The following is a 288,358-nucleotide window of genomic DNA, read 5'->3' as shown; positions in this document are numbered from 1 at the left end:
TAAAAACGCTCCTTAAAACTCTTTCACCAAGCTTTTTGTCATCTACCGTAATTTCTTCTTCTGTGGCTCTGTGTCAAATTTAATTTATTTGTTTTGTCTTATAACATTCCTGTGAAGCACCATGGACATTTTACTACATCAAAAGCACTATATAAATACAAGTTGTTGTTGTGTTGTCAACCTGTAGGCAACCTTATCTTAGCACTCTTCCTCATACCAGAGAATGAATTATTCATCTGGTCCCTTAATCTATGGACATGAGATATAGCATTAACTCAATCAACCATCATCTGCCATGCTTATTGAAGATTTAATTTAACTAATGAAAGATCCAAAGTCTTCTCATCGAAGGGGGAAGTGCTGCCTCCTGGTCTGTGGCAAGTCACCATCTTTGCAGAGCCACTCAAACACAGCAACCCTTTAAGAGCTGCTGCTCTCTTCACTCCCCCAATTGCAGCCACAACGCTCACTGCACTCGTATGGGAGCACGTGATAATTATTTAAAATAGCTGACCTCGCTGAACTCAGCAAGAGCAGCTGTCCACTCCCTTTGCATAATTATTTCAGTGCACACAGCAATCTTGGGATCATTTTCCCCAGGATTGTGCAATCAACCTTTATAGTCAGATCCAGGAAATGGAAAGTATTCTGATAATATTCTTTGCAATGTACCACTATGCTGTTCGCTTCATTGTACATAATATCAAAAATTAATATCTGACTTCTTCAAGCCTGGTAGCCCAAACAATTTTGAAACTTTTCTATTAAAGTTATATATCTTATAAGATCTTGTTTTCTCTTTTGCAATAAAAATCCATCAGATAATAAATAGCTGAGCAGCACTTCAAACTTTGCCACTGAAACTAGCAAGAATAAGCCGAATGACTGCAGGACTGAGACAACAATATATGATTCATTCCCTACACGGCACCGGTTTCCAATCAAGGGTTAGGAACTGAGAAGGCAGATTTAATGTGGCACATAAATTGACATATTAACAGAAAACCCCACCAATTGTAACAGAAATCACTTTCAATGCAGCTCATTAATCACGATTGTATTTTTTTTTGCAAGGCCATGTTCATAATTTGGCTCTATTCATACACTAAAGGATATTGTAGCAATTCCAGTTGTTCTTAAGTCTCGCTTTTTAAGCAACTGTAAAACTGACATGATGGGAAATTTTTAGAAGAGTGGGTTTTGTCTGGTAATGGATAACTGATGAATATGGTTAATGCGGATATTTAAGCTAACGGAAGAATGTCATTGCTCACTATTCATGAGGAATTTATAGACTGAGGCATCCAACAGTACTGGAGAAAGTCCCAATGAACCCGAGGTTAGAACGGGACCAAGTCCGAATAAACCTGAAGTTGGAACAATCCCCTTACAGCAAAAGGTTTGATTCTTGTATTTGATAGACATGTATGTAATAGGATATTTGTAGCCAATCTCACTTGTGGAAACAAGCTATTTATCACAAGGTGCCTCTTAGACTACAGGCATTTCGATTGAGCTCCCTGTTTAGTCTCAAACACTGTTTAGGCCCGATTTAAAGCTATCCCTAAAGACTCTATTTCTTTCTCATTTGCTCTTTGCTATTTTTACTTTTCCAACTACCCTCCTCACCCTTGCCATCCTGAAGAAATTGGTTCCTGCTGTGGCACAGGGCAGCAGCCCTCCAATGCTCCTTCCAAGTGTTCATTCCGCATTCCTGAATCTTGGCAGTGAGAGTTAGTAGGTTCTGATTTCACAGGCCCATATTGATCTTCCCCAGTACCCTTTCAGATTTAATGTGACTTATTCTACAATTCACTGTCACACCTGGAATACGGCGTACAGTTTTGGGTTCCATATTTACGAAAGGATATACTTGCTTTGGAGGCAGTTCAGAGAAGGTTCACTAGGTTGATTCCGGAGATGAGGGGGTTGACTTATGAAGAAAGGTTGAGTAGGTTAGGCCTCTACTCATTGGAATTCAGAAGAATGAGAGGTGATCTTATCGAAACATATAAGATTATGAGGGGGCTTGACAAGGTGGATGCTGAGAGGATGTTTCCACTGATAGGGGAGACTAGAACTAGGGGACATAATCTTAGAATAAGGGGCTGCCCATTTAAAACTGAGATAAGGAGAAATTTCTTCTCTGAGGGTTGTAAATCTGTGGAATTCGCTGCCTTAGAGAGCTGTGGAAGCTGGGTCATTGAATAAATTTAAGACAGAGATAGACAGTTTATTAACCGATAAGGGGATAGGGAGTTATGGGGAGCGGGCGGGGAAGTGGACCTGAGTCCATGATCGGATCAGCCATGATCGTAGTGAATGGCGGAGCAGGCTAAGGGGCCGAATGGCCTACTCCTGCTCCTATTTCTATGTCCTTATGTCAAAATAACCTGCACCTTCTCTAGCCTCAATTGTCTGAGCCCACGTCAAAACATGCCACCCACCACCATCGAGTATGAGAAAATCGTTTTCCACAGCACTGTGGTAGTGGCCAAGGCACCTCGCCACTGACACAGGCTCGAAAAATGTCACCTCTCCCTCACAGAACTGAGGTCCAATTTTATTATATGGGCAACATGCTATCCACAGGTCTAGGAACATTAGATCACAAAAAGAAAGAAGATTGACAGAAAAAGAGAAATAGGAATTGAATCTCATAGAAACATAGAAAATAGTTGCAGGAGTAGGCCATTTGGCCCTTCTAGCCTGCACCGCCATTCAATGAGTTCATGGCTGAACATGCAACTTCAGTACCCCATTCCTGCTTTCTCACCATACCCCTTGGTTCCCCTAGTAGTAAGGACTTCATCTAACTCCTTTTTGAATATATTTAAATATATATTGCACTCAGCAATAGTATAATACCAATGAAACACGGTGAACCAACATAAGGAAGTAACCTAACATGGTGGAGCCCAGCCTGTGAGTACAAGAGACAAGCTGAACGCCATTATCCTTTCACATACTGCCGCTTACACTCCCGGCTCCACATGAATTTAAAACATTTGATCTCACCTTTTCAATGACCAATGGTTCTGAGGCCACATGAACGCCAAGTGAGGCTGAGTGCAGCAGGACTGGTCCCCGAAAATGGGCATTGTTGTAACCGCTTTACGCCCATCAAATGGGTGCTACGAGATTCAATTCCTATTTCTCTCTTTCAGTCTATCATCTTTCTTTTTGTGATCTGATGGTTCTAAACCTGTGAATAGCATCTTGCCCATGTAATAAAATAATTTGTGACATCCTGCGTGTGAACCAGATTATTGAATTCAAAGTTCCTAGTCTGAATCTCCAGACAGTGGAAAACCTGCTGAAATTGGCCTCTCAGTGTACAGCAGCTTGGCATGTTTCTAATATGGAGACTGGTTAAATAACCTACTTCGTGTTTTTCCATAAAAGGTATTCATTTGTAGCCAACTGGGTCCATCTGAACTTGTTTTTAAACAAGGGGATAAATCGCTGCCGCATGCCAGAGATTTGGTGGAGCCAGAACCCCACCACATAGTTCATAAGTTGATTTGAAGCCAGTTAAGTATACAAGTACTCCACGAGGCTGAGTACTGTGAGCTAAACTTAGTGCGACTTTAGTCGTCTTTATTACAACTGCAGAGTGCCTAAACAACATGGCAGCCAACCTTTTATAATGGCCCTGCACGTGTGTGCAGGTGACCATTAGGACTCCAACAGTCACGCCCTCTGGTGGCAAGTATTACATAGTTACATACATAACATCACTCCCCCCCCCCCCTCCCCCAAAGTCTTCAGTACAAGTTATTTAAGCGATCCGGAGCCCTTCGCTCCCTGATTGATCGTCTAAGTTCAAACCCTGGCGTGTGTGAGTTGGTCGGACCATTGCTGCACTGCACTGTGGCTGGTCTGGCCGGACTGTCAGGAACGGTGGGTTCATCCTTGTGATTGATAGAGAGGTCGATTGCTGGTTGGGTGTGTGTTGGTGGATCGTCGATGGTGATGTCCTCTTCAAGTCGTTCCTGGTTGTCAGTAAATCGCAATTTGGTCTGATTTAAATGTTTTCTGCACATTTGGCCATTTAACAGTTTGATTATAAACACCCTGTTCCCTTCCTTGGCCAAAACAGTGCCAGCAACCCACTTGGGACCATGACCGTAATTCAGGACAAACACAGGGTCGTTAACATCAATGTCATGTGAAACAGCCGTGCGATCGTGGTACATGTTCTGCTGGTGTCGCCGGGTTTCCACGTGATCATTACGATCCGGGTGGACTAGGGAGAGCCTGGTTTTGAGGGCTCTCTTCATTAACAATTCTGCCGGGGGAACCCCGGTGAGCGAGTGGGGTGGCATCCAGTAACTGAGCAGAATGCGAGATAAGCGGGTCTGCAGGGTACTGTCTGTCATGCATTTCATGCTCTGCTTGATTGTTTGGACTGCCCGCTCCGCTTAACAGTTAGACATGGGCTTAAATGGAGCAGACCTGACCTGCTTGATGTCATTGCGGGTCATAAACTCGTTGAATTCCGAGCTGGTGAAACACGGTCCATTGTCACTGACCAGGATGTTGGGCAATCCATGGGTGGCGAACATGGCCCGGAGGCTTTCAATTGGTGGCTGTGGACGTGCAGGCTGACATGATTACGCATTCAATCCATTTGGAGTAAGCGTCCACTACTACTAAAAATATCTTTCCTAGAAAGGGGCCGGCAAAATCTATGTGGATCCTGGACCACGGTTTGGAGAGCCATGACCACAGACTCAGTGGAACCTCCCTTGGTGCATTGCTCAGTTGCGAGCAAGTGTTGCACTGATGCACACATGACTCCAAGTCCGAGTCAACGCCGGGCCACCAAACATGCGACCTGGCAATTGCCTTCATCATGACAATGCCTGGGTGAGTACTGTGTAGATCGCGTATAAACGTTTCCCTGCTTTTTTTGGCAAAACATTACTCCATAAGAGACAATGCGACTGGATGGACATTTCATCTTTGCGTCGGTGAAACGGCTTAATTTCATCTTGCATTTCCCTGGGAACGGCTGACCAGTTCCCATTTAGGACACAACTCTTTACTCATGATAGCACAGGATCCTGGCTGGTCCAGGTCCTGATCTGGCGAGCCGTTACGGGTGACCCCTTGCTCTCAAAAGCATCCATGACCAGTAGCAAGTCTGCGGGCTGCGCCATTTCAACCCCAGCGGTGGGTAATAGTAGCCGCCTGAGAGCATCGGCACAGTTTTCAGTGCCTGGTCTGTGGCGGATAACATAGTCATGGGTGGATAATGTTAGTGCCCATCTTTGGATGCAGGACGAAGCATTGGTGTTTATACCTTTGCTCTCTGAAAACAGCGAAATGATCGGGTTGTGGTCAGTTTTGAGCTCAAACCAAAGGCCAACTAGGTATTGGTGCATTTTCTTAACCTCATATACACATGCTAACACCTCTTTCTCGACCATACTATAGGCTCTGTCAGCCTTAGGCAGACTTCTAGATGCATATGCAACCGGTTGGAGGTTGCCCGATACATTGGCTGGCTGTAACACACAGCCGACCCCGTACGATGAGGCGTCACAAGCTAGCACTAAACGTTTACATGGGTCATAGTGTACAAGTAACTTATTTGAACATAGCAAGTTCCTGCCCTTCTCAAAGGCTAAGTCTTGAGATTTGCCCCAAACCCAGTCATCACCCTTACGTAGCAACATGTGCAAAGGCTCTAACAACGTGCTCAACCCGGGTAGAAAGTTACCGAAATAGCTGAGGAGTCCCAGGAATGAACGCAGCTCCATCACATTCTGTGGTCTGGGTGCATTCTTGGTGGCCTGTGTCTTTGAGTCCGTGGGCCTGCTGCCATCTGCTGCAATCTTTCTCCACAAAAATTCGACTTCTTGCGCCAGGAAAACACACTTGGAGCTTTTCAGCCTGAGTCCCACTCTGTCTCGGCGACCTAAAACCTCTTCCAGGTTGTGTCGATGTTCGATGGTGTCACGACCAGTGATCAGGATGTCGTCTTGAAACACAACGGTGCGCGGAACAGATTTCAGCAAACTCTCCATGTCTCTCTGGAAAATGGCTGCAGCCGAGCGAATCCCAAAAGAGCACCTGTGGTATATAAACAGTCCTTTGTGTGTGTTGATGCACATCAGTCTTTTTGAAGATTCAGCCTGCTCTTGTGTCATGTAGGCGAAGGTTAGGCCCAACTTGGTGAACGACTTCCCCCCCCAGCTAACGTTGCGAACAGGTCATCCGCCTTGGGCAGCGGGTACTGGTCCTGTAGTGAGACTCGGTTAATCGTTACCTTGTAGTCTCCGCAGATTCTGACCGTACCATCACTTTTCAACACTGGAACAATTGGACTGGCCCACTCATTGAACTCGACTGGCGATATGATTCCTTCGTGTTGGAGTCTGTCCAGTTCGATCTCGACTTTCTCCCTCATCATGTACGGAACCGCCCGAGCCTTGTGATGGACGGGCCGTGCATCGGGGCCTAGATGGATCTGTACCTTGGCGCCTGTGAAGTTGCCGATGCCTGGTTCAAATAGCGAGGGAAACTTGCTCAGCACTTGAGTACACGAGGCATCATCCACTGAAGATAGTGCTTTGATGTTGTTCCAATTCCATCTATTCTTTTCTAGCCAGCTTCTGCCAAACAGCGTTGAGCTGTTGCCTGGAACAATCCACAATGATAGGTCATGCACAGCTCCATCATACGATATCTTCACTGCCACACTTCCAATGACTGGTATGAGCTCTTTGGTGCAGGTATGCAGCTTTGCATTAATCAGGCTCAGTTTGGGCTTTGTGCCTTATTGCCCCACAATTTCTCGAAAGCCTTCTGGCTCATTATTGACTGACTCGCACCTGTGTCCAACTCCATGGATACTGGAACTCCATTTAATTTGACTTTCAGAATTATAGGAGGGCTTTTGGTGGTGAAGGTATGCACCCCATACACTTCTTCCTCAGGTTGAGTTACCTGTGCTGCGTGATCCGCGCCGGATCGATCATCCTTTGTCATGTGGTATGTCGCAGCACGTTTGCACATTCGCTGGAGGTGCCCCATTGTTGCGCAGCCTTTGCACACGTGGTGCTTGAATCGACATTGATGGGCCCGATGATTACCCCTGCAGCACCAACACGGTGCTAATGGATTCACATTCACACCCGATGGCGGACTCTGAGTCATCACAGGTTTCACAGCCGCAGATGTGTAGGCCCTGCCATATGCAGTTCAGCCTGCTAACAACGTCATTTTATACACAGTACTTGCCAGTGAGCTTCGATGTTGAGAAGATACCTGTCTGGTGTTACCGTCCGTGGCCATGCATGCCTGGGCGATCGCGATGGCCCTGCTCAGGTCTAGGGTTTCGGCAGCCAGCAGCTTTCGAAGAATGACCTCGTGGCTGATGCCCAGCACGAAAAAGTCCCGCAGCATTTCCCCCAATGCAGCTCCAAAATCACACGGTCCCGCGAGGTGTCTCAGGTCGGCGACATAATCTGCCACGTCCTGGCCCCCGGAGCGATGGTGCGTGTAAAAACAATATCTGACCATGAGGATAGTCTCCTTTGGCTGGAGGTGGTCCCGAACCAGCGTGCACAACTCTGTATATTCCTTCTCCGTTAGTTTTTGTCGGTACGAGCAGATTCTTGCTGAGGCCGTATATTTTAGGCCCACAGACGGTGAGGAGAACCGCCCTGCGCTTGGCCGTGTTTGTGTCTCCTTCCAGCTCGTTGGCTATGAAGTACTGGTTGAGATGCTCGACGAAGGCTTCCCAATCAGCACCCTCTACAAATCTCTCTAATATTCCAACGGCAGCCATGGTTGCGTGAAGGTTCGTATTCTGTTACTCGGCGCCAATTGTTAAGTATACAAGAACTCCATGAGGCTGAGTACTGTGAGCTAAACGTAGTGTGACCTTAGTCGTCTTTATTACAACTCCAAGCAACATGGAAGCCAACCCTTTATACTGGCCCTGCACGTGTGTGCAGGTGACCATTAGGACTCCAACAGTCGCGCCCTCTTGTGGCAAGTATTACATAGTTACATACATAAAAAAGCCTTTGATTAAACTTCTGCCATGTAAATCACTGGTGAGTCCCCGAGACTCCCTACGTACCTCAATTCAGAAATTACCGAGTGTTGGGCGGAAAAAGACGGACAGCAATTTGAGCATGCAATCAGATAAAAGGAAAGCCAAAATTACCATGTTACTTCAGCATCCTCTGGTCAGAGCTGTGGCATGTATAGCTTTGAATGGCAATAGTTTCAATATAAATTGACCCACCATCATAGGCAGTCCCTCGAATCGAGGATGACTTGCTTCCACGTCAAAAAGTTCACAGGTGTTTCAATGAAGGATCTAATATTCCAGGTCCCGAACTAAATCTTGAAGGGTGGAAGATGCCTGTACTTGGATTTTTTTAACATGTGGTGACCGTTGCACACCAGCCACCACACGGGCTTGACAGAGCTAGGCCTTGGTCCAGTGGCAATGATTAACCAGGATGACTGGAGACCACCTCTGCTGCACGGGCCTAGTGCGCACACAGTGTGGGTTGGCCCGTGCTGCCCTTGGGCCCCTGGCCCTGAACTCACGCCTCCCCTGGGCCCCAATCACATCCCTCTGCAATCTCTCGCCGCTCCTTCGCCCCGGCCTCGCTGCTCCTGCTGTACCTGCCCATGCTCCAATCACCGACCTGGATCTTGTTGCCGTCCCTCTTCACTGCCGTTGCTCTCCTGCTCCAGCAGGTGTTGCTCCCTGGAGTGGTGTGCCACCATGCTGTGATGATGCTCGCAGGCCGGGGGCACAATGCGACCATGGTTATAACAGAAATTGTTTTTTGCTTCTGTGTGGAGTCAGGCTACCTGCTCATGAAAAGTAAAACCACAAACATAGAACACAGTAAATAAAAATAAATATTAGCTGCTTTTAAATTAGTTTTAGATACATTTCTGAAAGTAACTGAGAGTCATGGCTGCCCCTGTAACAACAAACAACATGCATTTATATAGCGTCTTTAATGTAGACAAATGCCGTAAGGCGTTTCACAGAGGCGTAAAGAGACAAAAATGGATGCCAAACAAGGAAGGTGATATTAGGAAGGGTTTCGTCAAAGTGGTGGGTTTAAGGAAGCTCTTAAAGGGGGAGAGGGAAGAGGGGTTTAGGGCTAATTGTGGGGCTTAGACAGCTGAAGGCAAAGAAAAGGGGAAGCAAAAAATGTCAGAGTCAGAGGAACTGAGTGTTCAGGGGGCGTGGGGAGGGCGGTTGTCGGAGGCGACTGGAGGTAGTTACAGAAATAGGAAGGGGCAAGGGGGACTGGGAGCCAATGTAGGTCAGCAAGGACAGTACCCCCACAAAAAGTGTTTGAGAATCACTGGTTAAGGCTCACAGGTGAAGAATTACAATGTACAGGTTACTGGAGGTCTGCTGGCATCCTTGGAGCTGTCCCCCATCAGTGCCTCAGGAGAGGACAAAAGCTAAAGGTGAGGAGAATCGGCAACAGAAAAAATCTTGGCGGTATGAAATCAAAATGAATGAAATGTATCAGACTGATTGCAATGATAGGATGAGTTGGAATGAGACTGGTTAAGTACACAAATCATTGCAGTACTCAGCAGTTCTCACACTGCAATTATACCGTCTTAAGCAGTCAATCTCATCAGAAACATACCTACGTCATGATTCTATCACTTGTTAATAACTTTCTCTGGTTCCTCTGTTGACAAGCTTCATCTCCCCAATGAGGATCAGTCAAGCATGATTTGTAATGACAGGAGGGCCAAGCACAGATATCTGTACTTTGTGCTATAATTACTTCGAGAAGTGTATATGTGCACTGCATGGTTATGCCCATTTTACATAAAAGAGACCTTTTGCAATGTATTACTGCAGTAAATATATTTGTCTACAGGATTCAGCTGACTAATTTTTACCTGATACACATGTATAAACCTTCCCCACATCAACTCATACATATTAATTACTGTTCTTTAATATCTTCCAACATTAGTCATGAGTATCAGGATTTAAAGCTGGCTGCCCATTTGCAACAGCCTGTTGTCAATTCACCATTTGTTTGAGCACACAGCACACTGGAACAGCTTCTTGGCGTGGTGAGGGCCATACATGATTGATTCGGGATCCAACTGATCCTGCCTTTTGCCATTCTGTGGAGATTCCTCCAGGGCTTACAATTCACTGCCTGTAACTTTGCTCGGCTTCTGACTGGGTTATATTACAATTGCTGATTGATAGCGATCATCACTTAAAAGTATTCCTAAGCTATAGAATCTTACAGTGCAGAAGGAGGCCATTCAGTCCATCGTGCCTGTGCCGGCTCTTTGAAAGAGCTGTTCAATTACTCCCACTCTCCCGCTCTTTCCCCATAGCCCCGCAAATTGTTTCCATTTTAAGAGTATATCCAATTAACCTTTTTAAAGTTTCTATTGAATCTGCTTCCACCACTCTTTCAGGCAGTGCATTCCATATCATAACAACTCGCTGCGTAAAAAAGGTTCTGAGGTATATGTTCGATATGTAAGTGATGAATTTTTCAATCTCTGTGGCTGGATATGTACGATCGGGTCTGATATTTCGGAAAGAGATTACTCTCGCTGGATGTCTATTGATTGTGTTCCAGGTGTCATCTTCCAGACAGCTTTTTAGGCTGCCTTAAGTTGGTGTCATTCACAACAGAAGAAAGCCTCATTTTAGTATGAAATGGAAATGATGTGGAAATTAATGCAGGCAGATTCTCCAATTTTTATGTAGGAATATGCTGTGCATCTAGAACGCTCAAATAAACCAGGGCTAAGTACATTCTGGGCTGAAAAAAATCAATATATTTAAAAGTGGAATCTAATTTTGGTCGTGTGATACCTTAATTATTCAGTTGGTTCTCTCTTTTTGTGTTATTTTAAGAATTAAAAAGAGGGATGGGAGTCAAAAGCAGATTACGCTTACTTACTGTTAATCAGGCGGAGCAGGCTCAAGGGACCAAATGGCCTACTCCTGCTCCTAATTCTTGTGTTCTTATACAGCAGTGTCGAGAGATCTAGGGACGCCTATCTGTAAATGTCCAATGAAAATTATCTTCAGTGGGGAGGCAGTGACAGATCTATATCTGCTGGAAACTGACATGTAGACAACCTCCAGCACAGCCAATGGCACTGCCAGTAGCAGTATAAGTTACCCCAGCTTCGAACCGTTATATGCCAGGCTCATTCCTAGCTTCAACAGCGGACATCAGCAACATCAATCAACCCGCAAACTCCATCATAGAATCATATCATTTTAAAGAACAGAAGAAGGCCATTCAGCCCATTGTACATGAAAGAGCTATTCAATTTCCTCACACCCTTTTAATTTTATCCACTTACCTTTTAAAATCTATAATAAATTCTGCTTCTGACAGGGAATTTTAATAAACAATTCTCTGCATATATAATAAAATTCTCCTAGCCTCTCCCTTCATTCTTTTGGTAATAAATTTATACCAACTCATCAACCATTTTCCCCCTATTTACTTATCAAAACCCTCACAATTCTGAATATCTCTCAATCTTCAGTGTTGTAATGCAAAGAACTGCATTTTCTCTAGTGTTTCCTCGTAATTAATGCCTCACATTCCCAGTATCAACCTAGTGAAGCTCTTCTGCACCTGCTCCATGACCTTGACACCCTTCCTAATGTAAAGCGCCTGAAACTGGATGCAATAATCTAAATGTGGTCCAACCAATGATGTGTGTAGATTGGGTAATTTGCCAAGTCAATCAAGTTCATATCTTCCTTGTAAACCTGGGAAGAGAATGAGAGGGTCCTACAATTCTTTTCCATTTGGCCATCTAGATCCTTGTATATTACCCCAAGGCCTTCATGACTTGCAAGGAGGTCTTACGCAATCGGTGGTCAGTGTTCAGCAACACAGAATCATACAGGTCAGTGCCCAACTCCCCAGAATACAGTTATGATGTCTTTGCCTGGGCTATTTGATAAAGACGGCACAAGAACAGCTTCCAGGAAATCAATGGCACCTTCTGCAGCCCTCGCTCACGTTACAACTCAGGTCCGCAAACAGCAAAAGAGCGAAGAAATAACAAGGCCTGTGCAGCCAATAGGATCATTATTGAATAAAAACAGAAAATGCTGGAAATCTCAGCAGGTCAGGCAGCATCTGTGGAGAGAAAGCAGAGTTAACGTTTCGGGTCGATGACCCTTCGTGAGAACTGGAGAGTGTTCGGAAAGAACGGATTCTTAACAAGCACTGAAGGGGGAGGGGAAGAAAGAACAAAAGGGAAGGTCTGTGATAGGGTTGGAAGACACGAGAGATTAGAGAGACAAAAGGGATGATGGCCCAAATTCAAATGGTAATGCCAGGAGTTAGAAAAACATTAGTCAAGTTAGGGTGTGAATGGCGGGATAATGACCAACTGCCATTAGAGACAAGGAGAAAAAAAGAAAGAAACAGGCTCCGAGGTGGGGGCGGGGGTGGGGGGCAGTGGAGGGGAGCCAAAGATTGGCAATGGTTATGCTCTGAAATGTTTCGAGTTCAAAAATTTCAGAGCGTAACCGCTGCCAATCTTTGACTCCCCTCCCCCCCCCCCCCCCCCAGAGCCTGTTTCTTTTTTTCTCCTTGTCTCTAATGGCAGCTGGTCATTATCCTGCCATTCACACCCTAACTTGACTAATGTTGGCCTGAGCGAGAACACTGACGTTGGTGCGTCTGTCCTCCCAGTGGATTTTCAGGATCTTGCAGCGGCAACGTCAGTGGTAGTGTTCCAGCGCTTTGAGATGTTTGCTGTATATAGTCCACGTCTCTGAGCCATATAGGAGGGTGGGTATCACCACTGCCCTGTAGACCATAAGCTTGGTGCCAGATTTGATGTCCTTATCTTCAAACACTCTCTTCCTCAGGCGACCAAAGGCTGCACTGGCACACTAGAGGCAGTGTTGGACCTTGTCATCGATGTCTGCCCTTGCTGAATGTAGGTTCCTGAGGAATGGAAAATGGTCCATGTTGTCCAAGGCCGCACTGTGGATTTTGATGACTAGAGGGCGGTGCTGTGTGGCGGGGTCAGGTTGGTGGAGGACCTTTGCCTTACGGATGTTTACTGTAAGGCCCATGCTTTCATACGCCTCAGTGAAGATGTTGATGATGATTTGGAGTTCGGCCTCTGAGTGTGGGCAGACGCAAGTATCGTCCGCGTACTGTAGTTCAATGACAGCGGATTGGGATGACCTTGGATCTGGCCTGGAGGCGATGTAGGTTGTACATGTTCCCATTGTTTAGTTCCACTCCAGCGGGGAGCTTGTTGAGGGTGAGGTGGAGCATTTCAGCGAGGAAGACTGCGTTGACCCCAGTCCGGATGTGGATTGGGTCTGTGGTGGATCCGTTGATCAGGATCACGGCTTGCATGTTATCGTGGAGCAGCTGGAGAATGGTGACAAACTTTTGGGGGCAGCCGAAATGGAGGAGGACACTCCATAGTCTCTCACGGTTGACAGTGTCAAAGACCTTTGTGAGATCAAAGAAGGCCATGTATAAGGGTTGATGCTGTTCCCTGCATTTCTCTTTGTAGTTGTTGCACGGTGAAGATTATGTCCGTTGTACCCCTTAGTGGACGGAGTCCGCATTGTGACTCTGGGAGGAGCTTTTCAGCCACAGGCTTTAGCACCAAGGACCCAAGGCCCCACCCCACTGCTGCCCAAGAATGGAGAGGCACTCGGGAAGGATACCGAGGCAGTCAGTGCCCGCTGAAAGGAGAACTTCGAAGATCTCCTTAATTGAGACTCTGTCTTTGACATGAGTGTCCTTAACTCCATCCCGCAGCATGCTACCCGCCACCATCTCAGCAAAATCCCAGTCTGCACAAGATAGAAAAGCCCATCTGTCAGCTCAAGAATAAAAAGGCAACAGGAGCAGATGGAATCCCCGCTGAGGCACTAAAGTATTGTGGTGAAGCACTATTGGCATGAATGCATGACCTCATCTCTCTTATCTGGAAGGAGGAGAGCATGCCAGAAGATCTCAGAGATACTGTAATCGTGACCCTCTTCAAAAAAGGGGACAAGTCTGGCAACTACAGAGGAATCTCCCTGCTGTCAGCCACTGGGAAAGTCATCGCAACAATCCTCCTATGTGCAGAATGCATTGGCCCAAAACACATTCATCAACCTGCACTAACTAAACTACAATGAAGGCAATCCTTAAAAGGGTGTTCATGGGTGCCAGTTTATGGTGATGCTGCTGGTGTTCTATATAAACTGTTAAATAGATCTTGTCCTTCTCCACTGCTGTTCAGTAATTCAAACAAGATGGAAACACATTATCCAATGTAATTGTAGTCTTTGAATCTGGTGTAGGTTTATGACTGCATCTTTAAAACCATTCAGGAACTGCACTGGAAACAGTGAGGGGGTGGGGCGGGGGTTGTTATTGCCTGTGATGTTGGTTTCCCCTGATTTGGCCCTGTGAAGTTTTGCTTAAAGGTGTTTTGCAGTGCAGTAAAGCTTCTAGTTTGACTGTATAGTGTATTCCTTTCACTTTCAAATTCATTTAAATTTTACTTTGCGTACTTTCCTGATAACAAGCTTGCTGAGTTTAAATGACAGTTTAATTGCGGAGCTGTCACATTGCTCTAATCATGTGCTCCTATTCTGAAGGCACTGCTCCACCTTTTGCATTAATTAGTGTGAGCCGACAACCCCATCTCTCTGCCCATTTCTCCAGGGAATGTAAATGTATTAATTACATGACAGGTGCATCTAAAATGAGTTTGATTCATTTATGTACAGTCAACAATTTTGCCACAATATCTTGCTTATCTGTCAAGAGTAATTCCCTCGGCATGTCTACAGCAGAATAATGACCCCGACACACACAGTAGGAAAAGGCCACAGGTTCTGTCAATCTTATTTCAAAACATGGAAAAACCACTGTGTGACTGAGTGGACTACAGTGACATATAGGGCAGTGTACATGAGTACATCACAAGCTGACAACCAAGTGCTTTGTTTTTTTTAATATAAAACTATAAGTCAAGTGCCCCTTATGAAAGGGGCACTAAAACCGACAAATTAACAAATTAAACTTATTAAACAATAAACAGTCAAATTAAAATTTGGTTGCCGGGGGTGATGATGCACTCCAGTCCCTCCGGTGCCCACCTCTCATGGAAGGCCGCGAGTGTACCAGTGGACACCGCGTGCTCCATCTCCAGGGACACCCTGGCACGAACGTAACCATGGAAGAGAGGCAGGCAGTCGGGCTGAACGATCCCCTCGACCGCCCGCTGCCTGGCCCAGGAGCAGTCCTACGAGGAGACCCTCCGACCTGCCCGCTCCCCTCCGCACCGGGTGCCCAAAGATCAGGAGCGTGGGACTGAAGTGCAGCCAAAAATCGAGGAGCAGCCCCTTCAAATAATGGAAGAGGGCCAAGTGCTCTGTGCTGATGTTATCCCACCCAGCTGATGCCAATATTATTAGCACTGGTGCTTCTCAATCCTCTGTGATCAGAATCCAACTGCAGATGCAGATACGACTGCTAATGTAAATCTGCAGTATATAACTGAAAATGAACAAGCTCAGTATATAACTGAAAATGTACAGATGTAATATATAACTGAAAATGAACAGGTGTAATATATAACTATATAAGCACGATGATGCTCTGAGTTTCGGAGGAAACGAAAGTGCTATCACTATGGACAGGTTGAAGCCTGAAGGTGCAGCTGAGGCAGTGTCATTATGCATAAGTTAAAAGTATTAACAGCAGCATTAGTCAGCTCTCAAGCTCTCATCTGGAATGGAGCTTAATCATATGATGCATTAAGCACTTTCAGAAAGATAGATTTCCCAGCCAGCGATATGGAAAGGGCAATCCAGGGCTGGATTAGTGATGGCTGGATTTGTGATGGTTTTGATTAGTATTGATTGGATTAGAGATGATCAATATACTGATAGTTGGATTTGTGATGGCTGCATCGGTGATGGTTTTGATTGGTGACGGTTGGAATGACGATGCTTGATTTGTGATGGTTGGTTTTGTGATGGCTGGGTGTTTTGCTGCATTATTGTTTGCAAGATTTTTGATTGCTAAAATCAACATTTTCAATTAGGGAATTCCCATGGGTGTTCTACTCTATTTGAAGTTTCTGGGGAGGAAGAGATGAAAGCACGGATATGAGAAAGGTGCACTTGCACCAGAAGTGAACAGTTTGCAGCTGCCTTTATGCATCTTTGTGTATGAGCCCCACCTGGGAATGTCCACGTCCAACTGCCTTTGCAGGTTTGGCAGTGTGAAGTTGTGCCACCTGCTGGAATCTGATCTACAGCCAACCTCCACCTCAGGGACAGCACTGCAAGCAGCAGTGAAAGTCAGCACAGTCGTGAACTGTGATGCCTCGGGTTCAGTTCAAAGCAATGGCAGTGGGCATCAGCAAGATCAGTTAATCCACAGTGCACAAATGCATCAAGGGGACCTCATGGAAACGTTTAAAATTCTGACGGGTTTAGACAGGTTAGATGCAGGAAGAATGTTCCCAATGTTGGGGAAGTCCAGAACCAGGGGTCACAGTCTAAGGATAAGGGGTAAGCCATTTAGGACCGAGATGAGGAGAAACTTCTTCACCCAGAGAGTGGTGAACCTGTGGAATTCTCTACCACAGAAAGTAGTTGAGGCCAATTCACTAAATATATTCAAAAGGGAGTTAGATGAAGTCCTTACTACTCGGGGGATCAAGGGTTATGGCGAGAAAGCAGGAAGGGGGTACTGAAGTTTCATGTTCAGCCATGAACTCATTGAATGGCGGTGCAGGCTAGAAGGGCTGAATGGCCTGCTCCTGCACCTATTTTCTATGTTTCTATGTTAAGCAAGCCAAACGTTTTCATCACTTCCCGTAGAAAACCAGCACTGCAATATTTTCAGATTGCAGGATTACCCAACATAAAGAACATTATTGACTGCAGCCATCTTGCTCTCTGAGCCTTTAGAAAATCCCATTCCATTCCATCAATGTCTGGGTCAGCAGAGACTAACATATGATCATGATATCTTAATTGTAATCTTCTATTCCTGGGCTATTTAAAGGAAAGTGACCGGTAGAATGGCTTCCAGTAGAACTAGGCCACCCGCTATACCAGTGAAGCAAAGATACAGGGATCATACAGCCATCAGGATAAATCTTCATTTGGAAAGACACGGATTAATCAAGGAGAGTCAGTATGGATTTGTCAAGGGAAGTTCGTGTCGGACTAACTTGATTTAATTTTTTGAGGAGGTCACCAGGAGGGTCGATGAGGGCAGTGCATATGATGTAGTGTATATGGATTTTAGCAAAGCTTTTCATAAGGCCCCACAAGGCAGACTGGTCATGAAGATAATAGTCCATGGGATCCAGGGCAAAGTGGCAAGTTGGATCCAAAACTGGCTCGGAGGTAGGAAGCAGAGAGTAATGGTTGATGGGTGTTTTTGTGACTGGAAGGCTGTATCCAGTGGGGTTCCGCAGGGCTCAGTACTGGGTCCTTTGTTTTTTGTGGTTTATATCAATGACTTGGACTTAAATGTTGTGGGTATGATTAAGAAGTTTGCAGATGACACTAAAATAGGCTGTGTGGTTGATAATGAAGAAGAAAGCAGACAAAAAGAAGGAAACTATAGACCAGTTAGCCTAACATCTGTCGTTGGGAAAATGTTGGAGTCCATTATTAAGGAAGCAGTAGCAGGACAATTCGAAAAGCAAAATTCGGTCAGGCAGAGTCAGGGGAAGTCATGTTTGACAAATTTGCTGGAGTTCTTTGAGGATGTAACGAACAGGGTGGATAAAGGGGAACCAGTGGATGTGGTGTATTTGGACTTCCAGAAGGCATTTGACAATGTCATTTATTCAACTGTCATTGTAATCCATGTATAAACTGACCTAAGTTGTACACTGTGAGAACACTGACCACTAGGTGGTGAACTTGTGGGAGACATTCCTAACCTGGACTTTCAGGTATAAAAGGGGAAGCTCCATCCACCTTCATCACTTCAGTGCTGGCTAATAAAGGACTGGTCACAGAGTGACCTTCTCTCTAGTATGGGCCTCGATGCATTTGTACTGTATTGTAAGGACATATCAGACAAGATGCCACATAAAAGGTTACTGCACAAGATAAAGGTTCATGGGGTTCCGGGGAAATATATTAGCATGGATAGAGGATTGGCTAACTAACAGAGAACAGAGAGACGGGATAAATGGTTCATTCTCTGGTTGCTAACCAGTACTAGTGGGGTGCCGCAGGGATCAGTGCTGGGACCTCAACTATTTACAATCTACATTAACGACTTGGAAGAAAGGACTGAGTGTAACGTAGCCAGGTTTGCTGACGATACAAATATGGGAGGATAAGCAATGTGTGAGGAGGACACAAAAAAATCTGCAAAAGGACATAGACAGGCTAAGTGTGTGGGCAAAAATGTGGTAGATGGAGTATAATGTTGGAAAGTGTGAGGTCATGCACTTTGGCAGAAAAAAATCAAAGAGCAAGTTATTATTTAAATGGAGAAAGATTGCAAAGTGCCGCAGTACAGCGGGACCTGGGGGTTCTTGTGCATAAAACACAAAAGGATGGTATGCAGGTACAGCAAGTGATCAGGAAGGCCAATGGTATCTTGGCCTTTATTGCAAAGGGGATGAGTATAAAAGCAGGGAAGTCTTGCTACAGCTATACAAGGTATTGATGAGGCTACACCTGGAATATTGCGTGCAGTTTTGGTTTCCATATTTATGAAAGGATATACTTGCTTTGGAGGCAGTTCAGAGAAGGTTCATTAGGTTGATTCCGGGGATGAGGGGGTTGACTTATGAGGAAAGGTTGAGTAGGTTGGGCCTCTACTCATTGGAATTCAGAAGAATGAGAGGTGATCTTATCGAAATGTATAAGATTATGACGGGCTTGACAAGGTGAATGCAGAGGGGCTGTTTCCACTGAAGGGGGAGAACTAGAACTAGAGAGCATGATCTTAGAATAAGGGGCTGCCCATTTAGAACAGAGATGAGGAGGAATTTCTTCTCTCAGAGGGTTGTAAATCTGTGGAATTCGCTGCCTCAGAGAGTTGTGGAAGCTGGGACATTGAATAAATTTAAGATGGAAATTGACAGTTTCTTAAACGATAAGGGGATAAGGGGTTATGGGGAGCGGGCAGGGAAGTGGAGCTGAGTCCATGATCAGATCAGCCATGAACTTATTGAATGGCGGAGCAGGCTCGAGGGGCCGCATGGCCTACTCCTGCTCTTATTTATTATGTTTTTATAAGATCAGAAGTGGGGATGTTTGCTGATGATTGCACAGTGTTCAGTTCCATTCGCAATTCCTCAGGTAATGAAGCAGTTCATGAACGTGTGCAGCAAAACCTGGACAACATTCAGGCTTGGGCTGATAAGTGTCAAGTAACATTTGTGCCACACAAGTGCCAGGCAATGACAATCTCCAACAAGCGAGAGTCTAACCACCTCCCTTGATATTCAACGGCATTACCATCACCGAAACCCCCACCATCAACATCCTGGAGTCACCAGTGACCAGAAACTTAACTGGACCAACCACATAAATACTGTGGCAACAGGAACGGGCCAGAGGCTGGGTATTCTGTAACGAGTGTCTCACCTCCTGACTCCCCAAAGCCTTTCCACCATCTACAAGGCACAAGTCAGGAATGTGATGGAATACTCTCCACTTGCCTGGATGAGTGCAGCTCCAACAATACTCAAGAACTTTGACACCCTTCAGGACAAAGCAGCCCATTTGAGTGGCAACCCATCCACCACCTTAAACATTTACTCCCTCCACCATGGTGCACCGTGTCTGCAGTGTGTACCATCTATAAGATGCACTGCAGCAACTCACCAAGGCTTCTTTGGCAGCACCACCTAAAAGGACAAAGGTAATAGGCACATGGGAACACCATCACCTTCACATTCCCCTCCAAGTCACACACCATCCTGACTTGGAAATATATTGCTGTTCCTTCATCGTCGCTGGGTCAAAATCCTGGAACTCCCTCCCTAACAGCACTGTGGGAGTACCTTCACCACACGGACTGCAGCAGTTCAAGAAGGTGGCTCACCACCACCTTCTCAAGGGCAATTATGAGATAGGCAATAAATTGTGCCCTAGCCAGCGATGCCCACATCCCAGAATTTTTTTTTTTAAAAAGACCTTCACTTAAGTGCCTAATCTACCAATGAACCAATAGTCCTGCCAACCTTTGCACAATTCAGCTCTACACTTACACAAGCATCATATGGTGGCACATCCTACTCTCATTGGGGTGGAGGGAGGGAGGGCTGGATGAGCCACTGCAGCATCGCCTGACAGCAAACTCATCCATACCTACGCCAGCTGTATCTTGCCTATCTCAGAAGTGGGCTACTGGCCACCAATAAAATTTGTATAACTCTGAAATATAGGTCTTTCCATCCAATCCCCCACCATGTTGAAGCCATACAAGAGTTCTTGGAGATTGGAGCCCACCTTCATAGCAGTAGTGTGAGCATTCATGAGAAATACTCACATTGTGCAAAAGACCTCTGTCACAGGAGCTTGACTGTAGATGCACATGGATAGACTGTAGTAATCATACACAATTACATAGCTGAGAGCATTGGACTCCATTCCACTCACCATCAGATCTTGCAGGATGTTTTGCATGCTCTAAGATAACTGCATAACAAGTTTTGGATCAGCCTTCGTTTAAATGTAGGCCCAGTGAGGTGCAAATCCCAGAGCTCTGCAGCTGAAGCAAAAAGCAAACTGCCTCTCTGTCCAATAGCTTCCTCCTCCTCCACTGGCACCACCACCAGCTCCTGCATACTTGTTTTCTGTGTCTCACTCAGTACGCTATCTGCAAACTGATTATCGGAATTCCCAGGATGGATTTAACACTACTGATGCTTGTGATGGGTGAATTGTACGGCGCAGTGCTGGGTCTTTTGGTTAACATTTATTTCAATTCTGGTTTTAAGACATACCCCTCAATCAGCGTTTACATGTGTGTGTATGTGTGTGTGTATGCGTGTATGCGTGTGTGTGTGTGTGTATGTGTGTGTGTGTGTGTGTGTATGCGTGTGTGTGTGTGTGTGTATGTGAGTTTGTGTGTGTGTATGCGTGTGTGTATGTGTGTGTGTTGCATGTGCAAACTGGTTCAAGCTTGCAACTTTTATTTCTGCAGAAGAAAAGAACAGCGAATGCCTCAAAGCAGAGTGGTACAGGAGGGGGCCCACCAGATGTCATTGAAGTGACTGACATCGAGGAGAGTGCCTTGGCATTGGTGGGTGACCACCCCCATGCCACCACACATGGTGGTGCCGATCCCGTGCTACAGTATGGTAAGTTTATCCGAATCTCTGGTCTGTGTTACCTTCATGCCATGCATGGTTATGTAATGTGATGTCAAATGCATTTTGATGTACTGTCTGTTGGCCATTTAGGGTGTGGTGATGTAGCCATGGTAGTCCTTGAAATAAGACTGTGACACGTCATGGTACTCATGTCAGCATTACCAACCCCCCGCCCGCTAAACACTGAAATGTTGTCTTGTACTTGCAGATGGTGAATTGGACAGCAGCGACTTAGCCACCCCATCCACCTCGACCTCATCAGGAGCCCGCCACCACCCACAACACCCCCCGCAAGATCTCCCACATCCAACTCCACCAGCCATCAGAGACGAAGACCAGGAGGAAAAGCAGGGAGAAGGCCCAGTACTTGTCCCACTTGATCTCGAGGAGGTGGAAGAGAGGACTCCACCCTCTTGACATGTGTGCCACTTGTGCGCCCAACATCGGTCTCGGGGTCCGAGATTTTGGGCTTCGAGTCGGAGGAAGCAGGATCAAGCATTGTGAAGCGCAGCACCTGTGCCGTTAAAGCCACAAAGCCGCATCCACCCAGGTTGATGCAGCAAGGAGATGATGATGCAAGGCAGGTGGAAGCAATGCAGGAAATGGTTCAGCTGTCGAGGACGAGCGTCGACCTAGATCGAGACCTCCTCTAGGCCATGGCTGGGATAGCTGCCAACATCGCTGCATTTGCAGAGCAGTATACCAACAGTATGTCGCAGCTGATCACCATGGTGCAGCGAACCGTCGACTCTGTCGATGCCACGCGGTAATCATGGTCTTGGGTTATGGCATGGAACCCCCCGATACTATACCAGCCAGGCTGACACAATCAGAGAATCCGGAGATACCAGTGTCTTCCATCTCGCCACCTCCATTCTCTCCACGATGAACACGACAGCAGCGCTCCGGGTGCACTGCTGCACAAGGTGCTGGTACTGATGTGGTGAGGGGCAGGGGTGTGGGTCGGCGTGGGGATGTCCAACCCATCAAGAGGAGAATGGGGCTCACTTGGGCCGGGGGGGAGGGGAGAGAGAGGTGGTGCGATTGGGTAGAGGGTTGGGTGTTTGTGTTGGTGATATTTGAATAAATTGTTCATGTTGTTGGTCTTTAAGATGTTTCCTTTTGATACTGTTTTTTGAAATACTGTTAAATATTTTGCTTGACATGTTTGAATGTTCTGCCACTTTTGAATGTTGTACAATTCAATACAGAGACAATTTTTGAACCACTCTTGGTCAGGGTCTAAATTTTAGATAATGAGGGGTATGTGTTCAGAAACATTTTTAGGAAAAGCCTCTCCACTGGTGGCTTTTCTTCCAGCCCCTGCACTGCTATTTCTGCAGTTCCCCAGGAATCTATCCTTGGTCCCATCCTCTTTCTCATCTGAATACTTTCCTTGTGACATTTTCAAAGATATGGGGTCAAGTTTCACCTGTATGCTGATGGCGCCCAACTCTACCTCATCACCACCTGTCTTGATCCCTTCAATGTATTGTCAGTCTCCTTGTCTAAAACTCTAGACTTATATGCAACAGTACTAGAGTTAGCTGCAGAAACAAAAATAAAAACATTAGATTGATGATTTGCTGAGATAGGCTTCGATACATATATTGACACTTTTTTTCTACTTCAGAATGTCTCAGCAATTATTATCCTACACAAGGCTTAAATAATTTTCTGTTAACTTATATCGTCAATATTTTATCACCTACTGCTACCTCTGGAGAATGATTTGGGTCCTCCAATTCTGGCCTCTTGCGCATCCCCGATTTTCTTCGCTCTACCATTGGTGGACTTGCCTTCAACAGCCTAGGTCCTCAGCTCTGGAAATCCCTCCCTCAACTTCTCTGCCTCTCTATATCTCTCTCTTCCTTTAAGACGCTCCTTAAAACCTACATCTTTGACCAAGCTCCACTGCTCTTCTTCGAAATAGTGCCATGGGATCTTTTACGTCCAACTGAGAGAGCAGACAAGGTCTCGGTTTAACGTCTCATCCGAAAGACGGCATCTCCGACAGTGCAGCACTCCTTCAGCACTGCACTGGAGTGTCAGCCTAGATTTACATGCTCAAGTCCTTGGAGTGAGACTTGAACCCACGACCTTCTGACTCAGAGGCGAGTGTGCTACCCCCTGAGCCACAGCTGACACTTTTATTAGGAAGTTGCGGTTCCGGTAATTTTCATAAAGTTGTTGGCCTGGAGTTTGCGGTCAGCGGTGAAGCAAAGGCACTCGTCACTGACCCTGAGATGCTGCTGTGATGTCAACAAGCTGTCTAAGCAGCCAATCACATTGCAGAATTCTCACCGACAGGAAAGTAGGAAATGAGATGCTGTTTATACCCGGACTTTTAAAAATGTTAGAGAGCTAAATAATGAATGGGGCTCTCACATGGGGATAAGGTAAAGGCTGAAATATCATGAACAAACTTCTTAAAAATCGTAATTTTTATCATAATGGAGAAATTTAACATTCCACAAATATAAAACATAGTTTTTCAGGGCCATAATGTTTATTTAGCAGTCAATACGCTGTTAGACCCCTGTTATACCTATTCCAACAAGGCTTGGCATTTAATGGGGTATTTTACAGCGATACTACCGCGGAAAAGCCCAAGTTTTTGTTACCTCTAGACTTGACTGTTCCAACGCACTCCTGGCTGGCCTCCCATGTTCTACCCTCTGTAAACTTGAGGTCATCCAAAACTCTGCTGCCTGTGTCCTAACTTGCACCAACTCCCGCTCACCCATCACCCCAGTGCTTATTGACCTACATTGGCTCCCAGTTAAGCAATGCCTCGATTTTAAAATTTTCATCCTTGTTTTCAAATCTCTCCCTGCTCTATCTCTGTAATCTCCTCCAGCCCTACGACCATCAGAGATCACTGCGCTCCTCCAATTCTGGCCTGTTGAGCATCTCCGATTTTAATCACTGCACCATTGGTGGCCGGGCCTTCAGCTGCTAAGGCCGTCTGAACCTAAACCTCTCCGCCTCGCTACCTCTCTCTCCTCCTTTAAAACGCTCCCTCAAAGCTACCTCTTTAACCAAGCTTTTGGTTATCTGCCCGAATATCTCCTTATGTGGTTCAGTGTCAAATTTTGTTTGATAATGCTCCTCTGAAATGCCTTGGGACATTTTACTATGTCTTACTACAATAAAGGTGCCTTATAAATGCAAGGTGCTGTTGTTGAGTTATACATACAATCCATTTTCATGGTAATTCTTCTCTTGTAGCTACAAGATTGAGATCAGAAACTACATACTTGAAACGTATGTTTCATTGATCCTTGCTCTTCACCACTGGGTCCTGCCAATCAAAGAGCCCAGATTTGGGAACAGAGAGCATAGCTCCTGGTCACAAATTGGGAACAAAATCAAATCTTGACAATAGATCACCTGTAGAATGTAATCTTAAAGCCGCTTTCCCAATAGCTCAGTGACTTTATTCAGTGAGTAGCTGAATCATACAGAGCAGGAATGCCCAAAGATTTGATGTCTAGTCTACACTGAGTTAGTACATCTCATCTGGGATGGCAGTCGGTGGTTCCATCATTTCCTGAGTCATCTAGGGTTCCCGTTGCAAATCACCATCGAGAAAGTCCTAATGGAAGTGATTGTCAGGACAGCATTGGGCTCTACTGTGCTGCCCTATGGTAGAATGCTCTCTTAACCATCATTGTCTAATCTTACACATCAAAAAATAATAATTTGAGGTGAATCTACTGGAGGGTGCTCCAATCATAGTCAATGCCTTCAGGAAGGGAGGGGAGAAAATTAACAGAAAATGGGCAAGAGATAAAAGTATGATCCCCAAAGGAGGAGAGGGAGGTAGAGAGGTGAAGAGGTATAGGGAGGGAATTCCAGAGCTGAGGGCCTAGATAGCTGAAGGCGCAGCCACCAATGGTGGGGCAAAGGAAATCGGGGATACACAAGAGGCTAGAGTTGGAGGGGCGCAGAGTTGGAGGAGGGTTGTAGACCTGGAGAAGGTTACAGAGATAGAGAGGGGCAAGCCCATGGAGGGATTTGAACACAAGGATGAGAATGTAAAATTCAAGGTGTTGCTGACCGGGGGTTAATGTCGGTCAACGAGCACAGCCGGTGATGAGAGCCTGGTGCGAGTTAGGATACGGACAGCAGAACTTTGAATGAGCTGAAGCTTACGGAGGGTGGAAGATGGGAGGCTGGCCAGGAGAGCATTGGAATAGTCAAGTCTGGAGGTAACAAAAGCGTGGATGATGGTTTCAACGAACAGGTTGCTTGAAGGAGGGGCAGAGACAGGCAATATTACGGAGCTGGAAGTAGGCAGTTCTGGTGATATAGAGGATATGGGCTGGAGCAGCAACATGAGGGAAGGCACGGGATACTGTAGAGTCAGGGCAGGGGAGCACTTCTGCTGCTCCTGGCTCCACAGGAACCATTTTTACTTTTTGTTAGTGGTCGCTGAAGAATCCTGAGCGGAGAAGGCTCAGCTCTTGCTCCATTCATCCCAAAGCAATTTTTGCCAGGGGCATAAAACAGGCAAGGGGACAAATGCTGTTTTAGGCAGCTGCCAGGGACACCAAAAAATGGTTGAACCCAATTTCAGGTCGGACGTTTTCAGGCGTCCTTGGGGCGTGGCACATTGTTTCCCGAAATTGGGTCTCAGGCACGAATGTGTATATCCGTTTTCTTAAATCTCGACTCCACCTTTATAACTTCAGCCTCAGGCAGAAGAATTGACCACAGGGAATCCTTCGGCTCACATGAAAGAAATTTCTTCTGTGGGAAAGATCATTTCTAACAGTTCCCTGGAATTATTTTTGTAACTAAAGGTTATCTTATCCTCCAAAGTATAATGATTTATTGTCTTCTAACTGTGTGAAGACCCAATATCAGTATTCACCACTGAAGGAGCAAGTTCTACAGAAACATGTTCACACAGTCATATTCTAATATGTACTATACTGCGTGCAGTCAGTGTCATATTTTGGGGTTTTTATATTGAGTCTGCAACACAGATCGTGGCGATGGTGCGAATGTTTGTGGCGGAGGAACAGTGAGAAATCGTGGCGGAGGTGCGGCAAATGAGTGTAAGGGGGCCAGAAGAGCAAGGGCCAGCCCACACTGCGATATGTGTGCACACTAGATCCGTGCAGCAGAGCAGGTCTCCAGTCATCCTGGTTAACCCTTGCCACTGGATAAAGGCCTAGCTCTGTCAAGCCCGTGAGGTGGCTGGTGTGCAACGGCCACCACACATTAAAAAAATCCACGCACAGGCATGTTCCACCCCTCCAATTGGAGTTCAGGACTGGAATATCGGTCCTTCATTGAAACATCTGTGAACTCATCCCTTTTGGTGTGGAAGCAAGTCAACCTCGTTCGAGGAACCGGCTATGATGACAACACAGAAGCAGGCCATTCGGGCCAACTGGTCTATGTTGGCATTTATGCTCCACCCGAACCTGTATTAAATCATAAGATTCATACAGCTACATGAATTTAGCCCGTTAGGAAATCTTCCTTGGTCATGTGCTCCCAGTGACATTGTCTGAACACTTCACTTTCCCTCTTTTGATAGATACTAACTAGATATACATAAGCCTTCAGGAGAACCATCTAAACAGTTCAGACTGGATACAACTTTATTCAGGATTAAGTAATTGTGTGTTTTTTTCTGAAGCACATTTCAAGCTACAAAAGTTAATTGTGTCCTTACTTTAAGGGCATTAAATTAAATGAGTTCAGTCATTTTTACTCATAAGTGGACAATGTAAAACAATTTTTAAATTTGACATTTGTTGGTATTTCTCATGAAAGGGAAACATTGTTTAATGTAACAGTTCATTCCTGTTTATAGCATAATGCTTATTCTGGTGGTGAGCTGTCTAAGGATAATTATCAAAAATGTGCATTTTCTGGAGTTAAAGACAGGAGTTAATCCAACACTCCTCCCCTTCAACACCCTCATACACAGAAAGGCTCACATCTTTAGGAACAGGAAACAGCGTGCCCCAAAGCCTTATTTAAATATAATCCGTGATCTGCCGGTGCTGATACACAGCTCATCGATCGCAGCTCTCTCGAGGGACTATGGCAACCCAGTCACAGTAAGTCAAGGGAGGGGAGACCAGGGAGAGGGCCACAGAGGGTTAGGCAGCATGGGATGGGGGCTCCATTCTGTCACAGGATGCTTATGTAAATTAGAAATACATTAAATATAAAATTCATAGTGAGTTTAGAATAATATAAAATTCAAGTGAGTTTTGAATAAGATCACAGAGGCTAGTTTTCTAAGTAGATCTCTGAACATTGTCTATATCCCATTGGTTACATTGTGACCTGACTTAGCCTCATAGTGATTACAATGGAGAAACAATGTGGGCATATTTTAAAATTCAAAGTGTATCTCACTATTTTTGCATATCATTTTCGGCTCAGTACTGAGTTCAGGAAATGAATAGTTATAGTCAGTACGGCTTCTAGTCTGCAGATTTGCATGCTAAAACATACTGGGTAGTTTTGAAATGAGAGAAAGATTGAAATCTTTCATTTCTATGACTATTTTTCATGATAGGGAGATAAATTAGATACAATTGGAAAGGTAGAGTAAATATAACATCATTCATGAAGTTAGTAAAAGGCATTGCGTCCTTTCATCACAATATGCATGTTATCTGGGGGTAAATCTCCACCTCTCCACCTCTCTCTCCTCCTTTAAGACGCTCCTTAAAACCTACCTCTTTGACCTAGCTTTTGATTATCTGTCCTAATATCTCATTGTGCGGCTCAGTGTTAAATTTTGTGGATGACACTCCTGTGAAGCGCCATGGGACATTTTATTATGTTAAAGGCACTATATAAATGCAAATTGTTGCTGTTGGATCACTCTTCAAACTGCTGGCTATACTCTGCCACCATCTGGCACCGTGTCCTATTCACTCGGGAAAGTCTGCCCTTCCTAACGTTCTCGGACCACCAACATAGGGAGCAGTTTCTAATACTCTTTGCCGACTGATATGCTACCAAAACTCTATGGCATATTATGGGAGTCGCCTCCAACAGCTTGATTGCAAATAGTCTTAAGAGTTTTCTACAAAGGTAACTAAAATGTCCATGTTCAGCATATAAATGTAAATTAAAAAACATAAGCAGAAGATGCTGGTTAAGGAGAAGACCATTTTTCATCTCGTACTGTTCACCCGAGCTTTTCCTTTGGCGACAGTAAAGACATTATGGAGTCAATGTTTTAAGGTAACACGGCGGAGCAGGCTTGAGGGGCCGTATGGCCTATGCCTGCTCCTAATTCTCATGTTCTTAGATTCTTAATCCTGTGCCCTGCTCCTTCACCATCTGCAGTGTTCTGGCACATGTACCATGCCTTTATCATTTGGGTTTTCCTTTTCTGTAATTGCAGACACGTAGAAGTTTGTCCAGTGTCAAGTAACTGATTGAAAAAAATAGAGAATCATTCTCATTTCAGGGGGTTATATTCATTACTATCCCTTCATGTGGTAAATTATGTGTACGGTATAAAAAACAAAGATTGCTTCAAAGTTGTAAAACCGCTCCATTGTTGGATCATTGTGAATAACGCTGAACCTTAATAGTCTATAAATCTTAATAGTTCATGTGTACAAGAATATATATGGTAAATTTGTCAGGGGTATCAAGCCTTGCTCCAAATGTGCTTTATTGTGAAGAAAATCTTAGGTAGATTCATTTTAGTCAGGACTATCCCCCAAAGAATGGTTTAGTTGGTGTTTTTACATAACGTAAATAATTCATTATGCTGATGGTTTCATTCGCTGTTTTAATTCACCAGGGACACTGAGTTGCAACAGTTTGGAACATAGGATCAGGGGCCCAATTTTGGCCATGACTTGCATCAATTTGTTTGGAGTAAGTTGTTTTTTCTGGCGTAAGTTTAAAAAATGCCATTTTCCCCCAAATATTTGCTCCAGAGTAAGTCAGATTTTTTTTTTTTTCGAAAGGAGGCGTTCCCAGACACTTACGCTAGTTTTGGCCATTTATGCCACTTTGGCCAGCAAAAACTACCCCAAATCAACTTAGGTCAGCGTATGTGGCCAGCTCTGAAAAACCTTGCAGGCAGTGAAGAAAAAGCAGCGCACATTCGGCAGACATTATGGCAGGGATAGGGGAAGGAAGGGAACTGGAGAGGACCTCAATAACCAAGCACCAAACATTGCAAGAAAAAGCTCAAACAATTAAAATACTAATAAAAATGAAGTAAATCCTACCGGAGAAATGCGAGCTGCTGGCCGCAATGTCACGAGTGGAAGGGGGGGGGGTGGCGGTGGGGGGAGGGGGGATAGCCAGAGAGAAAGAGAGAGATGCTGGTATACAAAGCACTCTTTCTCTCCCCCCCCCCCAAACATTCTTTCTCCCCCCATACACTCTTTCTCTCCCCCCGCCTAAACATTCTTTCTCCCCCCATACACTCTTTCTCTCCCCCCGCCCAAACATTCTTTCTCCCCCCATACATTCTTTCTCTCCCCCCCCCCCCCGACCCAAAAACTCTCCTCCTCCCCCGCCCCCCAATCAAAACTCTCAAGCACACACAACGACTAAATAAAAAATAGAACCGAAGTCCTACCTCAACTCAGCGGGCCGGCCGGTGCGGGAGGCCACTCGGCTGGGGATAGGGTGCAGTGAGATCGGGTGCCCTTCGGCCAGGTATAGGGGCTGCGAGCATCGGGTCCTGCTCACAGCCCACAGGACACACTGGGAGGGCAGGAGCATGCGCGCAGCCCTCACTGAGCATGCTCTCAGGTGCCGGCAGTGCTTTCTGCACTGGCCTGTTGCTCCGCCCCCGCCCCCCCCCGCTTCAGTTGGCAAGCCATGCCACGACTCCGGGAACTCCGAAGAGCGGCCGGGATGGGGCCTCTTTTTTCTGGCGCCCTTTCCAGCGCGCAAAGTTGGCGCGCTTCGGGTCAGTGCGCCGAAAAAAGGGGTTGGGCAATGTTGGGCCCCGATCAGGAGTGGGCCATTCAGCCCCTCGAGCCTATTCCACCATTCAGTTAGATCATGGCTGATCTGTATCTTAACTCCATCTACCTGCCTTGGTTCTGTATCCCTAAATACCCTTGGTTAACAAAAACCTATCAATCTCAGTTTAGAATTTTTTAATTAACCCCCAGCCTCAACAGCTTTTTGGAGGAGAGAGTTCTAGATTTCTACTATCCTTAGTGTGAAGAAGTGCTTCCTAACATCACCCCTGAACAGCCTAGCTCTAATTTTAAGGTCATACCTCCTTGTCCTGGACTCTCCCACCAGAGCAAACAGTTTCTCTCTATCTACCCTGTCAAATCCTTTCATCATCTTAAACACCTCAATTAGATCAACTCTTAACCTTCTATAGTCAAAGGAATACAAGCCTAGTCTGTGCAAACTGTCCTCATAATTTAATCTTTTTAATTGCACCAAATGTTGGATTATCACCAACGGTGTCTCTCACTGACCCCGTCGGACTTTGCAGGGTCAGTGAGAGATATCGCGTTTGCTTGGGTCAGATGTGCGCACACCCAGTATCCACCAACTTATGCCTGCTGGAGACCCTGGTGGCCGCCCACCTGTGGAGGTGGAGGAGGGAGGGGGGAGCGAGTTGCCCAGGACCCCATCCCCTAGCTGCAGGCCCCTCCAGGGGAGCAGGCCACATGCTGGGGAGCCCATGTGCGCCACTCACTTGGCGTACTGGCCGCCATCACTATGGCAGGCTCCACCCACGGCCATCATTTGTCACATATGAGGAGGCTGAAAGTGCCACCTCTTGCAAAGCATTTGGTAAAAATCAGAAAATGGTGGCAATCAAGCGAAACCTCGCCAATTAATTATGGGGGCATTAAATGTTGCTGTTCTTAAACCCAGACACCCCCACACATACCCACCACAAAGACTAGCAAAAACTGCCACAGTCCCAAAAGGTTGACAGCTGAAAAACAGCTCGCATATTGGCCCGTGCCTGGTGGAAATAAATGGTTCCACCAATAGTGCAGTGGGTAAGTTTGTTTTGAACTGCCCACCCAGCCAGTGGATAGGGTTAAAATAGACTCCACTATCATATCTGCCTCCGTGGCAGGAGATTAATTGGATTGACACCATGCTGAATTGACCATTTTAAACAGAAACCTTAAAAACATTTTTTTAAGATATATTCAGGAAGGATAAGGGGAATCAATAACATTGAAATACAATCTTAAAACCAAGCTCTGATGGAGGATCACATTAACCTCTCTTTGTCCATTTTTGTTTTTACATGCTGATCATCCTGCTAGATGCAAGATTTATATTACAGAGGTCCTAAGCACAGCAATAGGCTTGTTAGTGATCATCTGGGTGGAAGTGCTTTAGTTATCGTGCAGTAACCATCGATGTCAGAGCCATAAGCATCCACAGAAAAACGTGAGTGATAATCTTGTCCACTAAATTTCAACGTGCGGTCACACCTGCAGCGCCCAGTGCCGGCCTTGCCAGAGAAGGCTGGTGCCACACGGGATCAGGCTCAGAAGAGAGCCGATAAGGTAAGCTACTTTTGCCTGGGCTCTATAAGGAAACCTGAGGCCTCCTTTGGCATGGGCACTCCCCACCCCCCAGCCCCGCAACCAGGCAATCACCTCCGGAACCTCCTCCCCTCTAGACATATCTTTGCCGGGGATCGTTCCCGTGGGTGCCTGGCTGCGGCCTACTGCTGCGCTTGCTCACTCCAGCTCGTCGGTGCCACGCCATTGACATCAAGTTCGAGTGGGAGTCAGGCCCAGTTTATTTAAATGAGGCCCAGGCTTCACATTGGCGAGCCGGGGCAAGCAACCCTCCCCCATTCCCTTAAAATTCGGGTTTAAGACACCAAATGCTGTCAAAAAGATTTTTTTTGTATTGGAAACTAAAACCCTTCTCGACTACGATGATTTAAATAAAATATCAGGCAACTGAGTCTCATGCTGGGATTTGCAATCTATTCCACACTTACTTAGTCTTAATATCACTCCTTACATTTCCCTGTGGATGCTTATGGCTCTGACATGGATGGTTACTGCACGATAACTAAAGCACTTCCACCAGAAGACCACTTACAAGCCTATTGCTGTGCTTAAGACCCCTGAAATATAAATCTTGTTTATAGAATGTAACTGGGTGTTGTGCCATATACAAACATAGGATCTGCATTACCAGAGTACGCTGGCTAGGAATCCATAGTTCCAAAATCAGTTGTGTATTTATTCTGAAGTTAATATGAAGCACAGGTATAATACTCTCTATTGTTACATGCCAATCTTACACACCACAATCCTATTTTGTTTGGCGCCCTCCCAATTTACCAGTTAAAATAATAAACTCAACACATGCACAAAAGACCAATTGAATGAATCATTCCCAACAGCCGTGGCTCAGTTGGTAGCACTCTTGCCTCTGAGTCAGAAGGTTGTGGGTTTAAGTTCCACTCTAGGAGACTTGAGCACAAAGTCTAGGCTGACACTCTGGTGTAATATCTGATGGAGTGTTGCACTGTCGGAGGTGCTATCTTTCAAATGAGAAGTTCTGTCTGTCCTTGCAGGTGGATATAAAAAATTCTGTGGTGCTATTTTGAAGAAGAGTATGGGACTCCTCCCTGGTGTCCAAGCAAATTGATATCTCTCAACCAACACAACTAAAACAGCTGTGCGCAAATTGGCTGCTGCATTTCTTATAGCAGTGACTTAACAAAGTACTTCATCAGTTGTAAAGTGCTTTTGGACATCCTGAGGTTGTGAAAGGCGCTATATAAATGCAAGTCATTCTTGCTTCTTTCTCAACTGTGGAAGGGAGCCTCTGTAGCAGACCACAAAAGGCCTGTGTACAAAGACCCTCTGTCCTGTGCCAGAGGCCAGCCAGAGTTTATTGTCTCATCCTCAGATGCTGGACCTTGTGGAGTGACCTCAGGGATGTGTTGTCGAATGAATTGTCTTCAGCCATTCCCTTCATCTTTAACAGGGGAATGATTTGACCCAGGTCACAAAAGCTATTTTCTTAAAAAAAAACAAATAATAATTAAAATTAAAGAAAACCAGACATTTAAATTACTCTGTGTTATGTTTTGTTTCTAGGGAATTTAGTCATTTGAACTAGAGTCATGGAATAACAGTTGAAAGGGTTATTAACAATATAAATTTGCAGTATGCTTGCCACCCTTATTAATTATTAGCTAAGCAAGTAATTCAAAAACAACGACAAGTAAAAGGTTCACAGACCTTTGTAACATTGTCATCCCACCTAATGAATACCAACAGTTTTGCTACCAGTGCAGTGATGCAACCAATTACTTTTCAAGAATCTCAAAAGATCTCAGCGCTGACTGTATGTGCAAAATGTGGGCAGTTGTCATGTGTGCCTCTCCCCCCCCGCCCCCCCCCCACCACACTCCTGTTTCTCTCTCTCTTCCTTGAGCTAACTCTCTCCTGTCTGCAGCACTCCCCCTCGCCCCCCCCCCCCCCCCACTCCCCTATATACATTACTTGCAATTGACTGAGAGAGCTCACTTGGTGGGAGGGTGGGAGGGAGGAAGGGATATCCTGAGGTTGGGAAAGGTGCTATATAAATGCAAGTCTTTCTTTGTTCTGATTTCTGAAAAACGACTGTCCACGTGAAACGTGGCATGAATGCACCATCTGTATAATGTTCAAGACGGGACAGCGAGTATTGGCAGGCTACTTGGCCATGGGGAGCATCGTAGCCAAGCCCCCAATCCTCTCCTCACCCAACAGGAAATTCCACTTGCTAATTCATTATTAGCCTTCTTTGAATAAAGAGAAAGATATTGAATAGATTGTTTGGGGCCCGTACAGTGAGCGAAATTGGGTTTTGTAGCACTGCTGAACCAATGGTCATCGAGTATTTTCCTTGGGATGTCATACCATCTTGTCGCCATCACAGCACCACAAGCCTGTTCATTCTGTGTTGGTGTGAAGATGCGTTTTCAGAAAGTCCAGGTCATTCTAACACATAAAGGACTAGAACCTCCACTTTTGAGCTTAGTGCCCAGAAATTGGCGTTATTTCCAGCGTGGGCATTAAAAAAGGGTTTTCAGATCACCGGCTTCTCACCCATTCACAAAACACCTAGTTTACATTTTTGAAAATTGGCATTACCCCGAGCGATATCAAATGGGCGGTGGCGTTAAATTTTTCTGATCTTCTGCCGGAAAGTGTGACTGTCCTTAGCAATGGCATGGCAACACTCCATTCCCGCGATTCTGGAGGTCGAGGGTCATCATGACATGTGCAGAAGAGAAGACAGAGAGAGAGTGAGCTCAGAGGCACTGAAAGCGTGTGTGGCTGTGATGTGTGCTTGTCTGGCTGTTGTGGGAGGAACAACGGAGATTCACCAGTCACAAAAAGCCCACTAAGCACCAGGAGCATAGTTGGCCCCGAGTTTTTGTCCAACAAATAACATAAAATGGAAGGGATGGTGGAGGCCCTGGATCTGGTAGCCACGTACACTGGTGGCAGAGGCCTCCCAGTGGTCCCCGAGCATCGCACTGCACCCTAATGTGATGTACCCCCATTGCCAACCACACTTGAGAGCCAACAGCAACATCTTGCTTATGGCTCGGAGCACACTCCCACCTCGGGACCATCCTCTCCCGTATCTGTCCAAGCAGTACTTCGGCCATAACCCCACCCCCCTACCCCGCCCCCACCCCCCACAATGAAGACCTCCTCAGCCAGGCAGCTTGGAGTCAGGAGGGAAAGGGGAAGAGGTAGAGGTGGGGAGGAGAAGCGTGGGGGTGGGTTGATTTGTAGAGAAATACTGATGATTTCAGACTAATGTTTGGTTTAAATGTTTTTATTTAAAACCTTGCAGCACATTGGCTCAGGTAGCTGCACCATTACATGCTGGTGATTCCTTAACATCAAAGAGTATAATCATACTTAACTTCAATCAACTTAAACTTTAACTGTCTCTAAAATGATGCCCACCTTTGCTGTATGACCTGCACACCCAGCAGTGTGCCAGCTTTGTAAATAACACCAACGTTTTTTCAGGCAAAGCGATCATCGATGAGCTCCTGACGGAAGGCTCTTGCAGCTATCATGCCACCATGGGCCCTTTCATGTGTTCTACAGGGAGGCGAGGGCATGGCTTCAGCATCAGCCTGATTGTCTGGGCCGATGTCAGCGTCCGCCCCCTCGTCCTCCTCTTCCTCTCTCTTGTGAGTTGGATTCTCAGGCTCATCAGGCAATTCTTGTCCCCTCCTGATAGCCAATTTGTGCAGCATGGAGCACACCACCACGAATTGAGCTACCTGCTCAGGGTGGTATTGAAGCTTGCCTCCTGCGTGGTCCAGGTACCTGAAGCGCTGCTTCAGCACTCCAATGGTTTTCTCCACGATATTGCGAGTTGCTCTATGGGCTCTCGTTGTATCGCCTCTCGGCCTCGGTGTAGGTGTCATGCAGGGGGGGTCATCAGTCAGGTGGCAAGGCCATATCCTTTATCCCCAAGCATCCAGCATTGACCTTGTGGCTCAGTGCTCTCACACAGGATGTGAGGATCATGGATGCTGCCCGGAAATTGAGCATTCACTGCCAGTATAATTTGCTGGTGGTCAACAATCAGCTGGACATTCAGGGAGTGGAATCCCTTGCGGTTCCTGAAAACCTCAGCATCCTGAAAAGGTGCCCGCATCACGATGTGCGTATAGTCTATTGCTCCCTGCACCTTGGGGAAGTTTGCAATTCTGGAGAAACCTAGAGCCCTCTCACTCTGTGCTTCCCTGGTCATAGGAAAGCTGATCAAGTCCTTCCTGTGTGCATACAGGGCTTCAGTGACCTGTCCAATGCAGTGGTTTGTGGCATGCTGAGAAAGTCCGCAAATGTCTCCAGCTGTGGCCTGAAAAGAACCCGAGGCATAGAACGACAGTGCCGCGGTAACTTTGACCTCGACGGACAGTGCAGTACTGATGGTGCTAGCAGGCTGCAGATCTGCCCTTATCAGCTGGCATACCTCAATGATAACCTCTTTGTGGAAGCGCAGTCTCCGAAGGCAGGTGGTGTCAGGCAAGTCGAGGTAAGAATGCTTCTCCTTGTACTTGCGGGGGGTGTAACGTCTGGTACTCCTCATCTGTCTGTCACTTCGTACATTGGGCACATAATGCAGTGCAGCGTTCCTTCGGCGATATTGAGTCTGCTGCATGTATTTGGTCACCAAGAGAGGGTGAGAAAGGACAGGCCCCATTGCAGTAGCTCTCCGATTTCCACCGATCGCACACAAACAAGGACTGTCCCGACGAACACACATCTTCAATTCCAATCGGTCACAGTGTGGTCAAGATGTTTTTAGAGATGTTCACATCAACTCCAATGATTTGCAGAGCACATCCGAACTCCGCTGAGGTTGAAGCAAAGCAGCCTTTTAAAGGACGTGACATGTGATCTACAACATGGCGTCCATAACGCTGTGATTCATCCCGGTTAGCTCTAATGTGTTCCGAACACAGATGAGGCTGCACACAGGGAGGTTAAAGTAACAGTGACCTCAGTCTTTATTAAGACACTCCAGAGTAAGGAACAGGCCTTAGGGGCTGGCTTATATCCAGTACTCCCAAGGGATGCTGCGATCCCTTGGGACTTCAGGGGATGAGCTCCCTGGTGGCGGAACATGGGAGTGCATGCTTTACAGATACACAACATCACTCCCCGCCAAAGTCAAAGTGAAAACTATTTACAAGGTGAGGCGGTCGGGAGCCTTTCTTTCCCTGGTGGACCGCATCGGTACAAATGTCTGTTCTGGCGTGTTGGCTGTGCCCTCGCTGGGCTGGCGTGTTGTTGGCCCTGCAGGGCTGCTGGGTGAACCTGGCCTTGCTGGGCTGTTGAGCGTGATGGGTTCAATTTCCTGGACCGGGGTGGTGTCGTTGATCCTTTGGGTGTGTGTTGTGGGCTCGAAAAAGGTGGTGTCTGCTGTGGGTTGTTCAGGGCAGTCTGTGAACCGCAGCCTCGTTTGGTCCAGGTGCTTTCTGCAAATTCATCCATTGTCTAGTTTGACTACAAATACCCTATTCCCTTCTTTAGCTATCACCGTGATCCACTTGGGACCATGTCCATAGTTTAGCACATACACAGGGTCATTCAGATCAATTTCCCGTGACACAGTGGCGCGACCATCGTTTACATTTTGTTGTTGTCGCCTGCTCTCTACCTGATCATGCAGGTTGGGGTGAACCAGCGAGAGTCTGGTTTTAAGTATCCTTTTCATGAGTAGCTCAGCCGGGGGCACCCCTGTGAGCGAGTGGGGTCTTGTGCGGTAGCTGAGCAGTACTCAGGACAGGCGGGTTTGGAGTGAGCCTTCTGTGACTCGTTTAAGGCTCTGTTTGATTGTTTGTACTGCCCGCTCTGTCTGCCCATCGGAGGCTGGTTTAAACGAGGCCGAGGTGACATGTTTAATCCCATTGCGGATCATGAATTCTTTAAATTCGGCACTGGTGAAACATAGTCGACATGGATCCTCGACCATGGTCTGGAGAGCCAGGACCACAAACTTAGTGGTGCCTCTGGGCGTGTTGCTCAACTGAGCACACACGCAGCATTGCCGTACACAGGACTCTAAGTCAGGCTCGATACCAGGCCACCACACGTGGGATCTGGCTATCGCTTTCATCATTACTATACCCGGGTGTGTGCTGTAGAGATCCGAGATGAACGTCTCCCTGCCCTTTTTTGGTAGCACTACGCGGTTACCCCACAACAGGCAGTCTGCCAGAATGGACAGCTCGTCCTTTCGCCGCTGGAATGGCGTGATTAGCTCTTGCATTTCAACGGGGGATGCTGGCCCAGCTCCCATGCAGTACACAGTTTTTTACTAGAGACAGCAGAGGATCTTGGCTGGTCCAAGTCCTAATCTGGCGGGCCGTGACAGGTAATTTATCATTTTCAAACGCTTCCATGACCATCAACAAGTCTGTGGGCTGCGCCACCATCAACAAGTTTGCAAGCTGCGCCATTTCCATCCCCGTGGTGGGCAATGGTAGCCGACTGAGAGCATTCACACAGTTCTCGGTGCCTGGCAGATGGTATAGTTATACGCTGATAGCGCGAGTGCCCACCTTTGTATGTGGGCTGAGGCATTAGTATTTATCGCCTAGTTTTCAGCGAACAGGGATATGAGGGGCTTGTGATCGGTTTCCAGTTCAAATTTGAGACCAAACAGGTACTGATGCATTTTCTTTACCCCGAACACACACGCTAATGCCTCTTTCTCAATCATGCTGTAGGCCCTCTCGGCCTTAGACAGGCTCCTGGAGGCATAGGTGACAGGTTGCAACTTCCCCGCAATGTTAGCTTGTTGTAATACACACCCGACTACGTACGACGATGCATCACATGCTAGTACAAGTCTTTTACGCGGGTTATACAATACAAGCAGCTTGTTGGAGCATTAAATGTTTCTGGCTTTCTCAAAAGCAATTACTTGGATTTTTTTTCATACCCAATTCTCACCTTTACGCAATAACACATGTAGTGGCTCTAAGAGGGTGCTTAACCCCGGTAAGAACTTACCAAAATAGTTGAGGAGTCCCAGGAACGACCGCAGCTCCGTGACATTCTGTGGCCTGGGCGCATTCCTGATAGCCTCTGTCTTGGCGTTTGTGGGCCGAATGCCGTCCGCCACGATCTTTCTCCCCAGTTGCTGGAGGACCTCCTTCAGGTTTTGTAGGTGTTCGATGGTGTCCCGACCCGTAACCAATATGTCGTCCTGAAAAACCACCGTGCATGGTACCGACTTGAGTAGGATCTCCATGTTTCTCTGGAAGATCGCTGCAGCCGACCGAATTCCAAACGGGCATCTGTTGTAGATGAACAGTCCCTTGTTCGTGTTGATGCATGTGAGGCCCTCTGAAGGCTCCTCCAGCTCCTGCATCATGTAGGCCGAAGTCAGGTCGAGCTTGGTGAACGTCTTGCCTCCTGCCAGCGTCGCAAATAGGTTGTCTGCCTTAGGTAGCGAGTATTGGTCCTGTAGTGAGAAACGATTAATAGTTACTTTATAATCGCCGCAAATCCTGACCGTGCCATCACTTTTGAGTACTGGAACAATCAGGCTGGTCCACTCGCTGAATTCCACTGGGGAGATGATAGACTCGCGTTGCAGCCTGTCCAGCTCGATTTCCACTCTGCCCCTCACCATGTGAGGTACCGCTCGTGCCTTGTCGTGAATGGGTCGTGCCTCTGGGACCAAGTGGATCCGAACCTTCGCCCCTGAAAAGTTTCCAATGCCTGGCTCAAAAAGGAAAAGAAATTTGTGAAGAACCTGAGTACATGAGGCCTCATCGACATGTGATAGCGCTTGGATGTCATCCCAGTTCCAGCGGATTTTGCCCAGCCAGCTCCTTCCAAGCAGCGTGGGGCCATCGCCAGGGACAATCCAGAGTGGCAGTTCGTGCTCCGTGCCCTCGTAGGTGACCTTGACCATGGTGCTGCCCAGGACAGTGATGAGCTCATGGTGTACGTTCTCAGTTTCGTGTGGATGGGGCTCAGGGCTGGTCTGAGTGCCTTGTTGCACCACAGTCTCTCAAACATCTTTTTACTCATGATGGATTGGCTAGTGCCAGTGTCCAGTTCCATGGCTATGGGTAAGCCATTCAATTTTACATTTAGCATTATAGGTGGATGTTTTGTCGAAAATGTGTGCACCCAGTGTACTTCCGCATCTGCCTCCTCTCTCTAAGACTTGAAATTGCTTTGGTCCACCATGGACCGATCTTCTTCTGCCACGTGGTGGTTTTCAGGTTTTGCAGAGTTTGCAGCTCGTCTGTAAGCTCGTTGGAGGTGCCCCATTGTTCCACAGCTCTTGCAAACATACCCTTTGAAGCGGCATGAATAGGCTGAATGGAAGCCTCCACAATGCCAACAAGGTGTGAATTGCCTTGCATCCATCCTTTGTTGCGGACTCTGAGTCATCTGCGTCACCTGAGGCCTGCTGGCAGTTGCAGACTCGTGGTTTCTGCCCTGTACATTTCTGCTCACAAACACAGTTCCAGTTAATTTATGAACATTGCTAGCACTTGTGTGCTGAGAGATTTGTTTGGTGTTATCACTGGTGGACATAAACGCCTGTGCTATCGCAATGGCCTTACTGAGGGTCGGTGTCTCTACAATCAAAAGTTTTCGTAGGATGGTCTCGTGGCCAATGCCCAGCACAAAAAAGCCTCTGAGCATCTGCTCCAGGTAGCCATCAAACTCTCATTGTCCTGCAAGTCGCCTTAGCTCGGCGACATAGCTCGCCACTTCCTGACCTTCAGATCGCTGGCACGTGTAAAACCGATACCTCGCCATCAGCACGCTCTCCCTCGGGTTAAGATACTCCCGAACCAGTGTACACAGCTCCTCATATGACTTATCTGTGGGTTGCACCGGAGCCAGAAGATTCTTCATGAGGCTGTAGGTCGGTGCCCCACAGACCGTGAGGAGGACTGCTCTCCTTTTTGCAGCACTTCCTTCTCCGTCCAGCTCGTTGGCTACAAAGTACTGGTCTAGCCGTTCGACATAGGCTTCCCTGTCCTCACCCTCCGAGAACTGCTCCAGGATGCCCACAGTTTGCTGCATCGTTGCATTGGATTCGTATACTTGTCGCCAGTTATTGTGTTCCAAACACAGATGAGACTGCACACAGGGAGGTTAAAGTAACAGTGACCTCAATCTTTATTAAGACATTCCAGAGTGAGGAACATGCCTGAGGGGCTGGCTTATATACAGTGGTCCCAAGGGATGCTGGGATCCCTTGGGACTTCAGGGGATGCGCTCCCTGGTGGCGGAACATGGGAGTGCATGCTTTACAGATACACAACATGTTCCACTTTTTGTGGCCATTTATTTGAGTGAGCGACATTGTGGGCAAAATGTGTGTGAGGTGGTGAAATTGACAATGGGCTATCTCCATGGTCGCTAGTTTGGGTAAATATGCTCTTTATGACAAAAAACAGCCACCGGGCATTAATATTGAATCTCGGCATTAATTCCGTGCCGAAAGTAACACTGGGCGATATTATGAGCATTGAAGTCGCCCATCCTGCTGATTCCACCCAAAAAAAGTGGGCGGTCGGTAAGATTTTTTTTCGGCGTTAAGCACGTGGGGAAAGTAACACTCGCCGATAAGTTTCCTGAAAAATGCCTGCCAGTTTCCATTTTGTGCCAAAATGGGTGATATATGGGCATTATACGTCATTTCAGTGGTAAAATGGGCGTTAAGTGGGTGTTAAGCAGGCAAAAAAAGTGGAGGTTCTAGCCCCAAATCTTATAACCATAAATGACTACTTGATTCGAGCACATTACTGGCAACAAGAAATCATTAGCATTGAGCTTAAAAACCTACTTCGACAGTCTCTGCATGGTGAACAGCAATTACCCGACCTCAGTTTCTCTAACCTTTGAATAATGCTAGTTCGATGGACCTGTTAAAAAAACAATTTACTGCCTAGGGATGAGAGGAGCCATCAATATGTTTCCATGTCAGAATGGCCTAAGTTAGATTTATTTCTCCCTCTTGGGGCTAGAATTTCGCCACCCTAACGTGTGTTTTAACGCGATTTTTTTCACGTTCAAACAAAGTTTTTATCCTAAAAATAAACTGCTTAAAATTCCACAAACCTTAAGGATGGCAGTGTCAAAATATCGCCATTTTCAGTAACGCCATACCTAAAAAAATGTAACGCCTAAGTTTGCCCGTTTGGCACCACCGTACTCGCTTTGTAAAACACCGTTTTTAAAAATCTTGCATTGCAGCTTCAAGAATGTCGGTAAGTAAGAAGACCTACAAAAAAAGTAAATGGATTTTTTTTTTAATATCAGCGATTCTGTTGTTAATGCTCTTGTGAATGTTTTCTCAATTTTTATTGTTTTATTTTTCAACATTTCTTGGGGTGTTTTTTCCCCTGTATTTTTCACGATATCGGCCTCGCGGTAAAGTTGAAGAGGACGGCCTTTTCCAACACCATTCCTCCAACAATTTTTTAATGACAGGGGTATTTTTTGACCAAACTTACCCCATTAAAAAATAGCAAAATGTTTCTTCTTATTTTTTCACAAAAATTGTGTTATTTGTCAAATAACGACAGTCGGGCGAGATTCTAGCCCTTGGTTTTAATAAGATCATCAAATTATCAAATTATTAAACCTTAGCTGGAAACCTCAGCTATCCTGACTGTAATAAACTGTAGTTCACTGATTGTTTATATTTTTCCATCAAATGTTCCATGTTGGAAGCAGCCATTTTGTCAGTAATTATTGTCATGTATCTTACATTATTATATATAACTGTATCCTAACATGCTATACATGACTGTAATAAGATATGACCTGTAACCACCAGCATACCTTACCACCAGGGGTGCACTTGCAAGAGACAGGTATGTAAGCACAGGTCTCAGGCAAGTGCAGCATTCCAGAGCTGGAAAATAAAGGTGCAAGTCCAGAGTGACCTTGACTTCACTACATGCCTCGTGTGAATCTGTACTGAAGGGACAGGACTTTACAGTGGCGACGGGTTACGGGATTACAGAATCCACAGAATGGCGAACAATGGATCAGATGAAAAGTACAATGCGGGAGATAATTGGGAGGACTTTATAGAAAGGCTCCAGCAAAGCTTTGTAACCAAAGACTGGTTAGGCGACGATAAGGCAGACAAGAGAAGAGCCCATCTCTTGACCAGCTGTGGCTCGAAAACATACGCTTTAATGAAGGATTTGTTGGCACCTGAGAAACCAGCAAGCAAGTCGTTTGAAGAATTGAGCACACTAGTAAGAGACCACCTGAAGCCAGCGAGTAGCCTACACATGGCCAGACACAGGTTCTACAACTACAGACGCTGTGTGGGCCAGAGCATACCCGACTTCATGGCGGAACTTCGGAGGTTGGCTAGTTTATGTGAGTTCTCCGATGAACTGAGGAGAGAAATGCTGAGAGACTTTTTCATTGAAGGAATAGGCCACGCAGGCATATTCTGAAAGCTCATAGAGACCAAGAACCTGACCTTAGAGGCAGCAGCACTGGTTGCACAGACATTCTTGGTAGGGGAAGAAGAAATGAGGTTAGTTTACAATGCAGGTACGACAACTAACGAAATATCGGAAGACGTTCACTGCACTAAAAAAGCTGCTACCCCCACACACAGACAAAACCGGCAGAACAGGTTCTCGACAGCAGGCAGAAGCCATCAAAGGCCACAGGAATGGCCATTCAAACCTCATCAACCCACAATGCGAGCAATCAACTACAAACTGAGGGAAATCTTTATTAGTCGGGAAATTGTGTTGGGGAAATTGATGGGATTGAAGGCCGATAAATCCCAGGACCTGATGGACTGCATCCCAGAGTACTTAAGGAGGTGGCCTTGGAAATAGCGGATGCATTGACAGTCATTTTCCAACATTCCATTGACTCTGGATCAGTTCCTATCGAGTGGAGGGTAGCCAATGTAACCCCACTTTTTAAAAAAGGAGGGAGAGAGAAAGCAGGGAATTATAGACCGGTCAGCCTGACCTCAGTAGTGGGTAAAATGATGGAATCAATTATTAAGGATGTCATAGCAGCGCATTTGGAAAGAGGTGACATGATAGGTCCAAGTCAGCATGGATTTGTGAAAGGGAGATCATGCTTCACAAAACTTCTGGAATTTTTTGAGGATGTTTCCAATAAAGTGGACAAAGGAGTACCAGTTGATGTGGTATATTTGGACTTTCAGAAGGCTTTCGACAAGGTCCCACACAGGAGATTAATGTGCAAAGTTAAAGCACATGGGATTGGGGGTAGTGTGCTGACGTGGATTGAGAACTGGTTGTCAGACAGGAAGCAAAGAGTAGGAGTAAATGGGTACTTTTCGAAATGGCAGGCAGTGACTAGTGGGGTACCGCAGGGTTCTGTGCTGGGGCCCCAGTTGTTTACATTGTACATTAATGATTTAGACGAGGGGATTAAATGTAGTATCTCCAAATTTGCGGATGACACTAAGTTGGGTGGCAGTGTGAGCTGCGAGGAGGATGCTATGAGGCTGCAGAGTGACTTGGATAGGTTAGGTGAGTGGGCAAATGCGTGGCAGATGAAGTATAATGTGGATAAATGTGAGGTTATCCACTTTGGTGGTAAAAACAGAGAGACAGACTATTATCTGAATGGTGACAGATTAGGAAAAGGGAAGGTGCAACGAGACCTGGGTGTCATGGTACATCAGTCATTGAAGGTTGGCAAGCAGGTACAGCAGGCGGTTAAGAAAGCAAATGGCATGTTGGCCTTCATAGCGAGGGGATTTGAGTACAGGGGCAGGGAGGTGTTGCTACAGTTGTACAGGGCCTTGGTGAGGCCACACCTGGAGTATTGTGAACAGTTTTGGTCTCCTAACTTGAGGAAGGACATTCTTGCTATTGAGGGAGTGCAGCGAAGATTCACCAGACTGATTCCCGGGATGGTGGGACTGACCTATCAAGAAAGACTGGATCAACTGGGCTTGTATTCACTGGAGTTCAGAAGAGTGAGAGGGGACCTCATAGAAACGTTTAAAATTCTGACGGGTTTGGACAGGTTGGATGCAGGAAGAATGTTCCCAATGTTGGGGAAGTCCAGAACCAGAGGTCACAGTCTAAGGATAAGGGGTAAGCCATTTAGGACCGAGATAAAGAAAAACTTCTTCACCCAGAGAGTGGTGAACCTGTGGAATTCTCTACCACAGAAAGTAGTTGAGGCCAATTCACTAAATATATTCAAAAGGGAGTTAGATGAAGTCCTTACTACTCGGGGGATCAAGGGGTATGGCGTGAAAGCAGGAAGGGGGTACTGAAGTTGCATGTTCAGCCATGAACTCATTGAATGGCGGTGCAGGCTAGAAGGGCTGAATGGCCTGCTCCTGCACCTATTTTCTATGTTTCTATGTTTCTAGAAGCTCAAGAGAGATCAGCCAGACGCAGCTCATTCTTTGGGAACACTTTAAACAATAGAACAGGTCTGTGCTGGAGGTGTGGGGGTGGGCACTCGTCAAGGGGATGTCGATTTCAGCAGGCTGTTTGCAGAAATTGTGAATATACAGGGCATTTGGCCCACATGTGCAAAAAAACGGCAGCTTGGCTGGTATACGAATCGGATGGGTCGGAAAGCGGACAAGAAGATGGTGGGGACAGTTCCCGGGACACCGATGTACAGCGGGTCAACACAATCAATGGCCACTGCTCCTACAACAGGACGCCTCCTATAATGATGAGGGTCCTACTCAACGGGATATCTATCAACATGGAGCTGGATACGGGAGCGAGTCAATCTCTCATGGGCGCTCAACAATTTGAACAACTGTGGCCACATAAAAGAGACAGACCAAAACTCACAAGGGTCGACACCACACTAAGGACCTATACCAAAGAAATCGTACCAGTCCTCGGCAGCACCATGCTCTCTGTCACACACAAAGGGACAGTGAACCGACTTCCCCTGTGGATTGTCCCCGGAGACCCCCCAGCACTGCTGGGGAGAAGCCGGCTGGCAAAACTAAACTGGAAATGGGATGATGTCCATGCCATGTCATTAAAGGAATGGACCTCCTGCTCAACAGTTATAATGCGATTTGAACATCTCTTTCAGCCAGGTGTGGGCACTTTCAAAGGGGCCAAAGTCAAAATCTACATCACACAGGATGCTAGACTGGTCCATCACAAGGCCAGAGCTGCACCCTATGTGATGAGGGAAAAGATTGAACAAGAACTAGACAGGCTTCTGTGGGAAGGCATTATATCACATGTGGAATTTAGCGACTGGGCAAGTCCCATCGTCCCAGTCATGAAGCCTGATGGATCCGTACGAATCTGTGCGATCTCCAAATCTACCATAAACAGAGTCTCCCTACAGGACCAGCACCTGCTGCCCAGAGCGGAGGACTTGTTTGCCACATTGGCTGGAGATAAACTTTTCTCAAAATTAGACCTCACATCTGCGTATATGACGCAAGAATTGACCAAGGAATCAAAGCTACTCACCACCATCAACACACATCGAGGCCTTTTCATGTACAATCGATGCCCATTTGGCATCAGGTCGGCAGCTGTCATATTCCAGCGCAACATGGAGAGTCTGCTCAAGTCCATCCCGGGGACGGTTGTATTTTAAGACGACATACTTATCATGGGCAGGACACCGACTCCCATCTCCGTAATTTGGAGGAGGTACTAAAGCGGTTGGATCAGGTAGGCCTACGAGTCAAGAAATCCAAGTGCCTGTTTCTCGCACCTGAGGTTGAATTTTTGGGCAGAAGGATTGCCGCTGATAGAATCCGCCCAACAGAGTCCAAAACAGAAGCAATTCGCCTGGCACCCAGGCCCCGGAATGTCTCAGAACTGCGCGCCTTTCTCGGGCTACTCAATTACTTTGGGAACTTTATGCAGAACTTAAGCACGCTGCTGGAGCCTCTCCACGTGCTACTCAGGAAGGGGTGCGATTGGTTTTGGGGGGACGCCCAGGATTGCGCCTTCAATAAGGCACGCAACCTTCTGTGTTCCAACAGTGTTTTGACTTTCTTTGACCCAGGTAAAAAGCTAGTTCTCACATGCGATGCGTCAGCGTATGGGGTCGGGTGCGTTTTGCAACATGTCAATAGTGCGGGCAAATTATAACCCATAGCTTAAGCCTCCAGGTCACTTTCGCGGGCGGAGCGCAGGTACAGAATGGTAGAGAAGGAGGCGCTCGCGTGCGTGTACGGTGTCAAAAAGATGCACCAATACCTTTTCGGGGCCAAGTTCGCGTTAGAAACCGACCAAAAGCCCCTCACGTCCCTCCTATCCGAGAGCAAGGCAATAAACGTCAACGCCTCAGCGCGAATTCAACTGTGGGCACTCATGCTGGCGTCCTACGACTACACAATAAGGCACAGACCAGGCACAGACAACTGTGCCAACGCGCTCAGCAGGCTACCTCTGGCAACCACGGAAGGGTCTGACGAACAGGACTGTGAGATAGTCATGGCAATCAATGCCTTTGAGTCCACAGGTTCACCCATGAAGGCTCGCCAAATCAGAGCCTGGACGGCCAGCGACCCCACGTTATCCTTAGTAAAAAGATGTGTCCTAACCGGTGACTGGGCAGAGGCTCGCGATGCCTGCCCCGAGGAATTAAAACCCTTTCACAGGCACATGCATGAGCTATCACTACAAACAGACTGCCTGATGTGGTGCAGCCGAGTAGTCATGCCTCTGTGAGGCAGAGAGGCATTTGTCCGGGAGCTCCACCGCGAGCACCCGGGGATCGTTCTCATGAAGGCCATAGCGAAATCCCACGTCTGGTGGCCTGGTATTGACGCGTCTTGGAGCTCTGCGTGCGAAGGTGCACCATTTGTGCCCAACTCAGCAATGCCCCCAGGGAGGCTCCACAGAGCCCCTGGGCCTACCAAACCGTGGTTGCGGGTGCACGTAGACTATGCGGGCCCATTCATGGGCAAAATGTTCCTCGTAGTTGTAGATGCATTTTCAAAGTGGATCGAATGCACTATTTTAAACTGGAGAGCACAACCTCCACCACTGTGGAGAGCCTCACAACCATGTTTGCAACGCACGGAATCCCTGACATATTGGTCAGTGACAATGGTCCATGCTTCACCAGCGCAGAATTCCCAAGACTTTATAATTGACCACGGCATAAATCACGTCAAGACGGCACCGTTCAAGCCGGCCTCCAACGGCCAGGCGGAGAGAGCAGTGCAAATCATTAAACAAGGCATGCTTAAAATCCAAGGTCCCACGCTGCAGCGTCGCCTGTCGCGACTGCTGCTGGCATACAGATCTCGTCCGCACTCACTGACTGGGATCCCCCCCGCGCAACTGTTGATGAAAAGGACTTTAAAAACAAGGCTCTCATTAATCCTCCCAGACATGCACGAAATCGTTGAGGCAAAGCGCCGTAAGCTGACTGAGTACCATGACAGAAATTCGAGGGGGAGATGGAATGAGATAGGGGACAAAGTGTTTGTACTAAACTATGGCAGGGGTCCCAAATGGCTTGCAGGGACAGTAACGGGCAAGGAAGGAAACAGGCTACTGGTTGTACAAATGGACAATGGCAAAACCTGCTGGAGGCATGTAGACCAAGTCAAAAGCAGATTTACCAACAACACTGCGGAACCAGAGGCAGACTACAATGTGGAACTCGCACCACACCTGGTGGACAGACAGAGGGAACAACCTGAGGAAAGGGCAATCCCAACACACAGCCCAGGCGAGTCAACAACAATCACACCAATCGAAACAGACAGCCCAGGCAAGATATCAGCAACCACACCCAAAGAAAAACAGACACCAAGGCAAACAACTGAACCACAACTCAGACGCTCCACGCGAGAGCGTAGACCACCTGAGAGACTGAACCTATAAAGACAATAAGACCTTGGGGGAGGGTGATGTCATGTATCTTACATTATTATATATAACTGTATCCTAACATGCTATACATGACTGTAATAAGATATGACCTGTAACCACCAGCATACCTTACCACCAGGGGTGCACTTGCAAGAGACAGGTATATAAGGACAGGTCTCAGGCAAGTGCAGCATTCCAGAGCTGTGAAATAAAGGTGCAAGTCCAGAGTGACCTTGACTTCACTACATGCCTCGTGTGAATCTGTACTGAGGGGACAGGACTTTACAATTATCCCATAATTTCAGTACCATTAGTGAAGACTGAGTGAGTGATCTGTGGGCTAGATCACTCATCTCGCTTGGTTAAAGGATGACAGTATTGATGTAGGACAGGAGCAGAAACAGGACTACAAATAGTTGAAAGTTATTCCAAACATTTATCTATAGTTAAGTTTATAAGTTTTAGTTAGATGTTTCTCTGTAGATAGCGCTAAGAACATACCCATAATAACCCCTTCCTCCCTACAAATTAAACTGTAACCTGGTCATGTGGAGCCCCTTGGAGAAGAGTGACCAGAATATGGTAGAATTCTTCATTAAGATGGAGAGTGACACAATTAATTCAGAGACTAGGGTCCTGAACTTAAAGAAAGGTAACTTTGACGGTATGAGACTGAATTGGCTAGGATAGACTGGAGAATGATACTTAAAGGGTTGATGGTGGATAGGCAATGGCAGACATTTAAATATCACATGGATGAACTACAACAATTGTACATCCCTGTATGGCGTAAGAATAAAAAAGAGAAGGTGGTTCAACCATAGCTAATAAGGGAAATTAGGGAAAGTGTTAAATCCAAGGAAGTGATATATAAATTGGCCAGAAAAAGCAGCAAACCTGAGGACTGGGAGAAATGTAGAATTCAGCAGAGGAGGACTAAGGATTTAATTAGGAGGGGGAAAATAGAGTATGAGAGTAAGCTTGCAGGGAACATAAAAACTGACTGCAAAAGCTTCTATAGATATGTGAAGAGAAAAAGATTAGTGAGGACTAATGTGGGTCCCTTGCAATCAGAATCAGGTGAATTCATAATGGGGAACAAGGAAATGGCAGACAAATTGAACAAATACTTTGGTTCTGTTTTCACTAAGGAAGACACGAATAACCTCCCGAAAATACTAGGGGACCGAGGGTCTAGTGAGAAGGGGGAGCTGAGGGAAATCCTTATCAGTCAAGAAATGGTATTAGGGAAATTGAAGGGACTGAAGGCTGATAAATCCCCAGGGCCTGATAGTCTGCATCCCAGATTACTTAAGGAAGTGGCCTTGGAAATAGTAGATGCATTGGTGGTCATTTTCCAACATTCCATGGACTCTGGATCAGTTCCTATGGATTGGAGGGAACTAATGTAACCCCACTTTTTAAAAAAGGAGGGAGATAGAAAACAGGGAATTATAGACCGGTTAGCCTGACATCAGTGGTGGGGTAAATGCTGTAATCAATTATTAAAAGATGTAATAGCAGCGCATCTGGAAAGCAGTGACAGGATCGGTCCAAGTCAGCATGGATTTATGAAAGGGAAATCATGCTTGAAAAATCTTCTAGAGTTTTTTGAGGATGCAACTAGTAGAGTGGATAAGGAAGAACCAGTGGATGTGGAGTATTTGGACTTTCAAAAGACAAGGTCCCACACAAGCGATTAGTGTGCAAAATTAAGGCACATGGTATTGGGAGTAATGTATTGACGTGGATAGAGAACTGGTTGGCAGACAGGAAGCAAAGGGCCCAAGTTTCCAAATGATTTGCACCTGATTTTTAGGAGCAACTGGTGGAGAACGGACTATCTTAGAAATCGCAATTTTCCACATTTTTTTTCTGCAGTTCTAGTCAGGTAGAACAGTTCTACTTTGGAACAGAATTTTTTTCTTCAAAAGGGGGCGTGTCCGGCCACTGACGCCTGATTTGAAAGTTTCCACAGTGAAAACGTACTCCAAACTAAAGTAGAATGGAGCAAGTGAAGATTTTTGTAGAACTGAAAAAACCTGTTCTACACATTAAAAAATCAGGCGGAGGTTACAAATTAGGCGTCCAGAACGAGGTGGGGGGGGGGGGAAAGGGAACATAAGAACATAAGAATTAGGAACAGGAGTAGGCCATCTAGCCCCTCGAGCCTGCTCCGCCATTCAATAAGATCAGGGAAGTCATTAAACTCTATAATAAATCCTTATTTATACTTATACAAATATTATACAAATAAATCCAACCTGAATAAACATTTATAAGCAAAGAAAAGATTAAATAAACCATCTTCCTACCTGTGTGAAAGTGCTTCAGGCGGGCCTTTCGGGACTGAAGGCTGAACCGAGACTTCGGGCAGGGCCCGTCCCCAGCACCAGATTTACAGGTAGGTGGTGTTGTGTTGGGTCGGGTTGGGGAGGGGGGGGGGGCGGGAAGAGAGAGGGGGGGAGAGAGAGAGGGAGGGAGAGAGAGGGGGGGGAGGAGAGAGGGAGGGAGAGGGGGGGAGGAGAGAGGGAGGGAGAGGAGAGAGGGAGGGAGAGGAGAGAGGGGGGGAGGAGAGAGGGAGGGAGAGGGGGGGAGGAGAGAGGAAGAGAGAGAGAGAGGGGGAGGGAAGAGAGAGGGAGGGAGGGAGAGAGAGAGGGAGGGAGGTCAGGTCGGATCCAGTCCGGGAGCGGGAGTCGGGTCGGGTCCAGTGGGAGGCAGGGGGGGGGGGGAGCGGGTGTCGGGTCTCGTCTGGAGGCAGGGGGGGAGCAGGAGCTGGCCGTGGGAGGAGCCTTATTCACGCAGCCCCAGTGAGGCCACTCAGCCAGGGCTAGGGGCTGCGTGCTTCGGGCCCCTCCCACACAGTTCGGCGCCTGGAGCTACTGCACTTGTGTTCCCACTGTAGCGCGCATCTGCAGAGGTCCCGGCATTGTTTTCAGCGCAGGGACCTGGCTCCGCCCCCCCACAGCTCGTGCTGGCTGCGCCAAGGGCCAGAGGACCTGCAGGGAGGTGGAGAATACCGAGGATTTTTTTAGGTGCACTATGTGGCGCGAAAAATGGGCGTCCAGGTCGGGACTGCGCCGTTCTAGGCGCGTGTGGAAACTTGGGCCCAAAGAGTGGGAATAAATGGATCCTTTTCAGAATGACAGGCAGTGACTAGTGGGGTGCCGCAGGGCTCAGTGCTGGGACCCCAGCTATTTACAATATACATTAATGATTTAGACGAAGGAATTGAAGGTAATATCTCCAAGTTTGCAGATGACACTAAGCTGGGTGGCAGTGCAAGCTGTGAGGAGGATGCTAAGAGGCTGCAAGGGGACTTGGACAGGTTAGGTGAATGGGCAAATGTATGGCAGATGCAGTATAATGTGTATAAATGTGAGGTTATCCACTTTGGGGGCAAAAACACGAAGGCAGAATATTATCTGAATGGCGGCAGATTAGAAAAGAATGAGGTGCAACGAGACCTGGGTGTCATGGTACATCAGTCATTGAAAGTTGGCATGCAGGCACAGCAGGCGGTGAAGAAGGCAAATGGTATGTTGGTCTTCATAGCTAGGGGATTTGAGTATAGGAGCAGGGAGGTCTTACTGCAGTTGTACAGGGCCTTGGTGACGCCTCACCTGGAATATTGTGTTCGGTTTTGGTCTCCTAATCTGAGGAAGGACGTTCTTGCTATTGAGGGAGTGCAGCGAAGGTTCACCAGACTGATTCCCGGGATGGCAGGACTGACATATGAGAAGAGACTGGATCAACTGGGCCTTTATACACTGGAGTTTAGAAGGATGAGAGGGGATCTCATAGAAACGTATAAGATTCTGACGGGACTGGACAGGTTAGATGTGGGAAGAATGTTCCTGATGATGGGGAAGTCCAGAACCAGGGGACACAGTCTTAGGATAAGGGGTAGGCCATTTAAGACTGAGATGAGGAGAAACTTCTTCACTCAGAGAGTTGTTAACCTGTGGAATTCCCTACCGCAGAGAATTGTTGATGCTAGTTCATTGGATATATTCAAGAGGGAGTTAGATATGGTTTTTGCAGCTAAAGGGATCAAGGGGTATGGAGAGAAAGCAAGAAAGGGGTACTGAGGGAATGATTAGCCATGATCTTATTGAATGGTGGTGCAGGCTCGAAGGGCCGAATGGCCTACTCCTGCACCTATTTTCCATGTTTCTATGTTTCTATGTTGCAAAGAGGCCTGGGTGTCATGGTACATCAGTCATTGAAGGTAGGCATGCAAGTACAGCAGGCAGTAAAGAAAGCAAATGGCATGCTGGCCTTCATAGCGAGGGGATTTGAGTATAGGAGCAGGGAGTTCTTACTGCAGTTGTACAGGGCCTTGGTGAGACCACTCCTTGAATATTGTGTGCAGTTTTGGTCTCCTAATCTGAGGATGGATGTGCTTGCTGTTGAGGAAGTGCAGCGAAGGTTAACCAGACTGATTCCCGGGATGCAGGACTGACACATGAGGAAAGACTGGATCGGCTATGCTTATACTCACTTTATTAAGTAACTGCCCATTACTGATTTTCTACTCAAATGGCTAGCCAACTCTTAGAACATTTATTCATATCTATTAAGTGTTTGAGTACCAAATTAATTTTTGATTTTTTTTAACCAATAAATAGTCATTAGTACGTGCCCAGTTGTCTGACTCTGTCTTTGACGATTTGGCAGGAACAAATTAATTATTTTGCTCAGTAGCTTGTGGATATACTAATTGAGGATTGGAGACTAACATGTAATTTTAATCTGACTGGTTAATGTAAGGATTGTTTGTCGAACTGACTCAGGCATCACTCACTCTTAGACCTAAACCTGGGTGGGGAAACTCCAGCTGGTTCCTTGGTGAGGGGAAAGTTGAGGGGGCGGGTTTAAGGAAATGTCTGTTTCTTTGGTTGTGAAACCAAAACTTAGCGTTCTTACATTCCCTAATCAGATTATGAAAGGGTACATAGCTGACCTGATAATACAAACCCTGGGATAGCGTAGTGTAACTCTTGTATGTGGGGATTCATAATGGGCCAGAGAGGCCCATGGTGAGCTGAGAGAGATGGTCCAAGATCCAGTCGTGCATGTTGGTGGACAATTAAACAACAGGAGGAGGAGGCTCCATGAATAGCCTCATCCTCAATGATGGTGGAGCCCAGCACGCTGATGCAACAGACAAGGCTGAAGCATTTGCAACCTTCAGCCAGAAGTGCCGAGTGGTTGATCCATATTGGCCTCCTCCTGATGCCCCCACCATCACAGAAGCCAGTCTTCAGCCAATTCGATTCACTCCATGTGATATCAAGAAGTGGCTGAATGCACTGGATAGAGCAAAGGCCCAGACAACATCCCAGAAGTCACGCTGAAGACTTGGCAGAGAAGTGGCTGCAGAGATAGTGGATGCATTGGTTGTAATTTATCAAAATTTCCTGAATTCTAGAGCAGTCCCAGCAGTTTGGAAAACCCCAAATGTAACATCCCGATTTAAAAAAGGTGGCAGACAAAAAGCAGGGAACAATAGACCAGTTAGCCTAACATCTGTCGTTGGGAAAATGCTGGAGTCCATTATTAAGGAAGCAGAAATGGGACATTTGGAAAAGCATAATTCAATCAAGCAGAGTCAGCATGGTTTTATGAAAGGGAAATCATGTTTGACAAATTTGCTGGAGTTCTTTGAGGATGTCACGAGCAGGGTGGATAAGAGAAACCAGTGGGTGTGGTGTATTTAGATTTCCAGGAGGCATTCGATAAGGTGCCAGATAAAAGGTTACTGCACAAGATAAAAGCTCACGGGGTTGGGGGTAATATATTAGCATGGATAGAGGATTGGCTAACTAACAGAGAACAAAGAGTCGGGATAAATGGGTCATTTTCCGGTTGGCAAACAGTGACTAGTGGGGTGCCGCAGGGATCGGTGCTGGGTCATCAACTATTTACAATCTCTATTAATGACTTGGATGAAGGGGCCAAGTGTCATGTTGCCAAATTTGCTGATGATACAAAGATGGGTGGGAAAGGAAATTGTGAGGAGGACACAAAAAATCTGCAAAGGGATATAGATAGGCTAAGTGAATCCCAAAAATTTGGCAGATGGAGTATAATGTGGGGAAATGTGTGGTTATCCACTTTGGCAGAAATAATAAAAAAGCAAATTATAATTTAAATGGAGAAAAATTACAAAGTGCTGCAGTACAGAGAGACCTGGGGGTCCTTGTGCATGAAACACAAAAAGTTAGTATGCAGGTACAGCAAGTAATCAGGAAGGCAAATGGAATGTTGCCATTTATTGCAAGGGGGACAGAGTATAAAAGCAGAGAAGTCCTGCTACAACTGTACAGAGTATTGGTGAGGCCACACCTAGAGTACTGCATGCAGTTTTGGTCTCCATATTTAAGGAAGGATATATTTGCATTGGAGGCTATTCAGAGAAAGTTCAGTAGGTTGATTCCGGAGATGAGGGGGTTGACTTATGAGGATAGGTTGAGTAGGTTGGACCTATAAACACTGGAATTCAGAAGAATGAGAGATGATCTTATCGAAACATATAAGATAATGAGGGGGCTCGACAAGGTGGATGAGGAAAGGATATTTCCACTCATAGGGGAATGTAAAATTAGGGGACCTAGTCTTAGAATAAGGGTCTGCCCATTTAAAACTGAGATGAGGATAAATTTCTTCTCTCAGAGGGTTGGAAATCTATGGAATTCTCTCCCCCAGATAACTGTGGAGGCTGGATCATTGAATGTATTTAAGGCGGAGATAGACAGATTTTTGAGCGATAAGGGAGTAAAGGGTTATGGGGAATGGGCAGAGAAATGGAGCTGAGTCCATGATCTTATTAAATGGCAGAGCAGGCTCGAGGGGCCAAATGGCCTACTCCTGTTCCTATTTCTTATGTTCTTAGAACTAGCCATGCCTTTATCTAAGCTGTTCCAGCACAGCTACAACACTGACATCTAGCCGACAATGTGGAAAACTGCCCAGGTATGTCCTGTCTACAAATAGCAGGACAAATCCAATCCGGCCAATTACTGCCCATCAGTCTACTCTCAATTATCAGCAAAGTGATGGAAGGTCTCATCGACGGTGTCATCAAGTGTCACTTGCTCACCAATAATCTGCTCACTGATGCTCAATTTGGATTCTGCCAAGACCACTCAGCTCCAGGCCTCATTACAGCCTTGGTCCAATTATGGAAAAAACAGCCAAGGCTTCTTCGGCAGCACCTCCCAAACCCGTGACCTCTTCCAGCTAGAAGGACAAGGGAGCACCATCACCTGCAAGTTCCCCTCCAAGTTTTACACCATCCTGACTTGGAAATGTATCGCCCTTCCTTCAGCACACCAGGCACCACACGGGCTTGACGGAGCTTCGTCTTGGTCCAGTGGCAAGGATTAACCAAGACGACTGGAGACCAGCTCTGCTGCACGGACCTAGTGCGCACACATATCGCAGTGTGGGATGACCCATGCTGCCCCTGGGCCCTCGCCTCTTCTGAGCCCCAAACTCACACCGCTCCTGCGCCCCGACCTCGCCACTCTTGCTGTTCCTGCCCATGCTCCAATCACAGATCTGGACCTTGATGACATCCAATCCAGTGCACATTCAAGTATTTTTCAATGTGGTGAGGGTTCCTGCCTCTACCACCCTTCCAGGCAGTGAGTTCCAGACCCCCACCGCCCTCTAGGTGAAGACATTTCCCCTCATATCTCCTCTATACCTCCCCCAATTGCTTTAATAAATGCTAGCTTTGCCAGCGATGTCCACATGCCGGAAAAAATAAAAAAAGATCTAGCTCTGCTTAGGCATGGAGCTGTCAATCAGCCCCATTCCTCATGAGACAATATGAGAACTCCCCTAACCAGATTACTTGCATTTAAGTCTTTCATCTGTTCCTAGGAGAAAAATAACCAAAATGGTGTTTACACAAAAAGAATACAGCTCTCGCTCACATTGGGATTCAAAGGCTGGCATTCCAATCAAACAGAGTGATGAGCTATCATTCTTCCAGAGTAAATGGGACGGATCATTAACCAGAACATTATCACCCAATCAATTCTAGTGGATCAAAGTGGATGGCTTTGCAACTAAAATGCATTAACATATTGAGGCCACCTAGTCACCTTTTGCATATATGTTGAATGCCATTTCCAATCACACATACAGGATGTGGATTATATCCAATTCAGCAATGGCCCTGCACTGATTGAAGTTCCCAGCCCACTCATAAATAGATATTAAAAATATTGATTTAAGATTGAAAACAAAATGAAAGTGCCAATAAATCACAGGAATGTCGGATTGGCATCATCACTCCTCCTTGGCACCAGTACTGCAACATACTTTATATTGGTTCTTGTCTTGGGAGCATGCAAACAAAGGTACCGAACTTATAAGTATCAATTAGAGCCCAGAAATTGCAGCCATTGTCGAACAATTTCAGGGAGGGGAGTTTGAATTTGCGGCAGAACCTGGAGCTGCCAGGTTTCCACCCATCTTAAGATGCCAAACAAATTGCATGGGGGTGTGGGGTGGACAACATCGAGTTTTCTTTTGCTGCCCCCTTATATTGTTAAAGTGCTTTGGGGGCATGTCTGGGGCTGCCCATTAATCATACGCTATCTTCTCCCAAACATAATGCTCACTCCCAAATGATGAGGAAGTGCGTAATGATTCATTAAGGCATTTTGAAACAAAATTAGTAGACAGAAAGGATTACAGAGGATTGCTGAACAATAATGATACTTTATTAGCAATACCACAATATGTAACAAATGGTGAAATGTTCACAAATAGGGTACGTCACATTCATACAAATTCCTGACACAATTCAGAAAATGTAGCACTATACTTCAGTGTTATAGTCCCAAGATAATAGGAAATCGTCGATATTTACACAGGTACAAAAAGCTAATGCGCATTAAAACACAAAAGCAATTCATAAATTATACACTGGGGCATAGGATACCATTATTTTCAACCATGCATTTATTAAGCAAAACACAATAAAAATTAACCTAACAGTACAACAGCAATACTGGACAAAACAGTTCCCCAGGGGTTTTTAATGTCTGTATTGACATTTAAGGAATCAATTTGTTAGTATTTATATAAATTTTGTACTACTATAAATATTAGCAGTCTTGTTTCTCAGCAGGAACTCCACCATCCTGCCAAAGGACACATGGAAAAAGATTAATTATGGCAGAGATTCAGCGTGGCCTAACCTTTTACCATAGAAACAGGTGCATCATCATGGAAGTACTGGAAAATCTTCTTCCTTTTCTCAGTATTTTTCCTTCTATTTCTCTCTTCTCATGGTTTCTGTCATTATTCTCCATGTGGTGATCTCAGTAAGATTGTCAGTGAAAAACATTTGACAAGGGTCAAACTGCATCCCCACAGTGAGGGGGAGCATTGCAATGATAATGCTTGTCCAGTGGATGGAGTACTGGCTAGTTATGTATTGAAAATACTTTGATTCTGGCTCAGCGTTTTGTTAGCTGTGGAATAATGTATGTGGTTCAAAATGGCAGCCTGTGGAAGTGAGGATCATTACTGAAAAATAAAATGTCAACACCCATCTGGTCTCTTTTTTAAAAATTCGTTCATGGGATTTGGGCGTCGCTGGCAAGGCCAGCATTTATTGCCCATCTCTAATTCCCCTTGAGAAGGTGATGGTGAACCGCCTCCTTAAACTGCTGCAGTCCATGTGGTGAAGGTACTCCCACAAGAAGGGAGGGAGTTCCAGGATTTTGACCCTGCGACGATGAAGGAATGGCAATATATTTCCAAGTCAGGATGGTGTGTGACTTGGAGGGGAATTTGCAGGTGATGGTGCTCCCATGTGCCTGCTCCCCTTGTCCTTCTAGGTGGTAGAAGTCACGGGTTTGGGAGGTGCTGCCGAAGAAGCCTTGGCGAGTTGCTGCAATGCACCTTATAGATGGTGGATAACCAAGGAAATAAAGGAAAGTATCAAATCAAAGACCAATGCGTATAAGGTGGCCAAGGTTAGTGGGAAACTAGAGGATTGGGAAAATTTTAAGCAACAGCAAAGAATGACTAAAAAAGCAATAAAGAAAGGGAAGATAGATTACGAAGGTAAACTTGCGCAAAACATAAAAACAGATAGTAAAAGCTTTTACAGATATATAAAACGGAAAAGAGTGACTAAAGTAAATGTTGGTCCCTTAGAAGATGAAAAGGGGGATTTAATAATGGGAAATGTGGAAATGGCTGAGACCTTAAACAATTATTTTGCTTCCGTCTTCACAGTGGAGGACACAAAAACCATGCCAAAATTTGCAGGCCACAGGAATGTGGGAAGGGAGGACCTTGAGACAATCACTATCACTAGGGGGGTAGTGCTGGACAGGCTAATGGGACTGAAGGTAGACAAGTCCCCTGGTCCTGATGAAATGCATCCCAGGGTATTAAAAGAGATGGCGGAAGTTATAGCAGATGCATTCGTTATAATCTACCAAAATTCTCTGGACTCTGGGGAGGTACCAGTGGATTGGAAAGCAGCTAATGTAACACCTCTGTTTAAAAAAGGGGGCAGACAAAAGGCAGGTAACTATAGGCCGGTTAGTTTAACATCTATCATGGGGAAAATGCTTGAAACTATCATTAAGGAAGAAATAGCGGGACATCTAGATAGGAATAGTGCAATCAAGCAGACGCAGCATGGATTCATGAAGGGGAAATCATGTTTAACTAACTTACTGGAATTCTTTGAGGATATAACGAGCATGGTGGATAGAGGTGTACCGATGGATGTGGTGTATTTAGATTTACAAAAAGCATTCGATAAGGTGCCACACAGGTTACTGCAGAGGATAGAGGTACGCGGAGTCAGAGGAAATGTATTAGCATGGATAGAGAGTTGGCTGGCGAACAGAAAGCAGAGAGTCGGGATAAATGGGTCCTTTTCCGGTTGGAAATCAGTGGTTAGTGGTGTGCCACAGTGATCAGTGCTGGGACCACAACTGTTTACAATATACATAGATGACCTAGAGGAGGGGACAGAGTGAAGTTCAACAAAATTTGCAGTTGACACTAAGATTAGTGGGAAAGCGGGTTGTGTAGAGGACTCAGAGAGGCTGAAAGGAGATTTGGATAGGTTAAGCGAATGGGCTAAGGTTTGGCAGATGGAATACAATGTCGGAAAGTGTGAGGTCATCCACCTTGGGGGAAAAAAACAGTAAAAGGGAATATTATTCGATTGGGGAGAAATTACAACATGCTGTGGTGCAGAGGGACCTGGGGGTCCTTGTGCATGAATCCCAAAAGGTTAGTTTGCAGGTGCAGCAGGTAATCAGGAAGGCGAATGGAATGTTGGCCTTCATTGCGAGAGGGATGGAGTACAAAAGCAGGGAGGTCTTGCTGCAACTGTATAAGGTATTGGTAAGGCCGCACCTGGAGTACTGCATGCAGTTTTGGTCACCTTACTTAAGGAAGGATATACTAGCTTTGGAAGGGGTACAGAGACGATTCACTAGGCTGATTCCAGAAATGAGGGGGTTACCTTATGATGATAGATTGAGTAGACTGGGTCTTTACTCCTTGGAGTTCAGAAGAATGAGGGGTGATCTTATAGAAACATTTAAAATCATGAAAGGGATAGACAAGATAGAGGCAGAGAGGTTGTTTCCACTGGTAGGGGAGACTAGAACTAGGGGGCACAGCCTCAAAATACAGAGGACCCAATTTAAAACCGAGCTGAGAAAGAATTTCTTCTCCCAGAGGGTTGTGAATCTGTGGAATTCTCTGCCCAAGGAAGCAGTTGAGGCTGGCTCATTGAATGTTTTCAAGTCAAAGATAGATAGATTTTTAACCAATAAGGGAATTAAGGGTTATGGGGAGCGGGCGGGTAAGTGGAGCTGAGTCCACGACCAGATCAGCGATGATCTTATTGAATGGCGGAGCAGGCTCGAGGGGCTAGATGGCCTACTCCTGTTCCTAATTCTTATGTTCTTATGTACACACTGCAGCCACAGTGTGCCAGTGGTGGAGGGAGTGAATGTTTAATGTGGTGGATGAGGTGCCAATCAAGCGGGTTGTTTTGTCCTGGATGGTGTCGAGCTTCTTTAGTGCTGTTGGAGCTGCACTCATCCAGGGAAGTGGGGAGTATTCCATCACATTCCTGACTTGTGTCTTGCAGGTGGCATAAGTCAAGAGTGTGGAATAGTGGGAAATATTGTGTGGTGTGGGAAATCTAAAGTAGAAAATAAAACAGATTATTAAAATGGAGAAGGTTAAAAAGACTACTGAGTGAGTGAGCTGGGTGAAAGCAGTTTGTGGTGGAAAGCCTAACATTCAAAATAATGTCTGATCCTACCAAATGGACAGGTAATTTTTAATGAATATTATATCCTTTCCCATATTAAGTCCAACTCACCCCAGTCCTCGTCAACCTCCACTGACTCCTGATCGACAAGCATATAGAATTCAAAATATGCATGCTTGTTTACAAATTCCTCCACAGCTATGTTGCACCTTACTTCTGCAACCTTCTCTAGGCCTATATCCCAGCTCAGACCTGCCACTCTTGTGAGTCTCGGCCCCTGTATGTTCCTCGCTTCCTCTACTCCACCTCTGGTTGCAGAATCCTCACATTCCTGTTCCCTGGTTTTCTTTTCTAAACTCTTCCACCTTGCTACCCCTATCCCCAACTTCTAAGAGTGTCCTCCAAGTTTACCTTAGGTGTCAGCCTTTAATCAGTGGTAACAATCTTGCCTCAGTCATAGGGTGTGGGTTTGAGGCCCACTTCAGAGATTGGAGCACGTAATCCATAGAATCATAGAAGTTTTGAAGTTTACAGCATGGAAGGAGGCCATTTCGGACCATCATGTCCATGCCAGCAAATAGGAGGCTATCCAGTCTAATACCACTTTACAGCTTTTGATCAGTAGCCCTGTAGGTTACGGCATTTCAAGTGCACATCTAAGTACTTTTTAAATGTAGTGAGGATTTCTGCCTCTACCAGCCTTTCAGGCACTGAGTTCCAGACCCCCACAACCCTCTGCATGAAGAAATTTCCTCCAAATCCTCTCTAAACCTTATACCAATTACTTTAAATTTATGTCCCCTGGTTGTTGACCGCTCTTCTAAGGGAAATAGGCCCTTTCTATCCACTCTATCTAGGCCCCTCATAATTTTATGCAGCTCAATGAAGTCTCTCCTCAGCCTCCTCTGTTCCAAGGAAAACAAACCCAGCCTATCCAATCTGTCCTCATAGCTAAGATTCTCCACTCCCAGCAACATCCTTGTAAATCTCCTCTGTACCCTCTCCAGTACAATCCAGGCTGACACCATCATGCAGTACCAGGAACATGCTGCATTGTTGTAGGTGCGGTATTTCTGATCATACATTAAACTCAGCTCACATCTGTCCTTTTAGATGGCTGCAATGGATCCTATTTGGAGAAGAGCAGGTGAGGTGTACTGGCCAACATTTATCATTCAACCAACATAAATAAAACAGATTACCTGTTTTTATTTTAAAATCTGATTGCAGTTTGTAGGACCTTACCATGTACAAACGGGTTGCTGTATTTCCCTACATTACAACATTGACTATATTTCAAAAGTGCTTCATTGGCTGTGAAGTGATTTGGGATGCCATGAAAGGTGCTTTATAAATGCACATTCTTTTTTGCTATTTTGACTGTGCCTCAACCAGCTCCTCGCTAACTTTCTCCCGCTTTCTAACTATGTAAAATGCCAAAGATGCTTTGTAAGTGTAAGTTGTTTTTTTGGCAGTGACTTTATAATGGAAACACCCAAAGTATGAAAATCCAATAAAATGCTTCCAATATATATAAATGGTTAATTCTTTAGCCTTTTTAGATACAAGCCTATATTCACCCATAGCAATAGCTAACATAAGGACTAAGTAATATATAGATGGATATATACACAATAAAGATAAGGTCACAGAAATTGTAGAGACACTGAAAATGAAAGTGTTCTTTAGAGACAGCGTTGTGTTTTCAAGGTGGCTGCTGATACGGCATTGTGATGGTCATTGCTGAACCTTGTGGTTTCGTGGGTTGCCTGTCCCTCAGCTCACAACCATGCTGCCTCCCGCTTTCATCATTCAGGTGCGTGACCTCTGTGGAGCCGGTAACCGTATTTACAACATGAACCACGTGCACCTTATTTATACCTTTCTTGCTCAATAAGCAGCTGAAAACCTTCTTGAAGCCTTTTCGGAAGTGCTTGGAAACCAGGGCGTAGACGATGGGGTTGAGGCACGAGTTGGCGTACGCCATGCAGTGGGACAGAAGCCTGAATGCGTAGGTGGCCTGGTTGAAGGGGAAGTGCCCATAGTGGAAGCATAGGATCAGCACATGGTGGGGGAGCCAACAGAGGCAGAATAGGACAGTCACAATTATAATCATCTTGGTTACTTTTCTCTTGGCCTTCTTGGACTCAGATATGTCTTCTATCGGGTCCACTGCTGTCCAGAGATACTTGATCGTCCTCGCATAAGACAGGCTTATAATCGCGACCGGGACTATATATCCAAATATGAAAGTGGACGTGTCCATAATTTTCCTCTTTGGCTCCTGCCATGCCGGCATGCAGATGTAAAACCATTCGTAAGGGATGAGGTCGTAGTAGCTCAAGTAGGGCCCAGCAAAGACGATGGAAAGTCCCCATATCACCACCATGACTGTAACTGCATTGCAGGGAGTCCGGAGCTCCCGGGACCGGAGTGGATATCGGATAGCCAGGTATCTGCACAGTTGAAAAAAGATGTAAAGCTGATAAAATGTAGGAGATATTTGTCACAAGAAATAATCGATGCTGCTCTGTACACCAGTCCTCAAGCCTGACCAGGAAACTGGTAGGAGGAGGTCCTCCTCCAGGTTCACATGGAGATTCGCAGAAACAGTCAACCGTCACCACACCTGGAGGCACACAGCGGCCAAGGGGTACCTGGGTGGTGCTAAACATGAGTCCGTTAACTCCCAGTGCCGTGGAGTGGGAGATGGCCACTGAAATCCTGCTTCAGTTCCACGGCTGAACCGCACTGAATGAGAGGCTGAACGGAAGCTGCAGCTACTTGTACTGGGAGAAAGAAAATGAGTGGGAAGAGTCACTCCTTGGGAGTCACTCCTGGTAGCCAGCGAGCAACAACTGCTGTGCATTGTCCCAGCTTGCGAAAAAATCCGATTAAGCGGATGAAGGAGATAACATTACAGAATAATGGGGAAATACATATGCAAAACTGGTAAAATGGTACAATAATAGAACGCCTACCCAAAAATTACCCCCACCCCCCTCCCACCAAGTTATTAATCATTTGTAAACCTTTTTTTGCTCGGTTCGCCTTCTACCATCTCAGTAGACCCATGATACAATGATAATGGAGTTGTTGTATTATCATAGAATGCAATCTCGATCAATTACTCAACAAACCCAGACATGACAAGAGGAACCTGCTCCTCCCCCAGTGTTGGAGAGCTGTTTGAACCTGTTTTCCTCCCAAGCATGCTACACTTACCACATGTCACTTCTCAAATAATGAGGTACTGTAAAGAAATGGTGTTGATTCAGTGATCCTTCACATACTGTACCTGTCAACTGAAACAGCGGCCAGGGTGAAGCTGCTCGCATACATTGCCAGGTAGATGAAGAAGTGGACAGCCTTACACATGAAGGACCCGAAGACCCAGCCTTCCAATGTGTAGATCGTGGCTTGAAACGGAACACAAAATATGATGAAGAAGAAATCAGCCACACTCAGGTTCAGGATGAATAAGTTGGTTGTGTTGTGACCCATTTGGCCGTTCCTGAATAACACAGCGAGGACCAGGCTGTTTCCAACTGTCCCCAGCAGGAAGATTAAGGAGAAGACGATGGGCACTATGACGCTGGCTGGGTTCAGCTGGTAGTTTTCAGAGGCATTCCAGTGTCCAGACATCGCGCTGTCGTCATCCGTCATGCAGGCAGGTGTAGGGAGCAGGAACTGGAAAGAAAAAGATTTCCCATAAGGTACAGTAACATGGGCCTTGTCATTTGCTCCCATACTCCAGCATCAATTATGATCACTCTTTGACTTGAGGTTGGAATGAGGTTGTAGCTGTAGGCCTCCCCACACAATTTCCCCCTTTTTCCAACACTATACACTCCAATTTGGTGCAGTGTACTGGAAGACAATCAAGGCCTTTAAATCAAAAGAGGGCGAGCAGGTAAAACTCTCAGTGTCAGCCATGGCTCAGTGGGTAGCCCAATCGTCTCTGAATCAGAAGATTGTGGGTTCAAGTTCCACTCCAGAGACTTGAGCACATACATATAGATTAACAGGGAAGTGTTAAACTGAGGCCCTGTGTGCTCTCTCAGATGGACGTAAAAGATCCCATAGCATCCTATTTCTTGAAGAAGAGCAGGGGAGTTATTGTCCTGGCCAATATTTATCCCTCAATCAACATCACTAAAACAGAAGATTTGGTCATTATTATATTGCTATTTGTGGGAGCTTGCTGTGCGCAAGTTGGCTGCTGCGTTTCAACATGACTACGCTCCAAAAGTACTTCATTGGCTGTAAAGCACTTTGAGACTTGGTGGTCGTGAAAGGCGCTATATAAATGTAAGTCTTTCTTAAATTATGTTGATAGGGAAAATGTCCTTCCTTCAGTATTTATACTAACTTAGTAAATATATTTAGCCAGCGTTCTGCCGTTAGTTAGACTTACCCCTGCACCCACTAAGTTGCTGAAAGTGCGAGCCGACAATAGCGAGGGAAACAGAGACTCTGGGACCCAAGTGAACAGTGCAACCCATAGGGCGTCTCCTTAACCAATGAGATAAAAACATTGCAAAATAAACACAGAAAGGACTGAGAAGGAGAGTGAATTAGAGGGAGTGACTTCAATGTCAAATCAGATACAGAAAGAGAAATAAAGTAAAATAAAGATTAGATTTAGAGAGCGAGATAAGAGACAGAAAGGAAAAGTTAAAAAAAAGTTAAATTTGACATTTTTTTAAACCTCCCCGAAAAATTCCAAACCTGAAGGAATGAGAGTCCACACTTGTAATGGTTAATTGTTGGTGTCAGAGAGTTTGATTGGCAGCAATTAACACTTATCACATTGTTAAAAGGGTTACGCTTGTAGTGACAAAACTTAACTGTCTGAGGCGAGTTTAATGGGTAATTACAGCAAACTTCTAAAATAACAGGGAGGCTAAGGGAGAAGATGCCGTATTCGCGAGGCTAACGGCGGAGTGGCACAAATCAGACAGCAACTTTTGAATATTAACATCTGCCTGAAGATGCTGCACCATTTACTCATAAATAACGGTGAGCGCTGAAAGCTATGCCGTTATTGTGACAGCAGATTCTAGCCCATGATACTGCCAAAATGGGGAATTCCTCCTTCCATTAATCATTATAGTTACTTTTTTCCCCCTATTCTGTCCACAGCTCTGATTTCTCCTCAGTCAGCTCATTAAGCTGTGAGTTGTTCACAGTATGTAGTTAGCGGGTCCAGTATTAGCAAACGTACAGCTTAGAATTCGGTGATGTTTGGCTAGTGCCTGCTGTCCACTCGGACTGTAGAGAACAGCACGAGAATAAACCAGTTGGGATTGGATTTAAGGAGCCTTTGTCATTTCGGGGGCTGGCACTGCCTGCTCTGACTACTCTTAATCCAGTGACCAACATTTCCAATTTATTCTAGAACAGACATTAAACCTGCGAATGTATGGGTTCTTACAATCCCGCCGTCTTGATCCAGACATGGACACAAGCGTTGAATGCTCAAGGAAAGGTGAGAATACCTACCCTTGGCATTGAATCATAGAATGATACAGCACAGGAAGCCGCCATTCGGCCCATCATGCATGTGCTGACTCTTTGATAGAGCTATCCAATTAGTCCCACTCGCCTGCTCTTTCCCCACAGCCCTGTAAAGTTTTCCCTGTTTTAAAGTTTAATTTGTTTTAAATGCCGGTTTTAGTGTTCCCCTCCCCTTTTATAGGGGGCACTTGTAAATTATGGTTTTAGAGCCCCCAAAAAACTACAAAAATACAAAAAAAAAAGGGCCTTGGGAAATGTTTGGAGTGTCCCCCAGATCGGGGGCACTTGATCTAACTTTATTTTGTCTCCTTAAAAATAGTTGTAAAGTTTTCCCCTTCAAGTATTTATCCAATTCCCTTTTGAAAGTTACTATTGAATCTGCTTTCACCACCCTGTCAGACAGCATTTGACCGACTAAGGCAGCCTAGCAAAACTGAGGTCAATAGGTGTCAATGGGAAAACCCTCTGGTAACGAGAGTCGTACTTGACAGAAAGTTAGGTGGCCGTGTTTGTCGAGGCCAATCATTGCAGCCCCGGAATCTTGCTGCAGGAGTTGCTCAGCATAGCATTTTTGGCCCAACTATCTTCAGATGCATCATAAATGATTTTCTCCCTGTCAAAAGGTCAGGGGTGAGGCTGTTCGCTGATGATTTTATAGTATTCAGCTCTATTAACAACTTCTCCGATAATGAAGCAACCAATGCCAGCCTACAGTAGGACCTAGACAACAACCAGGCTTGGACTGAGAAATGGTAGGAAACATTTGCGCCAAGTAATGACCATCTCAAACAAGAAAAGGCTCAATCACTGACCTTAATCGTTCAATTCCCCTAATTCTAACCTAATATTGTCATGGGAGCACCAATACCACAAGGACTGCTGGGTTCAAGGGAAGGCCTACCACCGTCTTCCATGTGGGGGAGGAATTAATTTGCACTGAGAATTGTAAGCAATACACCAAAGTAGTTATCGTACAGCATAGCTTTACCAGAGAATAATTATATAATAGATATAATTAGGTGGCTTAAATGTATAACGTACATGTATAGGAAAATTGCCATGAAATAGCAATGGTAACATAGAAGGCAGATGTAGAGTAATGCAAGAGTCTACAACACACAAACAGGCCATTCGTTCCAACTGGTCCATTCTGGTGTTTATGCTCCACACGAGCTTTCTCCCACCCCTCTTAATCTAACCCTATATATGTCTGCGTGCTGTTATTGTACAAGGTGCATATCTTCTTTAGTAAATGTCCTCTGGTGTTAAATAATGTACGAAAGATCCAATGTTCTAGTGGCCCATTTGGTAGCACTCTCGCCTCTGAGTCTGAAGGTTGTGGGTTCAAGTCCCACTCCAGAGACTTGAGCACATAAATCTAGGATGACACTCCAGTGCGGTGCTGAAGGAGTGCTGCACTGTCCGAGATGCTATCTTTCAGATGAATGTAAAAGATTCCATGTCGCTAGTTCGAAGAAGAGCAGGGGAGTTATCCTGGCCAATATTTATTCCTCAATCAAAATCACTTAAAAAAAACAGATTATCTGGTCATGATCACATTGCCATTTGTGGGAGCTTGCTGTGTGCAAATAGGTTGCTGCGTTTCCTACATTACAACAGTAATTGCATTGGCTGTAAAGCGCCTTGGGACGTCCGGTGGTTGTGAAAGGTGCTATATAAATGCACGTTTTTCTTTTTCTTTTCTCTTGATATGAGCCCAAGTTTCCAGGATTGCAGCCTGGTTACATAAACTGCTGGCAACTGTAGGAAGGGGCACTCTCTGTAAATTGATCCTACCGGACTTGCAAAGGAAAAAACTTTCATTTATATATAGTGCCGTTCATGACCTCTGGACGTCCCAAAGCACTTTACAGCCAATGAAGTACTATTGAAATGTAGTAACCATTGTAATGTAGGGAAAATTAACTTTAAAGAGTCAGTAACAATCGCGACTACAGTTCCAAAATAACTCTGGTTGTGAAAGTTGTTCGAATAAAATGCTCTGAACCATTGACTTGCAGCAGCCGTGGCTAACAGACAGAAAGATATAGTTAACACAATCATCATAGGTTCACCATTTAAATTGGAGGCATTAGGGTACCTTCTTCAGCTGGGTGCCCGAAATGAGATTAATGTGCAAAGTTAAAGCACATGGGATTGGGGGTAGTGTGCTGACGTGGATTGAGAACTGGTTGTCAGACAGGAAGCAAAGAGTAGGAGTAAACGGGTACTTTTCAGAATGGCAGGCAGTGACTAGTGGAGTGCCGCAAGGTTCTGTGCTGGGGCCCCAGCTGTTTACATTGTACATTAATGATTTAGACGAGGGGATTAAATGCAGTATCTCCAAATTTGCGGATGATACTAAGTTGGGTGGCAGTGTGAGCTGCGAGGAGGATGCTATTAGGCTGCAGAGTGACTTGGATAGGTTAGGTGAGTGGGCAAATGCATGGCAGATGAAGTATAATGTGGATAAATGTGAGGTTATCCACTTTGGTGGTAAAAACAGAGAGACAGACTATTATCTGAATGGTGACAGATTAGGAAAAGGGAAGGTGCAACGAGACCTGGGTGTCATGGTACATCAGTCATTGAAGGTTGGCATGCAGGTACAGCAGGCGGTTAAGAAAGCAAATGGCATGTTGGCCTTCATAGCGAGGGGATTTGAATACAGGGGCAGGGAGGTGTTGCTACAGTTGTACAGGGCCTTGGTGAGGCCACACCTGGAGTATTGTGTACAGTTTTGGTCTCCTAACTTGAGGAAGGACATTCTTGCTATTGAGGGAGTGCAGCGAAGGTTCACCAGACTGATTCCCGGGATGGCGGGACTGACCTATCAAGAAAGATTGGATCAATTGGGATTGTATTCACTGGAGTTCAGAAGAATGAGAGGGGACCTCATAGAAACGTTTAAAATTCTGACGGGTTTAGACAGGTTAGATGCAGAAAGAATGTTCCCAATGTTGGGGAAGTCCAGAACCAGGGGTCACAGTCTGAGGATAAGGGGTAAGCCATTTAGGACCGAGATGAGGAGAAACTTCTTCACCCAGAGAGTGGTGAACCTGTGGAATTCTCTACCACAGAAAGTAGTTGAGGCCAATTCACTAAATATATTCAAAAGGGAGTTAGATGAAGTCCTTACTACTCGGGGGATCAAGGGTTATGGCGAGAAAGCAGGAAGGGGGTACTGAAGTTTCATGTTCAGCCATGAACTCATTGAATGGCGGTGCAGGCTAGAAGGGATGAATGGCCTGCTCCTGCACCTATTTTCTATGTTTCTATGTTTCTATGATGCCAGCAACATTTAAATTGGGGAACTTCCCCCAGATCCCGCAGAAATGGGCAGGCCCCTTGTACCTGTGCCGTTTGTTTTGAAAGTACAGAAAATGTCAATGAAACAGCAACCATGAACCACCAGGGTGCAGCCATAATAAAGAGGTGTGGCGGACAGTCACAGACTCTCCGATGATGCATGGTGATGTGTTTCCTCAACCCAACAAAAAAAGCTCTGTGGTGGAGATAGCATTGCCATGATGGGCCAACAGGCCTTCTTCTGTGCTGAACTTGCAACAGTACCTGAGCTGAAATATATGTACAGACAGACACACAAGTCTACAGAACAAAGCATCTCAATGATGCAAAAAGGAGATGATTTATTTTATTGATTTTATGTTACACTGTCCCCTTCTGACCAAATTCACTCACTTCAATAACATGTTTATCCAGGATCTGCTCTGAGTCTGTAGAGAAGAGATTAAAAAGACAGTAAATCCCGCTGTGCTAACTACGGGTGGGATTATTACCACTGTCCCCATTCAGACACTTCACAAGAAGAAACACCAAATCAATTAATATGATTTTCACCATGTGCCCAACTTCCATCGCATCAAATAATGAATCAGGCATTTTATTTATCTATTAACCATATCAGTGAAATATTGTATTTCATTCATTCCTTGCACAAAGTAACTGTGTGGTACAAAAAGCAAAGTACTGCGGATGCTGGAAATCTGAAATAAAAACAGAAAATGCTGGAAATGCTCAGCAGGTCAGGAGAGAGACACAGAGTTAACGTTTCAGGTGGATGACATTTTGTCAGAACTGGAGAAAGTTAGAGATGTAACAGGTTTTAAGCAAGTGTAGAGGCAGGGAAAGTGGGGAGGGGAGGAAATAACAAAAGGGAAGGTCTGTGATAGTGTGGAAGGCAGGAGAGATTAAATGCCAAAAGCTATGATTGTACAAAGCAAAAGGAGATGGTAATGGGACAAGTAAAGAAACAAAAGATGAGTCTGGAAGAGGTGTAAATGGGAATGGCAGGATCATCAACAGCTACCATCTGAAAAAATTGGGGCAGAGGTTATGGTCTGAAATTGTTGAATTCGGTGTTGAGTTCGGAAGGCTGTAAAGTGTTTAATAGACAGATGAGGTGCTGTTCCTCGAGCTTACATTGAGCTTCGTTGGAACAGTGTAAGAGGCCGAGGACGGAGAGATCAGAGTGGGAGTTGGAGAATTAAAGTGACAGGCCACTGGAAGCTCAGGGTCATGCTTACGGACTGAACGGAGGTGTCCACAAAGCGGTCATCCAATCTGCATTTGGTCTCCCCAATGTAGAGCAGACAACATCATGAGCAGCGAATACAGAATAGTAAATTGCAAGTACAAGTAAAATCGTTGTTTCATCTGGAGGGAGTGATTGGGGTCCTGGATAGTGGGAAGGGAGGAGGTAAAAGGGCACAGGAATGTGCCATGGGGAAGGGGAGGGGCTGTTGGGGGTGATTGAAGAGTGGATCAGGGTGTCGCAGAGGGAGCGGTACCTTCTCGGAATGCTGAAAGGGAAGGGGAGTGGAAGATGTGTTTGTGGTGGGATCACGCTGGAGGTGGCGGGAATGGTGGAGGATAATCCGTTGAATGTGGAGGCTGGTGGGGTAAAAGGTGAGGACAAAAGGAACCCTATCGTGATCCTGGGAGGGAGGGAAAGAGGTGAGAGCGGAAGTGCTCAGTCCAGGTCGAGGGTTATGTCAACCACCGAACTGTAAGTGGCATCTGAATGTATCCTCCCTGCATAGGTCTGAGACTGGACACATCAAGCATCTCGGTGTTTAAGCCCCAGAAGACTGGAGTAGACTGACGGTGGCTCTGATTGTTATATCAGCAGGTTTTGCTTACATTTTATTTTTTCAAAGTAATTATTTGAATGAGAACTTTGCTTGATATGTCAGAGATTACTAACTACCCATGCGGTATCTCCGACCCTCATTGGATCTAATGCCCTGCCCCTTGCAGTACTTCAGTCAATTATAAATTTAGAAGTGGAAAGTAGAATTGAAACAGATAGACAAGCCTAGCCGCCAAATCAACTTTCACTTAAATAAAGAGATAATATATTTTTTAATTCATCAGAATTCAAACATTGCACAAAAATGTAACTTGAACACGGGATCTATTTCCATCTACATGTGTATGTGTTTATATATTTATTTGTGTGTGGATGTGTGTGTGTGTGGGTTGTGTATGTGTGTGTATATATATATATATGTGTGTGTGTGTGTGGATGTGTGTGTGTGGGTATATATATATATATATATGTGTGTGTGTATGTATGTATATATGTATTTGCATATATACGTTGCATTCCCACGCCACGCTCTCTCTATCTCTATGGGTCTTTACTCTCTACAGCTGCACTATGTGTTCCCTAATTTCCTTCTTTCTCTTATCTGTTCCTTAATCTTGCCGTTTAAACCACTTTTTCATTCCAGGTATATTGTCACCATCTCTTTCTTTATATTTTTCCTTGCTCCCCCTTTTAGTGTTGCTCCTCCGATCAGTCCTCGTATCCCTTGAACTGCCCCCCCCCCCCCCCACACACACACACACACACAGACACACACACACCTCCCAACCCCGACCCTGACACTTCCACCGCTTAGTTAGCGATGGTGGATGTTTGCAAACGCCTAGATCCATTGGATTCACCCAGGTAGCTTCACAGTCAAAAGATGAGCAGGAGCCGGGGGGAGAACCAACGTGAAACGGCGCGGGTTCAGTCGAGATCAAAGGCTTTCTCACCCGCCTTCTGGGCTCAGGTATATTTCTGACTCGATCTCTGTGTTGTGGGTCTCCTACTGACACATTCGGTAACCCGAGGACTCTCCTGTGTCTGCATATATTCACATGGGTGTGTTTTATATGAAAGTTTTATATATGTATTGTTTTTGTAAATGGGTGTAAATAATGTCTAACATTCGTGGTGTTAAGCTGCAGTCCCTGTAAACACAGATACATGTTAAATACTTTGCCTGAACCAGTAGCTTTGATATCTTGTACATATCCATTGCTTTCACCACTGCATCTGCACTATTTAAATTCAACATTCACGTGCATTCATTCTGTTTTTTGTATATGTAAATGTAATTATATTGACAAATAAACAGGCACGCAACCATACCAAGAAACGAACATACATTTTTAATATAAATGTCTACGATCACACTCATTCGATAAATTTATAATTCCTACATATATACTATATACAGTGCACACTTCAACATAAATACATAATTGCATATAGAGTATGTTCGACACTGTAAACCATGCGCGCCGATGCTTTTTACATACAACGGGATAGTAATCCCAGGCTACTTTGGTCGAAGTTAAACTGAGAATGTCATATCTGAATGTTTCGTTATACCTGAATCCAGAGGTGGGAGTGCTGCCCTGCCTGTGGCGTTGTTTCCCCTTCTTTCGTTCTAAGATCTGGCACCGACTCCCAAAGTGCTGACTCAAAGTGTGTGTGTTGGAGTATTGGTCACACATCTCGGACTACCGCTCACATTTTCGATTTGCTGGTCGGAGAGATACAGTGCGCAGGCTCCACACTCACACTCTCACACACACACACACACAAACACACATTCGCGCACACACTCTCACAAGCACACACTCACTCTTTCTCACACACTGTACACACAAACACTCTCTCTCACACACACACACACACACTCTCTCTCTCGCTCTCTCCCACACACACACACATTCTCTCACACTCATCTGCGAACCTCTCCAACTGTCACACTCTCCACCTCAAGTCACATTCTATTAGAAAGATGCAGGAGAGAAGCCGGCGGCACTCCTGTAAAGTATGTCCACCACCCCCAGTTTTTTCTCCGATCAGTCCTCATTTCCCTTTAACTGTGTCCCCCCGCTCCCCTCCATCACACACAGACACTGTATTCTTGCCGATCTCTCTCTGTTTATTTAATTGCTACCTTGCCTTTACCTTCCACCCCCGCCCCTGACACTTTGTCCTCTCAGTTAGCGATGGTGAATGTTTGTAAACGCCGAGATCCATTGCATTCACCCAGGTAGCTTCACAGTGAAAAGTTGAGCAGGAGCCGATTCAGTCGAGATCAAAGGCTTTGTCGCCCGCCTTCTGGGCTCAGGTATATTTCTGACTCTGTCTCTGTGTTGTGGGACTCCTACTGACACATTCGGTAAGGCGAGGACTCTCCTGTATCTCACTGGATTCCCAGAGCTCCTTGGATTTACCGTCCCATTCCTCACCGAGACCAGCACTAATATTCACACCCAGTCCACTCACCTGCAGGTCACTGCCGAAGAAAGCTCGGTCTCTCCGGAAAGATAAGCTTGGATCCAGAATTTGAACCAAATGAGCAGTCTGAAATTTTTCCTTTTTACCGCCTTATTCACTAAAGGTACTCATAGGGTGCGGTGGCATGCTCCTTCCAGCCAGTCACATATTCCGGTACTCGGTAAACCTTACATCACTGGGACATTCCCCGCAGGTCCCAATGATGTTTGTCAAGTGACTCGGATTTAAGGGCTGCACAACTCTCTGTCACTCTCCTGCAGCCAAACTGTTCAGTAGAAAAGAGCAGATGCCTCCAGTCACAACTGTTTTAGTTGTATCAGTAATCAGGTGCCCCCCTCATTAAAGGGGGGGGGGGGCACACTCCAAAAAATGTTCAAGTGCCCTCTTGTTTTTTTTTAGAGCACTAAAAACACAAATTATACAAGTGCCCCCTGGCTAAAAGGGGGGAGGGACACTAAAACCGACAACTTAAACAAATTAAACTTTAGACATTAAAATCAAATAAAAATGTGGTTGCCGGGGGTGATGATGCGCTCCAGTCACATCTTGACAATCTGCTTCTCAGTACTCTCATTCACCCAGTAATCTCATTCACCCAGTAATCATATACACCCAGTGCTCTCATTCACCCAGTAATCACATTCACCCAGTAATCTCATTCACCCAGTAATCATGTACACCCAGTGCTCTCATTCACCCAGTAATCATATTCACCCAGTAATCACATTCACCCAGTAATCTCATTCACCCAGTAATCATAAACACCCAGTGCTCTCATTCACCCAGTAATCGTATTCACCCAGTGCTCTCATTCACCCAGTAATCATATTCACCCAGTAATCATATTCACCCAGTAATCATATTCACCCAGTAATCACATTCACCCAGTAATCTCATTCACCCAGTAATCATAAACACCCAGTGCTCTCATTCACCCAGTAATCGTATTCACCCAGTGCTCTCATTCACCCAGTAATCATATTCACCCAGTAATCATATTCACCCAGTAATCATATTCACCCAGTGCTCTCATTCACCCAGTGCTCTCATTCACCCAGTAATCATATTCACCCGGTGCGCTCATTCACCCAGTAATCATATACACCCAGTGCTCTCATTCACCCAGTGATCATATATACCCAGTGCTCTCATTTACCCAGTAATCATATACACCCAGTGCTCTCATTCACCCAGTAATCTCATTCACCCAGTAATCTCATTCACCCAGTGCTCTCATTCACCCAGTAATCACATTCACCCAGTAATCATATACACTCAGTGCTCTCATTCACCCAGTGCCCTCATACACCCAGTGCTCTCATTCACCCAGTAATCATATACACCCAGTGCTCTCATTCATCCAGTAATCTCATTCACCCAGTAATCTCATTCACCCAGTAATCTCATTCACCCAGTGCTCTCATTCACCCAGTAATCACATTCACCCAGTAATCACATTCACCCAGTAATCATATACACCCAGTGTTCTCATTCACCCAGTAATCTCATTCACCCAGTGCTCTCATTCACCCAATGCTCTCATTCACTCAGAGAGGGGATTAATTAGCAATCTTTTGTGCGAGGCCCCTTGGGGAAGAATGACCATAATATGGTAGAATTCTTCATTAAGATGGCGAGTGACACAGTTAATTCAGAGACTAGGGTCCTGAACTTAAAGAAAGGTAACTTCGATGGTATGAGATGAGAATTGGCTAGGATAGACTGGACAATGATACTTAAAGGGTTGACGGTGGATAGGCAATGACAGACATTTAAAGATTACATGGATGAACTTCAACATTTGTACATCCCTGTCTGGTGTAAAAATAAAACCATGGCTAACAAGGGAAATTAAGGATAGTGTTAAAACCAAGGAAGAGGCATATAAATTGGCCAGAAAAAGCAGCAAACCTGAGGACTGGGAGAAATTTAGAATTTAGCAGAGGAGGACAAAGGGTTTAATTAGGAGGGGGAAAATAGAGTATGAGAATAAGCTTGCAGGGGACATAAAAACTGACTGCAAAAGCTTCTATAGATATGTGAAGAGAAAAAGATTAGTGAAAACAAACGTAGGTCCTTTGCAGTCAGAATCAGGTAAATTTATAATGGGGAACAAAGAAATGGCAGACCAATTGAACAAATACTTTGATTCTATCTTCACTAAGGAAGACACAAATAACCTTCCGGAAATATTAGGGGACCGAGGGTCTAGAGAGAAGGAAGAACTGAAGAAAATCCTTATTAGTCAGGAAATTCAGAGTACTTAAGGAAGTGGCCCTAGAAATAGTGGATGCATTGGTGGTCATTTTCCAACATTCTATAGACTCTGGATCAGTTCCTATAGATTGGATGGTAGCTAATGCAACCCCACTTTTTAAAAAAGGAGGGAGAGAGAAAACAGGGAATTATAGACCAGTTAGCTTGACAATGCTAGTGGGGAAAATGTTAGAATCAATTATTAAAGATATAATAGCAGCGCATCTGGAAAGCAGTGACAGGATCAGTCCAAGTCAGCATGGATTTATGAAAGGGAAATCATGCTTGACAAATCTTCTAGAATTTTTTGAGGATGTAACTAGTAGAGTGGACAAGGGAGAACCAGTGGATGTGGTGTATTTGGACTTTCAAAAGGCTTTTGACAAGGTCCCACACGAAAGAGATTAGTGTGCAAAATTAAAGCACATGGTATTGGGGGTAATGTATTGACGTGGATAGAGAACTGGTTGGCAGACAGGAAGCAAAGAGTAGGAATAAACGGGTCTTTTTCAGAATGGCAGGCAGTGACTAGTGGGGTACCGCAAGGTTCAGTGCTGGGACCCCAGCTATTTACAATATACATTAATGATTCAGACGAAGGAATTGAATGTAATATCTCCAGGTTTGCAGATGACACTAAGCTGGGTGGCGGTGTGAGCTGTGAGGAGGATGCTAAGAGGCTGCAGGGTGACTTGGACAGGTTAGGTGAGTGGGCAAACGCATGGCAGATGCAGTATAATGTGGATAAATGTGAGGTTAGCCACTTTGGTGACAAAAACAGGAAGGCAGAATATTATCTGAATGATGGCAGATTAGGAAAAGGGGAGGTGCAACGAGAACTGGATGTCATGGTACATCAATCACTGAAAGCTGGCATGCAGGTACAGCAGGCGGTGAAGAAGGCAAATGGCATGTTGGCCTTCATAGCAAGAGGATTTGAGTATAGGAGCAGGGAGGTCTTACTGCAGTTGTACAGGGCCTTGGTGAGGCCACACCTTGAATATTGTGCACAGTTTTGGTCTCCTAATCTGAGGAAGGACATTCTTGCTATTGAGGGATTGCAGCGAAAGTTCACCAGACTGATTCCTGGGATGGCAGGACTGACTTATGAAGAAAGACGGGATCGACTAGGCTTATATTCACTGGAATTTAGAAGAATGAGAGGGGATCTCATAGAAACATTTAACATTCTGACAGGATTGGACAGGTTAGATGCAGGAAGAATGTTCCCGATGTTGGGGAAGTCCAGAACCAGGGGTCACAGTCTACGGATAAGGGGTAAGCCATTTAGGACCGCAATGAGGAGAAACTTTTTCACTCAGAGAATTGTGAACCTGTGGAATTCTCTACCGCAGAAAGTTGTTAAGGCCAGTTCGTTAGATATATTCAAAAGGGAGTTAGATGTGGCCCTTACGGCTAAAGGGGTCAGGGGGTATGGAGAGAAGGCAGGGGTGGGGTACTGAGGTTGCATGATCAGCCATGATCATATTGAATGGTGGTGCAGGCACCTATTTTCTATGTTTCTATGTAATCACATTCACCCAGTACTCTAATTCACCCAGTAATCACATTCACTCATTCACCCAGTGATTACATTCACTCAGTAATCTCATTCACTCAGTAATCACATTCACTCAGTAATCACATTTACTCAGTAATCACATTCACTCAGTAATCACATTTACTCAGTAATCACATTCACTCTCATGCACTCAGTAATCACATTCACCCAGTGATCACATTCACTCAGTAATCACATTCACTCAGTAATCACATTCACTCAGTAATCACATTTACTCAGTAATCACATTCACCCAGTAATCACATTCACTCATTCACCCAGTAATCTCATTCACTCAGTAATCTCATTCACTCAGTAATCACATTCACTCATTCATCCAGTGATCACATTCACTCAGTAATCACATTCACTCATTCACCCAGTGATCACATTCACTCAGTAATCACATTCACTCAGTACCCAGAATAAAACTGGAGGGACCATCCAGCATCAACCTCGGCACCAGACATGACAAAGGCACACCCAGCCCAGTCAATCCAGCAAAGTCCTCCTCACTGACATCTAGTAACTTGTGCCAAAATTGGGAGAGCTATCCCACAGAATAGTCAAGCAACCGCCTGACATTGTCATACTGGCAGAATCATACCTTTCAGTCAACATCTCAGACTCCCCCATCACTAAACCTGGGTATGTCCTGTCCCACAGGCAGGATAGAATCACCAGAAGTGACAGCACAGTGGTATACAGTTGGGTGGAAGTGTCCCTGAGAGTCCTCAGCATTGACTCCGAACCCCATGAAATCTCATGGCATCAGGTCAAACACAGGCAAGAAACCAAACCTCCTGCTGATCACCACCTACCGACCTCCCTCAGTTGATGAATCATTCAATGGCATTACTGTCACCAAATCCCCCACCATCAACCTCCTGGGGATCACCATTGACCAAAAACTCAACTGGACCAGCCACATAAATACTTTGGCAAGAAGAGCGGGTCAGAAGCTTGGAATTCTGTGGCGAGTGTCAAACATAGAAACAAAGAAACATAGAAAATAAGTGCAGGAGTAGGCCATTTGGCCTTTCAAGTCTGCACCGCCATTCAATAAGACCATGGCTAATCCTTCCCTCAGTACCCCTTTCCTGCTTTTTCTCCATATCCCTTGATCCCCTTAGCCATAAGGGCCATCTAACTCCCTCTTGAATATATCCAATGAACTGGAATCAACAACTTTCTGCGGCAGGGAATTCCACAGCTTAACAACTCTCTGAGTGAAGAAGTTTCTCCTCATCTCAGTCCTAAATGGCCTGCCCCTTATCCTAAGACTGTGTCCCCTGGTTCTGGACGTCCCCAACATTGGGAACATTCTTCCCGCATCTAACCTATTCAGTCCCGCCAGAATCTTATATGTTTCTATGAGATCTCCTCTCATCCTTCTAAACTCCATTGTATAAAGGCCCAGTTGATCCAGTCTCTCTTCATATGTCAGTCCAGCCATCCCTGGAATCAGTCTGGTGAACCTTCGCTTCACTCCCTTAATAGCAAGAACGTCCTTCCTCAGATTAGGAGACCGAAACTGAACACAATATTCCCGGTGAGGCCTCACCAAGGCCCTGTACAACTGCAGTAAGACTTCCCTGCTCCTATACTCAAATCCCCTAGCTATGAAGGCCAACATACCATTTGCCTTCTTCACCGCCTGCTGTACCTGCATGCCAACTTTCAATGACTGATGAACCATGACAGCCAGGTCTCGCTGCATGTCCCCTTTTCCTAATCTGCCGCCATTCAGATAATATTCTGCCTTCGTGTTTTTGCCCCCAAAGTGGATAACCTCACATTTATCCACATTATACTGCATCTGCCATGTATTTGCACACTCGCCTAACCTGTCCAAGTCACCCTGCAGCCTCTTAGCGTCCTCCTCACAGCTCACACCGCCACCCAGTTTCATGTCATCTGCAAATTTGGAGATATTACACTCAATTCCATCATTTAAATCATTAATATATATTGTAAAGAGCTGGGATCCCAGCACTGAGCCCTGCGGCACTCCACTAGTCACTGCCTGCCATTCTGAAAAGGACCTGTTTATCCCGACTTTATGCTTCCTGTCTGCCAACCAGTTCTATATCCACGTCAATACATTGCACCCAATACCATGTGCTTTGATTTTGCACACCAATCTCTTGTGTGGGACCTTGTCAAAAGCCTTTTGAAAGTCCAAATACACTGGTTCTCCCTTGTCCACTCTACTAGTTACATGCTCAAAAAATTCCAGAAGATTTGTCAAGTCTGATTTCCCTTTCATAAATCCATGCTGACTTGGACCAATCCTGTCACTGCTTTCCAGATGTGCTGCTATTTCATCCTTAATGATTGATTCCAACATTTTCCCCACTACTGATGTCAGGCTAACCGGTCTATAATTACCTGTTTTCTCTCTCCTTTTTAAAAAAAGTGGTGTTACATTAGCTACCCTCCAGTCCATAGGAACTCATCCAGAGTCAATAGACTGTTGGAAAATGATCACCAATGCATCCACTATTTGTAGGGCCACTTTCTTAAGTACTCTGGGATGTAGACTATCAGGCCCTGGGGAATTATCGACCTTCAATCCCATCAATTTCTCTAACACAATTTCCTGCCCAATAAGGATATCCTTCAGTTCCTCCTTCTCACTAGACCCTCGGTCCCCTAGTAGGATCTAACATCTGGAAGGTTATTTGTGTCTTCCTTCATGAAGACAGAACCAAAGTATTTGTTCAATTGGTCTGCCATTTCTTTGTTCCCCATTAAAAATTCACCCGAATCCGACTGCAAGGGATCTACGTATGTCTTCACCAATCTTTTTCTCTTCACATATCGATAGAAGCTTTTGCAGTCAGTTTTTATGTTCCCGGCAAGCTTCCTCTCGTACTCTATTTTCCCCTTCTTAATTAAATCCTTTATCCTCCTCTGCTGAATTCTAAATTTCTCTCAGTCTTCAGGTTTGCTTCTTTTTCTGGTTAATTTATATGCCTCTTCCTTGGATTTGACACTATCCTTAATTTCCCTTGTTAGCCACGGTTGAGCCACCTGCCCCATTTTATTTTTACTCCAGACAGGGATGTACGATTGTTGAAGTTCATCCATATGATCTTTAAAGGTTTGCCATTGTCTATCCACCGTCAATGCTTTAAGCATCATTTGCCAGTCTAATCTAGCCAATTTGCGCCTCATACCGTCCAAGTTACCTTTCTTTAAGTTCAGGACCTTAGTTTCTGAATTAACTTTGTCACTCTCCATCTTAATAAAGAATTCTACCATATTATGGTCACTCTTCCCCAAGGGGCCTCGCACAACAAGATTGCTAATTAGTCCCTTCTCGTTACAGATCACCCAGTCTAGGATGGCCAGCTCTCTGGTTGGTTCCTCGACATATTGGTCTAGAAAACCATCCCTAATACACTCCAGGAAATCCTCCTCCACCGCATTGCTACCAGTTAGGTTAGCCTAATCACTATGTAGATTAAAGTCACCCATGATTACTACTGTACCTTTATTGCACACATCCCTTATTTCTTGTTTGATGCTGCCCCCAACCTCACTACTACTATTTGATGGCCTGTACACAACTCCCACTAGCGTTTTCTGCCCTTTGGTATTCCGTAGCTCCACCCATACCGATTCCACGTCATCCAAGCTAATGTCCTTCCTTACAATTGCATTAATTTCCTCTTTAACCAACAATGCCACCCCGCCTCCTTTTCCTTTCTGTCTATCCTTCCTAAATGCTGAATACCCTTGGATGTTGAGTGCCCAGTCTTGGTCACCCTGGAGTCATGTCTCCGTGATGCCAATCACATCCTATCCGTTAACTGCTATCTGCGCAGTTAATTTGTCCGCCTTGTTCCGAATACTCCTCGCATTGAGGCACAGAGCCTTCAGGCTTGTCTTAACACACTTTGCCCCTTGAGAATTTTGCTGTAATGTGGCCCTTTTTGTTTTTGCCTTGGGTTTCTCTGCCCTCCACTTTTACTATTCTCCTTTCTATCTTTTGCTTCTGACTCCATTTTATTTCCCTCTGTCTCCCTGCATAGGTTCTCATCCCCTTGCCATATTAGTTTAACTCCTCCCCAACAGCACTAGCAAACACTCCCCCTAGGACATTGGTTCCGGTCCTGCCCAGGTGCAGACCGTCCGGTTTGTACTGGTCCCACCTCCCCCAGAACCGGTTCCAATGCCCCAGGAATTTGAATCCCTCCCTTCTGCACCACTGCTCAAGCCACGTATTTATCTGAGTTATCCTGCGATTCCTACTCTGACTAGCACGTGGCACTGGTAGCAATCCTGAGATTACTACTTTTGAGGTCCTACTTTTTAATTTAACTCCTAGCTCCCTAAATTCGTCTCGTAGGAACTTATCCCGTTTTTTTACCTATGTCGTTGGTACCTATATGCACCACGACAACTGGCTGTTCACCCTCCCTTTTCAGAATGTCTTGCACCTGTTCCGAGACATCCTTGACCCTTGCACCAGGGAGGCAACATACCATCCTGGAGTCTCGGTTGTGGCTGCAGAAACGCCTATCTATTCCCCTTAAATCGAATCCCCTATCACTATAGCTCTCCCACTCTTTTTCTTGCCCTCCTGTGCAGCAGAGCCGCTCACGGTGCCATGAGCTTGGCTGCTGCTGCCCTCCCCTGATGAGTCATCCCCTCAATAATACCCAAAACGGTGTATCTGTTTTTCAGGGGGATGACCGCATGGGACCCCTGCACTACCTTCCTTGCACTGCTCTTCCTGTTGGTTTTCCATACGCTATCTGGCTGTGAAACCTTTACCCGCAGTAAGACCAACTCGCTAAATGTGCTACTCACGTCATTCTCAGCATAATGCATGCTCCAGAGTGTATCCACCCGCAGCTCCAGTTCCGCAATGCGGTCCATCAGGAGCTGGAGGCAGATATACTTCCCGCACACGTAGTCGTCAGGGACATCGGAAGCGTCCCTGAGTTCCCACATAGTACAGGAGGAGCATATCACGTGTCCGAGCTCTCCTGCGATGACTTAACCCTTAGATAAACTTAAATTGCCAACAATAATGCTAAAGGTTACTTACTGATATAGAAAAGAAAAAAGAAAAAAGAAAAACTACTCACCAATCACCAGCCAATCACTTACCCCCTTGGCTGTGATGTCACCTTTCGATTTCTTTCTACTTCTTTTTTGCCTTCTCTCCCAGCTGCATCGGCTGGCCTCACCGACGACCCGGACTCGCGCTGCTCTGAGCTCCCGCCTTCTCGACCATCTACAAGGCACAAGTCAGGAGTGTCATGGAGTACTCTCCACTTGCCTGGATGAGTGTAGCTCCAACAACACTCAAGAAGCTCAACACCATCCAGGTCAAAGCAGCCCGCTTGATTGGCACCCCATCCACCACCTTAAACATTCACTCCCTCCACCAGGTGTACCGTGGCTGCAGGGTGTACCATCTATAAGATGCACTACAGCAACTCGCCAAGATTTCTTCACCAGCACCTTCCAAACCCGCAACCTCTACTACCTAGAAGGACAAGGGTAGCAGGCATAGGGGAACAACATCACCTCCAAGTTCTCCTCCAAATTACACACTATCCTGACTTGGAAGTATATCGCCATTCCTTCATTGTCGCTGGGTCAAAATCCTGGAACTCCCTCCCTAACAGCACTCTGGGAATACCTTCACCACAAGGACTGCAGTGGTTCAAGAAGGTGGCTCACCACCACTTTCTCAAGGGAAATTAGGATGGGCAATAAATGTTGGCTTTGCCAGCGACGTCCACATCCCGTGAACAAATGAAAAAAAACTCTTCCATGTTCTCACAATCACTCTGTACTCACATTCACTCACACTCACATTCACTCACACTCAGTAATCACATTCACTCACACTCACATTCACTCAGTACTCACATTCTTTTCTCCCCCCTCCCTTCTTTTGCCTTCCCCCTCTCGCCCATATTTTATATACATATTGAGACACACCCATTACGCTTTAGATACCACACATACACATTTCTTACTTAAAACAAAAGTATATTAAAAAATACTTTCTCAGCAATAGAAAATATCTTCTAATTGACTTCAAGATGTACCTGAGGACAGCAATAATATTTTATGGTTTTAAAGCAACACATAGCGCATAGCAACCTGTTAGGAGCAGAACAATGTGTATAAGTAAGATGTTATAATGTTCCTGTTCTCATAGGTGATGGTGTAACCTGAACAACACCACATGAGATCTGCTGGTGTTACAACTCCCAACACATGCACATTTAAATGGTTTAATAAATCATCTACTTTTACTTTATTTAACTGTATTGATAGTTATTGCAGTCTGTGATATATTCACAGAGCACAGCACACACAGCTTTCTATAATGGCAGACAGCATGTCAGAAGTTCTGGAAGCTTCTGGTCAGCTGACTCATTTATTCACCTTCAGTTGCAGTAACACAATACGTCCACATCCACAGTGTGGAGTCACAACATTACACGCTTACAGACATTACACTTCTCCCTCCCTAATGAAGAAGTTATTATAACAACAATCATCATACATAACTTGCATGTTTATACATAACAAAGGATATGGACTTATTTTGCCATATTTACAAATTTAACTTAACTACTTGTTTTCTGTTTCGAAGAGGATACCTTCACTCTTGAACAGAACCTTCCAAACATGGTGTCAAATCTAAACTCATTCGAGGCTGATCCTGAGGGAAGTTTTCCTCCAAGGGATTTCCTTGATTTTCATTTGGACTCACTATAACTTCAGACTGTTTGTTTTTCTGGCTCGGACTCAGACTTACTGATCGAGAATTCAAACAGGCTGCATTTAGACAGACTGTGAAAATTCACAGACCCCCAAGTCAAGGCTGCTACATGCAGTTCAGCATGTTGCATTAAGGCATCAATCAACTTGACATTTTAGGACCCTTGGGTAGCGAGCCAATTAAAAGGTTAAAAGACTATTAATTGAGCCAATAAGGTCAAAGAAGGCGAGTTCTTTTCTGTAAATTGATCCAGGTGTAAGTACAACCATTTTGACCATGTGGTCCCAGAAGGACAAAGACCTGGCTTAAAGCCAAGAACTTGTTACTGCTGCCAGAAATAAAGTGACATTAAAAACGACAATCGGAGTTTGTATTTCATTGGAAATTAAGAGATCTAACAATTTTGGCGTCACGAACAGGATCGCTGAGGAAAGAAACTTAATTTTGGACATCGGACCTACATACTGAAGTAAGGACACCTCTTTTAAAAAAGTCCTCGGTCAAAAGTCTAAATTCGCCTCTCCTTCTACGCGATTCCGAAAGCCTCCGGTTTGCGAACCCTCCGGTTGGTAGTTGGCTCGAGGTCCCATAGACGTCTAAACTTCGGCGGTGTGTTAGTTAATTAATCACCGACCTATTGATCGGCTAGAAAGCCTACGACTCGAGACCCCAGTAAAGAACTCAGTATTATGGCAGCAGGAGATAAGAGCAAAGAATTGCCTACAACTGTTAAAGGTGGGCAAGCACCACCTGAAGTTTCACTAGATTTAATTCTCGAACAGTTGAAAGAATACATAGAGCAACAATTCAATTTATCTAAAACCTTTATTAAGATCGAACAAAAGTACGGAACCTCCAAAGGACAATGGTCCTTGGACGAGATTAAAAGGGTCTGGGGAAAAACGACCCGTATGAAAAATAAAGAGTGAACTAGATGGTCCCTAGCGGTTATGGGCCAGATTCGAAAGCGGAATGAAATTATAATGCGTTCCCAACATGATCGAGAACTGACCAGTATAAAGGATCAATTGCAAGCAGTTTGTGCGCAGCTGCGACAGAAAAAGCTTGAACTTGAAAAGCTGGAAGCGGAAGTTAAAGATCTTAAAGGTGAAATTAAAGAATGGAAAAAATCATTAGGTCAAGAGACAGTAATAGGACAAGGAAAATGTATTGATCAATTCCCAGGGTACCCATGTTTGGATAAATTAAAAGCACAAACCCGAAGACATGACCGAGGAATAGATACGGTTTCTGAATCCTCTGACGATACAGGGTCGGAGGATGATGAAGAATTAGGGCTGCGCTTTGCCCCGTTTAAAAAAAGACGAGTTGTAGTCAAATCAGAAGAGACTGCGGATGAGGGCGGAACCAAAAAAACAAAGAGAAGGGTGTACGAAGAATACTTAGTTCATGATCCGGCAGACCCAGAGAAAATTGATAAATGGTCCAAGGAATTGCCCAATCCAAAGAAAGGGGGAGTAAAAACGTGGGACCAATTGGACCGCTTAAGAAATATATATCAACTTCATCCCTGGGACGGAGTGCAAATTTTGACCATAATGGTGCCAAAAACACAGGGAAGAAAATTGCACGACAAGGTAGAAGAAGCTTTGGGGCAGGATGAGCAAGAATTAGATGCAGGATGGGAGGCGATTAAACACTAGCTGCAAGCCTTCAGTCCAGCTAAGACAGACTGGGGAAAAATTGCAGCCTGCCAACAGAAAGGAACAGAGGAGGTCCTGGAGTATGACGAGCAGTTTAGATGCACGTGGCTAGAACATTTGGGTATGAATAATACGGATGAGGAAATGGATGAACAAGTGTTTGGACCCCTGAAAGCAGCTTTCGTGGCAGGTCTAAAGCCAGAACTGTCCAAAATGCTTAAGGTAGTGTTACCGGACTGGGAAGGTAGAGGAACTACCTTTGCAGCATTGGTGGATCGATGTAACCAATTAGATCGGGATATGGGAGCTAAAGTCCGAGCTGTACAGGCTATGGGATGGAAATCCCAGGATTCCGATAAACAGTTATTAGGAAAATTACCCGGAAAATGTCATTATTGTGGGAAAGAAGGTCACTGGGCCAAGACGTGCAGGGCAAAACAGAAAGGTCGTGGCTGGGGAAGAGGACGCAGCCAGGGATACAATTCAGCCAACAAGCCAGGCTTGTCACAAGATAACGACCTCATAGAAGCATTTAAGCGACTGACAATACAACCTCAGAAGGAGTTACTTGGGATAGCAAAAATCGATTAGAGCCCACCCTGGCCCCCCTCCTCGCACTAATACAACAAAGGGGAGATGGGCTATATATAACTGTGAGGGTGGGCGATAAGGATGTGGACTGTCTTTTAGACACAGGGGCGGAATTAACATGCTTACCCCTACAATATGGAGACTTTTTGCCGTTGGATGGTAGGGCACGTACAGCCTATGGAGTTGGGGTCCATAAAATGGAAATTAGAAGGACAACACCGGTACTTATAGGGCTGGGTCCACATGAACTAACCACGCCGGTCTGGATAGGCCCAGTAAATCAACCCATTTTGGGAATGGACGTTCTAATCCAAGTAGATTCATCGTTGCATTTCGAGGATGGTCGGGTGACATGGTCAATTAGAACTTTGAAGAAAGAAGAATTGAAGGAACACCCAATATGGGTTAAAGATAGGAACAATTGTGGCCTACTCCAGATGGAGCCTGCGTCATTTACCGGGACCAAGCCTCCATGCACTAAACAGTATCCCATCAGTCCAACTGCCATCGCGGGAATCTTACCGGTTATTCAGCAATTGGAGAAACAAGGAGTGCTTATTAAAACGCATAGCTCCTCCAATAGCCCCGTGTGGCCGGTACAGAAATCTAATGAGACTTGGCGTTTGACTGTCGATTATAGGAAAGCTAACCAGTGTATTGATCAAAAAGCTCCTTTGATCGCAGATCCCTCCACCATTTTTAATGCCCTCAAACCGGAACATAAATATTTCTCAGTTATAGATATGGCCAACGGATTTTGGTCGGTGCCTCTGGCACTGGAGGTTCGACAGTGGTTTGCTTTCACGGTCCAAGGACAACAGTATACTTGGACCCGGTTACCGCAGGGTTTCCACAACAGCCCTACGGTATTCCACATGGCTTTACAAAGCCATTTGCGAGAATTACCTCCCCTGTCATCCACAGTCATCCAATTATGTAGACGATATCTTGCTAGCTTCAAACACGGAAGAACAGCATGAACAAGATTTACGAGCTTTGCTGGACCACCTTCGGCTGAAAGGACATAAAGCCAGCATCGACAAAGCACAAATATCCCAAGAAGAGGTTGTATACCTGGGACAAAAGATTTCACAAGGAAATAGAGAACTTACCCAGGATAGAACTGCAGCCATTCGGGCTGCTAAAAATCCCACCACTATTCAGGAACTAAGGTCTTTTTTGGGATTGTGTAACTTTAACAGAAATTGGATTGACTCCTTCACACAGCTTGCTCAGCCACTGAATGATATTTTAAAGGGGAAACGTGCCTCTAAAGAAGCCATCACCCTCACTAAAGAACAGCAAGAGGCCTTCCTGAGTTTGAAAAAGGCTTTGTGTTCGGCACCGGCTCTGGGAATCCCCGACAGTGGTAAGCCATTTACCCTGTTTGTCCATGAGAAAGAAGGATATATGACAGCTATACTGACACAAGCACTCAGAACTCTGACACGAGACCTTCAAACAATGCAAGGCGAGTGCTCCCGAGAGGAAAAATGGAGATGGATTGAGGCAGGAATTAAGCTATGTGAAGATGGTGTCTGGAGACAAAGAGTTACCGACAAGCCAGTCGTGCCACAAGCGCTTATGCCTTTTTTAGCCCAACAGATCCACTGGTGGGGACACTTGGCCTCACAACAGATGACGGCACGGTTGCAGAAAAGCTGGTGGGGTCGGGGATTTAAAAAACATGTCCAGCTGGTAACAGACCGCTGTGTGGTCTGCCAGAAAAATAATTCTGGACCCATCACGGTAATGCCCCAACTGAGGCCCCCTGCCCCTGTCGGACTATTCCAGCATCTGCAGGTTGATTATATATCTCTTCCTCCATGCCAAGGATACACTAACATTCTTGTCATGGTCGACAGATTCTCTAGATGGGTAGAAGCTGTCCCAACTAAAAGAGCCATAGCCAATCACACTGCAAAGGTCTTGTGTAAGGATAGGTTAGGTGAGTGGGCAAATGCATGGCAGATGAAGTATAATGTGGATAAATGTGAGGTTATCCACTTTGGTGGTAAAAACAGAGAGACAGACTATTATCTGAATGGTGACAGATTAGGAAAAGGGGAGGTGCAACGAGACCTGGGTGTCATGGTACATCAGTCATTGAAGGTTGGCATGCAGGTACAGTAAGCGGTTAAGAAAGCAAATGGCATGTTGGCCTTCATAGCGAGGGGATTTGAGTACAGGGGCAGGGAGGTGTTACTACAGTTGTACAGGGCCTTGGTGAGGCCACACCTGGAGTATTGTGTACAGTTTTGGTCTCCTAACTTGAGGAAGGACATTCTTGCTATTGAGGGAGTGCAGCGAAGATTCACCAGACTGATTCCCGGGATGGTGGGACTGACCTATCAAGAAAGACTGGATCAACTGGGCTTGTATTCACTGGAGTTCAGAAGAATGAGAGGGGACCTCATAGAAACGTTTAAAATTCTGACGGGTTTAGACAGGGTAGATGCAGGAAGAATGTTCCCAATGTTGGGGATGTCCAGAACCAGGGGTCACAGTCTAAGGATAAGGGGTAAGCCATTTAGGACCGAGATGAGGAGAAACTTCTTCACCCAGAGAGTGGTGAACCTGTGGAATTCTCTACCACAGAAAGTAGTTGAGGCCAATTCACTAAATATATTCAAAAGGGAGTTAAATGAAGTCCTTACTACTCGGGGGATCAAGGGGTATGGCGAGAAGGCAGGAAGGGGATACTGAAGTGCATGTTCAGCCATGAACTCATTGAATGGCGGTGCAGGCTAGAGGGGCTGAATGGCCTACTCCTGCACCTATTTTCTATGTTTCTATGTTTCTATGTTTCTATTCCCCAATGGGGAGTCCCGAGTAGCATTGACTCAGATCAGGGAACACACTTCACAGATGCTGTCTGCCAAGAAGTCTGTAGGTTACTGAACATTACGTGGGATTTACACTGTCCTTATCATCCACAATCATCAGGACAAGTAGAGCGAATGAATCGAACTCTGAAACAACGGCTTGCCAAATATCACCAAGAAGGAACACCATGGCCCCAGGCACTACCAATAGTGCTATGTAGCATTAGGGCAACCCCGAACAGAACTACAGGTCTAAGCCCATTTGAAATTATAACAGGAAGATCCATGTCGCTGCCAGGAACTATCGATTTACGGAAAGCTGATGTTCACTTAATGAGTGACACTTTGTTATCATACTGTCAGAACTTAACCAATGCTATTAGTTCTGTTTCCCGACAGGTATCGGCAGCTTGGGGTAATCCACCCGAAGGAGGACAGGACATCATCCCGGGAATCTGGGTGTATGTGAAAAAGTTGCATAAAGAACCTTTGGGTGCCAAGTGGGAGGGACCTTATCAAGTGTTATTGACCACCCAGGCAGCTGTTAAAGTCCAAGGAAAGAAAGCCTGGATCCATGCTTCACACGTTAAACAAGCACTCATAACTCAAGCTGAAATCTAATAAGGACAATTACTTTTTGCCAAAATGTATACATTTACTGTATTATTGATTGTAGGTATTCTAGGCATAGGCCTACTTCTTACTAGCCGACCCTCTGCACCAAAGGGAAATAGTAGGGTAAGCAAGGGAATTACATGTAAATACCTTTTTATATATGTCATATATTTATGCCAAACAAGGTAACATTTCTAGTTGTTGGGTGTGTGCGCATATTCCTATTCACTCAAAGGGAGGGATTCCCTTGAGGCCAGTTCCCTTGAATATCTCGGAAATGGCTGAGTGGATAATTAATCAAAACAAAACAGGCAATGCGTTTCAGGATACGGAAAACTGGGCACGTAAATGGAAGTCAGCAGGTTACAATCTGACCTTTGAAGGGGGTTACCAACCGTGCTACAATAATTCCAAACGGCCCCCATTTTTTGTTATCACTAATACAAGGGGAATAGGAAGACCGGGGGAATCAGTCTGTCTGATTAGAAACATCAAAGGAGGCCAAAATATGGGGTATAGTAACTGCTCCCGGAATTATAATATAATCAAGCCACGGAACCGTCCAAACTGGGCCGATGTGGGAATTTTTAATGTAACGGGGATTCTGAATAAAACAGATGGAAAAGCCTGGACAGGCCTCGGAGTGTTGCTGACAAAGAAACAGCGAACATTCATTGCATATAATGGCACCTATTGGGTGTGTGGCCACAAGGCCTATCCTTGGCTGCCCCAGAATTGGATGGGATCCTGCTATTTAGCCTACATTGTGCCTTATATGTATCATATAAAGTCACTGTCGGAACATTTACACCGTCCTAAGAGAGCTATCACAGAAACAGAGAGGTTCTTTGCCATTCTGATCCCCGGGTATGGGACCGCCAAACTGGCAAGGGAATCCATTAACATGGCATCCGTTGTGGAACGGGTACCTCAGAGGCCCTAGTTAAAATCAATGCAGAAATGGTAGCAATCTGCACAGTAGCCCTACAGAATAGACTGGCCCTTGATTACATCCTGGCTGAAAAGGGAGGTACTTGCACCCTACTCGGAACTGAGTGTTGCACATATATCCCAGATAGCTCCGAAGAAATTACCCACTTAGCGGAGCATATCCAAAAGGAGGTAGAAAAACTTAAGCAACCCCCATCATTCACTTTGTGGAGTGGAGCCACTGAATGGCTAGGTTCAATAGGAACTTCATTGGTGGAAGGTTTAATTCTATTTGTTGTAATTGTTTTACTTTTTTGTTTATGTTAATTAAATGTTGTTGCAACCAGGCGGCTGTAGCTGCTGTCCCGCAGGTGAGACACCTTGCAGGTCCCAGCATACCGTCTGTACGTGGCACAGGGGTATGTTATGCTTAAGGGAAGATTGTTTACTGGTTGAACTAAGATATTGATTTGGATTAAATTGGAATAAGGTTAATTAACCTACTAAAACCAGACTTCCATTGTGGCCACGATGGAACTCGGGTTGATGTAAATTTGTGTGGAAGCTACTAGTCCGGACATGTGGCGAAACACATCAACAAATTTTAGAAGGAAACTCTATTAACATGTATGAAATTATTTTGTAGAATGTTTAACCAGTGATACCTGATGTTTTATGATTCAGTTTGAGAAAGAATCAAAAGGGGGATTGATAGAGAATTCAAACAGGCTGCATTTAGACAGACTGTGAAAATTCACAGACCCCCAAGTCAAGGCTGCTACATGCAGTTCAGCATGTTGCATTAAGGCATCAATCAACTTGACATTTTAGGACCCTTGGGTAGCGAGCCAATTAAAAGGTTAAAAGACTATTAATTGAGCCAATAAGGTCAAAGAAGGTGAGTTCTTTTCTGTAAATTGATCCAGGTATAAGTACAGCCATTTTGACCATGTGGTCCCAGAAGGACAAAGACCTGGCTTAAAGCCAAGAACTTGTTACTGCTGCCAGAAATAAAGTGACATTAAAAACGACAATCGGAGTTCGTATTTCATTAAGAGATCTAACACTTACTTTCTGATTTTCTCTCGGATTTGTTTCCAGTACATTGGATGTAGGATTTGCTACTGATATATCAAAACTCTCTGATGAGCCAGAAATAATTGAATCATTCCCATCTTCAACTCCTTCCATGTCTGTAGGTAAAATATGATCAATGTGAACAAACCTAACCTGCCCATTATCAAACATCTTGACCAAATATGTGCGCGGACCACATATCTTCACCACTCTTCCTAGTAACCACTTTACCCATTTATGGTGATGGTTCCTCACTCTCACCTTCTGATTTAATTTCACACTTCTCTCTTTTACTCTACCTCTATCATGATTTTCTTTCTGTCTTAATTGTGTCTCTTCTACGGACTGTGCTAAATTTGGTTTTAACAACGAGAATCTTGTTCGTGGCTGTCATTTGAGAAACAACTCTGCTGGTGTTCTACCAGTAGTTGTATGAGGAGTATTACGATACTCCTCAATTATTAGCCAATTTGTGATCCAATGACAACTGCTGTTTCTTTGGATTTGTATCTAACATTATTTTATGAGGGCACGTTTTACAATTTGTACAGTGTGCTCTGCTGCACAATTCGAAACAGGGCGGTACAGTGGAACCTTGGTATGTTTCACACCATTTTTGCTCGTGAACTGTGCAAATTCTTCTGAACGGAATTGTGGTCCATTATCCAAAACAATTTCTTCTGGGAGGCCAAATGAAGAAAATAAACTTTGCAAAATATCTAATGTTTTACTTGTTGTTATTTTCCAAATTGGGAACACCTCGACCCACTTCGAATGGCTATCAATCACAATGAACAATTGTTGTCCTTTTACCTCAGCAAAATCAATATGTAGCCTTTGCCACACTCTGGAGGCCATTTCCATGGCTGTAATGGTACTGATGGTGATTGCTTGCTTACCGATTGACATGTCGTACACTGACTCACGATGTACTCTATACCTTTATCAAGACCTGGCCACCATAAGTAACTGCCTGTAAAACTCTTGGTCAAGCACATTCCCAGGTGCTGGTCATGGAGGTCTCCTAATAATTTGGTCCTGAATTTATTTGGTATAACCACTCTTGCACCCCACATGATACAATCTTTATCGACTGATAATTCATTCTTACAAATGAAGAATGGATGAATATCTTTATCTATTACATGGTTTGGCCATCCATTTGCAATATAATCATACACCTTTGACATCACTGGGTCACGTTTGGTTGCTCTACCAATGGCTTCAGCTGTAACTGGCAGTTCATCAATGTATGAAAAATAAAACACCTCTTCCCTATTGGGTGTAACTTGTGTTGGGGAAGGCAATCTTGACATTGTATCAGCATTACTGTGATCAGCTGATCGTCTGTATTCAATATCATATGTATATGCTGACAAAATCAAAGCCCATCTCTGCATTCGGGCTGCAGCTAAAGTTGGAACTGGGGACTTTGGATGGAGTATTGCTGTTAGGGGTTTATGTTCCATAATGATGGTAAATCTATGACCATACAAGTATTTGTGAAATTTCTTGATCCCCAATAATTAATGCCAAAGCTTCCCTTTCAGTTTGCGCATAATTACTCTCACTGGCACTGAGAGTGCGTGAAGCAAAAGCATTTGGTATCTCCTCCCCACTACTTAATACATGAGAGATCACTATGGAGAGACATCACATGCTAGCTTAATCTTCTTAGATATGCCATAGTGAACTAACATGGTGCTCTCTACCAATTTGCTTTTACACTCCTTGAATGCTGTATCGCATTCTTTTGACCACTTCCAATGGACCTGTTTTTTCAAAAGTTCATTCAGTGGATGTAATACTGTAGCCAAGTTTGGTAGGAACTTCCCATAATAGTTCAAAAGACCCGAGAATGAACGAAGTTCAGTGACATTCCTGGGAGTGGGTGCATTTCTAATTGCATCCAGTTTTCCATTGTTTGGATGTAATCCATCTTTGTCTACTCTGTACCCTAAGTACTCCACTGAGTTTTGAAATAACTCACACTTATGAGCAGACACTCATACTCTGTGCTTCTCTAGCCATTTGAGGACTTCAGTCAATATGTTATTATGAATTTGCCTATTTGGTGCTGAAATTAGTATGTCATCTAAATAGCATACTACCCCTTCAATACCTTGCAAAATCTGATTCATCACCCCTTGGAATATGGCAGGGGCAGAAGACACTCCAAAGTAGCCTAATAAATTGATATAGGCCTAGATGAGTATTTGTAGTCAAACATGACTTGGACTCCTCATCTCGTTCAAGCTGTAAGTAGGCATTCGTAAGATCTAGTTTTGAGAAAATCTGACCACCTGTCAATGTTGTGAACAAATCTTCTATATTTGGCAATGTGTTGGGGACATTATCCTCTAGAACTAGGTTTACGGTTACTTTATAATCACCACACAATCTTACCTTACCATTGGACTTAGGTACAACAACAATGGGTGCAGCCCAATTACATCGATCGATCTTAGAAATAATGTTCTCAATCTTTAGTCTTTTGAGTTCTTGCTCAACTTTCCGCAGGGGCTCTCGTGCCTGGATTTTCCTTGGAGCTGCTCCCACTCCGCTGCTGTAACTTTGCGGGAATTGAGGGGGGAAACCCAATTTATGTGTCAATGGAATTTCTTGCCGCAATTGCGACGAAGTTACAGGGGCAGCGCTGAGGAAATTCCCAGATGCTACATGTAGATCTGTCTCTCCGGCCACGCAAGCAAACACGGTGAAGCTTTCTAACCTTAAAAAAACAAAGCTGTAGAGCTATAACTAATGATAATAGCTGACTTCAGTCTGTTCCACAACAGCATTCTGTGGATTCGGAGTTCCCATGGGATTTGAGTGCGACAAGTCGGTTTAGAATGCTGAGATTCTGTCTTGGAACTGGGGAAACAGATGGGATGAAATGTAGAAATCCCTCATAACCTGGATATATGTGAATATTAACATCAACAACTGTGACTTGGAGTGCAACTATTCTTTTGCCATGAAGGAAATTTAATAATTGGTTCAGATATATTTTTGGACAAGAAAATTGATACAGGGAAATGAATGACAATGAAATGGCAGATTATAAAATGGATTTAATGCTGACACTAACAGCATTGTCACTTGAGAATTAAAATGATAGGGGCTAAAGTTTCAAGGTTATGTTTCAAGGTTAAAGGTTATGGGGAGCGGGCAGGGAAGTGGACCTGAGTCCATGATCGGATCAGCCAAGATCGTATTAAAGGGCGGAGCAGGCTCGAGGAGCCATATAGCCTACTCCTGCTCCTATTTCTTATGTTTTTATGTTCTTATGTAATTAGGCCCGAAAACGGTGTGGGGACTGGGATGCGCGATCGGCCTGTGCCCGTTGAAAGGAATGCTGGCTGCATGCGACCTTTATACTACCTGCTCATTATCATGATTGATGCAGGCAGTGCAGCGCTGAGTATACTGCTGAGTGGCTGAGCCCTCAGAATAGGGCCGAAGTTTGTGCGAGGCTCACTCTACTTAAAGCCAGGCTCCACTTTTAAAGGCAGACTGCACCTCTTAATGGTGAGGTGCATTCTGCATTCAGCAGCTGCTACAACTGCTTGTCAAGGCAACTGTCACACAGTAATGGCTCGATAGGACAGAGAAAGGGCACCGAGTGCTGTTGCAGGAATAGAGGCCTTAGTGCAGGGGCTGAAAATGAGGACTCAGGTCCTCTACCTGCAGAGGGCCAGGAGGCCCTCCAGACATACAGTCAGAAAGCAGTGGGAACAGATACCTGAAGGGGTCAATACCAGCAGTCTTACCCTGAGGACCTGGATCCATTGTCGAAAGAAGTTCAGTGACATCACATGAGTGGTCATGGTCAGTGAATGCATCTTCAGAAGCCTTCGTCCACCAACTGCACCACTAGCCTCACACACTGCTCACTGCACCACACCCCATCACTCACCTACCAACAATCTCTATCAATCACAACTCATACATCATATTCATAGCTTCACCTCACCCTCACACACTTGCCACTGCTGCAAGCCTCACATCTTGCACACACTGCCAGCTATTCAAAGATGGCAGGTACACCACCAAAACACATTGCACCACACTCACTGAAGCACTTCCCTTTCTCTTGCAGGCTAAGTTGGCTCTTAACCACAGGCAGCAGCAGCTAACCAGCAGAGGATGGGCAAGTCGGCATATCCTGACCCAGCTGGAGGAGACCGTGTTGGACATTATTGGAGGGTCCATTGACTGTGGCGATTGGCGAGACCGAAGCCATTGATGATGACGATATGCTCATAATTAATCCTCCTTCTCACATCCCACTTCCCCTCATCCCACACTCGCTTCTCATTCACAAGCTCATCTTGCTTTCCCCCCTCCCCTCACCACAACCCTACCCTCGTGCCTTTCTCACTCCAGATATACAAGAACTTCAACCAGCCCAGCCAGTGCAGGAAGAGCAAGAGGAGAGTGTTGGAGAAGAAGAGACACCGTCACTCAATCTGACACTCCCAGGCATCAGATCAAAAACTGGCACTGTGCGTACTTTAGAGAGTACTATAGAGACGGGATCTGCACATGGTGTTATCGGGCTTGAGTATCCTGCAGCCAGGGCAGGGGGAAAGGGTAGTGCAGGTACCAGCTCCCTGGAGGGTGAGGTCATACACAAGTTCTGCTGCAGAGGACTCAGATGAGGACTTCGATGGAGCGGCCTTCAGAAGCAGGGTGATGGGCATGCACACAGAAATGCTGAGTGCAATCGCAGGCCTGTCAGAGAGCCTGTTGTCACTGTCAAGGAGCACGGAGGAGTCTGGCACCTACCTTGCACAGGGCATTGTGGAGAGCTTGGAGCCCATGATTTCCAGAATGGATGTGATGGGCAACTCCATTAGAGCACTTGTGGACTCAACCATGATGCAGGGTCCGATGGCCGATGTCTCAGCTTCCATTGCTGCACAAGCAGAAGCCACCCAGTTGAAGTGGAAGCTCAGACATCTGCCATGCAAGCTCAGACTGCTGCCATCGTGGCTGGGTTTACCAGTGTGGAAAAGTGCTTGCCGGGTGTCACAGCAGTCCAGCATTCCGTGCTCCAACAGATTACTAGGATGGCTGAGACATCACCCCGGGGGAGTGCCAGTGGCTCCGTGGAGCAAGAACCTGCTATCCTCTCTCAGGATGACAACATTCCCACCGCTGCCACTCTGCCAGTGCCCTTGCTGTTACCTGTCAGCCACCCAACTCTGATTGCCGCCGCCCATGCCGAGGTGGTGCAGCCTGCAGCCGGACCTTCTAGGCCCAGAGCTGCTCACGGACCTCCTGCAAGGCCACCTGCAGTGTCCCTCACTGAAGGTCAGCAGTCTACCACTAACCACACTGCACCCACTGGGGTAGCACTGCATAGGAGCACTAGGACAGGCAAAGATACATGGAAGGCAGGTGCTAAGGGAATGCAGAGGAGTGATTAGTTGACTTGGTGATGTGGTTTTGGATCGAATGATTTATAAATGTGGTTTGGAATGTTTGTTTTGTGGTGGTTTTCATTTCAGCATTGTGGCCAAGAGGACACTGTGATGTTCCGTGACAGAGGGAGGGTAAGGTGGGGAAGTTGATCAACGGAGATCTGGGGTTTCATTCAGGGGAACCGCAGTCTGACGATGTGCTCATGGACAGTCCGTCCGGAATGTGGAGGTGCAGGCTGCCTCCTCCTCCTCCATCTCTTCCTCCTCCTCTTCCTCCCTCCTGAGGTGGTTGTGGAACCCGTGGTGGCAAGGGCTGTACCCTCATGTTGTTCAAGTTGTGGAGGATACAGCAGACCACCATGAGTTGGGACACCCACTCTGGCAAGTCCTAGAGGAATCCTTCCGAGTGGTCAAGGCAGCAGAACTGTTGCTTTCGCATCCCGATGGTCTGCTTGATGATGTTCCTCGTGGCAACATGGCTCTCATACGAGTGCTGGCCACGAGTGGTGGGGTTGCGGAGGGGAGTCATCAGCCATGTGGCGAGCAGGTAGCCCTTGTCTCTGAGCAGCCACCCTCGGGTTTGACGTGGCTAAAGCAACGGTTCTGCTGCCTTGACCACTCGGAAGGATTCCTCTAGGACTTGCCAGAGTGGGTGTCCCAACTCATGGTGGTCTGCTGTTTGACGTGGTGGCTGGAAGATTGCTGGCACAGCGGACTGGCACAGGGTGAAGGCATCATGACTGCTGCCAGGATACCGGGAATTCACCATCATGATGTGCTGGACGTGGTCGCACACCAAGTGCACATTAAGTGAGTGGTACCCTTTGTGGTTACGGAACATCTCACCATTGAGATGCAGTGCCCGCAAAACCACATGTGTGCAGTCGATGACACCCTGCACCATGAGGAAGCCCAATATCCTGGCAAAGCTACATGCATGCTCCTCCTGACAATGAAGTCTCCTCTCCTGGCATACAGAGCCTCTGTGATCACTCGGATACAGCAATAGACAGCGAACTGCTAGATGTTTGCTATATCTCCTGCTCTAGCCTGGAAGGATCCGCTGGTGAAAACATTCAGGGCCACAGTCACCTTAAGGGCCACTGACAGAGCCGTCGTTGCCCTGCTAGGTCTGCTTCCAAGAGGTGGCAGAGTTCTGTGACCACCTCCTTAATGAAGCGGAACAGTCGAATATATTGCTCCTGGCTTAGGTGCAGGTAGGAGAAGGGCTCCCTGAAGACCCTAGGTGGTAAGGCATCATTCTGAGAGCCCTCCGCCCTCTCCCTCTGTGAGCAGCTTGTCTCTTTGTGTAATCTCTACTCATAATTTAACCCTTGGAATCCGGGTATCATTCTGGTAAACCCTCACGGCACTCCTTCCAAGGCCAATATATCCTTCCTAAGGTGTGGTGCCCAGAACTGCTCACAGTACTCCAGGTGAAGTTTAACGAGGGCTTTGTATAGCATAACTTCTACCTCCTTGTATTCTAGTCCTCTAGATATAAAGGCCAGCATTTCATTAGCCTTTTTCATTGTTTTCTTTACCTGTTCGTGACATTTTAATGATCTATGTACCTGGACCACCAAGTCCCTTTGCACCTCCACTGTTTTTTAGTTTTCACCATTTCGAAAATACCCTGTTCTATCCTTTTTAGGCCAAAAGTGGATGATCTCACATTTGCCACAGTTTTGCCCATTTACTTAATCTATCAATATCCCTTTGTACTCTTATGCTTTCATCTACACTGACTACACTATCTTTGTGTCATTGTCAAATTTGGAAATATGACTTTCTATCCCATCATCTAAGTCGTTTACAAATACTGTCAATAGTTGAGGCCCTAACACAGATCCCTGCGGGACACCACCAGTCACAGCCTGCCTATTAGAGTACCGACTCTCTGTCTCCTGCCGCTCAGCCAATTATTGAAGCTAAATTACTGTCAATAATTCAATTCCACGGGCTTCAACCTTAGTTAACAATCTCTGAGGAGGGACTTTATTAAATGCCTTCTGAAGTCCATATAAATAACATCAATAGACATTCCCCTGTCCACTACTTTAGTCACCTCTTCAAAACATTCAATCAGGTTTGTCAGGCGTTGAATGAAGCGGCGACATCAAAAATGACAGGTCGTGCGTCAAATTAGCGTTACATGCTGACTGATGTCATGATCTGCCTACTCTACATGCACGCACATACCGCCGGCACTATCGCCCTCGCCAAAATGGCCAACAGCGCCGGTCACGCCGGAAGTGGGAGGAAGTGAGGCGGACACTATGTTTTAAAAACGGCCAAACCTATTGGTGCTATGGGGACGAATTTCACAGCCTAGGCATTTTAAAATGGAACATCAGAGTGGAATGATAAAAATCTTGAAAGGATGTGTACAGGCCAGTGTAAGGAGACTTCTGGTTTGTCCTGACTAATATGAAGAAAATAACATTTTGGGATACAGTACAGAAGTAATTTGAGACATGACGTGTGGTAAGTGTAGCATGCTTACGGAGGAAAATGGTGAATTTGGATGGTTCCCAAAGCTCTCCACCACTGTGGTTTTCCTTGTGTCGTGTCTGGGTCTATTGTAAACAGATTGATGGAGATTTGATTGCCACGGTTAGTCAGCAACATCATTATTGTATCATGCGACTACCAGGTTGGGAGAAGGCAAACGAGATGAATCTTCATCTTTTTTTGCCTAGCAATTCCTATGTTCCCATATACCATCTTTCTGTTGGAGAACTATTAGAGTCGTTGCCCGCTTCTATTCCAACCTCAGTCCCTCAAAAACCCTTCTCTACTTAGTCATCACCTCCAGACTCGATGGGGGCGATAATCACTGTTGGTGGTTTGACCAGTGGAGTGTGCAGGCTGGCCAACCAGCAAATGGGGGAGGAGGCCCATGCCATTGTGAGCACGGGGCTCCGTTAAATCTCACCGATAAGCTGCGCGCCCCGAACAGGCATCTCCAGGGATGGCGTGATAATGGGTTGCTTAAATGCCGTATCATCCCACGGGTAGGTCCTGGGAGGCAGGGGGGTTGAGGTGAACACAAAGGGTAGGAGGCAGGACAGCAGTGGCCCACAATATTTTTGTGGTGCCTGGCTTCACAAAAATATGGCCCAGAAACTGTGGAGCAGCTCGTAGAGTTTCTTTGCAGACCACTGGTTAGGCCACTCAGTGCCGGGTGGCTCAATGCCAGGACACATAAGCGGAGCAGGCGTGGCACTCACTCTGCCCATGTAGCACTGAAAATTAGAATCAGGATCCTTACTACATCATAGGACCCTGATTTGCATAATCAAGAAGCCTATCACCTGAATCAGGAGAGCGTTCCAACCATCCAAAGGAAAGCTCCTTTAAAAATGGCAGAGGTGTTAACAGGGTGGTAAGTGAACGACCCCATTTTGAGACCTCGCTAACGCCGATTTGGCCAGGTGAAAATTGGCCCCAACTTCACCAGTGCTCTCCTTGCTGACCGCCCATCCCCCACAAACTCCAACTTGTGCAAAATTCAACTGCTCGGACCATACTAAGTCCTGATCGCCCATCACCCTGGTGCTTGCTGACTTACTATCTGTTCCCCAGTGCAGAGAATTTAAAATCCTCATCCTCATCCTCCATGGCTGTGCCCCACTGTATCCTTGGAATCTTCTCCAGCCTTGTATCCCCTTCCCTTTGGTCACTAACTCTGTCCGTTTGTGCATCCCAATCGCCCTTCGCCCTCCATTGATGGCCATTGACCCTTCAGCCACCTTGGCCCACCTCTCTGGACCTCCCTCCCAAGCCCCTGCCTCCTCTCCCCTTCTCTCTTCACTTTTAAAAACCAAAGCTGTCAAACACCTGACTCTCAAGAAATAGTGTGTTTATTTCCCTGGTTATGTAATTTCTGGCTTGTGCTTATATTGTGCTGTTTGATAGAATTGTTGCATTTACTTTCAGACAGTGTATTATTTTGTTTTGCTGCAGAAAATCAATTTTACAAAAAATATAATCAATGTTTTAAAATTGTAAAACCGGTTTGAGGTGAGCATTCATTTGGACTCCTTCAGTATCGACAATGGTTTCTTGATGTCAGGGAGCAGTTAATAACTGTCAGAAAGCTGAAGTCTTTTGTTTCAAACCGTGACCCGTGGAAGCAGCTGGGATACTTTGTAATGTTCCTGAGACACCAAAGTAAATGTGCATATCGATTGGGCTAACCAAACTGGTAGCAATACGGTGGAGGAGGATTTCCTGGAGTGTATTAGGAATGGTTTTCTGGACCAATATGTCGAGGAACCAACGAGAGGGCTGGTCATCCTAGACTGGGTGATGTGTAATGAGAAAGGACTAATTAGCAATCTTGTTGTGCGAGGCCCCTTGGGGAAGAGTGACCATAATATGGTAGAATTCTTCATTAAGATGGAGAGTGACACAGTTAATTCAGAGACTAGGGTCCTAAACTTAAAGAAAGGTAACTTCAATGGTATGAGACATGAATTGGCTAGAATAGACTGGCAAATGATACTTAAAGGGTTGATGGCGGATTGGCAATGGCAAACATTTAAAGATCACATGGATGAACTTCAACAATTGTACATCACTGTCTGGAGTAAAAAAAAACGGGGAAGGTGGCTCAACCATGGCTAACAAGGGAAATTAAGGATAGTGTTAAATCCAAGGAAGAGGCATATAAATTGGCCAGAAAAAGCTGCAAACCTGAGGACTGGCAGAAATTTAGAATTCAGCAGAGGAGGACATATGATTTAATTAGGAGGGGGGAAATAGAGTATGAGAGGAAGCTTGCTGGGAACATAAAAACTGACTGCAAAAGCTTCTATAGATATGTGAAGAGAAAAAAGATCAGTGAAGACAAACGTAGGTCCCTTGCTTCAGATTCAGGTGAATTTATAATGTGGAACAAAGAAATGGCAGACCAGTTGAACAAATACTTTGGTTTTGTCTTCACGAAGGAAGACACAAATAACCTTCCGGAAGTACTAGGGCACCGAGGGTCTAGTGAGAAGGAGCAACTGAAGGATATCCTCATTCGTCGGGAAATTGTGTTAGGGAAATTGATGGGAGTGAAGGCCAATAAATCCCTGGGGCCTGATAGTCTGCATCCCAGAGTGCTTAGGGAAGTGGCCCTAGAAATAGTGGATGCATTGGTGATCATTTTCCAACATTCTAGCAACTCTGGATCAGTTCCTATGGACTGGAGGGTAGCTAATGTAACACCACTTTTTAAGAAAGGAGGGAGAGAGAAAACGGGCAATTATAGAAACATAGAAACATAGAAAATAGGTGCAGGAGTAGGCCATTTGGCCCTTCGAGCCTGCACCGCCATTCAATGAGTTCATGGCTGAACATGCAATACAATATTTCACTGATATGGTTAATAGATAAATAAAATGCCTGATTCATTATTTGATGCGATGGAAGTTGGGCACATGGTGAAAATCATATTAATTGATTTGGTGTTTCTTCTTGTGAAGTGTCTGAATGGGGACAGTGGTAATAATCCCACCCGTAGTTAGCACAGCGGGATTTACTGTCTTTTTAATCTCTTCTCTACAGACTCAGAGCAGATCCTGGATAAACATGTTATTGAAGTGAGTGAATTTGGTCAGAAGGGGACAGTGTAACATAAAATCAATAAAATAAATCATCTCCTTTTTGCATCATTGAGATGCTTTGTTCTGTAGACTTGTGTGTCTGTCTGTACATATATTTCAGCTCAGGTACTGTTGCAAGTTCAGCACAGAAGAAGGCCTGTTGGCCCATCATGGCAATGCTATCTCCACCACAGAGCTTTTTTTGTTGGGTTGAGGAAACACATCACCATGCATCATCGGAGAGTCTGTGACTGTCCGCCACACCTCTTTATTATGGCTGCACCCTGGTGGTTCATGGTTGCTGTTTCATTGACATTTTCTGTACTTTCAAAACAAACGGCACAGGTACAAGGGGCCTGCCCATTTCTGCGGGATCTGGGGGAAGTTCCCCAATTTAAATGTTGCTGGCATCATAGAAACATAGAAACATAGAAAATAGGTGCAGGAGCAGGCCATTCATCCCTTCTAGCCTGCACCGCCATTCAATGAGTTCATGGCTGAACATGAAACTTCAGTACCCCCTTCCTGCTTTCTCGCCATAACCCTTGATCCCCCGAGTAGTAAGGACTTCATCTAACTCCCTTTTGAATATATTTAGTGAATTGGCCTCAACTACTTTCTGTGGTAGAGAATTCCACAGGTTCACCACTCTCTGGGTGAAGAAGTTTCTCCTCATCTCGGTCCTAAATGGCTTACCCCTTATCCTCAGACTGTGACCCCTGGTTCTGGACTTCCCCAACATTGGGAACATTCTTTCTGCATCTAACCTGTCTAAACCCGTCAGAATTTTAAACGTTTCTATGAGGTCCCCTCTCATTCTTCTGAACTCCAGTGAATACAATCCCAATTGATCCAATCTTTCTTGATAGGTCAGTCCCGCCATCCCGGGAATCAGTCTGGTGAACCTTCGCTGCACTCCCTCAATAGCAAGAATGTCCTTCCTCAAGTTAGGAGACCAAAACTGTACACAATACTCCAGGTGTGGCCTCACCAAGGCCCTGTACAACTGTAGCAACACCTCCCTGCCCCTGTATTCAAATCCCCTCGCTATGAAGGCCAACATGCCATTTGCTTTCTTAACCGCCTGCTGTACCTGCATGCCAACCTTCAATGACTGATGTACCATGACACCCAGGTCTCGTTGCACCTCCCCTTTTCCTAATCTGTCACCATTCAGATAACAGTCTGTCTCTCTGTTTTTACCACCAAAGTGGATAACCTCACATTTATCCACATTATACTTCATCTGCCATGCATTTGCCCACTCACCTAACCTATCCAAGTCACTCTGCAGCCTCATAGCATCCTTCTCGCAGCTCACACTGCCACCCAACTTAGTGTCATCCGCAAATTTGGAGATACTACATTTAATCCCCTCGTCTAAATCATTACTGTACAATGTAAACAGCTGGGGCCCCAGCACAGAACCTTGCGGTGTCCCACTAGTCACTGCCTGCCATTCTGAAAAGTATTCATTTACTCCTACTCTTTGCTTCCTGTCTGACAACCAGTTCTCAATCCACATCAGCACACTATCCCCAATCTCATGTGCTTTAACTTTGCACATTAATCTCTTGTGTGGAACCATGTCGAAAGCCTTCTGAAAGTCCAAATACACCACATCAACTGGTTCTCCCTTGTCCACTCGACTGGAAACATCCTCAAAAAATTCCAGAAAATTTGTCAAGCATGATTTCCCTTTCACAAATCCATGCTGACTTGGACCTATCATGTCACCTCTTTCCAAATGCGCTGCTATGACATCCTTAATAATTGATTCCATCATTTTACCCACTACCGATGTCAGGCTGACCGGTCTATAATTCCCTGTTTTCTCTCTCCCTCCTTTTTTAAAAAGTGGAGTTACATTGGCTACCATCCACTCCATAGGAACTGATCCAGAGTCTATGGAATGTTGGAAAATGACTGTCAATGCATCCGGTATTTCCAAGGCCACCTCCTTAAGTACTCTGGGATGCAGACCATCAGGCCCTGGGATTTATCGGCCTTCAATCCCATCAACTTCCCGAACACAATTTCCCGACTAATAAGGATTTCCCTCAGTTCTTCCTTCTTACTAGACCCTCTGACCTCTTTTATATCCGGAAGATTGTTTGTGTCCTCCTTAGTGAATATCGAACCAAAGTACTTGTTCAATTGGTCTGCCATTTCTTTGTTCCCAGTTATGACTTTCCCTGATTCTGACTGCAGGGGACCTACGTTTGTCTTTACTAACCATTTTCTCTTTACATATCTATAGAAGCTTTTGCAGTCCGTCTTAATGTTCCCTGCAAGCTTCCTCTCGTACTCCATTTTCCCTGCCCTAATCAAACCATTTGTCTTCCTCTGCTGAGTTCTAAATTTCTCCCAGTCCCCGGGTTCGCTGCTATTTCTGGCCAATTTGTATGCCACATCCTTGGCTTTAATACTATTCCTGATTTCCCTTGATAGCCACGGTTGAGCCACCTTCCCTTTTTTACTTTTATGCCAGACAGGGATGTACAATTGTTGTAGTTCATCCATGCGATCTCTAAATGTCTGCCATTGCCCATCCACTGTCAACCCCTTAAGTATCATTCGCCAATCTATCCTAGCCAATTCACGCCTCATACCTTCAAAGATACCCTTCTTTAAGTTCTGGACTATGGTCTCTGAATTAACTGTTTCATTCTCCATCCTAATGCAGAATTCCACCATATTATGGTCACTCTTCCCCAAGGTGCCTCGCACAACGAGATTGCTAATTAATCCTCTCCCATTACACAACACCCAGTCAAAGATGGCCTCCCCCCAGTTGGTTCCTCGACATATTGGTCTAGAAAACCATCCCTTATGCACTCCAGGAAATCCTCCTCCACCGTATTGCTTCCAGTTTGGTTAGCCCAATCTATGTGCATATTAAAGTCACCCATGAAAACTGCTGCGCCTTTATTGCATGCACCCCTAACTTCCTGTTTGATGCCCTCTCCAACATCACTACTACTGTTTGGAGGTCTGTACACAACTCCCACTAACATTTTTTGCCCTTTGGTGTTCTGCAGCTCTACCCATATAGATTCCACATCATTCAAGCTAATGTCCTTCTTAACTATTGCATTAATCTCCTCTTTAACCAGCAATGCTACCCCACCTCCTTTTCCTTTTATTCTATCCTTCCTGAAATGTTGAATGCCCTTGGATGTTGAGTTCCCAGCCCTGATCATCCTGGAGCCACGTCTCTGTAATCCCAATCATATCATATCTGTTAACATCTATTTGCACAGTTAATTCATATACCAGTTAATTATAGACCAGTTAGCCTGACATCAGTAGTGGGGAAAATGTTGGAATCAATTATTAAAGATGAAATAACAGCACATTTGGAAAGCAGTGATATGATCGGTCCAAGTCAGCATGGATTTATGAAAGGGAAATCATGCTTGACAAATCTTTTGGAATTTTTTGAGGATGTAACTAGTAGAGTGGACAAGGGAGAACCAGTGGATGTGGTGTATTTGGACTTTCAAAAGGCTTTTGACAAGGTTTCACACAAGAGATTGGTGTGCAAAATTAAAGCACTTGGTATTGGGGGTGATGTACTAATGTGGATAGAGAACTCGTTGACAGACAGGAAGCAGAGAGTCCGGATAAACGTGTCCTTTTCAGAATGGCAGGCAGTGACTAGTGGGGTGCCGCAGGGCTCAGTGCTGGGACCCCAGCTATTTACATACACATTAATGATTTGGATAAAGGAATTGAGTGTAATATCTCCAAGTTTGCAGATGACACTAAACTGGGTGGCGGTGTGAGCTGTGATGAGGACGCTAAGAGGCTGCAGAGTGACTTGGACAGGTTAGGTGAATGGACAAATGCATGGCAGATGCAGTGTAATGTGGATAAATGTGAGGTTATCCACTTTGGGGCCAAAAACACAAAGGCAGAATATTTTCTGAATGGCGGCAGATTAGGAAAAGGGGAGGTGCAACGAGACCTGGTGTCATGGTACATCAGTCATTGAAAGTTGGCATGCAGGTACAGCAGGTGGTGAAGAAGGCAAATGGTATGTTGGCCTTCATAGGTAGGGAATTTGAATATAGGAGCAGGGAGGTCTTACTGCATTTGTACAGGGCCTTGGTGAGGCCTCACCTGGAATATTGTGTTCAGTTTTGGTCTCCTAATCTGAGGAAGGACGTTCTTGCTATTGAGGGAGTGCAGCAAAGGTTCACCAGACTGATTCTCGGGATGTTACATTCGCTACCCTTCAGTCCATAGGAACTGATCCAGAGTTGATAGACAGTTGGAAAATGATCACCAATGCATCCACTATTTCTAGGGCCTCTTCCCTAAGTACTGCAGATGTTCAGATTAGGAGATCAAAACTGAACACAATATTCCAGGTGAGGCCTCACCAAGGCCCTGTACAATTGCAGTAAGACCTCCCTGCTCCTATACTCAAATCCCATAGCTATGAAGGCCAACATACCATTTGCCTTCTTCACCGCCTGCTGTACCTGCATGCCAACTTTCAATGACTGATGTACCATGACACCCAGGTCTCGTTGCACCTCCCCTTTTCCTAATCTGCCGCCATTCAGATAATATTCTGCCTTTGTGTTTTTGTCCCCAAAGTGGATAACCTCACATTTATCCACATTATACTGCATCTGCCATGCATTTGTCCATTCACCTAACCTGTCCAATCACTCTGCAGCCTCTTAGCATCCTCCTCACAGCTCACACCGCCACCCAGTTTAGTGTCATCTGCAAACTTGTAGATATTACACTCAATTCCTTCATCCAAATCATTAATGTGTATGTAAATAGCTGGAGTCCCAGCACTAAGCTCTGCGGCACCCCACTAGTCACTGCCTGCCATTCTGAAAAGGACCCGTTTTGACATATGAGGAGAGACTGGATCGACTGGGCCTTTATTCACTGGAGTTTAGAAGGGTGAGAGAGGATCTCATAGAAACATATAACATTCTGATGGGACTGGACAGGTTAGATGCAGGAAGAATGTTCCCGATGTTAGGGAAGTCCAGAACCAGGCGACACAGTCTAAGAATAAAGGGTAAGCCATTTACGACTGAGATGGGGAGAAACTTCTTCACTCAGAGAGTTGTTAACCTGTGGAAATCCCTACCGCAGAGATTTGTTGATGCCAGTTCATTGGATATATTCAAGATGGAGTTAGATATGGCCCATACGGCTAAAGGGATCAAGGAGTATGGCGAGAAAGCAGGAAAGGGGTACTGAGGTGAATGATCAGCCATGATCTTATTGAATGGTGGTGCAGGCTCGAAGGGCCGAATAGCTTACTCCTGCACCTATTTTCTATGTTTCTATGTTTCTATGTGTTGTCATTCACTTGCTGGTGCACTTAGTGTATAGGTAAACCTGACTAAACACCTCAAACAATGATCCCATTGGGGAGGCGTGGGGATGTCTATTGTTTATTATTCACAATAAAATCAGAAATGCACATATAACGACCACATTTTTTGTGCTCAATTTTCCCCAATGCCATTTTGTGGCATATTTGAAGAGTTTTGGGCTCGACTATGCCAAAAAAAAATTGAAAGTTCCCTGTTTTAACCTGTGAATGTGGCCCAGCGCACATTGTCCTTAAGCTCTGTGGGTGGAGCCTAAGATGTGCGCCAAAAAGATCGGGTCGCCAGGCACACGAGAGACACACTGCGGGCTAAGGCTGGAAAGTGAAACATATCAGACATTCTGGCCAGCTCACAGCAACCTGCACAAGCACCTTGCAGCTCACCAACATGAAAATATTACACAGAGTCTTTGTGCCAAAAGTAAACTGAATTGTAAAAGCCCCCCTCCCCTCCTCCCCTCACCCCCTCTCCCCCACCCCCCCACTGGAGCCAGTGCCGCTCCTAGCCCGGGCCAAAAGGGTGGACAAACCAGACCAAAAGCCCCAGATTAAAGTTAATTCAAGATTAAAGACAAAAAGGAGATTGTTGAGGTACTACAGAACCCATAAGTAAAAGAGGTGATAATTATCCCCACTCTCTCCCTCTCTGCTGCTGCTGCCCCGGCCGTGGAACTGGATCTTCTGCACGGATCCTTTTACCTGCGCTGATTTTGTTAACTGCCCAGAAGGTTTTTCAGAGCGGACACACACGCCATCTTAAGAAAACTCGTAGTTGGCCAAACTTGCATAAATAACCAGAATTGTGCGGGTGGCAGGTTGCGCCCCATAGAGGTTAAAAAATCACAGCCTGAAAAAAACGAACCTAAGTGAATTATGCTGGCGCAGAAACTTTGGGGAAACTTGGAGATTTTAATTTGCTCCCAAAAAATGGTGCACGGTAAAAAAATGGCGCAGATAACTGGGGAAAATTGAGCCCATAGTTTCACGGCAAATCGCAAAAATAAGGTCCCGCTCAGATAGCTCTTTATTCCGTAGTTCTAAACAGAAAAGAATTGACGTTAGAGGTATTTATTATTTTCTGCCCTCTGCCCCAACTTGTCCTGCAGCGTATGAGGCGCCAGCCCCGGCTGAGTGTGCGGGCTCTCTCACCTCTGCCAGTGCTGCAGTGTGACTGGCTGCTGGGAGAATGGCACACTATCTGACTTGCCCTCTGTGCTCACCCAACCTAGTGACAGCTCGCCAGGACAGCACCTCATTCCTCAACAATAATGCAACGCACCAGCAGAGAATCACAGCACATTCCATCTTTCTGATTGGAAATATTGAGGAGTTTGTTAATAAATTCTGAAAAGCAATTGATAAAATAATGACTCAGACCCTGACGACAGAAAGTGTCTGCTTGTATCTGCATTGTATTGGCTCATCATAGAATATTACAGTAAGGAAGGAGGCTATTCTGCCCATCCTGCCTGTGCTGGCTCTTTGATAGAAAATCTGACTGGTGCTGGGGGAAGGGAGGCCTTTCGGCCCGGGCTAGGAGCGGCACTGGCTCTGAGGGAGGCCTTTCAGCCCGGGCTAGGAGCGGCACTGGCTTTGGGGGAGGGAGGCCTTTCGGCCCGGGTTAGGAGCGGCACTGGCTTTGGGGGAGGGAGGCCTTTCAGCCCGGGCTAGGTGTGGCACTGGCTCTGAGGGAGGTCTTTCGGCCCGGGCTAGGAGCGGCACTGGCTCTGAGGGAGGCCTTTCGACCCGGGCTAGGAGCGGCACTGGCTCTGGGGGAGGGAGGCCTTTCAGCCCGGGCTAGGTGTGGCACTGGCTCTGAGGGAGGCCTTTCGGCCCGGGCTAGGAGCAGCACTGGCTCTGAGGGAGGCCTTTCGGCCCGGGCTAGGAGCGGCACTGGTTCTGGGGGAGGGAGGCCTTTCGGCCCGGGTTAGGAGTAGCACTGGCTCTGGGGGAGGGAGGCCTTTCGGCCCGGGTTAGGAGCGGCATTGGCTCTGAGGGAGGCCTTTCGGCCCGGGCTAGGAGCAGCACTGGCTCTGGGGGAGGGAGGCCTTTCAGCCCGGGCTAGGTGTGGCACTGGCTCTGAGGGAGGCCTTTCGGCCCGAGCTAGGAGCGGCATTGGCTCTGAGGGAGGCCTTTCGGCCCGGGCTAGGAGCAGCACTGGCTCTGGGGGAGGGAGGCCTTTCGGCCCGGGTTAGGAGCGGCACTGGCTCTGGGGGAGGGAGGCCTTTCGGCCCGGGCTAGGAACGGCACTGGCTCTGGGGGAGGGAGGCCTTTCGGCCCGGGTTAGGAGCGGCACTGGCTCTGGGGGAGGGAGGCCTTTCGGCCCGGGCTAGGAACGGCACTGGCTCTGGGGGAGGGAAGCCTTTCGGCCCGGGCTAGGAGCAGCACCAGGCACCGGCGGCGGGTGGGGAGGGGGGCCTTTCCAATTCAGTATACTTTTGGCCCAAAGACTCTTTAATATTTTCACTCCCCTGCTCTTTCCCCATAGCCCTGTAAAAAAAATTCCCTTCACGTATTCAAAGCACATTGTTAAAAGATTCATCAGATATTCTTGGTGGTCGATGTCAGATTTTCTAGTTTCATCCTTCTGATGCTTTACATTTACAGAGACATTACAGCACTGAAACAGGTTTTTTGGCCCAACTGGTCTATGCCGGTGTTTATGCTCCACACAAGCCTTCTTCCACCCTACTTTATCTAACCCCATCAGCATATCCTTTCTCCTTCATGTACTTATCTCCTTAAATGCATCTGTGCTATTCGCCTCAACTACTCCACAATTAGTTCACATCCCTACATATGCAGACATTTGCCATCGAATATATTTTGTCTAAATGTAAATGTCACAATTTTCCTTATTTGGCAACTAAATTCCACACAGATGGGTAAAGACATAAGGATGGATCAAACAAAATCAATGAAGGTGCCAACATGCTTGCCGTGCCTCCTCCGATCCCCCTCCTCTTAAACCTGGAAAGAAATGGAAAAATAGTGAAATAAATTAATACATAAGAAGCACAGTACGAAACATCCCTCGGCTAGCAGTCTGAGCTAGCAGATGTTTGCTTCACAGATTCAAGTCCCATGTGCCAGCAAAAAGAAATGGGGCCTATATTGATGTGGCCATTTCAAACAGGTGCTGAACATCTGGAGTGATACTCAGGCATTTCAGGCACATTGTGGGACTGCCCCTAATTTACATAGCAACAGGGGTCTGATGCCACCATGTGTACAAAGCGCTAAGCACTGACAGCATGTGTAAACCGCACAATGTGGCAATAGGCACATCAGTTGCTAAATAGGCCTCAAGCCTCAGGCCACAGTGCCCAATAATGTGGGATGCCTTAGCCCTATATGCAGCAGCACTTCAGGTGTCACTGATCACATTATCAACCCCATAGAAACCAAAGGAAATTTTCATCGGGACATTCAGAAGTCTTTCTGAGTTTGAAACATATATATTACTTAGCAATATAAAGGCACACAAGCAAGGTCCCTCACAGTGCCGCGGGTCATTATTACCATCGGCTACAAATTCAGAAGCAAAAATATCGAGATTGCTTCTTAATTAACTGGCATTGTCAAAATGTATTTTTGTAGCCAGGATGAGCGCACATGAACAAATTGCATTTCAAGAATAATTTTATTCTTTGCTTTTAAAGATAGAAATGATTACAGTAATTGAATTTTATCTTTCTCCAGTCAATAATAACATGAGGTGGAAATATTGTTTTGGGACTTTGTGAAGCTCTATGGGTGTATGACAAGAAAACAAAAAAACACCCTTTAGTACTATTGGCAAAGGGGTGACTTTGATCATTAATGAACAGTGGGATCTATCATTTAAAGGAGAACATAATGCACAATTGTCTACAGTAGTTCCTGGGCTGATCACAATTGAAACCTCTTTTAAGAAAATTAAGTGAACAAATAACCATTGGTAGCTTTGACATGCTGCTTGTTTCTTTCGATTGTTATTGTCGATGCTTCTTCCCGGCCCATCCTGTTCATATCGGCTTGGTCCTTCCATGGGACCTCTGACATTGACCCCGACTATTGTATCCCTACTATTGTATCCCATTAACAATTACATTTAACCAGGCCTATATTGTTATGTATGAATAAAGAGTCTGACCAGATACTGTGAGCTCAAAGTAAAGTGTGACCTTAGTCTTTTATTGCAGGTCTCCAGAGTGCCTCTCCAGCCTATGAGGCCTCCTTAAGTACAGGTGCTCCCAAGGGATTGTGGGATCCCTTGGGACTCCAGGGGATAAGTCCTCTGGTAGTTACACAAGGTATTTACAAGTTTACATATATAACAACACTACCCCCCCCCCCCACCAAAGTCAATAGTGTAACTATTTACAAGGTGAGTCGATCTGGGGCCTTTCTTTCCCTGATTGATCGTCTCGGTGCAAATGCTGGGTTTGGTGAGTCGTTTGTTGGGCCCTCGCTGGGCTGCTGTGCAGCTGGCCTTGCTGGGTTGCCTGGTGTGGTGAGTCTTGCTGGGCTGCTGCGGGTGATGGGTTCTGCTTCGTGGTCAACTGCTGTGTCGGTTGCCACTGGTGTGTGTTGGGGGGTCAAAAAAGGTAGGGTCTAATTTGGGTTGCTCTGGATAGTCCGTGAACCTGAGTTTGGTTTGGTCCAAGTGTTTACTGTAGATGAGTCCATTTGAAAGTTTGACCTGAAACATCCTACTCCCCTCTTTGGCCACAACAGTGCCGGAAAGCCACTTGGGACCTTGTCCATAGTTCAACACAAATACAGGATCATTCATTTCAATTTCACATGACACATTTGCGCTATCATGATATGTACTTTGTTGAAGCCGCCTGCTCTCTACCTGTTCGTGTAGATCAGGGTGGACTAACGAGAGCCTTGTCTTACGTGCCCTTTTCATGAGCAGTTCAGCTGGTGGGATCCCAGTGAGCGAGTGGGGTCTCGTGTGGTAACTAAGCAGGACTCGGGATAGGTGAGTCTGCAGTGAGCCTTCAGTTACCCTCTTCAAGCTCTGCTTGATTGTTTCCACTGCTCTCTCTGCCTGACCATTGGATGCTGGTTTAAACGGGGCAGATGTAATATGTTTGATCCCATTGCGGGTCATGAACTCTTTGAACTCGGCACTGGTGAAACATGGCCCGTTGTCGTTCACAAGGACATCAGGCAGGCCGTGCTTGGCAAACATGGCCCAGAGGCTTTCAGTGGTGGCAGCGGACATGCTTGCCGACATTATCTCATATTCAATCCATTTGGAGTACACATCTACAACCACTAGGAACATTTTATCCAAGAACGGGCCTGCATAGTTGACATAGACCCTGGACCACGGTTTGGAGGGCCAAGACCATAAACTTAGTGGCGCTTCCCTGAATGCATTGCTTAACTGTGAACATGTGTTACATTGGTGCACACAGGACTCTAAGTCCGCATCGATATCGGGCCACCACACGTGCGATCTGGCTATCGCTTTCATCATTACATTGTCTGGGTGGGTACTGTGGTGATCACTGATGAATCTGTCCCTGCCCTTTTTGGGTACCACTACCCGATTACCCCACAGAAGGCAGTCTGCCTGAAAAGACATTTCATCTTTGCGCCGCTGGTACGGCTTTATCACTTCCTGCATTTCGAATGGGACACTGGACCAGCTGTCGTGAAGCACACAGTTTTTCACTCAGGACAGTAAGGTGTCTTGGCTTGACCAGGTTCTAATCTGTCGGGCGGTAACGGGTGATTGCTCACTCTCGAATGCTTCCATTACCATGACTAAATCTGCGGGCTGTGCCATTTCCACCCCCGTGGTGGGCAATGGCAGCCTACTGAGAGCATCGGCACAGTTTTCTGTGCCTGGCCTGTGGTGGATGGCGTAGTTGTATGCGGACAACGGGAGCGCCCATCTCTGGATGCGGGCCGATGCATTCGTATTTATCCCCTTACTTTCAGAAAAGAGGGATATCACTGGCTTATGGTCAGTTTCCAATTCAAATTTGAGCCCAAACAGATATTGATGCATTTTCTTTACCCCATAAACACACGCTAAAGCTTCTTTTTCAATCATGCTGTAGGCCCTCTCAGCCTTGGACAGACTTCTGGATGCATAAGCAACCGGTTGCAATTTCCCAAATTCATTAGCTTGTTGCAATACACACCCGACACCGTATGACGACGCATCACATGCTAGTACCAAACGCTTACATGGATCATACAACACAAGCAATTTGTTTGAGCATAACAGTTTTCTAGCTTTTACAAAGGCATTTTCTTGGCTTTTATCCCATACCCATTCATCTCCTTTATGCAGTAAGGCGTGTAGTGGTTCTAACAGTGTGCTGAGACCTGGTAAGAAGTTACCAAAGTAGTTCAGGAGTCCTGGTAACGACCGTCATGTTCTGTGGCCTCGGTGTGTTCTCGATTGCCTCCATCTTCGAATCGGTGGGCCTGATGCCGTCCGCCGCGATTCTTCTCCCCAGGAACTCCACTTCAGGCACCAGGAAAATGCACTTCGAGCGTCTTAACCTCTGAGCCGACTAAGAATATTCTCCAGGTTCTGCAGATGCTCGACTGTGTCCCAACCTGTAACCAAGATGTCATCCTAAAAGACCACGGTGCGCGCGACCGACTTCAGTAAGCTTTCCATGTTTCGTTGGATTATCACCGCGGCTGATCGAATCCTAAACGGGCATCTGTTGTGCGTGTTGATGCAGGTGAGGCTCTTCGATGATTCCTCCAGCCCTTGTGTCATATAGGCCGAGGTCAAGTCCAGCTTCGTGAACATCTTTCCTCCCGCCAGTGTCGCAAAAAGGTCGTCTGCCTTTGGTAGTGGGTATCTCCCTTGAGGACTGGAACAATAGGTCTGGTCCACTTGTTGAATTCGATCGGTGAAATGATGCCCTCTCATTGCAGCCGGTCCAGCTCGATCTCCATCCTTTCTCTCATCATGTACGGTACTGCTCTCGCCTTGTGATGGATGGGTCGCGCCCCCGGAATTAGGTGGATCTGCACTTTTGCTCCTTGGAACTTCCCGATGCCTGGTTCGAATAGCAAGGGGAACTTGTTTAAGACCTGGGCACATGAAGTGTCGTCGACGGACGAGAGTGCTCGGGTGTCGTCCCAGTTCCAGCGTATCTTTCCCAGTCAGCTCCTGCCGAGCTGCGTGGGACCATCGCCCGGTACTACCCAGTACTACCCAGAGTGGTAACTTGTGCATCGCTCCATCGTAGGAGACCTTTACAGTAGCACTGCTGATTATGGGAATCAGTTCCTTTGTGTAAGTTCTCAGTTTAGTGAGAATGGGAGTCAGGACTGGCCTTGAGGTCTTGTTGCACCACAATTTATCGAAGTCTTTTTGCTCATAATGGACTGGCTCGAGCCCGTGTCCAGCTCCATTGACACCGGGAGTCCATTTAATTCAACCTTCAGCATTATCGGGGGACACTTTGTGGTAAATGTGTGTACCCCATATACCTCTGCCTCCTCGGTCTGAGGCGCTGGTTCATCGTGATACGCCGTGGATCTTTCCGCCTCTGCAGTTTGCAGGTGGTTTGCAGGATTAACAGGGTTTGCAGCTCGCCTGCACATATATTGGCGATGTCCCATTGTTCCACAGCCCTTTGAAGTGGCATGAATGGAAATGATAATCACCCCTGCAGCACCAACGTGGTGTTAATGGCCTAGCATTCATCACCCTTGATGGTTGACTCTGAGACATCTGCGGACATGCAGCTGCAGGCATGTGAGGCCTGCCCTGTGCGTTGCGATTCGAAAACAACATTACTTTGTTCACAGTACTTGTAGCAGCACACGTGTGCTGAGAGATTTGCTTGGTATTGTCACTGGTGGCAATGAACGCTTGGGCTATCGCTATGGCTTTACTCAAGGTTGGGGTCTCTACAGTCAAAAGTTTGCGAAGTATCATTTCATGGCCAATGCCAAGTCCAAAGAAGTCCCTGAGCATGTGCTCCAAATGTCCTTCAAATTCACAATGTCCTGCAAGGCGTCTTAGCTCGGCGACATAGCTCACCACTTCCTGGCCTTCAGATCTTTTGTACGTGTAGAACTGGTACCTCGCCATCAAAACGCTTTCCTTTGGGTTCAGATGCTCCAGGACCAGTGTGCACAAATCATTGTACGATTTCTCTGTGGGTTTCGCTGGAGCATGCAGATTTTTCATGAGACCATACGTTGGTGCCCCGCAAACAGTGAGGAGAATCGCCCTTCATTTGGCAACGTTCAATATTTTTCCATTTTTTATCCCTCTTTCCTTTTCTCTCTATCCCTCCATGACCGCTCTCTCCTGTCGTCATGCCTCCTTTCATCTCTCCTCTCTTGGATACTCTGCCGTCCCAAATCCCTAACCCAATCCTTTATTATTCTACAACCTACCGACTCTCCTGCTGCTGTCCCAGGCTTGACTCCCTCCTAGATAAGCCTACAGTTTCCCTCTGTGCCTCTCTTGGCATCCTATGAAGGGCCCATCAAGGCAATCGGCACTGCCTCCTTACAAGCAGCAACCCCAACTGTCCCATCCTACTCTCTCACCCACCTTCCCACCCAGCGTGCCCACTCGGGGCTAATCTTGTCAATCTCCTCCCCATTATACTCACCCTCCCCGTCCAATGCTGACCCTGTGGACACTGGCAGCGGGGCAGCTATCATCGTCCCTCTCCGCTTCTCCCTCCAGAATGTCCATTCGCTTGCTGATGGCATCTACATCATGGCCCTGACGGAAACTTGGTTGAGGGATGATGACACCTTAAAGGAAGCCGCTCCATCTGGCTATACCTTCCACCACTTGCCCCGCACTTCTCCAACGCCTCTCCACTGCTCGTCTAGCTGGGTGGGACTTCACTCACCTGGTTCCATTCTTATCTATCTAATCGTAGGCAGAGAATCACCTGCAAAGGCTTCTCTTCCTGCCCCCACATCGTTACCTCTGGTGTTCCCCAAGGATCTATCCTTGGCCCCCTCCTATTTCTCATCTACATGTTGCCCCTTGGCAATATCATCCGGAAACACAGCGTCAGTTTCCACATGTACGCTGATGACACCCAGCTCTACCTCACTACCACTTCTTTCGACCCCTCCTCCTTCTCTAAATTACCAGACTGCTTGTCCGACATCCAGTTCTGACCGAAGCAATTGTTTTCAGTCCCCGCCACAAACTCCGTTCCCTAGCCACTGACTCCATCCCTCTCCCCAAATTCTGTCTGAGGCTGAACCAGACTGTTCGCAACCTTGGTGTCATAATTGACCCTGAAATGAGCTTTCAGTCACATATCCGCAGCATAACTAAGACCACCTATTTCCTCCTCCATAACATCGTCCATCTATGCCCTTGCCTCAGCTCATCTGCTGCTGAAGCCCTCATCCATGCCTTTGTTACCTCTAGACTTGACTATTCCAACACACTCCTGGCTGGCCTCCCACAATCTACCCTATGTAAACTAGAGGTGATCCAAAACTTGGCTGCCTGTGTCCTAACTCGCACCAAGTCCCGCTCACCCATCACCCCTGTGCTCGCTGACCTACATTGGCTTCTGGTTAAGCAATGCCTCGATTTCAAAATTCTAATCCTTGTTTTCAAATCCCTCCATGGCCTTGCCCCTCCCTATCTCAGTAATCTCCTCCAGCCCCACAACCTCCCGAGATGTCTGTGCTCCTCTAATCTCCTCTTGAGCATCCTGATTATAATTGCTCAATCATTGGTGGCCATGTCTTCTGTTGCCTAGGCCCTAACTTCTAGAATTCGCTGCCTAAACCTCTCCACCTCTTTACCTCACTTTCCTCCTTCAAGATGCTCCTTAAAACCTATCTCTTTGACCAAACTTTTGGTCACTTGCCTTAATTTCTCCTTATGTTTTTTGTTTCATAATACTTCTGTGAAGCACCTTGGGACATTTCACTATGTAAAATGTGCTATATCAATACATTTTGTTGTTTTTGTTGTTGTTTCATTAAAAAAACATTGGTCCTGAAATTCCTTGGGAGTTCTACCGATCTCCCACCAGATTTAGGGTAGGAGACTCATAGAACCCTCACGGAATTTCAGAGCCATGTTGTTTAAGCGCTAAACATTACAACAGTGACTACACTTCAAAAAAGTACTTCATTAGCTGTAAAGCGCTTTGGGACGTCCACTGGTCGTAAAAGGTGCTATATAAATACGTTTTTCTTTCTTTCTTAAACATTGATGAGATTGTCACCAAACTTGACTTGGGGGAAGGTGTTTCTTAAAGAACAACATTTTTAGTTGGAGGCTGCGAGGACCGCTGAAGAGTCCTCAGGGCCCGTTGCCTGCCCTGCTCTTCGGTGGCTCATTTCTCAAAGGGGTCCTTCAACAGACGTTAGACTTTAATTTACATATTCCAAGGCCTTAATGCCCGAGGTGCCTAAAAGAACGGCTTCCACGGATTTGGCAGTGGGACCAACACTTACCCAGATTGTGTGCAGGCTGTCCCACTGCTAAATTGGAATGACTTGCATACCAATTTCTACCCCAACTTCTCCAAGTCTTTCAGTGCTCCAGCCACTTTGTTTTGTGTGCCATCCAAAATAAAAACAATCTCATGCTCCCAGATTCCTGTAACAAATCTGAGGTGAACTGAGAGCACCACCTGCTGGAAGTGTCCAGGTCCTGTGTTGTGCAGAGAATTCCAGCCTACCTGTGACTGGTAAGGCAGATTTGAAGGTCTAGAAATACTTTGCGACCAGTTTTTGGGAACCAAGGTGGGTGCACAGACAGATACTACTTTCCACAAATGCCTCCTAAAACCCTCCACCTCTGTACCTTTCTCTCTACCTTCAAAAATCTCCTCAAAATCAATTTCTTCGACCAAGAATAAGAACATAAGAATTAGGAGCAGGAGTAGTCCATATGGCCCCTTGAGCTTGCTCCGCCATTCAATAAGATCATGGTTGGTCTTTGACCTCAACTCCACTTTCCTGCCTGATCCCCATGTCCCTTTATTGCCCTAGAAGCCAAACATCTGTCTATCTCAACCTTGAATATACTCAATGATTCAGCATCCACATGATTCACAACCCTCTGAGTGAAGAAATTCCTCCTCATCTCAGTGTTAAATGGCTGATCCATTATCCTGAGACTATGCCCCCTAGTTCTAGATTGTCCAGCCAGGGGAAATAACCTCTCAGCATCTACCCTGTCAATCCCCCTCAGAATCTTATATGCTTCAATGAGATCACCTCTCATTCTTTTAAACTCCAGAAAGTATAGGCCCAATTTACTCAATCTGTCCTCATAGGACAACTCTCTCATCCCAGGAATCAATCTAGTGAACTTTCATTGAACTGCCTCTAAGGCAAATATATCGTTCCTCAGATAAGACCAAAACTGTGTAATTATTCCAGGTTTAATCTCACCAAGGCCCTGTACAATTGTAGTAAGACTTCCTTACTCTTGTACTACAACTCACTTGCAATAAAGGCCAACATGCCATTTGCGTTCCTAATTGCTTGCTGTACCTGCATGCTAACTCTCTGTACAAGGACACCTAAATCTCTCCGACCACCAACATTTGATAGTTGCTCACCATTTAAAAAATGTTTTGTTTTTCTACTTTTCCTACCAAAGTGAATAACCTCACATTTTCCCACATTATACAAGAATACAGTGGTCCCTCCTACTCTCCCCTTTCTGGCTATGTGTTTCTTGATGCTGATTTGTGAAGTATCTTTGGAGGTTTCTTTATATTTAAGACAGTGCAAGCTGTTATTGTTTTCTCTCTCCAGTGTCTGACAGCAGTTGCTTTGAGCAGACTTTGCTCCTTACAATCTGATAGCTCTGTCTTTTCTATGCACTGCTGTCATATAAGTACGTACCTAAGGGGCAAGCAATTACTCCCTTGCAGTTATCTGCTTACTAGATTAAATGTAGACTCATGCTACATTATCAAACTTGCTTCCAAATAAATCACTAGCACTGATGCTTATCCCACCTGAATGCTAATAGCACTAAAATTTCCTGGGTCAGCCCTTTTGCAACATTATTCATAGATATATAGAAACATCGAAAATAGGTGCAGGAGTAGGCCATTCGGCCCTTCTAGCCTGCACCGCCATTCAATGAGTTCATGGCTGAACATTCAACTTCAGTACCCCATTCCTGCTTTCTCGCCATACCCCTTGATCCCCCTAGTAGTAAGGACCTCATCTAACTCCTTTTTGAATATATTTAGTGAATTGGCCTCAACAACTTTCTGTGGTAGAGAATTCCACAGGTTCACCACGCTCTGGGTGAAGAAGTTCCTCCGCATCTCGGTCCTAAATGGCTTACCCCTTATCCTTAGACTGTGACCTCTGGTTCTGGACTTCCCCAACATTGGGAACATTCTTCCTGCATCTAACCTGTCTAACCCCGTCAGAATTTTAAATGTTTCTATGAGGTCCCCTCTCATTCTTCTGAACTCCAGTGAATACAAGCCCAGTTGATCCAGTCTTTCTTGATAGGTCAGTCCCGCCATCCCGGGAATCAGTCTGGTGAACCTTCGCTGCACTCCCTCAATAGCAAGAATGTCCTTCCTCAGGTTAGGAGACCAAAACTGTACACAATACTCCAGGTGTGGCCTCACCAATGCCCTGTACAACTGCAGCAACATCTCCCTGCCCCTGTACTCAAATCCCCTTGCTATGAAGGCCAACATGCCATTTGCTTTCTTAACCGCCTGCTGCACCTGCATGCCAACCTTCAATGACTGATGTACCATGACACCCACGTCTCTTTGCACCTCCCCTTTTCCTAATCTGTCACCATTCAGATAATAGTCTGTCTCTCTGTTTTTACCACCAAAGTGGATAACCTCACATTTATCCACATTATACTTCATCTGCCATGCATTTGCCCACTCACCTAACCTATCCAAGTCGCTCTGCAGCCTCACAGCATCCTCCTCGCAGCTCACACTGCCACCCAACTTAGTGTCATCCGCAAATTTGGAGATACTACATTTAATCCCCTCATCTAAATCATTAATGTACAGTGTAAACAGCTGGGGCCCCAGCACAGAACCTTGCGGTACCCCACTAGTCACTGCCTGCCATTCTGAAAAGTACCCATTTACTCCTACTATTTGCTTCCTGTCTGACAACCAGTTCTCAATCCATGTCAGTACACTACCCCCAATCCCATGTGCTCTAACTTTGCACATCAATCTCTTGTGTGGGACCTTGTCGAACGCCTTCTGAAAGTCCAAATATACCACATCAACTGGTTCTCTCTTGTCCACTCTACTGGAAACATCCTCAAAAAATTCCAGAAGATTTGTCAAGCATGATTTCCCTTTCACAAATCCATGCTGACTTGGACCTATCATGTCACCTCTTTCCAAATGCACTGCTATGACATCCTTAATTGATTCCATCATTTTACCCACTACCGATGTCAGGCTGACCGGTCTATAATTCCCTGTTTTCTCTCTCCCTCCTTTTTTAAAAAGTGGGGTTACATTGGCTACCCTCCACTCTATAGGAACTGATCCAGAGTCAATGGAATGTTGGAAAATGACTGTCAACGCATCCACTATTTCCAAGGCCACCTCCTTAAGTACTCTGGGATGCAGTCCATCAGGCCCTGGGGATTTATCGGCCTTCAATCCCATCAATTTCACCAACACAATTTCCCGGCTAATAAGGATTTCCCTCAGTTCCTCCTCCTTACTAGACCCCCTGACCCCTTTTATAACCGGAAGGTTGTTCGTGTCCTCCTTCGTGAATACCGAACCAAAGTACTTGTTCAATTGGTCCGCCATTTCTTTGTTCCCCGTTATGACTTCCCCTGATTCTGACTGCAGGGGACCTACGTTTGTCTTTACTAACCTTTTTCTCTTTACATATCTATAGAAACTTTTGCAATCCGTCTTAATGTTCCCTGCAAGCTTCTTCTCATACTCCATTTTCCCTGCCCTAATCAAACCCTTTGTCCTCCTCTGCTGAGTTCTAAATTTCTCCCAATCCCCAGGTTCGCTGCTATTTCTGGCCAATTTGTATGCCACTTCCTTGGCTTTAATACTATCCCTGATTTCCCTTGATAGCCACGGTTGAGCCACCTTCCCTTTTTTATTTTTATGCCAGACAGGAATGTACAATTGTTATAGTTCATCCATGCGGTCTCTAAATGTCTGCCATTGCCCATCCACAGTCAACCCCTTAAGTATCATTCGCCAATCCATCCCAGCCAATTCACGCCTCATACCTTCAAAGTTAGCCTTTTTTAAGTTCTGGACCATGGTCTCTGAATTAACTGTTTCATTCTCCATCCCAATGCAGAATTCCACCATATTATGGCCACTCTTCCCCAAGGGGCCTCGCACAACGAGATTGCTAATTAATCCTCTCTCATTACATAACACCCAGTCTAAGATGGCCTCCCCCCTAGTTGGTTCCTCGACATATTGGTCTAAAAAACCATCCCTTATGCACTCCAGGAAATCCTCCTCCACCGTATTGCTTCCAGTTTGGTTAGCCCAATCTATGTGAATATTAAAGTCACCCATTATAACTGCTGCACCTTTATTGCACGCACCCCTAATTTCATGTTTGATGCCCTTCCCAACATCACTACTACTGTTTGGAGGTCTGTACACAACTCCCACTAACGTTTTTTGCCCTTTGGTGTTCTGCAGCTCTACCCATATAGATTCCACATCATCCAAGCTAATGTCCTTCCTAACTATTGCCTTAATCTCCTCCTTAACCAGCAATGCTACCCCATCTCCTTTTCCTTTTATTCTATCCTTCCTGAATGTTGAATACCCCTGGATGTTGAGTTCCCAGCCCTGATCACCCTGGAGCAACGTCTCCGTAATCCCAATCACATCATATTTGTTAACATCTATTTGCACAGTTAATTCATCCACCTTATTGCGGATACTCCTTGCATTAAGACACAAAGCCTTTAGGCTTGTTTTTTTAACATCCTCTGTCCTTTTAGAATTTTGCTGTACAATGGCCCTTTTTGTTCTTTGCTTTGGGTTTCTCTGCCCTCAACTTTTCCTCATCTCCTTTCTGTCTTTTGCTTTTGCCTCCTTTTTGTTTCCCTCTATCTCCCTGCATTGGTTCCCATCCCCCTGCCATATTAGTTTAACTCCTCCCCAACAGCACTAGCAAACACTCCCCCGAGGACATTGGTTCCAATTCTGCCCAGGTGCAGACCGTCCGGATTGTACTGGTCCCACCTCCCCCAGAACCGGTTCCAATGCCCCAGGAATTTGAATCCCTCCCTGCGGCACCATATGTTCAAATCCCTTCACTGCCTCACCCCTCCCTATCTCTGTAATCTCCTCCAGCCCTACAACCCTTGGAGAACTCTGCATTCCTCCAATTCTGGTCTCTTGTACATTGCCAATGTCCTTCACCCTACCATTAATGGACGTGTCTTGAGCTCTCAAGGCCCTAAGCTCCGGAATTCCCTCCCCAAACCATTTCACCTCTCTAGCTTTCTCTCCTCCTTTAAGCTACTCTTTTAAACCTACCTCTTTGGCCAAGCTTTTTACCTGCCCTAATATCTCATCACGTGACTCAGTGTAAATTTTTCTCAGATAACACTCCTGTGAAGTGCCTTGGCACATTTTACTATGTTAAATGCGCTATATAAATGCAAGTTGGTGTTGTTGTAGATCCAGGGCAAGAGCAGAAAAACTGCTAAAATTGAAAGAGATGGGGATAATTAAAGGGGATTGCCACAATGAAATTCAGAAAACCTTTAGAAAGGCTCAAAAGGCCCAACTCATTAGCAGCCTTGGCAGCCAAATATGAAGGGAAAGGAAGCTCATGGGTAGGCTTGTGACTACAGCTGACCAGTTCTGTCATTGTTTGTTCCAGCCCTACGATGGAGGTTAGCAGCACGTGTCCTTCTGGCGGGTGGCACCGTTCTGCATCTGCCTCTGTTGATGCAGTCCCTGTAAAGACAGCTCTCCACAACCATTGCCAACCCACTATGTCCTGGAGCTAGTCGAATATATAAGAAATTAGAATGTGCTGGGCATCTGTCCATCCTCAGTGGGGCTTATGTCATGCCCAAGAAGTCACATTCCGCGGCTGGAGTGAATTTTCAAAGCTTCTGGCAAAGCAGCTTTAGTGTGATAGTCAAATTCTCTCGGGGTAAATTTCAATCACATAGGATGGCTGCTCTTGTGGAGGATAAACACCACCATGGATTGGTTGGGGTGAACCATGTTGTAACAGTAATTTTGTAATTTCTATGTAATCCCTTCTTTTCAACCTATTGATTAAGATCTATGACCCAATGCCTGTATCTGTTTGAAACAAAGAATTGTGAGCTTTATTTTTATCCAGTATTTTGTATTAATTAACAGAATTTTTTTCAACTAATTGGCAAGTTTGGAATGTGGGAAATGTAAGAACACTGTGCAGATACCCTTGTGTAAATGTGTATGCATGGGTTACATAGGGCTGGATTTTACAAATCTTGGCAGGTCCAGGGAGTGCAACATTGGTGGTGGGTCCCAACCCCGCTTCTGACTCCATCCTGGCCTCTGAAGTGAATTTCCCTTGATTGGGCTTGTTAAGCCCGCCCAGTGCATTTCCAGGCCAATTAGAGGAAGCGGGTCTGGTGATGTAATTTGATGACAAGTCATCAGCCAGTTTCCTTAAAGGGACCATGGCCAACCCTCTTCTGACATTTGTGCTGTCAGTCTTCTACAGCATTGAGGTGCTGCAAATACGGACAATCACTGCACAAAGGTGCATGGTTGCACCCAGGCTCTCCCATGACTCCCTCCATATGCTTATGCAGGAAGTCACAGCACACAAGGAGGTCCTGTTCCCTTCCCATGGGTGGAAGAGGCCTCCCAGAAGATCAAAACAGCCTGATTGCACATTGCAGAGGAGGGCACAAGCAGGGATATGGTCAGGAGGACCTGGTTGCAGTGGCACAAATGCGCAAACGTTTCAATGATCTCAGTATATCATGAAATGTTAGTACAAAGCCACACTCAACATCGTCCTGCTGTGCCTCTCATCACGTCCCCATCGCTCTGACTTCCCTACCCTACTCCTGCACATCCTTACTCACACCAACTGACCTTACACCTCCACCCATCCCTCTCTATCCCCATCTCACTAGCCACTCCTCACACTCGCCCTCATCCTAGTGCAGTCATACCAACTAACATCACACAGGGTAGCCACTTGGGTGTTTTATGCAATGTTCATGTAAAGTTTCTGTTAATGTGCTGTCAAACATGAAACCTTTATTTTCAACACTTTGCGTTCTTGGACAGATCTATGTGCACCTTTGGAAGTGCCTTAGTGAGTTACAGTGAATGGTGAGACATAATGGTACCTCCCCGCAATGGTGATGGGTGTGAAAGGAATGGCGTGGGCATTGTGTGGATGCTTTATGTTGTTGGTGTGGGGTATTGCCAACCTGGCACATCATGTGGCAGCCAGGGTGTACAGTATCAAGTGAAGTAAATGTGGCCATGGTGAGGCCATCCCTGGCCTCCCGGGCAGCAATGAGCTCAGGTGCTGATGCCCTGTGTCCTGTGCTGCATCAGGTGATTGCCGAGAAGGTTGGTGTTGTTGTTGGTGCTACTGGCATGCCTGGTGCTGCTGGTGTAGGGGCTGATCGTGGTAGGATACTGAGGACCAAGGTTGAGAGAGTTTCAAGGGCACCCATGCTGATGGAATAGATGGCAGGTGAAGTAGAGATGACAGAAGTGATCTGTCAATGGTGGGAGAGATAATGAGGTCAGACTGGATGCAGACTTGTGTAAAAACTTGCAGCATTCCGAATGTGTAGTGGAAATGCAGTTTAGAGAAGCTCGTGTTTAAGGGAACATTTCTCAATCAGCTGGGAGCTCTGACGATATTTGAGGCTGTCAACCCATCAACTGATTCAATAGTCACTGACCTTCTGCCTCAGCTTCACAGCCGAGGTCTCATCATTATAGGCAGTCCCTCGGAATCGAGGAAGACTTGCTTCCACTCTAAAAGTGAGTTCTCAGGTGGCTGCACAGTCCAATGCGGGAATTACAGTCTCCGCCTCAAGTCTGCGCCAAAAGCTGAGGTTGCCAGGGTAACGAGAGACAAAGTGAGGGCTGAAGCTCCACCTACCTGCGAGTTGAAGTTCCACGGCCAGGGCTAGCAGGTAAGCAGTGGGGGAGGGGCGGAATTGCCCGGGATTGTAGCAGGCCCCAAAGGGGGTTGCATTCGGTCCGGGATTGCAGTGGGGGGGGGAGCAATCGGCCCGGGGTTGAAGCGGGGCAGGGAGCAGGGTCCTTTTGGCCCTGGATTGCAGCGAGACCAGGAGCAGGGAGCCAACACCAGAACAAGTAAGTAAGCTTTAATGTAAAGAGATGCAAGGAACACTAAACATGATCATTATAAACTATCTTTATGAACAAGACTAAACTGCAAAGAAACAGCTCCGATACAGACTTGAGCGCCGATTTCCTTAAAGTAGCGTAGGGTTTTTCTGATTGGTATTTAAGGACACTCTGCGCTGTCCTTAAAAAAATCGGTGTTGGCGAAAATCGCTTAAACGGCCAAAAACGGCGCGGAAATCAGTTTTAACAACAGACCTGCGCCAAAAAATTTGCTGTACAAAAAAATCTGCCGCTGACAGTTACTGCCAGCATACAAACTTTGAGGAAAGTTGCAAAATCAAGATTGCTCAAAAAAAAGCAGCGGACGCCAAAAAAACAGCGCCCACTGGTGACAAAAATTGATCCCAATCTATCTTTATTATATTATATTATTATGAGGGAGATGAGATAGATAATGATCAAGCCATGAGTTGGGGTGGTTCCACTCATGAAATAATGAATTAAACCACCAGAATTTATCAGATTCCTCAGTTAAAATGTTTCCTCTATGTGTCTAAAAAGCTGTATTATTGACTATAATTTGCCAAGAGTTACGTCTCTCACTGCCCAATGTTCCCCTTTCATTATAGTATTACAGCAGCATACTACACCAGGCATGTGGCATTCTAGGCACAGTAATCAGCTGAGAGGAAGAGCAGGTGAAGTGATATTTGTAGATATGTGTGTGCACTTGCAAAGAACATCTTGCAACAGCACTTACAACCTTTGCCACAGTAACGTTCACCAGATCACTCCAAGGCCATATAGATTTAATTAAAAGTGAATATCTACTTAATGATTCTATGGAACGAGAGAGAGAATGAGAAAATGAATCAGCCAAATAGAGATTGAGATACTTGGGAAATATGTGAGAGCCTTACACAGAGAGAGTGAGAGAGAGCGAGAGCAGTGAGAGTGACAGCGAGAGAGAAAGAAGGCAACAACAATAATGGAAGAAAAACAAACAGAAAAATACAGAAAAAACAGAGTGTGAAAGACAAGAAGAGAGACAGTTACAAGAAAGGACACAATTTTGTTATTGTTGAAGATCGAGGAATGTTTTTAATACTTGATCTTTAAAAGGGATCTTACTGATGATGATTTGTCTTCAATGTGGAAATCGGGTGGGCAGAGAGGGCAAGGTCACTGCCAACCACACCCCCCCCCAAGCTTGGCAGCGTGAGGCCCAAGCAATTTTAATCCCCCGGCCTCATCAGCGTGCTACCAATCAGCTGCCTGCCGGAAAGGGGAGAGAAGCAACAAGTGCCAGTGTGCAGAAGTGGGATTAAGGGCAGCAGAAAACTGCCAGCTGGCACCATAGGAACACTGCCTGCTCCTCCTGGCCCTACAAATAAAGTAAAAATACTGTTTGGGCCTCTTCTGGCCCCAGATGATGTCATCAGACCCCCAACTGCATATTTAAAGTAGGACCCCAGTCAGCCTCAGGAGGGTGGTCTGGTGCCTATTGAGAAGAGTCGGTTAAAATTCCAGACAGGGCGATCAGTGTAGAACATCGGCAGGGAGGTAACCCAACCGATTTTATCTGCCCGGTTTCCGCTGGGCAAGTAGGGTTAATATTGCCCCTAAAATATAATTATGATAAACAAGGTTAAAAAATCAGCACTTCTGTAATATTTCTGTAAACCAGTACAGAATTGAAAAGCAGTTTCTAAACATTTAGTAACATTGTGCCACGTGCATTATAAATTTACGATTACATGTGAAATCACATTTGGTGCAAGATTTACCTCCTCACCCTGAACCAAGTCTAATTCTATTGTAGGTTGTGCTGATAAAAAGAGCACAATGCACATAATGTGGGCATGAGCCTACAGGGGGTTAATTCACTTACTCCGCTAAATGTTAGACTTAAATTCAACACCCACACACAGCCCACAAATGGGACCAGAGGTTGGCCAGATAAATCCAGTAGTGGAGGCGCTTTGTATCTATAAGTGAATCTGATTGTGACAAAAAAAGGTCAGAAATGACTTGATTGGTGCTCCATGAACGAGCTGTAAAACATACATACACTGTCGGAATAAAACCTGCTTGAGTTTAAAATGTGAAGGAGCTATAATTGCTACCATTTCAATCAGCGGCAGTTTTCTACCAATACTTATCTGGAATCATCCTGTTTGTGATTTTACTGCCCACTTACTGTCTATTTTGAAAAAGTTTCAGCATAATTATTGCAACTTCAAATTTATTATATTGAATTAATGAAAACAATAATTAGATTAAAACAGGCCAGGTTGCTGCCTTCTGTATTGTTATTCTGTATTATTTGATTCCATATCGAATGTAAGGTTCAGTCTTCCACTATTCAAACATATATGTTCAAACTGTTATGATTTATTAAGTACAGGGAATTATCACAGAGAAGTCTTAGGATCTTAAATGCATTATATATTTCAAAGCCACCCACACTGCTTGAATTTTATTATCACCGACTTAGAAACACAATACCAATTATAAATAGAAAACTGGGGAATTATTGGGAACAATACAAAGCCATTGCCTATGTGTATTCAATGAGGATGCAGGATACATTTCACCCTTTTAGGTGTCAGACAGGGCTCTGTTGGTAACGCTCTCACCTCTGAGTCAGAAGATTGTGAGTTCAACTCTCACTCATGAGATCTGAGCACTGAATCTAGCCTGACACTCCAGTTCAGTACTGAGGGAGCGCTGCACTGTCAGAGGTGCTATCTTTTGGATGAGACATTAAACCGAGGCCCTGTCTGTCCTCTCAGGTGGACATAAAAGATCCCATGGCACTGTTCTCCCCGGTGTCCTGGCCAACATTTATCCCTCAATCAACATCACTAAAACAGATTATCTGGTCATTATCATATTGCTGTTTGTGGGAGCTTGCTGTGTGCAAATTGGCTGCTGCGTTTCCTAGGTTACACCAATGACTACACTTCAAATGTACTTCATTGGTTGTAAAGAAAATAGGGATGTCCTGAGGTAGTGAAAGGTGCTATATAAATATAAGTTTTTTGCTTTCTATTTTCTTTCTCTTTATATTAATTTGAAATGGTAATGCATTCCAGCGTTGAGGGAAAAGCTGTGGAAGTGAGTAAAGCATTGCTTTGTTTAACAAACTCCCTTCAAACAGTAAGAAAATTACATTGATACATTTGCATAGTAAAAATAAAAAGTCAGTACTTCAGTGATAATTATTATTGTTGTAAGCTCTAAAAGTGAATTGTATAACTTTGGGAGGTGGAATCATTACAAGGACCTTGCACATGAACAGCTTCTGAGGAGAGCAGTACATCACTGCCTCGATAAACTTTGCCAGCTCTCTCTGGTGACATCTTGAGATCCACACAGGAGGATTCCTGAGGGTGAGTAAACAGATGGAAGAGCAAGCTAGCGTGCTTGGCTAACTGCCAATCAGTTTCCATGTTACAGTCCAAGGATATGATGATTGTCTGTTGAAAATGAAAAACTGTATTGCAATTGAGCTTCAGTTATCCAATTATTTGTGAGAAAGTCACAGCTTTCATTTCTTCAAAAATTTAGAAAGGATCTTTACACAGGAACAGGAGCAGGCTGTTCAGCCCCATGTGTCTGCTCCACCATTCTATGAGGTCATGATTGATCTGTATCTTAAATCCGTTTATCCATCTTTGCTCCATATCCCTTGATACCCCTACCGAACATAAATCTATTGATCTCAGACATAAACATTTCATTTGACACAGACTTTTTGTGAGAGTTCCAGATTTCCACTCCCCCTTGTGTGAAGAAGTGCTTCCTGATTTCACACCCGAATGGCGTAGCTCTAATTTTAAGATCATGCCCCCTTGTTCTGGATTCCCCCACCCACCAGAGGAGATAGTTTCTCTTTATCTACCCTATTGAATCACTTTATAATGTTAAACACCTCAATTAGTTCTCTCCTAAATCTTCTAATCTCAATGGAATTCAAGCCAAGTTTATGCAACCTGTTTAACGTTTTATGCCCCAATATCATTCTGGTAAATCTGAGCTGTACCTCCTCCAAGGCCAATATATCCTGCCTGAGGTGCAGTGCCCAAAACTGAATACAATACTCCAGATGGGACCTGACAAAGGCTCTGTACATCTGAAGCATAACTCCCTCCCCTTTGTATTCCAACCCCCTCAAGATAAAGCCCAATATTCCATTAGCCTTTTGGATTGTTTTTCGTACTAGAAGAAATTGCACAGCCATCTTATTCTGCTGCTGGCTGACTGTGGAGAAAATGATAAACTGCTTGTCGTGGTGAATGAGGCATCAGTCAACTGCTTGATACATCAGGGAAATGCAGATTGACTGATAATGCTGATATTCCCTGTGGCAGCATGGAATAAGCTAAACACACAAAAATTCAGTGCTACAGTGGCCTTGACAGCCTTTGGCAGTAACATCCCCTTGGTGTAGGTTGGCTGAACTTTAGATGCAAGGAGATCACATATCTCTGTGATTGCATTCCCACTGAAGTGAAATCTGCAAAGGCAGTTTCCTCTGCTATTCCAAGGTAGGTGTGTCTCTCCCTGTAGATGAAAATTACTGAGTAAGCATGGGTAAGGACCCACCCGATTTTACAACCCCTTCCCTATTCTGTAATGGTGCCCAGAAAATTTGGTCCTTTATTTTCACTTACTTTGTTACCTTGCACCGCATGTACAGAAGTGTGGGTTATCCCCTCTGCCAGACTGAGACTATATGCAAATTTAAGTTTAATCTGTTTATAGCATTATGTACACTAATCAGATTAAGACATTGGCATTAAATGTGTTATTGCTGAGATATGTAGAAAGGCTATATACAGAATTGTATATCCACACATTTGGTAGAGTAGCAGGGATGGCAAACCAGCAAAGACCTGGCTTCATGGCTTTAGTTGCTGCAATAATGATGTCCTGCATTGCCCCTGAACTGGGAAACAGAGGGGCAAAGGTTATGAACAACAAAAAAACAAACTGTGTGATAGAGGTCAGCCCTGGAGCAAACAGTAATCCTATTACCATGCTATAGACAAACAAAGAGAAAGATATATATAGCCCAGTAGTAAATGGAGTTGGGGGCTGAGGGAAAGGAGGGGAGATTGACAATTGAAATCTATTTTTGATTGACAGAGTTGGATGCCCAATCAAAACAGTTGCTTGACAGCGCATACACCAAAACAATCGAACTGTTCATGCACCGTCGTGGTGTAAAAACTTACAGTGGAGGGAAATGAAGCTTAGGCAGCTAACGTGGTGGCAGAGTGCCCCATAGTGTATATTTTATAAAACTGCACTGATCACTTAATAACTACGGCAAACTGTTAGCAGCACTATATATAACTCATGGTTATTTCACAGCCTGTAATCAAGGCCACGAGTTTGTGATTGTCAGAGAACTGATGAAATCACTGACTGAGATCCAAAAACAACAGCAAGAATCCCAGAAAATCCTATCTGGTGACAAAAGACTTTGACTGATGAGTGAATAACAATTTGCATTCATGTAGCGCCTTTAACACACAGCAACAACAACTTACATTTGTATAGTGCCTTTAACACAGTTAAATATCCCAAGGCACTTCATAGGAGCGTTATCAAACAAAATATTAGGAGATGTGTTTCTACCCTACGTAAACTAGAGTTGATCCAAAACTCGGCTGCCTGTGTCCTAACTTGCACCAAGTCCCATTCACCCATCACCCCTGTGCTCGCTGACCTACATTAGCTCCCGGTTAAGCAACGCCTCAACTTCAAAATTCTCATCCTTATTTTCAAATCCCTCCATGGCCTCACCCCTCCCTATCTCTGTAATCTCCTCTAGCCCCACAACCTCCCCCCCCGCCCCTGAGATGTTTGCGCTCCTCTAATTCTGCCCTCTTGAGCATCCCTGATTATAATCGCTCGACCATTTGTGGCCATGCCTTCTGTTGCCTAGGCCCCAAGCACTGGAACTCCCTCCCTAAACCTCTTCGCCCCTCTAACTCTCTTTTCTCCTTCAAGACACTCCTTAACACCTACCTCTTTAACCAAGCTTTTGGTCACCTGCGCTAATTTCTACTTATGCGGCTCAGTGTCAAATTTTTATCTCATAATACTCCTGTGAAGTGTCTTGGGGCGTTTGACTACGTTAAAGGCGCTATATAAATACAAGTTGTTGTTGTTGTTGTTGTTGATGTGACCGAAAACTTGGTCAAAGGTTTTAAAGAGCATTTTAAAGTAGAGAGAGGCTGAGAGGTTTAGGGAGTGAATTCCAGAGCTCAGGGCCTAGGCAGCTGTAGGCAATGCCGCCAATGGTGGAGTGATGAAAATCAAGGATGCGCAAGAGGAACACAGTAAAACATTTGAGGTCAGATCCAAGTAAGAATAGGATGAGCAATTAGGGATTGGGCTAAAGGTGATGTTAAACAAGTTGGTTTGAAGGAAGATTTTGAAGGTACTGAGGCAAGCGGCAAGGCAAAGAACTTGGGGCGGTGGAGTTTTAGAGTGCAGGGCCAAGAGACCAAGGCTCTGCTGCTAATTGCTACACATAGACCAGAGTTGGAGGAGTGGAGGATATGGACAAGGATATATGACTAGAGGAGTTACAACGGTAGGGAGAGACCTGGTTGTTAAGGAAATTGAAGAACCGGTGAATGGCCATAATTCTAAACAATAGAGTTGTGGATTACAATCTTCAAAACCAGTAATAATCCTGGATCCCATGGGTGAAAACGGAACTTAACTTCTCCAGTCAGCAAAACAGCAGCCTACCTACAACCCCCATGAGACAGCTCCTGTTAAAATACTTATTTTCAGTCTCAGAAGATACCTAAATAGGTTCACTCCTACCCATATAAAAATCAAACATGATGCAATGGATCGAGAACAACCTTGTCGTGTTGTTCAAGCATTGGAACTGCTTATAAGAATGCAGCACACTGATATCATCTGAAATGCATTGACATGTTTCACCTCGCAAAGGACACCATCAGGCTATTCCTGCATGACTTCATCAAAACATGTCACAATCAAATATCAACCAGCTCTTCCAAACCAAGTGGTTCCATTTCCATCACCCTCAATGGCACTGATTTGTCTTTAAAATTCTGTTGACTATCGGTGTTGATTTCTTTTCAATTTTTGCATTTAAAAGATATAAAGGACAATGGCATCATTGAGAGAACCAGTTTGGAGGGATTGCTGAGCCTGACAACACGAAGGATATGCAGTAACATCTTGCTGGGTGGAGATACTAACACAGTGGGACTTCCAATGTACATTGTGGTCGTGCAGCTCCCTCACGCTGTCCGTCTCAACTGAGTTAGAGTTCTGTAGGTTCTTTTGTTTCTTGGTTTTCAGGATTTTCCTTGATGATAACAGTCCTTACATGGTGAAACCAGGGATCATAGCACAGTAAGTATTTCCACTTTGTTAAAAGAACCTGAATACATTCAGGGTGCTGCATTTTCACTTATGTGATATAAATGAAAAATAAAAATTCAAAATTAGGAATGAGATAAGAACAGCAACGTTATTATTTCTCGGGTGCAGATCAAAGGACTTCATCAATTTGCCATTTTCTGATCTTTTGAAAACATTTATGCCACTAATTCTGTAAACCACAACTAGAGTAGCAGAAGCAGATTCTTGGAAGAGGTGATCAGAGGCCAGAGCCTGGGCCTGGGAGAGGTTGTGATCAGAGGCTGGGGCCTGGGAGAGGTGGTGATCAGAGGCTGGGGCCTGGGTTGGGTGATCAGACTCAGAGGCCTGGTAGAGGTGATCAGAGGCTGGGGCCTAGGAGGGGTGATCAGATGCAGTGGTCTGGGAGGGATGATCAGAGGTTGGGGCCTGGGACAGGTGGTGATCAGGCTGGGGCCTGGGAGGGGTGATCAGGCTGGGGCCTGGGAGGGGTGATCAAGCTGGGGCCTGGGAGAGGTGATCAGGCTGGGGCCTGGAAGAGGTGATCAGGCGCAGAGGCCTGGGAGAGGTGATCAGAGGCTGGAGCCTGGGAGAGGTGATCAGAGGTTGGGGCCTGGGACAGGTGGTGATCAAGCTGGGGCCTAGGAGGGGTAATCAGGCTGGGGCCTGGTAGGGGTGATCAGGCTGGGGCCTGGTAGGGGTGATCAGGCTGGGGCCTGGTAGGGGTGATCAGGCTGGGGCCTGGGAGGGGTGATCAGGCTGGGGCCTGGGAGAGGTGATCAGGCTGGGGCCTGGGAGAGGTGATCAGGCTGGGGCCTGGGAGAGGTGATCAGGCTGGGCCCTGGGAGAGGTGATCAGGCTGGGGCCTGGGAGAGGTGATCAGGCTGGGGCCTGGGAGAGGTGATCAGGCTGGGGCCTGGGAGGGGTGATCAGGCTGGGCCCTGGGAGAGGTGATCAGGCTGGGGCCTGGGAGAGGTGATCAGGCTGGGGCCTGGGAGAGGTGATCAGGCTGGGGCCTGGGAGAGGTGATCAGGCTGGGCCCTGGGAGAGGTGATCAGGCTGGGGCCTGGGAGGGGTGATCAGAGGCTGGAGCCTGGGAAAGTGATCAGGCTGGGGCCTGGGAGAGGTGATCAGGCTGGGGCCTGGGAGGGGTGATCAGGCTGGGCCCTGGGAGAGGTGATCAGGCTGGGGCCTGGGAGGGGTGATCAGAGGCTGGAGCCTGGGAAAGTGATCAGGCTGGGCCCTGGGAGAGGTGATCAGGCTGGGGCCTGGGAGAGGTGATCAGGCTGGGGCCTGGGAGAGGTGATCAGGCTAGGGCCTGGGAGAGGTGATCAGGCTGGGCCCTGGGAGAGGTGATCAGGCTGGGCCCTGGGAGAGGTGATCAGGCTGGGGCCTGGGAGAGGTGATCAGGCGCAGAGGCCTGGTAGAGATGATGAGAGGCTGAATAGTAGGAGAGGTGGTCAACAGCTGAGGTGCAAAAATAAAATCATATCTTCTAATTGGGCAACGGACGCAGTCTTTAACTGCCTAAAATGTGTGTTTAAGCTGGCTTAGCAGAGGCATGAGAAAAGGGTAGAAAATAAGCCACTGTGAAAGGCAGAAGATATTTACTGACAATGCACCATTTGCCTGTCAATCCTAATGTCAACCATACATAAAACCCAGAATTAGGAACATAGGAACATGAGTAGGCCATTCAACCCCTCAAGCCATTCAATTAGATCATGTACATCAACTTCATTTATTCTCTATTGAATCATATCTCTTGATGCCCTTACCCAACAAAAATCTATTGATCTCAGTCTTGAAAATTCCAATTGACCCAGTATCCATGGCTTTTTGAGGGAAGAGAGTTCCAGATTTCCACTACATTTTGTGTGAAAAAATGCTTCCTGATTTCACTCCTGAATGGCCCAGCTCTAATTTTAAGATTGTGTCCCCTTTGTTATGTTCAGAATAACTCCACAAGACTGTGTTGTAAGCTCAAACCATAGTGACCTTGATCTCTTTAATATAACTCCAAAGTGAGGAAGCAGCATGGTGGATTGTTTTTTATACCTGGTTGCCCAGGGTGTACAGGTGACCCTTAGGTCTCCCACAAGAGTGCCCCCCTGGCGATACGTCTTATACATTGGTGAGGTTTGCATACATAACATCACTCCCCCCCCAAAGTCTTATGTACAAGTTATTTACAGGTTGAGATGATCTGGCGCTCTGCGATCCCGGGTTGATCACCTGAGTTGAAGTCCTGGCATGGCTGAGTTGGTCGGATCATTGCAGAATGGCAGCGCAGCTGGTCTGATTGGACTCTCGGGCATGGTGGCTTCATCCTCGTGGTTGACCATGAGGTTGATTGCTGGTTGGGTATGTGTTGGTGGATCATAGATGGTAAAGTCTTCTTCAAACTGTTCTTGGTTGTCAATGAATCGCAGTTTGGTCTGACCAAAGTGCTTTCTGCAAGTTTGCCCAAACACTCTATTCCCCCCCCCCCCTTGGCTAAAACAGTGGCAGGAACCCATTTGGGACCATGACTGTAACTGAGAACAAACACAGGATCATTAACCTCAATGTCACGCGATACAGCCACGCGATCGTGGTACGCTATATGCCGGTGCCGCGGGTTTCTACGTGATCATTGGGTGGACTAAGGAGCGCCTGGTTTTGAGTGCTCTCTTCATTAACAATTCTGCAGGGGGAACCCCGGTGAGTGAGTGGGGGCGCGTCCGGCAGCTGAGCAGGACCCGAGATAACCGGGTCTGCAATGAGCCGTCCGTTACACGTTTCAAGCTCTGCTTGATGGATTGTGTTATATATGTATACTTGTATTTACTCTGTACAGCCACCAAGGGCTCATCCCCTGGAGTCACAAGGGATCCCATAATCCCTTGGGAGCACAGGTATTTAAGGAGGTTTCACAGGTTGGAGAGGCACTCTGGAGACCTGCAATAAAAGACTAAGGTCACACTTTACTTTGAGCTCACAGTGTTCAGTCTGACTCTTTCTCCATACACAACTGGCGACGAGATACAGATAGCAAACCCAAAGGTGCAGAAAACAGTGGGCATCCTGGAGAAATTCTCGGTGGGAGATGATTGGGAAACTTTTGTGGAGCGACTCGACCAATACTTCGTGGCCAATGAGCTAGATGGGGAAGAGAGCTCTGCCAAACGAAGGGCGATCCTCCTCACAGTCTGTGGGGCACCAACGTATGGCCTCATGAATAATCTGCTCACTCCAGCGAAACCCACGGCGAAATTGTACGACGATTTGTGCACACTGGTCCGAGAGCACTTGAAACCAAAGGAAAGCGTTCTGATGGCGAGGTACCGGTTCTACACCTACAAAAGGTCTGAAGACCAGTAAGTGGCGAGTTATGTCGCCGAACTAAGACGCCTTGCAGGACATTGCGAATTTGAAGCACATTTGGAGCACATGCTCAGAGACTTTTTCGTATTTGGCATTGACCACGAAACCATACTTCGCAAACTTTTAACTGTAGAGATCCAACCTTGAGTAAGGCCATAGCGATAGCCCAGGTGTTCATTGCCACCAGTGACAATACGAAGCAAATCTCTCAGCACACAAGTGCTGCTACAAGTACTGTGAACAAAGTGATGTTGTTTTCAAATCGTAACATACAGGGCAGGTCACACATACCTGCAGCTACACGTCCTCAGATGTCTCAGAGTCCACTTCAAGGGTGATGAATGCAAGGCCATTAACACCTTGTCGTCGCTGTGGGGGTGATCATCGTTTCCATTCATGCCGATTCAAAGAGCACATTTGCAAGGGCTGTGGAACAATGGGACACCTCCAACGAGTGTGCAGGTGAGCTGCAAAACCTGTTAAACCTGCAAACCATCATGTTGCAGAGGGGGACAGATCCACGGAGGATCACGACGAACCAGAGCCTCAGATCGAGGAGGCAGAGGTACATGGAGTGCACACATTCACCACGAATTGTCCCCCGATAATGCTGAATGTTGAACTAAATGGACTCCCGGTGTCAGTGGAGCTGGACACGGGCAGGAGCCAGTCCATCATGGGCAAAAAGACTTTCGAAAGGTTGTGGTGCAACAAGGCCTCAAGGCCAGTCTTAACTCCAGTTCGCACGAAATTAAGAACTTACACGAAAGAACTGATTCCTGTAATCGGCAGTGCTACCGTAAAGGTCTCCTATGATGGAGCGGTGTATAAGCTACCACTCTGGGTGGTATCGGGCGATGGTCCCATGCTGCTCGGCAGGAGCTGGCTCGGAAAGATACGCTGGAACTGGGACGACATCCGAGCGCTATCGCCTGCTGACGACACTTCGTGTGCCCAGGTCTTAAATAAATTTCCTTCGCTGTTTGAACCAGGCATCGGGAAATTCCAAGGAGCAAGAGTGCAGATCCACCTAATTCTGGGGTCGAGATCGAGCTAGACCAGCTGCAAAGAGAGGGCATCATTTCCCCGATCGAGTTCAACGAGTGGGCCAGTCCTATTGTCCCATTCCTCAAGGGAGACAGCACCGTCAGAATCTGTGGCGATTACAAAGTAACTATCAATCGTTTCTCCCTGCAAGACCAATACCCACTACCAAAGGCCGACGACCTCTTTGCAACACTGGCAGGAGGAAAGACATTCATGAAGCTGGATCTGACTTCAGCCTACATGACACAGAAACTGGAGGAATCATTGAAGGCCCTCACCTGCATCAACACGCACAAAGGTCTTTTTGTTTATAACAGATGCCCATTTGGAATCCAATCGGCAGTGGCGATATTCCAGAGAAACATGGAAAGCTTACTGAAGTCAGTCCCACACACCGTGGTCATCCAGGACGACATCTTGGTCACAGGTCAGAACACAGTCGAGCATCTGCAGAACCTGGAGGAGGTTCTTAGTCGACTCAACCGTGTGGGGCTCTGGTTAAAATGCTCGAAGTGCATTTTCCTGGCACCTGAAATGGAGTTGCTGGGAAGGAGGATTGCAGTGGACGGCATCAGGCCCACCAACGCGAAGACTGAGGCAATCGAGAATGCACCGAAGCCACAGAACGTGACGGAGCTGCGATCGTTTCTGGGACACCTGAACTACTTTGGTAACTTCTTACTGGGTCTCAGCACACTGTTAGAACCACTGCATGTCTTACTAAGAAAAGAGGGCGAATGGGTTTGGGGCGAAAACCAAGAAAATGCCTTTGTAAAAGCAAGAAAATTGTTACACTCAAACAAATTGCTTATGTTGTATGATCCATGTAAACGTTTGGTACTAGCATGTGATGCGTCGTCATATGGCGTCGGGTGTGTATTGCAACATGATTTCAGAAACAGCAACCAGTTGTTTATGCATCCAGGAGTCTGTCTAAGGCTGAGAGAGCCTACAGCATGATTGAAAAAGAAGTGTTAGCGTGTGTCTATGGGGTAAAGAAAATGCATCAATATCTGTTTGGGCTAAAATTGGAATTGGAAACTGACCATAAGCCACTTATATCCCTGTTCTCCGAGAGTAAAGGGATAAATACCAACGCATCAGCCCGCCTCCAGAGATGGGTGCTCACGTTGTCCACATACAACTACGCCATTCACCACAGGCTAGGCACAGAAAACTGCACCGATGCTCTCAGTAGGCTGCCATTGCCCACCACGGGGGTGGAAATGGCGCAGCCCGCAGATCTAGCCACAGTTATGGAAGCATTTGAGAGTGAACAATCACCCGTCACTGCCTGGCAGATCAAAACCTGGACAAGCCAGGACCCCTTATTATCTCTAGTCAAAAGCTGCGTGCTTCACGGGAGCAGGAAGAGATAAAGCCATTCCAGTGGCGCAAAGATGAAATGTCTATACAAGCAGATTGCCTTCTGTGGGGCATTCGAGTAGTGGTCCCCAAGAAGGGCAGAGACATCTTCATCAATGACCTCCACAGTACCCACCCAGGCATCGTAATGATGAAAGCGATAGCCAGATCCCACATGTGGTGGCCCGGTATCGATGCGGACTTAGAGTCCTGCGTTCACAGATATAATACATGCTCGCAGTTAAGCAATCTACCCAGGAAGGCGCCGTTAAGTTGATGGTCTTGGCCCTCCAAACCTTGGTCTAGGGTACATGTCAATTATGCAGGCCCATTCTTGGGTAAAATGTTCCTTGTGGTTGTAGATGCGTACTCCAAATGGATTGAATGTGAGATAATGTCAGCTAGCATGTCTGCTGCCACTACTGAAAGCCTGCAGGCCATGTTTGCCACACACGGCCTACCCGATGTCCTGGTGAACGACAACAGGCCATGTTTTACTAGTGCTGAGTTCAAAGAATTAACGGGATCAAACATGTCACATCTGCCCCGTTTAAACCAGCGTCCAATGATCAGGCAGAGAGAGCAGTGTAAACCATCAAGCAAGGCTTGAAGAGGGTAACTGAAGGCTCACTGCAGACTCACCTATCCCGAGTCCTGCTTAGTTACCGCACAAGACCCCACTCACTCACTGGGATCCCACCTGCTGAACTGCTCATGAAAAGAGCATTTACGACAAGGTTCTCGTTAGTTCAGCCTGATCTATATGAAGAGGTACAGAGCAGGCGGCTTCCATAAAATGCTTACCAAGATAGCGCAAATGTGTCATGCGAGATTGAAATCAATGATCCTGTATTTGTATTAAATTATGGACAAGGTCCCAAGTGGCTTCCCGGCACTGTCGTGGCCAAAGAGGGGAGCAGGGTGTTTCAGGTCAAACTTTCAAATGGATTCACTCACCAGAAACACTTGGACCAAATCAAACTCAGATTCACGGACTATCCTGAGCAACCCACCTTGGACCCTACCTTTTTTGATCCCCCAACATACATACCAGTGGCAACCAGCACCACGGTTGACCATAAAGCAGAACTCATCATCCACAGCAGCCCAGCAGGACCCAACACACCAGGCAGCCCAGCAAGGCCAGCTGCACAGCAGCCCAGCGAGGGCCCAACAAATGATTCAACAACACCAGCTTTCACAACGAGACGATCAACCAGGGCAAGAAGGGGCCAGATTGACTCACATTGTAAATAGTTACACTGTTGACTTTGAGGAGGGTGTTGTTATATATGTATACTAGTATTTACTCTGTACAGCCACCAGAGGGCTCATCCCCTGGAGTCCCAAGGGATCCCATAATCCCTTGGGAGCACAAGTATTTAACGAAGCTTCACAGGTTGGCAAGGCACTCTGGAGACCTGCAATAAAAGACTATGGTCACACTTTACTTTGAGCTCACAGTGTTCAGTCTGACTTTTTCTCCATACACAACAGTTTGGACTGCCTGTTCCGCTTGACCATTGGATGCGGGCTTAAATGGGGCAGACCTGACATGCTTAATGTCATTGCAGGTCATGAACTCGTTGAATTCCGAGCTGGTGAAACACAGTCCATTGTCACTAACAAGGATGTCGGGCAAACCATGGGTGGCGAACATGGCCCTGAGGCTTTCAATGGTAGCAGTGGACGTACATGATGACATTATTATACATTCAATCCATTTAGAGTAAGCATCCACTGCTACTAGAAACATCTTTCCTAGAAAAGGGCCAACAAAATCTACGTGGACCCTGGACCACAGTTTGGAGGGCCATGACCACAGTCTCAGTGGGGCCTCCCTGGGTGCATTGCCCAACTGTGAGCAAGTGTTGCATTGGTGTACGCATGACTCCAATTCGGAGTTAATGCTGGGCCACCAAATGTGCGACCTGGCGATAGCCTTCATCATGACTATGCCTGGGTGGGTACTGTGCAGGTCGGGTATAAACGTTTCCCTGCCATTTTTTGGCAAAACCACGCGATTCCCCCATAGGAGACAATCTGATTGGATGGACAATTCATCCTTACGTCGGTGGACCAGCTTAATTTCATCTTGTATTTCCCCGGGAACCGCCAACCAGCTTCCATTAAGGATGTAGCTTTTTACTATTGATAGCATAGGGTCTTGGCTAGTCCAAGTCCTGATCTGGTGAGCCATGATGGGTGACCCCTCACTCTCAAAAGCATCCATTACCAGAAGCAAGTCTGCGGGTTGCGCCATTTCCACCCCTGGTGGTGGACAATGGTAGCTGACTGAGGGCGTCAGCGCAGTTCTCAGTGCCTGGTCTGTGGCGGATTACATAGTCATACACAGACAATGTTAGTGCCCATCTTTGGATGAGGGATAAAGCATTGGCGTTGATATCTTTGGTTTCTGAGAGCAGTGAAGTAAGTGGTTTGTGGTCGGTTTCAAGTTCGAACCGGAGACCAAATAGGTATTGGTGCATTTTCTTAACCCCGTATATACATGCTAACGCTTCTTTCTCAACCATACTGTCGGCTCTTTCAGCCTTGGATAAACTTCTGGATGCATATGCAACCGGTTGCAGTTTGCCTGACACATTTGCTTGCTGTAACACACAACCGACCCTGTACGATGATGCATCACAAGCTAGTACTAAACGTTTACATGGGTCATACAATACAAGTAACTTGTTAGAGCATAGCAGGTTTCTGGCCTTATTAAAGGCTGTCTCTTGAGATTTACCCCAAACGCAGTCGTCACCCTTGCATAGCAATAAAAGCAAGGGTTCCAGCAAAGTGCTCAACCCCAGTTGAAAGTTACCAAAATAGTTAAGGAGTCCCAGGAACGAACGCAGCTCCGTCACATTCTGTGATCTGGGTGCATTCTTGATGGCCTCCGTCTTGGAGTCCGTGGGTCTGAAGCCATCTGCCGCAATCTTTCTCCCCAGAAAACACACTTGCGGCATTTCAGCCTGAGTCCCACTCTGTCCAGTCGCTTTAGAACCTCTTCCAGGTTGTGCAAGTGTTTGGTGGTGTTGCGACCAGTGATCAAGATGCCATCTTGGAACACCACAGTGCATGGTACTGATTTCAGCAGACTCTCCTGTTCCTCTGGAAGATGGCCGCAGCCGAGCGAATCCCAAAGGGGCATCTGTGGTACACGAACAGACCTTTGTGCGTGTTGATACACGTCAATTTCTTTGACGGTTCAGCCAGCTTCTGTGTCACGTAAGCAGAGGTTAGATCTAGCTTGGTGAATGACTTTCCCCTGCTAGCATTGCGAATAGGTCCTCCACTTTAGGTAGTGGGTACTGGCCCTGTAACGAGACTTGGTTGATCGTCACCTTTTTGTGCCCACAGATTCTGACCGTCCCATCGCTCTTTAGCACCGGCACGATTGGACTGACCCACTCATTGAACTCGACTGGCAATATGATTCCCTCTCGTTGAAGTCTGTCCAGCTCGATCTCGACTTTCTCTTGCATCATATATAGGACTGCTCGGGCCTTGTGATGAACGGGCCGTGCCCCAGGAACAAGATGGATCTGCACCTTGGCGCTTATGAAGTTGCCGATGCCTGGCTCAAATAACTCGGGAATTTGTTTAGCACCTGGGCGCATGAGGCATCATCCACCGAAGACAGTGCTTTGATGTCGTCCCAGTTCCATCAGATCTTTCCTAGCCAGCTTCTGCCGAACAGCGTTGGGCCATCACCTGGTACAATCCATAGTGGTAAATCATGCACCATTCCGTCGTATGATACTTTCACTGCCGCACTACCGATAACAGGTATGAGTTCTTTGGTGTACGTGTGCAGTGTTGTGTGAATCAGGCTCAATTTTGGCCTCTGTGCCTTGTTGCCCCACAGTTTCTCAAAAGCCTTCTGGCTCATGATTGATTGACTCGCCCCTGTGTCCAATTCCATGGAGACTGGAATGCCGTTAAGTTTAACTTTTAACATAATCGGAGGGCTTTTGGTGGTGAAGGTGTGTACCCCATACACGTCCTCTTCATCCTCAGGTTGAGTAGCCTCTCCTGCTCGTTCAGCGTGATCCTCGCTGGATCGGTCGTCCTCTGCTGACTCTGCCATGTGGTGAGTCAGAGGTCATTTGCACATTTGCTGGATGTGCCCCATTGTTCCACAGCCCTTGCACACATAGTGCTTGAATCGACATTGATGGGCTCTATGACTGCCCCTGCAGCGCCAACATGGTGTTAATGGATACGCATTCACATCCCACAGTGGCCTCTGAGTTACCCTAGGCCTGGTCTCTGCGGTCATGTAGGCCCTGCCATGTATAGTTCTGCCTGCTGAAGTCATTATTTTATGCACAGTACTTGCCGGTGAGCTTCGATGCTGTGAAGATATCTGTTTCGTGTTGTCGCTCGTGGATATGAAAGCCTGGGCTATCGTGATGGCTTTGCTCAGATCTAGGGATTCGGCAGTCAGCAGTTTGCGAAGAATGACCTCGTGGCCGATTCCAAGCACGAAAAAGTCCCGCAACATTTCCCCCAAAGATCCGGCAAATTCGTACTGTCCTGCAAGGCGTCTTTGGTCGGCGATAAAGCTCGCCGCGTTCTAACCCTCGGTGCGATGGTGCGTGTAAAAGCGATACCTGGCCATTAGGGTGCTCTCCTTCAGCTTGAGGTGTTCCCGAACCAGCGTGCACAGCTCTGTGTAAGTCTTGTCCGTTGGTTTGACCGGTGCCAGCAGATTTTTGATGAGTCCATATATCGAAGACCCACATTCGGTGAGGAGAATCGCCCTGCACTTGACCGCCGTCTCAGCCGTGTCCAGCTCGTTGGCCACAAAGTACTGGTCGAGACGCTCAATGAAGGCTACCCAATTATCACCCTCAACAAATCTCCCAAAAATACTAACGGCAGCCATTACCGCATGAAAGTTCGTGATCTGTAACTCATTGCCAATTGTTATGTTCAGAATAACTCCACAAGACTGTGTTGTAAGCTCAAACCATTGTGACCTTGGCCTCTTTAATGTAATTCCAAAGTGAAGAAGCAGTATGGTGAATTGCCTTTTATACCTGCTTGCCCAGGGTGCACAGGTGACCCTTAGGTCTCCCACAGGTGTGCCCCCTGATGGCAGGTCTTGCACATTGGTGAGGTTTGCATACATAATACCCTTGATCTGGATTCCTCCACCAGAACAAATAGTTTCCCTGCATCTACCCTATTGAATCCTCGGCATATATTTGTCAGGATACCGAAAACCAGCATTCCTCTTCTCCTTACACTGCCCTTCACAACTTGGACAGTTATTTTAAATTCCTGTGGAGGGTATAATGCAAAGCCTAAACAAGGTTGCAGCAGTGTTATGGCTTCACTTTCCCAGGCATTCTGTCTGAGTTTTCTCGCCCTTTGCCTATCCAAAGGCGAATCTCTCTGTGTTCCTGCAACCTTTCACTGGTCTCCAAATGATGTAGGGTAATGTTGGTGACATCTTCCATAGTCATGGGGTCAGCTTCCATATGTATGCGGAAGATACCCAGCTCTACCACTTCACCACCATTCCTTGGCCTCTCAAAGACCTCCGTGCTGCCAGACTGTCCATCTGACATCAAGTCATGTCTGAGTTCAAATTCCATCCAACTGAACTCAGAGAAGACTGAAGCCATCAATTTTGGCTGCCACCATAAAGTCCCTTGTTATTAGCTCTATCTCCCTCCTCAGTCATTCGTTTATGCAGTCTGTGCAATGTCTTTGAACCAGAGCTGAGCTTCAAATCCTGCATCCTATTCATCACCATGACCATTTATTTCTACCTGTGCATCATTGCTTGCTTCCGTCCCTACTTCAGATCCTCCACTTTAATCCACCTTATGCATACTTTGTCACGGCTACCCGATTTTTCCAGTGTCCTCTTTCACAGTGGAAGACACAAAAACCATGCCAAAAATTGCTGGTCATAGGAACGTGGGAAGGGAGCACCTTGAGATGATCACTATCACTGGGGAGGTAGTGCTGGACAGGCTAATGGGACTCAAGGTAGACAAGTCCCCTGGTCCTGATGAAATGCATCCCAGGGTATTAAAAGAGATGGCGGAAGTTATAGCAGATGCATTGGTTATAATCTACCAAAATTCTCTGGACTCTGGGGAGGTACCAGCGGATTGGAGAGCAGCTAATGTAACGCCTCTGTTTATAAAAGGGGGCAGGCAAAAGGCAGGTAACTATTGGCCGGTTAGTGTAACATCTGTCATGGGGAAAATGCTTGAAACTATCATTAAGGAAGAAATAGCGGGACATCTGGATAGGAATAGTGCAATCAAGCAGACGCAGCATGGATTCATGAAGGGGAAATCATGTTTAACTAACTTACTGGAATTCTTTGAGGATATAACGAGCATGGTGGATAGAGGTGTACCGATGGATGTGGTGTATTTAGATTTCCAAAAGGCATTCGATAAGGTGCCACACAAAAGGTTACTGCAGAAGATAAAGGTATGCGGAGTCAGAGGAAATGTATTAGCATGGATAGAGAATTGGCTGGCGAACAGAAAGCAGAGAATCGGGATAAATGGGTCCTTTTCCGGTTGGAAATCAGTGGTTAGTGGTGTGCCACAGGGATCGGTACTGGGACCACAACTGTTTACAATATACATAGATGACCTAGAAGAGGGGACAGAGTGTAGTGCAACAAAATTTGCAGATGACACTAAGATTAGTGGGAAAGCGGGTTGTTTAGAGGACTCAGAGAGGCTGCAAGGAGATTTGGATAGGTTAAGCAAATGGGCTAAGGTTTGGCAGATGGAATACAATGTCGGAAAGTGTGAGGTCATCCACCTTGGGAAAAAAAACATAAAAGGGAATATTATTTGAATGGGGAGAAATTACAACATGCTGTGGTGCAGAGGGACCTGGGGGTCCTTGTGCATGAAACTCTTTTTGGATCCTTGTGCATGAATCCCAAAAGGTTAGTTTGCAGGTGCAGCAGGTAATCAGGAAGGCAAATGGAATGTTGGCCTTCATTGTGAAAGGGATGGAATACAAAAGCAGGGAGGTGTTGCTGCAACTGTATAAGGTATTGGTGAGGCCGCACCTGGAGTACTGCGTGCAGTTTTGGTCACCTTACTTAAGGAAGGATATACTAGCTTTGGAAGAGGTACAGAGACGATTCACTAGGCTGATTCGAGAAATGAGGGGGTTACCTTATGATGATAGATTGAGTAGACTGGGTCTTTACTCCTTGGAGTTCAGAAGGATGAGGGGTGATCTTATAGAAACATTTAAAATCATGAAAGGGATAGACAAGATAGAGGCAGAGAGGTTGTTTCCATTGGTGGGGGAGACTAGAACTAGGGGGCACAGCCTCAAAATACAGAGGAGCCAATTTAAAACCGAGTTGAGAAAGAATTTCTTCTCCCAGAGGGTTGTGAATCTGTGGAATTCTCTGCCCAAGGAAGCAGTTGAGGCTAGCTCATTGAATGTTTTCAAGTCAAAGATAGATAGATTTTTAAGCAATAAGGGAATTAAGGGTTACGGGGAGAGGGCGGGTAAGTGGAGCTGAGTCCACGACCAGATCAGCCATGATCTTATTGAATGGCGGAGCAGGCTTGAAGGGGTAGATGGCCGACTCCTGTTCCTAATTCTTATGTTCTTATGTTCTCCTTGCTGACCTCATCCTTTCCCTCTGAAACACTGGCACCCATATACTGTCTTTCACTGAGTCCTTGTCACCCATCACCCCTGTCCTTGCTGACCTATTCTGGCTCTCTGTCACCCAATACATTCAATTGACATCCTTCCTGTTGTGTATCTGTAAAGCATGCACTCCCATGTTCCGCCACCAGGGAGCCCATCCCCTGAAGTCCCAAGGGATGCTGGGATCCCTTGGGAGCACTGTATATAAGCCGGCCCCAAAGGCCTGTTCCTCACTCTGGAGTGTCTTATTAAAGACTGAGGTCACTGTTACTTTAACCTCCCTGTGTGCAGCCTCATCTGTGTTAGGAACACAATAACTGGCGACGAGAATACGAATCCAACGCAAAGATGCAGCAAACTGTGGGCATCCTGGAGAAGTTCTCGGAGGGTGAGGACTGGGAAGCCTATGTCGAATGGCTAGACCAGTACTCTGTAGCCAACGAGCTGGACGGAGAAGGAAGTGCTGCAAAAAGGAGAGCGGTCCTCCTCACGGTCTGCGGGGCACCGACCTACAGCCTCATGAAGAATCTTCTGGCTCCGGTGAAACCCACAGATAAGTCACATGAGGAGCTGTATACACTGGTTGGGGAGCATCTTAACCCGAGGGAGTGCGTGCTGATGGCGAGGTATCGGTTCTACACGTGCCAGCGATCTGAAGGTCAGGAAGTGGCGAGCTACGTCGCCAAGCTAAGGCGACTTGCAGGACAATGTGAGTTTGATGGCTACCTGGAGCAAATGCTCAGAGACTTTTTTTTACTGGGCATTGGCCACGAGACGATCCTACGAAAACGTTTGACTGTAGAGGCACCGACCCTCAGTAAGGCCATTGCGATAGCACAGGCGTTTATGTACACCAATGATAACACCAAACAAATCTCTCAGCACACAAGTACTAGCAATGTTCATAAATTAACTGGAACTGTGTTTGCGAGCAGAAATGTATAGGGCAGAACCCATCAGTCTGCAACTGCCAGCAGGCCTCAGGTGACCCAGATGACTCAGAGTCCCCAACAAAGGATGAATGCAAGGCAATTCACACCTTGTTGGCATTGTGGAGGCTTCCATTCAGCCTATTCATGCCGCTTCAAACGGTATATTTGCAAGAGCTGTGGAACAATGGGGCACCTCCAACAAGCTTACAAATGAGCTGCAAGCTCTGCAAAACCTGCTAACCACCACGTGGCAGAGGAAAATCGGTCCATGGTGGATCAAAGCAATTTCGAGCCTCGGAGAGAGGAGGCAGATGCTGAAGTACACGGGGTGCACACATTTTCGATGAAATGTCCACCTATAGTGCTAAACGTAAAATTGAATGGCTTACCCATAGCCATGGAACTGGACACTGGCACTAGTCAATCCATCATGAGTAAAAAGATGTTTGAGAGACTGTAGTGCAACAAGGCATTCAGACCAGCCCTGAGCCCCATCCACACGAAACTGAGAACGTACACCAAGGAGCGTATCACTGTCCTGGGCAGCGCCATGGTCAAGGTCACCTACGAGGGCACGGTGCACGAACTGCCACTCTGGATTGTCCCGGGTGATGGCCCCACACTGCTTGGAAGGAGCTGGCTGGGCAAAATCCGCTGGAACTGGGATGACATCCGAGTACTATCACATGTCGATGAGGCCTCATGTACCCAGGTTCTTAACAAATTGCTTTCCCTTTTTGAGCCAGGCATTGGAAACTTTTCTGGGGTGAAGGTGTGGATCCACTTGGTCCCAGAGGCACAACCCATTCACCACAAGGCGCAAGCGGTACCTCACATGATGAGGGAGAGAGTGGAAATCGAGCTGGACAGGCTGCAACGCGAGGGCGTCATCTCCCCAGTGGAATTCAGTGAGTGGGCCAGCCTGATTGTTCCAGTACTCAAAAGTGACGGCACGGTCAGGATTTACGGCAATTATAAAGTAACTATTAATCGTTTCTCGCTACAGGACCAATACCCGCTACCTAAGGCAGACGACCTATTTGCGACGCTGGCAGGAGGCAAGACGTTCACCAAACTCGACCTGACTTCGGCCTACATGACGCAGGAGCTGGAGGAGTCTTCGAAGGGCCTCATCTGCATCAACACGCACAAGGGGCTGTTCATCTACAACAGATGCCCGTTTGGAATTTGGTCGGCTGCAGCGATCTTCCAGAGAAACATGGAGATCCTACTCAAGTCGGTACCACGCACGGTGGTCTTTTAGAACGACATATTGGTCATGGGTCGGGACACCGCCGAGCACCTACAAAACCTGGAGGAGGTCCTCCAGCGACTGGATCGCGTAGGGCTGCGGCTGAAGAGGTCAAAATGCGTCTTCATGGCAACAGAAGTAGAGTTCTTGGGGAGAAAGATCACGGCGGACGGCATTCGGCCCACAGACGCCAAGACAGAGGCTATCAGGAATGCACCCAGGCCACAGAACATCATGGAGCTGCGGTCGTTCCTAGGACTCAACTATTTTGGTAACTTCCTACCGGGGTAAAGCACCCTTTTAGAGTCCCTACATGTGTTATTGCGCAAAGGTGAGAACTGGGTATTGGGAAAAAAACAAGTAATTGCTTTTGAGAAAGCAGAAACATTTTATGCTCCAATAAACTGCTTGTATTGTATAACCCGTGTAAAAGACTTGTGCTAGCATGTGACGCTTCGTCGTACAGAGTCGGGTGTGTATTACAACAAGCTAACGTTGCGGGGAAGTTGCAACCTGTCCCCTATGCTTCCAGGAGCTTGTCTAAGGCCGAGAGGGCCTACAGCATGATTGAGAAAGAGGCATTAGTGTGTGTGTGTTCAGGGTTAAGAAAATGCATCAGTGCCTGTTTGGCCTCAAATTTGAACTGGAAACCGATCACAAGCCCCCCATATCTCTGTTCACTGAAAACAAGGGGATAAATACTAATGCCTCAGCCCGCATACAAAGTTATATACTATACCATCCGTCACAGGCCAGGCACCGAGAACTGTGCGGATGCTCTCAGTCGGCTACCATTGCCCACCACGGGGGTGGAAATGGCGCAGCCTGCAAACTTGTTGATGGTGGCGCAGCCCGCAGACTTGTTGATGGTCATGGAAGCGTTTGAAAATGATAAATCACCTGTCACGACCCGCCAGATTAGGACTTGGACCAGCCAAGATCCTCAGCTGTCCCTAGTAAAAAACTGTGTACTGCATGGGAGCTGGGCCAGCATCCCCGTTGAAATGCAAGAGCCAATCAAGCCATTCCAGCGGCGAAAGGACGAGCTGTCCACTCAGGCAGACTGCCTGTTGTGGGGTAACCGCGTAGTGCTACCAAAAAAGGGCAGGGAGACGTTCATCTCGGAACTCCACACCCGGGTATAGTACTGATGAAAGCGATAGCCAGATCCCACGTGTGGTGGCCCGGTATCGACTCTAACTTAGAGTCCTTGCACGGCAATGCAGCATATGTGCTCAGTTGAGCAACTCGCCCAGAGAGGCACCACTAAGTTTGTGATCCTGGCCCTCCAGACCATGGTCGAGGATCCATGTCGACTATGCGGGCCGATTTCTCGGTAAAATGTTCCTGGTGGTGGTAGATGCTTTTTCAAAATGGATTGAATGCAAAATAATGTCGGCAAGCACCGCCACCGCCACCATTGAAAGCCTGAGGGCCATGTTTGCCACTCACGGCCTGCCTGACATACTAGTCAGTGACAACGGGCCATGTTTCACCAGTGCCGAATTTAAAGAATTCATGACCTGCAATGGGATCAAACATGTCACCTCGGCCCCGTTTAAACCAGCCTCCAATGGGCAGACAGAGCGGGCAGTACAAACAATCAAACAGAGCTTTAAAGGAGTCACAGAAGGCTCACTCCAAACCTGCCTGTCCCGAGTACTGCTCAGCTACCGCACGAGACCCCACTCACTCACAGGGGTGGCCCCGGCTGAGCTACGCATGAAAAGGACACTTAAAACCAGACTCTCGCTGGTTCATCCCAATCTGCATGATCAGGTAGAGAGCAGGCGGCAGCAACAAAATGTAAACGATGGTCGCGCGACTGTGTCACAGGAAATTGATCTGAATGACCCTGTATATGTGCTAAACTATTGACATGGTCCCAAGTGGATCGCGGGCACGGTGATAGCTAAAGAAGGAAGTAGGGTGTTTATAGTCAAACTAGAAAATGGACAAATTTGCAGAAAGCATCTGGACCAAATGAGGCTGCAGTTCACAGATTGCCCTGAACAACCCACAGCAGACACCATCTTTTTCGAACCTACAACACGCACCCAAAGGATCAACAACACCACCCCGAACCAGGAAATTGAACCCATCATATCCAACAGCCCAGCAAGGCCAGGCTTACCCAGCTGCCCTGCAGGGCCAACAACATGCCAGCCCAGTGAGGGCACAGCCAACACACCAGAACTGACATTTGTACTGAGGCAGTCCACCAGGGAAAGAAAGGCTCCCGACCGCCTCACATTGTAAATAGTTTTCACTATGACTTTGGGGGGGGGAGGGGGGGTGGGGGGAGTGATGTTGTGTATCTGTAAAGCATGTACTCCCATGTTCCGCCACCAGGGAACTCATCTCCTGAAGTCCCAAGGGATCCCAGCATCCCTTGGGAGCACTGTATATAAGCCGGCCCCTAAGGCCTGTTCCTCACTCTGTAGTGTCTTAATAAAGACTGAGGTCACTGTGACTTAAACCTCCCTGTGTGCAGCCTCATCTGTGTTAGGAACACAATACTTCCTAAAGTGTGATGCCCAGAATTGAACATATTACTCTATCTGAGGCCTAACCAGTCTTTTATAAAGGTTTGGCATAACTTTCTTGCTTTTGTATTCTATTTCCCTATTAATAAAGGCAAGGATCCCAATGTTTTAACAGCTTTCTCAGCTTGTCCTGCCAGCTTCATGGATTTGTGTACATGCACCCCCAGGTGTCTCTGTTCTTGCACCCCTTTTAAAATTGTAACATTTAGTTCATATTGCCTCTCCTCATTCATCCCAAAATGTGGCTTTCAGCCACATAGACCCTATTCTCTAGAACTCCTTCCCTAAACCCTTCCACTTGTCCACTTCCCTCTGTGCCATTACAAAATCTTCTTAAAACCCACATTTTCAACCAAGCTTTCAGTCACTTTCCTAATTTCTCCCCATGGATTGGTGTCCCTTTCTTCCATTGTCCTTTCTCCACTCTGTAAAGCACCTTCGGACCTTTTCTACATTAAAGCTGCTATAATTTCCATGAGCTCACCTGGATTTTGCTCGTACAACGGATGGTAACACTATCCTCAAATCAGCCCGGTAACAACATGCTGAGAATGTGCTCCAGAGATGGTGCTGGCAAAACTATTGCATGTACAATCTTTCAGTGAATCCAACAGTTAAGATGAATGTAGACAGCTCAAGCTCATAACAATACATTTAGATGAAGTTACAAAGTTTATTGAAAATTCTGTTTATTTTACATTGATCTCTATACTGCTATATAGTCACCCGTTGTCCAGTAAAGATGGTGATTGATGATGCCAAGCAGTGCAGCATCTGTATTGTTTCTGGTAGTTCAGTTATGAGGCTGGTAGGTGACTTTGTGGTAGTGCAGTATCTGAATAATCCATATTGTCTATTTGGCAGCTAGCTGGGTAACAGTATATCTATACAACCCCTGACAATAATAGTGAAGAAGAACACAAGAGCAGAGGAAACAGGGAATAGAATGTACCAATGGAATAAATACATTTATTTCACAACATGCAACATGTTTGACAGTACTGTAGCAATCTTTTAATAATGTATAAGGTGAATTTTAAAAGACAGATTTAGGACAGATATCAGTTTGCTCCTTTTCACACAGAGGGGCATTTTTTGACCAACAAAATTCAAAATGGGGAGAGATGTAAAATGGGCTGCAGATTCGTTATCACTTGCTTCATCATCATAGGCAGTCCCTCGAAATCGAGCAAGACTTGTTTCTACTCTAAAAGTGAGTTCTCAGATTGCTGTCCAATGTGGGAATTATAGTCTCTGTCACAGGTGGGGCAGACAGTGGTTGAAGGAAAGGGTGGGTGGGACTGGTTTGCCGCACGCTCCTTCCTCTCTCTGCGCTTGACTTCTGCATGCTCTTGGCGACGAGACTCAAGGTGCTCAACGCCCTCCCGGATGCTCTTCCTCCACTTAGGGTGGTCTTGGGGATGCTGCACTTTATCAAGGAGGCTTTGAGGGTATCCTTGAAATATTTCCTCTGCCCACCTGGGGCTCGCATGCCGTGTAGGAGTTCCGAGTAGAGCGCTTGCTTAGGGAGTCTCGTGTCAGGCATGTGGACGATGTGAAGCACCAATGTCAGTGTTCTCGCTCAGGCCACCTGTCTTACACTATCGCACAAAGTCAAAATCTACCCAAAGAGTTATCAATAGACTTTCAGACAGCACAGTGCAAGTGAAAACCCTGGGATTGGTTAAGAGACGGATAATGCAATGGAACAGACTGTAAGTTCTTTTTGGCAGATGAGTTGACAAGGGCCGAATGGCCTTCATCTGTTATCTTCTCATCTTGAGACTTCTTTCTCATGCACTGAATACAAATTAAAAATATTGATTTGGGATATATATTCATAAACACCAATATTTAGATCTTTGTAGCCACATTCAAACCTAAAGATAAAATTCACAACACTGCTGCCAATGGGTTTAGAATGCTTATAATTGATCTTTTAGACAAAACGCAGGATATTTTCATGGCAATTAACAGCCCATTTTAAACTGACCTGATTGATCTATGGCAGCTTTCATAGAAATAATCTGTTTGCTATTATTTCGTTATTAAATAAATGTTCGGTTCCCATTCACACTTATGTTATCTTCCTCTTCTAGGTTTCCTTGCACTATGTAGTATCCCGTGACCAAAAAACAGCAAGTTGTCTGTTGGTAACTCGCCAACAATATTGTACTGCACCCAGCCACTGTGAAGCATGTGCCAAGTGTGCACTTTCCAATTTTCACTCTTACTCTCTGGAACAATGCCTTGTCTCCTTATCTCAAACAACCTATGCGATTAAGAAATTAATGTATGAAGAACACTCTATTGCATTAGTATTTCAATATACTCCAAATCCAATCCATATATTCAAATTATTTTCTTTCAATTAACTTTAAATGCTTTTATATACCTATTTATCTAAACAATTTATAAAAATTATGTAACATAGCACTGAAGTACTTTAATATACCTTTATACAAGGGGGAAAAAAAAGACGGATTTATATAGTGCCTTTCATGACCTCAGGACAACACAAAGCACTTTACAGCTAATTAAGTACTTCTGAAGTGTAGTCACTGTTGTAATGTAGGAAATGCATCAGCCAATTTGCACTCAGCAAGCTCCCACAAACAGCAATGTGATAATCTGACCACACAATCTTTTTTTTTAAAGTGATGTTGGTTGAAACAAAGGGCAATTAAGCTTGATAGCTTTATTTAAGCAAATTAATGAAAACCATTCTAACTGGTGGGTTGGAGGAGTGCCTGTATAAAAATGTCCTGTCAAGAAATAGTCAACACGGGTTTAGAAGGGAAAGATCAGCAATCATTTTCAGAAAGCACACTCCTGGAGTGGAGTCTCGCCTGCCAGAGGCACATATCGGTAAACTGCATAAACACACCCCACAATCTCCCCTCTAAATACTTCACAAAGCTCCATGACTTCTCTGAGAACAGTACTGATAAAGTAGCCAATAGAATTTGCCACAATATAGTTTACCAAACTTTCAGAAAAGTTTTGATAAGGTCCTGCATGAATAATTACTAATGAAGCCAAAAGCTGAGGGAACCCAAGCTACAGTGTAGGACTGGATACGCTGATACGCTATAGATACATTTCAAAAGCAAAATACTATGGGATGCTGGAATCCGAAATAAAAACAGAAAATGCTAGGAAATACTCAGCAGGTCAGGCAGCATCTGTGGAGAGAGAAACAGAATTAACGTTTCAGGTCGATGACCCTTCGATAAATTTCATCTGTTTCAAATGCAGTCTTCACCACCCTTTGTGTGGTTTCCACGCGTTCGTTTAGTGAATCCTTCAGTAGCATGGCAGTGAAACAGAAAGAAGACACTGCTCCAAAGACAGAAACAATCAGTGGTGTGACTTTAAGCTTGACCTCAGCTATTGTACAGGCAACAGCGCTGAGGCCTAACAGTATTTTGATAAATGCTCGGGATAGTTTACCTGGCAACTGAATTTCAGTCTGCAGAACTGCCAAGGGTTTACCAGCTATGGCAGCCAATCTTTGCAAACACTTATCACGTAGATTTAGATGATGCCAGAGGTACACCAGTCCTGCAACCAGCAACCCAATACCAGTGGCAAAGGACAGGCCTGGAACCGGTACTGCTCCCACCGCTCCGGCAACTGTTGCAGTCATCCAAATTCTTTTCTCTAACATTTTTCTTTTCTGTTCTATAATCTTTGAAGTTACATTCGGGAGAGAGAGCAAGAAGGCAATCCTCTTTATATTTTGCAGATTGTTTCCAAGGGTGTCCTTCAGAACCGGGAAATCATATCTATTTTGGTGAAGACTTGAAATCAGAAAAAGAGCTGGTGCTGTGATTCCCACCTCTTCTAAGTTGCTGACACAGTCCATTCTGATTTTGTGTAATTCTTCCTTAAAAGCCGCATCTTCCGTTTCCAATGGAGGAAGGTCATTGTCAGCTTTAGACTGAACAAAATAGAACTGTTTGCCCTCCTGTTGAATCGCTTTGGCAAACTCCCCATCATTTCCTTTGAATCGACAGTCTGACACAATGATGAACAGGTCATATCGTTCAACAGTTACCATTTTTAGGTAATCGCTCAGTTGTAGATTACAAGAATCTATTCCTGGAAGATCCCAGAATTGGACATTAGGCAGAGTAGGATGGGGATATACGATTGGCTCATTACTGGTTTCTTCATTACCAACTCTTACCTCCTCACTTATCTCAAGACCTATCATAGCAGTGATAAAGGTGGATTTCCCTGAACCTATTTCACCTGTTACTGCAATATTAAGTTGTGCATTATCTAAGTCATCTAATTTATTCTTTATCTCTGGTATAACTGCTTCTAATCCACCAGTGTTGTAACTGGTTTTTAGTCGTTCAAGTTCTTCCATATTGAAGAATGTAAGAGACGCAATCATTGGATCTCTAAAAAGAAAAGAAATATTTAAATAATACACAGTGCATTCAGTTTCATAAACTATCTTACTAACTCTTAAATAGATCTTGACTATTAAGGATAGCATCAACATAAATGGAATACACCCTACCATGTAATGTGTAGGGAATTATACCCCAGCAAGGCTCTATTCCTGTGGCCAAGTCCGCACAGATGGATAAGCTCCCTGTCTTACCACTCAGCATTGTAGCACATGCTATATTTGAATATCTATTCAAAATGAAGGGGACTAGTGTAATGAGCAGATATCTAATAAATCAGAGGGCTGATTCAGCATTCCTGCGTGCTGTGTGAAAAGGTGCCCAATTGGCACAGAAAGTGCGCTGAATTGAAAGGGCAGGTTACATGCCAATTTCTTTCTGGCCTGCAATTTATAGAATCGCACAGAAGGAGGCCATTCAGCCCATCATGCCTGTGCTGGCTCTTTGAAAGAGCTGTCCAAGTTAATCCCACACCTAGCTTTTTCCTCATAACCCTGAAAATTAGTCCTCTTCAAGTCGAATTGTCTTTTGAACATTCCTATGGAATCAAATTCCAACATTCTTTCAGGTAGTGCGCTCCAGATCATAACAACCCTCTGTGAAGAAATTTCTCCTCATTTCCCATCTAGATCTTTTGCCAATTATTTTAAATCTATGACCTCTGGTTACCCAGCTTACCAGAGTTTCTCTCTATTTTCTCCATCAAAAGCCTTCATAATTTTGAATACCTCTATTTGGTCACGTTCTCTGCTCTAAGAAGAACAATCTCTCCACATCTCTCTCTCACTCATCCCTGGTATCATCCTCTATACCCTCTCCAGAGCCTTGACAGTTTTCAGAAAGTGTGGTACCCAGAATTATACACAATGCTCTCGATTAGGCCTAATCAGAGATTTGTAAAAGTTTAGCGTGACTTCCTTGTTTTTGTACTTGGCAAGTGAGCCCCAGGTGGGCAGAGGAAAGTTACTTGATAAAATGCAACATCCCCACTGACACCTGGGAATCCCTGGCCCAAGACCGCCCTAAGTAGAGGAAGAGCATTTGGGAGGGCGTTGAGAAGCTCGAGTCTTGTCGCCGAGAGCATGCAGAAACCAAGCGCAGACAGCGGAAGGAGCGTGCGGCAAACCAGACTCTCCACCCACCCTTTCCTTCAACCACTGTCTGTCCCACCTGTGATAGAGACTGTAATTCCCGTATTGGACTGTACAGTCACCTGAGAACTCACTTTTAGAGTGGAAGCAAGTCTTCCTCGATTTCGAGGGACTGCCTATGATGATGATGATTCAATGCCCCTATTTACAAAGCCAAGTTTTCCATAAGCTTTCTTAATCACCTTCTCAACTTGCTCTACCATCTTCAAAAATTTGTGAATAAGCACCCCCAGGTCCCTCTGTTCTTGCACCCCTCTCAAAATGATTATACTGCGTCTCCATGCTGGTTCTCTAAATTCAGTGCTCTTCTAACTTTACTGAGCTGAAGTGTTGGCTCCCATTTTATGCACAAGCTTCATTGCAGTGCCAGATGTAATGCACAAATATAAATGAACATTTAGCATAATACAACAGTATTTCTGTAGAGTTTGCTTTTCAACCTCCTCTGTGCTCATTTGGAATGGAAGCCAGGGAAGTTCCATGAACACATGAGCCTTTAAATAACTTTCTTTTGGCAATGTTTACTGTATAGTTTTTGTGCAATGTGTTTCATATATGACATAATTCAATATTAACCAGATTTTTGGAAGCTATTTAACTCCTTAAGCTTGCTTTTTCAAGTGCCTCAGATACATTATTACATGGCTGAAGTACAGCAAGATGACAGAAGACATGCCAGGGAGATCAGCAGGCCCCAGCCCAGTAGGCACAGCTACCTACCAATAGTTCAAGACAACTACTTCTGTTTGCTGCATATCAGCAGGGTGAAACATTGCCATCTGCTGCAAGGGTACCTGCAGCTAACTTGCAACATCGGGACAGCACTACCCACAGATGGCACTGCCCTGAATTGTTATACCTATATCCCAGTGCCACTTTCATATCAGGTACATATATGGATCAAAAAGGTGACTGATGCATTGGTGAGCATGGCCAGCATTTTTATCATCTTTTCCTCTAAACAGTATGACATGGCTACTACCCATTATCAGCAAGTGACTGCCGTGCACCCAATCTGAAGCTCTTGGAAGATATGAGTATGGTTATGTTTCAATTGTACATTGCACCTCGACAATGTGCTCTGCTGAGGTGCTCCTTATACATGAGATGCAATAAAGGAGCTGTAAATGTACATGAGGACTTGGCAAGGCCGAGCACTGAATGTGGAGCAGGTTGACAGGCTACACTTGGTAGTATGCACCATGGTAACATTGTATAATGTTTCCTTTCTAGATTTGACATTTTCCCTCACATCTGTTTCCATGTCCTGCAGCGTTCAGATTGACTACCACCTCCTTCTGTCAAGCGTAGTGCACTGCTGTCTGGTGGGAAGTGGGCCATTGAGTTCCAAATATGGCAATCCTCATCACCCTCACAGCAGAATATCCATTTCACCAGCCAAAGACAGATTCAGATTCAGGGCCAGCACCGCTCCACCATTCACTCAAAGACTCCATTGTGTGCCTCAACTTTCCTTTCACGCTAATCAGTCATTTTTCCCCACCTCATCCTATAGAACCACTGCAAAGTTTGAAAACACAAGTGATCCTTTAAAAAGACGCCAATAGTTTTATCCTCATGCATGAGGCTACTTACCTTTAAGCACACATTGTTATCATTCTGAACAGCAGTTTGAGAGCTGCATTCTCCTGATCTGATATTTATTAATGACCCAGAAAATGTACAAGAAATGGAAGTTGTAGGAACCCTCCAGGAGATCCGTAAGGCACTGAATTATTATGACAAGGTTATTGGACACTGGGAAGGTACCAATATTTTGGAATCAGTCTAACATGGTGTCCATGCTCAGAAAGGGTGATAGAACCGATACAGGCAACCACAGACCATTCGTCTTACATCCATTCAGTGTAAAACAATGGGAACCAATTATCAAGAGTAAATCTGAGGATCATCTGTTTAACCGAGTTAACAGCATTCAGCGTGAATTCATAAGAACATAAGAAATAGGAACAGGCCATTTGGCCCCTCGAGCCTGCTCCGCCATTCAATAAGATCATGGCTGATCTGATCATGGACTCAGCTCCACTTCCCTGTCCGCTCTCCATAACCCTTTACTCCCTTATCGCTCAAAAATCTGTCTCGCTCCGCCTTAAATATATTCAATGACCCAGTGTCCACAGCTATCTGGGGCAGAGAATTCCATAGATTTACAACACTTTGACAGAAGAAATTTCTCATCTCAGTTTTAAATGGGCGGCCCCTTATTCTGAGACTATGTCCCCGAGTTTTAGTTTACCCTATGACTGGAAATATCCTCTCTGTATCCACCTTGTCGAGCCCCCTCATTATCTTATATGTTTCAATAAGATAACCTCTCATTCTTCTGAACTCCAATGTGTATAGGTCCAACCTACTCAACCTACCGTCAAAGGTCAATCCCGTCATAAGAACATAAGAGCATAAGAAATAGGAACAGGAGTAGGCCATACGGCCCCTCAAGCCTGCTCGGCCATTCAATAAATCATGGTTGATCTGATCATGGACTCAGCTCCACTTCCCTGCCCGCTCCCCATAACCCCTTATCGCCTTATCGTTTAAGAAACTGTCTATTTCTGTCTTAAATTTATTCAATGTCCCAGCTTCCACAGCTCTCTGAGGCAGTGAATTCCACAGATTTACAACCCTCAGAGAAGAAATTTCTCATCTCTGTTTTAAATTGGCAGCCCCTTAGTCTAAGATCGTGCCCTCTAGTTCTAGTCTCCCCCATCAGTGGAAACATTCTCTCTGCATCCACCTTGTCATGCCCCCTCATAATCTTACCTATATCGATAACATCACCTCTCATTCTTCTGAATTCCAATGAGTAGAGGTCCAACCTACTCAAACTTTCCTCATCAGTCAACCCCCTCATCTCCGGCATCAACCTAGTGAACCTTCTCTGAACTGCCTCCAAAGTAAGTATATCCTTTCGTAAATATGGAAACCAAAACTGCACACAGTATTCCAGATGTGGCCTCACCAATACCCTGTATAGCTGTAGCAAGACTTTCCTGCTTTTATACTCCATCCCCTTCACGGTGGGGCGGGCAATAATCAAGGGAATAATGGAGGCATGTGAAAAAGGAACGGCAGTAATCATGGGGGATTTTAACCTACATATTGATTGGTCAAATCAAATCGCACGGGGTAGCCTGGAGGAGGAATTCATAGAATGCATACGGGATTCTTTCTTAGAACTGTATGTTACAGAACTTACTAGGGAGCAAGCTATCTTAGATCTGGTCCTGTGTAGTGAGACAGGAATAATAAACAATCTCCTAGTAAAAGATCCTCTCGGAATAAGTGATCACAGTATGGTTGAATTTGTAATACAGATTGAGGGTGAGGAAGTAGTGTCTCAAACGAGCGTACTATGCTTAAACAAAGGGGACTACAGTGGGATGAGGGCAGAGTTGGCTAAAGTAGACTTGGAACACAGACTAAACAGTGGCACAATTGAGGAACAGTGGAGGACTTTTAAGGAGCTCTTTCATAGTGCTCAACAAAAATATATTCCAGTGAAAAAGAAGGGCGGTAAGAGAAGGGATAACCAGCCGTGGATAACCAAGGAAATAAAGGAGAGTATCAAATTAAAAACCAATGCGTATAAGGTGGCCAAGGTTAGTGGGAAAATAGAAGATTGGGAAAATTTTAAACGACAGCAAAGAATGACTAAGAAAGCAATAAAGAAAGGAAAGATAGATTACGAAGGTAAACTTGCGCAAAACATAAAAACGGATAGTAAAAGCTTTTACAGATATATAAAACGGAAAAGAGTGACTAAAGTAAATGTTGGTCCCTTAGAAGATGAGAAGGGGATTTAATAATGGGAAATGTGGAAATGGCTGAGACCTTAAACAATTATTTTGCTTCGGTCTTCACAGTGGAAGACACAAAAACCATGCCAAAAATTGCTGGTCACAGGAATGTGGGAAGGGAGGACCTTGAGACAATCACTATCACTAGGGGGGTAATGCTGGACAGGCTAATGGGACTCAAGGTAGACAAGTCCCCTGGTCCTGATGAAATGCATCCCAGGGTATTAAAAGAGATGGCGGAAGTTATAGCAGATGCATTCGTTATAATCTACCAAAATTCTCTGGACTCTGGGGAGGTACCAGCGGATTGGAAAGCAGCTAATGTAACGTTTCTGTTTAAAAAAGGGGGCAGACAAAAGGCCGGTTAGTTTAACATCTGTAGTGGGGAAAATGCTTGAAACTATCATTAAGGAAGAAATAGCAGGACATCCAGATAGGAATAGTGCAATGAACCAGAGGCAGCATGGATTCATGAAGGGGAAATCATGTTTAACTAATTTACTGGAATTCTTTGAGAATATAACGAGCATGGTGGATAGAGGTGTACCGATGGATGTGGTGTATTTAGATTTTCAAAAGGCATTCGATAAGGTGCCACACAAAAGGTTACTGTAGAAGATAAAGGTATGCGAAGTCAGTGGAAATGTATTAGCATAGATAGAGAATTGGCTGGCTAACAGAAAGCAGAGAGTCGGGATAAATGGGTCCTTTTCGGGTTGGAAATCAGTGGTTAGTGGTGTGCCACAGGGATCAGTGCTGGGACCACAACTGTTTACAATATACATAGATGACCTGGAAGAGGGGACAGAGTGTAGTGTAACAAAATTTGCAGATGACACAAAGATTAGTGGGAAAGCGAGTTGTGTAGAGGACACAGAGAGGCTGCAAAGAGATTTAGAAAGGTTAAGCGAATGGGCTAAGGTTTGGCAGATGGAATACAATGTCGGAAAGTGTGAGGTCATCCACCTTGGGGGAAAAAATTGGTAAAAGGGAATATTATTTGAATGGGGAGAAATTACAACATGCTGCGGTGCAGAGGGACCTGGGGGTCCTTGTGCATGAATCCCAAAAAGTTAGTTTGCAGGTGCAACAGGTAATCAGGAAGGCGAATGGAATGTTGGCCTTCATTGCAAGAGGGATGGAGTACAAAAGCAGGGAGGTCCTTCTGCAACTGTATAGGGTATTGGTGAGGCCGCACCTGGAGTACTGCGTGCAGTTTTGGTCACCTTACTTAAGGAAGGATATACTAGCTTTGGAGGGGGTACAGAGACGATTCACTAGGCTAATTCCGGAGATGAGAGGGTTACCTTATGATGATAGATTGAGTAGACTGGGTCTTTACTCCTTGGAGTTCAGAAGGATGAGGGGTGATCTTATAGAAACATTTAAAATCATGAAATGGATAGACAAGATAGAGGCAGAGAGGTTGTTTCCACTGGTCGGGGAGACTAGAACTAGGCGGCACAGCCTCAAAATATGGGGGAGCCAATTTAAAACCGAGTTGAGAAGGAATTTCTTCTCCCAGAGGGTTGTGAATCTGTGGAATTCTCTGCCCAAGGAAGCAGTTGAGGCTAGCTCATTGAATGTATTCAAGTCACAGATAGATAGATTTTTAACCAATAAGGGAATTAAGGATTATGGGGAGCGGGCGGGTAAGTGGAGCTGAGTCCACGGCCAGATCAGCCATGATCTTGTTGAATGGCGGAGCAGGCTCGAGGGGCTAGATGGCCTACTCCTATTCCTAATTCTTATGTTCTTTGCAATAAAGGCCAAGATTCCATTGGCCTTCCTGATCACTTGCTGTACTTGCATACTATCCTTTTGTGTTTCATGCACAAGTACCCCCAGGGCCCGCTGTACTGCAGCACTTTGTATTCTTTCTCCATTTAAATAATAACTTGCTCTTTGATGTTTTCTGTCAAAGTGCATGACCTCACACTTTCCAACATTATACTCCATCTGCCAAATTTTTGCCCACTCACTTAGCCTATGTCCTTTTGCAGATTTTTTTTGTGTCCTCACACATTGCTTTTCCTCCCATCTTTGTATTGTCAGCAAACTTGGCTACATTACACTCAGTCCCTTCTTCCAAGTCATTAATATAGATTGTAAATAGTTGGGATCCCAGCACTGATCCCTGCAGCACCCCACTAATTACTGGTCATCTCCAGAATCAACCTAGTGAACCTTCTCTGAACAGCCTCCAATGCAAATATACCCTTTCTTAAATACGGAAATCAAAACTGCATGCAGTACTCCAGGTGTGGCCTCACCAATACCCTGTACGGTTTGCTTTTATACTCTATCCCCTTTGCAATAAAAGCCAACATTCCATTTGCCTTCCTGATTACTTGCTGTACCTGCTTACTAACTTTTTGTATTTCATGCACAAGGACCCCAGGTCTTTCTGTACTGCAGCACTTTGCAATTTTTCTCCATTTAAATTATAATTTGCTTTCTATTATTTCAGCCAAAGTGGATAACCTCACATTTTCCCACATTATACTCCATCTTCCAAATGTTTGCCCACTCACTTAGCCTGTCTATATCCCTTTGCAGATTTTTTGTGTCCTCCTCACAATTTGCTTTAAGAACATAAGAACATAAGAATTAGGAACAGGAGTAGGCCATCTAGCCCCTCGAGCCTGCTCCGCCATTCAATAAGATCATCGCTGATCTGGTCGTGGACTCAGCTCCACTTACCCGCCCTCTCCCCGTAACCCTTAATTCCCTTATTGCTTGAAAATCTATCTATCTTTGACTTGAAAACATTCAATGAGCTAGCCTCAACTGCTTCCTTGGGCAGAGAATTCCACAGATTCACAACCCTCTGGGAGAAGAAATACTTTCTCAACTCGGTTTTAAATTGGCTCCTCCGTATTTTGAGGCTGTGCCCCCTAGTTCTAGTCTCCCCCACCAATGGAAACAACCTCTCTGCCTCTATCTTGTCTATCCCTTTCATGATTTTAAATGTTTCTATAAGATCACCCCTCATCCTTCTGAACTCCAAGGAGTAAAGACCCAGTCTACTCAATCTATCATCATAAGGTAACCCCCTCATTTCTCGAATCAGCCTAGTGAATCGTCTCTGTACCCCTTCCAAAGCTAGTATATCCTTCCTTAAGTAAGGTGACCAAAACTGCACGCAGTACTCCAGGTGCGGCCTTACCAATACCTTATACAGTTGCAGCAACACCTCCCTGCTTTTGTACTCCATCCCTTTCGCAATGAAGGCCAACATTCCATTTGCCTTCCTGATTACCTGCTGCACCTGCAAACTAACCTTTTGGGATTCATGCACAAGGACCCCCAGGTCCCACTGCACCACAGCATGTTGTAATTTCTCCCCATTCAAATAATATTCCCTTTTACTGTTTTTTTTCCCAAGGTGGATGACCTCACACTTTCCGACATTGTATTCCATCTGCCAAATCTTAGCCCATTCGCTTAACCTATCCAAATCTCCTTGCAGCCTCTGAGTCCTCTACACAACCTGCTTTCCCACTAATCTTAGTGTCATCTGCAAATGTTGTTGCACTACACTCTGTCCCCTCTTCTAGGTCATCTATGTATATTGTAAACAGTTGTGGTCCCAGCACTGATCCCTGTGGCACACCACTAACCACTGATTTCCAACCGGAAAAGGACCCATTTATCCCGACTCTCTGCTTTCTGTTCGCCAGCCAATTCTCTATCCATGCTAATACATTTCCTCTGACTCCGCGTACCTTTATCTTCTGCAGTAACCTTTTGTGTGGCACCTTATCGAATGCCTTTTGGAAATCTAAATACACCACATCCATCGGTACACCTCTATCCACCATGCTCGTTAGATCCTCAAAGAATTCCAGTAAGTTAGTTAAACATGATTTCCCTTTCATGAATCCATGCTGCGTCTGCTTGATTGCAGTATTCCTATCCAGATGTCCCGCTATTTCTTCCTTAATGATAGTTTCAAGCATTTTCCCCATGACAGATGTTAAACTAACCGGTCAATAGTTACCTGCCTTTTGCCTGCCCCCTTTTATAAACAGAGGCGTTACATTAGCTGCTCTCCAATCCGTTGGTACCTCCCCAGAGTCCAGAGAATTTTAGTAGATTATAACGAATGCATCTGCTATAACTTCCTCCATCTCTTTTAATACCCTGAGTTGCATTTCATCAGGACCAGGGGACTTGTCTACCTTCAGTCCCATTAGCCTGTCCAGCACTACCCCCCTAGTGATAGTGATTGTCTCAAGGTCCTCCCTTCCCACATTCTTGTGGCCTGCAAATTTTGGCATGGTTTTTGTGTCTTCCACTGTGAAGACGGGAGCAAAATAATTGTTTAAGGTCTCAGCCATTTCCACATTTCCCATTATTAAATCCCCCTTTTCATCTTCTAAGGGACCAACATTTACTTTAGTCACTCTTTTCCGTTTTATATATCTGTAAAAGCTTTTACTATCTGTTTTTATGTTTTGCGCAAGTTTACCTTCGTAATCTATCTTCCCTTTGTTTATTGCTTTTTTAGTCATTCTTTGCTGTTGCTTAAAATTTTTCCAATCCTCTAGTTTCCCACTAACCTTGGCCACCTTATACGCATGGTCTTTGATTTGATACTTTCCTTTATTTCCTTGGTTATCCACGGCTGGTTATCCCTTCTCTTGCCGCCCTTCTTTTTCACTGGAATATATTTTTGTTGCGCACTATGAAAGAGCTCCTTAAAAGTCCTCCACTGTTCCTCAATTGTGCCACCGTTTAGTCCTTGTTTCCAGTCTACTTTAGCCAACTCTGCCCTCATCCCACTGTAGTCCCCTTTGTTTAAGCATAGTACGCTCGTTTCAGACACAACTTCCTCATCCTCAATCTGTATTACAAATTCAACCATATTGTGATCACTCATTCCGAGAGGTTCTTTTACGAGATCGTTTATTTTTCCTGTCTCGTTACACAGGACCAGATCCAAGATGGCTTGCTCCCTTGTAGGCTCTGTTACATACTGTTCTAAGAAACAATCCCGTATGCATTCTATGAATTCCTCCTCCAGGCTACCCCCTGCGATTTGATTTGACCAATCGATATGTAGGTTAAAATCCCCCATGACTACTGCCATTCCTTTTTCACATGCCTCCATTATTCCCTTGATTATTGCCCGCCCCACCGTGAAGTTATTATTTGGGCGCCTATAAACTACGCCGACCAGTGACTTTTTCCCCTTACTATCTCTAATCTCCACCCACAATGATTCAACATTTTGTTCATTGGAGCCAATATCATCCCTCACAACTGCCCTGATATCATCCTTTATTAACAGAGCTACCCCACCTCCTTTCCCTTCTTGCCTATCTTTCTGAATCGTCAGATACCCCTGTATGTTTAATTCCCAGTCTTGGCCACCTTGCAACCATGTTTCTGTAATGGCCACCAAATCATACCCATTTGTAATGATTTGTGCTGTACTTTCCCACCCATCTTTGTATCATCAGCAAATTTTGGTAGATTATGACCAATGCATCCACTATCTCTGCAGCCACTTCTCTTAAGACCCTAAGATGTAAGCCATCAGGTCCAGGGGACTTTTCTGCCTTTAGTCCCATTATTTTACTTAGTATTAGTGATAGTGATTGTATTAAGTTCCCCCCTATCTATAGCCCTTTCGATTATCCACTATTGGGATGTTTTTAGTGTGTTTGACCGTGAAGACCGATACAAAATATTTATTCAACGTCTCTGCCATTTCCCTGTTCTCCATTATTAATTCCCCAGTTTCATCCTGAATTCAGAAAAGGAAGATCCTCCCAGACCAATTTCCTTAACTTCTTTGAGGAAATGACAACCCAAGTGGGTTGTGGTAAGCCGTATGACGTGGTGTACCTAGACTTCCAAAGGACTTCAGAAAAGCAATTAATTAAACTCAAAACTGTGGGGATTCAGGGTAAACCTTGGGAATGGGTAGGAAAGAGCCTGAAGGGTGGGAGATAATGAATACTCCTCAGAGGAGTTAGTGTCAGAGTAGGGAGGGGAAATAAGAACTGACTGTGGTGCTTCAGGGCTCCCGCTCGAACCATTACAATTTCCAATTTACTCAAACGATCTGGATTCAGGAACTCATTATGTAAAGTGAACATATCATTAGATGATAGCAAACTAGGAGCCGCAGTGGGATCAGAAGAGGCAGCACAAAAATACTAAATGAGTTGGACAGGAAATGCAAGTGGGCAGAACAATGGCAGGTGAAATTTAATGTGTGATTCTTCTGGTTTGACCTTAATATATTTATTGGATGACAATTTCATTTTTTTTCCGAATTGCGTACTTATTTCCAATGGCCAAGAACTTAATTTAATTCACTACAGATTTACAATTAGAAATATTAATTCTCTATTAACGCAGGATTAATCAAAACAGGGTGCTTGCTGTATCAATGTCAATCCGGTTACTAATGTATTACACTATAGTTCACTGGAAACACAGCGATGAGGGCTAGTGTTGCAGAGGTGATTTTAGAACATGAACTTGCAGCAAACGTGCTCGGGTCATTAACATTTTAAACGGAGATATGTTGGTTTCAAAAATATTACATTTGAGACATCGTGGTTGTGTTTCCAAAAGGTACCCAATTTAGTCCCTCTCCTTCAAACTTCACAATTTACATTATAAAGGAAAGGCCCACGACCAATCTCCATCCCCTACCGATTACATAACACCGCTTTGCAGCACTCTGCGGAGCACCCGATATCCCCGCAGCTGGAATCTCCAGAATCAGTCTTAGACTTAATATGTCAATTATCGCCAATGAAAAGCTTTTAGATGCGAATACTATTGAAATCTGTACCTATTCATTATATTAATTCTGTTCCAAGTACTAGAAGCAACCTAAACAATTTCCTGCCCCAAATTACCACTGACACGCAGCCCAGCCCGTGATCCAGATGATAAGAACTCGTATTCAACATCCTACAAACCAATGAAGCTGCAAGATCTTTAAGGAGATACACAGAAAATTACCCCAGCATCGTCCTCTGCACAATCCCTCTTTTTCTGATTCTAAATCTTTTGATGCACAACTCTAAAGAGAAAGGTTTCCAGCAGCAAGATAGATAGAAAGTGGGGTCAGTATAAATCAGTTCCCATAATAAGAAGCCAGAAGAAATCTGCGTTTAAAATGGGAAATCGACGACTGTACCATTCTTATAAATAGGGGTGGCGTGGCATGTTCAGAACAGACTGAGAATGAAACATGTAGTTCTTGTCATTAAACATGTTCGCATTATAAAATTATTGGCAATGCTGTATACATTACAATCCTAGTAAGTCAGACGATATCTGCCTAATAACGACAGGAAGGTTATGTACTGGTAACACAGAATGTATTATTCTGCTGCTATGAGCTGTGTTCAAAGTGGCCTGTCACTTCAAGACCATAAAATCTGTTTATTGTAAATTCTGAGGCTAATTAGAGTTCATTGCTGTTGGTGAAGGAAGTTTGCAGATTGACACGTGCTCCTGGTCAGAATAAACACGCTTTCTTTTTCTATTGACACTTCAAAGTGATGCCTTAATTGTGATGTTAGATTCAAGACATATAGGGGGTTATTTTGATTTTGTGTGATGGTGTAAAACGGGTAATAGCTATTGCCCATTTTACATTAATGCACAGTCAACATTACCCCCATATATACCAGCTAAACGTCAAATTATATGCTTTCTATTAGGACAAACATGCTATAACGCTATATACTGCATATACTTTGTATGTCCCTTTACAACAAATTGGTCTAACATTTACTATTTTGATTAATCATTTAGATGTAGGTATTGGGGAAATAATCTGCAAGTTTGAGGACGATACTAAGATATGTGTGTGTACTAGGACTGTAGAGGATGCTATCTACTGCAAACAGATCTTGATGTGTTGAAGAGCGGGCCCATGTTTGGCCAACGACGTTTAACTTAGAAATGCATGGTCTTCTTTGGTGTGGTAGTAGAAAAAAAATTAAACATCAATATCTAAGGCCAGATATCCAGGCCAAAGTTTCCTGTGTAACAGCGTGGATATCTTATAGACTGCCTGCGAATTTCCTCTGAGGGCAGTGTTCAATGATATGCTCCAGGTGACGTGGATAATGACAGCCTTATCGCGGCCCACCCTGTTACATGATCTTAGATCACAACTAACATCGTCTCACAGGGCACCAAACTTATTGTTAAATCAACCAGCCCGGTAAATGTGTTGTGCAATGCAAATGGGCAGATCAAATGCCGGGTATACTGACACCCTACAGGGAACAGAATTAAAGCCAGTGTTGAAAGAAATAGATCTGGGTGTTTTAGTGCATCATTCTTTAAAGGTTCATGACCAATGCTGTGAAGCTATAGCTAAAGCAAACAGGGTTATAAGTTGTATTCACCAGACAATTCACTATAAAACAAAGCAAACTATGTTGTCCTCGGTTAGGCCTCAGTTAGAACACTGTGTCCAGTTTTGGTCTCCTCAGACGATGACAGATAGCGAGGCTCTGAAAAAGGTGCAGAAGAGGGCCACGATTAATTCCAAGTTTAAAACACCTTAGTTACTCAGATAGACTTAAAGAGCTAGATATGTATACTTTAGAGAAACGTAGATTCTGGGGTGATTTGATCAAGGTTTATAAAATTTGTGAAGGGATTAGATTGTGTTTATGTGGACCAATTATTTCAACCAAATTGGAGCAGGGGCCAAGCTTAGAAGTTATGTAAGAGTAGAACCAAGTTGGATGTCAAGTGGTGAACGCTGATTTGCTGCATTCCTTCAAGAGGGAGCTGGACCTGTTTCTGGCTGGGGCAGAGATCAGCTCGTACCAGGTATCCTGTAATATAAATCAGGGCCAATGTGATCTCCTGGGCCAGTTTCGATTGCCTAAAGGGACCAGCGAGGAATTTTCCAGATTTTCTGCCCTAATTGTACCAGGGTTTTTATCTGGTTTATCACCTCTCCCCAGAAGTTATATGGCTGTGGACGGGTGAGGAGTGCCTGTATTGTGGAACTATATGGAACAGGCTAGATGTACCAGTGGGTATTTCCCGTCCATCAATTTTGAATATAAGTAGATGCAGCAAGGAACATTACACAGAATTCACCATCAACCCACACTTTGGAACAGAGACTTGTAGCTCAGTCAACTCAGCAACCACATCACACAGGATTTGTTTAGACATTCCCAATATATAAACATTTCTATGGAGAGGTTATCAAGAATAGATGGAGTGAGGTGACATAAAGTAGCAGAGAAAAATGAGTCTACATAAAATGCCATACATTCCCATTCTTAATGATGGTGGATTCGAGCACGTGGGTGCAAAAGACAAGGCTGAAGTGTTTGCAACCATCTTCAGCCAGAAGTGCCAAGTGGATGATCCTTCTCAGACTTCTCCTGAGGTCCTTACAATCACAGATGCCACTTTAAAAGTTTATTTAGTCTAGTACTGATAAAACAAATACAGCCTTTTGTCATTGGATCTCATCTCTTAAAACTTCAAAGGGTCTAGATTACTTTCGGTGAGGAAGTTGCTTAGATGTTGGTCACTTTGCCAGGTGATCAGTTGGCTGGTAACAGGCATTCTTTAGCTGCTCCGAGGCAGCCTGTAGCCAGATTCAGTCAGTTCCAGTCTGGCAGCCAACAGCTAGAAAGCTGTGTATTTTTAAAATCATTGCCAAACTGCAACTTGCATTTATATAGCGTCTTTAACATAGTAAAATAGCTCAATGTGCTTCATAGGAGTGCTATCAATTTGACAGCAAACCACATAAGAAGATATGAGGACAGGTGACCAAAAGCTTGGTCAGAGAGGTAGGTTTTATGGAGTGCCTTAAAGGAAGAGAGGTAAAGAGGATGAGGTGGACAGGATGAGGTGAAGAGGTAGAGAGGATGAGGTGGACAGGTGGAGAGGTAGCGAGGTGGAGAGGTGGAAAGATAGAGAGGTGGAGAGATATCGATGTAGTGAGGTAGAGATGCAGAGAGGTAGAGAGATGGAGAGGTAGAGATGGAGAGGATGAGGTGGAGAGGTAGAGATGGAAGGTGGAGAGGAGGAGAGGAAGAGAGGTAGAGAGGTGTAAAGGGAGAGAGGTAGAGGTGGAGAGATGGAGAGGATGAGGTAGGAATTTCAGAGCTTAGTGCCTAGGCAGCTGAAGGCATGCCCGCCAATGGTGGAGCAATGAAAAATTAAGATGTCAAGATGCCTGAATTGGAGGTGTGCACGTATCCTGAAGGGTTGTAGGGCAGGAGGAGGTTACAGAGATAGGGCAAGGTGAGGCCATCGAGCGATTTGAACATAAAGATGAGAATTTAAAAACTGAGGCGTTGCTGAACCGGGAGCCAATGTAGGTCAGCGAGCATGAGTGATGAGTGAATGGGACTTGGTGTAAATGAGCAAGAGAAATTCAACTAAATTGTGGCTATGACAAGTAAACCTATGTTTAAAGGAAGAGTGAGGTGACTTTTTTTGTAATGAGGAGGGTAGTGAAATATATATTTAATTGTGTTTATATTATTTACTGTTTATTCATCTGCCTTATGATTCTAAGTATTTGTTTCAAAAGCCTGAGTGTTTGGTTTGGAGTGAATATCCAGTCTGAATTTCGAAGAGAGGAAAATCATGTAATAGATTCCAATAGCTGGTGTATCACAGAAGGGTTCTCTGTTATGATCCCTATATTTGCTATCATTCATCTAGATAGTGAACAGGAAATGCTGCACTCCAGATAATAGGGGAGGCAAGATCCACTTATGGGAGTGACCGATGGTGAATCTGCAAAAATATCTAGTGTACACCAAAAATGGTGTTCTTGTGTTCTGAAGTATATTAATCTCCTAATGCAACAGTGGATGATTCCTCTCTTGAATATCTTGTTTTCTGTCCATTTTTTTCTGTACATTGAGCCTGTGTGTCCTTTGATTTAGTACTGATAAAACCAATGCAGCATTTTTGTAAATGGATTTTGTCTCGTAATACTGCAAAGGGTCTGGGTTATATTTGGTGAGGATGTTGCTTCGATGTGAGTCACTCGCCATCTGATCAAATGGTTTGTCACAGGCAGACTGTAGCTGCTCTGAGGTGGTCTGTAGCCAGATTCCGTCAGATCCTGTCTCACAACCAACTGCTGCAGCAGTATGTTTTGAAAGTTATTGCAACAAGGGCTAATTTTAAGAATTTGCACAGCATCACAGCCCAGGAGCACTTATTGGCAAAATGTACCCTATGCTCTTTACTTTCAGTCTTTTTACTTAATTTGGGAACTGATTTTTTTCCCTCGCAAATGGAGTGAGGCATGGCTAGCCAGTGACTAGTCTCTGAGGTCTCCTCTGGTCTCGGGTCTTGTATCATTAATAAAAACTGAAAATGTTGGAAATACTCAGCAGGTCAGGCAGCATCTGTGGAGAGAGAAACAGAGTTAATATTTCAAGTCTATGATCTTTTGTCAGACCTGGAAAAAGTTAGAGATGTAATTGTTTTAAGTACATGGGGCAAGTAAAAGGGGGCGGGGAAGAAAGAACAAAAGGGAAGGTCTGTGATAGGGAAGAGAGATTAAAAGATAAAAGGTATGATAGTGCAAAGCAAAAGGAGCTGTTAATAGGACAAGTAAAGAAACAAAAGATGGGTCTAGAAGAGGTGCCATGTGAAAAAATAGGGGCAGAGGTTAAGATCTGAAATTGTTGAATTCGATGTTGAGTCCAGAAGGCTGTAAAGTGTCTAATCGAAAGATGAGGTGCTGTTCCCTGAACTGACATTGAGCATCATTGGAACAGTGTAAGAGGCCGAGAATGGAGAGGTCAGAGTGGGAGTGGAGCGGAGAATTAAAGTGACAGGCGACCGGAGGCTCAGGGTCATGCTTACGGAGTGAATGGAGGTGTTCCACAAAGCGGTCACCCAATCTGTGTTTGGTCTCCCTAATGTAGAGGAGATCACATCGTGAGCAGTGAATATAGTATACTAAATTACGAGAAGTACAAGTAAATTGCTGTTTCACTTGGAAGGAATGTTTGGGGTCCTGGATAGTGGGATGGTAGGAGGTAAAAGGGCAGATGTTGCATCTCCTGCACTTGCTCAGCAAAGTGGCATGGGGAGGGGACAGGGTGTTGAGGGTGATTGAGGAGTGGACCAGGGAGTCGCAGAGGGAGTGGTCCCTTCAGGATTCTGAAAGGGGAGGGGAAGATGCATTTGGTGGTTGGATCATGTTGGAGGTAGTGGAAATGGCAGAGGATGATCCGTTGAATGTGGAGGCTGGTGGAGTGAAAGGTGAGGGACGGGAATGGGTGAGAGCACAAGTGCAGGAAATGGAACAGACATGGTTTAGGGCTGTTGGAGTAAATAGAGCTTGCTGGGAAATCAGACAAATGGCAGCTTGGCAGCAGGGAGTGGAAAATCCCCAGTTGCACAACTAGGGATGAGGTCACACTCTAGCATAAATCGTGTCAACCACGGTAGAGGGGAATTCTCAGTTAGTGAAAAAGGAAGGCATACCAGAAGCACTAGTATGGAAAGTGGCAGTCAGAACAGATGCAATAGTGACAGAGAAACTAGGAAAATGGAATAGAGACCTTACAGGAAGTGGGGTGGGAGGAAGTGTAGTCCAGGTAGCTGTGGGAGTCAGTGGGTTTGTCGTGGATGTTTGTCAATAGCGTAAAATGGAGACAGAGAAGTCGAGGAGGGGAAGAGTTGGAGATGGACCATGTGAAGGTGAGTGAAGGGTAGAAATTGGAAGCAAAGTGAAGGAAACTTTCTAGTTCAGGGCGAGAGCAGGAAATGGCACCGATACATTCATCAATGTACCGGAAAAAGAGGTGAGGGAGGGGACCCGAGTAGGAATGGAACAAAGAATGTTCCACCTAACCCATAAAAAGGCATAGCTAAGACCCATGTGGGTTCCCATAGCAACATCTTAAATTTGGAGGAAGTGAATGGAGTCAAAGGAGAAGTTGGTCAACGTGAGAACAAGTTCAGCCAGGCGGAGGAAGGTGATGGTAGATGGGGACTGGTTGTGCCCTCAGGCCGCCTGGGTGGGGGATGGAGGTATAGAGGGATTGAACGTCCATGCTGAAAAGGAGATAGTTGGGGCCTGGAAACTGTTAACGTGGCGGACGGCGTCGGAAGAGTCGCAGATGTAGGTAGGAAGAGACTGGACAAGGGGAGAAAAAATAGAGCCAAGATCGGAAGAAATCAGTTCCATGGTGCAAGAAAAGGCTGAAACAATGGGTCTACCAGGGCAGTCCTGTTTGTGGATCCTGGGAAGGAGGTAGAAGCAGGCTGTGCAGGGTTGGGGAACTATGAGGTTGGTGGCTGTGGAGGAGGCTCATCTCCAGAGGTGCTGAGATCAATGATAGTCTTCGAAACAATGGCTTGATGTTCGGTAGTTGGGTCATGGTCCAGGGGGAAGTTGGAGGAGGTGTAGGTGAGTTAACATTCAGCCTCCAGAAGGCAGAGGTCGGTTTGCCAACCAACAACAGCACCAGCATTGGCAGCTGGTTAAATGGCATATTGGGGTTGGATCTGAGAGAACGGAATGCTGCAAGTTCAGATGGCGGTAGGTGAGTGAGGGGAACAGAGTAATTGAAATGGCCGATGTCAGGCTGGCAGTTCCCAATAAAAAGATGCAGACAGGGTAAGAGGCCAGGGGGAGGGCTCCAGGTAGAATGAGAATTCTGAAAACGGGAGAAAGGGTCAGCTGTGCGAGGGGGAATACTCCTCGCCAAAGAAGTGGGCATGGAGACGAAGGCGACTGGAAGCCTGTGCTGACTCTTCTCATTGCGAGCAATTGCCTATTTAAAGTTAAGCATGTGCCCCCTTTTTTAAAGGGGCACAATCAATAAAGACTGTGACTTAAAAAAATTAAAATTACAAGTCCTGGGGTGATGAAGCACTCCAGTCCCTCCAGTCGCAGAAGGCTTTGAGCGTGCTGGTGCGCACTGTGTGCTCCATCTCCAGGGACACCTGGGCGCGAACGCAGGGCGGAAGAGAGGCAGGTAGTCGGGCTGAACGACTCCCTCGACCACCCAAGGTAGCCATAAAGTTTATGGCCACCTTGGCCAGGCCCAGAAGCTGCCCTACGAGGAGGTCCTCCGACTTACCCGCTCCCCGCACCAGGTGCCCAAAGATTAGGAGTGGGACTGAAGTGCAGCCAACAATCCAGCAGCAGCCACTTCCCTCCCAGCAGTGCGGAAGCCTACTCTAGGCGCGGGGGCGGGGCTCTGACTCGCCGTTGCCATGGTTACAAAGCGGCGGGCGCGGGAGCCGCTCACGTGACGCGTGTTTGTGTCACGCGCCTCTCGCCGCGTGGGCTGTCGGGAGTTGTAGTTTCGACCAAACCGAAACGGTTGGTTCCGAGTTCAAATATTATTGGAACAGCGCGAGAGGCGAGGGGATTGCCGCGGCGACAGCGGCCCGGCCCGGCCCGGCCCGGCCCACCCCAGCACGAGAAGCTTTTACGGAGCCACAAGGTGTGTGCGGAATGTTGGGGACGGACCGGAAGCGACTCGGAGAGGGTTTCCGGCGTATGGCGGCGAGGAGAAGGTGAGGGTTGTGAGTTTGTGTTCGGGGGCGAAAGATGAAGGATTGTTGGGTTGGGAGCGAGGGGGAAATAGTGAAGGGGGTTCAGACAGTCCCAGAGCCGAGGGTCGTGTCCGACGATGATTAGAGTAACGCTGCAAACACAAAACCCATTGTTAAAATGCTCAAATTCACAGCTGCGAGTTTCATTTTCTGTGCTTTTTTAAAATTCCCAGAATTATATTTTATAATGCTAATATCAGGGCTGGGAATCTGTTGTAAGGTTTATTTTTTGGGGAGGAAGAGGGTAGGGGGGGGGGTCTGTTGCACGTGATACGGTCACTTGCTGGAATGATCCATTGTTTCTGGAGTCCAAAAGGACACTCCATCTGTTAGGTTCTTTATGGAGCCGCCTGCAAACCTGTTCTACGTTGGTCGTAGCTACTTTGCACAAAAGCTGACATACTGCACCAATGCAGTAAACGCATTTCCTCAGTTCTGATTGATTGATTTAAAAAAAATTATCTCTACGATTATACGCATGCAGCAGAGTTATCATCATAGGCAGTCCTTCGGAATCGAGGAAGACTTGCTTCCACTCCTAAAGTGAGTTCTTTTGCGGCTGAACAGTCCAATGCGAGAGCCACAGACCCTGTCACAGGTGGGACAGACATTCGTCGGGGAAAGGGGGTTGGGGGTGGGACTGATTTACCACACGCTCTTTCTGCTGCCTGCGCCTGACCTCTTCATGCTCGCGGTGTTGAGATTCGAAGAGCTCAACGCCCTCCCGGATGCACTTTCTCCACTTAGAGCGGTCTTCAGCCAGGGACTCCCAGGTGTCAGTGGTGATGTTGCATTTCACCAAGGAGGCTTTGTGGGTGTCCTTGTAACGTTTCTGCTGCCCACCTTTGGCTAGTTTGCCGTGAAGGAGCTCCACATAGAGCAATTGCTTAGGGCATCCCGTGTCTGGCATGTGAACTATGTGGCCTGCCCAGTGAAGCTGATCGAGTGTGGTCAAAACTTCAATGCTGGGGATGTTATCTTGGGCGAGGACACTGATGTTGGTGCGCCTGTCCTCCCAGGGGATTTGCAGGATCTTGCGGAGACATCGTTGGTGATATATCTCCAGCGACTTAATGTGTCTTCTCTACATCATCCATGCCTCCCTTTAGACCATGAGCTTGGTGATAGGTTTGAGGGCCTGGTCTTCAAACACTTTTTTTATAGTTAAAGTATCAAGTGAAACGTTACTTCTAAGAAAGGGTTACACTTTTTGGTAGAGCTACAGAATTAAGGAACACTTTTTAGTTGTGTGGTGTGCTTTAAAACAATATTTATGTTTCTTTTGAAAGGATTTAAAAAAAAATTCCAGGTTGTGTACCCTCAATTTAACGAATCGCACCTTCCACTGAGATGAGGAGAAATTTCTTCTGAGGGTTGTAAATCTGTGGAATTCGCTGCCTCAGAGCTGTGGAAGCTGGGACATTGAATAAATTTAAGACAGAAATAGACAGTTTCTTAAACGATAAGGGAAGTGGAGCTGAGTCCATGATCAGATCAGCCATGATCTTATTGAATGGCGGAGCAGGCTCAAGGGGCCGTATGGCCTACTCCTGTTCCTATTTCTTATGTTCTTATGTAATAAAGTAACTTTGAGTTCTTTTTTCAGTCTGTGTTCAGTATATATTCTGATCAGAATTGTTGTCTTCCCTTCTGTTTTGGTTACCACACATTGCATGTGATCAATAGCTGACTGTTTGTTTGAATTTGGATTTTCTGTTCAGTGGCAGTATTTACTTTTTAAATTAGATGACAATTTCTTATCTTACAATTGTCTCAATTCCTATCACTAACTTCAGTGTACATTTCTCTACATTCATCCCAGTCCTTTTCAGCTCCATCCCTTTCTGCTTTTGAGTGGGGAAACTAAAAAGTCTGAGTAGTTAGGAATGTGCAGTTATATTTCTTTCATCCGACTTACATTTTTTGTATGAACAAAGTCCTTGTTTTGTCATATGCTGAAGTTATTAGCGCAGGATTTCCACAATTACTTGATCCCTGTGATATGGCCCCAATCCTGTGGGAGGAAGCATGAACTGCACGTATACATTGTGTAGCTAGCCATCCAAGGTTTGTTTGTTCCCACACATGCTGTTTTTTCATTGATCGGAAAAAGGTTGTGAAATTAGCAATTGGCTGATTTTTTTTTTTACTGGAGTGTACCAAATCTGAGGAGTCTGCCAACTGGAAGTATGGTAATGTTGAAATTTGAATCTGGGTAAGTGCCATTTCCAGCAGTTGGAACTAGCAATTAGAAGCAGCTGTTCTAATACTGACCAAATAAAAGTAAAAAAAGAGGGTAGGAAATTATTCTTTGAGTAAAAATGGTATATTTCGATTTATATTGGGCAAGTGAGCTCTTTGAAAATGAGTAATGTGCAGATTATGGGATCGAACAAATCTTTGAAAAAAATTTAATTTTGATAATCTTGGCCTGACTGCACTACTACCACCCAGACTAACTGCCTCTGCCTGATTCATTCAAGTCTGTGTTAATGCAGCAGAATCGCCACCTATTTAGTTAGTAGTTGCATTTTAATCAAATGCCTGATCAGTGCGTATAATTTGGCTGATTCCATTTAGTTCGTGTAAAGTGGTTCCATAGCAGTGATGGAAAGCTAATCCACTCTGTGCTAAAGACAGAAAATTCTTGGTCTGCTCACACTATTAATCCCCTCTTGTGTAGTAGTGGATAATATATAATTGTATTTTCTCAGTGTGAACCTGATTTTTAACCCTTTATGTATTGAGACAAAGGGGGGGAAAAAGTCACTAAGTTGATGCATCTTAAAGCAGAAATGCTTTTTGTCACCAGGTCAGTTTCATACCTTATTTGATGGACATCATCTCTTGACAGTGCAGCACTCCTTCTGCACTTTACTAGAATGCCATCCTTGAGTATGGGTTCAAATACAATATCATCTGTCCTCAAGTAAAAACCATACCAATTGAACCAAGATGGTGCATGAATTGTATATTTGGTAGCCAAACATTTACTAAAGTAGAACATTCTAAGTCTGTCAGTTTGAGGTGTTAGTATGGGTGCCTCAATCTCTGTTATGTTGCTGGGGGAAGGTACTTGACACAACCAGGTGTTTCTCCACAAGTTAGGGAGGGTGGCGAACAATATTCCTGTTAATTTTTTTCCATGCCCTTTAAATTTGCGGCATGACTGCACATGTGCCGTATCTCTTCTAGTGGAACAGCTGGCGAGCGGCTTGCACGGGATCTCATGATCGGTGCACAGCCACGCACCCTAGAGGGAACATTGGTGGTGAACCTTACATCCGTTGATAACTAGTTCAAGGGTGACGATCAGAGGCCTAGAAGTAAATAACCTGCCCTCCTTCCAGATTGAGATGTTGGCTGAAAAAGAGACGCTTGATACCTCCATGTGATGGCATAATAAAATTGGGAGTGTATTGTGTAAGAAATTATGGTCCCAAATCTGTGTTCTGCATCTCTGTTGCACAATAACTGTCAGAACATCTAACATATTACACTGCATCTTATAGTTTGTAATACACATCTGCCTAGTCTGGAGAAGAGGCACTGCAGTTGCAGCTTCATTATATAGTGTTAATACAATGTGGTTAACTGCACAAATGATGTGGTGAAATAATGTGCAGTAGGATTGCTGCCATTTTAAAAGGAAAATTGTTTATGAAAAGCTGAATAGCACTGGAGCTGTAAAGTTGTATAGATTTTCATATTTTCTGCATGGCTGCTCTTTGTCTAACTGTCAAGGGCTACAGTAAAGATTTTGCACCAAATGGTGGGGAAAAACAGATTATATAGCTTAAAATTGTATCTAAAGAATATCTTAAATTCTGCTTTAGTTTCTCTGCATTATTCTAAGAACTACAGATATATATATATTGCACCCAAGAAAATGTGGAAGATTGTGATATGGATAAGTGATATGTCTTTAGGTGATATTGACATGGCAAAATTCTTCATTTATTTATGAACTGACTGACTTTTTGTCAATGATTAAATCTTAATTTTTTTCCCCCTCTTTGTTTGCTTTTAGGTTTTTAACAAAAATTATATGAATTTTGGGCTCTGCAGCCCTGGACGCTACTGGAACAGTCACTCATTTTATATATTCCTTAAGTATACTATCCACGGTTGATGAGTAAGGACAGTATCTTAGTGTGGAATACCTTAAGTTTAATGCGTATAATCCAATTTGACATTCATAGCATTGAAATAATGCTGATTCACAGTCTTCAAGATCTGTCAGGATCTGTACAGATGTACCATAATATTACTGGATAAGCTGACTTGCCAATAAGGACCAATTGGAAATTGCTTAAAACGTGGAACTAGAGTATTCTTTTCAGATTGGGAAGACGGAATTAATTGATAACTGCAACTTCCATTTCCTAACTGGCAGCGTTGCCAGAAATTACTTGTTTTCAATGGAGAAGATGGCACGAGTGACCACAGCCCTGAGTGGCACAACCATCTCGGGGCGAACTATGTTCTGCCACCTTGATGCACCTGCCAACGCTATTAGCGTATGTAGGGATGCTGCCCAGGTGATCGTGGCTGGTCGCAACATTTTCAAAATCTACTCCATAGACGAGGAACAATTTGTGGAAAAGGCAAATCTCCGGGTTGGGCGCAAGCTCTCTCTGAACTTCAGCTGCGCTGATGTGGTGTGGCATCAGATGGATGACAACCTGCTGGCGACAGCAGCCACAAATGGAGCCGTGGTGACGTGGAATCTAGGCAAACAATCTCGCAACAAACAGGATCAGCTTTTCACTGAGCACAAACGCACAGTCAATAAGGTGTGCTTCCATCCCACCGAGGTCCACATGCTGCTGAGCGGCTCGCAGGATGGCTACATGAAGTGCTTCGATCTCAGGAAGAGGGAATCTGTGAGCACCTTCTCTGGTAAAGGATATAGTTATCTATGTTCCTGTAAAGTCAGTGTGACCAGTTCATTATAGAACAGTATTCCTTTATTAGCAATTCATATTAAGTTTTAGTTGTACAATTTCTCATGTTTTGAAAAACCTTCCACAAAAATGAAAGTATTTTATAAGTTCACTTCCTATCTGTTAATGAGCTGTAGAAATAAGAGCAGTGATGGCTAACAAGTAAAAGTTTCCCTAAATAGTGTTTACTCCCTCAATGGCCTCTCTGAAATGACATAGCTGAAGATGTGCCTGAAGTTGTCCCATTTCTCTCATGGCAGATGTAATGTGGAGAAGTGTGAAGTTATCCACTGGTAGGAAAAATAGAAAAGCAGATTTTTTTTTAAATGGTGGGACTGGGAAATGTTGGTATTCAAAGCGACCTGGGTATCCTTGTACACAAATCGCAGAAAGTTAACATGCAGGTACAGAAGCAATTAGGAAAGTAAATGGTATGTTGGACTTTATTACAAAGGGATTGGCGTATAAGAGTAAAGAAGTCTTACTATTATATAGGGCCTTGGTGAGACCACACCTGGAGTACTATGTAGTTTTGGTCTCCTTACCTAAGGAAGAACATACTTGCCTTGGAGGGCGTGCAGCAAAGGTTCACTAGACTGATTACTGGGACGAGAGGATTGTCCTATGAGGAGGGATTGAGTAGACTAGGCTTATATTCCCTAGAGTTTAGAAGAATGAGAGGTGATCTCATTGAAACATATAAAATTCTTAAAGGGTTTAACAAGGTAAATGCTGGGAGGATATTTCCCTGGCTGGAGAGTCTAGAGCTAGAGGGTCACAGTCTCCGAATAAGGGGTAAGCAATTTAGGACTGAGATGAGAAGACATTTCTTCATTCAAACGGTTATGAATTTTTGGAATTCTCTACTCCAGAGAGCTGTGAATGCTCAGTTGTTGAGTAAAGTCAAACAGATTTCAGTAGATTTTTGGATATTAAGGTATGGGGATAGCACGGGAAGGTGTAGTTGAGGTAGAAGATCAGCCATGATCTTATTGAATGGCGGAGCAGGCTCGAAGGGCCGAATGGCCTACTCCTGCTCCTATTTCTTATGTTCTTATGAGTCACCGTCATTGACTTAAGATTTGTGTGTTCCGATAAGTCCTGCTAGATGTTAATTGCCATAATGATTGAGCCTATTTTGGTAATCTTGCAAGTGGAACTTTATCTTCTGTAGGTCAGTCAGAAAGTGTCCGGGATGTCCAGTTCAGTGTAAGAGACTATTTCACATTTGCTGCCTCATTTGAAAATGGTAATGTTCAGCTCTGGGACATAAGACGGCCAGATAGATATGAGCGCATGTTTACAGCACATAATGGACCTGTCTTCTGCTGTGATTGGCACCCAGATGATAGGTGAGTACAGCGAGGCTCTTGTAACCTTTAGTATATACATTTAGAGTCCTGATAAGACTGACTTTTTTAAAAATGCCAAATTGGTGTTTGGTTAAGATCTTAAAGTGAGCTATGCTATAATTTGGCGCATACAAAATGGTAGACAGTCATCAATAATAAGTATGTGGTATATACATACCAGAGGGAGCATCATGCACAAAGGTTCCATCACTAGTCTGTGAACTCAAATCTAGTACAGGGGCATAGAGCCACTCCTAGTGAAAGACTTAATGCCAAATTATTGCCGTGCCAAATTTAACCCATATCATTTTTGCACCAGACAAAAAAAACAGGAATGTAGAAATTCATGGCCAAAATTTTACGAAAATGTGCAATATTAAGCAATACATTTTGTTTTTGAAACTTAAGCCCTGTTAGTAAGCAAGTCAAATTTCCAACACAAGAATAATGCCATAAAGCATCCTAAAGTTCTTTTTGTTGTAACTGACCTGAATACATCTGTTACATTTTTTTTGTTTGCTATTTATCTTGTTTCCTCCCATCCTTTGCACTGCTCTACCTTGGTTAAGGTAGTGGGCAGGCAGCGTGCACAAGGTTTTGGCATAGCTGCAGTAAACATGGCTCCAGCAGGCGCACTACAGTGTGTCCGGATGGATTCTCTTCATTCTCATTTGCTTCCTGTGGAAAGTTGCCCAACCTGTACTCAACACCTGCTAATTATACAACCGAAATTGGGAACTCGACATATGGAGAATCACAGGCAGCAACCAGTGGGAAAGCTTCATACGCAGCTTCCGCCTGTGGTATTTACCAGACCTAAAAAGGGGAAATGCTAATGTCAGAAGAAGCTGCATCACACAAACACAGTAGGCAAAATTGGCAGGCTTGCCACTTCAGTGGATCTTGTAGCACTTTGTAGCTTCACAAAATGGGACAAGGAAAGGCTGAGGAAGATTGGGGTGCAGATGGAATAAATAAATTGGGAAGAGGTGGAGAAATTGGCTTAATCATTGGCTGAAATGTTGTGACAGCGCCCTGCTAGGTGACAGCATATTGGAGCTTCAACACTCTGTGCCAGCTACACATAGCTTCTTTAAAGATGAACTAACGGACTGTAGAGGATCTACACAAATCAAACTAGTGTCCTCAAGGTGGACGGAATTAGATGATGCCAGAGAGTTTAATATGAGCAGCATCATTAGTAAAATATATTTATAACTAGAGCCTAGATAATGCTGCAAGCTGTTTTGAATGAATATTATAGTTTATTTTTGCAACTAATTTGACTACAGACCATGATGCAGTTGTTTACTCAGCTTGTTAAACTTAGATTTTGTTTAAGAAAAAAATTCTTTGAGCTTTTTGAAAAAAAATGTGCAGTTTCCATCACCGCAATAATCTAATCTGGGACACTTAAGAATCTCTTGTTAATAGAATCATAGAAACGAGAGCATAAGAGGCTAGTCTGCTCATCACACTCGTGCTGGTGTCTGTTCTTCAGCTGGAGCGATCTATTCTAAATCCTATTTCCATGTCCTTTTTCCATGCAGTTTTATATTTGTTTTCAAAAACTTACCAGTTCCTTTTTTAAATTGTTATAGTCTCTGCCTCAATAGCCATTGTGATAAGGCATTCCATGTTATAATTTCTGTGTGGAAACGTAATCATAAGTATAAACCGAATTTATGCACCATGTTACTGATATTTCCAACTAGTGAGAATAAATTTGCTATCCTCTCAAAATCTCATGATTTTGAAATCCCCTTGGATCTGGGGGAATCACTTACCCTGTTCCAATGAAACCAGCACCAATCTTTCAAGCATTTCCTTGTAAATATGATCTCTGATTTATGGCGATTATAATGAATCATTGCTGTACCCTTTATATAATGGGGTGTCCAGAACTGCACAAAATACTCCAAATGATGCATAAGCAGTGCCTTTACAAATTCAACATCAACTCAATAGCCCTATATATAAAATTCAGGATCCCATTTAGCTTTTTTCATGCCGTTTCCACCATATTCTCTTCCCCCCCCCCCCCCAAATTTATTATGTATCCATGCCCTTAAGATCTCTTTGTTCTTCAACTCTATTCAGAATCTATTTAAGTTACACTACGTTCACTCTTCCTTTCCCAAAATATGCAAGTTTACATCTGCCACCTATCTATCCAACCTGCTAACCTGTCCATATCCTCCACAAATCTCCTGCATTCTTCCCCTCAATTGTCATGCCCTCCAAGTATAAGTGGTATAATAAACTTTAGTATCAGTCTTCATGTGCCTATGTGCAAAACATTCATATAAATTGAAAAATAGTTTCCAGCACAACTCCCTGGATGCACCGTTACTCGTCTTGGACTAAACTGAAAACCTGCACTTAGCCGTACTTTGCTTTCTGTCCCCCCAGTCATCTTGCTCCCTGTACACCTACATTCCCTTTAATAACACGTCCCTTAACTAAAAGGCTCGTGTAGCACTGCTCACACATAACATACATCACTACAATGTTTTTGTTGACCTAATCTGATCTTTACATTTGATTTTATTCTGTTTTTTAGAATAAATTTCTTTAGGGGTTGGGCAAGTTGTATATAGCTCTTAAATTACCATAAGGAAAATGCAATATAATGTGTACTTTATTTTTGTTCCTTTTTCAGAGGATGGTTAGCAACCGGAGGACGGGATAAAATGGTGAAGGTATGGGACATGACGACAACCAGGGCCAAGGAGATCTATTGTGTCCAGACTATTGCCTCAGTAGCGCGTGTGAAATGGCGGCCAGAAATGAAGTATCATGTAGCAACCTGCTCCATGATGGTAGATCACAACATTTATGTCTGGGACATTCGCCGCCCGTACATTCCATTTGCAATGTTTGAGGAGCACAAGGATGTTACCACAGGAATCGTGTGGCGTCATATTCACGATCCTTATTACCTCCTTTCCGGATCAAAAGACAGTACTCTGTACCAGCACATCTTCAAAGATGCTAGCCGGCCTGTTGATCGTGCTAATCCTGAGGGATTGTGCTATGGGCTTTTTGGAGACTTGGCTTTTGCAGGAAAAGATAGCATGTTTGGTAGCGACTCGAATCGGAAAACCTACGGCGGCGACCGACGTTATCCCATTTTTTTCTTTAAGAAGCCAGATGTAACGGAGCAATTTGCAAATGTATCCAGTGCTCTTAATGTGTTTGAAACTGAAATGCGCAGCAACTCCATGGACTGGTTTGTCAACATGGCTCAACAGTACATTCTGACTGGCCGGTCACTGGCTGAGCTCTGTGATCACAATGCCAAAATTGCTAAAGAATTGTATCGTTATCAGGTACGGTGATTACTTGGATCAAAAATGAAAAAAAAAAATATATACATATTTCCCCCCCCGCCCCCCACCAAAATTTAAAGGGGTGGAATTTCTGCGTGGATTCTCTGATATCTCCTGCCATTACTTCAGCTGAAGCCCAGGAGAAACGGTGTAAACAGCTGTTTAGTGGCACCTGCTGGAAAGTACATGTGTGCCAGTTGAGGCAAGAATGCCTCAAGTGTGATACATTGACTCTGCAGTTTACTGGAAAGTAAGTGTGCCCCGATTGCAGTCATGACTGAGGGATGCCAAGTGTGACACGAACTGTAAATTTGACTTCTATCCCTCCCTCAAGCGGTGCCCTGATAACTACTGAATAACAAAGCTCTGAGTGAGTTGTGGTCGGTCCCTAGGAATGGGATTTAAATGATTTTACAAAGGCTGCTCCTCATGTATGCTGTTTGTGCTATATGTTAATTTAGAATAGTAAACATCGGGTACAAATATTTAAAATTTGTGCTACATTGATATGCAATGAATAACGTGCTGTTGACATTGCTACGGAGTTTTTTCCCCACTTAATACAGTCTGTTCTTAATTGTATTTCATAGAGACTATTCTAACCAGTGTTTATAACAATGTAGCTGAGATTAGGAACTCGGCGTTGGGGGAATGAATTAACTCTGTACCGATTCACTTTGTGGCACTGTCAGTATTCCAGATGCACTGAACCACTGGTATGAACGAGGTTTAACTTTGTTCCTGCTCTGCGTCTAGGTGGCTCAGACATGGACGATGCTGAGGATTGTGTACTCCAACCCAGGTGCTATTTCTGCTGTGAACTTGAACCAAAGTATAAGCAAGGGAGTGCCCCTTATGAACAGGTAAGAAAAGCAGGCAATTTAATAAAAACAAATTGTGCTCCAGATGTTGGGATACTTGGTGCAATCATATTTATGACCCACAAATAAGTTGGCCCATGAGCAATAAACCATTTGGCCTTCTATCTTTTTATTTTGTACTTGTTTGGCATAATTCATTTGCACACATATTGAATGTATGTTAAGTTGCCGACTATAGGTATGACTTTTCTTATTTTAATATATTGCAGTTTCCACATTCAAAATCCCCCTCCCTTCTTCAATTTCTCTCTGATCTGATGAATTTTTGGAGCAGTGCAGTTTCTTTCCATTTAATATAGTAGGTAATCTAATAGATTAATGTTTTACTTTTCTTCACAGTTATAAGGAGATTTCTGCAGCATTAGGCAATGAGACTAGGTTGGAGAGAGGGAAGGCTGAAAATCGGCAAGAGATTAATCATTTAGATTCCTCGAATCCTTTGGTTACTGCAAATGAAGGTACAGTAATATTTGATTTTTGCCTTGTTACTATATCAGTATTTTTGTACATGGGTAATAGAACTCCAGTTAAATAGCTCATTAAAGTTTATCCAATTAAACTTATTAATGAGACATGGTACTGCAGTGTCAATGCTGGTGCTACTTGGCCTATAACGGTTTATCCAAGTGCTAAAGGTTCTGACACTGTTAAGGCATTGTTAAAAAAAATTATGTAAGTGAATTTTACAGTATCAAAGCAATGTCAATCCACCGACCGTTTTCCAGCAAAATCTCTCGTGTTGGATTTTGAAATATTCTAGTAAAGAATTTGGTCCTCGTCACCAATCTCCACTGTTACATAAATGCTATTTTTCATTTGAAGTACTTCAAATTTCTTTGTCCTTTCTTGCTCCACTTATTCAGACACTGACAGGACAGATACACAATCTGGTAGCAGATCTTTTTGTTGATTGTAACTGACAAGGTGGCAAGGGAAGCTCATACCCCTTTCTTCCCTGGGACGTGCCCTACATCTGATTCTTTTGTATCCTGCTACCACCTAACCTTAAATCTTGGATACGAAAAATTGAATGTCTCGTTTCTTGTAGCTTTGCGACCGCAATAGAAATACTGAAAGATAATGACACAAATTTAACACATCGCACTAGTTAGGATTTCTTCATCCCAGAGCAGTTTGGTTTAGTAATACTGATTTGTGTTATCTGATTTGGTTTCTATCACTTTATTTATATAAAAAAAAAAGAATGTTCAGTGCATGAAATCGCTATGTCTGTTGGCAGGTAAACACCAGTGTAAAACTTCCGCTATCTACTTTCCCGCTGCTATCCCAAATAAAATGTGGTTGGAACTCAATTGAGCAGGGGAGTGCCAAATGGAAGCTGTGCCTGCACATTTGCACTGTGTTGTTAGTGCTACAATAATCTGCCACCATGTCATCTTGGTTTAACATAGAAAATAGGTGCAGGAGTAGGCCATTCAGCCCTTCGAGCCTGCACCACCATTTAATAAGATCATGGCTGATCATCACCTCTGTACCCCTTTCCTGCTTTCTCTCCATACCACTTGATCCCTTTAGCTGTATCTAACTCCCTCTTGAATATATCCAACGAACTGGCATCAACAACTCTGCGGTAGAGAATTCCACAGGTTAACAACTCTCTGAGTGAAGAAGTTTCTCCTCATCTTGGTCCTAAATGGCTTACCCCTTATCCTTCGACTGTGTCCCCTGGTTTTGGACTTCCCCAATATCGGGAACATTCTTCCTGCATCTAACCTGTCCAGTCCCGTCAGTATTTTATATGTTTCTATGAGATCCCCTCTCATTCTTCTAAACTCCAGTGAATACAGGCCCAGTCGATCCAGTCTCTCCTCATATGTCAGTCCTGTCATCCTGGGAATCAGTCTGGTGAACCTTCGCTGCACTCCCTCAATAACAAGAACGTCCTTCCTCAGATTAGGAGACCAAAACTGAACAGAATATTCCAGATGAGGCCTCATCATGGCCCTGTACAACTGCAGTAAGGCCTCCCTGCTCCTATACTCAAATCGCCTGGCTATGAAGGCCAACATGCCATTTGCTGCCTTCACCGCTTTCTGTACCTGAATGCCAACTTTCAATGACTGATGTACCATGACACCCAGGTCTCGTTGCACATCCCCTTTTCCTAATCTGCCGCCATTCAGATAATCTGCCTTCGTGTTTTTGCCACCAAAGTGGATAACCTCACATTTATCCACAGTATACTGCATCTGCCATGCATTTGCCCACTCACCTAACCTGTCCAAGTCACCCTGCAGCCTCTTAGCATCCTCCTCGCAGCTCACACTGAAACCAAGCTTAATGTCATCTGCAAACTTGGAGATGTTACACTCAATTCCTTCATCCAAATCATTAATGTATATTGTAAATAGCTGGGGTCCCAGCACTGAGCTCTGCGGCCCCCCACTAGTCACTGCCTGCCATTCTGAAAAGGACCCGTTTATCCCGACTCTCTGCTTCCTGTCTGCCAACCAGTTCCCTATCCACGTCAATACATTACCCCCTATACCATGTGCTTTAATTTTGCACACCAATCTCTTGTGTGGGACCTTGTCAAAAGCCTTTTGTAAGTCCAAATACACCACATCCACTGGTTCTCCCCTGTCCACTCTACTAGTTACATCCTCAAAAAATTCTAGAAGATTTGTCAAGCCTGATATTTCCCTTTCATAAATCCATGCTGACTTGGACCGATTCTGTCACTACTTTCCAAATGTGCTGTTATTTCACCTTTAATAATTGATTCCAACATTTTCCCCACCACTGATGTCAGGCTAACTGCTCCGTATTCTCTCTCCCTCCTTTCTTAAAAAGTGGTGTTACATTAGCTACCCACCAGTCCATAGGAACTGATCCAGAGTCGATAGACTGCAGGAAATGATCACCAATGCATCCACTATTTCTTCCTTAAGTACTCTGGAATGCAGACTATCGGGCCTTGGGGATTTATTGGCCTTCAATCCCATCAATTTCCCTAACACAATTTTCTGACTAATAAGAATTTCCTTCAGCTCCTCCTTCGCTCTTGACCCTCGGTCCCCTAATATTTCCGGAAGGTTATTTGTGTCTTCCTTCGTGAAGACAGAACCAAAGTATTTGTTCAATTGGTCTGCCATTTCTATGTTCCCCATTATAAATTCACCTGATTCTGACTGCAAGGACCTATGTTTGTCTTCACTAATCTTTTTCTCTTCACATATCTATAGAAGCTATTGCAGTCAGTTTTTATGTTCTCAGCAAGCTTCCTCTCATACTCTATTTTCCCCCTCCTAATTAAAACCTTTGTCCTCCTCTGCTGAATTCTAAATTTCTCCCAGTCCTCAGGTTTGCTGCTTTTTCTGGCCAATTTATATGCCTCTTCCTTGGATTTAACACTATCCTTAATTTCCCTTGTTAGCCACGGTTGAGCCACCTTCCCCGTTTTATTTTTACTCCAGACCGGGATGTACAATTGTTGAAGTTCATCCATGTGATCTTTTAAATGTTTGCCATTGCCTATCCACCGTGTCAACCCTTTAAGTATCATTTGCCAGTCTATTCTAGCCAATTCATGTCTCATACCATCGAAGTTACTTTTCCCCAAGATCAAGACCCTTTTCTCTGAATTAACTGTGTCACTCTCCATCTTAATAAAGAATTCTACCATATTATGGTCACTCTTTCCCAAGGGGCCTCGCACAACAAGATTGCTAATTAGTCCTTTCTCATTGCACATCACCCAGTCTAGGATGGCCAGCACTCCAGTTGGTTCCTCGACATATTGGTCTAGAAAACCATCCCTAATACACGACAGGAAATCTTCCTCCACCGTATTGCTACCAGTTTGGTTAGCCCAATCTATATGTAGATTAAAGTCGCCTATGACAACTGCTGTATCCTTATTGCATGCAACCCTAATTTCTTGTTTGATGCCGTCCCCAACCTCACTACAGTTTGGTGGTCTGTACACAACTCCCACTAGCGTTTTCTGCCCTTTGGTATTCCGCAGTTCTACCCATACAGATTCTACATCATCCAAGCTAATGTTCTTCCTTACTATTGCGTCAATTGCCTTTTTAACCACAACGCTACCCCATCTTCTTTTCCTTTCTATCTATCCTTCCTGAATGTTAAATACCCCTGGATGTTGAGTTCCCAGCCTTGGTCACCCTGGAGCCATGTCTCCGTATTGCCAATTATATCATATTCATTAATAGCTGCCTGTGCAGTTAATTCGTCCACCTTATTACGAATACCAGAGCCTTCAGGCTTGTCTTTTTAACACACTTTGCCCCTTTATAATTTTGCTGTAATGTGGCCCTTTTTGATTTTTGCCTTGCTTTCTCTGCCCTCCACTTTTACTTAGTGTTCCTCTTGCTAGTTGTGAATTCTTGTAAGTGATAGGTTAAATATTTTCATTGTGAGCAATTTTCTCTTTTTTTTTTAGTATCTGATCTAACCTGACCTTGATATTTTCCTTCTACCATACCACAGAGAATGAGGAGACCGAAGGTAGTGACGTGCCTGCTGATTATCTATTTGGGGATGTGGAAGGAGATGAAGATGACCTTTACATGGTGGACCATGAAAATGCTCCTGGTGAGCATTTATTCACATACCTGTTGGGGGAAATGACCACTGTTATCACTTGCAGAGTGAAGACTCACCGTGTTAAGTCTCATAGCCATAAGAGAGTTCTTTTGTTGTAATGAAGATCTGTCATTAAGCAATTGTTATGTGCAAACAATAGTTGGGTCTATTCCTGGTGCTGGATGCTCCAAGGTGATTAAAGAAAATGAATGCTAGTTAAGACTAGATTGTGACAAGGGACTTGGTTTGTACTAAATAATTTAGCCATCCTGGAGTCTTACGGGAGATGTCCAGCATCAAGAAAAACACCATTTCCTGCTGTCACAATGAGCGTTGCCTACTGGTTGTGTCAAGGGCTGTTCTCCACCAAGGAGACCCAACATGTCTAATCTTCAGCAGGCTGATGGCTGAAACCTAGTGGTTTCTCTCAATGATGCAGGATTTTTTTAAGACGTGTGAAATGTATTGTACCCTGGAAGTGCTCCCTCAGCCCCTCCCCCTGCTAATTTCTGATTATTTAAAAAAAAAAATGACTGATGGTAGCAGTGACCCTTGGGAGTTGCATATTTCAATCCTTTTGCATGGTCCTCAGCGTTTGTAATTTGCATGCAAAGCTTGCTAGTGTACACATTTCTTGGAGTTTGTGTCTGACTTGCATACAAACAATAATGCTGGGCATGCAAATTCATGCATTAAGCTTCAGGCTCATAGTCCAGTCTGGTCAGAACGACAGCAGACCATACTCGTGTTCCAGCTGTCGGTGAAAAGTCTCCTATAGGTCACACAATGAGCCTGGGTAAGCACGGCCATCATTTACATAGAAACATAGAAAATAGGTGCAGGAGTAGGCCATCTGGCCCTTCGAGCCTGCACCACCATTCAATAAGATCATGGCTGATCAATCCTTCAGTACCCCTTTCCTGCTTTCTCTCCATACCCCTTGATCCCTTTAGCCCCAAGGGCCATATCTAACTCCCTCTTGAATATATCCAATGAACTGGCATCAACAACTCAGTGAAGAAGTTTCTCCTCATCTCAGTCCTAAATGGCCTGCCCCTTATCCCAAGACTGTATCCCCTGGTTCTGGACTTCCCCAACATCGGAAACATTCTTCCCGCATCTAACCTGTCCAGTCCAGTCAGAATCTTATGTTTCTATGAGATCCCCTCTCATCCTTCTAAACTCCAGTGTATAAAGGCCCAGTTGATCCAGCCTCTCCTCATATGTTAGTCCAACCATCCCTGGAATCAGTCTGGTGAACCTTCGCTGCACTCCCTCAATAGCAAGAACGTCCTTCCTCAGATTAGGAGACCAAAACTGAACACAATATTCCAGGTGGGGCCTCACCAAGGCCCTGTACAACTGCAGTAAGACTTCACTGCTCCTATACTCAAATCCCCTTGCTATGAAGGCCAACATACCATTTGCCGCCTTCACCGCCTGCTGTACCTGCGTGCCCACTTTGTGACTGATGAACCATGACACCCAGGTCTCGCTGCACCTCCCCTTTTCCTAATCTGTCGCCATTCAGATAATATTCTGTCTTTGTGTTTTTGCCCCCAAAGTGGATAACCTCACATTTATCCACATTATACTGCATCTGCCATGTATTTGCCCACTCGCCTAACCTGTCCAAATCACCCTGCAGCCTCTTGGCGTCCTCCTCACTGCTCACACCGCCACCCAGTTTAGTGTCATCTGCAAATTTGGAGATATTACACTCAATTCCATCATCTAAATCATTAATATATATTGTAAAGAGCTGGGGTCCCAGCACTGAGCCCTGCGGCACTCCACTAGTCACTGCCTGTCATTCTGAAAAGGACCCATTAATCCCGGCTCTCTGCTTCCTGTCTGCCAACCAGTTCTCTATCCACGTCAGTACATTACCCCCAATACCATGTGCTTTGATTTTGCACACCAATCTCTTGTGTGGGACCTTGTCAAAAGCCTTTTGAAAATCCAAATACACCACATCCACTGGTTCTCCCCTGTCCACTCTACTAGTTACATCCTCAAAACATTCCAGAAGATTTGTCAAGCATGATTTCCCCTTCATAAATCCATGCTGACTTGGACCAATACTGTCACTGCTTTCCAAATGCGCTGCTATTTCACCCTTAATGATTGATTCCAACATTTTCCCCACTAATGTCAGGCTAGCTGGTCTATAATTACCCGTTTTCTCTCTCTCTCCTTTTTTAAAAAGTAGTGTTACATTAGCAACCCTCCAGTCCATAGGAACTGATCCAGAGTCGATAGACTGCTGGAAAATTATCACCAATGCATCCACTATTTCTAGGGCCACTTCCTTTGACCAGTACATACAAGTCTACATTTAGCCAACATTTGAAAACAATTTTCTAAATATTTTCCTGCTTGACAAGTTACTGCTACATGTTTTGTGACCTTTTCACTCCTGCCATTCTTTCCCCTCTCAAGAAAAATATATTCCAGTGAAGAGGAAAGGGTGTGAGAGAAAAGATAGCCATCCGTGGCTAACTAAAGAAATAAAGGACGGTATCCAATTTAAAAACAAGGGCATACAAAATGGCCAAAACTAGTGGGAGGACAGAAGACTGGGAAGCTTTTAAAAACCAACAAAGAACGACTAAAAAAATGATTAAGGGAAGATAGATGATGAAAGTAAACTAGCACAAAATATAAAAACAGATAGCAAGAGTTTCTATAGGTATATAAAAAGGAAAAGTGTGGCTAAAATAAACGTTGGTCCCTTAGAGGACGAGACTGGGGAATTAATAATGGGGAACATGGAGATGGCAGAAACTCTAAACAAATATTTTGTATCAGTCTTTACGGTAGAGGACACTAACAATATTCCGACAGTGGATAGTCTAAGAGCAATGGGGGGGGGGGGGGCGGTGGAACTTTACACAATCACAATTACTAGGGAGGTGGTACTCAGTAAGATAATGGGATTAAAGGCAGATAAATCCCCTGGACCTGATGGCTTGCATCCTAGGGTCTTAGAGAAGTAGCGGCAGGGATAGTGGATGCATTGGTTGTAATTTACCAAAATTCCCTGGATTCTAGGGAGGTCCCAGCAGATTGGAAAACTGCAAATGTAATGCCCCTATTTAAAAAAGGAGGCAAACAAAAAGCAGGAAACTATAGAACAGTTAGCCTAACATCTGTGGTTGGGAAAATGTTGGAGTCCATTATCAAAGAAGCAGTAGCAGGACGTTTGAAAAGCAAAATTCGGTCAGGCAGAGTCCGCATGGAATTATGAAGTGGAAGTCACGTTTGACAAATTTGCTGGAGTTCTTTGAAGATGTAACGAACAGGGTGGATAAAGGGAAACCAGGGGATGTGGTGTATTTGGACTTCCAGAAGGCATTTGACAAGGTGCCACATAAAAGGTTACTGCACAAGATAAAAGTTCACGGGGTTGGGGGTAATACATTAGCATGGATAGAGGATTGGTTACTAACAGAGAGTTGGGATAAATGGTTCATTCTCTGGTTGGCAACCAGTAACTAGTGGGTTGCCGCAGGGATCAGTGCTGGGACCCCAACTATTTACAATCTATATAAACGACTTGGAAGAAGGGACTGAGTGCAACGTAGCCACGTTTACTAATGATACAAAGATGGGAGGAAAAGGAATGTGTGAGGAGGACACACAAAATCTGCAAAAGGTCATACAGGCTAAGTGAGTGGGCAAAAATTTGGCAGATGGAGTATAATGTTGGAAAGTGTGAAATCATGCACTTTTGCTCTGATTTTTTTTCTGCCAGTTATTATTTAAATGGAGAAAGATTGCAAAGTGCCGCAGTACTGTGGGACCTGGGGGTACTTGTGCATGAAACACAAAAGGATAGTATGCAGGTACAACAAGTGATCAGGAAGGCCAATGGAATCTTGGTCTTTGTTGCAAAGGGGATGGAGTATAAAAGCAGGGAAGTCTTGTTGCAAGACTTCCCTGCTTTTATACTATCTAAAGGTATTGGTGAGGCCACACCGGGAATACTGCATGCAGTTTTGGTTTCCATATTTATGAAAGGATATACTTGCTTTGGAGGCAGTTCAGCGAAGGTTCACTAGGTTGATTCTGAGGATGAGGGGGCTGACTTGTGAGGAAAGTTTGAGTAGGTGAGCCTCTATTCATTGAAATTCAGAAGAATGAGAGGTGATCATATCGAAACGTATAAGATTGAGGGGGCTTGACAAGGTGGATGCAGAGAGGATGTTTCCACTGATGGGGGAAGACTAGAACTAGCTGGTATGATAGAATAAGAGGCTGCCATTTAAAACAGAGATGAGGAGAAATTTCTTCTGAGGGTTGTAAATCTGTGGAATTCACTGCCTCAGAGAGCTGTGGAAGCTGGGACATTGAATAAATTTAAGACAGAAAGACAGTTTCTTAAATTATGATAAGGGGTTATGGGGAGCGGGCGGGGAAGTGGAGCTGAGTCCATGATCAGATCAGCCATGATATTAAATGGCGGAGCAGGCTCGAGGAGCCGTATGGCCTACTTCTGCTCTTATTTCTTATGTTATGTTCTTATGTTGACTCCTTGCTGAAGTAAGGTTCCACTGACACCATCTTGTGCCTCACTCTCTAATGATTAATATTCATATGTGAACTTTGATGTGAGTGTTTGGAGGCTAAATGGGAACCTCAGACACTTTCCCCTTCGTAACCAGTTGTGCTGCGTCTATTGCCATGCCATCCCCACTTTGATGAGCTGGTGGTTCCCTTTCCCACCAGCAAGAAACATCAGAATTTTGGGCACAATTTTTAGACTATTAAAATGAATGGTCTTAAAATCGCAACCAGTGCACATCCAAGTTTCTGATTTACGCTCGTGAGGCAGTGCGGACTTGCAAAATTACCCCTTGTGTGTCTGGATATGTAAAGGTGCTGCTCTGGAATAGAATCCCTATTCAATTTTCTTTTTTTCTTTTAAATGGCAATGTCAAAAATTCCTTGCATAACTGCTTTTCCTGTTTGTCAGCAGAGGAACATGAATACATTTTGCCTCAGGAAGCTTTTCAACTGCGTCACGAAATTATAGATAACCCTTCCGCTCCAGACCATCTTCAGGATAAAGTGGAATCTCCGCATGTTAGTGGAAACGAAGCGGAGACTGTGTGCTTGACCCCAATTGAATCCTTTTCCCTCATGTCAATCTCTCAGCCTCTTTATGATGCCTATCTGCCTGCTGATTACTTTAATTCCCTTGTTAAGGACATGCTGCATTACTATGCAGAGCAAGGAGATGTACAGATGGCTGTATCGGTTCTCATTGTACTCGGTGACCGTATTCGGAGAGAAATTGATGAACAGACACAGGTAAGCAAACGTTGGAATAAACTGCATTTTCTGCCAATTTCAAAGTTAAGCAACAAGGGATGATGAGGGGAAACTGGTCTCCATCAATGGGGATGGCAGCCTTTTTTAAATAAGCAAGATTTAGGAATAGAAATCACGGCGGTTACTTCATTTCTGAAATAGCATTGAAACTAGATTTATGTTATCCCAACAAAATAAAAAAATTGGAATCACTTTAATGAAGCAAGTTCCATTGTGTACCAAGTTTTCCTCTTAACATGTCATATAACTGTGGCTCAGTGGGTAGCACTCTCGCTTGAGTCATAAGGTTGTGGGTTCAAGTCCCACTCCAAGAACTTGTAGCACAATAAATCTAAGCTGACACTCCAGTGCAGTACTGAGGGGGCACTGCACTGTCACAGGTGCCGTCTTTCAGATGAGACGTTAAACCAAGGCCCTGTCTGCTCTCTCAAGTGGACGTAAAAGATACAATGGCACTATTTCGAAGAAGAGCAGGGGAGTTCTCCCCGGTGTCCTGGCCAATATTTATCCCTCAATCAACATAACAAAAACAGATTATTTGGTCATTATCACATTGCTGTTTGTGGGAGCTTGCTTGTCCGCAAATTGGCTGCCACGTTTCCTACATTACAACTGTGACTACACTTCAAAAGTACCTCATTGGCTGTAAAGTGCTTTGAGACGTCCGATGGTCATGAAAGGCACTATATAAATGCAAATCTTTATAAATCTCATGACATTTGATTGCAGTTGTTCTGTTCTGTGATGTGAAATTTGTATGGATTTCTAAAGAATATCAAAATTCCTGAAAGTACAATTACTGTAGTATCCTTTTTTTAATTAGATGGCAGTTCAAACCTCCTCTTTCTTTGACTAACAATAAATAATAGGAATCTATTGGAATTGGATGTTGCTTCATTAGCATTCTTCACCGGTGATCTTGATTTAATCAAAGTCCAGAAGATGCAGTAATAAAATTAGTTTCCATTGTTTGAATATTGGGTATTTTTGTCTGAAAGGGGTGGAAACATGATGGAGTTAATTTTATTACATGGAATTAATGATGATCTTTACCATTTAAACTTTATTTGGGGACAATATGGTAACTAAGCATGAAGTTGTAATCGAAAAATATCCAGCGTCCTGGAACTGCACCACATTGTGCCATATCTCTGCCATCAGCCTTATAAGGATTCATGCATGTAATGTCCCCACCTGAGACTTCACTGCTGGAGCTTGAGAGAGGAGTTACTGAGTTATAAATAATTCAGATGTCTTGCACTATTGAGTTCAATAACTCCTCCATCCAGATCCCCTGTGATTATGATTTAATGAGCATGCAATATTTAAATTAATTTTAGTTGAATGTAAAAAAGAATTGTAACTTGTGTGTCCTCCAACTTGTTTCCTAACTCATCCAGTCTCTACAGCACTCACTTTCTCCCCAACCCATTTTTGTTCTTTAGCAAAAGACCATACTTGATTCAACGCTACATCTGTATCGACCTCTCTTCCTGCCGTTCTTGGTTTGAGTCCCTCCTGGACATGCCCAGTCTTCCCTTTGCTCCTCTAGGCATCCACCACCACAGCCCTCATCACTGTTTCCTAGAGCAGCAACTGCTGTTAATGTGTTATCTACCACCCTTCTTGGTCCCATGATTTATTTGATGAGATCTCCCTTAGCCTTTGCACCATCACTTTTCATCCGTAGCAATTTCAGCCTCCACAAATTCCTAGTTTTTCTTCCTATTTCCTTAATCTCCTATCCTTACTTAACCTTGCCCTACACACACTCCTACACTTTGGGCCATCTGTTGCCAACATATGTGGACTTTTGCCACTTCTGAAGTTTCTGATTTATCACTATCTTCCTTTGTTACACCGTCCTGCCGACTGCCGTCCTCTAATCCATTACAACCTCTGCTTTGTCAGACTTGTCTATCTTGCATCAAGTTGTGGGTGAACTAGAACACTGGGATAACGATTACATCTGTTTGACTGCTGCCAAAACTCTGTAGCTTTGGTCTTGTCTGCATCCCTCTCCCCAGCTACCTACAGGCTCAACCAGATGACATGGAACCTCCCTGTTGAGTTCAGCATCACAATTCCCAAATCATATCCATCAAATACCAGCTCTTTCCTTACCTCACCTCATTCCCACTGCCCTGGAACCCATAGCCGTGCTTTTGCTACCTCAAGACTCTGAGCTCCGCCCGACACAAACATCCCAAAATCTGCCACTTGCACCCTGGATGCTTACCCATTACTTGTCTTCACTGGCGCCCTATTCTACAATGTACTAAATTCACAATCTTTACTTTGGTTTACACAACTCTTCTGGTCTTGTCCCACCCTACTTCTGTCACCTGCTCCAGTCCTGTGTCTTAGCAATAATCCTCCATTGGTGACAGCCTTTAACCATATTGGGCTTACTCTTTGAAACTCCTTCCCAAAGCTACTTTCCAAATTTAAAAAAATACACTCAACCTATTCTATCTGCTATGCTTTTGGTTCTCCCTCCTAACCGTCATTGCTGTGTGTCTGCTCTGTTCCATGTGTAGCACTTTGGGATGTTTTATTTAAAAAAGGATGTCCGTGACTAAACCTCTGAGAAATATTGACCGCACTGAATATTTAGAGCTTTGCTTTATTCTTTGTTGCTAGGAACACTGGTACACGTCGTATATCGATCTGCTGCAACGTTTCAAACTGTGGAATGTCTCAAATGAGGTGATCAAGCTGAGCACGTGCAGCTCCATCAATTGTTTTAACCAGGCGTCAACCACCCTTCACATCAACTGCAGCAACTGTAAACGACCGATGAGCAGCAAGGGCTGGATCTGTGATAGGTGGGCTACATCTGTCATTACTGCTATTGGAGGGAAAGCTAAAAGAGTGCAGTGTCTCTGCTAACAGTACAGACAGAATCATAAGGATTAAATTCTATTGGGGACAAGCTGGAAATGTTTGAATTTATTACTCGTACAAAATTCCTTTTTGACTGAAACTGACAAAGCTATTTGTAATACCAAAAGAAAAAGTTAGTACTTGGCATACAGTTATGATTTTTCATCTTTCAGCTTCGCTATTCTCTTCTGTCCTATTTCAGCATCTTAAAACCTACTCTTTTGTTGAGTTTTCTGCAAGTCTTTCTACTACATACAAGTCACTGATGCAGTACAAGAGGCTTTAGCTGTTATTGAGAAATCTAGGTTAAAGGCCATGGTTCAAAATGTCAAACACAGTAACCTTGGAAAAAAATTTGAAGAGAATGAGAAAAGTCAAGTGATACCACCTTGGGCAGTGGCGAAGAAGTGTTGAGTTCTCTGTTCCGAGAGATCATAAGGGCAGATTCTATGAGTGGTTGTTGCAGGCAATGACTGCTCTGTTGCAAGTAATTATCCATCTAATATACCGAAAAGTACTTAAGGCCTGCACTCCGTGAGTACCATCTTGCAGGGAGGGCGTGATTACAGAATTAGCCCTATTGTGTCATCCATCTCTCCCTTTCTTCCTCCACTTTGGGCAACCAGGAGAAGTTGGCATGTACAGTGTAACCAGATCTATGTCCATAATTGATGGGGTAGCAGCAGAAAGACAACCATGAAAAACCCAACTCATTCACTTTTAGCCTTCAAGCAAGGGACCTACCTGGTCTGGCCTTCATGTGACTCCAGTCCCACACTGTGGTTGACTCAATTTTCTCAGGTGGCTTAGCAATCTGTAAACAATTAGGAAGTTCAGTGGTTCAAGGACTAGGTCCATCTCCACCTTGGGGTAGCTCGCGATGGGCCATAAATGCAATCTTGGTGGTGTCACCTACATCCTAAGTAATCGAAAAAAAGGTCCATAAAGATGAATTATTCCACACTATCACTGTTCTCATTTTTTGACCCTAAACTATTCAAATTCAGTATGAGCTGAATGAGGGGATCTGCACATTTCCTAAAATGATCCATATCTCAAACGGGGCAGGTCTTATGGATATATTTAAGGTGGCAATCGCTTTGCTTGAATGAACAAGACGCATTCGATTTTACTTTTTCTAACTGTATAACAACCTTTTGTTATGTGGAGTTATGTAGATTCCATTTAGTAAGTGATAGAAATACATTTAGAAGTAATTACTGTAATGGTCACTAAAATCTAGAAATATAGCTGTTACAGTAAACATACTGGTCTTGAAATTCTTTAGGTCATTTATACCATTTCTCTGGGAGTTCCACTGGTTTCTTGCCAAAGCCACTACATACAACCAATGTTGGTAGAGTAATGTATTTTAATGTAACTGCCAGTATTGTCAGCTCTCTAACCCGCTATTGCATGTTTTTCTTTTGTGTTTTAGATGCCGACAGTGTGCTAGCATGTGTGCTGTTTGCCATCAAGTTGTTAAAGGGCTGTTTGTCTGGTGCCAGGGATGTAGTCATGGTGGACACTTGCAGCATATCATGAACTGGTTAAGCACTAGTTCACATTGCCCAGCTGGATGTGGCCACCTCTGTGAATATACCTGAGAAAGCAGTGCTGAAAAACTCAACGTGGCATCCAACGAGCAGTGGCAGACTTTAATAACTGTAGTCCAACAGATGTGGGCACCACTGTAACTGTTCCCAATATAGTTTTAAAAATGTATGCTGCAGATACCAAAAAATGGGTACTGTCAAAGTTGACTCAATTGCCATGAAAATCTATAGCTATGTTCAGTGTAAAATAGGTAGACTGAACAGTTTTTAGGTTTGAAGTTTCTTTTCCATGTTATAATTGTTTTCCTTTCACACCCACCTCTGTTGAGTTGACATTGTCAAGAACCAATTACCAAAAGGAATTTGCTGTGAATACATCTTGCATAATGCAATAGTGATTTGCTTGTGAAAACAGACCATTAGTGATCGTGAAATACTGTTGGCTTGCTTTCCAGTTGTTGACAGGTACTGAAATGTGTATCCCATAGGTTCAGAGCGCACACTCATATTAGGATGCTAATTAAAGTAACTGAGACAGATCCCATGTTGGTATCGGTGAGTGGGTATGATGCCAACTTATCGTGGGACAGCGGAGAGCATTTCACTATTCCAGGACTTAACCACATGCTCAAGCAGTTGGGTGTTTGTGGGCTTTGGGGATTTATTTGCGTGCACACGGATAGTTAACAATACGGGTGAAGCAGTTCCAATCTTACAGCAAAGCTTAAACAAAATGCTAACTTGGATGGTCAGTATCATTCACAGCATTGGTGAAAGAATACCAATGTTATTTCCAGTCAGAAGTGGATTATTCACTGCCTTCTGTATTGTATGTATCTTCTGCACAAAACTGTTGTCTCAAGTCCAAGTAAAATGTCAGTGTTAATTAATGTTTGGGCCTTTTTTGTTGAAAGGGGCCAGAGCAGGTAGGAAATTTATTTAGGAATCCTTTCTAATTCTCTATCTGGAGATGTTTGGGGCCCATAGAGTGGATCATGTGGCAATGTAATAGGCATCAACAACCATTCTGGAAACTTACAATTTAGCTTTGCAAGCAGAGTTTAAAAATAAAGCATAGACTACTGTTTATTTTATTTAGCAATATTGTGTGTGTGAATTTAAAAATGTTCTGATTTCGGTATGCTTTGGTCCTCCCTCAATATGCTCATGTAGCATTGTAAAGATCAGGCAGACAATATGTTAAAGTTGTGGTTTTAAAGCACTTATCTGCAGTTAATAATTTTCTGGATGGGATAATTCCCTAGTGGCAAGAACCTCTGCAGCATTCCAGCAACTTGCTTCAACAAAAGCAGTATCCTCGACCTAAAGTGAGGCAGAATATGCATTGTGAATTCAGCCATATTATGCCTACCACCCAATGAGAGAGTTACAATATACCTTCCAAACGTACTGCCTCATTTAGAAAATGCTGTAAGAATGTCATAAAATAACCCAAGTTGAATTTGCGGAGTAGGCAAAGCATAGGTCCAATTATTTTTGTTCATCATTTGCTATTGCAGTGGGATGAATTGGAACTTTTTACAAAAGGGAAACCTATTTCTGGAACATAATTGAGATAACGACATTTAGCAAAAAGTATTCTAACCTCGATTGCATAGGCATCTTGATGGTTTTCCAGTGCCTTTTGTTTGACGTTTTGTTGACAATACTTTATAGAATATTGCTGTGTCCATGGGTTACATTCCACATACAAGGAAGACCTCATAACCCATGGCTGGGTGTACAATTTTTCATAAATTGTAATGAAATAAAAGACTTTATTTAACTTGTTTTCCTTTTATGTTACATTTTACAATGTGCGTTATCTGGTTGAGGTAGCAGAGACTGAAGGTTCATAAAGATGAATATAGTCTTCCTTACACTTGTATTATAAAACATCATTTATATTATATTTCTTAAGACTAGAGTATTTTTTAAACTATTTATATAGAGTTTATTTTACATTTGTGAATTCTGAATCCTTCCAGAAGTAACTATTAGTACACTGCTGTAAAAATGCTTTAAATAAATATATTTGGCTGCTGTAATTTTTCTCATTGTGTTTCATTCATTCTCCGGCCCACCACAAAGATGATTCTCCTGGCCAGTTGTTTCATAAAATCTTTGACCGAGCTTTTGATCACCAGTCCTTTGGCTCGTGCCAATTTTTTTTGTCTGACTCTACTTGTGTCAAGCACTTTGGGACGTTTTACTATGTTCAGTGTGCTTATAAATGCAAGTTATCCTCATGTAAAGAGGCTAAACTGATGGGATTTGTTCACTAGGTGGGTGCAATTAATAAATTTAGAAAATCTGATCTGGAATTCCTTTGCACTATGGTTGAGTTGCAATTGGTGGTGGCAGGGTTTTGGTGTAGGATCAGGGACTCTGCATATCACACATTGCTAGGGTGGGGCATGAAATGGGGTCAAGATCACAGCTGCCCCAAATAATCAGCCTAAGGAGTATTTGTAGCCATTCTTGTGCACCCATCAGAGCTTCTGCCAGGGTTGGATGTTCAACCCCTTGAGCCTGTTCCGCCATTCAATTAGTTTGTGGCTGATCTGTATCTTAACTCCATCTACCTGCCTTGGTTCCATAACCCTTAATACTCTTGTATAACATGTCATTCAGTTTTGAAATTTTCAATTGACTTGGCTTCAACAACTGATTGGGGGAAAAAAGTTCCAGATTTCAACTACCCTTTGTGTGAGGAAGTGCTTTCTGATGTTCCCCCCTGAACAGCCTAGCTCTAATTTTAAGGTGATACTCCCTTGTTCTGAACTCATCCACCAGAGGAAATAGTTTCTCTCTAATCCAGTTCCCATTTAAAAGCTATTATGCATTCTGTTCCTGGTATCATATTCCATGTCCTAACAACCATCTTCATTTAAGAAAACTTCTCAATTTTGGTAGTTCCCTTAAATTTATGGCCTCTAGTTGCCACACACCAAAACATTTTCCTGATTAATCTGAAATTTTGAATACCCCTACCTGATCTTTAAACTCTCGTAAAATACTTTCCCTGGTCTATCCTAACTAAAGTATCGTATCCATGGTACGATCAAATCTTCTCTGCATCCTCTCCACGGTCTTGACATCCTGATTAAAGTGTCCCAAACTAGACAATATTCTAACTAGTCTACCCAATGATTTGTACAAGTTTAGCACTCCATGGCCTTTTTTCTTTTTAAAACGTAAGTACCTTGTCCTTTCACCTTTAAAGGTTTGTGTATCCTCTGACACAACTTCCATAATGCAAGGATGCTTGAAGAATTATGGTAAGTCTTTGCTATTTAATCTTTGACTTCCATCAGCTTTCTAGGATTCATGCCTGGTGTCTTTTCCACCATTTTTTCCCACTTATTTCCTTATCTATATTTGACTACCTCATTGACTTTCATTTCACTACTGCACTCTTCTGTGAAAACCAGGGCGCAAAACATCCATTGGTATCAACTATTCCTTCATTCCTTTTTAATTTCTAATCCACTCCAGCCTTTAACTTTGTGCTTATAAAATCCTTAACTCTTGTCTGTATTCATAACCCCCCCAACCATACCAATTCATTTTTGCTTTCCTTCTAGTTTCTATATTTGGTTTGATTTTCTTTTGTACTATTATCACTAGACATATCATTTGCATTTCTAATCCACTCCAGCCTTTTTTGCATTTTTTATACTCATTACAACTTTTTTCTCATTTAAGGAACTCCAGCTTTTAGTGCAACCTCTTTTTTTCTTGAGGGCATATGTCTTGTCTGTACCCTAATCATTTCCAATTTGAAGGCTTTCCCATTTCATGCACACATTCTGCCAGTTTTCCTTTCCAATTTATCTCAGCTGGTCCTTTTTAAAAAAAATCCACTTTAACATTGTACATTTACATTTGTTTCACAATCTTAAGTCATTTTAATTCTTCCTTCGGATCTGTTTCATATCTTGCCTATGTCCCCATTTCATTTTCCTTTCTGCTTTGTTTTTTTCCTGTCCTCTCGCTGTACTAGTTTAAATTCTCACTCTCTCCTTGTTCAGGTACAACTTATCCATCCTGTAAAGGTTATTCATGCCCTTGCACCGTTCCCAGTGAATCTGAACACTTCCTACGTAAGCCATTCAGTCATGCACCTAACTTATTTTACTACTCCCATACTGATTAGAGCATGGTGCCAGGAGTAATCCTGAGATTATTATACTTGAGGTCTTGCTCTTTAATCTATATTCTAATTGCTGAAACTCCCTTTCTTCCCGTCATTGGCTTCAATATGAACCATGACTTCGGTTATTCCCTTCCCTCCCCAAAATCTTTACACCTGTTCCATGATATAACTTACTCTGGCACACCATTCAGGACTTTCGGCTGTAGCTACAAAAAAAATGTCTATTCTCGACTATGGAATCCCCTATTACTGTGTTTCTGCATTTCACTTCCCCCTCTTTAGAAACCACTTGCTCCAGTGTTGTGGTTTTGCTCATGGTACATCTTCAAGAGTTGTTACTGTCACAGCAATACCCATGTCAATTCAATCCCTCCATGGCCTTGCCCCACCCCATTTTTGTAACCTCCTCCAGCCTTAAACTCTCTAAGATATCTGCTCTCCTCCAATTTTAATCACACCACCGTTGGTGGCCGTGCCTTCAGCTGCCAGTCCAAAGCTCTAGTATTCCTTCCCTAATCCTTTTTCCTCCAGTAAGATGCTCCTTAAAACCTTCTTCTTTCATCTGCCCTAACTCCTTGTGTAAAATGTTGTTAACGCTCCTGTGAAGCGCCTTGGGATGTTTTACTACGTTAAAGGCGCTATATAAGTACAAGTGGTTTTTGCTGTTGCCTTCAGTCTCCTCTTCCTACCCTGATATATGGTCATCCGCTATTCATTCTGCCTGAGGGGGTAACCATCAGCATTCCAGATGTAACAGTGTCGGCAACTGCTCTTCAAGCTTACTTCCTGCGTGTGGTCATCCTGGACACATGAAAGATCCAAAACCTATCACTTCATGCAGTTACTGTGCATATGGTTTCAATTGTCTCATCCCATATTAAACTAAATTGTTCGTTTGAATTTTCTGAAAGCACTCAAACTAAAATATTTTATAATGTTCAACGTTAGACCATAACTAGCAGATAAAATCTGAAGCAGTGGGTTTTCATCACAATACATCTGACCAAATTACCAACACAATGGTGAAGAATTTTGTTTTAAACTCCTTATGCAGCAGCATCTACTGAGTTGGTTGGATCAGATTGGATATGTTGTGATCTTGATTCAGACAATGAAGATTAGTCCATCATAGATACATGATCTACTTTTCTCCACATGTATTAGCCCAACCTTACATATAACCCTATCTTTCTCGACCCACTATTGCTCTGTATTTCAATCACTTTAAAAGGAATGAGTCTCTACTTGGTCCCAAAATTCATCCAACTTAAATCACTTTTAAGAACACGGGGGATTAAATGCCTGTTTTTCAGGCATTTTGCAGCCTCCCAAGACCCTAAATGGTGGACAAGAAGCGCACGCGCACTTCATACTAGAAAAGTACAAACAAGCGGTATCCTTTACCCTCGCCAGAAGTGGACATTTAACGATTTGCATATGGGGCCCAACATCTGTTTAAGTTCCCCGCTGCAATAGTGATTTGCCACGAGACAGCCAGCTGCCTCAGAGAAAACTAACCCAAAAATCGCCTAAAGAAATAAAAAGGAAAGTTACTTGCCACAATCACCATGCTGATCATCTCCGCTCCCACGATTCCCCAAGCTCCAGGTCCAGCTGAAACTCACCGACCCCGATCGCGCTCACCCACCACCCCCCCCCCCCCCCCCAAAATCCCACCATCCCCTGATCATTGCCTCTCCAAAACACCCAATCTCTCCATTCGAGACGACCACTTACCTGTGGGCCACTGCTTCGAACTTGGAACACTTACCAACACTTAGCGCAGCACCGTCTTTAATGTAATCAGGTCAAAGGCCAACAATGCAGAGCTCCTCGAACCTCACCATTTATGCACGGGGTATTAACCGCGTGTGTGTGTGTGTGTCTGGTAGGGGGGGACCAGCCAAAAAATTGGCGCTCTTGAATTGAGCCCCTCTCCCTCCCTCCCGTACCTACTTCCCAAATGGAAAAACAGAAGGAACAATATCACGTTTGCTGTATTTAAAATGTGTTTATCAGCAAGAATAAAAAACAGCTCTACAGGTTAAACAAAGAACCCAACATGGAAGTTTAACAGCTTCTTTGCATATTAAATAACCACAAAAAACTCTTAAAATCATACAGAATAAATAGTCAAAAATAATTTACACATTTGGTACAAAGATCAGGGAACGGCAGTTTATGAATTGTTTTGTTTAAAAGTTTTCACATCTCAAAAGGGGACGCAAACCTTTACTGCTGATATGGCTTTTTATCGAAACAATGCTATGAACAATTTTTTTCTGCTTTTGTACAACATTTACATCATAAAAGCCATTCAGAACCTGCTCCAAAGCTAAAGAAAAACCTTCTATTGTAGTGCATCAAACAGAACTTCACAGAGAGTCTCCCCATCAGCACCTTTTCTAAAAACTTTACACAGAATTAGGATCAATGTGTTTTATGTACTTCTATTGGTTTTATGTACTTCTGTTGATTTTGTTTAAACAATGGATGCTAATGACATAATCTAATCATCCATAAGTGCAGTGAGTTTACACTGGGTTGGGTTGAAGTTACTGAGCCCGATAATGCAAGGACGGTGAATATGACTTAAACACAAGGTTATTAGCTGTCAGCTGATGTTATTTCAGTTCTGTCATGCTGCCATGTTCAGTAATGCCTTCTGGTCATTTCCTCAAATCAGGTCTCAGAACCCAATGTTTTAAAAATAAAATCTCCCAACAAGGATTTACAAAGAATGTTAAGGATTAATGATAATTCTTTAATTCATCCATTCTTTTTTTTTAAAAAAAAAGCTCTGATGGGGAAGTCTCTCTCTAACACATAACACTCACCCAACACTTTTTAAATTGAGCTGAAACAAAAAAAGATGTCAAGATTCAAAGCTTCAGTCACAAATGATTGGAAATGGACACAACACTCTCCAGAGCACAGGTTGAGGACTGGTCAATTATACTGGGACAGGATGACAGCTGCTCCTAGCTGTAAAAATGCAACAATTGAATGGCCTATAATACAAACAGAAAATGCTGGAAATACTCAGCAGGTCAGGCAGCATCTGTGGAGAGAAACAGAGTTAACGTTTCAGGTCTGTGACCCCTCATCAGAACTGGAAAAGTTAGAGATGCAAGTGTAGGGGCAGGGAATGGGGGAGGGAAGGAAAGAACAAAAAGGAAGGTCTGTGACAGGGTGGAAGGCAGGAGAGATTAGAGACAAAAGGGATGATGGTGCAAGGTAAAAGGAGATGGTAATGGGACAAGTTGAAAAACAAAAGATGAGTCTAGATAGGGTGTAAATGGAGATGGCTGCCGTGAGAAAGAGAAAACCCCCAGAAAAAACAGAACAGCACCTCATCTTTCGTTTTAGCACTTTACAACCTTCTGGACTTAATATCAAGTTCAACAATTTCAAACCATAACCTCTGCCCCTATTTTTTTCTGCTTTCTTTCTCTTTCCCACAGCAGCTGTTGATTATTCCGCCATCTCCATTTACACCCTATCGAAACTCATCTTTTGTTTCTTAACTTGCCCCATTACAATCTCCTTTTGCCATCATCCCTTTTGTCTCTTCTGCCTTCCATCCAGTCAGACATTTCCTCCCCCCACCCTGCGCCCACCCCCCCCCTTTCCCTGCCCCTACACTTGCTTAAAAATCTGTTACATCTCTAACTCTTTCCAGTTCTGACGAAGGGTCATCAACCTGAAACGTTAACTATTTCTCTCTCCATAGATGCTGCCTGACCTGCTGAGCAGTTCCAGCATTTTGTGTTTTTATTTCAGATTCCAGCATCCGCAGTATTTTGCTATTGACATTGAATGGCCTACTCATGTTCCTATGAATACAAAGTAATACTGCTAGGTGTACACTGTAAAGAATTCAACTACAATTGGTTGCATTTTTGAACTGTTGAGTGACAGTAAATTTTCAGTTAGCGGTTACACATCACTCACCACAGCCCAGAACGATATTCAAACTAAACGGTACTTTCAGAACAGAAAGAATGCCGCCATATTGTGATTAGTTACCAATGAGCTTTCAGTTGTGAGAAACACTTTTGTAGTTCATTACAGGTCTGTCACACTTGTAAAAGAACACTCGTAATAAACCATTGATCGTGTGATAATCAAACTTCAGGTGTCACTGGTGGCGTTAGTAAGTTAAAGGACTATGGAATCAAAGGAGGAAGAGTTAGAAAAATTGCTAATCTGTTTCATTTGCAAGAATAATGCATCAGTTTAAGTTCATATTTCAAATATTAAGCATATTTAAGCTTTCAGTGCAAGTTTTTAAAAAACCGTTAAAAAGCAGTTAATAAATTAGCACTACTGCATGTAAAATGAAAACATTGCCTTGCGTGCAAAAAATAAAAATGTTTTGTTGCAAATTAAGTTAATTTCCATAGAAACATACCATCAATAACACACAATCGCACAAATACAAATTTCTATAAGAGATTGAAGGAGCTGTAAACCAAAACCAGTGGCTGAACAAACTGGCTCAGAAAAGGCCATCTGGCATTGTGGGGTCTTCAGTCTCAGCGGGAAAAAACCCAGCTGTTAACAAGTCTATTAGAAATTAGGAAGCTTTCTCAGTGATGGCTGTCAATCTGCCCACTTCACTATGATGTAGTATGTTTCGCACAACATACTGCAAGGGTTATTTCAAGTTTGGTTTGTGGGTATTTAGTTATCCACACACTTCATCAATTACAGTATGAACATGGCTGTCCATATATATGAGCACCATTATTAAACCAACTTTGTGATCAAGTCACAATATTGTCAGAGTGTCAGGATTATGTCAGGCTATGAAATCAATGCCACAATAATTATGGCACGCTATATACTTCCTTCTTTTGGACAACTAATAAATTGATGTTCTTTAAAGATACTAACTACGCTGATTGAACTATAAATTATAATCCTATCACTACTAGATTAAAGCTGGTTTGATCCATGTTGGGCCACTGCATGGCCAAACTGAATGCTGATCACATTGGTCTTCTGAGATCTGAACTCAGTCTTGGTCTGGTCAAGTTTTGCATGCATGATTTGGGTTTTCATTTGGAACAACCCCTTTGAATTTGAAAAGTGCGGCCATTTGCAAGCCAGCCAACGAGGATTGCGTAAAGGCACTACGCAGTTGTGCAACATTAAATACTAACAGCAATAAAGATCTCTTCACAGTTACATATGATGTAGGTAGGAGATGGGTTAAAATGGAGATTGAATCACACTTACTCTACTCTTAGCATTTACTATAAGTCACACTCCCACAGATGGCTTCTCAAATGTGAGGACATCAAATAAAGTACCTTTCAGGGGACTCCTATTATGAACTCTATAGAGATGCTTCAATTAGAACAATGACTTTATTGGGGGAAAGGAAGAGATTTCTTCTCTGCAGCCACGAACTGTTGAATGTCCTCACATACACCTGCAACACTTAACAGCCATCAGTGAAAAAAGACACCTTTAATTTCATATTCTTGGACTAGAACCAAAATTCAGTCATCAGAGTGAATAAGTGAGAAAGGGGAAGATGAAGATGAAGACTGTAGCTGTACACACAGCAGCAGAAAAAGAATGAAAGGTTACACTTGAATCAAACTCTGAAATAGCAATGCATTTAAAACCAGAAAATCCGGAGAGATTTCTGGGGCTGGTCAACAAAAAGTACTGAAGCTTTGAATTCTGACAAACATTTCACTCTGCATTCAGAACGTTCCTGATGCGAGGCTCGAGTCTGGAGGAATAAGTGAAATCTGAGTTCAAACTTGCTTGGAAAATGAATCTACATTTGTTTTATAAAAAGAAATTCTCAGTAGGTTCTTCCTATTTAATTGATGCAGAGAATATATTTAAGAATTGTACAAACCAAGTAAACATTATAACACACCCATTGAACAGTCTCTATTCCCTACCAGTGGGCACTGTTTGGTGACAGCTAACACAAAAACAGCCACAATCATCCACAACACTAATTGAATCAAACACAAATATAAAATTTAAAGTAAGAAAGATTGAATACATTGTTAAGATGAACCAATAAGGGCAGAGCTCCCAACTTCTGATTGCAGGAATAGTTTCATTTAAAAAAAACAATGATGTTGGAACACATGGGAAAGCAAAACAGGAGAAAACTATCCAAAGGACACTATTCCCCCCAAAAAACTACCGTGTGCACAACTTCTGTCTTCTCTCCATCCCAGCACAAACCAGGTGCACTAAAGTAAACATATAAGATTAGATTCTTTCTTCATTAGTAAACAAATGTAAAAAATTACAACTTTTACAACTCTAAATGTTGTTCTAATTCAACATTACAAGAATCTTTAAATCACTTTAAGATGTTAAAGTAGTGAAAATTTGCTGAAACTTGATGAGGGAGACTTGATTGATGGGCTAAAATGCTGCAAGATGGCAACATTTTGTTTATGGGCGTACATCTTTTGGTCTGAATCAAAGTAGAAAATGCAAAAAAAAATGCAGATACAAAATGCAGATTACCAGCGGATTCTCAGAAGACTTTTACGGCTTTAAAAAAACAATCTCAAGAGTGCTACAGATTGTGGACTACCTGTGTCACAAGCAATTCATTTTTCCATAATCCTCAAATCCATCTGCATATCTGGTTTATACCTTAGGTTAGACTTGTCTCAAGTCATTATTTCTGACATTTAGCTCATTTTGAATAAACTTGGGGTGTAAGTACTGCACTGTAACATGCACTGGTGGTCCCAGTACAATGGCCCATTGTTGTGTGGTTCAAGCTTTGTAATCACTTGCCCTGTTTCTGGGCAGCCTAAGGTTGCAACCATTTGGCCCACAGCCAATGAGTAACAATTTGGACGCTGTTGGACAGTGGTGTTGGGAGATAATCCTTCAGTCCACTCCGGGGCAGTGCTGGACAGCAATCTAATTGTTTGACAGTAGTTTGGATTAAGAAATAAAGCACAGGTCTCCTACAATCCCTGTGTGGTACACAAGATTAACAATGCTAACATCTCGACCAACGATACACAAGAGACTACAGGTAGTGCACAATCTGCAGCACTCGAGTTGTATATTTTTTAAAACCACGTAACTCTTCTGAGAATCTTACTTGTACATTGTGATGCTCAGCCAGCAGACCAGAGTTACACAACCGATTGCTCCTTGCACTAAAGTTCAGCAGCAAATCTGTACTCACGTGCTTGGACACAGAGCTGCACTCTTCAATGTTTAATGTTCTGAGAGAGCATACAAGAGCTTCTCTAGTAACATTAAAAAAAAGTCTAAAGTAAGTTTGTAAAACTCGACAGTGACTCCCATGGGCACAGAAAGCCCAAGCAATGCGAAACCACCTCTTAAAAGTAAATTGCGCTTGGGAGTCAGCACCTGAAATTGTTTCACATTAACAGAGAAGTGGTACCAGAACTCAAACATAAAGCACAGCAGGAGGAAAAATCTAAAAGACAATGAAAAAATAGAGTGTATCTATTCAGGATGGAAAATCCTTCTACTTTAGAAATAATTAGGTTTTATACACTTAAAAAGGAAATGGTGAGTGGTACTCTAAAAACAAACTGACAATTTAAAATCAACAGTGCAGAAACAAATTGAGAAGGTGCATCTAGACCTTGATGTTGGGTGAAGCAATTATATAATACTGTACTCAGCATCAAGCTTCGGGTTTGTTTCGGACAGACACAAAGGAAAGAGGACACGAGGGAGAGACCCATTAAAGCTGATTCAGCAGCTGGGGACAAAGATTACAGAAGATGGGGTGCGGAAGAGAAGAGATCCACTGATGTGGTAGCAGGATTATAGAACCATAAACTAGAAAGATAAAAGAACCAGACGCAGCAAATGGGAAAGAGAGTGTGGCGTGTGAACAAAGGAGGCATAGCAATATAACAGTAGGAGGCTCTTGCCTAGACAATGACAATCCTGATGAACAAATAGCCCATTACAAATAACTACCATTTACCAAACCACAAGTGCAGCATAAAGAAATGGATTTCATTCTTAGAGTGACCATCAGAGACATGTTTGTGACTGCCTAATTCCTCAGTTCACACGTACACAAACCTATACACTTTTTGAACACACTTTGCATCAATACCATGCACCTTAATAGGAATTCTCAGAAAAATTCACCGGTACATTAGACAGACATTTAAGGGCATATTGCTGCAATGGGGACCAAAATTCAGTGAGCCTAAGCTACTATTATTAGTTTAATGATCTCCTTGTATCATAATCAGTCCCACATGGACACACGACAATCATGTGAGCCATAGATTTTTACATATTCTTTCAGGTAGTATACAGTCACTCATGTTTTACCGTAGTCTAGGATTAGTGCTGTTTTGCTTTAAATTGAAAGCACAAATGGGTGTGTTATATACAACAAAAGGTTTGTAGAACTCTCTCTAGAACATTCTTTTATCAATCCAGGAATAACTTGGTACAAACTATAAGATCACCAGATCTGCATCAAGACTCTTAAGTTCTTACAACAGTTTTGTTTCCATGCCCAATCTGAGCACGTGCTCGAACTGCATTTCAGTTTCAGATGTTGGGAGAGAATTTCACCCTAGTGTTCGGTCCCATCGCAGGATCCTTTTGGCCTCTTCTGTTTTGTAGCTTCACGCAGTGTCACTGACTGCCAGCGTAATGTTATCATAAATCTAATACTGATTCACGGGAAGTACTGTCAAGCATATTGCACATTTTTTAAACCTCTCAGTGTCATTTACAAATGGTTTCTCCAGTAGTCAGAGCCCGTTATGGGCAGCTTAATTGGCAAGGTGCTGAGAAATGGGGGACTCTAAATGCGTCCCTTGTTCGGTTCATGACTTTACTGTGAAAGATCACCAATTGGAGGGACACTGTCAAAAAGCATCTCCTTCCTTGAAGTCTCAGCCCCCGAGAGCTCTTGGGCGAGGTCGTTAAAGCGGGCAATGTAATCCACACTGCTTTCATTCATCATACACACCAGCTGGGAGTCCACCTGTAGAACAAAACAACCAGCATGAAAATGAGTACATGACCTAACAGACAGCACAAATGCTTAAAATGAAAATTTAGATTTTCCCCTCTCTTTCTCCCCCTTAAGAATTTAACCAAGTTGTTCACTGCTAATGCCTGTCATTTGCTGGCTACCAGGAACTACTTGATACACTGGCACAGATAAACTTGTCCCCTGACCAGGTTTTTCTAGCTCCTTTGTTTTTTGGTGGTGGTCGGGATGGGAGGGGGAGGGAGGAGGGAAAGAGAAGCACTTCCCTCAGATGAACACTGTGGTGCCAGTAGGCCAGCTATGAAATAAAAATGCTTTAAAATGTTTGTTTGGTGTTGTAGGTGCATTTCCATGGTCCTTTTCCAAAAGGATCCAAAACATTTCAAACCTTCCTTTGAATTAGCCTTGGATAGACAATATAGTTACATATCTGAATTGTTGTATCTCATGGCCAATATTATACTATTACACACTTGTGAAGAATACAGTTTTGTAAAATATAAAAGTACTGCTGAAGAAAGAATGGGAACACCAATCCATCCCTTGCTGGATAATAGGAACTTAATATAGTTAGAACAATTTTTCTTACTGGTGCTTAGAAGGTTATAAAAATATCAGGTTGTTGAACTGTTTTTTGTACAGGAACAGTATTGCTGTTTCCTTGCTGGACCTCCACCCCCCTTTAACATAATTGGCAATCAAAGCTGCAAAGCTCCATGTCACTCGATTACGGGTGAATTCTACTGACTGCCCCATGAAATGCAGCAGCCAGGAAAATATCAGTGATCAATTTAAATCAACTTGCAACAACTATTTCAGATCAATATTAATTAGGTATTCATCCACTGAAAGATATAATTAACTAAAACTGATGTTCATAAAGCATATTTTTCTCCCTGCACAGCACCAATATTCAAACTGAAGGTTACTGAAATAGGTTTGAATATTTAGGATCAGATGGCTGTTAACCAAGTTTAATTGCACAGATGGATTCTGCCAAATCAAATATCAATAGTTGCAATGTTCACTCAATGGGCCCAAGTTTCCACAAGAAAAAAAACGGGCGCCCCTCCGAGCTGGGCGCCTGTTTTTCGCGCCTAAAAAAATCCTCGGTATTCTCCACCTACCTGTAGGTCCTCTGGCCCTCGGCGCAGCCAGCACGAGCTGTGGGGGGGCGGAGCCAGGTCCCGGCGCTAAAAACAGTGCCGGGACCTCTGCACATGCGCGCTACAGTCGGCACGCAAGTGCAGTAGCTCCAGGCGCCGAACTGTGTGGGAGGGGCCCGAAGCACACAGCCCCTAGCCCTGGCTGAATGGCCTCACTGGGGCTGCGTGAATGAGGCTCCTCCCACACAGTTCGGCCAGCTCCTGCTTCCCCCCACCCCCCCCCCCCCCCCGACCAGACCCGACACCCGCTCCCCCCCCCCGCCGACCAGACCCGGCCCTCTCTTCTCTTCTCTTCTCTTCTCTCCCTCCCTCCTTCCTTCCTTCTCTCCCTCCCTCCCTCCCTCCCTCCCGCTCAGCGGCACGAACGACTGCAGAATTCTCCCTGGCTGAAGCACTTTCACACAGGTAGGAAGATGGTTTATTTAATCTTTTCTTGGCTTATAAATGTTTATTTAGGTTGGATTTATTTGTCGAAGTATGAATAAGGATTTATTGTCGAATTTAATGAGTTCCCTCCCCCCACCTCGTTCTGGACGCCTAATTTGTAACCTGCGCCTGATTTTTTAATGTGTAGAACAGGTTTTTTCAGTTCTACAAAAATCTTCACTGGCTCCATTCTACTTTAGTTTGGAGTACATTTTCACTGTGGAAGCTTTCAAATCAGGCGTCAGTGGCCGGACACGCCCCCTTTTGAAGAAAAAAATTCTGTTCTAAACTAGAACTGTTCTACCTGACTAGAACTGCAGAAAAAAAAATGTGGAGAATTGCGATTTCTAAAATAGTCCGTTCTCCACCAGTTGCTCCTAAAAATCAGGCGCGAATCATGTGGAAACTTGGGCCCAATATGTTCCCATAACAACTAGGCCAATTTTACAAGGACCTCAGTGCCTCAAAATCTGTGGATAAATTGACATTTCAATCTTCAGTTAATTTGCCAGGAATATTTAAATTGGAAAGCTCTATTAACCAGTAATGCAACTCAATAGTCATATACTAGAAATCCCTTTGGTAGGGTAGGCTTGAACCTTAAATGTTCATAATCACATTATTTGATTTTTTTTTAAAAAAGAGACTGTTGAATTTTATTCTTTATAAAGCACTGCTTAGGTCACTTTTCAAATAGAGCCCACCTTACCTCAGAGACATCTACTAGTGAGCGGGACACAAAAGAATCTCTGGAGTTTCCATCCAATAGGCTTGTTCCAAGCAGAGAGTTGCTATTGCTGTTGCCCGTTGTTAGCATCTTGCGCCCCTTTTCAGGTGATATTAGGCTTGCTGCAACCAACCCAGAACATAGCGATTGAATACACTGCATTTCCCTAAAGAGTACAACATGCTCGAAAGCACAAAATAGTAATACAGATGCTTGAAAGGTCAAGTTCCAACCTCATTGTCTTTTTAGTGTCAGCTTGACTCAGTTGGTAGCATTTCTCAGAAGGTTGTGGGTTAAAAGCCAACTCCAGGACTGGAGCACATAAGCTAGCTCAACACTTCTGTGCAGCACTGAAGGAGTACTGCATCGTGGAGGTTTTATCCATTGGATGAGATGGTGACCAACAGAAGCATTTTTGTCAAAGATCTAGCTTGGTATTGGTTTCTTTAATTCTATCACATTACAGAAGGGGTTAAAAACCAGCTTCACTCAGAAATCACATCGCAACTTTAGTTGGTAAATTGTTGCAATGACTGAAGGAGCCAAGTTAGCCAATTCAAGTAAAAACATGCTGTATGATTTGTTTATACGAGTCCGATTGGCAAACGTTTAAATTTAATGAGCAATTCATAAAATTCACAAAGCACCCCCCACCACAGTTTGGAGCTTTTTATCAGCCCACACTTTTCGATGAGTTTCATCTGGAGCTTTCAAACAAAGGCTGTCTGACTAGAACCTATGAAGAGAATTAGACAAGTCAGATAACGTCTGTAGTTAGTGAAGAAAAGAGTAAAAGGACCACTACATAAAAACTAATTATAGCCTAGTTTTACCAAAAGAGATGCAAACTATTTATTATTTTCTACTATACGAGAAGCTAACAAAGTTTAACTACTGTAAAAATACTTACTGTTACTGAGTTTATTTATTTGTTCTATTACTATTCAATAACATTTTGCCACTTAACGCGTAAAACAAAGTCTAGTGCAGTGTTATTCTACTGCTTTCCAAAGACAGGAGAATCCTGTGGAGGCATTGGATAGAATGATTAGCTGAAGGGTTCAGTATGCTCAACACACTAGAACATTTTAACTAGCTATCAGGACAAGTAAAAATGCTATTGAGGCGTAGGGAGCTGCAACTCACCTACAACAGTAATTTGAAACACAGAAGCCAAAAATATCTAGAGTAAAAAGGGTACAAGAATTCAAAAACAAAAGAGAAATTAAACTGAGATCTCGTGTGCTTGTTCAATTGGGCATTAAACATCCCATTACACTCGTTAAAGGAAAGCAGGGAGATCTTCCAAAGTCCTTGCCAACATTCCACTCTTAACTAACATCAAAAACAGATTACCTGGTTTCACCCCAATGTTTTTTTTGTAATTGTACCTTGCACAAAATGACTGCCATGTTTTTCCTATGTAACAGCCACTGCACATCAAAGCAATTCAGTGTGTGAATTGCTCTGGGACATTTTTGAGATACACAAGATAAATACAAGTTTTTCTTTCTTAAAATTCTGCATGTAATATAAAAATCCTGAGGATTTTTCTTTTTATCTAGAAGTAATGCTTATGGTGTCACGTAACTTTGACTCATGTCCATCCTCAACATTACTAATCAACAAACTAAGTTTATTACTGGATGAAGAATGTGGCATATATATCTGATTTGGGATGAATGGGGTATGGCAAACAAAATCTAGATTATATCAAGCTTGTCAGCACTCCCTGAGAGATTGACTTATGACATCTCCCCCATTCTCCAATTACAGGTTAGTTTAGTCACATTTCTCTCTGGTTACTTGTACCGTGCATCAGTTGCTGGCTCAGAGCTCATGAAGGAGTGCTGCGCTGAGGCCTTTAACAGTGCCGCTTTGTGACCAGCCAGTGGTGGGATTATTATTACTGTACTCCACACTGATGAACAACAATACAATATTTAAAACAAATAACTTCACTCATGCAATAAAGGCTGAAATGACCGACTGGCAAGACCGGTTGCGTATTTATGGAATACAAAACCTTCATACAAAAAAAGGTAAAAACAAGTTATCAAAGACCTTGTGATATTAAATAGAGCTCAGTATAGATGCTAAAATACCAAATCCAACCCAATGTGTTTGTTTGTGGAGAGTCTGAATCTTTCACTGCCTGTAGGAGTTGGGAGACATTGAATGGGAACTGAGAAACAAGTCATTACCTCATGATGAATCTAGCGATTTGAAATGGGACTGAGACCATGCAGGATATGTTTGTATATTTAGGGAGCGCAAATCATAATGGGGTGGATTTCAGCTTTTGGAGGCCAATAAACTATAAGACACTTACACAATAGACTACCTAACGAGGAGTCACCGGAATCATTTGGATACCACTGTGGATCGTGGGTAGGAGAGGGAATCCAGTTGCGTTGAGGACTGGATGAAGGAGACGGGAGACTCTTCGAGCTGTCACTACCATTCAACTTTGTCGGAGAGAGAGAAGCACCGTCACCTATTTAAAACAAAAAACGTGGCTTACATCAGAAGCTGCTGCAGTGAGTAAGTTATACTACAACAGTGACTACACTTCATTAGCTGTAAAATGCTTTGGGACACTATATAAATGCCAGCTCGTTAAGAATAGGTTACACACTCAATTGATTGATCCTAATAAAAGCTATGTGGCGTTGTGGCTATCAAATGAGGAACTATATTACAACAAATGTTCCACCTAAGCTGCGCGGTCGGGCGGTAATGGGAAAGGTCCTGCACAGGCCACTTACCGGCTTCTCCATTGTAAATACCGCGCATACGGGGAAATTTAAAGGGGAAATTTAAAAGAAACAGGTTGTTCAGAACAAAGGGCAACCACAGGGAACATTGGTTACAACAGTACAAATTAATATTCACTTTGAAAATAAAATATACGTGAAAAATAATTCCCTCCCAGCCATATGGTCCTGTAAACTGCAACTAACTCTCCATTTGTTATAGCAAATGTTAACTTTGAAGTCATGTTTCAACACAACATAGTTACTAGTTTAAACTATCAGTTTTCTCAACAGATGAGTTTCCTATTTCTGTTCTACTGTGACATTCTTACAATGGTGCTTTATCAGAGAATGTTTCCCATTCTTCAAATTAACCTTTACTTCATGCTGTAATACGCCACACAACAGTCAGTCTTGGTCTACTTACCACCAACATACTGAGTGGAGTTGATAGCAAGCTCAATGATGGAGTCACTGATTTGGCTGTGGGGTCCACCCTGGGACAATGTGTCATCCGGAGGTCCTGGCAATGATATATCTAGGAGTGCCGAGACATTTGGAGGAGAAGTGAACAATGTGTTGGGGGCTTCACTTGAAGGAGAGGACAGACCATTCTGAAGTGTATGTTTTTCAAGATCCCTCTGTGCAGAAATAAAGACACATTAAAGATTAAAGTTGATTGAGTTAACTCAGAGGACCTAGTTAAAAGATGCAGGAAGCATTCCCGCAGTCAAGACAATTTAATTCATTCTCCAGGAAAAGCAAACGGATAAAAATAGGGTTAAAAAGAACATATTCTTATAAAAAGAAATACTTTCAAGAAAACTTCTGACATATCACAGCTGCTTCTGACAGTTTAAATGCCATTTGAATTTTGTTCAAATACTTTTTTAAATATACATAAAACTGGTTAATTTGGTTGAATTTATACATGTTGCATAAACCGGATAAACACTAAAGAACAGTGGAACACTAAGTGCCTTCTACTTATACAGCAAACTCAACTTTCTTGTGACCATCAACTTGCAATAGTGAGGGCATCTTTCACAATCATCAAATAAACTTGTATTCAATTGTCCTTTGTGACATGTCTTCTATCAAGACAAATGCAGTTTCCGATAGCTCACCTGCTAAAGAAGTTGAGCTGTACAAATTAGGGCAACCTCAACACAGGCCTCCAACTAATATTGCAGTTGGATCCCGATGACATCACTGGGACCCGATCAGCATATTTAAAGGCGGAGCCCACTTTCTTCCCGTGGGTGTCCAGCTCACCGGCTCAAAAGAGCAGGTTAATATTGGGACACACAGGAAGACAGCAAGATCAGAACGAGTAAGTGGCTGCCCTCATTTTAACTGTCAAGATTTTTAAAAATCATAATAAAGAGCTAAGGTAACTGGCTTGCTGAGTTCTTTTTAGAAAAATGAGGTTTTTTTACACTACATGTGGAAAGAGATTCTCAAAGCCACTAAGAAATCTTCAATTGGAAGAAATAATAGTCTTTTATGGGTTCCCTAGCTCAGCAGTTTGCCCAAGCTGATGACACAGAAGGATTCCAGTCATGTCAGAAAGAGAGTTATACAGGGAGCTGAGTTACAAAGTCAGCACACAAAAAGAGGCCTTCATCTAGGCATTAAGGGATTTAGCAAGGAGCCTTAAGACAAACAAGCTGTTTATGAAAGGGCAACAAGACATTCAGACAGAGAAAAAGAGGAAAATGACCTCATGAGGCTGGGAGGGAGCTGCCATTGGCACCTACTCCTCTGTAATTGGACAATTGAATGGGTAAAAATGATTGATGTGAGGTATCCACCGGCCAACCAAAATAAGGTATATAAACGGGCAACCGAAAGCAAGAAACAGCTGGAGAGGGAGGAGAGTTTCCTCTGGGGTGGACCACATGCTGGCTTTGACTTAACACCCTGTTCAAGCACAAACCTCTGAGGTGGACCGCATGCCGGCTTCAACCTAACACCTCCACCAGCCCGGGATCCGTTCCGAGACCACCGATTTTCCTCAACATATGTATGTCCACCTGTCTGTCTGTCCATTCCGTTGCGGGTAAATCCTTCTCATCTGTTATGGGTTGTATGTCGATTATGTCTATCCTAATTGCGTATTGTATCTGATTATATTTAGAACTGCTGCTCCTTAATAAAATGCCTTTGTAACTCCTAAGACCATTTGGGTAATGTGCGTGTGACCTGTGATCCAAATCTTACACTACTCTACGCCACGAATCAGGTGGCTTGGTCACCAACCCCAGATCTCGACTCGATGACAGTGAGCACAGTTAAATCTTGCATTCTTTTCACCAGTCCAGCCTCTTAAAAGGCATTTCTATTTTCTTTATAAAGTAAGTACAGGGTATATGAACTAAGAATACTCCTACAATTTGACATGTGGTTTTTTAGGCCCTTTGAATCTTGGCAATGATACACATAGGACTGCAAACTGACACTGCTGGGCATCACATTACATTTCTGAGCATTTTCATAATATAGGAAAACAGAGATTACTCACTTGGGACTGTGTGTGCTGAAAAGCTCCCACCCCTCACAACCATTAACTCAATAGACACATGTACAATACCATGATTGTGTTTTAGCTGCTTGGATCAACAACGGTGAAACACAGATCAATCACACATTAATCCCAAGCAATTCATGAGTAGACTTACTCTCGGTAACTGCATCAATGCTGTAGATGTAGAATTTGGCTCAGATATACAGCAAAGCTTGGAGTGCCACATTCAGAAGGAGTTACACAAAGACTCTGCCCACAGAACACTAAGTTCCAATGACACTCACCCCTGTCGAAGTTGCTGCTGTATTGCTTCCATTCTGATGAACGGAGGATAAATCCTGGCCTGATGTCACTATGGAAACTCCTTCTGCTGACAAAGAGGTCAAATCTTGTGATCCGTCTGCATCAAGGCCCTGGACTGGGCTGCCTGGAATTATGCCTGCTGATTTAGCTGCCATGTCGATTGCACCTGGTACAGAAGAAACTCTGTTTGATCATTTTACTCCATTTACATCACAGTTGTATCAAGTACATAAAAAGCCTCAGTTGCAATTCAGAAATATACAAGTACATCTTGGTATGATAGACACCACAGTAGTGAAATGAGCAGAACTTTCCTGAAACCAGATCTGCTTAGGTAATACTTTACACAGATTATGAGAGAAAGCTTTGAGAAAATACTGTGAACAGATATCAATGCCCATAGAAAATAATAATTCAAATAAACAGAATTATTTAGCAACAATGAATCAGCTCCATGAAAAAAATCTGATTGGAATACCACAAAATATGCTCCAACACAACACAAGATGGGATGTGAAACTCAGAAGCAATTGCTCACTGGAGTTAGAATAAGAACAGGGTTTTTGCAATGAAGATGAGGTGTATGACCAAGATAGTGTAACAACTGATAGCTGGGCATAGAACAGAGCTGCAACAGTGTAATGGCTAGCAAAACAAAAACAGAATTTGCTGTTTGCTATCACAAAACTAAAAGGGATTTTAAATCTTTCAGCACTAACGATCTTTTAATTTTGACCATAAAGCTTCTGCACGTTGTGTTCTGTAAATTACTGGGATAACAACATGTAAAAGAGCATGATACTTTTGAAATCATTATACCCCTGGCAAAACTTTTAAAATTTAGCAGCAACAGGTGATCATGGACCTAGATGAGTTTTCTTGGCTAATCACTTAAGTCTTCTCAAAACAGAAAGATTGTCTCCAACTCGTCTCATTCTACTAATAATGTGTTATACATCAGAAAAATGTAAAACCAAAAATGTGGAAAAAAAACATGAAATTTAATATAATGCATTAGTAGTTCTTTTAAAAAGTTTTGAAACTGTTGCAACTTACTGGAGAGCTGGCTGGTAGATGCTGGAATGGCTTTTGGAACAATTGGACGAGCTAAAGATGCTTTGGAAAGAGATGATTGAAGAGGACGGAACGAACCTGTGCCTAAAATACACAAAAGCACACAGTTCACAACTGAGTCATAGAGGGAGGGTGTCAGTACTTTAACTTTTAATAGTCAGGAACTATAGCATTGCTGCATAGAAGAGCAACACTGATTAAAACAGTGCATCACACTGAAATTTAGTTGGCATTCAACACAATTAGCTCCTTTCCTTACTGCCACAAATAAACTGTTATAGTAAAATAATGCAAACATGTTTACGCAATGGAGGGCTAAGTGACATGGTAGGTTCATATACTATCCTATGAACTCTTGGACTGAGGCTTACATCTAACTTAGACTCCAGCTCAGACCAATAGCTACTCTCTGGTTTTCAAAATCTTTAATAAAGTTTGAGCCTTCAGTGATATGGACAAGCCCATACCATAAAAGTGGAGCTTTTCAAACATCTTCCTCTTCGTAATTCGTCACTGAGCATTGCTATAGTTTGGTAAATATTTGAAGAAATTAAAAAGATACATGGACCATTCCCACCGACAGGTGCAGATGATTCCAGGTAGTTTCTTGCAAGGGCATCTGTAACTTATTTTATTAGTTCCTGGACTGTGAGCGTCGGTGGCAAGGCCAGCATTTATTGCTCATCCCTAATTGCCCTTCAGAAGGTGGTGGCGAGCCGCCTTCTTGAACCGTTGCAGTCCGTGTGGTGATGGTACTCCCACAGTGCTGTTAGGGAGAGAGTTCTAGGATTTTGACCCAGTGAAGAACGACGATATATTTCCAAGTCAGGATGGTGTGTGACTTGGAGGGAAACTTGTAGGTGATGCCCATGCACCTACTGCCCTTGCCCTTCTTGGTGGTAGAGGTCACGTGTTTGGGAGGTGCTGTCGAAGAAGCCTTGGCGAGTTGCTGCAGTGCATCTTGTAAATGGTACACACTGCGGCCACGGTGCGCCGGTGACGGAGGAAGTGAATGTTTAAGGTGGTGGATGGGGTGCCAATCAAACAGGCTGCTTTGTCCTGGATGGTGTCAAGCTTCTGGAGTGTTGTTGGAGCTGCACTCATCCAAGCAAGTGGAGAATATTCCATTACACTCATTTCTTGTGCCTTGTAGACGGTGGAAAGGCTTTGGAGTGTCAGGAGGTGAGCCACACCCCGCAGAATACGCAGCCTCTGACCTGTTCTTGTAACCATAGTATTTATGTGGCTGGTCCAGTTATGTTTCTGGTCAATGGTCATCCCCAGGATGTTGATGGTGGGGAATTCAACAATGGTAATGCAGTTGAATGACAAGGGACGGTGGTTAGATGCTCTCTTGTTGGAGATAGTCATTGCCTGGCACTTGTGTGGTACGAATGTTATTTGCCATTTATCAGCTCAATCCTGAATGTTGTCCAGGTCTTGCTGCATGCAGGCACAGACTGTTTCATTATCTGAGGAGTTGCAAATGGAACTGAACACTGTGCAATCATCAGCGAACATCCCCATTTCTGACCTAATGATGGAGGGAAGGTCACTGATGACGCAGCTGATGATAGTTGGACTAGGGCACTGTCCTGAGGAACTCCTGCAGCCATGTCCTGAGGCTGAGATGATTGGGCCTCCAACCACCACAACCGTCTTCTTTGTGCTAGGTATGACTCCAGCCAGAAAAGGTTCCCCCCACCCCGCAATTCCCATTGACTTAAATTTTACTAGGGTTCCTTGATGCCCCACTCGGTCAAATGCTGCCTTGATATGAAGGGCAGTCCCTCTTACCTCTGGAATTCAGCTCTTTTGTCCACGTTTGGACCAAGGCTGTAATGAGAAGGGGAGGGGGAGCAAGAGGCGGCATGGGGGTGAGGCAGGGCGGAAGGGGAAGAGAATGTGGGAGGGAGGAAGGAGAGAGAGCATGAGATAGGGAGATAGGGGGAGAGGAGAGAGAGAGAGAGAGAGAGAGAGAGAGAGAGAGAGAGAGAGAGGATGGGACGGGGGACGGGGGGGGAAGAGAGAGAGAGAGAGAGAGAGAGAGAGAGAGAGAGAGGATGGGACGGGGGACGGGGGACAGGGGCGGATGGGAGATACAGGTCTGGCTGGCTGCGTGGAAGGAGAGCTTGGAATGAGTGCCTGATCGGTTATTAACCATGCTGATCACAGCCAGAGTGTTGGAGGTACATTCAGAGGACTGAAAGAAACAAATAGAGAACAGAGTTTATGCAACTATTCAAATTTGTGGGGTTGATTGGCATTCAGATGACTAGCGATGCGCGAACCTGTGATATATATGGGAAACTGCTAGATCTGGTTCCTGGTCAATGGAGATTACACTAACTTTTAATACTGCACAATTTAGCTGAGCCAAAAGATTGCTAAATCTTTGAAATGGCACATCTAAAACTCATTAATTGTGCACAGTAGCTGGTTGCCTAGTCACACTGCCAAATAGCATCAACAGTGGAGGGATTTGCACAACAACTACAACTTGCATTTATATAATGCTTTTAATGTAGGAAAAGTGTCTCAAGGAGCTTCACAGAGACATAGGAAAGAAAATTTATGTTAAACCGAAAGAGATTAGAAGCGGGTGACCAAAAGCTTTATCAAAGAGATGGATTTTAAGCAGGTTCTTGAAGGAACGAGGGGGGGTAGGAGAGGAGACGTTTAGGGAGGTAATTCCAGAGCTTTGGACCTTGGCAGCTGAAGGCACAGCCACCGCCACCAACAGTAGGGTGAAGGGAGAGGTGAATACACAAGGCCAGAGTTGGATGACCGGAGAGTTCTGGGGTTGCGGGGTATTGTAGGGGCTGGAATAGGTTACACCAATAGGAAGGGGTGAGGCAATAAACATGAGGGTGAGAATTTAAAATCTGAGGCATTGGGGACTGGGAACGGTTAGAAAAGATAGGGTGATGAGCAAGAGCGATTTGGTGTGCAGTAAGTTAGACAGATTTTTGGATGAGCTGAAGTTTATGGAGGGCGAAGGAGATGATGCCGGTCAGGGTAGCAATGGAATAGTTGAGGCTGGAGGTGACAAAGGCATGGATGAAGGTTTCAGCAGCAGATGGGCAGAGGCAGACAATGTTACATGGCTACGCAGACTCGATGGGCCGAATGGCCTCCCTCTGTGCTGTACTATTGTATGATTCTTGTTGGAAGGAGGCAGTCTTAGACACTCGGCTCAGGGTCGAGTTGGATAGAGAGTTTGCGAGCAGACTAATTCAGCCCGAGACAGTGGCCGGGGAGGAGGACGGAATCGATGGCAAAAGTACTAGATTTGTGGTGGAGACCCAAAATAATGGGGTTGCCCCTCCCAACGTTTAACTGCAGGAAATTGCAGCTTATTCAAGACTAATGTTGGACAAGGAGTCTAACAACACAGAGGCAATGGAGAAGTCGAGACATGCTGTAGCGAGGTATAGCTAGGTATACCGGTGTCAGTGGTGCACTGTGTTTGTCCTTGGTGCCACTAGATTAGGAAGGGAAACAAAAGTTGGTCAGAGCTCATACTACTGACCATTATCCAGCAATCATTGCTCGAAGTGCACATTTGGGGGCTTCAGGGGAGGACATCATCAGAGTTGGTTAGGTGACTATCGTGGCCAGTTAATATATCAACTTCACTTTCAGGCTCACTCATTTCGGGCCCAATTTTGGCCATGACTCGCTCCAATTTTTTTTGGAGCAAGTTGGTTTTTCTGGCGTAAGTTAAAAAACGCAATTTTCCCCAATAAACTTGCTCTAGAGTAACTCAGTTAGGTGCGATTTTTTTTTAGTTGAGTTTTTTTTTTCCAAATTGCCAGCCACTTATTCCAGCTTTGGCCATTTATGCTACTTTGGCCAGCTAAAACTTACTCCAAATCCACTTAGGTCAGCGGATGTGGCTTGCTCTGAAAAACACTGCGGGCAGTTAAGAATTTGGCGCAGATTAGTACATTTAAAGCACCACAGTTCCGAGCTTCACACCATTTATTCTGATCTTTCTTGGGTCTAAAGTGGATAATCTCAGCAAGGGGAATCAACCTTTCAACATCTATTTAATCAACTTAGCTTATAGTTTTTTAAATTCATTACTTGATCTAGTTTAAGTTATAGGTAGATTATATGAAATATTTAAATATGTAACATGAACCACTACAAGTATTGAAGGCAAAAACAGAACCTCCTTCCCCTCTCTGCACCGAATTCCCACTTACCGAATTCCCAACTTTTGCACTCCATTTCTGACAACTCTGAGCGACCCTGAATAAATACTGCAGGAAATTCCCCACTCACCAGGCGAACATCGTAGCATCCCTTCGGCCAGGGATAGGGTGCAGCGAACATTGGAGCGTCCCTTCGGCCAAGGATAGGGGCTGCAAACATCGGGTCCTGCTCACAGCCTGCAGGACATGCTGGGAGGGCGAGGAGCATGTGCGCAGACTCCACTGCGCATGCAGACAGCTGCCGGCAGCGTTTTCTGCGCTGGGCTGTTGCTCTGCCCCCCCCCCCCCCCCCGCACTATGTACGCCGCGCTAGGACACGGGAGACTTGGCAGAGTGGGCAGGATGGGGCCACTTTTTTTTGCCGCTGTTTCCAGCGCGCAAAGTTGGCGTATTTAGGGTAAATGCGTTGAAAAAAGGGGTGGGGGAAAATTGGGCCCATAGAATGGGCACTTGGGCTGTGAACAGAGAATGGGCACTTGGGCTGTGAACAGAGGGTTGCTGGCATCCATGGAATCATACCACAAAATAAACTACCAGGAAAAGATCCTTTTATATAGCTGCTTGCAAACAATTTCATGACTATCCATGCAGTCCTGCTATCTTTCACAACCTCCAGTTTTAAATTTAAAACGTAAGGAAACCCCCAAAATGGCATATAATTCTGCTTTCTTCTGCAATAGTGGTTAATTCACTGCACTCTCTCTTGCAGGAAGCCCACCTTTAAGAAGTTCTGCTTTTCTCTCCGACAGGATTTCAGTTTGTCTCTTTTACCTTGTTCACCTTCATTGCTTTCGGTTTCCCTTCTCATGTTTGATGCGTTTCTTTACTTGTCCCATTACCTTGCATTGGCCCTGCACCATCATCCCTTTTGTCATTTAATCTCTCTTGCACATTATCACATACCTTCCCTTTTTATCTTTCCTCCCCTTGCCTCTTTTCCTGCCCCCTTACTTGCTAAAAGCCTGTCGCAACTCTAACGTTTACCAGTTCTGATGAAAGATTATCGACCTGAAACATTAACTGTTTCTCTCCACAGATACTGCCTGATCGGCTGAGTATTTCCAGCATTTCTGTTTATATTATTTTGCTGATCTGTTTGAGTGATTGTAGATACCTGTGGCAGAATTGGACAAGATGGAGAAGGAACAAACGTGCTGAGAGGAATTTCCAGTTGGTCGTGGCAACAGTGTTCTCTGTAATAAAATTAGAAAAACAAGAATGTTTTAATCGGCAAGAAGAAAAATAGAAACTTCAGTTTAAACAGAATATGATTTATTAACCAAATTTATATTTTGCTCTTTATTAAGAGAAGAAATGATACATAAAATAACAAAAAAGTAATCTCATCTAGTTTAGAAATGTTAGTTGATAAACTTTTAACTATTTGACAATCCTCAACATAAACTTTAAACTTGCCCATTCTTTGGGATGGGAGTTAATATTTTCACTTGCCTGAAATATTTTACTTGGAAAACAATCAAAATGTGATGATGATAAAAATATACATCAAACTAATGCAATTCTTCGCATGGCATTTACCCTCCAATTCTTCCCTCCTTTTCTTTTAATCCGTATCCTATTTTCTCTCAACTTGTCTCCCTGGCCTACAGACCTACTGTAATCAAAGGTCAGGCAAATTGCTCTTGGGTCTCTACTGAGCTGACCAAGCCAGCCAGCGGCAGAAAGAGATTCCGCGATTCTTCCTCTCCGTGAGGAAGCACTTGACTTCTGCTTTTCATCTCCTCACCGTAACATGTTGAGAACAGGAACTCATTGGAATGAGCATTCCATTATTCTTAATGCCCATCTAAAACAATTCTGCTGCATAAAGCAGTAAGCTCGGAAAAGAGAAAATGGCCTTTTTTCATCTTCCATGTCAACCCGATAAATTTTTTATTTAAAAAGAAAAAAGTACTTGCATTTATATAGCACATTATATTGAAACATCCCAAAGTACTTCATACAATGAAGTTATTTTCATGTGCAAATACTGTTGTCATGCAAGTTAATGCAGCAGCCATTTTATAGCATTCATGTTCCACAGATAGCAATGAGATAAATGACTAGATAATCTGGTAATTTGGTAGAACTGGCTGAGGGAGAAAAATTAGCCAGGACACTAGTGCTCTTTTACATCCACCTGAATCACTGAACAGTTACACTCTTCATCTGATGGTCAGTACATACAACAATGCAGCACTCCATCAGTACTGCACTGGAAAGTTAAACCCACAACTTTTTTGACCTAGAAGCAAGAGTGCTATCAGCTGAGTCAAGGGGCCCAAAGTTCCCCAGGAGTTATTCTGTTTTTTTTTGGAGCAACTTGATTTTTCTGGAGTATCTTTTTAGTTGCAATTCTGGCCTTTTAATTTGCGCCATTGTAAGTGAGTTAGTTAGGTTTTTTTTTAAAGTTTAGTTTTTTTTCCCCAAAAGGGTGCGTTCCCAGCCACTTACGCCTGTTTTGGCCATTTAAGTGAATTTGGCCAGCAAATAGTTGCTCCAAACTAACTTAGGCCAGCGTATGTTGGGACGTCTGTCCGCACCGAAAAACCTTACCTAGAGTTAAGGAATCGGCGCAAGTAACACATTTAAAGCACCACCAAGCACCAAACAAAGCACAAAAAGTAATAAGCATTCAATAAAAAATAAAGAACTGAAGTAAAAAATAAAATTAACAAATAAAGAACTGAAATAAATCCTACTTTCAACTAAAGTTGGCAACGGCTGTCCGAGCAGGAGTCCCTTCGGCCTGGGGTAGGTGCGGGAGAACGCAGCATCTTGGGGGGGGCGGTGGAGAGGGAGGGAGAATGCTCAATGCGGCAGGCTGTGGGAGGGCGGACTGGGGGTGGTGAGTGCTGAATGCGGCATTTTAAGGGGGGGGGGAGGGGGGAGGGAGGGAGAAGGCTGAACTCGGCAGGCTGGGAGGTTGGGGGTGTTGGTGGGCGGTGATAAGGAGGGAAGAGAGAAGTCACATGACTGAAGGGGGGAGGGGGAGAGAACAAAAGACCTTTGGGTGTCTTACCTTCAGGCACCAAAAATCACTCTCAAGGCTTTCCCTTTAAAAATGGCCGATTGGTGCATTAACATTGGCATTGAGCATGCGCGACCGCTCCATCGCGCATGCCAGCACTGAAACAAATGCTGGACCCCAGCCCCGGCCCCCTGTGTTTAGCTAGCACTGCCCCCCTCTCATTGTGGTGTGCCATGCTGCGGGTAAACAACACCTGAGGATCGGCCAGAATTGTGAGTTAATTTTTCTGCGCACTTTTTCTACTAGAAGCTCGGCGCACCACACGGAGGTGCGCCGTTTTTGCAGGGGGGGAAAACTTGAGCCCATTGTGACACAAATCATTTGATGTGTTTCATGCTCAGACTTGTTGGTCAAGCCTATTTATATTACAGCTAGAAATACAAATATGCACCTGTATTGACTGCTGCAATATATAAATGGGATGGAACTAATACACATTTACACTCACTGTGTAAATCAATTTGGTCAACAAAATTGAGCAAAATCTTCAGTATAATACCCATCTAAAATTCAAATGATCTCATTCATCGTACAAATTTTGTGGTGGAAAGAACATTTAAGGGCTCAAAACATTAGTTCTCAAATACATTGAAACAATTTTTACCTGAACCACCAGTGGTTTGCGTGGACGATTATTTCGTAACTTCCTTTGTTTGGGTAAATAAATGTCTGGCTGCCTCTGAAATAACAACATACATCTGATCAACAAAGAGCATAGATTCCTCGGTGAACCTAGGAACGTCATAAAGTGAGTCATTGTTAGAGCTAGGATTGTGAAAACGGAATTCCATTCAGACTCTTAAATCAGTTTTAGTTAGTCAAAGGGGCAGAAGTGACATAGGAATAAAGTGTTTTAGCAGTCTTGTGAGATTGACATTATGATACAGAAAATAACTTGCATTTATATAGTGCCGTTCATGTCCTCAGGACATGTCAAAACACTTTATATTCAATGAATAACTTTGGAAATGTAATCACTGTAGTTATGTAGGTAAACATAGAAACAGCCAATTTGTACAGAAATAGGTACCACAAATCGCAATAAATGGCCAGATAAACTGTTTGGTGATGAAGGTTGAGTGGTGAGTACAGACTTCACTGGCATATATGTTGCTTGTTTCTAATTGTAGCTTACCACCAACAGGAAGATTAATGTAAATAAGTTATAAAACATGATTTATTGACAACATTGAACTCACTGTTAAGCAGAGTATGAAGAACTAATACATATCACTGCAAAACTATTGTAATCCATAATGCCTGTGCAAATATGTAATGAAATATATTCACTATAACAGAATTTAGAGGGGGGGGGGGGGCGAAATCTAATAGAAATGTCCCAAATTTTTGACCGAGTTTGAGAAGAGTAATTAATGAAATAGTTAATGGATTGCTGCAAATGCTTCTTGAACCAGGGCCAATCATGCCCTATAAGGAATTAAATAAACACAAAGCAGGAAAATACGTTAGATAGTTCAATGGGTCAAATGGCCTCCCTTTGGGCTGAAATTACACTGATTCTAAGTCAAATACTACAGTGCAGTTTACACAAAAAAAAAATCATACCCCCACTAATCTTGTATCATACTATTCAGAATAATGGATGCATTAAGATCAACTTCAAGGCAGTATTTCACTGAAATACACAAATGAAACTTCAGCAATTTGTAACCGTTACCTGAATACTGAGTTAAGATCGATGTTGTGTCATTTCTCCCTGGTATCTATTATGAATTTTCTTTTACATGGAGAGGGAATAAAGTTGAGCTCAAAGTGATGCATGTCAGTGCTAGGGAATGGAACAATTTCAAACTTCTGGCACCAAATCAGCAAACATGACTAGGTGAGATATAAACATGGAAATATGGAGAGTAAACCTCCCTCACTTTACTCCAACAATAGGGAGGATACTTAACATACCAATATGTCATCACATCTACATTTAATGGTTAATAAAGTAATTATTCAATTATTATGGGCTATATATTGCAGCCTCCCCTGGTGCGTATGTGCCCAAAGAGGCCCTGCAAGTTCCAGATTTACGTGCGCGAAGTGCATGCATCTAAACCTGGCACTTACAATCTGTCTTTTGACAGATCGCACGCATCCTCAGAAGACATTCGCGGGCGAAGATTTGGGCTATTTGCTAAGTGAATATCCTTAAAACTCTTATGCCTGGTAAAAACAGACATTTGGTCTGCTTTTACCAGTATAAGAGTTTTAAAAGATAGAAAAATAAAATTTATCACTAATTTTTATATTAAAAAACCCTGTCCATTAAGGCAAGTTTATTTTTAACCCTATTAAAACATATTTTAAAAAAAATTCAAAAAAATAAAAATGTTTTGTAAATTCTTTTCCGGTTGGAGGCATCCAACCGCAATTTCTGGCCCATTACGTTTAACACGATAATCAGCAGTTTGCTGCACATAAATGGCACCATCAGTACATCATATTAAACTATTAGGCACCCCAAAAACAAAACTACTCCAGTATTCGTCTTGTTATCATTGTGCTGCCACTAGACGTCTGCACAGCAGGAGCTAACCAACGTAAACTATTGATTGATTCAATAGTAACACAATTAAATCAGGCCTGTTGATTATAACACTACAGAATAAAATAATCAGCACGGTCCAACTTAACACATCAACAAAAGCAATTCTTGGGAATCCGGAAAAGTCAGAACTAGCCAAAAGTGCTGCACCTTCACATGGTCCATCTCCGACTTTCCCTTTCCTTTCCTTCCTCGACTTCTCTGTCTCCATTTCTGGGGATAGGCTATTAACAAACATTCAATGTAAGCCCACTGACACCCACAGCTACCTAGACTACACTTCCTCCCACCCGGTAACCTGTATGGACTCCATTCCATTCTCCCAGTTCCTCCGTCTCCGTCGCATCTGTTCGGACGCTGCCACCTTCCATACTAGTGCCTCTGATATGTCTTCCTTTTTCCTCAACTGAGGATTCCACTCCACAGTGGTTAACATGGCCCTCGACCATGTCCGTTCTATTTCCTGCGCTTCTGCTCTCACCCATTCCCTTCTCTCCAAGAACCACAACAGGGTTCCCCTTGTTTTCACCTTTCACCCCACCAGCCTCCACCTTCAACGGATCAACCTCCGCCATCTCCAAACACATCTTTCGCTCCCCCCCGCCCTCAGCATTCCGAAGGTACCGCTCCCGCCGCGACACCCTGGACCACTCCTCAATCACCCCCAGCACCTCCTCCTCTTCCCACGGCACCTTCCCGTGCAAACACAGGAGATGCAACACCAGCCCTTTTACCTCCTCCCTTCTCACTGTCCAGGGCCCCAAACATTCCTTCCAGGTGAAACAGCGATTTACCTGTACTTCTTTCAATTTAGTATACTGTATCTGCTGCTCACGATGTGGTCTCCTCTACATTGGGGAGACTAAAAGCAGATTGGGTGACCGCTTTGCAGAACACCCCCGTTCAGACCGTAAGCGTGACCCCGAGCTTCCGGTCGCTTGTCACTTTAATTCTCCGCTCCACTCCCGCTCTGATCTCTCTGTCCTTGACCGCCTGCACTGTTCCAATGAAGCTCAACGCAAGCTCGAGGAACAGCACCACGGGGTAGAAATTGCCCCCCGCCCGAAAGGGGGAGCTCCCACCTCGTTTCAATGGTTTTTACCGCAGCTGCGGTTCAGGTCGCCTCTTGAGCGACATTTGGTTCTTTGTTTTTTTTTTGTTTTGGTCTGGAAATGGGGACGGTGACCTGAAGGGCACAGACGTGGCAGTGACAACAACCGCGAGGCGGAAGTTGGGTGCAGAGCGGAGTCACCCCGCGCTGACGTCATCGCGGCTCTCCCCTTCACTTAAAGGGGAAAGCCTTCGCGATTTCAAAACTTCGGCCCACTGGGCCACCAGGGAGGGTTTTGGCCGGGCCAGCGGCCTGGCTCCCAAGAGGGGGTGCCAGCCTGCCTGTTGGCGGCCGAACCCAGGGACATAATTGTCAGGCCGACATGGCAGTCGGCTGAGAAAAGAAAAAACATGGCGGCATCGGCAGTGCACCCTCCCCTTTAAGGGAAGCCGCACCACCGCTGCAGAAAGTCTCAGCCTCACTGGACCACTGGGGAAAAGTTTGTTTTGGCACCACTGGGCTGGCCGAAGATTCTCGGAGGGGAATCGCGCCGTCGGGGGGTTAGATCGGCGGTGTGCACGGTGATGACATGCTTAAGATGGATCGGTAGCAGCGGAGCGGTGGGGGCTGATTGGGGTACTGCCGGGGAAACTCGGGAGGGAAATTGGGCTAGCAGCGGCCATTCCTCCAAAAGTTAATGGCCACTCCACTTCACAGCTTGGTCGCCAATTTGCGGTGGTAACATGCCTTAAGGAAAGGAACAATTTCGGCCACCTCATCTTTCGTTTCGGCACTTTACAGTCTCTGGACTCAACATCGAGTTCAACAATTTCAGACTGTAACCTCGGCCCATATTTTTTTCCAAAACCCTCCCTTCTTTCTCTCTTTCCCACGGCAGCCGGTGATGATTCTGCCATTCACACCCCATCTAGACTCATTTTTTGTTTCTTAACTTGTTCCATTACCATCTCATTTTTGCCCATCATCCCTTTTGTCTCTTAATCTCGTCTGCCTTCCGCCCAATCGCAGACCTCCCCTTTTGTTCTTTCCTCCCCCCCTCCCTCACTACCTCTGCACTGCCTTAAGAATCTGTTACATCTCGAACTTTTCCAGTTCTGACGAAGGGTCACAGACCCGAAATGTTAACTCTGTTTCTCTCCACAGATGCTGCCTGACCTGCTGAGATTTCCAGCATTTTCTGTTTTTATTTCAGATTCCAGCATCCGCAGTATTTTGCTTTTGTATTGCTATTATTCTTTATAGTCTCAAATTTAGCAATCTTTTGAATAATGTATATTACTGGTGAACTATTGCATTCCCACCTTCAACACTCTCTGCCATTATTATCAATCATAGTAAAAGATACACGAGTCTCTTCTCTAAGGTCATTCACAGAAAAAGTTCAACTCACACTGAAAGAATCCAGTTGCTGTCTGAACGCCAGCTCAGTCTCTTTGCTAGGTGAATACATCTTGTTATGCCTACTGTTGGGTGGCAGAATTGTAGGAACTGCAAACACCCCACTGTCTGCATCACTGCTTGAATTTCCTGAGCTACCAGACGAACATGGCACCACCAATGTCTTCTGCACATTACGCATTCCTGAAAACAATAAAATAATTAATTAAGCATTTGGTACAGAAATAACTTTTATTCACATTTGTGACATCCAAACATATATTTCTCAATTGGGCACTAATCAAGCAGTGCATTTTTAGCACCCATTATTTCGTGTGCTGACCGCACTTGATTTTGTGATGGTAACTTCATTTACCTAATGTACATGAGCTCCCGGTCCACACTGGGCCTGCCTCACATTGGGAGTTCTTGTAGACCATGGTGGCCCAAGGGAAGACAGGGTCACCAATAATGTCAAGGAATGATGGGTAAAATTACAACAATGCAGTTACTCATGCAGTAAGTACCTGCATCTTGGGACAAAAGCTCATCCATTACCCCGTGTCCTTGATGACCTATATTGGCTCCCAACATCTTCAATTTAAGATTCTCATTCCTATGTTTAAATCCCTTCATGGCCTCATCCCTGTACCCCCCTCCAGCCCTACAACGAGCTTCCCACCCCCCCCCCCGCCTGCCCATACTCTCCATATATCTGATTCTGACCTTTTTCCCCACCCTTTGTCCCACCACTGGGAGCCATGCCTTCAGCCACCTAGGCCCCAACGCTCTGAAATTCGCTCCAGGCCCTTCTCCTCTCAGCCTCCCTCTTCTTTTTTAAGACCCTACTTAAAACTCAACTTTTTGACCAAGCTTTTGTTCACCCCTCCTACTATCTCTTTCTTTGGTGTAGCAAGCATTTTTTGATTATGCTTCTGTGAAACGTACTGGGACATTTTCTACGTTACAAGGAGCTACATAAATGAAAGTTGTTGGTAGTCTTTACCAAGTTTTCTAATATTTTTAATGTATATCTCAGTTTTTCTAAAGGCTCTTTGTTAAGAAAAATAGCTGTCAAAATCCAGGGGCTGGCACAATGTGTGGAGACAGAATACAAGAGTGTTTGGGCAGGGTTTAGAATCTGATCGCCCAGGAGGATGTTTAATATTAGTGGCTGGAACCTAGTGCATTTCTGTTAGGATTAAGAACCGTTAGGTGGAAGAATTGCTTTCGTCACTGTATATAGCAATGCCATAATTACATTCATGACATTTCTACTGATCAATATTTGTGGAAAAACCATTAACATATTCAAAAAGAACATACTTACAATTTCACTATAAATAACCACCTAAATATCAACCAGGAACAGAAATTTCAGTGTGGATTTCCCTTCTCTATTCCAGGGATGCAGAGGTCAATTGTGGCCTGCTACCACCGAGTTCTACCACAGATTGGGGAATGAACCGAAACCTATATGCAAGTATGTCTCAGTTAAATACTGGATAAAATCACAGGTATCAAGGGATCCTTTGCAATAGTTTTAATGACTTTATAGCCAGGTCTGTCAAATAGTAGTTACATTTTGGCAGAATTATTAGAAATTACTCTGCTTGAAATAGAGAGTGCTTCTTCTGAAAGCCATATTGGTTGTAACCCTACAGAGCTGGCGAGGGTCTCCATTAAGAAGTTTGAGAGCTATCTATCTACAAAATGGCAAATTATTCTCAGAAGATGCGACTTGCAATAGTGAGATGTTCAGAAGTTCTGGACATGTGTGCCATGGACTATAGTGATTCAAATCATTGTTTCATTCTTCACGCATCTTTTGTTTTTCATAGGCAACAATTTTCAAAATGTAAACATACCTGACTGTCAAATGCAATAATTAGATTCCCCAATAAGTAAGCTAGCTTATTATAAACAGGCTTTTACAAAAATTTATTCTCGGGATGTAGGAGTTGATGGCAAACCCGGCATTTATTGGCCATCTTTATTTGCTCGAGAAGGTAGTAATGGTGGGCCGCCTTCTCGAGCGCTGCTGCATGTTGTCAAGGTGCTCCCACAATGCTATTAGGTAGGGAATTCCAGCATTTTAACCCAACGACAACAAAGGAATGATGATATATGTGCAAGTCAGGATGGTGTGTGGCTTGGAGGGAAACTTGGCGATGGAGGTGTTCCCATACACCTTGTCCTTCAAGGTTATGGAGGTTGAGGATTTGGATGTTGCTGAAGAAGCCTTGATGAGTTGCTCAATGCATCCTATAGATAGTACACACTGCAGCCATGGTGCACCAGTGGCGGAGGGACTGGATGTTTAAGCTAGTAGATGGGGCGTCGATCATAGCAGCCTGCTTTATCCTGGATGGTGTTGAGCTTCTCAAGTGTTGTTAGAGTTACACCCATCCATACAAGTGGATAATATTCCATCACACTCCTGATTTGTGCCTTGTAGCTCGTAGAGGCTTTGGGGAGTCAGGAGGTGAGCCACTTATGCAGAATATCCAGCTTCTGACCTGCTCTGGGTGCAAAGACATTTGTGTGGCTGGTCCAGTTCAGTTTCTGGTCAATGGTGACCACAGGATGTTGATGGGGAGGGACTCGCTGATGGTAACACCATAAAATGTCACAGTCAGGTGATTATGCTTGTCCTTGTTGGAGATGGTCATTGCCTGATACTTGTGTGGCACGAAGATTAGTTATCACTTACCAACCCAAGCCTGGATGTTGTCCAGGTCTTTTCTGCATGTGGGCATAGACTGCTTCATTATCTGAGGAACTGTGAATAGATCTGAACACTGCAATCAGAAGTGAATAGCCCCACTTCAGACATGATAAAAGGCAAGGTCATTAATGAAACAGCTGAAGATGGTTGGGCCTAGGACATTGCCCTGAGGAACTCCTGCAGCAATGTCCTGGGACTGAGATGATTGGCCTCCAATGACCACAATCATCTCTTTTTGCGCTAGGTATGACTCTAGCCACTGGATTGATTTCCCCTAGATCCCCAATGACTTCAGTTTTACTAGGGCTCCATGGTGCCACACTTGATCAAATGCTGCCTTAATGTCAAGAGCTGTCACTCTCACCGCACCTCTGGAATTCAGCTCACATTCATGTTTGAATCAAAGTGTGGAATGAGGTCTAGAGAGAGTGGTTCTGGCGAAACCCAAACTGATCACCCTGTTAGCGCTGCTGATTACTCCTTTGACCACTTTTCTGATGAATGAGAGTAAGCTAATTGGCCAGGTAGGATTTGTTCTGCTTTTTGAGGACGGAACATAGCTGAGCTATTTTCCACATTATTGGGTAGATGCCAGTATTGTAGTTGTACTGGACCAGCTCAGCTAAGGGCATGGCTACATCTGGAGCAATGGTCTTTAGCAGTACAGTCGGGATATTGTCAAGTCCTGTCTGTAGCTGTCTCCAGTGAACTCTGCCGTTTCTTGGCATCAAGTCAAGTGAATTGATTTGGCTGACGATTGGCATTTTGTGTGCCTGGCACTGGAAATTTCTGGACAGTTTCAGATATCCCTGATTTCCATTGGCTAGTTAAGAGGTATGCCAATAGTGTAGAACACCATCCCATTCTTAAAGAATCAGTAACTTTTACCAGGTTTTCAAAGAAAAGAGGAAATACCAGTTCTCGGATATTAGCCAATATAATCTCCTTAATGCATGCAGTTTACACATTTATGGACTGTTCTGCTTTAACTTTTTTTTCTTATTGCTGCAATGACTTTTCAATATTTAGTACATTCCCCAGACTGTTTATACCCAATATAGGTGGCTGCTGCACATCACAGCAGCTACCTATATCGGGCAAATGGCATTAACCATTTGCCATTACCATTGAATTCAATTACAAAGGCGCCGCTTATAAAACATCATTGTTGTAATATTAGAGCACCTTGCCTGAGACAAGATGTGGGAGGTGGAAGCTTTGTCATGAAATATTAATAATCTGCCCTTTATCGCATTCTTTTTTACATTGTATAATTAACAGGGTCGGAATTCTTACAGCTCTGGTAAATATTATAAATAGCTGCCATTTTCTGCTACAGTATGGCCATTTACAAGCAAGGTTACAATTGGATTCAAACAGTGAGGAAAGGCTGATAAGTTCTCATATTGTGGAAAGAACACAAATAAGCATTTTTAATTAAAAGGAATTTTCAATATTTAAAATTTCACCAATTGTTACTTTGCTGAGCGACTCTGCTAATGCAGTTTTTATACTGAATTTATTAGCTCAAAGTACTATAACAAAGACACGCAACACTTACACCGATATGTTCTCTCATGATTTACTGCTACTTCTTATGGCAGACAAATCAAGCCAACACCAATGCTGGCTATATAACCAGTGTGGATTATACTTCAGAATTTTGCAATCTGCAGGTATGCAATTATAAAACATAATTTCCTCCTAGAATTACTGACAGGAAAGGAGGGAATAACTTTGTTATATTGTTCAGTAAAGACTATACAGTTCAAAAAGTACCAGGCATACTGAAAAGAGTTGGGACCAATAAAAATCACTATCTTTGAACTCTGCCAGTCCTGGTATTCAAATCACTGCTTCACACATCATAGTTTGACTATACTTCAGAAGCAATAAAACTTATGTTGCGTGGAACAAATAATATTGAAGATGATTCTACATAGCAGCACAACACAATATTTAGTTTTTCCAATAAATCACCATTCCTTGAACTCACTGGACAGTGCACTAACCTGAAGCAGCGGTGGGAGTAACTGTTTTGTTAGTTCGAATTGCTGCAGTATTTCGGACACAGCCAGGACTACGTGCAACAGTGATCACTTTCCCTGGTGGAGTGTGCATCTGATCTTCATGGTTCGACTTCATTGGAGATGTCGCCACAGAGCTAGATTCTGGACTCTATATATTACAAAAGAGCTGCATAAGAGAGTAGTACTGAAGTCTTCTATGCATTCCCCAGGTCTCCAAATCTCTACTGGTCCAATGATCCACATCTAACAAGAAGTCAGTGGTAGTGTGATTGGTCCAATGCCATTTTAATGCTTCCACTGAACAACCGTTGCTCCCTCCCTGCTCAGTGTTCTAACATGCTGGGAGTTTCACACACAGGCCTTTACAAACTGCCGTTAACATATAGTTGTGTATAAGATCTATTATGCTGTTAGTTATTGGTATAGTAGCTAACAATTTATATTAATTTCAAGCCCTAGTGCCTAATGCCTTATGTATTTTATTAAGGGAACAACATGAATCAAAGTATGCTAATATTTTGGAATGTCTTACATACACACAAAAATGTAGCTAACTCATAGGCTTCCCATTTTAAAGAGAACATTGACCGTGGCAGATCCCAACAAGTGGTAGGATTCTTTTTAGAAGGGAACAAACCACAGAGTAAAATGCAAGTTTAAACCATGCAAAATACAATCATTTTGAAATAATGCACAAAGTGCTACTTTCTTCACTGTCATGGCCCAAAATAAAAGATCCTGTATTTAATTCTATGTGCAATTTAATGCTAATTTTCTAGGCTCTGCTGACACAACATGAACTTTGCCTGTAGTCGGAGCTCTATGATAATGGCATTTGTATTCTCTCAGACCGCTGGCATGTTGGTGCACAAAGAAGAACCACATTCATACATACCATCAGTAATGCCTCCAAAACACAAAATATCAGATTTACATTTTATGCACCAACTTATGCACAAGATGTCAACCATATGGACCATTTATTGAGGCCCTGTACGGGCAGAGGAGATTCTCAATTTCTGCTCTGATAAATCAAGCAGTGACCTGGTGACACGAAGAGACTTACAAATGGACACATTTAACTGGAGAAATTCTAACTGAAACACTTAATCACAGATTTCTCCTGTACACTTTGGAAATAAAGGCAAATATTTACAAAGTGCTGGAAATAACCAGGGAAAATATTTTCACAGGAATAAAGTCATCAGCTGCAGAGTTTCCTCAATTAGGTCATTAGTATTGTCCATTTAAGAATGAGTATAATACTAAACAACCATGTGTGCATATCTATAAATCACTTCCTTTGGTTTAATTCAACTTTTAAAAAAAAGTTTTGATCTTAAGAGAAAAGGCTTCAAGGAAAATAACACAGGACCTTAATCTCCGTTAAGTGTTGACTTGCAATTGGTCTCTAAAAATGGTGAATGCATAGATGCAAGTGATCATGAACAGAGTTGCCCAGTTTAGGCCCCTCCAGTGTTTCGCTCTAGTATGTGCTAGCTGCAATGGAGTGACAGCAGTCTTCTCAGTGGTGCATGGTAAATACTAATATTTTAAACCTTTCTCCCTTTAAAGTAAATCCAAAGTAAAACTAGTCTATAGATAGGTACTTACCAAAAGTAAAAACCAAAGTTATGTAAAATGGTTTAAAATATTGCTTCTTTTTCAATATGCCTTTAAAATACCATCTGAATTCAAACCATTTTAGTAGAAACCATGCCTTTCAATCCCATCCAGCTGCCCAGTATACTCACAGGTTTAGGATTCACTTCAGTGGTGATAATTTGCAGCAAGCACTTCAGTAACCTCTGACTTGCACCCCTCGTCCTCTCAGTGTCCTGTGCGTTATTCCGCTGGGTTTGTACCCAGTCATACTCAAGCTGCAGTTTGTTGGGTTTCCCCAGCATGAGGTACAATTCAGCCAATGTCAAATTCTCAGAGGTACTCGGGCTCCAGCCATCCTCCTGCATCTGCTGGGTCAAGTGGGTAGCATCCTCTTTTGGTGGCTTTGGAACAATGCTGGCACTACTAGGTTGTCCCTGAGAGGGTGAAGCAATTATCAAGGCCTGCCTCATAAGACAGTCAGTATCTGACACCTCCTGGGTGCATGCCACTGGCTGTTCATGAGTGCTAATAGCAGGTAGGGTCCTATTATCACTATCATCTAGTGTAGTTGAACTGGACGATTTTGAAGTGGTATTGTTGGGTAACTGTGGCCCTGAAGCTGCAAATTGTTCAGTGTTGAGTTCCATCACTTCTATAGTTCCCGAATGCACAGCACTGGGATCACCAGAAAATCCATTTATGCCTGAGGCAGTAACATCCTTTTCAGAGGATTTATCCTTACACACACACCTCTCTGGAACTACTAAATTTTGACAAGACTTCATGTAACGAGGAACTGGGTCCAAGAGGAATGCCTCATCAGTGTTCACAATCTCCATACACACACAGAGCTCAGTAGTGGTAGCTACTTCTGGGGACTCCATTAGAGATGCTTCATTACCATTGCATTCATCAGTGGAAACATCTGAATTAGCTTTGGGCGAATTAAATATATTTTCTCCATTTTCTCCTAATTCTTGTTGTCCCATATCGAAAAACTCCTCTGCTTTTGGACTTTCCTGGTGGGAAGCTGCCTCTTCAGCAGAGATACCTTCCAAAGAAGGCGCTTCCTCTTCAGTGCTTTGTGCTCCATCTCCAGTCAACAACCCAGTCATTTTGCTACCAGTTCGCCCATCTGTTGTGGCCCGTATTTGTTTAACATGTCCCTTTATTGTGCCCTGTGCTCCCTGGCTGAGAGGAACAGACAGATCCTTTGTGACGGAGGCTCTAGCTAGGATCTGTGCTGGTGGGAGTAAATGAGTGTCCTTTATGTTCTGTCTGCACCTTCCCGTTTCCTGCCAGTGTACTGTACAGCAGGCTTTCGAGTGAACCACCTTTGCCACTCCAGGTAGTGCAGTTAAGGTACAGTTCTCTGCAGGATAGAGATGGAGTTCTGCCTTTTCCTCAAGCCCCACAATCCGTGATTCACCATCTCCAGAATCTTGCTGGCGTTCTTCTAATGATTTACGCTGAAGAACAAAGTTAAGGAGAAACTAGAGACAAGACATTTGTAGAATCCTACTCGGATGAATTACAATTGGTTTACCTAATTTTTTAGTCATGTCAACTTAGTTTAATTGGTAGCACTCTAGCCAGTCAGACAGTACTGGACTTAAGGGGCTCAAATTTCCTCAGGAGTTGCCCCTTTTTTTGGAAGTAGCTTTTTTTGGAGTAACTTAAAAATCGCAAATTTCCCCATTTAACTTGCTCCTGTGTAAGTCAGTTAGTTAGGTTTTTTTCTGGTTTTGTTTTTTCTCTTCAAAAGGGGGCGTGACCAGCCACTTACGCCTCTTTTGGTCATAGAAGCAAATTTGGCCAGTTAAAAGTTACTCCAAACTAACTTAGGCCAGTGTATCTGGCCACTTTTGTAGGCATAGAAAAACCTTACCTACATTTAAGAAATCAGCACAGGTAGCCAGAGATTGGGGAGGGAGTGGGGTGGGTGGGGGGTGGGGGGGAGGTGAGTTAGAGGATTCTAAAGCACTAAACACCTTCACAACATCAGCACAACAACACAACATCTTCAGCACAACTGCACAACATCATCAAAAATAAATGAAAGATAAATCAGCTACTGAAAATAGAGCAGTCCTACCTTGCCAACTGCGGAACGCACCGGCTAGCCCTCCCGCCAGGGGCGACAGGCACACATGACTGTAGGGGTGAGGGATTTTTACTTTTTACAGTTGTTCCCAAATGTTGTGTGGTCCTAATGGAACATGATTCAGTTTTAATGCAAAATATCTCTTATTGGATATTTTACAATGCACTTCAACAACAACAGCAGCAAAGAAAGGCTGCACCCACCCATCCCTCACCTACATCTCGTGGAAAGTGCACTTCCTCATAGGGTCGGTGATGGTGGTGGGCCCGGCTTGGGTCTCACCGGTGGCTGGTACATGGATTCAAGTGGGAGTGATATTTGAGTATCCGACCTTTGTGCCCTTACTGCAGCAGCAAGCTCCCTCATGGCAGTCGGGAGCGGCGGAGGTCGGAGCGGAGGTCAGGAGCAGCAAGGCCCATAAAAGGGGCCCAGCAGTCGGGAGCGGCGGAGGTCGGAGCGGAGCAGGTCGGGAGCAGCGAGGCCCATAAAAGGGGCCCAGCAGTCGGGAGTGGCTAGCTGGTGCAGGGGCAGAAGGTAAACAAAAAAGTAAAAAGAAATTGAAGTGTGACGTCACAGCCAAGCAGATAAGTGATTGGCTGGTGAATTGGTGAGTATTTAATCTTTTTCTTTTCTTATCAGTCGGTAATCTTTGGCATTGTTGCCAAATTAAGTTAATTTAAGGGTTAAGTCATGGCTGTGCTATGTGGGAAGTCAGGGACGCTTCCAGTGTCCCTGACTACTATGTGTGCAGGAAGTGTGTCCAGCTGCAGCTCCTGACAGACCGCATTGCGGCACTGGAGCTGCGCATGGATTCACTTTGGAGCATCCGCAATACTGAGGATCTCGTGAATAGCACGTTTAGTGAGTTGGTCACACAGCAGGTAAAGGTTTCACAGGCAGATAGGGAATGGGTGACAATCAGGCAGAGCAGTGGAAGGAAGGTAGTGCAGGGGTCCCCTGCGGTCATCTCCCTCCAAAACAGATATACCGTTTTGGGTACTGTTGGGGGAGATGACTCATCAGGGGAAGGCAGCAGCAGCCAAGTTCATGGCACCATGCGTGGCTCTGCTGCACAGGAGGGCAGGAAAAAAAAAAAAGAGTAGGAGAGCTATAGTGGTAGGGGATTCTATTGTAAGGGGAATATGTAGGTGTTTCTGCGGCTGCAATCGAGACTCCAGGATGGTATGTTACCACCCTGTTGCAAGGGTCAAGGATGTCTCCAAGCGGCTGCAGGGCATTCTGGAGGGGGAGGGTGAACAGCCAGTTGTCGTGGTGCATATAGGTACCAACGATATAGGTAAAAAACAGGATGAGGCCTACAAGCTGAATTGAGGGTGCTGGGAGTTAAATTAAAAAGTAGGACCTCAAAGGTAGTAATCTCAGGATTGCTACCAGTGCCATGTGCCAGTCAGAGTAGAAATAGCAGGATAGTTAAGATGAATACGTGGCTTGAGGAATGTTGCAAGAGGGAGGGATTCAAATTCCTGAGACATTGGAACCGGTTCTGGGGGAGGTGGGACCAGTACAAACCGGATGGTCTGCACTTGGGCAGGACCGGAATCAACGTCCGAGGGGGAGTGTTTACTAGTGCTATTGGGCAGGGTTTAAACTAATATGGCAGGGGGATGGGAATCTATGCAGGGAGATAGAGGGAAGTAAAATGGGGGCAGAAGCAAAAGGTAGAAAGGAGTTAAGGAAAAGTGGAGGGCAGAGAAATCAAAGGCAAAAATCAAAAAGGGCCACATTACAACATAATTCTAAAAGGACAAAGAGTGTTAAAAAAAAAAACAAGCCTGAAGGCTGTGTGTCTCAATGCGAGGAGCATTCGTAATAAGGTGGATGAATTAACTGCGCAGATAGCTGTTAACGAATATGATGTAATTGAGATTACAGAGACATGGCTCCAGGGTGACCAAGGCTGGGAACTCAATATCCAGGGGTATTCAATAGTCAGGAAGGATAGATAGAAAGGAAAAGGAGGTGGGGTAGCATTGCTGGTTAAAGAGATTAACGCAATAGTAAGGAAGGACATTAGCTTGGATAATGTGGAATCTGTATGGGTAGAGCTGCGGAACACCAAAGGGCAGAAAACACTAGTGAGAGTCGTGTACAGACCACCAAACAGTAGTAGTGAGGTTGGGGATGGCATCAAACAGGAAATTAGGGATGCGTGCAATAAAAGGTACAGCAGTTATCATGGGTGATTTTAATCTACATATAGATTGGGCTAACCAAACTGGTAGCAATACGGTGGAGGAGGATTTCCTGAAATGAGTAAGGGATGGGTTTCTAGACCAGTAAGTCGAGGAACCAACTAGAGAGCTGGCCATCCTGGACTGGGTGTTGTGTAATGAGGGAGGGCTAACTGACAATCTTGTTGTGCGAGGCCCCTTGAGGAAGAGTGACCATAATATGGTAGAATTCTTCATTAAGATACAGAGCGATACAGTTAATTAAGAGACTAGGGTCCTGAACTTAAAGAAAGGTAACTTCAATGGTATGAGATGTGAATTGGCTAGAATAGACTGGCGAATGATACTTAAAGGGTTGACAGTGGATAGGCAATGGCAAACATTTAAAGATCACATGGATGAACTTCAACAATTGTACATCCCGGTCTGGAGTAAAAATAAAATGGGGAAGGTGGCTCAACCGTGGCTACCAAGGGAAATTAAGGATAGTGTTAAATCCAAGGAAGAGGCATATAAATTGGCTAGAAAAAGCAGCAAACCTGACTGGGAGAAAGTTAGAATTCAGCAGAGGAGGACAAAGGGTTTAATTAGGAGGGGGAAAATAGAGTATGAGAGTAAGCTTGCAGGGAACATAATAACTGACTGCAAAAGCTTCTATAGATATGTGAAGATAAATAGATTAGTGAAGACAAATGTAGGTCCCTTGCAGTCAGAATCAGGTGAATTTATAATGGGGAACAAAGAAATGGCAGACCAATTGAACAAATACTTTGGTTCTATCTAAGGAAGACACAAATAAACTTCCGGAAATACTAGGGGACCAAGGGTCTAGCAAGATGGAGGAACTGAAGGAAATCCTTATTAATCAGGAAATTGTGTTAGAGAAATTGATGGGATTAAAGACCGATAAATCCCCAGGGCCTGATAGTCTGCATCCCAGAGTACATAAGGAAGTGGCCCTTGAAATAGTGGATGCATTGATGGTCATTTTCCAACATTCGATAGACTCTGGATTGGAGGGTAGCTAATGTAACCCCACTTTTTAAAAAAAGGTGGGAGAGAGAAAACGGGTAATTATAGGCCGGTTAGCCTGACATCGGTAGTGGGGAAAATGTTGGAATCAATTATTAAGGATGTAATAGCAGCGCATTTGGAAAGCAGTGACAGGATCGGTCCAAGTCAGCATGGATTTATGAAAGGGAAATCATGCTCGACAAATCTTCTAGAATTTTTTGAGGATGTAATTAGTAGAGTGGACAAGGGAGAACCAGTGGATGTGGTATATTTGAACTTTCAAAAGGCTTTTGACAAGGTCCCACACAAAAGATTGTGCAAAATTAAAGCACATGGTATTGGGGGTAATGTATTGACGTGGATAGAGAACTGGTTGGCAGACAGGAAGCAAAGAGTAGGAATAAACGGGTCCTTTTCAGAATGGCAGGCAGTGACTAGTGGGGTACCGCAAGGTTCAGTGCTGGGACCCCAGCTATTTACAATATATATATAAATGATTTAGACAAAGGAATTGAATGTAATAGCTCCAAGTTTGAGATGACACTAAGTTGGGTGGCAGTGTGAGCTGTGAGGAGGATGCTATGAGGCTGCAGATTGACTTGGATAGGTTAGGTGAGTGGGCAAATGCATGTCAGATGCAGTATAATGTGGATAAATGTGAGGTTATCCACTTTGGTGGTAAAAACAGAGACAGACTATTATCTAAATGGTGACAGATTAGGAAAAGGGGAGGTGCAACGAGACCTGGGTGTCATGGTGCATCAGTCATTGAAAGTTGGCATGCAGGTACAGCAAGCGGTAAAGAAGGCAAATGGCATGTTTTGAGTATAGGAGCAGGGAGGTCTTACTGCAGTTGTACAGGGCCTTGGTGAGGCCACACCTTGAATATTGTGTACAGTTGTGGTCTCCTAATCTGAGGAAGGACATTCTTGCTATTGAGGGAGTGCAGCGAAGGTTCACCAGACTGAATCCTAGGATGGCAGGATTGATATATGAAGAAAGACTGGATCGACTAGGCTTATATTCATTGGAATTTAGAAGAATGAGAGGGGATCTTATTGAAACATATAAAATTCTGACGGGATTGAACAGGTTAGATGCAGGAAGAATGTTCCCGATGTTGGGGAAGTCCAGAACCAGGGATCACAGTCTAAGGATAAGGGGTAAGCCATTTGGGACCGAGATGAGGAGAAACTTCTTCACTCAGAGAATTGTGAACCTGTGGAATTCTCTACCACAGAAAATTGTTGAGGCCAGTTCGTTAGATATATTCAAAAGGGAGTTAGATGTGGCCCTTACGGCTAAAGGGATCAAGGGGTATGGAGAGAAAGCAGGAATTGGTCACTAAAGTTGCAGGATCAGCAATGATCATATTAAATGGTGGTGCAGGCTCGAAGGGCCGAATGGCCTACTCCTGCACCTATTTTCTATGTTTGCACATCCTCTGAAATGCCCGCCCTCAGTGCTGATATTTCTCCCGACAGTGTCGCTACTTCATCACGCACCCCACTAACGGTTGCGATGAGTGATCTTGTAAGGGCATTGGTCTCCTCACCCAATGACATAACCTGATTAACATCTGATGAAGGCTGCATCTCAGGAGAGACTGGTCGGCTTCTCCTTCCCCTCGCCGTGGGTCTGCCTAGTGGCACCCCTCCAGTGCGAGGCGCAGGCTGGGACGGTGGGGAACTGGGTGTTCCAACATACATTTCACCACCGCCACTGGGACCCACAACTTCGGAAGGTGTGAAACCATGGAATGTCGCCGAGGAGCTCATGGAGGTTTCTGGCAGTGTGCTGCCCTGTATTATGGACTGATCCAGATCACGATCAGCATTCTCCCGTTAACACATTTCCATGGACCCCTCCTCCCCCCACCCGCCTTGGTCTGGAACGCACGCATCTGGATCTTCTGATGGATCTGCAAAATACAACAGAACAGTCAAATGGTTAGCAGCACAGGAGGGGGCAGGATGGGTGGCATGAGTAGTCTCACGCGTAGCAGGCCAGTCAGCAGGTTGATTTGAAGGGCGACGATGCATTTTAATGACTCACCCTCACATGGGTCCAGCTTGCGCAGAGCTGATTCTTTTTCTGCAGGTGTGACTCAGCAAGGTAGCAACCCTCTGTTCCAGGGGTGATAGTTGGTGCAGATTTGGTGGCCCTCTTCCTGATCTAAGTCTTCCCCTTTTGTTGTGGGCCAATTTCTTCTGCAAAGATGAATATATAACTTTTCACACATGGTGTGCTTCCGATGGGTTGGACATGTACAGATGGTCACATTTACAATTGCAATTCCATTTAAAGATGAAGATATTACTTATACTCACTACTTGACCAACATCCTGCCATCTCTTTTTGCACTGGCTTCTAGATCTTGCGGTATTCACCCCTGCAGAGTATTCTTCTGCAACTAGGTTCCATCGTCTTCTCATTTCTTTGGGTGGAACTTTTGTGGGACCACTCTTACTGATATCCAGCTCCAGCCATTTGTCCTCAATGACAATGACTAGTTTCTCCACTTCCACATGGAGGAAATTCTTTGTTCTTGTTGCACGCTCTTACGTCATTGGTGTATTGGACTTACACTCAGGTAATCTTGAAAAGTCAGAGTTCTCACCTTTCTTCCACCTATGCAGCACTCCTTTCCAATCCCTCAGCCACCCAAAAATCACTATTCACACCGTCCCTATATATATGGTCCATTGCCAATGCTGCTGAGGCACTGAGGATGCCCTCCCTTTAACTGGCCGATTGCCAGGCTTCCTCCTCCGTTGCGCATGCACGCACGCTGAAACGCGCACACGCACGCTGAAGCCGACATGCGTCCCCCTGCCGGCACACGAGGAGACGCTGGACCCAAGCCCCGCCCCCGGCGCTGAGCAAGCGCGGCCGAAGCTCCGCCCCCCGCAGGCTCTGCAGCACCAAGCCACGGGACCAGAACGATGAAGGAGCGGTCAAATTAGCAGGTAAATTTTCGGCGCGTTTTTTGCCCCACAAAATCGGTTTGCCACGGCTAACTGCGCTGCTCTACACGGCTGGGGAAATTTGGGCTCATTGTTACTCGGGAAAGAGGGAAGGAAAGAAAAGAATAAAAGAAGTTGCATTCATAGTGCACCTCTCAGGATGTTGCAAGGTTTTTCACAGTCAATTAACTACTTTTGAAGTGTATTCACTGTTATAATGCAAAGAAGCACAGCAGGCAATTTTGCTCACAAGGTCCCTAAAATTACCAAATACTGTGTGATGTTGGTTGAATGATAAATGTTACCTAGGGCACAAGGGGAAGCTCCCTGCTTTTCTTTGAATTGCGCCACAGGATCCTTTACATTCTCCCGAGAGGGCAGACTGGGCCCCCAGAAATGTTGCCCCTCATTTTTTGGGGGGTCAAACTGAGTAGCCCATTCAAACATCCACGTGTTTTTTTTGCACTATGAAGCTGGGTCACCAGCTGCGCAGGACCACGAGACAGCTACGCGGCCGTACAGCCATGCAGCTTAAAGGGAACGTCGGCCCGCAGTTTAACGTCTCCCTAAACCTCTCCACTGGAATTCCCTCCCTAAATCTCTACGCTTCTCTTTCCTCCTTTAAGACGCTCCTTAAAACCTACCTCTTTGACCAAGCATTTGGTCACCTTCCCTAACTTCTCCTTGTGTGGCTTGGTGTCAAATTTTGTTTTATAATACTCCAATGAAGTGTCTTGGGACGTTTTACTACATTAAAACGCTATATATTACAAGTTGTCTCAGCTAAAAGACGGCACCTCTGACAGTACTTCCTTAGTACTACACTGTAATGTCAGCCTAGATTATGTGCTCAAATCTCTAGAATGGGGCTTGAGCCTACAACCTTTTGTCTCGGGCAAGAATGCTCGAGTCACAACTGACATTTACCACAATAAATCTAGTTACAGCACAATGGTTTAATACTTCCGGAGTGTAGTTTGGTCAAACCTACATAAATTAATGTTGATGAAACGTTAGCAAGTAACTGATGATTAGTCATGGTAAAGACTGGATATGTAGCTATTACAACTGAGGCAGGAGGCACTGAACGGATATATAAATGGGATACACATTTTTATTTACTTGAGATACCATTAGGACACATACAAGATAAATTTATTTACATTAAGTCGCAGCAACTATTCTACCCAGACAATTTTTAAAATAACATCTAAAGACAAAGTGGTACCTAAAAAAAAATTATTGTGTACCTCATCAAAACATGCATTACGATATATTCTGTGGCATTGGCAAAGGCTGGGGTTAAGGGCTCCACCTTCCTACAACAGATGTATAGCGTAAGTCATGTGTGAGGAAGTTAAAAAGGAGAAAACACATTTAATAAAAGGTAGAGGAACAAAAGAGGAAGCACTATGGTTTTACTCAAGTATATCCATGTATCACACATGGGGGCCAATTTTCACTGCCCCCACTCTTCGGGAACGAGGCGACAGTGCCCTGTTCCCACTCCCTATCCAGCCAGTCATGGAAATGGGTGGGCGCGTCATTAAGGCAAGCAAATCATGTCCAATGGCATACTTACGGCTCCGATACAATTTATTCAGGTACCAATGGGCAGAGTATGTGCCATGCATGGTCTGCCCATGGGTACTCTGTGTACAGCGGCCTAACCAGCAGTCCATAAAGGGATTACTACCGTCATTCACAAAAACAGCAATGGTAAGGCTTTTTGTGGAACAGGAGGAATGTGGGGGTTCCTTCTAGCCCCACAAAAATCTTTCCTACCCACTGCGGGCTTCTCTGTGCTCCCTGCCACATCCCCACTTTAAGGCTGGCTCCACGAAGATGTCACCAGTTTCCCCTCCCCACTCCGGATCAGCAAGCTGCCTGTGAGCGCTGGTTCAGCGTTTCCAGTTCGCCAATCAAAAGCAAATGAGGCCCAACCATTAAAATGGCTTGGATCTGTCACTGAAGACATCAGGCAGGCAGTGAGATTGCTTCGCCAACTGCACACCTGATGTTCGCTGATAAATTAGTCCCAGGGTTTCTTTGTTTGCCGTTAGTTGAAAAAGATACAATTCTGAATTCTTGTAAAGCCCATTTATGTTTGAGGAATTCAATAAGACTGGAAACTTTCCGGTGCAGCTCCACCATCATCCTGCAAGGAAATAAAACTTGGTCCATCAAAGAGTATATTGCTCATAACAATACCACACTGCATACTGTAACTCAGTCATAAGGGATGCTGTTTAAAGCGAAGGACTAAAAATATAATATGCTGTCATTCGGCTCACTAATGCAATTGATAGCTCCCAGCAGAGACACTCCAGAATCGACTTTAACTCCTTCGTTATGAAGCGACAAAGCACACAAAAGCTCAAAGTGGATGGATGTGGATTTACATCCATCGTTCTGCACATGGAGTTTTTGATCTGTCATACCAACATAGGGAGTTATGGAATTGGGGGGAGGAGCTTTCCAAAACAGATCCATCGGCCAATAATTGGAGGCCTGCCCAGTATATTCATCTATGGATGTAGGGAGGAACAGATGAGGGGAATCAAGTTGACCACTGGTCACTGATGAAGGAGAACTCTTGGGCGATTGATGCAATTCAACTAAATTGAACGTTCAATAATGGTAACAAGGCTGGCAAGTGCCCTATCGATTTAGTTTCCTCTTTGACATTAAATTACTAATTTCTATAGTACATCATATGTAAACCGTTTACCGTATATACAACCATTAAATATACTTTGTCTCAAATAACCCATTCAAAATGCTGTTAAGCAATACCTACTGACCTAAAAATCAGTTCCCCTCCAATTGGCACATTTGTTAATATGACTCAAGTCCTGTTCTGCTAAATGTCAATAAAAAGCCTGGAGTATTTAACTTATGCAGGACTTTTGTTTACTTATATAAAAGTTTCACACTGAGATACTGGAGACTCTCAAGTTGTGCTATATAAAAGGAAAAGCTACAAAATGGCAACACAAATGCACAATAGAGTAAGCTCTCTATTTGGTCATTGGCAAAACAAAGGAATGAATCAATCATAGATAAACAGATTAGAAACTCAGCCGCTACCTTAGCCGAGGATTCTGTGCCAAACTCTGAACTCTTGCCCAGGTATAGTTACTTCGTGGCAGGAGCTCAAGGAGCACTTTCAGAGGAAGTCGGACGGGTTTCTGATCCTCTTCATCACTAATTCCTAAGAACAATAAAAAAAAAGTCAAAAGACAGTTTTGGGGGGAGGGGGGAATAGAAGGGGAAAAGGGAGCGACTGCAGGAGCGAACATGTTGAACGTGAGGGGGCCTCCGGTCTCTTGCCATTCACCCACAGGAAGAGACAGTCGATGGGGGGGGGGGGGGGGGGGGGAGGGACACAGAGGATAGGCATGTAGTAATAAGGGGAAGAGGTAAGGGTACTGTTGGGAGTGAGGGTCTGGTGGGAAATGGAAGAGATAGTGGGAAAATAAAGGTACAGGGGTTGTAAATGGAGGAAGGGGGTGAGGAGAAACACACGTGATTGAGGTAGGGATGGGAAGGGAGTTGCTGAGGGCCATATTTTCTTCGCAACGCCATCCCAAATTCAGACTGAAGCCTTGGAGGTCTCTTTCGTCGTCACACTAACCACCATCTATTGCCCAAAGGGAAAGAAGAAAAGGCAGAGAAGCAAAAGAGGAATGAGAGAAGCTTTAAACTGGTCATGCTGTAATTATACCCTCCTGCCAATGGTGGAGATACAGTGCCTCCACTGGCAGAAGAGCGTAATTCAATATAAATGTGGTCACAGGAATTTATAATGCAAAAAGTTGACAGAAGTGCTGAGCAAACATGAGATCTGGAAGTGAAAAATGTGTATACAATTATCATTTAAATCTTAGCTTCTGGACTTTCAGGTAATGGATCAAGCTTTTTTTAGTCAGCCAAGTTTCTGGCATGTACACAAATCCATCACCATCCTCGAGTCTCCAACCAAACCAGTGAAAAATCTAGAGTGTTTTTATTGCAATATGAAGCACAAACATTGTCCCAATAGGGGCACATCCCATTTACCGAAGCCCAGAGAACTGAGAGGCAGGCATATGCCAAGGCTTAGGAATCTCCAAGTGTACACAGGAGTACTGTTGAAGATTAACTAGCTAAAACCAAGCAGCTTATCAATACAGACCACTGGTAAGCTTCCTGCTGTTTGTTCAATTTGGCCACCCTACTCATTAGAGCATTGCCAGAAGCAACCCTGCAAGCCAAACAGGAAATAATCCCCAATGACCCCCACTGATGACTCATCTAGGTCCCATCAATGAACCAGGCAACTTACTAACTGGAATCCACTATCGCATTTAATGTGTACAGGAAGTGCAAAGAAGCAGTATGAAATATTACTATCAAGGAATACCTTCCAATGCAAAGGAATAAGATCATTTTTTAAAAATCTACTACATAGCAAAGCTCAAAATAGGTATTGTGATGGAGAAAAAAAAGTTTGCACTGTCATATTTGCAAAAAGTGGGGGGGGGCAGTATAAATATTTGCCTTGATTAATTTAATAGATTTTTGAATTGTTACCTGACAGACCTAATCTTAGGATATAAATATAGACTGAGATGAGAAAGCAATAGGAGGAAACAGTTATTCTGTATTCACTATCTTCATAATCAGTTGGAAATCCCCTTCAGATAAAAGCTGAAAATCTAGTCAGTAAATCTGAGAAACTACCAGTTTCATATTCACTCACTGCCCATTTCTGGATCCTACCAGTTCTTCATCAGATTTGATAACTTATTTGTTCCAATAGTAAGTCACTAGATGCAAAGACTCACACCTTCCCTCTATTTGTCCTTCCTTTTGCCCCTTGGCTGTTGTTAATATCTTCTTAAAACAGTTCCTCAGGAATTTAATTTCACTTGGTTACAAACATCACTTTCTGAAACTTACCATCAGGATCACAGAGTTTTTTCAAAGCTCGGCACATTGGTGCCTTTATACGCAAATTGCGGCCTTTGTATCGCACTGTGGTGGCCCTAAATCAGTTAGAATGAGAATCACAATTACTTTGATCAAAGAGAAAGACAACCTCCTCATTTACTTGGCAAATTATGAAACAACTGCTTTCTACATGTTGTTCCAATAAAGATCTGGCTACCTATCTGAAGTCACTATGGCAGAGTGCCTTCCGAATCAGCACAGGAGTTTCTATCATGGGATCCTACAATTCCAAAGTGAAGAAATCTTGTATTAGCAAGTCTGATTGGCCAGGTCACAAAACCTTAGCAAGAATGACCACAACACGGAACACCATTACAAAGAGAGGGAGACCATCCATACCCATCTTGCTAATACAAACTTACGATCCCTCAATAAACACATCCAAATGCCTTTTGAATGAAGCACGGTTTTGTTTCCTTCACATTAGATCACTCCAGATATTAACTTGCCTTTTACAAGTTTTTATTAAGACTCCATGTCCTGCAGTTGTGGTTGTATTTGAAATTGTGTTTAGAATTAACCTTTTCAATTCCACCTCATATCTAATATACCTCTATAAAGTCCTTTTTTATTCCCTTGCTTTCAATGCTGAAGTGTCCACATTTTTGTAACCCTTCCTCATAACTCTGTCCTTGGATTCAAGCAATCAGTCTTGTGGCTATTCTTTGCACCACTTCCAAGGCTTGGAAAGTTCCTTGTGCCTTGGTGACCAGAGCTGAAACAGAATTTAAGGTTTGCCTTGGTGACCAGAGCTTCAGTATGATGGCCTCAGACTTGGACACTATTGATCTGTCAATATGGTTTTGCTATGTTAATTAATGCTCTGAAATCACTGTACACGGTCAGCAAAATAAATGGAAATCTGAAATAAAAACAGAAAATGCTGGAAATAAGTAAACTGGTGAGTCTATTATCACTTCCAGATCTTTTCGTCTCTACCATAGTTACACCTCCCAGTTTTCATCCAATGCGTATATTCTTGCACTTAACTATATTGAATCTCATTGGCCATAGTTCTGTCCATTTACAAATATTGTCTAGGTCCTTCTTTAATTCTTCAATTGCTTCATCAGGTTCTACTGCCCCCCCCTCCCCCCCACCAGTTTAGTAACTTTGCAAATTTGAACAACTTAAGAGTTTATGAAGCCAGATTGCTTAGTTAGATCAGAAGAAAGAATCTTCTGCATCAATCCCTGGAGCAATCCATTCAGTACATCTATCTAACACATCTCTTCCCTAACCAGGACTTATTATATCCTCTCTTTCAGTGAATTCTTTATCCACCTCAAAGTTTTACCAATGATATCCAATGACATAAGCTTGTGTAGCAGCCTTTATTGTGGAACTTTATCAATGATTTTTTTGGAAGTCTGGGTGCATTATATCATAGGGCTTTCTAACATCCTGAAAAGGTCACTTCTTCAACAAAGTCAAGACGGTTAGTTAGGCAGGAAAATCACAGACACTGAAGGAAAGTAAATGCACAGTGAGCGCACTTAATAGGATTTAGCACTCTGGATATATTTTGGCGATGTCGGCATATCTTCCTCTGTTGTCATTCCAGACTGCCACATACCATCACAACCATAATAAGCCAGCAGACAGGTGCAAAATAAGGCTATAAATTTTCATGCATTACTTTTTTTAAATTTTGAAAAGAATGTTAATTTTCAGTTCGAGGACATACTGTGGATGATGGTCATGTTCAGTTACACAAATTCATTGTCTGATGGTAATAGGTTAATTTTTAAACTAAGTCACTTACCCAGCTTGAATTAATTCATTGAGTTTAGCTGCATTTTTGTCATCCATACCTATAAAATAAATGCATTAGCCCATCATTAAATTAGTATGCAATCTATAATTTTAGATTGAGTTAATTGCTTGCTTGAGGCCATAGTCCTTCTTCAGAATGTGCCTTTACTATAAAACTCACCTGTACAGTCACTAAGCATTTATCAGAACAGAGATATCATAGGAGTTGGTGTGTAATAACACCAGGACAATGTTTTGAATACTTAAAACAGGATATCTATATGCATATCTTGATATACATCAGTTCATCTAACCAAAATAAAATCCTGCTCAGACCAAGTGCTCCAAATTCATGGAATGGAATATAATAGAAGACAGAATTTTTCACAGTCCTGTGCCGCTTGCAGAGCCTCGCATACAGCAAGCAACTTACCAGACAATCATGGGCATTTTGCTTGCAATACTCCACCCATCGATATTGATGGAAGGAATATCATAAGCAATATGCTCACGATTTTCCATTAAGCCACCTGATTCCAAGTGGCTTCAAAATTCTCCACAGAAAAGGACAATTTGGGTCATCAAGTCTGCATCGATGTTTTTCTCTTTGTGAACCACACTAATCTAGAAAGAAAAAAGTTGCACTCATATTAAACTTTCTGATGTCCCAAGGATTTCCCTTAGTGCTTCACATCCACTATTTACTTTTGAAAAAGGATCACAGTCCTTATGTATGTGAACTTGATGGCCAATTAACACATAGCAAGATCCCACAAACAGTAAATTAGATGCATGACTAGTCTGCTTTTGGTGGTGTTGGTACAAGGAGGACAATGAGGACAATTCCCTGTCCTTTTTCAAATAGTCTCATAGCATATTTAACATCCACCCAAACAGGCAGATTAACATCTCAATAAAAAGATGACACCTCTGATAATGGAAGCCTTGAACAAATCAAATATTTTTCAAGTATCCACGCTATGAAGCAACACATGGAATGAACATTATCAACTGATAGCCCAATGAACACATTGCATTTATTCATGGTGAAGGTAGCTATTTAAAATATGCACTAGGAAGTGTTAAACCCTTCACAAAGCTGAATTAACATAATATGTGGGGTATTTAGATTTCAAGTAGATTGGAATTCAGAAACTATCCAAATAAAAACATGACAATTTACAGGGGGCAAAGCAGGGACTTTAGGTGAGGACTAGTTCCTTCTAGCAAAGTAATGGGATTCATAGAAGCTAATTTAATGGCAATTACTAATTGTTAAGAAACAAGACATTTTAAGGCTATAAATAGTTACCATCAATGAATACAAGGTAGAAATGGGAATCTAAAAGACTACTTCCAATTACAGTAACCACACAAAGCCTTCCCTTCTCTACTAAATCGCACTAAAATACTCACATCCACCAATTTTTTTGCGTAGTTCTCCATAACATATTAGCCCATAGAGCTCCTGAGAGGATTTCTTCAGTCCTCGAGAGAACACTGCAATGAAAATAGAATTCAGAATGTTTTTATGGATTAGGTCACCGTTCAATCAATGGCTTAGTTGGTAAAAAAAAGCATGTCGCTATGCCACATAAACCAGAAGATCCCAGGTTTGATGACTGGCCTGTGCTGAGATTGCTGATCTCAGCCAATTTACAAGCAAGAGCTCAATCACACGTGTTCTAGGAAGAACATCAACTAGGATTGCCACGGCTGGTTGCTATCACTGATCTCTGCCAGAAATTACATTGGCATAACTACAGGTGAGCAGAGGAGTGAGACCAGATTTGATGGCTTACCAGGTTGTAGCCTTTGACCACTCACTGTCTAGGCTCACACATTAAGAAAGGCTACTCAGGCAGGCTACCTCAGAACGACCAACACCCATAGAACCTTACCCCAACACTTTCAGGAGGAGGGAGGAAACAGACAATAACTAAAAGAATGCAGATACGCTGATGAAGTCAGCAAGTCCCTCTTATTTTACCCACCCATAGCTTCAAAGAATCAGTTTCAGCATTTGTTGTATCCTAGTTAACTTAGAAGGACAATGTGCGAACAAAGGGCACAATGTGCAAGGCCATTAATTAAAATAAAATAAATTTATTTCAAATAATTTACCTGGGGTTTGGTTTTAAAAGCACCAGTTTTCCCAATGTTTGCTAAGTTATAAGCCTGACTGTTCTGTTATTTTGCTTCATTCCCAGTATAGATGAAAGCCGCATCAGAGAGTGCTGATGAGCTACTTGTAGAACCCTTGAGGTGAAATTGGTTTTCTGCGGTAGCGCAAAATGGGCGGCCCGTTTTACACCCCAACTAATTTTCTTTTCCATTGAAAATGTAAAGTAAAATAGTAGTTATTCATACATGCCTCCCAACTACTGAAGGGAGAATATGTGGGTTAACTAGACTGCTGGAGAAACAAAGAACATAAGAAATAGGAGCAGAAGTAGGTTATTCGGCCCCTTGCGCCTGCTCTGCCATTCAATAAGATCATGGCTGATCTACCTCAACTCCACTTTCCTGCACTGTCCCCATTTCCCTTAAAATCCAAAAATCTATCGATCTCTTAAATATACTCAACGACTGAGCATCCACAGCCCTCTGGGATAGAGAATTCCAAAGATTCACAACTCAGTGAATAAATTTCTCCTCAACTCAGTCCCTTATTCTGAAACTGCGACTCCTGGTCCTGTACTCCCCAGCCAGGGGAAACATTCTCCCTGCATCTACCCTGTCAAGTCCTGTGAGAATTTTGTATCTTTCAATGAGATCACCTCTCATTCTTCTAAACTCTAGGGAATATAGGCCTAGTCTACTCAATTTCTCCTCATTGGACAATCCCCCCATCCCAGGAATCAGTCTGGTAAACCTTCATTGCACTCCCTCTATGGCAAGTATATATATCCTGAGGTAAGGAGACCAATACTCCAGTTATGGTCTCACCAGGGCCCTATATAATTTCAGTAAGACATCTTTACTCTTATACTCAAATCCTCTTGTAATAAAGGCCAACATACCATTCGCTTTCCTAATTGCTTCATGTACCAGTGTGTTAACTTTCAATTATTCATATACAAGGACACCCAGGTCCTTCTGAACACCACCATTTCCCATTCTCTTACCATTTAAAAAATATTCTGCTTTTCTATTTTTCCGACCAAAATGGGTAACTTCACATTTCTCCACTTTATATTCCATTTGCCATGTTCTTGCTCACTCACTTAACCTGTCTATGTCCCCTTTGTCATGGAAAACAATGAATATTTAACAACTACCCCAAAACATCATTTACAGAATGAACATGTTTTTCCACAGTCCAAATTCTCCAAGACAGAGAGTTTCAGCACAGTCAGAAATGCATGTGCACTGCATCACTCTGTCCTGTGCCTTCACTGGAGTAAGGATGAATTAATTGCTGCACTCCACCACCTTGGAGTTAATTGGATTGTTCAGGTCCATGTCAGCAAAATTAAGTTGTACTCCTGGTACAGATGATTACAGATTTATTTTTGTCAGTCAGAAGGATCTCTGCAACTTGGCTTAATTGAGTAAAAAATCAACTCGGCCAAAGAAAAACAACTTTCTTGCATGCAATTACAACTCAAGTGCTTATCCCTACACACCGTATCTCTTCACTAAATATTATACATGTATACAAGCCGACAAGTGTCCAATGAACATCATGAGGTAAAAAAGGATGCAATGATTCCCCAGGGATTCTGTATTCACCATTATTGAAGTCGATATATTTGGAGATCTTGTGCCAAGTACGGTAGTAGAAGTGTCGAACTTGCTCCTTATTTTTCACCATACTTGCTGGCTTCCCTTTCTTCTTGTACTTCAGAGCTATGTTATTCTGTATTGCCTCAAAATCCTTCCCATGCTACAAAATAAATGAAAAATATATTAATACTGCTGTTCAATTAAATGGAAATATTTGAGTAAAATCAAAACAGTTTTGTAGGATTCAGTCTGAGCAAGCAGCCAGGGAGGGATCGTCTTTGAGGAACAGAACTTCTGGTAAGAGTTGAATTGGATGGCTTTCATCTTGTCAAAGTTGAGTTGAATGAAGTGCTGGCTCATCCAGGTAGTCAGATGGCATGATGACGGTCACGTAATATAGGGGGATGGTGGAAATATGTGTACTAAAGCTTCCTCCATTTTTGCGAATGATGTTGCTGAGGGTAGAATATAAATATGGAATAGGAGGGGCCATGGGTGATACCTTGAGGAATATCAAAGACAATTGCGCAGGGACTGAAGGAAAAGCATTAGAGGAAAGCCACTTTACTTGAGTGGTGCCACTGAAGATAGATCAACAAAAGTTAGGATGGAAAATATTAATGTAAAATTGTAACCTCTCAGCAAACAGATTTAATGGTTAGATGAAAATGTATAAACTTGAAAGACTAACACGTGCTCCACTTTATTGTTAACTACCAATACATATAACTGCACTGTTTACCGTTAGCTCTGGTTGGGAGAGATTAGGGAAGGAAAGAGTAGAGAGACATGAAAGTTAGGGAATTATAAAATATTTATTGTTTGATTATTTTTTTCATTAGTGTAATGCACATGTTGCACTTCAAGCAATTTAAAACCGATTGAACAATTTACCTCCTTTAATTACAGTCACACATATTATTCTACATGAACAATTAATGTGATCACAAGCTTGTACTGCTGTATCAAAAGCCACCAGATTGATCCAGGGCAAATCCAAAATAAAGGGCAGATCTTTATAAAGTATTTCAAGAACCAAGTAAAGGCTGTTCCACAGCAATCGGCCCCAATGCAGATCATGTGCAGTCAGCGTTACTGTAAAACTACAGTTTGTAATGCAAGACTCACAATTTAATGACTTCATGGGTTACATTACTATTTGTGTGTCAGTCAGTTATTTTTGCAATAGATGTTACAGCAGACATCATATTAACATATTACACTTTTAACTCTGGAAACCACTTATACCTCATACAGCCCTTCAAAAAATGAGTTTTTATCCTCTGCACTCCAGGACTCCCACTGTCTACGAACTTTCTTCTTGTTCCCTTCCTCCTTTTCTCCAGAGATGGAAGATAAACTCTTAGCTGTGGTTTTGCTGCTTCCACCAGCGCTGCCAGCAGCAATGCCAGATGCATAACCAGAGGCAGCAGCTCCCCCCTCAGGACCTGCAGAAACGACAAAAAAAATATTTTAACAAGTCAAATGTATTCAGAAATAAAAGTGTGATCTGGGCCATCTAGAAAAATAGTTTTTTTCCCCTGCTGCACTGATTGCAAACAAGGATTGTACAGTGCCACTTTAAAAATACTTGCATCTTTGCAACTGAACAAACGTCTCCCAAAGGTAGCAACCCCAGCCTACTGAAAAATACAGGCATTTTAGCAATTCAATGAGTGCCCACACAGTTAGCAATCCCAGCCCACTGTTAAGCAAATTTGATATAGGCAGATGGGCTGCCTTATGTAATGTTGAGCCATAAAGACTAGGAAGGTACAAGGTTTGATCCCTGGTCTATACTGTTAGTTGATCTCAGTCAGGGCAGTGCTGCAAATGGGTTGCAGTACTTTCCCACAGTTCATGCAGAGATCAATGTAGTGCACCGCTTACACAACTCAATTCCTTTACATTGCATGGCCCAATACTAGAAAATAACTTTTGAGGGCAGGGGAGAGAAAAAAATCATCAATACTAAAGTCAACACTACAGTTCTTCAGGATATTCCTTAGTTCAAGAACTTCCACAATTAGGGCATGAGAGAAGACAGTTTAGAATTTTTAAAAACGGCGCGAGATAACGAAAGAAGAAATAGAATAATTACCTGTAATATACAGCTCAGAGAATAACATATCAATAGTTCACTGATTCCCCTTTGGCCCTGATGTGGTCATTTTAAAACAAGCTGAACTTTTAAACTAAACCAACCATTTCCAATTCATCGGCACAATGCAGAAAGATTTGATGCTAAACAAACTTTTCCTTAGCAACCACAATGCCCTCCATGTAATACAAAGTCAGAAGACCCAAATTCACCAATGGCCTCTGCAACAAAATCCAAACAATAAAATGGTGAAAATCAAGACTGCACAAATAATCTCTTGGGTACATTCCAATAAAGTTGTCGCAACACACACTGCATCAGAAATAATATTCCAAAGCTAACTGACTTTATCACTTCCATTTTTACTTATAGTATAAAACAGAAAACAGACAAGGAATTTGCAGGATGCAATATTTATCAAGTTATCGGACTCAATATAATTACACTTTTGATCATGGTGTAAATGCACTCGTGGGCCACCCCGACCTGCAAGAGGACACCACCGCAGGTCGGGAGTATAAGAGCTGGAGCATACCATTGCAGCTTCCAGCACGAGCTGACACAAATGTGCGATGGCTTTGAGGTGGGCAACTGGGTGACATCAGGACCCAGGTTGCCGTTTGGAGTGTGGGCAAAAGCATCAGCGGGGCCCTGGTACAGCAGAGGAATGGGAAGGTCGTGGCGGACTTGCAACGAGTGATCGGTGCGGAGGAGTGATGAGGGATCATGGCTGAGATTTGGTGGGTGATCGTGGCGGAGGTGCAGCGAATGTTTGTGGCGGAGGTGCGGCGAAAGTTCATGGCGGAGGTACGCGAGAGTTTGTGGCAGAGGAGCGACGAGAGATCGTGGCAGAGGAGCAGCAAATGAGGGTACGGGGCCCAGAAGAGCCGAGGGCCATGGGGCAGCACCAGGCCAGTCCACACTGCGATAAATGTGTGCACTAGGTCCGTGCAGCAAAGCAGGTCTCCAGTCGTCCTGGTTAACCCTTGCCACTGGATAAAGGCCTAGCTCTGTCAAGCCCATGTGGTGGCTGATGTGCAACGGTCACCACACGTTAAAAAAAGCCATTCACAGGCATCTTCCACCCCTTCAATTGGAGTTCAGGACTGGAACGTCGGGTCCTTCATTGAAACATCTGTGAACTCATGTGGAAGCAAGTCATCCTCGTTGGAGGGATCACCTATGATGATGATGATGAAATGCACTCAGTCCACATATTGGATACCATCATATCTAATGGCTCACCATTCTGTGCTCTCTACATAAAATTAAGTAAATAAAGTTCAACTTTAAAAACATTTAAGCATAGTACAACATTTAAAAAGGACATGTTTTGAAAAACAGTAGCTGCGTGTAAAAGTGCTACTGATGAAGAATTTTAAAACTATACTGGCGTGAACAAAAACTAGCAATCTTTTGCCCTCGACCGCCATCTGATTTTACCCCAACAGTTTTTACCAATGGAGGGTACTTTGATCCTGGACAAATCTCTAGCAAGCTCTTCTAGATATATTAACAAATGAAGACCCACCACTTTACGGAACAAGAGAACAGGGTCTGGAGAACACTGCCAGCATAACCTGTGGAAAATACAATGCAATATTGCTACTCCAGCAGCGCAGAACGGGACATTTCTGAGACGGACATGGTCACGAGAGAACACACCGAGTCGCTTTCCATGAAATAAAATAAAGCAACTGCTTAATACCATTCAGAGCTTTGGGAGCAATCAAATGGTACAATTAATCGGCTCAATTTATTCTGAAATGCTTTTTAAAGGTTAAAACAAGTACTGGGACATGTAACTTCAGCTGCACCAGGGCTACAGGAGATGGCGCTAATCAGAACTGAAACAAGGTGGCCAAAATGAATAAGACAAGGGAAAAAAAAATTGCTGCATGAAATTACAATATTCCTGAGTATAATAGCCCAAATAAACACTGAAAAAATATTCTAATGGGTTGTGGACTCTCCCACCATTCCACTACTGAAAGCAAATGGGTCTGAATGTCAGTTTGCTGCTTTTTACAGAGTAAACAATCGCTGATATTAGCAACAGAAGAAAACTAAACAAGCCACAATTCTTCATTCTGCTTTTCTCTATTTGATCCATCTTTGGCCCCTCCTATTTCTCATCTACATGCTTGCCTCTCGGTGACATCATCTGAAAACAAAGCATGACTTTCCACATGTACACTGACGACACCCAGCTCTACCTCACCACCACCTCTCTCGCTCCCCTCCAATATCTCCATTTGTCAGACTGCTTGTCCGACATCCAGTATTGGATGAGCAGAAATTTTCTCCAATTAAATAGTGGGAAGACCGAAGCCATTGTCTTTCGTCCCTGCCACAAACTCCATTCCCTAGCCACCAACTCCATTCATCTCTCTGGCAACTGTTTGAGGCTGAACCAGACTGTTTGCAACCTTGGTATCATAGTTAACCCCGAGTTGAACTTACGATCACATATCTGCGCCACTAAAATCACCTATTTCCACCTCTGGAACATCACTGATTCCGCCCCTGCCTCAGCTCATCTGTTGCTGAAACCCTCATCCATGCTTTTGCTGCCTCTAGACTTGACTATTCCAACACATCTTGGCTGGTCTCCCACCTTCTACCCTACGTAAACTTGTTATCCAAAACTCTGCTGCCGGTATCTTAATTTGCACCCTGTGCTCGCTGACCCACATTGGCACTGGACTAAGCAACGCCTTGATTTTAAAATTCTTATCCTGGTTTTAAAATCCCTCCCTGGCTTTGCTCCTCTCGATCTCTGTAATGTCCTCCAGCTCCACAACCCAGAGATATCTGCGCTCTTCCAATTCCAGCTTCTTGAGCATCCGCGATTTTAACCGCTCCACCATTAGTAGCAGTGTCTTCAGCTGCCAAGGCCCTAAGCTCTGTTATTCCCTCCCTTAACCTCACCATATCTGTTCCTCTCTTTCCTCCTTTAAGACACTCCTTGGTCATCTGCCCCAATATCTCATGTGGCTCGGTGTAAAATTTTGTTTTATAATGCTCCCGTGAAGCGCCTTGGGACGTTTTACTACGTTAAAGGCACTACAGCTACTATTTTTAAGTAGCAGTCTCTTCCATTAAGATAGGTTACAACTGCAATCATCTGTGGCTGCAACAGAGATTTAGTAAATGAGTGGTTTTTAAATTGATTGTAAACGCACTTCAAAGTACATACATCTTTGTTGTTTCCATTGTCACTTTCTAGTTCTTTGGTTTCTCAGTCATTAAAAGGCTATGTTCTAATGCATATTTTAGACTCCAACAATATTTGATCTCATTTGTCAAGAAAAGAATGAATTGTGGTTGGGCAGCTTAAAGCAGGATTTTCCAAATTACAGCACATGGACCACGTGTAGTTCGGAAGCCCTGGCAATCCTGGCCATAAAGCCCAGGTAACTTGGTTCCATTTCACAACCCTGGAGGTTTGGAAAGGGCTGGTCTTAAGCTTTGCCTCACTGGTGGGTAAATCCTGAATCAATCCAGAATCTGTTTCTAGCTGCAGCTTGAGATATACATGTGGAAATTATAGGTTAATTTAAACCTTATGTGTGTCTCACAAAACACAATAATGTGCACCTAAGTGGCCAACAAAGGGATAACACTCGTGTTTTACAGCATCTGAGCCATTCTGGGGATCCACTGAAGCCCACACAAAATTGAACAAAGTATCTCAGGCATGCTCTTTACCAGTTGTTTCAGCTTGCCGGATAAATAGGTTACTTAGTGGATTATGTAAGTAAATGCCGATCAAAGTCTCAGAATGAAGGTCTCGAGTCAGTTAAGTGTACCAGTAGAACCACCAACAGCAGGAACAATAGCTGACAAAATCACTAACATAATTATTATTAAAAACAGAGAATTCTGGAAACACACAGTAGAACAGGCAACATCTGTGGAGATAGAAAGAGTTATGTTTCAGGTTGATGATCTTTCATCAGAAGGTCAGGGACCTGAAACGTTGCTGCCTGACCTGCTATATGTTTCCAGCACTTTGTTTTTATTTCAGATTTCCAGCATCTACAGTATTTTGCATTTGTTATAATAAAAAAAGTCCTACTGTAACTCACAGAGGGGTTAATTAAAGTCGGTTTGCAAAAAGTCTGACAAAAGCTTCCCATGACCATAAAGACAATGCAGCGAGTCTGTGTTGACATGTTTGCACCTGTCCTGTTCAGATCACACCAGTCACACTCGCACAAATCGCACAACATACTAGTCTCAAGCAGACTAGTACGGATTTTAAATCCTGATCATCGGCATTGTTTTCAGTGCTGTTGATTAATATAAAAGGCATACGTGAACAACAAAATAAGACACCACAGATGTCTGAAATGATCAAAAGATTAATCCTACTATATTTCAAATCTTTAGTGATTGGGGCAAGCATCTTGACTTTAATATCAGACAGGATGTCTTTCAGCTCTAAATCTTACACAGACAAAGCTTTATCACTTTGAAAACCACAGCAGACTTTTTATACGTTTGACACTGAATGTTAATGGCGATGCAGTAAAATATCTCATAATAGAAACCCAGTAACCAACTACAATACTGCAGGAAACATCAGATATTGAACATATCCACTGGAAGGATAGACACACCAACATCAGTGTTCTCGCCTCGGCCAACGTCTCCAGCATCGAAGCTCTGACCACACTCGACCAGCTCTGTTGGGCGGGCCACATCGTCCGCATGCTTGACAAGAGACTCCCTAAGCAAGTGCGCTACTCGGAACTCCTACACGGCAAGCGAGCCCATGGTGGGCAGAGGAACTGCTTCAAGGACACCCACAAAGCCTCCTTGATAAAGTGTAACATCCCCACCAGCTGGGAATCCCTGGCTCAAGACCACCCAAAGTGGAGGAAGAGCATCCGAGAGGGCGCTGAGCACCTCGAGTCCCGTCGCCGAGAGCATGCAGAAAAGAAGCGCAGACAACGGAAGGAGCGTGTGGCAAACCAGGCTCCCCACCCACCCTTTCCTTCAGCCACTGTCTGCTCCACTCATGACAGAGACTGTAATTCCCGCAGTGGACTGTACAGCCACCGGAGAACTCACGTTTGGAGTGGAAACAAGTCTTCCTCGATTTCGAGGGACTGCCTATGATGATATGATGGTGATTAGATTTGTTTCCCAAAACAGGAATTGAATGCATTGATGTAATGGTTTATAACCCATACATCATACATATTTAAAATTCATGTACTATTTTGCAATAAGCAGTATTTTGATATTTCACACCCAAAGCTTAATCCATCATACAAGGAACCAACAAAAAGGCAATTACAATAGCATCAGGAAAACAACTTGCATCAAGACCATTTTGTAAAGCACGCCTTTTTGCCAAGTCCAAGTAACAGCAAAAACACGTGTGATGGACAGCGCAGTGACATTTTAGAATTGAAACCCAGAACAGACAATTACTGTGGCAAATAGTGAGAAACATTTAATGAACATTGAAGAAGTATATTTCTTAATTCTCTCATGTGATACACTGTTCTTTCATCTATGGGACATGGATTTGAATTCAGGCTTAGGTGACGATGTAAAAGTCTCCTTTCTCTCATAGCTGTTAGGATCCCAAGTAAAATGACTCTGGGTAGTCTCAATCCAGTTCCTGGAAGTGTGAGTCCATAGTACAAGCAGACATTAAATTGTGAGTCTCACAAAGACAAGCCATAAGAATGGTTAGTGGGAGGAAATGGAAAAATTCACATTGGTGCAGTACAAAGTACTCCTTTAAGATTAAAGTTGATTATTGTAGCAGATTAGAAAAAAAACTTACTCTGTTTCAACCTTTGCTACACTTTGGCCTAGGGTGTTTGATGCTAATATGGATACAAAAAGCAGATGTTATCCAGCACTATCACTCACTTTAATAAGCAAAACAAGTTCAGATTCAAGGCAACTACAATAAAAGTACAAGCCAGTATTAATCTGCACATGTGCCCTCCCTTCAGAGTGGGCACTACTGGTGGACCCCTATTCAAGGCTGAGCCTTTCTGAACTCTGAGATAAAGGATTGTATGCAATATACAAAAACTAAAAAAGCAGTATCGTAGCCTAGAAAATAAAACACAAAATTGAGAGATTAGTCAAAAGAGCAAAGAGAAAAAGCCCATTTTAAATAGGAATGTGCAGCTAACCTGCATCAGTGTTTACATTCCAAGATGTAATTTCCTGCAACATACTAAGTAACACTCTGATTTGGATATACAGCGAACACTGATTTATACCCATGTATTTGTGCCCACATACAATTTACAGACTTGTGTATTTCTGCCAAGTTCACCCAGCAGAAATCATCTGATACAAATTACACAGTAGTATGTCACTGAACGCATTTTGGCAGCAGCGAGAAATAAAATCAGTGAAAATGAATACTGGCTTTTAAATCCAAATGCTCAAAATTGGCACAGTTTCTTCTCAGTTAGTATGGAGGGAGGAGCTAACGAAACCTAGCTGTCTGTAAAACTAATAAAAACCCTAGCGCTACAGACAACTAATGTTTTTATTTTAGCACAGAAAATGATTTTGAATTATCCAATCATTTGAATTGAGTAAATAATACAGCAGTGTGAATTTAATGATTATGAAATGTAATTATCAGATAATTTTAGTTAAGAGATTTGTAATTAAGAAGAGTAGACTATTAATCATGTAGATCTCCCAAAGAGAGACCACTTTCAGGACCACCAAGGTTATTGTATGCAAGCTGGCCACCAATGGCTTTCACCTCGAGTTTAATTTAGCTAAACTCAAACCAAAGAATGAAGAACAGCCGGTAGCAATGGAAGCACATAAACCAGGACATTTTTAAGTTCATCTTCACCTGAAAATTTGAGCACTTTCACAATGCCCCCCCCACACACACACACACAAACAAAGATTCTTCAAGTCCCGTCAAGTTATCAGAACAAATGTCACAATTGAAGGATGTTACAGCATTGAATATCACAAACTGTGATTTTACAGATGGAACATCTTTTGTTCCCACTGCTTTACTAATAACTGTGTTAATTACTCAATATTATAGGTATATATAATTTTAAATGACTGTTTACATTTATTTTTGAAACAATTACTGTCTGGTTCTAGTGGGATGTCTGTGTATTACAATGGTTATATTAAATGCTCCAGCATGTTTTATGCTGGAAGAAGAGACAGAGCTAATTAAAATATGAACACATTTGAGTCAACGCATGCTGAAATGCTCAACAGGACAAACAAATGCACTCATTTAAATTTTAAACTATTGAGCTGCAGCAGTAGTCTGTTCAAGAATTCATGTGTTTACACATATTAATTTTGGTTTATTTGGTTAATTAAATGAGGGTAATCTACTGTACTAATAAAATCAAGACTCCAGGGATGAGAAGAGTTGCCAAAAACTGAACGTGTCACAATGTCTTAGAATATATACGACACAGGGGATTGAATGCACTTTTATTGAAACTAGATGACGACTTATACATTGTAAATAAATGTAAAGTGACATTTGTATCTGTGGTCCCCGCACTGGTAAAATTAATGTAATCAGTTTCTAAATTGGGGGGTGGAGGGGTAGGGAGAAAGAGTGCAAAAACAAACATGAAAGCACAAAATCAGAAATAGAATTAGAATTAAGAAACTAAATGGGCTAGAGGAACAGAGAGATCTGGGAATACAGGTGCATAATCACTAAATACGTGAATCTGTCCATCACCGAGGAGACCCTAATCAGTGATTTACAGAGGATGGAGGCCTACTTCTGCGGATGGTAACTTCGGCCAAACCCGCAAAAGCCTGTTACCTCAACATTCCACCTCAACACCCATCAAGCAAACCAAGCTTTGAAAGTCTCCTTTTGCGGCGCAGAGGTAAACCATGCCAAAAAAAAATCCTATTTAGAAGTCACACTTGATCACACCTCTCATATACACATCTCCAGAACTTTAGGAATAAACTAAAGAGTCGGGTTAACTTGATCCAGAAACTCGCCGGATCCACATGGGGAGCAGGCACTCAAACCCTCCGTACTGCAGCACTCGCCTTGGTGTACTCTACAGCGGAGTACTGCTCTCCAGCATGGCTATCAAGTCCACATGTCAAATCCGTGGATGTCCAGCTGAATTCTACTATGAGAATCGTCACCGGAGCGCTTTTATCAACACCAACATCTTGGCTGCCCTTGCTTGCAAACATCGCACCAACACACCTACACCGTGAATGTGCAGTCGTCAGAGAATACAACCGCTATACCAGCAAAGACATGCCGATCCAGGCCAACTTGAACAACCTACCATCAACCCATCTCAAATCTAGGCGGCCATTTTGGACCGTCGCTGAATCCCTTCAGCGATCTCCCCTCAGCCTTGATGACCGATGGCGAAATGCTTGGAAGAATTGCGGCATACGGAATGGATTCCTTTATAGAGGACCCCACAGTTCAACCTGAAGGATCAAACCTTGCTCGCAAACAGTGGACAACCATCAACTGCCTCAGGACCGGTCATTGCAGATGCTGCCACCTTCTCCATAGGTGGAAGATTAAAGCATCCCCATCATACGACTGTGGAGCTCCTAATCAGACCCTGGAGCACATCATTGAGCACTGCCCTCAGAGGAAATTTGCAGGCAGCCTACAAGATATCCACGCTGTTACACCGGAAGCTTTGGCCTGTATATCCAACTTAAGATATTCACATTTGATTTGCTTTTGCTACTACCATACAAAAGATCACTAAAAGTAGCAACACAAGTTGTCCAAGCCATATAGAGTACTGTGGTTCATTTCGAAAGGAAGAGTACAAAAGCAGGGATGTAATGTTAAATTTATATAGAACTCTGGTTAGACCACAGAGTATTGTGTGGAGTTCTGAGCTCCACAATACAAAAAAGAATATTGAAATGCTGAAGTAAAGTGTAGAAATGATTTACATAGATGTTACCAGAATTGAGAGGATGCAACGATCAGGAAAGATTGAGCAAGCTGGGGTTCTTTTTTTCTGCAAAGAGAGGATGTAATAAAGGTATTTAGCATTATGAAGGGGTCTGACAGGGTGGATGTGGAGAAACTGTTCCACTTGTTAGTCCAGATCAAGTCATTGTCCTTTAAGAGTCAGAACAAAGAACCATAAATATAAGCTAGCCATGAGATCACATAAAGAACTTAGGAATTTCAGTACACAGAGAGTGGCTAGGATGTGGACCTTGCTGTCACATGCAGTTGAAACAGATCGCACTGATGCACACACGAGGGAGAAGGGAATAGAGGGATGCAGGGGCAGGGTAGGAAGTGGTAATTAGAACAGGAGCAGGATCGTGGGGAGTATAAACAATGGCATAGACCAGTTAGGCCAAATGGCCTGTTTCTGTGCTGTAGATTCTATGTAATTTCCACTAATAACGGATAGTGGTGAACTACAATTCCTCACAGCTAGTGACCAAACGACATGGCACATAAGTAATGGCTGTAATAGCCACAGCAGCACCACCACCAATCACGAAGGTTGGCATTTCTCAGACGATGAATGATTGACCTCCCAGGAGAGCAGGTTTGATTTATTTTGCTGTAAGCCACAAGTTGTTCTTTTTCCTAATTTATGCCACACATTAGAATGACAAAGCAACAAAAGCACACCAACATCAAGTCATATGACACAGAACTTGTAACAAGATAGATGAGTTGATGGCACAAATTGAGACAAATGTGTACGATCTGATAGCCATTATAGAGACGTGGTTGCAAGGTGACCAGGACTGGAAATTAAATATTCTGGGGTACTTGACAATGTGGAAGGACAGACAGAAAGGAAGAGGGTGGGGTAGCTCTATTGATAAAGGATGGAATCACTGCAATAGTAAAAAAAAACAATATTGGCTCAAATGATAAAGGCGTTGAAACAGTTTGGGTGGAGATAAGGAACAATAAGGGGGGAAAAAGTCACTGGTGGGCGTAGTCTATAGGCCCCCTAACAGTAGCAACTCTGTTGGTCGGAGCATAAACCAGGAAATAGTGGAGGGTTGTAAAAAGGGAACAGCAATAATCATGGGTGATTTTAATCTCCATATTAATTGGACAAATCAAATTGATCAGGGTAGCCTTGAGGAGTAGCTCATAGAGGGCATAAGGGACGGGTTCCTTGAGCAGTATGTAACGGAACCAACCAGGGGGCAGGCTCTCTTAGATCTGGTCCTGTGTAATGAGACAGGATTAATAAACAAGCTCCTAGTAAAGGATCCCCTCGGAATGAGTGATCATAGCATGATTGAATTTCAAATTCAGATGGAGGGTGAGAAAGTTGGATCTCTAACCAGCGTACTAAGCTTAAATAAAGGAGACTATGAAGGTATGAGGGCAGAGTTGGGTAAAGTAGACTGAGAAAATAGATTAAAGTGTAGGACAGTCGATGAACAGTGGTGTACATTTAAGGAGATATTTCACAACTCTCAAGAAAAATATATTCCAGTGAGGAGAAAAGGGTGTAAGAGAAAAGATAGCCATCCGTGGCTAACTAAAGAAATAAAGGATGGTAACCAATTAAAAACAAGGGAATACAAAGTGGCCAAAACTAGTGGGAGGACAGAAGACTGGGAAGCTTTGCCAGCAAAGAACGACTAAAAAAATGATTAAGAAAGGGAAGATAGACGATGAAAGTAAACAACACAAAATATAAAAACAGATAGCAAGAGTTTCTATAGGTATATAAAAAGGAAAAGGATGGCTAAAGTAAATGTTAGAGGACGAGACCGGGGAATTAGTAATGGGGAATATGGAGATGGTAGAAACTCTGAACAAATATTTTGTATCAGTCTTTACGGTAGAGGACACTAACAATATTCCGACAGTGGATAGTCTAAGAGCAATGGGGGGGGGGGGGTGGTGGAACTTTACACAATCACAATTACTAGGGAGGTGGTACTCAGTAAGATAATGGGACTAAAGGCAGATAAATCCCCTGGACCTGATGGCTTGCATCCTAGGGTCTTAAGAGAAGTAGCGGCAGGGATAGTGGATGCATTGGTTGTAATTTACCAAAATTCCCTGGATTCTGGGGATGTCCCAGCAGATCGGAAAACTGCAAATGTAACATCCCTATTTAAAAAAGGAGGCAGACAAAAAGCAGGAAACTATAGAACAGTTAGCCTAATATCTGTGGTTGGGAAAATGTTGGAGTCCATTATTAAATAAGCAGTAGCAGGACGTTTGGAAAATCAAATTTCGGTCAAGCAGAGTCAGCATGGATTTATGAAGGGGAAGTCATGTTTGACAAATTTTCTGGAGTTCTTGGAGGCTGTAATGAACAGGGTGGGGTAACCAGTGGATGTGGTGTATTTGGACTTCCAGAAGGCATTTGACAAGGTGCCACATAAAAGGTTACTGCACAAGATAAAAGTTCACGAGGTTGGGGGTAATATATCAGCATGGATAGAGGATTGGCTAACTAACAGAGAACAAAGAGTCGGGATAAATGGTTCATACTCTGGTTGGCAACCAGTAACTAGTGGGGTGCCGCAGGGATCAGTGCTGGGACCCCAACTATTTACAATCTATATTAATGATTTGAAAGAAGGGACTGAGTGTAACGTAGCCAAGTTTGCTGATGATACAAAGATAGGAGGAAAAGCAATGAGTGAGGAGGACACAAATAATCTGCAAAAGGACATAGACAGGCTAAGTGAGTGGGCAAAAATTTGGCAGATAGAGTATAATGTGGGAAAATGTGAGGTCATGCACTTTGGCAGAAAAAAAATCAAAGAGCAAGTTATTATTTAAATGGAGAAAGATTGCAAAGTGCTGCAGTACAGCGGGACCTGGGGGCATTTGTGCATGAAACGCAAAAAGATAATATGCAGGCACAGCAAGTGATCAGGAGGGCCAATGGTATCTTGGCCTTTATTGCAAAGGAGATGGAGTATAAAAGCAGGGAAGTCTTGCTACATCTATATAAGGTATTGGTGAGGCCACACCTGAAATACTGCGTGCAGTTTTGGTTTCTATATTTACGAAAGGATATACTTGTTTTGGAGGCAGTTCTGAGAAGGTTCACTCGGTTGATTCCAGGGATGAGGGGGTTTACTTATGAGGAAAGGTTGAGTAGGTTGGGCCTCTACTCATTGGAATTCAGAAGAATGAGAGGTGACCTTACCGAAACGTATAAAGATTATGAGGGGACTTGACAAGGTGGAGGGGACTTGACATGCAGAGAGGATGTTTCCACTGATGGGGGAAGACTAGAACTAGAGGGCATGATCTTGGAATATGGGGCCGCCCATTTAAAACAGAGACGAGGAGAAATTTCTTCTCTCAGAGGGTTGTAAATCTGCGGAATTCACTGCCTCAGAGAGCTGTGGAAGCTGGGACATTGAGACAGAAATAGACAGTTTCTTAAACAATAAGGGGATAAGGGGTTATGGGGAGAGGGCAGGGAAGTGGAGCTGAGTCCATGATCAGATCAGCCTTGATCTTATTGAATAACGGAGCAGGCTCGAGGGGCCATATGGCCTACTCCTGTTCCTATTTCTTATGCTCTTATGTAGTCCCTAGTAAACAACTGTAGTTAAAATCACTGGCCTTCTAGATCATAAAACACAACAATCAATTTCTGAATACTAGAATATGTAAAAATAATGGCCGAGTTCATTTTTCCTATTTCCAACTACACACGTTAGTTACTTTTAAGCTATCAAATTCATATTTCCCTAAAGTGACGTGCTTTAGAACTGCAATTATACCATTATGTGAATGACGTAAAATAAATGGATACAATTAAACGATTGCAAGGCAGTAAATTATTGATGTTACATAATCATTTTTTTTTCTTATCGTCCCTGGGCTGTGGGCGTTGCTGGCAAGGCCAGCATTTATTGCCCATCCCTAATTTCCCCCGAGAAGGTGCAGTCCGTGCTGTGAAATAAATAATCATTATGAATTTGAATAAGATCTAAATGATCAGCTGGAAAGAATAGACGGTATATATTTGAATACCAAACAATGGAATTTAACACCAACATCATTGAGGAGTTCCTATGATTACAAATGCTTCAAGAGAGGTTTCTATCATAGGAATAAAAATCACATCAGTGGAGATGTTTGCTTGCAGAGTCCTTCCTGTCTTCAGCATTTATTACCTCACCAAATTCACGACTTTGGATTCGTATTGAGTGTTAACTACTACATTTAAACAGGCCTATGTAACCTGAGCTTTTCCAGTGTCCATTTGTTGTGCATTTTGGCTGCCACTTCGGACCCGAGCCATTCAATATTTTTCCACCTCTTTCCTTATCTCTCTATCTCTCCCTGACCGCTCTCTCCTGTCGTCATGCCTCCTTTCATCTTTCCTCTCACGGATACTCTGCCCTCCCAAGTCCCTCAATCCTTCATTACTCTTTGACCTTCCTACTCTGCTGTCACCGTCCCAGGCTTGACTCCCTCCCAGATAAACCTACAGCTTCCCTTAGTGCCGCTCTTGGCATCCTACAAAGGGCCCATCAAGGCACTCGTCGCTGTCTCCTCACGAGTAGCAACCTCAACTGTCCCATCCTACTCTCTCGACGATCTTCCTGCCCAGTGTGCCCACTAGGAGCTAATCTTGCCAATCTGTTTACACTGCTGTTTACATTGTACATTAATGATTTAGACGAGGAGATTAAATGTAGTATGTCCAAATTTGCGGATGACACTAAGTTGGGTGGCAGTGTGAGCTGCGAGGAGGATGCTATGAGGCTGCAGAGCGACTTGGATAGGTTAGGTGAGTGGGCAAATACATGGCAGATGAAGTATAATGTGGATAAATGTGAGGTTATCCACTTTGGTGGTAAAAACAGAGAGACAGACTATTATCTGAATGGTGACAGATTAGGAAAAGGGGAGGTGCAACGAGACCTGGGTGTCATGGTACATCAGTCATTGAAGGGTGGCATGCAGGTACAGCAGGCGGTTAAGAAAGCAAATGGCATGTTGGCCTTTATAGCGAGGGGATTTGAGTACAGGGGCAGGGAGGTGTTGCTACAGTTGTACAGGGCCTTGGTGAGGCCACACCTGGAGTATTGTGTACAGTTTTGGTCTCCTAACTTGAGGAAGGACATTCTTGCTATTGAGGGAGTGCAGCGAAGGTTCACCAGACTGATTCCCGGGATGGTGGGACTGACCTATCAAGAAAGACTGGATCAACTGGGCTTGTATTCACTGGAGTTCAGAAGAATGAGAGGGGACCTCATAGAAACGTTTAAAATTCTGACGGGTTTAGACAGGTTAGATGCAGGAAGAATGTTCCCAATGTTGGGGAAGTCCAGAACCAGGGGTCACAGTCTAAGGATAAGGGGTAAGGCATTTAGGACCGAGATGAGGAGAAACTTCTTCATCCAGAGAGTGGTGAACCTGTGGAATTCTCTACCACAGAAAGTTGTTGAGGCCAATTCACTAAATATATTCAAAAGGGAGTTAGATGAAGTCCTTACTACTCGGGGGATCAAGGGGTATGGCGAGAAAGCAGAAAGGGGGTACTGAAGTTGCATGTTCAGCCATGAACTCATTGAATGGCGGTGCAGCCTAGAAGGGCCGAATAGCCTACTCCTGCACCTATTTTCTATGTTTCTATCTCCTCCCGGTCCAACGCTGACCCTGTGGACACTGGTAGTGGGGCAGCTATCACCGTTCCTCTCCGCATCCACCTCCAGAATATCTGTTTGCTTGCGAACAAGGCCTTTGCCATCCATGAGCTTATCCTGGATGATGGCATCGACATCATGGCCTTGACGGAAACTTGGTTGAGGGGTGTTGACACCTTACCCTTAAATGATGCCTCCTTAAATGAGCTATACCTTCCACCATTTGCCCCGCTCAGACCGCCGTGGTGGTGGTGTGGCTCTCATCACCAAATCACACCTTGGTCTGTCCCCCTAATCCTCCGGCACTCCCTCCTCCTTTGAGCATCTCACTTTAATCCACCCCTCTCACCTCTCATTTAAAATTCTCATTCACTACAACCCATCCAAGTACCATAAAAAAAACATTTTTGCGATATTTCTTCACTACTTTCCTCCCTCTGCACCAAACGACTTCGCATCCTCAATGATTTCAACCTCCACCTCAATTCATCATGCTCCCTTTCCTCTGAGTTCACTAGCCTCCTTTAATCTCTCCCTCCATGTAAACTCCCCAACCCATATTCACGGCCACCCGTTCGACCTTGCCATCTCTCGTGGCCTCGTTACTCCCATCGCAGCCAAGGCCATCTCTGACCACTTCCTTGTATCGCTCTCTACCCATAACCCCCTTCCCCCCCGCACCCGCTTCTGTGTCCTCCGCTGGGAAAAACTTTTTCCGACTCTCTTACAACTGCACTTATGAATTCCCAACTGTCCAGCTTTTCTCAACCCCTCCACAGTCACTAAATTGTCAGATTGCTTGTCCGACATCCAGTTCAGGAGGAGCAGAAATTTTCTCCAATTGAATATTGGGTTGTCGCTCTAAACTCCGTTCCCTAGCCACCGACTCCATCCCTCTCCCGACTTCTGCCTGAGGCTGAACCACACCATTCGCAACCTTGGGGTCATATTTGATTCTGAAATTAGCTTTCGACCACATATCCGCAGCATAACTAAGACCACCTATCTCCACCTCCGTAATATCGCTCGTCTCCGTCCTTGCCTCAGCTCATCCGCTACTGAAGCTCTCATCCACATCTTTGTTACCTCTAGATTTGACTATTCAAACGCACTCCTAGCTGGCCTCCCACATTCTACCCTACATAAACTAGAGGTGATCCAAAACTCGGCTGCTCGTGTCCTAACTAGCACCAGGTCCCACTCACCCATCACCTCTGCGCTCGCTGATTTACATTGACTCCTAGTTAAGCAACCCTACGATTTCAAAATTCTCATCCTTGTTTTCAAATTCCTCCGTGGCCTTGCCCCTCTCTATCTCTATAATGTCCTTCAGCCCCACAACCCCCCCACCCCAGAGATATCTGCGCTCCTCTAATTCTTCGCTCTTGAGCATTCCTGATTATAATCGTTCAACCACTGGTGGCCATACCTTCTGTTGCCTCGACCCCAAGCTCTGGAATTCCCGGTCTAAACCTCTCCTCCTTCAAGACGCTCATTAAAACCTACCTCTTTCACCAAGCTTTTGGTCACCTGCCCTAATTTCTCCTTATGTGGCTAGGTGTCAAATTGTTTGTCTCATAATTAAGGCGCTATATAAATACAAGTTATTGTTATTGTCATTGCAATTAACATTCATTGTAGCTGATGAGGATCCAATCCAATATCCTGAAACACCCTGAAGAAAGCAAACTTCAACAACAACAATGACATTGCAAACAATCATGTTGGGATGCTTCAGGTGTTCAATCTCCCATGACTGAAGATAGTGCAACATTATGAGTACTACAACGAAATCACAAACCTAGCCCATCACTCAAAAGACTGCTGTATGGTTCATAAATACACAACACTCACCTACTCTTCAGTTAAACATCTAAGTATTGCTCTAACTGAAATGACAGGCTGCTACACTCGAATTATATTGCAATTCATTTGAGAACCAGAAACGAATGTTCTCAAATTAAATAACCTCATGTTAGAAGTGATTTTCTACTAGAATCCACCTTAGCACAGCAGTCCCTGCAGGTGCAAATGAAACAGTATGGAGATCAACTTAATGAACTATATTTGAGTAATGTAATTGTGTGTTTGATGAAAGACCATTACAGACAGTTTAACAGATTGCTGGCAGTGAGTAGAAAGTAAATTAAATAAAAATGACTTCATGGATCTGGGAAAAAAAGCTTGCGTTGTGTACAAAAAAATCTGCACAGTTTACTCAGTCATTTGTTTTTTTAAAATACTGCATAAACAATGTATTTTTTATTAACAAGTTAAATGACTATATAATCGTTGTCGGCATGCCATGTATGGTAAAAATGCCTGGTGTAGGTGAAGAGTATAGTGATGATGGAACTAAAAGTAATAGTATTACAATGAACAACAGTTTCCTTGACAAAATACAGGGAAATGTTATACACTATTGAAGTGTAATACCCATTGACTTGTTAGCTAAGGTTATGATACATCATGGACTTCAATTTTGCACTTATCCATGATGTGCATAGTTTGTCTTTATATAGAACATACAAAAATGTTTTAAAACCATTTAAATATATTGTTTTTAAAAAACTGTACACTGGTGTCTAATGTGCATAGATCAGCCAGTTGTTCACATTATACATTAGACTTGGTCTGCGGTTCCACTGGAAAAACATTGTATCTGCTGTGATACACTACTACTGTGTATACTTCATACATACAGAACATGTATATATGTAGGTTATATTCTTGGGAATTAAAGTATAGACATAAGCAAAATAGAATGCAGCCGTTCCAGTGAAGAGGATTAAATGTTATTCCTTAAGTGGCTTCCATTACAAGGCCGTGAACTAATGGAAGGTTACAGTAACTGCTGCTTGCATATCCACACAATGTATGAAATAATATATATTTAATACTACTTTCAATCTTTAAAAAAAAATATTTGGAATAACCACTTCCCCCAAGGGAAGGGGGTTCTTTGAAATAGCCAAGCACATACTTATTTCATCCACACAGGAGTGTAATGTGTTTGATGCCACCAAGCCTTAATAGCAAGAGCCATCATTTTACCTTTTCCTTTATTGTTCTGGAAGCCACTGGATCCATTCGAAGCACAAGAATCTTTCCTTAATCTCTTGCTGGGAGGCCTGACACTGGATCTTAAGAAATGATGTTGATCTGGGCTTGTAGCAGTTGCTGATGGATCTTCTCTCTTTGTGTTGTGTTGAGAGCTGCTGCCTCCTTCTTCACTCTCCCCATCTCCTTCAGCACTCTCCTCTTCTCCAGACCTTTTACACAATCTCCTCAGCCCTTCATCGCTGCTCAACTCCACACATTTTGCCGTCATTCTGGGGAATACAATAGCAAATAAAAATCAGTCAAATACATCCTTAAAAGCATATTTATTTCCACATTTCTAAACCTTCACAACTTGCAGCTGTAAACATTTTTTTCCAACATGGCCGCCGTTGTTTTTCTCCTGATCCCCCGATCGCTGTCCCGCAGCCACCCGCTGAAAATTTGTTTCTTCGCGGTCAGGTTGGGATCCTGAAGCTGGATCCCTGGACTCGCCGGAGGGTGAAAGGGTTTTTGTCAACTCTTGGGGTCAGTCGGGTTGAGAGAACCGGAGTTTCTCGCGGTGTTAATGTCTTCCTCCTTCCCCTTGAGCTTCACTCTAAACCCGCGACATGTCGGCCGGGAGCAGCTGAAACCTCCACACTCCGCCAATCTAAACCCCTAGAAAGGCGGCTTTCCCTCCTTCTCCTACCCATTCTGGCAGTCCTCGGCAGCCGAGACTGTCTTCTTCCTCTTCACCATGGGCACGGCCTGTTCGTGCGGGGTCTCAACGGCCAAAGGTTCATATTTTCAGCTTCAGAAAGTGGCTGGCTTCCCCCCCCCCGACTCTCACTCCCCTCTTTTTCTCTCGGGCTTCAACTCCTTTCGCCACAAGGAAATCGGCAATACCGATAAATATACACCAGCAACTCCAGAGTTCTCAATCACATGCCATCTTTCACCCCCAGAACCGGCCAAAGACACGCTGCCTCTCTCCAGCCAGCACCTCGGCAGCTTTTAATCCAAACACAAATGTCACCAACTCCACTCTCACTCCTCTCCCTCTCTGAACTTTGCTCGCTACGTCACCACAGCTGTTCCCCAAACTTCAGCCCAAACTGCCTTGGATGGAAACACATCATCATCATCATCAACAGCAGCCGAAAATATGTTTTTAAAAATCTAAGAAGGCATCTTCCGTGAAAGTTTATTAAAACATACATTCACTTAAAATAAAGTCCTACTCGTCAGAACAGATGGAAACTTCCTCTCAATGTTACTCAAGTCGATTGATCTTAAACATGAAAACATCTCTTGTGGAGGTTGTAATTTGATTAGGAATTGTAATAATTCCTAACAGTATTTTATGGTCTGTACAGAAGTTTTTTCGTAAAATGTTTCTACTAACAATTGTTTACCCTTTTTTATTTGGAACAAGCCAACATTGAGATGTATTTGTATGATATTCTGGACTGTTTCTGCTGTTCACTTTCAACGTGAACGTTTTTGGTATGCAAGATGAAAAGGATAATAACTCCAGGAAACAAACAGAAAGTGCAATTATAGAAAAATGCAGAATGTCCGAGTAAAAACATACACCCACCCTTGTAATTTAATGTGCTCACAACAGCTATATTTCATGTAACACTCAAACAGAACAAAACTGGAAGTGTATTCTATTTGTCAAGATAAAGTAAGCAGCATTCTACAGGAGAAAACATGGTCCATCATTAAATGCTTTGAACAGCAAAAGTAGCTACTCAAATTGTACATAATACTTATTGCTGCTATAGATATGCTTTGGATTGGACAAAATATTTATCTTATTAAATTAAACTGATTGTAAAGTAGGTTACCAACTGGTGCATTTAACTGTGAGCATTGCCAGTTTAAAATATGAACACAATATTTCTCCAGCATAAAAACTTAATTTTGCTGTACATGACTGATTTATAGAAGTTCATAAATTCCACTTAAGACTATATAACTCACAATCCATGATCCATTCAAACGGCATGTAATGCACTGTAAATATCAGCATTTTCTTACTGCAATGTTTGCAATCCTGTCAAATAGTCGTGTGTACATTAGGGATATCATGACCAAATTGGCTAGACAGTGGTGATTTAAGAAATCATATTTTAAATAATAGCATGATTTTCACCACTAAGATCCACACTACAGAATAGTCAAACATATCTACTAATAAATCATTTCTGGTGTGACACAATTTGCTCTGAAGGTTTGGTCAGAGAGTAAAGGGAGACAATCAAAATATTCTGCCAGAGTAGCTCTAATTTTATTCTATAAAAAGCCAGGTTTGGGAAATCGCTACAATGAAATATCTAAAAACTCACAAGCTACTATATTCTGGTGCACAGGCAAGTTTTCTTCTGACCCCAGCACAAGCATCTCATGGCATTTGTTGGCATCCCAATCAATGTCTCTTTCCCTATTCTGGCTCACCCCACTTCCTTTTCCTAGTTGACACATGGTCATTCCAGCTCTAACTCATGCTGCCAAGCCCGTTCAGGTACCGAATGTTCCTGAGCCCAGCTAATTGTTTGCCACTGACCCAGGTCACACTTCTTCTCATGTTTAAGGAGCTTACACCTCATTTATAATAGCACATCCTCACCAACCAAGCTCAAGCAACCTGTTATCCCAGAACCACCTCAGCTAATTTTCATACCTAATAAGGTACAAGATAAATGGCACCACACGACTCAACATGGGACATAGAACACTTGAAGAATTAATAATTCAGTATTCATTCCAGTTATAGTATGAACAGAAGGTATGTAATGTTCATGTTATCCATAAATTAAATAAAGAGCCCAAATCTCAATTGCATTGAAGATAAAACTCAAATCATAAACAAAAAATGTTGTGGTCTCTTACAATCTCAACATACAAACATTTCACACCACTTGGTTTTGTACAGTTCTTTGTGCTGTAAGTCACCAGAAGTACAAAGATACACATGTGCCATTATTCTTAAGCATTGCTCGGATTCCCATTGTTCTGCTCATACATTTCATTACTGCAGTCTCAGTATATTGGCTCTATCTTTGCTCGGACTATATACACACAGACACACGAGTTGTCATTCCACTATTCCATTAAATCGATCTGAATATTACTGCCAACAATCAAGCACAGTATCACAGATGACATTCCAACACAAGAACCTGCGATCTCTCACTGTCTGTGAAACTTCACAGGCAAAACCCATCAGAAAACTGCAAGGCATCCCAAGGCTTGTTCGTGCACACAACAAATCGGGGGAGCGAGATCCAGGACAACACCATATCTTAATGTTAAGATGAGACAGTATTATTCCAACCAGTGGACGCAGGTACTACAACACAGTACAGGTACTCCTCGTTACCTTCCGGCAAACGAGCTGGGACCATTTTTACCGCCGCCCCCGCTCACTGCTGGGCAAGGCAGACCGACGCCGTTTCCAGGGAAGCTGCCGATTTCCGCCGCCGTGTCGGCCTTGCTGCTCTGTGACAGAGCGGCCCTCCTGCCACCCTCTCTCGGTGTCTCCCGGAGATAGGCGCCACGTTACTCACGGTTGCCGCCGACACCTCCGGTCCTTACCCTGCTGCCACAAAACGCTCCTCTCCCCTCACATCCTCCATACATCCATTCGCGGCGACCACATCACTTGGCGCCCGACGCGCGCCAGGCTGCGCCCGCTCGCCATTGGCGGGTCGCGCGCACGTGATGTCAACAGCGTCGTGGCAACGGGTGACGGGCAGCGGACCCGACCAATCGCACGGCCCACTGCCGGCCCAGATCCGCTGGTTGGAGGGCGGGGCTCTACCTCTCCTGGCGTCATTTCTGGGTGAGGAGGTCATGATCGCCGACGGACAGGAGCAGCAACCAATCACACGGCCGGAATCCGCCCACTGTCGACTGAGGAACAAGCAAAGTTCAGTGACCCAGGGCAGGAGGCGCTGGGAAGTGGCAGAGCTCCTCCAGCTGATCACTCAAGGTAGTTCTGTCATATACATTTGCCTCAGACTTTTCATAGCTTCAGAACCATTATATTCATTGATTTTTATTGAAGGTATCCACCGAATTAACGATTTTTTTTTACATAATCATTTCCATAATTTCCATGATGATGCATTTAATGGAATATTAAAGGTCAAAATTCCTCCCATAAAAACAACAAATTAAACTACTGAAATTCCCCTATATCTACAGGCTGAGGTTCCCTAATGTCTCCTGATGACCTTCACCCCCTTTGGATATTCACACCCCTCTTTCTAACTAACAGTGAGGGCAATTTTAACCTAACCCGCCTGGCAGAAAAGGGGCTGCCCTGGATCCGCCACCTATTTAACACACCCAATTTTATGCTCCATTAAATTCAACATGTAAAAGAGGTGGCTATCAGGTGCCATGAAGGTTAGGTTAAAATGACACTAAACTGGGTGGCGGTGTGAGATGCGAGGGGGACGCTAAGAGGCTGCAGGGTAACTTGGACAGGTTAGGTGAGTGGGCAAATGCATGGCAGATGCAGTATAATGTGGATAAATGTGAGGTTATCCACTTTGGGGGCAAAAATGCAAAAACAGAATATTATCTGAATGGTGGTAGATTAGGAAAAGGAGAGGTGCAACGAGACCTGGGTGTCATAGTTCATCAGTCATTGAAAATTGGCATACAGGTAGAGCAGGCGGTAAAGAAGGCAAATGGTATGTTGGCCTTCATAGCTAGGGGATTTGAGTATAGGAGCAGGGAGGTCTTACTGCAGTTGTACAGGGCCTTGGAGAGGCCTCACTTGGAATATTGTGTTCAGTTTTAGTCTCCTAATCTGAGGAAGGATGTAGCGAAAGTTCACCAGACTGATTCCCGGGATGGCAGGACTGACATATGAGGAGAGACTGGATTAACTGGGCCTTTATTACATTGGAGTTTAGAAGGATGAGAGGGTATTTCATACAAACATACCAAGATTCTGACGGGACGGGACAGGTTAGATGCGGGTAGATTGTCCCGATGTTGGGGAAGTCCAGAACCAGGGGACACAGCCTTAGGATAAGGGGTAGGCCATTTAGGACTGAGATGAGGAGAAACTTCTTCACTCAGAGAGTTGTTAACCTGTGGAATTCCCTGCCTTAGAGTAGGACTTGAACCCACAACCTTCTGATTCAGAGGTGAGAGTGCTACCCACTGAGCCACAGCTGACACAGCTAGCCCCAAAGAAAGCTGCCCGATTTCTGTGGCGAGAAGTTTAACTTTTTTGACATGCAAGAGATTTCAGTGCAATATAGTGGGGAATCCCTAATGCGATCTGCTGTGACGTCAACAAGCTGTCTAAGCAGCTAATCACAGTGCAGAATCCTCACAGACAGGGAAGCAGGAAATGTGAACCTCCTTTTATCCCGACTTTTAAAGAATGTTACAGGGAGAAAAACAAAGATTGGGGCTCTCACATGGGGATAAGGTAGAACCTAAAATAATCATAAACAAACTTTCAAAAAATCTAAAAAGTAAAACATTTTTAACATTTCTTAAAAATTGTAATTTTTATCATAATGGAGAGATTTGACACTCCACAACATTAAAATTAATTTTTCAGGGCCACAACGTTAGTTTAGCAGTCAAAACACCAGTTCCACCTAATCAAACCAGGCTTAACATTTAATGAGGTATTTAACAGCGATATTACTGTGAAAAAGCCTGAGTTTTCATCAGTTTCACTGATTTCACATTGATTGACAGCTAAGAGGCACAGCGTAGCCAGTGTCGGAGCAGTGAATGACTGACCATAACTTCAGGGTTTCTGTGTTTAGATGCGCATGCGCTACATCCTGAAGTTGCGGTCAGTTTCAAGGGACAATAGTTGCAAATGCTGTTAGTTACCATTATAACCCAGCACAAATTCCGGCCCATAGCTTAAGACAGAAAACAGAATAAATAGCATAATATAAGCACTATACTACTGAATAAACTTGAACATAAAAAAATATTTTATGATCACCCTTATCCCAGTAAGTAGAATGAGCTTCTAGGTGAACAGCTTCTTTCAATTTAGTATACGATATTCACTGCTCATGATGTGGTCTTCTCTACATTTGGGAGACCAAACACAGATTTGGTGACCGCTTTGCAGAACACCACCGTTCAATCCGTAAGTGTGACCCCGAGATTCCGGTCGCCTGTCACTTTAACTCTCCGCTCTACTTCCACTCTGATCTCTCCATCCTTGGCCTCTTACACTGTTCCATTGAAGCCCAATGTAATAGCACCTCATCTTTCGTTTAGGCACTTTACAGCCTTCTGGCCTCAATATTGAGTTTAACAATTTCAAACCATAACCTCTGCTCCAATTTTTCTTTCTCTGTCTTTTTTCTCTTTCCCAGGACAGCTGTTGATTATTTGCCAATACAAAAGCAAAATACTGCGGATGCTGGAATCTGGAATAAAAACAGAAAATGCAGGAAATCCAGCATTTTCTGTGATTATTCCGCCATCTCCATTTACACCCCATCTAGACTCATCTTTTGTTTCTTAATTTGTTCCATTACCATCTCCTTTTGCTTTGCATCATCATCCCTTTTGTCTCTCTAATCTCTCCTGCCTTCTACCCTATCACAGACCTTCCCTTTTGTTCTTTCCTCCCCTCCCCCTTTCCCTGCCCCTACTCTTGCTTAAAAACCTGTTACATCATTAACTTTTTCCAGTTCTGATGAAGGGTCATCAACCTGAAATATTAACTCTGTTTCTCTCTTCACAGATGCTGCCTGACCTGCTGAGTATTTCCAGCATTTTCTGTCAGAATGAGCTTGTTTGCTAGAACACAATTAGTGGAACTCAGATTGATTTTGGAGAGTTTCAACATCAAATCCATCTCTATATTCAAAATATAATTGATTTTAAAGTAAGTAAGTGAAGAAAACCCTACTTCAGACAGATATTTTGAGGCAAAGTGGACAAATATTTTAATGGCTCCTTGGTACAACTCGGAATTCTTTTTGGATCGAAAATCAAATTTTGAATAACTCCTCACCAGTAGTTTACTTTGGGGCAGAACACCAAAGCAGATTGGTTGGCACATTCAGTGCCACATGCATATCATCTAGGCATCCTGGGGAATCCAGCTACCCTGGCTCTATCCCTTTGCTACCTGGGGGTGATGCCTAAGTGGAGTTATTCGGCTGCTGTATGAAAGAGGGTGTTCGTCCCCTGCACAATACAAACCCTAGCTTCTCACTGCAGTAAAATGAAGTGCAAGTGTCAGTGAATAAAAATGTGAAGAAACTTGCTTGGATGCCTGCAATCAGTAAGTATAGTGCCCTCTTCCACTCCCGACTCCTCATTTACTCTGTTATGAAATGATAGGGTGGAGCACTTTGACCATTTATTTTTGGATGCAACTTACATCGAGTGCAAGAATGGTATAAACCCAGGAAACTTTCATGGACTTGAACAGTGCATCTCTGCAAATGAGCCTTATGGTCTTTGACGGTCACAAGGTTTGCACTGTTAAGAAGATTGAGGAAATGTGTTTACCGCAATAAAGGTGGAAATGCACCTAAATCCGCTAAAATGCG

General features: G+C 44.2%; 4 protein-coding genes and 1 long non-coding RNA gene across 9 annotated transcripts; 1 reads left to right on the top strand and 4 right to left on the bottom strand.

The window, feature by feature from the left end:
• Positions 1-62,688: 62,688 nt before the first annotated feature.
• galr2b (galanin receptor 2b) lies at positions 62,689-64,649 on the bottom strand. Its single transcript, XM_070856753.1, has 2 exons — positions 64,282-64,649; positions 62,689-63,439 (listed from the first exon to the last, which is right to left on the bottom strand). The coding sequence occupies exons 1-2, from the start codon at positions 64,647-64,649 to the stop codon at positions 62,689-62,691; spliced, it is 1,119 nt and encodes a 372-aa protein (XP_070712854.1).
• Positions 64,650-154,187: 89,538 nt separating this feature from the next.
• Positions 154,188-157,144, bottom strand: LOC139225887 (interferon-inducible GTPase 5-like). Its single transcript, XM_070856752.1, has 2 exons — positions 156,142-157,144; positions 154,188-154,488 (listed from the first exon to the last, which is right to left on the bottom strand). Exons 1-2 carry the CDS (start codon positions 157,091-157,093, stop codon positions 154,463-154,465), a joined length of 978 nt encoding a protein of 325 aa, XP_070712853.1. The 5' UTR covers positions 157,094-157,144; the 3' UTR covers positions 154,188-154,462.
• A 12,280-nt stretch (positions 157,145-169,424) lies between these two features.
• On the bottom strand, positions 169,425-176,244 carry LOC139225886 (uncharacterized). The gene is made up of 3 exons (XR_011587170.1): positions 176,169-176,244; positions 173,299-173,474; positions 169,425-170,582 (listed from the first exon to the last, which is right to left on the bottom strand). It is a non-coding gene; the product is annotated as an uncharacterized lncRNA (long non-coding RNA).
• Positions 176,245-176,557: 313 nt separating this feature from the next.
• On the top strand, positions 176,558-203,542 carry wdr24 (WD repeat domain 24). 2 transcript variants are annotated; one of them, XM_070901014.1, is made up of 10 exons: positions 176,558-176,610; positions 180,680-181,551; positions 182,770-182,947; positions 185,610-186,279; positions 187,036-187,142; positions 187,500-187,618; positions 191,634-191,738; positions 196,711-197,045; positions 199,710-199,894; positions 201,391-203,542. In XM_070901014.1, exons 2-10 carry the CDS (start codon positions 181,071-181,073, stop codon positions 201,557-201,559), a joined length of 2,349 nt encoding a protein of 782 aa, XP_070757115.1. In that variant the 5' UTR covers positions 176,558-176,610; positions 180,680-181,070; the 3' UTR covers positions 201,560-203,542. The 2 variants fall into 2 exon arrangements, with proteins under 2 accessions (XP_070757115.1, XP_070757114.1); XM_070901013.1 differs by having other exon boundaries at positions 196,708-197,045.
• An 8,478-nt stretch (positions 203,543-212,020) lies between these two features.
• cramp1 (cramped chromatin regulator homolog 1) lies at positions 212,021-284,482 on the bottom strand. Of its 4 annotated transcripts, none has more exons than XM_070901010.1 (20): positions 284,391-284,482; positions 280,800-281,077; positions 262,280-262,479; positions 261,038-261,191; positions 258,719-258,802; positions 257,313-257,361; positions 255,497-255,582; positions 253,643-253,766; positions 252,629-252,710; positions 242,426-243,745; positions 240,654-240,819; positions 235,927-236,117; positions 231,512-231,586; positions 228,991-229,069; positions 223,639-223,740; positions 222,564-222,748; positions 220,180-220,393; positions 219,329-219,493; positions 216,979-217,118; positions 212,021-214,668 (listed from the first exon to the last, which is right to left on the bottom strand). In XM_070901010.1, the coding sequence occupies exons 1-20, from the start codon at positions 284,429-284,431 to the stop codon at positions 214,516-214,518; spliced, it is 3,888 nt and encodes a 1,295-aa protein (XP_070757111.1). In that variant the 5' UTR covers positions 284,432-284,482; the 3' UTR covers positions 212,021-214,515. The 4 variants fall into 4 exon arrangements, with proteins under 4 accessions (XP_070757111.1, XP_070757113.1, XP_070757112.1 ...); XM_070901012.1 differs by having other exon boundaries at positions 284,363-284,391; XM_070901011.1 differs by lacking the exon at positions 284,391-284,482 and adding an exon at positions 284,176-284,346.
• Between the last annotated feature and the right edge of the window lie 3,876 nt (positions 284,483-288,358).

This window comes from Pristiophorus japonicus, chromosome 15 (assembly GCF_044704955.1).
Source record: "Pristiophorus japonicus isolate sPriJap1 chromosome 15, sPriJap1.hap1, whole genome shotgun sequence".
Classification (NCBI taxonomy): Eukaryota; Metazoa; Chordata; class Chondrichthyes; family Pristiophoridae; genus Pristiophorus; species Pristiophorus japonicus.
The sequence above is the reverse complement of the archived record's forward strand: the minus strand, read 5'-3'. Positions and strand labels throughout refer to the sequence as shown.

Coding starts and splice junctions, on each gene's coding strand:
- galr2b (XM_070856753.1), bottom strand. CDS start 64,649: ATGACGGATGACGACAGCGCGATGTCTGGACACTGGAATGCCTCTGAA. Junction 63,440..64,281: donor GCCGCTGTTTCAGTTGACAG/GTACAGTATGTG, acceptor TCAACTGTGCAG/ATACCTGGCTATCCGATATC.
- LOC139225887 (XM_070856752.1), bottom strand. CDS start 157,093: ATGATTGCGTCTCTTACATTCTTCAATATGGAAGAACTTGAACGACTA. Junction 154,489..156,141: donor GACTGAAATTCAGTTGCCAG/GTAAACTATCCC, acceptor ATTTGTATTCAG/TGCATGAGAAAGAAGTCTCA.
- wdr24 (XM_070901013.1), top strand. CDS start 181,071: ATGGAGAAGATGGCACGAGTGACCACAGCCCTGAGTGGCACAACCATC. Junction 186,280..187,035: donor AAGAATTGTATCGTTATCAG/GTACGGTGATTA, acceptor CTCTGCGTCTAG/GTGGCTCAGACATGGACGAT. Junction 199,895..201,390: donor AAGGGCTGGATCTGTGATAG/GTGGGCTACATC, acceptor TTTGTGTTTTAG/ATGCCGACAGTGTGCTAGCA.
- cramp1 (XM_070901009.1), bottom strand. CDS start 281,546: ATGGTGAAGAGGAAGAAGACAGTCTCGGCTGCCGAGGACTGCCAGAAT. Junction 229,070..231,511: donor GCAAACCACTGGTGGTTCAG/GTAAAAATTGTT, acceptor ATTTTATTACAG/AGAACACTGTTGCCACGACC. Junction 214,669..216,978: donor CACTAGTAGATGTCTCTGAG/GTAAGGTGGGCT, acceptor TTTGTTCTACAG/GTGGACTCCCAGCTGGTGTG.